Here is a 237,148-nt window from a genome sequence, read left to right as displayed (position 1 = left end):
TTAGATCACACAACTAAAGAAACATCTTTTGGGGACTTACCTCATGGTCCAGTGGTAAAGAATCCACCTTACAATGCAGGGGATGCAGGTTTGATCCCTGGTCAGGGAACTAAGATCCCACATGCTGTGGGGCAACTAGGCCCGCGCGCCACAACTACTAAGCTCGCGCACCTCAACTAGAGAGCCCGCGTGCCACAACTACAGAGCCCACGCGCCCTGGAGCCTGTGCACCACAACTAGAGGAGAGAAAACACGCTCGCCACAACGAGAGAGAAACCCGTACACCACAATGAAAGATCCCGCATACCTCAACGAAGATCCCACATGCCTCAACTAAGACCCGACTCAGCCAAAAATAAATAAATAAAAAGTAAATAAATCTTTAAAAAAAAAAGGAAACATCTTTTTTTTTCTTTCTTTTTTTGGCTGTGTCAAGCGGCTTACAAGATCTTAGTTCCCTGACCAGGGATTGAACCCGGGCCCTGGCAGTGAAATCGCCAAGTCCTAACCATTGGACTACCAGGGAATTCCCTGAAGAAACGTTTATTTAAAACTTCTCCAAAGTCTCAAAGAAATTGTCGTTAATCTTAATCATAGGGCATGCCTATTTAGCAAGAGGTCAAGCAGAACATCAAAGACAGGAGCATCAAACAACAGAAAGAGAAGGAAAGTGGCTCTTGGAGACTCAGTGGAGGGGAAAGCTTTTTAAAATCAAAACCACCTCAGAAGCACCTTAGAATCAAATCTGTCCTGCTGTCATGGAGATGAGATCCGAGGGAAAACCCACCAAGTGCAAGGGGCAAAGGCAGAGGCGAAACATGATTAGATGCTGGGTATGAAAGCTGACGGTAAAGATGCAGCACACAGAGGGTTTTCCCGAAGAGAACAGAACAAACGTAACAAAACCAAATTTGTAGACAAAACAGAAAGATCACTGTAATTTGTACACTAAAAGGATTCTCTTACTATAACAAGACAAATCAGTATAAAGTCATCAGGACCAATACAAATCCTATAGGCATCAGGGTAGGATAAAGTCATCTTATCATGGGAAATTTTAGGTTGGCTTCAGACTTTCCTCCAAGACTCAAGTTGCCAAAAGATAATGGAACAATTGTTGGCAGAGTGCGGTGAGGGAAAGCCTTTGAACTAAGAACTCACAACTGCTTCTTAAATTATATGCTTTAGTTGATGGAAGACATATTAAAAGAAGAATCAAAATAAAGAATTTATGAATATGAAGAATGAAGTCTGTGGTGAGCCTTGAATCTAAATAAACAAAATTATTAGGTTAAAATGACTATGGCAATTGTGGCCATAAACCAGAGTTTACTTATTAAAATGTTATTATTTTTGCATTATGCTGCTTATTCAAGAAATGTAGGAGATCATAGAAATCTCAGCTAGGGCTAGCAGAAGTAATGGAAGCAGAGAGAATTGGAAAGCATCTCTGTCTTTTTCATTTTTTCTACAAGGGGAATGTCTTAGTCTATTTGGGCTGCTATAACAAAATACCACAGACTGAGAAGCTTTTAAACAACAGATATTTATTTCTCACAGTTCTGGAGACTGAAATTCCGAGATTAAAGTGCCAGTGTTGTCAGGTGAAGGCTCTCTTCTGGGTTGCAGACTTCTTCTTGTGTCCTCACATGAAGGAAGAAACTTGGGAGTAGGGTGGGAGAGTCTTAATCCCATTCATAAGGGTTCCACCCTCATGACCTAATCACCTCCCAAAGGTCTCATCTACTAATACCATCATCTTTGGGGTTTAGGATTTTAACATATGAACTTAGTGGGGGAAGGGGGTGGAACACCTTCATTAGCTTTTTATTTTTAAAGCTAATAAACATATTTTGACTTTTTCATACCACCCCCTAATTTTAGACAATCACAAACTTCAAGAAATTCCTTCTAAATATACACGTGACATGTCTAAATCACTTCTCTATTGGCATACTCATTTATGTACTTGACCTGACTGGTTTTGAGAATTTTATGTTGTCTCCTCCTCCTACTGTGCTTATCTCTCTCAACATGTATCTACTATAGTTTTTCTTCATATATTCCAATGCTGTGTTATTTGGTGCATAAAAGCATCAGCTCATCTCCATTGTGGACTGTAACCGTCATCATTGTAAAGTCATCCTCTGACTTATTTAAGGCTTTTTGCCCTTGATTTATATATTTGATGATAGTATTGCTACCCATACTTTCTTTTGTTTACATTTACCCTGTGTGTGTGTGTGTGTGTGTGTGTGTGTGTATATATATATATATATATATATATATGTATATATATATATATATATTACATCTTTATTGGAGTATAATTGCTTTACAATGGTGTCTTAGTTTCTGCTTTATAACAAAGTGAGTCAGTTATACATATACATATGTTCCCATATCTTTTCCCTCTTGCATCTCCCTCCCTCCCACCCTCCCTATCCCACCCCTCCAGGCGGTCACAAAGCACCGGGTCGATGTCCCTGTGCCATGCAGCTGCTTCCCACTAGCTTATGTTTGTTAGTGTGTATATGTCCATGACTCTCTCTCGCCCTGTCACAGCTCACCCTTCCCCCTCCCCATATCCTCAAGTCCGTTCTCCAGTAGGTCTGTGTCTTTATTCCTGTCTTACCCCTAGGGTCTTCATGACATTTTTTTCTCTTCTTAAATTCCATATATATGTGTTAGCATACGGTATTTGTCTTTTTCTTTCTGACTTACTTCACTCTGTATGACAGACTCTAGGTCTATCCACCTCATTACAAATAGCTCAATTTTGTTTCTTTTTATGGCTGAGTAATATTCCATTGTATATATGTGCCACATCTTCTTTAGCCATTCATCCGATGATGGGCACTTAGGTTGTTTCTATCTCCGGGCTACTGTAAATAGAGCTGCAATGAATATTTTGGTACATGACTCTTTTTGAATTTTGGTTTTCTCAGGGTATATGCCCAGTAGTGGGATTGCTGGGTCATATGGTAGTTCTATTTGTAGTTTTTTAAGGAACCTCCATACTGTTCTCCATAGTGGCTGAACCAATTCACATTCCCACCAGCAGTGCAAGAGGGTTCCCTTTTCTCCACACCCTCTCCAGCATTTATTGTTTCTAGATTTTTTGATGATGGCCATTCTGACTGGTGTGAGATGATATCTCATTGTAGTTTTGATTTGCATTTCTCTAATGATTAATGATGTTGAGCATTCTTTCATGTGTTTGTTGGCAGTCTGTATATCTTCTTTGGAGAAATGTCTATTTAGGTCTTCTGCCCATTATTGGATTGGGTTGTTTGTTTTTTTGATATTGAGCTGCATGAGCTGCTTGTAAATTTTGGAGATTAATCCTTTGTCAGTTGCTTCATTTGCAAATATTTTCTCCCATTCTGAGGGTTGTCGTTTGGTCTTGTTTATGGTTTCCTTTGCTGTGCAAAAGCTTTGAAGTTTCATTAGGTCCCATTTGTTTATCTTTGTTTTTATTTCCATTTCTCTAGGAGGTGGGTCAAAAAGGACCTTGCTGTGATTTAGGTCATAGAGTGTTCTGCCTGTGTTTTCCTCTAAGAGTTTGATAGTTTCTGGCCTTACATTTAGCTCTTCAATTCATTTTGAGCTTATTTTTGTGTATGGTGTTAGGAAGTGATCTAATCTCATACTTTTACATGTACCTGTCCAGTTTTCCCAGCACCACTTATTGAAGAGGCTGTCCTTTCTCCACTGTACATTCCTGCCTCCTTTATTAAAGATAAGGTGACCATATGTGCATGGGTTTATCTCTGGGCTTTCTATCCTGTTCCATTGATCTATCTTTCTGTTTATGTGCCAGTACCATACCATCTTGATTACTGTAGCTTTGTGGTATAGTCTGAAGTCAGGGAGCCTGATTCCTCCAGCTCCATTTTTCGTTCTCAAGATTGCTTTGGCTATTCGGGGTCTTTTGTGTTTCCATACAAATTGTGAAATTTTTTGTTCTAGTTCTGTGAAAAATGCCAGTGGTCGTTTGATAGGGATTGCATTGAATCTGTAGATTGCTTTGGGTAGGAGAGTCATTTTCACAATGTTGATTCTTCCAATCCAAGAACATGGTATATCTCTCCATCAATTTGTACCATCATTAATTTCTTTCATCAGTGTCTTATAATTTTCTGCATACAGGTCTTTTGTGTCCTTAGGTAGGTTTACTCCTAGATATTTTATTCTTTTTGTTGCAATGGTAAATGGGAGTGTGTTCTTGATTTCACTTTCAGATTTTTCATCATTAGTGTACAGGAATGCCAGAGATTTCTGTGCATTAATTTTGTATCCTGCTACTTTACCAAATTCATTGATTAGCTCTAGTAGTTTTCTGGTAGCATCTTTAGGATTCTCTATGTATAGTATCATGTCATCTGCAAACAGTGACAGCTTTACTTCTTCTTTTCCGATTTGGATTCCTTTTATTTCCTTTTCTTCTCTGACTGCTGTGGCTAAAACTTCCAAAACTATGTTGAATAAGAGTGGTGAGAGTGGGCAACCTTGTCTTCTTCCTGATCTTAGTGGAAATGCTTTCAGTTTTTCACCATTGAGGATGATGTTGGCTGTGGGTTTGTCATATATGGCCTTTATTATGTTGAGGAAAGTTCCCTCTATGCCTACTTTCTGCAGGTTTTTTATCATAAATGGGTGTTGAATTTTGTCAAAAGCTTTCTCTGCATCTATTGAGATGATCATATGGTTTTTCTCCTTCAGTTTGTTAATATGGTTTATCACATTGATTGATTTGCGTATATTGAAGAATCCTTGGATTCCTGGAATAAACCCCACTTGATCATGGTGTATGATCCTTTTAATGTGCTGTTGGATTCTGTTTGCTAGTATTTTGTTGAGGATTTTTGCATCTATGTTCATCAGTGATATTGGCCTGTAGTTTTCTTTCTTTGTGACATCCTTGTCTGGTTTTGGTATCAGGGTGATGGTGGCCTCGTAGAATGAGTTTGGGAGTGTTCCTCCCTCTGCTGTATTTCGGAAGAGTTTGAGAAGAATAGGTGTTAGCTTTTCTCTAAATGTTTGATAGAATTCGCCTGTGAAGCCATCTGGTCCTGGGCTTTTGTTTGTTGGAAGATTTTTAATCACAGTTTCAATTTCAGTGCTTGTGATTGGTCTGTTCATATTTTCTATTTCTTCCTGATTCAGTCTTGGCAGGTTGTGCCTTTCTAAGAATTTGTCCATTTCTTCCAGGTTGTCCATTTTATTGGCATAGAGTTGCTTGTAGTAATCTCTCATGATCTTTTGTATTTCTGCAGTGTCAGTTGTTACTTCTCCTTTTTCATTTCTAATTCTATTGATTTGAGTCTGCTCCCTTTTTTTCTTGATGAGTCTGGCTAACGGTTTATCAATTTTGTTTATCTTCTCAAAGAACCAGCTTTTAGTTTTATTGATCTTTGCTATTGTTTCCTTCATTTCTTTTTCATTTATTTCTGATCTGATTTTTATGATTTCTTTCCTTCTGCTAACTTTGGGGTTTTTTTGTTCTTCTTTCTCTAATTGCTTTAGGTGCAAGGTTAGGTTGTTTATTCAAGATGTTTCCTGTTTCTTAAGGTAGGATTGTATTGCTATAAACTTCCCTCTTAGAACTGCTTTTGCTGCATCCCATAGGTTTTGTGTCATCATGTCTCCATTGTCATTTGTTTCTAGGTATTTTTTTATTTCCTCTTTGATTTCTTCAGTGTTCACTTTGTTATTAAGTAGTGTATTGTTTAGCCTCCATGTGTTTGTATTTTTTACAGATCTTTTCCTGTTATTGATATCTAGTCTCATGGCATTGTGGTCGGAAAAGATACTTGATACAATTTCAATTTTCTTAAATTTACCAAGGCTTGATTTTTGACCCAAGATATGATTTATCCTGGAGAATGTTCCATGAGCACTTGAGAAAAATGTGTATTCTGTTGTTTTTGGATGGAATGTCCTATAAATATCAATTAAGTCCATCTTGTTTAATGTATCATTTAAAGCTTGTGTTTCCTTATTTATTTTCATTTTGGATGATCTGTCCATTGGTGAAAGTGGGCTGTTAAAGTCCCCTACTATGAATGTGTTACTGTTGATTTCCCCTTTTATGGCTGTTAGTATTTGCCTTATGTATTGAGGTTCTCCTATGTTGGGTGCATAAATATTTACAATTGTTATATCTTCTTCTTGGATCGATCCCTTGATCATTATGTAGTGTCCTTCTTTGTCTCTTCTAATTGTCTTTATTTTAAAGTCTATTTTGTCTGATATGAGGATTGCTACTCCAGCTTTCTTTTGGTTTCCATTTGCATGGAATATCTTTTTCCATCCCCTTACTTTCAGTCTGTATGTGTCTCTAGGTTTGAAGTGGGTCTCTTGTAGACAGCATATATATGGGTCTTGCTTTTGTATCCATTCAGCCAATCTGTGTCTTTTGGTGGGAGCATTTAGTCCACTTACATTTAAGGTAATTATCGATATGTATGTTCCTATTCCCATTTTCTTAATTGTTTTGGGTTCGTTATTGTAGGTCTTTTCCTTCTCTTGTGTTTCTTGCCTAGAGAAGTTCCTGTAGCATTTGTTGTAAAGCTGGTTTTGTGGTGCTGAACTCTCTCAGCTTTTGCTTGTCTGTTAAGGTTTTAATTTCTCCATCAAATCTGAATGAGATCCTTGCTGGGTAGAGTAATCTTGGTTGCAGGTTTTTCTCCTTTATCACTTTAAATATGTCCTGCCAGTCCCTTCTGGCTTGCAGAGTTTCTGCTGAAAGATCAGCTGTTAACCTTATGGGGATTCCCTTGTGTGTTATTTGTTGTTTTTCCTTTGCTGCTTTTAATATGTTTTCTTTGTATTTAATTTTTGACAGTTTGATTAATATGTGTCTTGGCGTATTTCTCCTTGATTAACTATTTCCTTTCCCATATTAGGGAAGTCTTCAACTATAATCTCTTCAAATATTTTCTCAGTCCCTTTCTTTTTCTCTTCTTCTTCTGGAACCCCTATAATTCGAATGTTGGTGTGTTTAATGTTGTCCCAGAGGTCTCTGAGACTGTCCTTAATTCTTTTCATTCTTTTTTCTTTATTCTGCTCTGCAGTAGTTATTTTCACTATTTTATCTTCCAGGTCACTTATCCGTTCTTCTGCCTCAGTTATTCTGCTATTGATCCCATCTAGAGTATTTTTAATTTCATTTATTGTGTTGTTCATCATTGCTTGTTTCATCTTTAGTTCTTCTAGGTCCTTGTTAAATGTTTCTTGTATTTTGTCTATTCTATTTCCACGATTTTGGATCATCTTTACTATCATTATTATGAATTCTTTTTCAGGTAGACTGCCTATTTCCTCTTCATTTGTTAGGTCTGGTGGGCTTTATCTTGCTCCTTCATCAGCTGTATGTTTTTCTGTCTTATCATTTTGCTTCTTACTATGTTTGGGGTCTCCTTTTTGCAGGCTGCAGGTTCGTAGTTCCCATTGTTTTTGGTGTCTGTCCCCAGTGGCTAAAGCTGGTTCAGTGGGTTGTGTAGGCTTCCTGGTGGAGGGGACTAGTGCCTGTGTTCTGGTGGATGAGGCTGGATCTTGTCTTTCTGGTGGGCAGGTCCATGTTTGTTGGTGTGTTTTGGGGTGTCTGTGGACTTATTATGATTTTAGGCAGCCTCTCTGCTAATGGGTGGGGTTGTGTTCCTGTCTTGCTAGTTGTTTGGCATAGAGTGACCAGCACCGTAGCTTGCTGGTCGTTGAGTGAAGCTGGGTGCTGGTGTTGAGATGAGGATCTCTGGGAGATTTTCGCCGTTTGATATTATGTGGAGCTGGGAGGTCTCTTGTGGACCAGTGTCCTGAAGTTGGCTCTCCCACCTCAGAGGCACAGCACTGACTCCTGGCTGCAGCACCAAGAGCCTTTCATCCACACGGCTCAGAATAAATGGGAGAAAAAGTAGAAAGAAAGAATTAGTAGAAGTAGAAAGAAAGAAAGAAAGAAAGAAAGAAAGAAAGAAAGAAAGACAGAAAGGAGGGAGGGAGGGAGGGAGGAAGGAAGGAAGGACGGAAGGAAGGAAAGAAAGAAAGAAAAAAGATAAAGTAAAGTAAAATAAAGTAAGATAAAATGTAATAAAGTTATTAAAATAAAAAATAATTATTAAAAAAAAAATTAAAAAACAACAAAAAAAAACCCGGATGGATAGACCCCTAGGACAAATGGTGGAAGCAAAGCTATAGAGACAAAATCTCACACAGAAGCATACACATACACACTCACAAAAAGAGGAAAAGGGGAAAAAATCATAAATCTTGCTCTATGAGTCCACCTCCTCAATTTGGGATGATTCGTTGTGTATTCATGTATTCCACAGGTGCAGGGTACATCAGGTTGATTGCGGAGCTTTAATCCGCTGCTCCTGAGGCTGCTGGGAGATTTCCCTTTCTCTTCTTTGTTCTCACAGCTCCCGGGGCTCAGCTTTGGATTTGGCCCCGCCTCTGCGTGTAGGTCTCCGGAGGGCGTCTGTTCATCGCTCAGACAGGACGGGGTTAAAGGAGCAGCTGCTTCGGGGGCTCTGGCTCACTCAGGCCGGGGGGGGAGGGAGGGGCATGGAGTGAGGGGCGGGCCTGCGGCGGCAGAGGCCGGAGTGACGTTGCACCAGCCTGAGGCGCGCCGTGCGTTCTCCCGGGGAAGTTTTTCCCTGGGTCCCGGGACCCTGGCAGTGGCGGGCTGCGCAGGCTCCCCGGAAGGGAGGTGTGGATAGTGACCTGTGCTGGCACACAGGCTTCTTGATGGCATCAGCAGCAGCCTTAGCGTCTCATGCCCGTTTCTGGGGTCCGCGCTGTTAGCCGCGGTTGCACCCATCTCTGGAGCTCCTTTAAGCAGCGCTCTTAATCCCCTCCAGGTACGTGGGGGAGTTTCTTGCCTTTTGGGAGGTCTGAGGTCTTCTACCCACGTTCGGTAGGTGTTCTGTAGGGGTTGTTCCATGTGTAGATGTATTTCTGTGTATCTGTGGGGAGGAAGGTGATCTCCGCGTCTTACTCTTCCGCCATCTTCCCCTCCTCCCCCCTGTATATTTTTATACATCCTTTTGTTTTCAATTTTGTGGTGGTGTTTGTTTCAGGTGTGTCTCATGTAAACAACATAGAGTTGAATTTAGTTCTTAGACCCTATTTTAGAATCTATCTCATTTAATAGGTTATTTCATTAACACTTTAATTTATCATAAGAATCAATAAGACCGAGGGACAAATGAATGGTACAGACCAGAGAGTTCACGATTATGCCCAAGTATATAGGGAATTAATTTTATGATAAAGGTAACTGTTCAGAGAAGTGTAGTGTTGAAAAGCCACTATATGTTTAAAAAATAGTTGGAATCCTCATCTTTTTCCTTACACCAAAATAAATCCCTGGTAGATTAAAAAAAAAAAAAGTAAAAGCAGTGATGAATGATCAGTGAAATACAAAAGGATGTTTAATCACACAAATTAAGTAAATTCAAATTAAATCAATGGGGGCTTCCCTGATGGCACAGTGGTTAAGAATCTGCCCGCCAATGCAGGGGACATGGGTTTGAGCCCTGGCCTGGGAAGATCCCACATGCCGCGGAGCAACTAAGCCCATATGCCACAACTACTGAGCCTGCGCTCTAGAGCTTGCGTGCCACAACTACTGAGCCCACGTGCCACAACTACTGAAGCCTGCACTCTTAGAGCCCATGCTCCACAAGAGAAGCCACCACAATGAGAAGCCCACACACTGCAACAAAGAGCAGCCCCCGCTCGCCGCAACCAGAGAAAGCCTGCACGCAACAGCAAAGACCCAACACAGCCAAAAATAAAATAAAAAAAAAATGAAATCACTTATTTGCACCCAATTATTAAAAAATAAAAAGGCTGATTATAGCAAGTACTGGTGAGGACGTGAGGAATTAGGTCCCTCATGTACTACTGGAGAGTCTGTGCATTGACACTGCTTTAGGACTAGCAATATCAACAAAATGTTTAAAGTATTGGTAAATTTAAAAGCATCAGTAATTTTTTAAAAGTAGAAAGCGATTCTACTTTTAGGATCAGCCTTTTGACCCACTTAAAGAACAAGAAAAATTTTCAAGCATTTTTTGCATTAGCAAAAATATTAGAAAAATTCAAAGGCATCAGTAGGACATTGGTTAAATAAATTGTGGTATATCTCCCATTTTGATCGCAAGAGATGTCATTCCAACTTGAACAAATTTTAGAAGGAAAGGGTCTACCACCTCGTGGGGTTCCTAGGAGGGACTGGAACCTGGGACCCGAATGCTGCTAGGATTCTCTTGGTCCACCACCACCTCTCTCTGCATGCTGGCTCACTCTTCCTGCCCTTGGAGGAGACCATGGGCTCAGGCAGCACTTGGGCTCATCCCTTCATAGCCAGCAATCAGGAGCTGCATATAAGGCAGTCTTCAAAAATACTTCCTGGTTTGGGTCCAGAAGCTCCATTTCCATCGCCACTCACGCCAGCGTGGAAGTGTTCACTGGCGTTTTCCTCTGCTGGCAATACAACAAGGCAGCAGTGCTTTCTACGTGGAGGCTTTCTGACAGCAAAGAGCAGGAGGTGTTCCATCTGTGTTCCGTCTTATAGGGAGACCCATCTGTGAGAGGTGTGAGTGTCCCACCAACTCATCCTGGGCGAAGACAACAGCATGAGGGTAGAGTAGGCACTGGTGATTCCAGTAACAAATCTGTTCCCTCCAAGACTAAACTATACTTCTCTTAATAAGCATTTTCCCACTTTTAGGTTGCGAGCTTAATTGAGGATTTTACTTGCAAATGAACCTCTAGAGATGGAGATACCCCGAAAAGATAGCATAGTGTAATGGTTAGGAGCGGCTCTGGAGCCAGGCTGCTGGGTCGGCTCCAGCACGTACTAGCTGGGGGACCTGGAACAGATGCATTGGTTGAATTTTCTCATCTGAAAATGGGGTTTGTGATCATACCTTTTTCATGGGGTTGTAGTGAGGATTAAGTCAATTGATGTGTGTATGGCGCCTGGAGGGATTCCTGGCAGAGAAATGATGCTATGGAAATGTGAAATGCAATAAATACAATAGAGAAAAGGAAAGAGAGTGAGTGTCTGAGTGCCTTTTATTCTTCCCCTTGTTGAAGGGTGTGTTGACTGCTGTTAGCCCACGAGTATTCTATCTTTGTTAAGTTGGGACTGGGGCAACAGTTTTGGAGGTGGAGTAGAGAACTTGGCAATTGGTTCTTAAGTCTCTGGAGAGAGCGCCTCCTTCAACCCAATTTAGAAATTCCTGTGCAACACCCATAGGTCGTGGACTTTAAGCCTGATGCCCTGATTGGATGGAACTTTTGGTTATCGCCCTTGGGGGTGTAAGTATATATTGCTTGTAGGGAAGAAGGGTGGTCTAAATATTTAGTGACAAGAAGCACAGACTGTGATAATCTTCAGTTTGCCAGTAGTTCCACTTCTCCCCATTTCCGAGCTCATTGCAGGGTGCACTTTGGGGCCCGCTGGTGGTTGACTGAATCATGAGCAGAAAAGACATGAACCATTTCCAGGCCAGACTTTTTTTTTTTAACATCTTTATTGGGTTATAATTGCTTTACAATGTTGTTAGTTTCTGCTGTATAACAAAGTGAATCAGCTATATGTATACATATATCCCCATATCCCCTCCCTCTTGCGTCTCCCTCCCACCCTCCCTATCCCACCTCTCTAGGTGGTCACAAAGCACCGAGCTGATCTCCCTGTGCTATGAGGCTGCTTCCCACTAGCTATCTATTTTACATTAGGTAGTGTATATATGTCAGTGCCACTCTCTCACTTCATCCCAGCTTACCCTTCACCCTCCCCATGTCCTCAAGTCCATTCTCTATGTCTGTGTCTTTATTCCTGTCCTGCCCCTAGGTTCTTCAGAACCTTTTTTTTTTTTTTTTTAGATTTGATATATATGTGTTAGCATACAGTATTTGTTTTTCTCTTTCTGACTTACTTCACGCTGCATGACAGACTCTAGGTCCATCCACCTCACTACAAATAACTCAATTTCATTTCTTTTTATGGCTGAGTAATATTCCATTGTATATATGTGCCACATCTTCTTTAGCCATTCATCTGTCGATGGACACTTAGGTTGCTTCCATGTCCTGGCTATTGTAAATAGAGCTGTAATGAACATTGTGGTACATGACTCTTTTTGAATTATGGTTTTCTCAGGGTATATGCCCAGTAGTGGGATTGCAGGGTCATATGGTAGTTCTATTTGTAGTTTTTTAAGGAACCTCCATACTGTTCTCTATAGTGGCTGTACCAATTCACATTCCCACCAACAGTGCAAGAGGGTTCCCTTTTCTCCACACCCTTTCCAGCATTTATTGTTTGTAGATTTTTTCATGATGGCCATTCTGACCGGTGTGAGGTGATAACTCAGTGTAGTTTTGATTTGCATTTCTCTAATGATTAATGATGTTGAGCATCCTTTCATGTGTTTGTTGGCAGTATGTATATCTTCTTTGGAGAAATGTCTATTTAGGTCTTCTGCCCATTTTTGGATTGGGTTGTTTGTTTTTTTGTTATTGAGCTGCACGAGCTGCTTGTATATTTTGGAGATTAATCCTTTGTCAGTTGCTTCATTTGCAAATATTTTCTCCCATTCTGAGGGTTGCCTTTTTGTCTTGTTTATGGTTTCCTTTGCTGTGCAAAAGCTTTGAAGTTTCATTAGGTCCCATTTGTTTATTTTTGTTTTTAATTCCATTTCTCTAGGAGGTGGGTCAAAAAGGATCTTGCTGTGATTTATGTCATAGAGTGTTCTGCCTATGTTTTACTCTGAGAGTTTTATAGTGTCCAGGCCAGACCTTTTAACTCCTGGTGCAAGACCCCGCAAAGCCATCTCTCCCTCTGTCATAGTGACCAGGCACATCCCGGACAGGGGCTACTTCATCAATCAGTCTAGGAGGGAGGACAGCTGATGGAAAGCCCCAGTCAGCCTGCTGGATATGTAGCAACAGTGGGAAATAACCCTTCCTCTCTTTAAGTCACTGAGATTTTAGGGCTCTTTGCAGCAGAATTAAGCCTATGCTGAAGACACAGAAATGTGAAGGGAGCATTTCACTTGTATAAAATCACCTTGCTCTCCATCTCACTGGTTTGGGGCCAAAACCCTTGTTAAGGCCAGAGAAGAACCAGCGTACTGCGATACATCGTGGCTGCCCAGAAGGTAGTTTATGATGGATTGGTGAACGTCATATTTTTCTTGCTAGAAATTTGCTTCCATTGGACCTGTAAGGTCTCCACTGAGCTATTATTAGAACATAACTTGGAGCAGACTGCTCTGTAGTGACAGGAGTATGAAAGTTGGTAACTTCGAGGCACTCCATTTCGAAACCATTTGGGCAGCTCCTATTCAGGTATTACAGCTGGAGAGTTATGAGGAAAGATGAGCGTGGGAAAAGCAGACGAGTTTAAAGTGCTGCTGCCAGAAATCCTCTGGGGGGGTTCCAGCCATCTCAGTATTTACTACATGATGAGTGTTGAAGGGAGGCAGATGGTCTTTAGCACATCAGTGTCCAGAGACTTTGTTTTCTTATAGACCAGAGAAGGGGCCTGGTTAGGCTGCAGTGTGTTAAAGTGCCGGGTGTCAAGCCGGCTGCGTTCCAAATCATTCATCTTTTTAAGAAGATTTGCAGTTTAATTTACTTTTTTATTGAAGTATAGTTGATTTGACAATGTTGTGTTAATTTCTGCTGTACAGCAAGGTGACTCAGCTATACACACACATAAGTTCTTTTTTATATTCTTTTCCATCATGGTTTATCCGAGGAGATTGTGCTATACAGTAGGACCTTGTTGTTTATCCGTTCTACATGGAATAGTTTGTATCTACTAACCCCAAGCTCCGAGTCCATCCCTCCCCCACTCCCCTCCCCCTTGGCAACCACAAGTCTGTTCTCTATATCTGTGAGTCTGTTTCTGTTTCATAGATAGGTTCATTTGTGTCCTATTTTAGATTCCACGTATAAGTGATTTCATGTGGTATTTGTCTTTCTCTTTCTGACTTACTTCACTTAGTATTATAATCTCTAGTTGCATCCATGTTGCTGCAAATGGCATTATTTCATTCTTTTTATGGCTGAGTAGTATTCCATTGTATATAGGTACCACATCTTCTTTATGCATTCATCTGTCGATTGTTAGGTTGTTTAAGTTGTTTCCATGTCTTGGCTATTGTGAATAGTGCTGCTATGAACATAGGGGTGTGTGCTAAACCATTCGTTTTTGTAGTGACCCCTCTTAACTGCTTTACAAAACATTTCTTTGCCTGCTACGTATCACCTTTTTAAAGACTTCACAGTTTAAAGTTTATCCTCTTAATTCATTTTCATTTTCAATATGGACTATGTTACTGCTATTAGTTCGTTTCATAAGAGCAGAGAAAAGATGGGGGACGAAGTGGGCGGGGCAGCACGCTCAGACTTGCGTTTTGAAACACCTCCTCCGCAGTATATGGAGAACAGATCTTTGGGCACAGGGCTAGGTGTACACAGACAGACGGCTGCTGCAGGACTCTAGAAGAGAGGTGTTGCTAGTTTGGATTAGGTTGTGTAAGGAGAGGGAAGTGACAGATACATGTAGAAGAAGTAGAATGACTTCTGGATGCGTTAGGTACGGAGCGAGCGAAAAGATAGCGCAAGGATAGTCAGGTTTCTGGCTTGAACAGCAGGATGGATGAAGGTACTGTTCACTGAGGTAGATGGAGTGGGTTGAATGGTGGTCTCAGATGTCGACGTCCCAGAACCTGTGAACGTGACCTTATTTGAATAAAAGGTCTTTGCAGAGGTATTTATAAGTTAGGATCTTGAGATGAAATCATCTTGGATTTTTCCAGGTCCTTCTAAGAGAAAGGCAGAGGGAGATTTGAGACATACAAGGAGAAGAGAGGGTCACGTGAAGGTGAAGGCAGAGACTAAAGTGATGCAGCCATAAGCCAAGGACACCTGGAGCCACCAACAGCTGGAAGAAGCAAGGGAGGATTCTCCCTTAGGTCTAGGCTTCCGAGGGAGGTTTGATTTCAGACTCTTGGACTCCAGAACTGTGAGAGCATAAGTTTGTTGTTTTAAGCCACCAAGTTTGTGGTAATTTGTTATAACAGCCCCAGAAACAAATACACTAGAGAATACTGAAAAATAACAGGTTTGGAGGAAGAAATAATGAGCTTGTTTGGACATGCTGAACTTGAACTGCCTTTGATACCGCAAGGAAGAGATGTTGAATAGGCCAGTACGTACTTGTCTGGGCTGGAGAACTCAGTTTGTGAGTCATATGCATTTAGGTGGTCCTGGAAGCGGGGACATGGTAAGTCACTAGGAGAGGAAATACAGGGGAGAAGGGAAGTCCTGGGACCAAGCCCTGAGGGACTCTAACATCCAAAGGGATAAGAAGTAGAAGATATGCCTGCACAAGAGATAGAGAAGGGGAGGCCGGGGAAATAAGAATGAATCAGGAGAGCACTGTCTTAGAAAATAAGGGAAGTGGGTATTTCAGAAAGGATGGAGTGGTCACCAGCGTTTATTTTTATTTTTTATTGAAATATAATTGATTTACAATGCTGTGTTAGTTTCAGGTGTGCAGCAAAGTGATTCAGTTATATATATATGTATATATATACATATATATATATATCTCAGTTTGGATAAATTTGGATATATATATGTATATTCTTTTTCAGATTCTTTTCCATTATAGGTTATTATAAGATATTAAATATAGTTTCCTGTGCTATACAGTAGGTCCTTGCTGGTTATCTGTTTTGTATATAGTAGTGTGTATATGTTAATCCCAAACTCCTAATTTATCCCTCCCCCACCCCCTTTCCCCTTTGGTAACCATAAGTTTGTTTTCTGTGTCTGTGAGTCTGTTTCTATTTTGTAAATAAGTTCATTTGTATAATTTTTTAAGATTCCACATATAAGCGATATATGATATTTGTCTTTCTCTGTCTGGCTTACTTCACTTAGTATGAGGCCGCATGCCATGTTGCCGCAAATGGCATTATTTCATTCTTTCCTATGGCTGAGTAATATTCCATGGTGTATATATATATATATATATATATATATATATATATATATATATATATATACACCACATCTTCTTTATCCATTCATCTGTCGATGGACATTCAGGTTGCTTCCATGTCTTGGCTATTGTAAATTGCCAGTGTTTAAAACTAAGAGAGCACAAGGACTAAAAAGGTTCACCAGATCTCGTGGCATCACTGGGGAGACCAGCAAGGGCTCTGCTAGTCAAGTCATCCTGCCAAATCTACCTTGGAACGGGTTGAAAAGCGACTATATGCAGCTTTTGTGGGGGGAAAGGAGAAGGGCATTTGGACCGTTCAACAACGGAGAGAAATAGAGAGATATGTTGGAAGGCGAGGATGTGAGGGTTTAGATTGATCTGGTTTGTGCTTCTATTGGTTTGTTTCTGTCAGAAGAGTCGTGAGTACACTGACAAGCTGATGAGAAAGACCCAGTTGCATTGAGAGGTTGACCGTGTAACAAAGGAGGGATAATCCGTTCTGCAAGCATCTTGAGAAGGATCAAAATGGGAACAAAACCACAGGTGGTAGGGCAGCTTCTCTGTTGCGATAATAGGACCGTGCCGATGAGGAAGTAGGAGATGAGAAGGTTCTTGTGCCGTGGCTTCTATTTTCTCTGTAAAATTGGAGATGGCCCCCAGTGGCGCCTGCTGGTGCTGATGCCCTTGTGTAATCCCTCCCTTGAGTGTGGGCTGGACTTACTGACTTGCTCCCACTGAATACAATACGGCAGAGTCATGGGAAGCCACTTCAAATATGAGATAACCTGAAAGGCGGTGGCTTCTGTCTCGAACGCTCTTGCAGGCAATGCACTTGAGGAAAGCCAGCTGCCATGTTGTGAGCTGCCCCATGGAAAGGTTCAGCAGGTGAGGAACTGAGGGGGCCTTCTAACCAACAACCTGCAAGGAACCAAACACTGCCAACAACCATGGGAATGAGCTTGGAAGAAGATCCTGTCCCATTTGAGTCTTCAGGGGAGACGCGGACCCCGTTGACAACTTGGCTGAAGCCCAGTTATAACCTCTGAGTCAGAGGTATCCAGCTAATCCCCCCCTGGACTCCTGAACAGCAGAAACCATGGATAACAAATGCTTTTTATGTTTTAAGCCACGAAGTTTTAGGGTAATTTTTTACACAGCAATAGATAGCTAAGACATGGTTTTATGTATGAGAATGTAGGATGGGAAGGGGACTAGACGTTTAAAGAGGGGAGAAGATTTGAAATGGTTGTTGTGGAAAGCGAGAAAGAATGTACGTCGACCAGCAACACAATAGGATTTCTGGGCCAAGCTGAGGGCCCAAATGAGCTTAGCAATCATGGCTTTATGGTAGAACCAGTGTGCCTTCTGTCCGATATAATGAGGTTATTATTCTTTTTTTTTTTTGATTGGAAATTTTTATGATGCTTTGATGGACCATGGGAATCTAGCCCCTCCTTTAGTCTTTCCATGACATCTTCAGGGACATGGACTCATTCAGCACGTTTGCTAAGGATTTATTATGTGCCAGACACTCTTTATCCATTAACAAATATTTACTGGGTGTCTTATTGGTGGCAGGTGTTCTAGACACTGTTCTAGTAGGGGGCATGGAAAATAAGTAAACAGAATGGTGATGCAAACTCTAAAGGAAAGGAAGGTGGAAGGGATGGGGTGAAGGGGGCTCTTTTATGTAGGGGGCCAAGGCAGCTAGATTGCATGCAGGGGCTTCTGGAAGCAGAGGCTAGAGCAGTGAACAAGATAAAGTCTTTGCCCTCCTGAAACTTACATTCTCGTGGGGGAAATAGAAAATAGAACAAGCAGAAGTGTAATTGTAGGCACTGATGGCTGGTAGGAAGCAGCATTAGAGTGAGTAGGGCACGCCTCTCGTAGAAGGTAATATCCGAGCAGAGAGTTGAATGGAGGGAGGGAGGGAGTCTTGTGGAAATGGGAACAAGAGGGCCTAGAGGATGGCACCTAGAAACGCTCTCTGACGGGACCATGCTTGGAATGGTCCCATCGCGGCCAGTGCTCTGGGAAGTTAGAGTTACTTTTTGCTGATGGTACGAAGTGTTTCAAAATGGTCATGGAGTTAAAAAAAAAAAAAAAAGGGTGGAAGTGTCTATTAATAGATGATCTCGTCACACCAGGGGTAAACATTTTATTTCATTGGGTAAGAAGAATAATTACACAAGCCAAACTCCCTTTTAAGAAGTGTCAAGATTGTGTTAATAACAGCAGTAAATATTTATTAGGTGCTTACTCCATGCTTGACACTGTTGGAGAGCTTTAAATTATTAACTAATTTAATCCTTTCAGGCCTTATGGGATGAGACTATTGATTTAATCTTTTTACAGTTCAGGAAACTGAGACACAGTTTCTGTGTTTATGTGTTTCTTGTCCAAGGTCATGCTGCTATCGAGTGATGCCGCTGGGGCAGAACATTTAGCCCTTGTGCCACCTTCCTCCAAATCTCTTGGAAGGATATTAGAAAAAATTAGCAAATAATATGCATTATAATTTAAGTTTAATGGAGTGGATTATATATGTGAAGGAAAATTAATTTCGAATATCTTAATGTAACAAGTACCATTAGATTTTGGTGGTCAGATAGAAAGCAGCTTCGATTTTACAGACGGCTCACTAGTTGTTTGGGTTAGAATTCTTAAAATATCACTCATGGAGTTTGTATATTATCATAAAATATCACAGAAATGTTAATGGGCTAATGATTTATGTTGAAATCTCAGCTGCTAATATGCCGAATCTTTTAATACTGTCCTTCTGGAAAAGCCCAAACGGATCGTGGATAGTAGTCATTCTTCATGTTTTATAATCTTGCCGTTACACGGCAGGCTCAAATCGTCTGCTTTTTTTTTTTTCTTTGTTAGTTTTGAGCTCGTGTTATGACTGATTTTCACTTAATTAACTTAGAAATAGATTTTATTTTTTAGAGCAGTTTCAGGTTCACAGCAAAATTGAGCAGAGAGTACAGAGATTTCCCATCTACTCCCTGCTCCCCCTACCCCCAGACACCTTCCCCCACCATCAGCATCCCCCCCCCAGAGGAGTGCATTTGTTACAAATGATGAACCTACACTGACACATCCTAATCACCCCAAATCCGCAGTTTCCATTAGTATTCACCCCTGGTGGTGTACATTGTAGGGACTTCGGCAAATGTATAATGACAAGCTTCCAACGTGTATTTAGGGAGGATGCACTTCCCTAAAAATCCTCTGTATTCTGCCTGTTCAGCCTTTCCTCTCCACCAACGCTTGGAAATCACTGACCTTTTACTGTCTCCATAGTTCTGCTTTTTCCAGAATGCCATATAGTTGGAATCATACAGCATGTAGCCTTTTCAGACTGGCTTCCTCCACTTAGTAATGCACGTTTAAGGATCCTCTATGTTTTCTCATGGCTCGATAGCTCATTTCTTTTCAGTGCTGAGTCATATTGCATCGTCTGCTGGATGTACTGCACTTTATCCATTCACCAGCGGAAGGACCTCTTGGTTGTTCCCAAGTGTTGGCGATTATGAATAAAGTTGCTATAAAAATGGATATAAATTTTCAACGCATTTAGGTAGTGTGATTGCTGGGTCATATGGACTTGGTGGCGGAGGGAGTAGCCCTGTTCTGAGTGACACCCTTGCTTTTGGAGGAGGACAGTGGTGGAGCGTGGTAGCTCTTGGTCTTCCCAACCTGCTCTTCCTGGCATTGACCCTCAGCCCTATGAATAGGGCCTGCTGTTTTCAGTGTGTCATCCCTGAGCTAGAGCCTCCAGCCGTGGGGACCTAGGTGGAAGAATGGAGCCCCATGCCCTTGACCACACTTGCCTGTAATCTATTCGTTGCAACATGCAGCTGGGGTTGAGGGGTAAGAAACGCTGGTGACCTGTGCCTCCTGTGAAGATACCGCAGCCACCAGCAGGGAGCTTGGGGAGGGAGCCCTGTGTCCTCATCTGCACCTGCCTTTCTGTCATGCTCTGTCGAGGGGGAGCACGAGGGGACAGGCTGTGTTCGAACGCCACAGACTTGTACTGTTTTTACCAAGTTTTCTTGAATAAATGTTTTTTGTTTGTTTGCCGTATGCCCTTAAGAAAATTTCCAGAGACTTTAAATGGTTGGATTTAAAAAATTATTTTCCAGTTTATGCTTATTTCACTGGGGAGCAGGACCACAGAATTCCTCATGCTACCAGTATGGAAGTAGAACTCCTTGGAAAGGTTTTTGATAAAGTCAATTTTATTAAGACATTAATTCTCCAAGTGTGGTCTAAATAGCTACAGATAAATTATGGTAAAGAGAGAGAAAGCAAGGGAGAGAGAGGTGGGGAGATTGCTTTAAGGTTTACAATATGCACCTTCATTACAGAATACCTTCAAATAATACTATATCACTTCGGGTAAAATATAAGAACCTTACAACAGGTGGAGACAAGCGTGGAGAAGTAACAGTAAACAGAATATATTCTGACTAAGTGTAAAGAATTCAACTAAAAATTATGACTAAAAGGAGAGAAGGGAAAAAGGGAAATTATGACTAAAAGGAGAAGGGAAAAAGGGAAAAGTAGAATATGGTCATTGATTGTTGAATAGATAACAGGTGAGAATAAACAGACACCTGAGACACCAGATAGTAAAAGTTAAATGAGTTTTTCTCATTTATGCCTAATGAAGAGCATTAAAGGTATAAATACAAAGGTAATCAGTGAAACAAAATACAAGCTTTCCTAAATATAAAAAATAATTTTAGAAAGTTGACATAGCATATAAAGAAACACAGTAAATATAATATACACAATAATTAAAACAATATGAGGGCATTAAGACCAAACAGATCAATCATATCAATAAATGTTAAAGGCCTTGGGACTTCCCTGGTGGCGCAGTGGATAAGACTCCACGCTCCCAATGCAGGGGGCCCAGGTTTGATCCCTGGTCAGGGAACTAGAACCACATGCATGTTGCAACTAAGAGTTCGCATGCCACAACTAAAGAGCCCACACACCGCAACTAAGGAGCCCACTTGCCGTTACTAAGACCCGGTGCAACCAAAATAAATAAATAAATACATACATATTTAAAAAAATGTTAATGGGCTTAACAGCTATTAAACAAATGAGTAAAATCTCTATGAAAAGATATGGAATGATTTCTAGGATATATTGTTAAGCAAAAATAGCAAAGTGCAAAAGAATATATTCATTTTGTGTAAGGAAAAACGGAAAATAAGAAGACATACACACATCTGCTTATTTTTGCAAGAAGAAACAAAGAAAGAATAAACACCAGAAACTAGTAAAATGGATTGTGTACGGGAGCAAAGTCGGGTGGGAAGATTAATGGAGAAAGTGACAGTTCTCTGAGAATATATTTTTGATTTTTTTTTTTTTTTTTGGCGGTATGCGGGCCTCTCACTGTCGTGGCCTCTCCCGTTGCGGATCACAGGCTCCGGACGCGCAGGCTCAGCGGCCATGGCTCACGGGCACAGCCGCTCCACGGCATGTGGGATCTTCCCGGACCGGGGCACGAACCCACATCCCCTGCATCGGCAGGCGGACTCTCAACCACTGCGCCACCAGGGAAGCCCTATTTTTGATTTTTTTGACTTTTGTATTCATATTAATGTTCTAAATACTAAAACAAACAGAACAGCATGGATGAGGAGGGGGAAACCTAAAACTAAATGCAAACATAAATCCCTGAATCCAACTGTGTTTCATAAGAATAACAACCACAATAAATGGGGAAGTGCTTAATTCGAGTAACATTTGAACGCAATACTTTGACTATATACCCTCAGTCTAAAAAACAACCAACCAACCAAAACCAACCAAACAAACAAAAAAACCTGCAAATAGATACTGAACTTTTCTGAGTTGGCTTGATTTTCATAGTGACTTACAGGCATAGCAATTCTGCAACTATTCTATGTGGTTTTGGATTGATAATATTGGGAACTGGGGTTCTCACTGCAAAAGAAGAGACATAAATATTGATTTGTTTTGTTTGTTTTTGTTTAACTTTAGGGAAAGCAAGGAAGAACACTGTGGAGTTGAGTTGGAAATGGCTGTACTGGCGCAAAGTCATGTGTGTGTATATATTTATGCACACACATATATGTATTTAAATTTTCTTGTGCTTGCATGTATGTGCATGTGTGTGTGTGTGTGTGTGATTCTATATTTCTTCACATAGTCCACTGAAAAAACCTAGAAGCCATGGTGCTCAATAGCAATGAGCACACCTAGCATCTAGTGTTTGGTTTCTAAATATTTACCATTTCCTATCAAAGGGACCAGAGCCCCTTAGAGAAATGTTTGGTTATAGGGCCCAGGAAGGAATCACATACAATGAGCACTGAATGTCTTATTGTACGGGAAAGAGAGGAAAGGTTAAGATAAATAATAAGGTGTGTAAAAAAGACAAGATCTAGCTTGAAGGACTTCAGCTGTTCAAATCTAGAAGAATGTGAACATTGAAATAATAAGATCAGGGATGGGTTGTAAATCTAGTGGGAGGAGTTGGAATTGATGAAGAACAGGGTTTTTGGTCTCAAAATATCTCCTCACACATCACTTAACTCTTTATCATTTCATAATTAATAACTGTACAATGGGTAATTGGACAACACCTTTAACTAAGTGATCAAAATTAATATCATTGAAAAAAGAAAAATGGTATCATGTGTCTTCAGATGTGATGCCCTGAGAAGGACGCAAAATCACTTGTTTAGTATCAGTCTCTCAATGTATTAATCAGTGACTACACTAAAATCTAAACAGACTAAACACTCCTATTGAAAGGAAAACATTTTCAGAATGGAGGAGAAAACCCAACTATAGGTTTATAAGAGACACATCATAAATATAGGAATACAGAAAGTTTCCAAGAAGAAGGGTGGAAATATATATATATATACCATGCGAAGAGCATTGCTGTGACTCTGCTAATATCAGACAAAGTAAGCTAAGGCGGTAAGCACCATTTAGAAATTAAGTGGGGCATTTCATGATGTTAAAGAGACTCGTCCACCAGGAAGGCATCGTGACTCTAAATCTTAATGCTAGACATATAAAGCAAATTAACAGGAGTAAACTGAGAAATAGGCAAACGCAACAGCCGCAGTGGGAGATTCTAACACCTTTCTCAACAACTGACAAGAAGCAGCAAAGAAATAAGGAATTATATATATTGAATATCTGAATAACAAAATTAAATTTGGCCTAATAAATATTAGAGCACTGTATCCAATAATAACATAATAGATAACCTTTAATGTATATATATTTTTTGTCACCGGTTTTGTTTTTTTTTTAAATTTTATTTCTTTTCAGCTGCGTCGGGTCTTCGTTGCTATGCGCGGGCTCTCTAGTTGTGGAGAGCGGGGGCTACCGTTCGTGGCCGAGCATGGGCTCTAGGTGCCTGGGCTTCAGTAGTTGCAGAATTTGGGCTCAGTAGCTGTGGCTTGAGGGCTCTAGGGTGTGCGGGCTTCAGTAGTTGTGGTGAGCGGGCTCAGTAGTTGTGGCTCGCGGGCTCTAGAGCGCAGGCTCAGTAGTTGTGGCACACAGGCTTAGTTGCTCTACGGCATGTGGGATCTTCCCAGACCAGGGCTCGAACCCATGTCCCCTGCATTGGCAGGAGGATTTTTAACCACTGTGCCACCAGGAAAGTCCCTTTTTTTTTTTTTTGGACTATTGAATGCCTGGTTATTTTTGAGTGGAGATTTCATCTTCATACATTCCTTTTAGAATGTAGGTGAATCAGTTTCTTCGATAGGTAGTAAGAAGGGAAACTTAGCTCACTAGGCGCCATGATTTCATTCCCTTCCTCTCCCTGGAAGGAACTGACTGACTATAGCTCACTGAGTTTTATTTGGCTATATGAACCTGATCTTAACTGCAGAATCCAATGCAATAAACCCTTACAATATGCTCACTCTGAGTGTCCATTGGGAATTTGAAGATGAGAAAGAAATAGTCCCTGCCCTCAGGAAATTCACAGCACAGTGAGAAGCCTAGAAGCTTACATAATTCAGGATGACAAGTACTGTGTTAACTGTATGGACATGGTCTTATGAAAGTAAAGAACATCAAAAAGAGATGTCTGCCTTAAGAAAGCCAGACTCAGGAGAACTCTTTGCCTTCATAGAGTATCTTCATCAGGGGTCATTTGGTTATTAGAAACAGACACAAACTAGCTCAAGTCAAAGAACTAATTTATTGGAAAGGTAACAGGGGTACTTCATGGAACCCAAGAACAATGCATGAGGCCAGCCTCAGGGGGACTACAAGTAGGCACTTGTCGTCCACAACCTAGTATTTCTCCCCCTGCTTCACTGGGTGGTCACACAGCCCCTTATGGCCACTTTCTGTGCCTGCTTCACTGTGTGGAGGCTGGCCTTGTCTGCTTCGGCATGCACATAGCTGCTCCAGCCCTATGATTTCACAATTCAAATTGCCAGTGGAGGCTGAGTCGCGTCCTGAAGTCATATTTCCAGTCACACTTAGGGAAGATAACCGACTTAGGGTAAGACAGCTGTGGTGAGGGATCATGAATGTGGTCTCCTGCCTGTTAAAGAGGCTGAGGGGCCAAACTCTCTGAGAAGCAGATGTGGCAATGCAGGTGACACAGCTGCTACAGATGGGCAGACCATAGGTTTTGCAGACATCTCTCTACATGGCCAGTTATCATAGTTGTGGCACTGGAAACAAATGTTACTTACTGTTTTCATAGCTTCCGTGGAAAAAAAATGTCAGAAGAAATCTGTGGGTGGAAAAAAGTTACATACATGATATCTGCGACAATTTTAGCTGAGATTAATAGTGCTTATAATGGGTTCCATGAAGGATGGCATTACCGATAAGACGATACAAGCAAAGTACCCAGCAAGCACCGTGCCAGACCTACAATAGGAACTTGAAAATGTGTTCTTCTCTTGTACTGGGCATGCATTCTCAGCATCTTCCTTCCCAATAATACTCTGGTTTTCCTAGCTATGTGATTTACATGCAGTTTGTCTCACATTCAACTCCAGAGGGAGAAACTGACTATCCTCAATTGTCAACATAACCCATCCCCATGGTCTCCGCGATTGGTTCTAAGACGGACACATGAACCAGAAAAATTCCATTCTTTGACCTTTGAGCTATCTCGGAAGTATACTGTCTCCCCTCTGAACCTGAACTGTGCCAGCATATAGATCTTGAGAGCAACTGACAGCTAGTCTAGAAGCAGGAAGAGGTCTATGAGGATGGAGATAATATGTTAATACTAATTGACGGAGAGCAGCAAAGTGGACAGAGAGGCGCACTTCCTGGACACAGCATTGATTAAGCATCTCAAACTTAACACGGCCACTTCATAACTCTTTATTCTTGCTCCTTCCCCAGTATGTCAGGTCAGGATAGGTGAGACTGAGGTGCAATAACAAACAACCCTAAATCAAGGTGACTTAAAACAACAAACGTTTATTTCTTACCCTACATGTTGAACGCAAGTTGGTAGGAAGCTTTGTTCCACACCATCCTTTCTCAGGACCCAGGCTGCTGCAGCCAGCAACTGCGAGAGAGTTCTTGAGGATTTTGCACTGGCAGGTAAATGCTCTGACACAGAAGTGACACATCTCATTGGCCAGAACTAGTCATGGGACTGCATACAACCGAAGGGGAGGCAGGGGGATGGGAGAACCAGAGATATTTGTTGAACACCAATAATGACTATCATGCCAATCTTTTCCATCTCAAGAAAAGGCACTACCATCATATACCCAGTTACCCAAGTCAAAAAAAAAATCTAGGTGTTACCCTTGACTTTACCCTTATTCCCAGTGTATAATCCATCAGCACCTCCTATTAACCCCACTTCTCTTCCTTCTCCATCACTACCATTCTGTTCCCCAAACAATAACCATTTTTTTTTTTGGGGGGGTACGCGGGCCTCTCACTGTTGTGGCCTCTCCCGTTGCGGAGCACAGGCTCCGGAGGCGCAGGCTCAGTGGCCATGGCTAACGGGCCCAGCTGCTCCGCGGCACGTGGGATCTTCCTGGACCGGGGCACGAACCCGTGTTCCCTGCGTCGGCAGGCGGACTCTTAACCACTGCGCCACCAGGGAAGCCCAAACCATAACCTTTTAATTGGACTACTGAAGTACCCTTATACTGGTCATCCTGCTTCCAATCTTACCCTCTGCCCACCCAAGTCTAATTTCCACACGGCATCTGTGGTAGGCTGAGTAATGCCCCCTGCCCTCAATTTCCACTTCCTAATCTCCAGAACCTGTGAATATGTCATGTTACTTGGCAAAACGGCCTTTGCAGATGTGTTGAAGGTTATAAACCTTGAGACAGGGAGATTATCCTCTATTTTCTGGTGGGTCCAATCTAATGCCACTAGCCCTTAAAAGTGGAGAACTTTCCCAGCTGAAATCAGAAAGATGCAGCAGACAGGAGGTAGAAGTGATGCAGCAGCGTGGGCCTCCGACACCTCCTTGCTGGTCCTGAGATGTAGGGGGCTATAGCAAGGACCACAGAGAGAGCACTAGGAACTAAGGGTGGTCCCCAGCTGAGAGCCAGCAAAGGAACGAGAACCTTAGTTCTACATGTGCAGGGAAGTGAATTCTGCCAACAATCAGAATGAGGCTGGAAGTGCACTCATCCCTAGAACCCTCAGAAGGGAACCTCGATTTCAACCTTGTGAGACTTTGAGCAGAGGAAATAGCTGAGCCATGCAGACTTCTGACTACAAAACTGACAGAAAACATAACTGTAACATTTTAAGCATATCTTTTTTTAAAAAATAATTTGTTTATTTACTTATGGCCGCGTTGGGTCTTCGTTGCTGCACGTGGGCTTTCTCTAGTTGCGGCGAGCGGGGGCTACTCTTCACTGGCATGCGGGCTTCTCACTGCGGTGGCTTCCCTTGCTGTGGAGCATGGACTCTAGGCACGTGGGCTTCAGTAGCTGTGGCTCGCGGGCTCTAGAGTGCAGACTCAGTAGTTGTGGCGCACAGGCTCAGTTGCTCCATGGCATGTGGGATCTTTCCTGACCAGGGCCCGAACCCGTGTCCCCTGCATGGGCAGGCAGACTCTTAACCACCGCGCCACCAGGGAATTCCCTTAAGCGTATCTTGGTAATTTGATAATGGCAGCAACAGAAAATGAATATAGCATCCATGGATACTTTTTTTTGAAACAAAAATTAGATAACGTCACTACTCCGCTCAATCCTCCAATGTTTTTCCATCACATCTGGAGTAAAATTCATCCTCTTTACTGTGGCATATGTGGTCTGATGTCTGCATACTTCTGCCACTCTCTCCTTTCCCCATGTTCTCATTTCTGACCCTTAGTCGCACCAGGCTCCTCCCACCTACTTGCCTCCTTCTAGTCAGTCAAATCCTAAATGCCATCTCCTCAAAGAAGCCTTTCTGAGCACTTAAAACCAAGTAACCCCCTAATTACATTCTATCACAACATCTTATTTTAATTCTCTTCAAACATTTGGCATTTTCTTATATTTTTTATCAATTGTGTGTATCCTCCACTAAAATATAAGTTCAGTGAAACCATGGACCTTGCCTGTCTTGTACACTAATGTGTTCCCAGTGCCTATGGGTATCAATAAATATTAATTGAGTCCATTTAATCACTGGGACATTAGATTAAGTCTTACCTAAAGGCCTGATGTGCTAATAAATTACCCTTTTTTTTTTTATGGTTTGAGCCAGAGTTAGGTTTTCTGTTAACTCCCAACATGAAACTTCCTAACTTTGTTTTCCCTTAGAGGAGTTTTTATAGCACTGTCTAAAGCATATCATCATAACCATTTTCACTCAGTACAACAGGATATTTTTATTCATGTTTCTATCATAGGACCTTCCCTATCCTCAGGCCTCACCCTGTCATAGAGTAGGTGCTAAGTTCTCATGGAAGGAATCACTGAGCTGAATGGTGGCACAGGGAAGGTTGTGTTCGTATTGTTCATAACCACCAAGCTCTTACAGAGATTCAGATTTTCTATTAAACAAACGAAAACGCTGCCCACAAAGACAGAGCAGAATAGCTGTACAGTAGGTCCCCTAACAATGGTTTTGTCCATTTGTACGATACCGTTAATTAGCAACAATCCCCAGTTTCCTGGTCAGAGAGAGAATCTAGCATGAGATCAGGCATTGTTAAAAAACAAAACAAAAAAAAAAAAAACAGCATTAACAGCAGTGAATTCTGAATGAGCACAAGTTATGTAAATAATCTTAACAGCAATGATAAGAGATAATTGTTCACAGGTGTCATTTCCTGGGGGAAGGGGGATCCACCTTTTCTTGCAAGAGAAAATGCTAATAGTTTCATTAAATTTATGAGCCTTAATTAGCACACTGCTGTTCTAATTACTGTGCTAATCCTGAAATCACATTCCTTCCCTCCCCTCCCTCTCTTAAGTAGATTCATACACAATCAGGCACTTCTGCTTTCTTCATGAATATGTGCTTTTTGGCAGGGCTTTGACATTTATCTTCAATAATGACGACGTTGCTTCCAAAAACATGCAGGCCATCAGCTTCTCAGTCTTTTTCTATGGCTCTTTTTTCCTCTCTTCTATACACATACACACCCAGACACAGACACAAACACACCTCTCTTTGTGATGTAAATATGTAACTCAGAAATTACTAAGAAGTTGATTTCCTTACAAGCTGTTCTGTTAACCTCCTTCCGAGTCCCTAAAGGTTTTTGTTTTGTTTTGTTTTTTAAAGATATTTTCTATAGCAACATAAGAATATCTCACATAAAATTACCAAGGGCTCTTTAACATCTGTCTTTATTATCTAATTTTTTTTTTTTTTTTTTTTTGGTACGCGGGCCTCTCACTGATGTGGCCTCTCCCGTTGCGGAGCACAGCCTCCGGACGCGCAGGCTCAGTGGCCATGGCTCACGGGCCCAGCCGCTCCGCGGCATGTGGGATCTTCCCGGACCAGGGCACAAACCCGTGTCCCCTGCATCGGCAGGCGGACTCTCAACCACTGTGCCACCGGGGAAGCCCTGTTATCTAATTTTGATGATGATGATGGTGATACCCTGTAGCTTCCACCTATTGTACTCACCATGTACAAAGTATTAGGCCTAGTGGTTTAAATGTCATGTCATTTAATCCAGTCAATGACCATATAGGTAATTATCAAACCTCTATTTTACAAAAAAGGAAACTGAAGCTAATAGTACAGATAGCTTGTCCAAAGTCATACAGCCCCATACTCTTTCTTCTCTTTGTGGGACTTCAGTTACACTTACAGTATAAAGTGAAATGTTCTAATATATGTCTCATGCTCTTTCATTGTTCATCCTTTTCTCCTTTATGTTTTAGCCTGAATATTTTCTCCTAGCCTATCATCTAGTTGATCAATTCTCTCTTCAGCTGTGTCTAATTTGCTATTTAACCCTTCACTGAGTACTTAATTTATTACATTTTTCGATTCTAGTATTTCCATTGTGTTCTTTTTTATAGTTTTCAGTTCACCTAAATTTTCCATCTTGTCATTTAATTTCTTGAATATAATAAGCAGTTATTTTAAAAGTCTATACTTTAAACTTCAATATCTAATTAGACTGTGGCTCTGTTTCTATTTCAGTTTCTGTTTCAGTCTTGCTTTTTTATTATTCCTAGTTATTTTTGATTGAGTGCTAGACATTGTATATAAGGAATTGTAGAGATCATTTGAGGCCATGGATAAGGTTATCATCCTTCATAGCAGACTTATATTTGCTTTTGACAGGTAGATAGGATAATAGCCTCTACTCCTAGGAAAAGATAGGATAATAGCCTCTACTCCTAGGAAAAGGTATAGCTTTTCTTGGGTCTCAAATTATTGGGGGGTTCACCATGGCCTCTTCATGCTGGCTGGACCCCAATTCCAGCATCTCCTCAGCACTATATAACCTCTGAAATCTCTGTTCAGCTCTGTTACTTATTAGATGTTCTCTGCTAAGCCATACATGTGCAGGTTATGAATTGGCCAAGGACCCAAAGGGACTTCTCAGATTTTCTCTTTCGCAATTCCCTCCTCTCTGGTACCCTGCCCTTCCAACTCCTACCAAATCTCAGCCATCGGTGCATCCATGAACTCCAATCTCTTTCTTTCAGTAAGACTGTCATTCTCCGCTTGAGCTCCATCTTCCCTGTGCCATGGTTTGGGAAAGACTTTAAGGGGAGAAAGCCAGGGTAAGACTGGGACTCACCTTGTGTGCTTCCCTTCTTTCAAAGATGGTAGTCCTGGATTTCCCTGGTGGCACAGTGGTTAAGAATCCACCTGCCCTGCATAGCACAGGGAGATCAGCTCGGTGCTTTGTGTCCACTTAGAGAGGTGAGATAGGGAAGGTGGGAGGGAGATGCAAGAGGGAGGAGATATGGGGATATATGTATATGTATAGCTGATTCACTTTGTTATAAAGCAGAAACTAACACACCAATGTAAAGCAATTATACTCCAATAAAGATATTAAAAAAAAAAAAAAGAATCTGCCTGCCAATGCAGGGGACACAGGTTTGAGCCCTGGTCCGGGAAGATCCTACACGCACAGAGCAACTAAGCCTGTGCACCACAACTACTGAGCCTGTGCTCTAGAGCCCACAAGCCACAACTACTGAAGCCCGCGTGCCTAGAGCCCATGCTCCGCAACAATAGTAGCCACCGCAATGAGAAGCCTGCGCACCACAACAAAGAGTAGTCCCCACTTGCCATCACTAGAGAAAGCCCACGCGCAGCAACGAAGACCCAACACAGCCAAAAAAAAAAAAAAAAAAAAGATGGTAGTCCTGTCAGTTGCTGCAAAAGACTCTGTATTGGCCAGGCTGTAGTTTTCTTTTTAACCTATCTGTGGATTATGTCTTGTTTTGCTCTTTTTCTTAATCAGGTTTACCAGATGTTTTTTTCATTAATCTTTTTCAAAGATGCAGCATTTTTGGGTGGGGAGGGGTTGTTTATTCTATTTCCCTAGATAATTGATTTCCGTTCTTACCTTTTAAATTTTAATCTCCCTAGTTTCCTGATTTGTTAATTTCTTTTTTTTCTATATGAAAAATCCCAAACTAGCTTATATCAACTCATGGCCAACCTTGTTTCATCTACATGCCTCACAAAATGACTTTGATATGAACCCTATACATATATAATTCCACCTGTAAATATTTCAGTATATATTCTAAAAGATAAAGACCTAAGAAAATAACAATGTCTACATCACACCTAAAATTTATAATTCTTTAATATCATCATTGTTCAAAGGGTTCTTCTACAGTGGAGTTGGGGGACAAGACAGAGCCAAGTTCAAACTGCCATCTTCCCAGAATCCTCCCTGCTATAAAGGCATGGCTTTCAAACTGACTATAAACTCACAGTAAGAAATACATTTGACATTGCACCCCAGAGCACAAATAACGACATGTATAACTGAAACAAATATTTCACAAAACAACTTATATTTACCGTATTGGCTGTCCACTCTCTCCCTTCCCTTAACCTCTCTCTCCCCCTCCTCCCTCTTTCCTCTCTCTCTCTCTCTCAACCACTAAATGTTGGTTGCAACCCACTAAGTTGATTTCACATTACAGTATAGTTCTGTTATCTGCACTTCGAAGAACAATCCTACAAAGCAAATGTCTAAATATCAAATTAACTGAAAAGGGGAATTTCCCTGGAGGTCCAGTGGTTAAGACTCTGTGCTTCCACGGCAGGGGGCATGGGTTTGATCCCTGGTTGGGGAACTAAGATCCTATGTGCTGCGTGGTGTGACGTGGCAAAAAAAAAAAAAAAAAAAAAACTGAAAAGGTTTGAGATGAGGGGCAGAGAACTAGCATTTCATCTGCCACGTGCCTGTGTCACATGTCAAACCATTACACGTTCAGTTCATTCATAACCCGAATCTCTCGCTTATCTATCTTGTTTGTAATTCTTAATTTGCCAGACCATTCTAGCAACATGTACTTAATAGCTTTGTACTTAATAGCTTTAGTAAGTACACTGAATTGTATACTTTAAAGAGTCAGTACCGAATATTTGAGATCCCACTGCCGTTTTCTTCTATTTGGAAGTATATCCGTCTCCCTGACCATTTCTGCTTGGAATTTCAATATCTGCTTTGAACGACCTAACATCAAGCATATTTGTGATCTATACACTCTTAACAAAAATGTGAACCACCACCCATTTTCCTGAGTTACTAAAGACTGAGAGGTTAGTCAAGAAGTAGAAACAATGCCAAAGGTCAAAACAACAGCATTTATCTCTTGGAGGAAAAATTCAGCTGACAGCAGCCTTCTCTTTACAAGTCTTAACTATAAGCTTGAGGTTCAAGTAAAGCAAATAAGCAGCGATCAAACCAAATTTTGTGAAAAACAGAAACCCCTTCAACATTAGCAAGTACAAGTAAGACCCTGTCACATCCATCTTTTAGTGATTATCCTCTATTTAGCACATATCTAATACACTTCAATAAGCCAGTTCCTTGGTTTTTGACCTTCAAAGAAATGAAAGACACTCATCTTGTGTAACTTAGCTTTATTTAGTACACAGTCTTCATACAATTCAGTACAACAAATTATAAAAGCTCTTTGTAAGATTTTACCCATAGGATATTAAGTACAGAAAATCAATTGCCACAAGAGAGTAAGCCACTCGCTCAGTTTAAAAGTTTTTTTCCATGAACAGACAAGCACTCTCTTCTATGCCAAAAGGTTGCCATATATAAGCATTTCGGAGCATATTGGCCAAGATATATGATCTGAGAACATTTTGTCCTTCTATTAATTCCAACGTTTAAATGAAAATTTAAAAATGGACTATTTCTAGTTAATTCAGGTACGTTTTGGCCAAAGATGAGCTACAATTGTTACAAGGTTCATGTGCAATCAGAATAAACCTTTTTACTTAATTGTAAAGATGCAGACCAGATGAAATATCTACATATGTCCTTGCCAACACCAGCACCAACCCAACACACACACACACACACACACACACACACACACCTATTTATTTAGTTGATCTCACAAAGGTCAAGAAAATCACCTTTAAGTGGACAACAAATGGCCTAGATAACACCTAATTATGCTCCTGGCTAATATATCTGAAATGAATTCCTACTTTTTAAGTCTGTAATAAAGTGACTGGAACCTTTCAACTCTAGTAGAAGTAGATTAGCCACTGTGATCGGTATCAGTAGTTGGTCATTTAATGAAGTTAAAGTTGGTTAAAGTAGGGAATCATAACCTCAAATGTATAACTGTACATTCATTTGCTCATCTTCTCATGTAAAGCCGAGGCCTTTCCTTTGCATAAGGGTCCAATGATTACAGTTTTATTTTTGCATAAATCATACCAATAATATGATTTGGGTACTTTTTATTTATTTATTTATTTTTTGCAGTACACGGGCCTCTCACTGCTGTGGCCTCTCCCATCGTGGAGCACAGGCTCTGGACGCGCAGGCTCAGCGGCCATGGCTCATGGGCCCAGCCGCTGCACGGCATGTACGATGTTCCCGGACCAGGGCACGAACCCGTGTCCCCTGCATCGGCAGGCGGACTCTCAACCACTGCGCCACCAGGGAAGCCCTGATTTGGGTACTTTTTAATACCTTCTGATCAGTCTAGATTTTTTTTAAGGTGAAATGAGGACTAAAATAAATCTGTGAAGCAATCTAAGCTCAGACATTTTCTTGAATTTTAAGTTATCCCAATATTTTATAATTTTCCCAACCACAATTAATTTAAAAGTAATTTTCATTAGTGGCAACCGTTATCAAATCTTACCAAAGCATTCAAGCTAATTTTTGCAGAAATAACCCTTCCATTTTAGAGCGAAATTTCCTGGGTTTATGTTGAATCGTGTATTTACAGCGGGAAGTAGAGCATGCAGACAAGGTTGGCGCAGGCAGAGAACTCAAAGGAGAGAGCAGAGGCCTGAGAGTGCCAGGGAGCAGCCCCCACTGGTGCTGGGCCGAAGTCAGCTTACAAGAGGGATGGAGACTGTGAAGGGACCCGGTGAGTCACGTAAGTAAAGGTTAATTAAGAGCACTTACTGTACTTAGAGGTTCTTTTGAATGCTAACTCTGAAGCAAAATCAAGTGGTCTTTCTACCCATAAAATACAGCCGTAATTTGAGGATATTACCAAACATTAGCACAGCCACTGAGATCGTGTGGCAGGGAGCTTAGAGAGCCAGGGTCAGCCGCTTTTCCTCTCTTTCCTCCCATGTACTCCAATGAGAAGGTCATAAAAGAGAAGACTGAGGAGCACTAAAAATATTTCACATGATTCATTAAGAGATTTGGTCATCAGGAAATAAAAATGTCAACTATACATGGTCACAGTGTTCTGGAAAGAGTGTATGTATGGATTCTGTCTTGCAAGAATTTTTGGCACTTTATATTTTTCACTAAAGACTGAACACTAAGTGTTTTGGCAACAAATGGCACCTAAACTGTGAAAAAAGGATTACTGTATGTGATCAATGTGGTGATGATAAGCATAAAAATTTAAGTACATGTTTCTTGTATACTGAAACTCCAAATACCCAAATGCATAGATTAATAATACAGGAATATTTAAAATAAATTGAAATATTTCTGAGAAGGTAATAGAGGGTTTTAAAAACGTAACTAGATAGTCGAACACGTTGTACCTTACATGTGCTTGGTTTCAATTAGAGTAAGGCACTCACTGAAGGATGGACTGACCCATGCTGTCAGCTGCAACAGGCATGCATCATTACTGGCTTAATTAAAGTTTCAGTACTGATTAAAATGTTTTATTATTGTATTATCCTAAACTGCAGTGGTCTCCAACCTTATTAAAGGATACAAGAAAGATATAATTCAGGAGTTTCAGTTGCATAATTTAATAACCCAGCTACTGTCAATTTTTTATTTAAATAAGTTTTGATAAAAGCCAAGTATCCTTCCTTGAACCCAACATGGTAGTGTAAAATTTCTTTTTGAATACCGCTTAAGTAGTAGCTGAAGAGAAAATCATTTGAACATGTGACATATCCGTCTTCATGTCTACAGTGATTTACTTCAACACAATTGCAAGGAGAAATATTTAAATCATTTCCAACTGGCATGAGAGGTGAAAGTTAATTTCATTAGCCATCTTGATTTAATTAAATACACAATATGCTTTTATCAGTAACTTTTACATGTCCCTATCATTAGAAATTAATTACAAAAGCAATTATCAAAAAATTTTTGAGCAGGTACAAGGTACACATAATCCTCTTCGTTGTTTACAAATAAGCATGACTTAGAGGCACTTGGTTACCTTTGAGTAAGAAAAAGAACCACCTATCAAGGGCCCTCACAGTAAGATTGGAGACCACAAATCAAACTTGGTATGAAAATGCTCTCTGCCAAAAATATCATAGTAGTGAGTTAGTTAAGATACAACATTTTAAAAATAGTAAGACTTTGCAAGGTTCTAGGCTGTAAAAAATACAAAGGCTAAAAACAGAGAGTTTACAAAATTTTGCAAACCCAGTAAATTTGAATGAGTAAGAAATGAAGAAGAATTTTCTTACTTGCAGGATAGATTAAATAGTATCAACAGGTTTTAAAATAGTAACACTATACAGTAACAAATTCTACTCAGCTACATAACATTTCTGCTGCTTTAAGGACTTACAATATGGAACTTGTAACACTTTTCTGTGCCCAGCATTAAAACATTCATGCACATGCCCGTGTACACACATACACACACTGACACATACTACTGAAGTGCTACACATTACATTTCAGATGGAGCACAACAAAAAATTTTAGATACATATGAAGACTTAACATGATTTTTAAAAAAATATTCAAAGCATGACAAATTAAAAACATTATAAAATTTTTAGGTGAAACAGGACAATAGAGAGCTTTTTAAAAAGCCACCAGTTGGTCTTCACTAGTGAAAAAATATTAAATAATTTAATTATGTATCCCCTCAATTCAATTCAACTATAGCTGTTGTAAGTCAATTAAAAATTAGAAGTATTTCAAATCTTGAAAGAGGCTCTAGATTTCCAACATGATATGCAGCTGTTCAGGCTACCTATGGAACACTTAACTGTTCTCCCCAACAACAAAATTCTAGATCACTTTTAGAAAGTTGAAAACATTTAGGCTAAAGAACATTAATGAAACAAGACGAAGACTGAAGCATGTATAAGATACTTTCAAAGATGGTAACGCTTGTGTAAACATTTGTAGACTTAATCATATCACAGCTTTAAGGTACCGGTTACCTAATTACATTTGAAACATTATCTATTGAGTTTCATTATGATGGAGTTTCACATATCAAAAATAGAGATTAAATAGAAAGCTCTGTTACTTGTTTCTGGATAGCTTGTAAACGTGGAATGTTTTGTTCTGAAACACTCTAGTGAAGTATGCCGTGTAGGGGGGCAGGTTTCTTTTTATCTCTTCGCAAAAGCGAGGGTGGCCTGCAAGTTTCAAATCTGGATCATTCTTTCCTGGGCCATCCATCATCTAAAGCCAAAACAAAACCAATACAATTTGGAAAAAAATCATATTTACAAAAGACAAACAGAAGTAGGAATAGGGATTGGGTTTCTTTAAGAATGACATGCTAGTGAACTTAAACTGAACGAATGTCAATGGCTGCCTGGAGACCATCTGGTCCATCCCTTTCCCCTTTGGAAGTGTGACCCGAGGCTGAAGAGCAGAGTTCGGTGTCAAACAATGTTCACCTTTAATGGCAAAGCTAGAAGCAGAACCTGGATCTCCTTGTCCTGAAGAACATACTACACCATCCCCTCTCAAAAAATGAAACACAGAGAAGAATTACTATGACCAGAGAAAGTTCTGCAACTCATCAGATGGCCTAGTTAGAAAAAGTTACACACAAAGCAAAATTTAAATGTATTTGGTCTGCACCTCCTCTGAATTCAAGATAGTTATGGACAGTTATTTTTCCTTGAGCAAAAATCAAATCTCATTTTCTTTGCCTCAGCTTTATTAAAGCATAATTGACATATAAAATTGTATATATTTAAGGTATACAATCTGATGATTTGATATACATATACATGGTGAAATGATTACTACAATCAAGTTAACCAATACATTCATGTTGGTCAAAGGGTATAAACTTGCCGTTATGAAATGAGTAAGTCTCTGGTGACCTAATGTATAGCATGGTGACTAGGGTTAACGATACTGTACTCTGCACTTGAAATGTGCTAAGAGAGTAGATCTTAAGTGTTCTGAATCTCAAATTCTGTACAGTCAAGGTTTTATTTATTTTTTTCAGATGTAGGCTAGGTTTATCACTTTCCCCCCACTCATTTTAGAAATATCTATCCGCTTTCATACCAATAATTACAGCACACACCACCTCTAAAGGGTGAAAATCTTATGTTTTCTCTACCTGAGACCTGGCATATCTCCGAAAACATTTTCCTCAGAAAGAAGAAAAGAGAAGTAGCTTGTTTTCCTGCTCAGGAGTGTAAGCTTGGCCACAGAAAGCCATCTTTGTGGAAGTGTGCCAGCGGACGAAAAGGGACACCCAGCGAGAGAGCGGGGAGGGAGTGGGATTCTACCACACAGGCTGTGGGGTGCTGGGTTGGCGCACCGCCCTCATGGACATTCGTATCGGCCAAAATGATGCTTTGGAGCAGCGGTTTTAAAGGTTGAGGTTTTTTCACTTTAGTAGCAAAACCTTAAAAAATAAATTCTATGCAAAGCCTCGTGACACAGACCAGCTGAAGACAGAGTTGCTCTGTTTGGTGTGACAGTGGGGACAAGAGCTCCCCTCCCATCTCTCCCGCCCCTCCAGCCCCCGTGGCAAGTTACTAACGTGCCAAGGTAGGGGTTCTGCAGAACGCCAACGGAGGTGAATGCTTGATCCATTGTGCAATTCTACAAGGTATAAAGGTAGTTACACTCCTTAGGGCTCACACTGGATCCTCTCCTCCCCAGGGGACGCCCCACACAGGGCGGAAGGCATGCTTACATGTCCGTTGGCGATGTCCAGCAGGTCCCGCAGCCGGCAGCCCCGGCGGTGCCTGCGCTCATAGCAGATGCTGTCTTCCAGGATCACGTAGTCGGTGCCAAAGGACCTTAGCAGGGCGTGCACTTCCTCTGGGGCTCTCTTTGCATATATCTGATAGACCTTCAAAACAAGATAAAAATGGAATAGGGCAAAATACCACTTAACTGCTGGGAAGTTCGTCAAGGACTGTCTATTGCTGCAACCTCCCACAGGGGTTGAGTCTAATCGCAGACACCCTGCTCCCCTCACCTCTTCCTGTGCAGGTTGCTCATTCACCTGTAGTCCTGGAGTGTATGTGAGAAATTTCCAAAAAAAAAAAGTTGTTGGGACGGGGGAGAGTGAGTCATGCTGAATACATTTGGATTTGGACACCAAAGATTTAGGATGTATTGAGTTATGAATATATTCATCAGTAGATGCCAATTCTAAGAATGCTTCACCAAGGTAAATAATGCGATTAAGTAAATAAAACACAGTCTCTACCTTTAAAAAGGGGACCTTTAGACTAAAAGGGTCCATTGGGGGTGGTGGTACAGTCTGGAGGCACAGATACTTGTAAGGAGACCCAGCTTCTGCTAGTGGCAGTTGGGGAACAGGACCCCCATAGGGTCCCTGGCCCCAGGCAGGGGCAGCACCCTTGCTCTACTGCTGTCCTGCTGCACTCAGCTTGACCAGGAGACCCTACACTTTATCTTTCTCTCATCCTTCCTGGAGGAAGAGCAACTTGCAGCGCCCAGTGGCAGTTCATCAGGAGGCACGCCTTCCCAGTCACCACCAGCTTCACACACGTTAAGTAAATACACGCAGATGGTGAGTGGCCTATATCCTGGGACTTGGCGCTGGGAAAGGTAGAATGGTGTGTGTGTGTTGGGGGAGGGGTAATGAAGAGAGGAGCTGCTTCCTTTGTTGTCCACTGATGTCTAATGATAGGTCTCTGACTTAAGAGACTGGGTTCTGAGAGCCTAGGTCAGCATGTCTTAACGGATATGCTGAAATGGTGGGGGGTTATCTGCTTCTATTGCTAACACTGTGAGGTCATCCTCTCTACAGTCCAGCACCAGCCTCAGGCTAAGGCATTCCAAGGATCTGAAGGTCATGACTGAAGAAGGGCACTAGGACCTTCAAGGTTATCAGTTTTTAGGACATAAAACTCAGCACCTAGGCAGGGACTGGATCTTGGAGAGGATGGAACACAGGACTCCCTGTGCCTCTGACATGCCTCTATCTGCATCTCTCTCAAGTCAAAGTGGTGGCCACCTCCCAGCTGAACTTTGGGTTCTGGTGATCCAGGTACCCTCCGATCTTCCTCTAGCTAACTCAGGGCCATCTGGAACACTTGGGCTAGTTGAAAAATTCCCATTTTAGCAGGAATCTATGTTAAGACGATTCTCTTAAAAATGGAGTATTTAGTAAAAATCATTTACTTTTAGGCTAGTTAAATCTCACCCCTCAAACAAGACTTTTCAACAAATTTTCAGCCACCAAGATTAAGAAGTGACTGATATAAAACATTAAAAAGTTTGAAACCACTGCTGGCGAGGACTAGGACAGGTACACTTCTGTAGCACTGACTGGAGTGTAAATTGGCAGAATTCGTACAGACCTGGTAATTCTATCTCGATTACAAATGCCCACATCCTGTGACCCAGCAACTTCACTTCTAAGAACCTCATGTGTGGACAGACACTTTGTGCCTGTGCAGAGCGATGCTTATACAGGCCTATCATTTGGGAAATTGCTGTATAATTGCAGAAGACAGGGAAACAACCTAAACGGTCAAATAAAATTTGCCACATCCACGTAACAAAACATTATGCAGCCTTAAAAATGGCAAGGAAGCTGTCGATATGCTGATGTGGAGTGATCTCCAAAATACATGAAATGCCAAAAGAAGCAAGATGTAATTAGTTCTTTTGTAAAAAGGGGGGAAAGAATATGAATTCATGTATATATCCACACACACACATTTGTATATACATAAAATTACCGGTAATGTTATTTGCCTCCTGGGAGGGGAACCAGTAGCTGGAAGACACGGGTGGGATGGAGACTTTTCACTATGTTCTCTTTTGCGTGCTCTGAGCTTTTTTAACTGTGTGGCTGTGTTGCCTATTCTCTCTCTCCCTCTCTCTCTCTCTGTCTCTCTCCCTCTCTCTCTCTGTCTCTCACACACACACACACACACACACACACACACACACACACACACGAGAAACAGCCCATTAAAAAATGTGACCAGTATGTCTCTCCCCCTTTTCCTTCTCCAGTTCAAAGCTCTGAGGACTCTGTCCTCAAACACTCTGCTCTGTACATCTCAAGGTGTTCTCCTCAGTTTACTCTTCTACCCGAGAGGAACAGAATGCCGAAACAGCATGCCTTTAACACACGGGGCAGGCCAAGGTCTAGACTCTGGAGACGCAAGTCCTGACAGGCACTTCAGCTCTGCCTTCCCCTCATAACCTGCAGGTAGCAGAAGCCCCAGCTTTACCGGACACGAGCCAGCCAGGAGAGGCACTCACCGCTTTGGTTCGCTCTCTCAGGCTGTTGTCCTCGTAGTGTGGGTGGTTGGTTAAGGTCCTTCCTGTGCACAGCTTGACGCCGGCCAGTAACTGCATGCTTCCAGCAAACACAGCCTTCCTCGGAGTTTTAGAGCTAAAAGAAAAAGGTCATGAAGAACCTAGGGGCAAGACAGGAATACAGACGCAGACCTACTAGAGAATGGGCTTGAGGATATGGGGAGGGGGAAGGATAAGCTGGGACAAGGTGAGAGAGTGGCATGGACATATATACACTATCAAATGTAAAATCGATAGCTAGTGGGAAGCAGCCGCATAGCACAGGGAGATCAGCTCGGTGGTTTGTGACCACCTAGAGGGGTGGGATAGGGAGGGTGGGAGGGAGACGCAAGAGGGAGGGGATATGGGGATATATGTATATGTATAGCTGATTCACTTTGTTATAAAGCAGAAACCAACACACCATTGTAAAGCAATTATACTCCAATAAAGATGTTTAAAAAAAAAAGATTTTAGAGTCTAAATTAACCTCACTGCTAAGGCTTCCATGAAGATAGCATCACACACTCAGGATCACCCAGCTATGTTAGGAAGGGCTATGAGTCGGGAAAAACACAGGAGGCTGCTCGAGATTCTGATTTGCACTCAAACTGTTTTATGAAATTTTTCCTGTCCGTTTTTGACAATGATTGGGAAGCTTCTCATTTACTGTTTTGATGGGTTTACTCTTATAATGAATTGTCTTAGGATGTGGGTATCTCCTGAGTCTTCTAGGCTAAAACCCACAACCCTCTCCTGCTCTTGTTCCAAAGAGGCAGATTCTAACACTAGGCCTTAGAAGCCTGCCAGTGCTTTTTGTATTAAACTTAACTAAAAGGGCTGCCTAGAGTAAAACAAACTATAAAGCCAGAAACTGCAGTTGCCGTGAGTCAATTCCAAGGGTTTTTGGTTAAAACAAGAAAAAAAGATGACAGATATTACTATAAATTACTTTTTAGAAAAAAAGAATTAGTAAAAACAAAAGACCACGGAAAGAAGATTCTGAACTAGCAGATATCTTCTTATCTTATACTCAGTATGAAGATGTACAATATTTCTGATGCGGAAGCAGAAATATTTTATGTATTCCTTTCCTTTAGTCCTGATTATGAAAGACTACATGCATCTTAAGGAACACAGGGTATTCTGGTATTAAATTAAGATCTCACTTTCCAATTATCACCAAGCTGTGATTCTCTGCCTCTCCATGGGATGCGAGGGACAGTGATGGAGGGCCAAGGAAAGACTTCCTGATTTCTGTGAAAGCATCTTTCCTTTTCCCCCGGAAAAAAAGAATCTTAGTAGTTCATTTAATTCCCTTCCATTTTTTTTTTTAAAACCTGGGAGCCACCTGCAAATCAACGAGGTGTCGTTTTATTGTGAAGAACATACGGCTGTTCCATGGACTCTGCTCGATGCACCATCTCCGATACAGGCCCAGTAGTAATACTGCAAGGTATACTCACCCTTCCTGTGTTAACAGCAAGGAGTGTGTGGCTGCTAGGGTGAGTTAAAATGATGGACATAGTTCTTTTGAGAAGGAGTCTAACTGAAATCATTAAAACTCAACCTACTTTACAGAAAAAGCCACAGCAGGCCGTTCTCCTCAATGTTTCTGGACATTACGGCATGAAACTTGCTCTAGTGTTCGAGTTTCTAAGAGAAGCCTCATCATATTCACATATTCCGGGAGGATGTTCTACTTACTCCATTTTAATGCTAAGACTACAGCACGAATGCCACCCAACAAAGGCCTCTGGATGTCTACAAGCAAGGCATCCTACAGCTCAAGCTGAAACAGTTACAAGTAATTTACTTTTGGAAAATGCAAGATTTTCTAACAATGACACTCTCGTTCACTCAAATTCCAATAAGCTTTCTTAAGTGATGAAAAAGTGGATAGAATTACAAGGAGCACCCAGGGAATGACACAATCTTCACCCTCCCTCATTCCTGTCAGACCCCAGAATGGATTACAAGAGAAAAACTTTTATGTGAACTTCGCTGTGCTTCATAGGATGTCATCATTCTGACAACCAGACCCAGGAACACAGGCATAAATAGATGTCTGCTCTGTCCCCCTGAACCAGCAATTTATAAGGAGTTCTTGACATGTGTCCCATGTGGTCAGGGAAACAGGAGGGATTAAATGAAAAGAGGTGCACTGAGTTCCTTAGTGAAAGGTTTATATAAAAATTCCATTTTATTCAATGAATACTTACTAAACGCTTAGTCTGTGCCATATATACAATGCTGCCCTCATTTATAGTGGACCGTGATTGCTAAATACAATAAATATGAACAAATAAAATTAAAGAAAATGTGTCACTATTTTTCCAAACCAGTCTTCTTTCCTTCCGTATACTCTTAACTGGCACAAACCATTCTACTGCAATAAGTTATAAAATTAATGCCACAAAGTGGCTGCCTTTGGGTCCTCTGAACCAAAGAGATTTAGAATGCAGGGAGAAGATGAGTCTGGTCTCCATGTCTGGCAAAGCATGAGGTAGAGGGGAGAGCTAACAGAGAGAGAACCATCCTGGTCTGTACAGTCTTACTGCCTAAGAGTGCCAAACTTGTCTCTCTTCACAAACAACAAACCCAGCAGCTGAGCTGACAGTATCCATTCAAATCTTTAGGCTGTCTCAGCATCATCATTTTGAATATATAACAGGATTCAGCATCAGGGAGATGCACAGAGCTGTTTCTAGTTGTGGCAGAGATAGATGACTGGCCTGGTATCTATTCATGGCTAATGACAAAGGTTTCACACACGCCCGCCCCCCCGCCCCCTTCCTGGGCCATCATCACAATACTTTGATGAGTTATACAGTTCACAAAGGTTTAAAATGTCAAAAATCCTAAACTGCTTGCTGGGGAGTTATAAGGTTATTCTTTATTCAGCTAAAGGTTATTACTGAGGGCCTGCTATGTGCAGGGCTGGTGATACCCGGTCTTCAAGAAGCTTACTGGCTAATAGACTCAGCTCTCATTACAGGCAAACACTTCAAAACAAGCCCATAGTTAGTCCACCACATACTGACGACTGCTTTCTGTGGGCCTGCAGCTATGCTGGAAATGGAACACATCAGACACAGTAAATACGGCGTCTCTCCTCTGTAGGCTCTAAGAGCACTTGCCGCTCCCTGCCGCCCCAGTGGGTACGGTCCCCAAGGCAACAGCAGCCATCACCAGGTGAGCAAGTCATGTCACATGACTGCTTAGAGTTGAGGAAAAAATGGAACAAAGTTCATTCGATTGTGACAAGTTTTAACGTTTGGCCTCATTAGTAAAGAGTCAGGATGTTTAAAAGAAACGCAGTCCGTCTCAACTGCCGGTGCCACAATCCTCTGGATTTCTAACAGTCTTTCACTAAAGGTCCTTGGTTTTATTTTAAATAGCAAAATACAAGTACCCTAACGGATTAGATACATTTCTTTGAAAACGACTGACTTCCAAGCATACCGGAGATGATGTTTATTCACTTGATTGTCTAATTTGGTTGTATATGCTAGCCCTATGGTAAATCTGGGATATTTAACTGCTCTCTTAAATATTTAAGTTTATCCATAAAGCAAATGCAAAAAGTAAAACAAGCAAAGTGAAACAAAATGAAAAAAAATCACATTTCCTAGACTTTAAAAACCTAGATTCGCAGTATTTTACATTCTCTGTGGTAAACTCAGTAGGCAAAGGGAGAAGGGATTCTTTGTCTTTAACTTAAAATATGCAGTATGACAGATGTAATGATGGGTATTCTTCCTTCAGATACTTTTGCTGACACAGTCTGTGGTCTGTGTCTAAAATAGCTAATGTGCTTTTATCCACTGAATGACACTTCTCTATTATAGAAAAACAAAGCAATTTTTACCAATGTTTGAACAAATGATGTATAAAATGAAAGAATAATTTGTTTTTATAGTTCTCTGCCAAGCTCCATAGCAGGCTGCCCAACCTGCAAACCATTTATTCTGTAAGAAATGTCACTAAATAATGACAAGGACTCACAGGTCAAATGGATTTACATTATATAATTTAAATGTCATTCCAGGAAGACCTGATGGCATTTTGAACAAATAATCTCATTTATTTTTGAAGCTCTAAGCTTCAACAAGTTAATTACTGTTGAACTAATGGGGAAACTAAGCATTATAATATAATGTGTGAACATTTGTTTTATCTACACTTCAAAATTTATAGAATTATGCAAATGCCACAAAATGATTCATTAAGTATAAAAGAGGCTTACAGGCATTTAAGGTCTGAACTTAACCTACATCATGTTTAAAATATACAGTAATTCTCTCTGCTTTGATTAAACGTGAAGGAAGTTTGGTCCATTTTCTCAGGCCCATTGAGAAAATATTGCACATGCAGGCTTCATCACTGGAAAGAAACTATTTCTAGCGAAAATCTCCTAAAGCCAAGTAGGTAAAATGTCGCACTTCAGAAGTCAAATCTACAGTCTATCTGAATTGCACAATGTCAAAGAAATGTTTCAGGAGCCAAAAATGACACACTCTAAGGAACGAGGTATGAGCTACCAACTGCTGTGACAGTTGGCCTTGATGAGGTAAACGTGCTTTCTAATCACACATAAAACCTACAAAAGTACCACCTGGGTTTTGCTGAAAGAGATGCCAGAAAGTAAGAAAACAAAAACAAAAAACCAGGTTTTTAATCTTTGTATTCAGGAAACATCATCAGTAAAAAGGGGTTAATGTGAACACACGCATTTAAATCTGCTGGGAAACAGGGCGTGCAGCACCTCAGTATAACGTGGACGGCAGGCAACCAGCCCGGTGAACACACAGGCCGGGGTTGTGGAAGGCATGCGGATGTCGCCCTACTTCTCATAGGGAAGACTCTGGGGGCCTGACTGCAAAAGATCCTTGCTGATTAAAGAGAATTGAATCCCGAAGCATCAACCATGAAGCCCCAAGTACACGAGGCAGACTGGGAGATGGCGGTAGCTTCTTCTTAACACTTTACGCAAGAGTTGCCCTGTGCCAAAGTGGAGGGTCATTTGTGTCCCCTCGAGTTTCTGCAGGTCACTATTCCTTGTTCTCACTCATCCCGGAGGGCAGGCAGCCATCCTGTAAGGGAAGCTGCGCTCCCACCCCAATAGATGCTGTCACGACCGCCCTGACAAAGGACAGATGTGAGTGTATCACTTTGGTCATTTGAGAACAGAAGCAGACAGGATGGGGAGGAGGTGTTCCTCACTAACAGTGCTGGGTGGGGACCAGAGGTCTGGCTGCTGCCTTTAGACAATTTCAAACAGATTTTTAGATACACTCTGTATCCTTAGCCCACAGCCTTTTCTCTAGCTCAGACCTACTAATATCACAGACACTGTGTGACTAATCAAGGTAGTGGAGTGAAAGTAGGTTATACTTCATGTTTTAAAAACAGAAGAAATCAGGGCAGGTTAAAAGAATAATAAATGCATGCACTTGTGTTTGGAATTGAAGTCTACAGACCAGAGCTGATTTAAATGTTGATTTAAACAAATACACTTTGTGTCTAAACAGACCCTATTTTGGCATACATTCATCATCACTTAAGCTTATTTCACAAACATGCCTAGCAGCTATTTTGCAAAAACAATAATTTAGATTTGAAGACTTTGAAGGGAAAACAGGCAAGATTAGATCACAATAGAACCAATTTTTTGGAACAATACAAATCCTTCAGTTACTGAGAATTTTTAAAAAGTGAAAAGAGTAAGTCTACATACAGGGAGAAGAACTGTTAGTAAAAGGAGAATGTAAGAACAAAGACCACTTCCCCAAATGCAGAGTAAAAGATTATCTTCTTTACACATGGAATAAGCTCTCATCCATAATTTTTCAGAACCAGATATGTTATTTTAAATAATTTTCTGTGAGCAAAAGCATGAAAATAAAGGCGTTACAAAAAGTATATCCTGTCTGACACAGCCAAAGACAACTCTGCTAGGATAAAATTTTAATGACACTACAATTAATTCCTAAAAGGCTGGGGAGTAGAGGTGAGATGTTTTAAAATGCCAATCCAAGTAGATCCAGAAGATCTGCCACCTTCAGGATTCTACCAGACTGGGTACCCTACACCATTCCTATCAATGGTGCAATTTGAAAAATAGAAAATATCAGCCTCACCTTCAGATGCACATGTCATAAATTTCCAGTTGACTATAGCTAATGCAAAAGTAATTAGCTTTTCTTTATATGAATAACCCTCTTTTCCCTTACACAATAAATACTGAAGGAATTACTTACTCTATAATTGTCTGCCATGATTTAAAGTTAAATAAATATATAAAGACAAAGCACCACTTCGTACCCTCAGCACTGAAAATATATGAAAAATTATACTCATTGCATCTAGTCAACCCAGTCCAACATTGGGACCAAAGCCACATGTATATTTTAGATACAAATCTCTATAAAATCCATGTATTGTACTCAAGAGACCTAAGCTATCAAACATTTACCATCTCTTAATACACAAGCAGTGCTCAACTGTACTGGTTAGTAAACATTAGTCACCAGCAAGTGCCAATATGGCTACTAAAATTCTAAGCGATGGAGACAATACAGCCGATGCTTTCAGAATATGTCACATAAGATTTGCGACACCTGTTTAAGTGTGAATAATTACACTGCTGCTTTTTGGTTATAAAATAGGGAAATACAATATTACAGGGCACAGGAATGCTGCTCTGGGTAAAAAAGTTTATTTTTGCTGGTGGGAGGCAGGTTTCATTAACAAAACTTTGAAAAACACAAGTCTCATTCTGATGCTGAATGCTGAGGCAAAGCAATCGTGCAGGCAAAAATACAAACCAATATAACAGGAAAGCATTATGATGTTCAAGAAAGGAAAAGCTCTAGCTTTTGAATTTTAAATTTTCTCTAGGCCTAATCTTGGGCAATATGTAGTTAAAATGAAATCTGCACTGAGCTAGTATGACTCTAATTAACTGTAGTTTACAGTATAATTTTTAAGTGATTAACAAGGAAAGAATATTTTATGTGTCAGTATTAATAGAAAATTTGAATGGTATTAAAATGAAAGAAATGATAAAGATAAAATTGGCAGAGAATATAAAACTTTATTTCCATTGCTGTCACTGGTTTGAAATGCATCCTCTGATTCTGTTTCCCTCTCCGTATTGGTACTTTCCCTTCTTCACGGGATTGTGGTTAGAGAGAATATTTTTTGAATGGAAAGAAATTATTTGCAAATATAGAGTTTTAAAGAAAAACTTGAGAATGAATGTATCTTCATAATTAGATTCAGAAAAAAACCAAAAAAACAAAAACCAAATGAGGTCTACAGTGACTCTTAAAAGGCACTTTAAATTTAAAAGTTAAAAAAAAAAAATCCTCTTACTTAATCCAGTTCATCAGCTCCACTGTATCTGGATCATAGAATTCTCTCAACTCGGAGAGCTCATCCATCATTCCTGGCCAGAACTGAAATTAAAAACAAAACTAAACAAAACCAAAATCCACCCCCAGACCCACAACTATCACTAGATTAAAGTGAAAAAGGAGAAACTGCATATAACTTGTGAACTAAATAAACGTGGTAACTGGAATATTAGAACTACTTCACTTCTGCAGTCAACCCTTCTAGTGTAAGTGAGATGAAGTCTGAGAAAAGTTTCCAAAATTATTGTGAGCTGGAGCTAATTAGAAGTAGAGGTGTTGCCAACTTTAAAAAATGAGCTTTTATTTTACACTAATAAAAATGCTATTGTATGTGGTGTTAATATCTAGTAAAACATTAATTTGGATATGACAGGAATAGCAACCATGAGAAAGTTCACAGGATATGAGATAAATGTGACTGACTAACTTCATGTAATTTATCTTTAAATGCAGAATGTACCCTGTAGAAGACAGCACCATTTTAGAGCTGCAAAAATGCTTTGGAATACAGAATCTCATTTTATCCTCACAACTCCTCGGGAGACAGATGACGCAGAAGGCATCATCACCATGGCTATTTATTTTTCATTTTACTAGTCTGGAGACCTCGGCTCAGAGAGATAGATAACCTGAGTTGCTCAGATCACAGTGGCAGAGTCACAACTGGAAACTTTTCATTGTGTGATATGGTGATTATATTGTTTAAACTAGAAATCTGGGCAAATGGTTTGATGAATATTAACATAATTACAGGTACAAAGGGAGAGAAGAATATTTGAAAGTAGGACGGTCCAGGAAAATCTGGTACATCTGAGTATTATATTTATGCCACTGGTGCCTCCTACTCAACTTGAGTAACTTAAGCTATGCAGATATAATGTAAAAATACACTCTGAATCCACTGCTTTTCTAATATAACTTGTCTGTGTAATTCAACAACTAATTAAATGTTCACTGTTTTATCGAATGGCAGTTGGCTAAAAAGACTTGATCATCTAAATACATGCTAAGGTGAACTGCAGAACTCATTTCCTATATTGGAATAGAAGCCCAGTGATAATGTATCTACATTTCATTAAAGTTGCAAGTATAATCTTTTTTATTTAAGAACCACTAACTGGAAGCAAAGTGGCACCTGACTGGTCTATGGATGTTTTTTTTATCCCTATCACTTTCTTATCTTGTCATTTCATCTTTGGCCATTTTTACTACTCATTCATATCTTGTCTCCTGGGTGGGTAAGTCAGGAAAATTGCTGGTGCTTGTGACAGAAAATCAGGTGTCAGCACTACTAGTCCTAGGTTTCAGAAGAGATGTAATAAAAATTACTGATTAAATGATACCTCTATAAGATTCCAATTATCCATTATCCCTATTAATTTTGATAACAATAGAATACCAACTTTTAAATGATGTTTTAATTATTTTTGTATAAAACATATTTTGAAATCTGTGAATTCAGTGGTTATTAGATATTTTTTCTAGTTTGAAATTTGCTGTTAATTCTGAAAATGTTAATATCTGGTAACACAGTCTTATGATAAACTTCTTAAACAACGTGAAAACAAATGTTGAATTAACTAAATGCTGTTCCTAAATGATTAGCAGTGTTTATATGAGATTTTAGGTATCCAAATAAGTTAATTAACATGAGAGCAATAATGTTATTAAACTCTTGATTTTAGAGTGGAGACTAGCACATACTTTTCCCTTTTAAACAGGATTATCCTAAGCAGACATATAGCAAAATAAGTATTATGAACAAGAAAATTTGAAATCCTCATTATAGTGCTATGTAAAACTTAAATCAGGCTTTGAAATATTAGTTCGGATTTCTTACAGATAAATCTGTTCAATAGTTGGAAAACATATTCAGTTTCATACATAAGATCTTTATTTTCTTTGTGATTTTGTATTAAAACACAAATACAGTTTTGAGAAGCTGAAATACGTAAACTGTTTTATACAGTGAAAGCTGGATGCGTTAAGATTTCTCCTGAAGTCCAATACCGAGAGAGGCGAGGCCATCTGTCTTCGGAAGGATTCTTCAGAATGACTACTAACTCTCTTACTCAGGGTACATCTACAAAGATTCCCTGAGGAAATGATGGCCTTTTCAGTGCTATCATTGGTTCTTCCATAGCACTGGTTCTCAAGAGGGGCTGGGGGAGGGATTCTGCCACACCCGCAAGGGGACATTTTTGATTGTCACAACTGGAAGTTGGTGCTATTGGCATGTAGTGGGTAGAAGGTACGGATGCTGCTAAGTGTCCTATAATGCACAGGACAGCTACTAAGACAAAGAATTATCTAGACAAAATGTCAACTGCCGCTGCTGAGAATCCCTGTTCTCTGCAGGGGGTTCTCAAGTTTGATGGTGCATTAGCACCACCTGCAGGGCTGGTTAAAACCTGGATCACTGGACCCCACTCCCAGAGCTCCTGATTCAGTAGGTCTGGAGTAGGACCCAAACATCTGTATTTCTAACAAGTTCCCAGGTGATGCTGATGCTGCTTGTTTATTTCTTCTATAATGTCCTTCCTCAATGTTATCAAGAACAAGAGACTTAAGTCCTCAAGTAGCTATTAAAAAATCAACAAATTTTCAAATAAATATTTGAGACATAAAGGAACTCAGCCTACACACAGAGACAGTGGGAAAGGACTGTTACGGTGTGTGTATGTCTTTAGTGGTGAGACAGGAATGATGATGAGCTGCATCTTCTCTGTGAGGAGGGTGCTTTATCCCTCAGAATCAATGTGTAATAAAGCTACCTCATTCATCATTAAACATATACTCTGCCTAATCCTTAATTGTTGCTTTCCAGATGTTTGTAAGAAGTTTCATTTATTTACCGTAGAGCAATAAAATTCCCAGAGGCATGGTGGCAGAAATGACCTATTTCTATGTTTTCTAGTATCTGGGAGTTGGCACAGTGGTCCACCCATAACAGCAAATGTTTTGATAGATAGGAACACGATAGAACATAATTTTTTGAAATATTTACAAGAGAATTGTCTAACAGTGATTATCACACATTTCTTTTAGCCTAAAACCTTTGCTTCAAATAAAATCTTACATGAAAATATAAGCAAATAAACCCAGAAGCTGAGCTGCCATAGCTGATCCTTTCTGTAGGAGAGTCCCACCCGCCTCCCCACTCCCTTTAGCTGCCCTCCCAAATCAGGAACTGTACACAGTAGAGTCTGAAATCCATTGTTCTACCTTAAAATAAAGTTTGAAGAAAAAAATCTAAACTTAAAAAATATGTAAGATTTTTTTTTAAAAGAGAGCATAAGAGCTCAGTTGGATAAAACAATCCTAGCTACCTGCCCAGGTAACAATTCAGGTCTCTAAATCTCAAAGGTGTGATGAAAGGCTCACTGTCTCATATGGAGGAGTCTCAGAATTGAAACACAGTTAATGCTGTTTCAGAAATCAGTCAACTGAGAATATGAAGAATTTCTTTATTTCCTACTGAAACTGAAGGACATAATAAGGCTAAACTGAGACTGTATTTATATGTGCCCAGCCCTCTTACAAAGATGATTTTAAGCATCTAATAAAATATGTAGGTTAACATAAGATGCATTTTAGGATCTTACTCTTATAAAAAGCATGTAACAGGGAAAACTAATTTTTCTCCTTTATTCACCTCAAAATAGGTCTGAAAACATCTTTATTTTCAGAATTTGCATCAGCTGACTAGTAAGTCAAAACCAAAATTAATTAGAATAATTAAATTGTAGTATTTTTTGTTATAATGTTTTTACCTGTTAAATCCCATTTTGGGAAGAACATCAGTCTTCCTATCGATGTCAGCTGCCATAAGAAGCAGCTAAGTAGGTATTTGTAAGTTCTGCAAAGCACTCTACTTGCCAATGACACACAAAGTACACTGAGTCAAAGCAATTATTCTGCTAAATAGATTAAAGACAGGAATGAGGACAATCAACCTTACCTTATAGCACAGATACAGCAGTATTAATATCGGTATTGAATATCGCATTATACATATCTATATAAGAAAGACATTATTTAGATTACAAGTGTTTGGAATATTTTTGCTTTTACATTTTTGCTTTGTAAATACATTTTTTTTAAACAACAAAAATATAATTTAACAGAGCATGAGTCTCTGATACGCAAGACAACTGAGTCAATCATTCGTAAGCTATTTGTAGCTCCTACCATATTGCCACCTAGTGAATTTATAGGGCAGAACCACCCAGAACTGCACTTATGGGCCATTAATCATTACTGTACACTTAGTAGTAATTATGTTTATATTATAATACTTAACAATAATAGCGATAACTCTGGATAATGGGATTATTGGTGATTTTTAATTTTCCTTTTTGTGCTTTTCAGTATTTCCAAATTCTGTATAATGAACATATCTAACTTATGGTCTGGAAAAAAATGATTTAGAAAATAAAGCTAAAATTAAACAAAATTATTTTAAAATAATTCCTTATAAAATCATAATGTATCAATTATTTGTAGCTTTAAATTTTAGTATCCATTTTATCAAATTGATGTATGGACAACTGAAAAAAAAAAACCCAACAGAATTGTTAATTAAAGAAATACTAGAAGTCACAAAAATGAAATGGAAAAAGAGATAGCACTGACCCTCTTTGGGTTATAAAGATGGATCAACTTCAGAAGTAACTCCCATATTTCAGGGCTGCATAAGCCAAATGATGCAAACACACACATATGTGATGTCCAGAGGTACTTCATTCTGTAAGAAGAGAAGCAGGCAAAGGTCAACAGTGCTAGCTGTGTAGAAACCTGGAGTCTGAGACAGCTGTATTATTTGTGATAGTAAAATCTTACTAAAACTATGCAGAGACCGTTGCCAAGGGGTTACTTATTAATTCCATTGCCTTTTGAGAACCATCATATAAGTAAAAGTAGAGGAATATTGGCAATTAGGAAAAAACTGGTTATAAATACTATTTTGTACTGGGAGAAGATAGTAAACAAGGACTTTTTTTTTTTTTTTTTTTGCGGTACGTGGGCCTCCCACTGCTGTGGCCTCTCCCATTACGGAGCACAGGCTCCGGACACGCAGGCTCAGCGGCCATGGCTCACGGGCCCAGCCGCTTCGCGGCATGTGGGATCCTCCCGGACCGGGGCACGAACCCGCGTCCCCTGCATTGGCAGGCGGACTCTCTACCACTGCGCAACCAGGGAAGCCCCAACAAGGACATTTTTATGGGAACCATAATCATTAATGAAGATGATCATCAGTTCCCAAATTATATTGCTAAACTATGTCAGGTAAAGAGTGGTCAAATAAAAAAATAAACAGATAAAACAAAAATACCTCATTGTACTCAATGCCAAGAATCCAAACAGAATCGTATGTATTAAATTGTAGGCAGTTTCTGGTTTCAGGCCGATTCTGTACTCTCCCATTTTATACATGGATTGCTGATTTGTAGAATCACTGCATAAAATAGTACATATACAAAAATTAAAGCTGGGTAACTAATTTTAATTTAGTTAAATCTTTCTTAAAGAAGAAGATAGAAGGACTTCCCTGGTGGCGCAGTGGTTAAGAATTCGCCTGCCAATGCAGGGGACACACGTTCCAGCCCTGGTCTGGGAAGATCCCACACGCTGCAGAGCAGCTAAGCCCATGCGCCACAACTACTGAGCCTGCGCTCTAGAGCCCGCGCGCCACAGCTACTGAGCCCATGCCCTGCAACTACTGAAGCCTGTGCGCTCTAGGGCCCACATGCTACAACTACTGAGTCCATGTGCAGCAACTACTGAAGCCCACGTGCCGAGAGCCCATTCTCCACAGAGAAGCCACAGCAATGAGAAGCCCACACACCGCAATGAAGAGTAGCCCCCGCTTGCCACAACTACAGAAAGCCTGCGCACAGCAACGAAGACCCAACGCAGCCAAAAATAATAACTAAAAAAAAAAAGAAGAAACCTATGCCTTCATATATTTAGAAATGTTTTATTTCCCTAAGATAAAGTGAATCAGCTCTGATCAATTTTGAATTTGTTTATGAGGCTAAAAGTGTCATAATATAAATGCATTAATAATTAGAGTAACTAAAACTGAACAAATTTCATTTTAATTTAAGCAAAACCTTAAAGTCCTTCAATCCTTTAAATTATAAGAGATAGCAAAAAAATATTATTTTGGAATCACTGAAACTACAAGAGATCTTTAGAGATGTCATAGTAGTTACTCATATCTTTCTAGTTTTTACAAGTAAGTAAAAATGTATCCATGAACTTGGAATTCAGTTCCTTTACGAACCAACGATCACATTTTTAACCTACCACAATACCTCATTACATATAACTAACATGATTTTTAAAAAAATTAATTTAATTTTGGCTGCGCTGGGTTTTTGTTGCTGCGCGTGGGCTTTCTCTAGTTGCGGTGAGTGGGGGGCTACTCTTTGTTGCGGTGTGCGGGCTTCTCATTGCGGTGGCTTCTCTTGTTGCGGAGCACAGGCTCTAGGCACACAGGCTTCAGTAGTTGTGGCATGCGGGCTCAGTAACTGTGGCTTGTGGGCTCTAGAGCGCAGGTGCAGTAGTTGTGGCGCACGGGCTTAGTTGCTCCGCGGCATGTGGGTTCTTCCCAGGTCAGGGCTCGAACCGTGTCCCCTGCATCGGCAGGCAGATTCTTAACCACTGCGTCACTAGGCAAGTACCTTAACGTGATTTAAAAAATCAAATATGGCTACATTAAGATGACTGCACCCATAAAATTAACAGTAACCCTTCAACATCATCTAACACCCAGTTCACGTTCTATTTTCTATTTATTGCAATAGCTTTTTTCAGGTGGTTTCTTTGAATGAGGATCCAAAGCTTTCATACTGCATTTCATCAATGTCTCTTTAAATTATCTTTCAATCAATATAAGTACTCCCCCCTCCCCACTTTTAAGGGCATTTACTTGTTGAAGAAAATGCACAATTTGTCCTATAACTGTTCCTACCTTCTGGATTTGGCCGATTGTCTCCTCGTGGTGTCATTTTATATTATTTCTCTATTCCCATGTTTCTTATAAACTTGTAATTAGATCTAGAGGTTAATTATTAGAGTCAAGTTCATTTATTTTGGCAAGTACACTTCATGGGGATATGATGTATTCCATATTGCATCACACTGGGAAGCACGTACTGTCTGGTTGTCCCCACTTGAATGATGTTGAGATGGATGAGTGGGTTCAGATTTGCACAATTTGTTGTCAAGGGGAAAAGGAAACAACAGTAAGGGCTGCCAGCTTAGGATAAAAATAATACTTCTAAAAAGGCCCCACTTATCCTTCACACAAATCCAATAGACTTGGATATGTACAATGCTTCTATGTAACTACAGACCTGTTATTTCCTGGAAATCCTCTTTTTCACCACCCTAGATACATAAGAAAATTAAAATGATACTCTATGGTAATTTTCACCACTGGTGATAATCTTCACTTAAACGTTATATATCACAACCCAAACTCTGGCTTCCACTGATACTAAAAGATTACTCCAGACAAGAACATACCCTCTCATCCTCCCTTGATACCTGGGAGAACTCTGCAACACCTCTCCCGGTGCCCACAACTGAGCTGGAAAGCTCTATTAATCCCATGAGTATAGAACAGGGTATCCTTTTCAGTTATATACTACACACCAATGTAGATGTGGTGTATAAACGTAATGGTACCATCCTTCCTAGTACTAGAAAGTAGAAATACTTTAAATACTTGGCATTGATAATATATCCTTCAAATTACTTAGACGTTAATTCACATTGAGACACTATAATTCTTAAATGACTTTAATTAATGTAGTGCTTTCCTCTAATAAAGTCCTAATATCCCTACCTGGTAAAATCTTTATCTATAATCATATACCAAATAAGCTTCCAAGGACGGCCCATAGGTTCACGCTGAGCATGGCAGACATTTTCACACAACACTGCAGGCCAACTGAACTTCCTGCTTTGCATGCCGTCTAGAGTCCTGTCGACACCTGGTGTGTCTGGAATAACATTAAGTTACACTGTCTAGAATAATTTCCATCTATTTTCATGGGGCTAAATTTTTATCTTGGACTCGGTATAAAAAGAACACTTCTGAAAGATACTAAAATAGTTTATAGTCAGTGAAATAGCTTCATGGTTCAATGTTGCTTCATTCTTAATAATCATAAAACACCTCAACTGATCTGGACTCATTGTAATGACTTTCTCCCAGCACAGCTCTCCGGTGGCTGCGAATCACAGCTCACCAGCACCTTAATTGGCAAGGTAGCTACACAGGAAAAGGGCTTCCTTCTGGGCTTCATTACTTTTCCACAAATGACAGTAGCTTCAACTTCTTACACTTAATCTTGTTTCAATTTAACATGGATAGTAAATGCAAAAACCTCCATCAGCTTGATATGTAGGTGTTCTTCATACTCCCTTTCTCTTTTAAGTAGATTAGCAGACATCCTAAGTTTTAAAACACTGTCAACTAATACTTAAGACTTTTAGTAGATGCTAATAATTATGGTCCATTCCAACTTTATAAGCCCTTAAACAAGATGCAACAAAACATTAATAAACAATGGTTAACTCTTGACAGTTCATGAGAAATAAAAAAGGTAGCTGGAGAAAGAAAGGTAGAAAAACACAGGAAATTAATAATGGGAGCAAAACAGAGAGACTACAAGTCAATAATAATAACACTTGCTAATGATAGCTGAAATCTACACAATATACTCTACGCATGAGGCACTGCTTTAAGTACTTTATGTAATTTTCATTTATTTCTCACAAAACCCTGTAGAGTAAGTACTCTTAGTGCTCTCATTCTACAGAAATGGAAATGGAAATAATGAAGGGTTATATAACTGGCTCAAAGATCCCATTGTTCCCAAGTATGCGAGCCAGGACCTCAACCCAGACCTGTGTGCATGGCATCTACTACTTTTTACTGTCTCTTAACTACTCCACCCTTACCAACTAAGAGTACAGTCCACGCTAACTTGGGTACGTTCCCCCTTTAAGATGACTGTACTCTGTTCTGTATCTGATGTTTTGATTTTCAATTTAGCAATTTTTCTGCAACACAGAACAAGTTCATTAAAGCATAGAATTAGATTTCTGAAATATGCCATACCTGAGATTACGGAAGGCAACAGCTAATGCTGCAATCACTGTGATGGACAGAACAAATATATAAGCATAAAAAAGCAGAGTATCTGAAAGCCTTTCAAATGTATTAAAAGGCAGAAGGCCAAATGCTTCTTCACACAGATACAGGTTTGCATCAAAATCTCTAGGAAACAAAGGGAAAGCAAAGTATTAAATTCAAGTACAAGATAAGTAGACCTCCAACTTTTCCTCAAAATAAGCCTGAAATTAAGAACTGATAACTTACATTTTAAAGACCCTGCTGATTTAATATAAAAAGCAAACACAGACTTTAAATTCAGTCATACCTTGTTGCTCCAAATCCAAATTTTGCCTTCAGAAATTTAAATATGTGTTCGTCTGACTTGAGGTTAAGAATTTTCTATCGGGGAGGGAGAAAATAAAAATTGCTATCAGTTCTTTATGCATGGTTTTCTGATAATTTCCCATTGAATACACATCTTCAGCGCTCCATTTCATAGGACTGTATGTGTGTGTATGTGTAAAATTAGTAAATGTTTACAATAGGTCTTAGAACTGAGAAATTCTAAGGCAGGGATTTTTTCATTAAAAAAATTCTTTTATTTAAGTATAGCTGATTTACAATGTTGTGTTAGTTTCTGGTGTACCGTAAAGTGATTCAGTTATACATATATATTTTTTCTATTATGGTTTATATTGAATACAGTACACTGTACTTTACAGTAGGAACTTGTTGTTTATCTATTTCATATACAGTAGTATGTATCTGCTAATCCCAAACTCCTAGTTTATCCTTCCTCCAACCCCGTTCCCCTTTGGTAATCCTAAATTTGTTTTCTATGTCTGTGTCTGTTCTATTTTGTAAATAAGTTCATTTGCATTATATTTTAGATTCCACATATAAGTGATATCATATGGTGTTTGTCTTCCTTGTTCTGACTTACTTCACTTGGTATGATAATCTCTAGATCCATCTATGTTGCTGCAAATGGCATTATTTCATTCAAAAGCAGGGATTTTCAAACACCCTCCATTCCTATTTTTTTTTTTTTAGCAGAATCGTTTTTGCAAACAAAATCTAGGCATAAGTTCAACGTGCAAAATAGATAAAAGATGAGGTTCTTTGGTTTCAGGGAGAGGGAGACAGCTGAAGCCCAGTGAGTACAACTTTTAAAATCAGAAAACCGATAATATCATGATCTGAAACCTCCAATAGGAACATAGCCCACAAAGCCTATTTTGCTTTGGGTTTTTCTGTCTGCAGATACAACTGATATAAGACTCATTCTTTCAAAGACAATTCAAGACACAGCAATAACCCTCAAGGGGTGAAGAGACAAATGCCAGTGTTTATCATTAGTGAGTATAATTTTAATTCACATTATTTTATTTTTAATTTATGGCTTACAAAAATTCATATAACATAAATGGGTGAAGAAATTGTATCAGAAGAAAAATGATGATAGAAAAGAAAGTAAGATTAATCCAGAACTGAGGTTAGTACACAAAATATATTCAGTAGATATGAGCCACAAATCCGGGCTCATGCATTCTAGTAGCAAATACAAAGAGGGAAATAAAAGCATTTATGCTACGCACAGGGTCATAAGATTAAAACAAACCAGTTGCTCAAGAGACATCCTTATAATCCTAAAACTGAGACTCAAGAGAAATTTTCCCCATGGGTACAGTAAAAACAGCGAATAGTCTCAAAGACTATTTTTTAAAATTCTTCCAATTGTAGGTAGCTGGCAGAACATCAAGTGCAATTCAGTAGGCATTATTCTTTGGGGAGTCAAAAAACAGTGGTCCAGACAAGTAGCTCTCTCCTGGCTTAATCCAGGCACAGGTAACTGAACATGTAGAGTGGTGAAATGGATGGACTGCATATCTTTCAGCCAGTCTTTCAGAAATGCTGATTGTTCTGCTCAAATGTTTTGTTTTTTATTTTAATAAATTTTATTTATTTATGGCTGCATTGGGTCTTTGTTGCTGCACATGGGCTTTCTCTAGTTGCAGCGAGTGGGGGCTACTCTTTGTTGCGGTGTGCAGGCTTCTCATTGCGGTGGCTTCTCTTGTTGCGGAGCATGGGCTCTAAGCATGTGGATTTCAGTAGTTGCAGCATGCGGGCTCAGTAGTTGTGGCTCTCTGGCTCAGTAGTTGTGGCTCGTAGGCTCTAGAGCGCAAGCTCAGTAGTTGTGGCGCACGAGCTTAGTTCCTCCGCGGCGTGTGGGATCTTCCCGGATCAGGGCTCGAACCCATGTCCCCTGCATTGGCAGGTGGATTCTTAACCACTGAGCCACCAGGGAAGTCCCTCAAATAAGTTTTTGATAAGTAGTGAACTATATGGAGTTTAAGAAAATAGTGATAAGGACCTGGAGTGGAGGTGTTTAATGTGGCTGACTGAGTGAAGGGTCTGTTTTTTTTTTTGACAGTCAACAGACAGGGAGAGAGACTGCCATTCTCTTACAGAAGGAGAGTCTGTCATGTACATGCAGCTGTTTTCTGTCCTGAGACCAGCCTTCCCAGAGGGGCGAAATCATCTCAATTAATCAATGTGGTTCCGACAGTAAACCCAGTTTATTTATGAACTTACCCCAATAAAAATCATGTCTTTTTTTTTTTTTAGTACCATAGTACAGAAAACGCTCTAAAAAGTAGAAGCTTTAAATTTAGAGGAATACTTGTTTAATGCTTTTAAAGCTGAGTTTTTAAAAAGTTTAATAACTCAAAAGGTGGGTTCAAAGTAGAACATGTTAAGAGCAAATAGAAATCAAGGACTAAAATCAAGAAAGTATCCCGTTACTGAAACAAAGGTAAAACTGAGTCTGTTTAAAGTAAAACTGGTAACTCTTTAGTAATGCTAAATTAAATATGTCATTTTATTAACCTACCTTAATAATGTTGTTGAGAAAAAGTGTCAAACATAAAACCACAAATAAATGTAACAACAGTTTCCCAAGCCTATTAAGGAAGCTTCCAGTTTTCAGGTTTTTCTAGAAATTAAAAGAGTTGAGTTTCAATTTTTTAATTTTAATATAACTTCATAAACATTTAAGATGAGATTACTTAAGAATTTAAAACATTGGGTCACACAACATATAGGGAAAATATAACCTAATTTTCATGAGGTTACATTGTCTTAAAATTTGTCTTTTTCTAATAGTAAATGAATCACTTAATAATAAGCTCCATATGATGAGGAAATGTGTCCTAGTCCTTTTTTTTTTTAAAGACCTCTTCAACCAGAGTATGGAGTCGGCCACTTAGAAGGTACTCAGCATATACTGACTGAACTTGATCCACTGATTCATCTTTTTATCCACTGATTCATATATCACAGACTATAACCCATTAAACAAAAGACCTATATAAAAAAAGTAAATTGTGCTCTTTGATACATAATAGTTTTCTTATAACCCTCAAATAACTTTATGGATTATCAAATATAATAATATCTAAACAGTTCAAATATAAGTGATGTTTATTTATAATTAAGGTTAAAAGGATAAATGAGAAGTACAGTTTTTAAGTCAACTAAAAGCCTGTTTTTTAAAATTTTGTGAAGATTTGTCCATAGTAGCCCTCACTCAAAAGACTAATAACAAAATGTATTTATTCTTCCCAAAATGGAAAACAAAACAGCTTCTTGATATAAAAGTGCTTATGAGAAATGTTTCTCATATGCTTATAAGACAGAAAACAGGCTTTGCAACATTATTAAGGAAAAACAACTAACTCTTAAATTTTATGTAAATTTAAGAGATTTTAATTATATAATAAAGTCAAAAGATGAGGCCAATGTCAAACATGTTATTCTAGGAAATGTCCCATTTTTTTCTAAAGGTATTTATTTGGAATCTCAAAATTCTCAAAACAGAGTTAATTTTAACTGACTTAAAAATCAATAATATGATATGGAAGGATGGGGGAAAGAGTGGTGTTACTACTTCAAATAACAAGGTGTCCACCAACTTTAAAGACTGTGACAAACACATTTCCACAAAGCAATATGTTCTTCTCACTCTTGAGTTCACACATGAAAAAAGTCAACATTTTTTTCTCTTTTATTCCAACTTTAAACCAATGGCAGTCAAACAAGTATCTCTGGCTAATCCTGAATTTAATTAAGATTCCAATTTTCTAAGAAATAATAAACGTCAGAACAAAGGAATGGCAGATCAGAAAGCCTGAAAACAAATGCTATACCATGCACTTCAAAAAAAGCAAATAATGGCCCTACTGCTTTTTAGTGGGAATTTGGTTATAAATTTTCCTTTGTATACTATATGAAAACAAGGTCTAAACAACCACACAATTAAAAAAAAAAGTTTACTTTGATTAAGGACAAAAAAAAAAGTCCTACCTGAAGTTTTCTTGCAATTAACACCGAAAGGTTAAAACTGATAAGCAATGATCCGAGAATCATGGAATTAAAAAACTGAAGAATGCAGACAAGGAGTAAACCTGTTAGCTGTATACCATACAGCCATGTCACCTGCAACAACCAAGGATTAGATGGTTAAACAGATTTTTATCAAGAGACTCCCACATGCGGACAGGTTGGTCACTAGTTGGATACATCTCGTTATAAATAATGCAGAAAACACACCTAGCATCAAGTAATACAATCTAAGAAAGGAAGATAGTAACTCTTTATTTACCTTTTAATTACAGAACATTTTAAACTTTATAACATTAAGAAGAACAGGGATATATGAAGTAGAGGAAGCAAACAATGGTATAAATATATTCTAGGAATAGGCAAATGCTGTTTGTAGTCTTTAATTTTCTTCTAAATCCCTTTACAGTTATGGCCTATAGTATTTTATTGTATTCTAACAATCAGTATTTTTACCGTACTCCATTATTTCCCAATCTTCCCTAATGACTAATGATGAGCATCTTTTCAGGTCCTTATTGAACATTTATATATCTTCTTTGGAGAAATATCTATCTAATCTTTTGTCCATATTTTAACGTTGAAAGAGTTGTAAGAATTCTTTATATATTCTGGAAATCCTTATTCAGATATATGATTTGCAAATATTGTCTCATATTTTGCGAGTTGTCTCTTCACTTTATTATTATTATTTTTTTGCTGTACGTGGGCCTCTCACTGTTGTGGGCTCTCCCGTTGCGGAGCACAGGCTCCGGACGCGCAGGCTCAGCGGCCATGGCTCACGGGCCCAGCCGCTCCGCGGCATGTGGGATCTTCCCAGACTGGGGCACGAACCCGTGTCCCCTGCATCGGCAGGCGGACTCTCAACCACTGCGCCATCAGGGAAGCCCATCTTTTCACTTTCTTGATGGTATCCTTCCAGGTACAAAAGTTTTTAACTTTGATGAAGTCCAATTCATCTAATTTTTCTTTAGTCACCTGTGCTTTGGGTGTTATATCAAAGAAGGCTTGGGCTACTCCAAGGTCATAAATATTTATTCCTATCTTTTCCTCTAAACATTTCATAGTTTTAGTTCTTAAAATCAGGTCTATGATCTAGTTTGAGCTAATGATTGTGTATGGTAAGAAGAAGGGGTCCAACTTCATTCTTTTGCATATAGATATCCAGTTATCACAGCACCATTTTTTTAAATGGGGTTTTCCAATTTTTAAAAAAAATTTTTAATTTAATTTAATTTTTATTTATTTATTTTTGGTCGCATTGGGTCTTCACTGCTGAGCGCGGGCTTTCTCTAGTTGCGGCGAGTGGGGGCTACTCTTTGTTGTGGTGCGTGGGTTTCTCATTGCGGTGGCTTCTCGTTGCAGAGCACAGGCTCTAGGCATGGGGGCTTCAGTAGTTGTGGCACGTGGGCTTAGTTGTGGCTCGTGGGCTCTAGAGCGCAGGCTCAGTAGTTGTGGTGCACGGGCTCAGCTGCTCCACAGTATGTGGGATCTTCCTGAAGCAGGGCTTGAACCCCTGTCCCCTGCATTGGCAGGCAGATTCTTAATCACTATGCCACCAGGGAAGTCCCATCACAGCACCATTTATTGAAAAGATTACTCTTTCTCCATGATTATCTTGGCATCCTTGCTGAGAATCAGTTGACTGTTTATTTCTGGTCTCTCAATTCTATTCCACTGATTTATGTCTATTCTTCTGCTTGTATCACACTATCTTGATTACTGTACCTTGGAAGTTAAGTTGTGAAATTGAAAAGTGTGAGTCTTCCAACTTTGTTCTTTTTCATGATCTTTTTCACTATTCTGGGTCCCTTGAGTTGCCATATGAATTTTAGGATCAGCTTGTCGATTTCTGCAGCTGGGATTCTGAGAGGAAACATGTTCAATTTGTAGATCCATTTGGGGAGTACTGCCACCTTAACAATAGAAAGTCTTCCAATCCATGAACATGGGAAATCTTTCCAATTTATGTAGGTCTTTAAAACTTTCAACAGTGTTCTGTAGTTTTCTGGGTATAAGTCTGCACTTCTTTTGTTCAATTTATACCTACATATTTTATTCCTTTTGATGCTTTTCCTTCTACGAAGTATTTGTATCTTTTGCTCCCTTTTTCCATAGGGGTGTAAATATTTTCCTCATTAAATCTGTAGGAACTCTTTAAGCATAATGACTCATTCAGGAATACATTTTTTAAAAATAAAACTTCTTTTGTGTTTATTTGGATTACGATGTTTTTTGATGCTGGCAGTCTTTTTTTACACCAAGTAGGAATATTTAGAGAACAAAGAGCAGTCTGTGTTACAAGACTGCACAGTTTTATAAATGTACAGTCATCCATTGGTATCTGTGGGGGACTGGTTTCAGGACCCACAGTGGATTAACAAAATCCTTGGATGTTCAAGTTCCATGGTCAGCCTTCTGCATCCATGAATTCAACCAACTGCAGAGGACTGTATATATTTATTGAAAAAATCTGCACATAAGTGGACCCACGCAGTGATACTCATGTTGTTTAAGGGTCAACTGTAATGATATCCTAGGTTCAAGAGAAACACTGGGTGATCAGCCAGAAATGTAATACTGAGCAGTACTGTATACTAGAAAGTTGTGGATTATCAGTGGTACTTTTTTTTTTTCCAGTGGTACTTTTGATGTTCCTCCTCAGGTTCTATTAGTTCAGAGTTTAGAAACAAGGCAGCAATAATACATTCTTCCTATACAGAATAATCAAAATTTTCTTCAATGGCATGCTCATGCTCTTCATTATCATTCATAAATAAACATGGTTAACATTTTTTAACATTCATAAAATATCAGGGAGTATGATAAATGACTCACTTATATCAACTCATTCAAATCGAGGCAGTTGGTTCTAGAGTCTATGTTCTTAACTGGCTAGAACATAAGTACTGCCACAGAGAATCAGAACTTTGGTATCAAAGTGTGCTAACATTGAATGTTTAATGCTCCAAGGGAATTATGAAGGTCTGTAGTTTTACTGATCTTTTGAAAGAACTAGCTTTTTATTTCGCTAATTTTCTCTATTGTTTTTATGTTTTCAATTTCATTGATTTTTGTTCTTTTCTTTATTGTTTTCTTCCTTCTGCTTGAGTTGGGGTTATTGTGCTCTTCCTTTCCTAGTTTCATAAGGTGGGAGCTTGGTTATGGTTTAGATTTTTCCTCTTTTATAATGTGTGTAGTGGTACACATTTCCCTCTTAGTGCTGCTTTAGCTGCACCACACAAGGTTTGATATGTTGCATTTTTGTTGTCACTGAGTTCAGTGTTTCCTCAAGGCTTCCTCTTTGACCCATAGATTATTTAGAAGTGTGCTGCTTAGTTTCCAAATATTGGAAATTTCCTTATCTTTTTGTTGATTTCTAGTTTGAATCCATTGGTTCAATCCATTGGGTATTCTGCTGTTGTTGGGTGGAATGTTCTATAAATGTTGGTTAGATCCTGTTAGTTGATGGTGTTGTTGAGTTCTATATCCTTAACGATTTCTGTCTGGTTCTCAATTGTTGAGAGAGAGGGGTGCTGAAGTCCTCAACTCTTTTTGGGTTTGTCTGTTTCTCCTTTCTGTTCTGTCAGTTTTTGCTTCACATATACTGTGGCACTGTTGGTTAGTACATGTACATTTAGGATTGCTATGTCTTCTTGGTGGATTAATACTTTTATTAGTATATACTATTCTGGTAATTTTCTTTGCTCTCATGCCTACATTACCTGATATTAATATAGCCACTCCTACTTTCTTTTGATTAATATTTGCATGGTGTATCTTTTCCTACCCTTTTATTTTCAATCTACCTATACTGTTTGTTTGAAGTGAGTTCCTTGTAGAAAACAATTGGGTTGTGCTTTTTTAATCTATTCTAACCCATCTCTGTCTTTAAATAGTTGTATTTAGATCATTTACCTTTAATGTAATTTTTTTTAACATCTTTATTGGAGTATAATTGCTTTACAGCGTTGTGTTAGTTTCTGCTGTATAACAAAGTGAATCAGCTATGTGCATACATATATCCACATATCCCCTCCCTCTTTCTTGCATCTCCCTCCCACCCTACTTATCCCACCCCTCTAGGTGGTCACAAAGCACTGAGCTGATCTCCCTGTGCCATGCAGCTGCTTCCCACTAGCTATCTATTTTACATTTGGTAGTGTATATATGTCAATGCCACTCTCTTACTTCGTCCCAGCTTACCCTTCCCCCACCCCATGTCCTCAAGTCCATTCTCTATGTCTGCGTCTTTATTCCTGTCCTGCCCCTAGGTTCTTGAGAACATTTTTCTTTTTTAGATTCCATATATATGTGTTAGCATATGGTATTTGTTTTTCTCTTTCTGACTTACTTCACTCTGTATGACACACTTTAGGTCCATCCACCTCATTACAAATAACTCAATTTCATTTCTTTTTATGGCTGAGTAATATTCTATTGTATATATGTGTTATTATTGATATGATAGGTCTTAAATCTGCCATTTTATCATTTGCTGTTTGTTCACTCCGTTTTCCATTTCTGTTTTCTTTTCTGCCTTCCTGTGGGTAACTTGAATATTCTTAGAATTCCATTTTTACTTATTTATAGTATTTTTGAATGTATCTCTGTGTACAGATTTTTAGTGGTTGTTCTGGGTTATTACATTATACATTCATAACTTATTACAGTCTACTAGTGTGGACATTTTACCAGTTTGAATCAAGTGTAGAAATTTTACCTCAATTTAAGTCCCTTTACTTTTCTCATTTACAACTGTCATAAATATTTCCTCTACATACATTGAGAACCATAAGACCATATTATTATTTTTGCTTCGGCTATCAAACATAATTTAGAACACTCAAGATGAGAGAGGAAGTTTATTATATTTATTCATATTTTTACTTTTAATTGCCTTTTCTCTCTTCCTGATGTCCCAACATTTCTTCTTTTATCATTTCCTTCTATTTCAAGAACTTCATTTAGCCATTTTTTTTTTAACAATAGGTCCATAGGTAACAAATTCTGTTAGTTTTCCTTCATCTGAGAATGTTTTGCTTTCCCTTTCTTTCCTGAAAGATATTTTTGCTGGCTATAGAATTCTGGGTTGACCATTCTATTCTTTCAGCACCATGGTTTCTGATGAGAAACCGACTGTCGTTCAAACTGGTTTTCCCCTATAGGTATCACTTTTCTCTGACTGCTTTCAAGATTTTTTTCTTTATCTTTATTCTCCAGAAGTTTGATTATGATGTATCTTGGCATTGGTTTATTTGGGTTTACCCTATTTGACATTAGCTCAGCTTCTTGATTCTGTAGGTTTTGACAAATTTGGGAAGTTTTTGACATTCCTTCAAAAAGTATTTTTTTCAAATACTTTTTCCAGCCTCACTCTCTTTCTCTCCTTTTGGGGTTCTGATTATACGAATTAGACTTCTTGTTACGGTCCCATAGGTCTCTGAAGCTCTGTTCATTTTTTTCCAGTCTATTTTCTTGTTCAAATTAGTTCATTTCTAAATTGTCCTGTCTTCAAGTTCACTGATTCTTTCCTCTGACCATTCCAGTCTACTGTTGAGTCCATCTACTGAGTTTTTGGGTTTTAAAAAATTTATTTATTTTAATTAATTTGTTTATTTTTTTGGCTGAATTGGGTCTTCGTTGCTGTGTGCGGGCTTTCTCTAATTGAGGCAAGCGGGGGCTACTCTTCACTGCAGTCTGTGGGCTTCTCACTGCAATGGCTTTTCTCGTTGTGGAGCACGGGCTCTAGGCATGTGGGCTTCAGTAGTTGTGGCTCGCGGGCTCTAGAGTGCAGGCTCAGTAGTTGTGGCGCACAGGCTTTGCTGCTCCGCAGCATGTGGGATCTTCCTGGACCAGGGATTGAACCCATGTCCCCTGCATTGGTAGGCGGATTCTTAACCACTGTGCCACCAGGGAAGCCCATCTATTGAGGTTTTTATTTTCATTATTGGAATTTTTCAGTTCTAAAATTTCCATTTCTTCTTTTTATCTTCTAAATCTCTGTTAAGAGTTCCTATTTTTCATTTGTTTTAAGTGTGTTTGTAATTGCTCAATGAGAATTTTTATGATAGCTGCTTTAAATTCCTTGTCAGGTAATTCAACTTTTGTGTGCCTTGGTTTTGGCACCTGCTGATGGTCTCTGTTCATTCAAGAGATTTTCCTGGTTCTTAGTTTAACAAATGATCTTCAATTGTATTGTATTATGTTATGGAACTCTGAATCTTATGTAAATCTTCTTATGTAAAATCTTATGTAAATCTTCTTCTTCTCCTCTGACACCATGCCAGTGTCATGCCACTGAGGAAAGAGGGACACTGCCTCATTATTTCCAGATGGGTTTGGATGTCCAGGGTGACCTGGACATTTGACCTCCACTGACTTTTGAGGGGCAGAAGAAAGGGGTGTCTCATTACTGCTGGGTGAAGATGAAAGTTTAGGCTCTCTGCTGACACCATCCCGGCAGGGATGGGGAGGGCTGTCTCATTACCAATAGGTTGAAGTTGAAGGTTCTCCATGTGGCATTCATGCTTCACCCTTTCTTGTCCTTTTGGCTCTTCTTGGGGCTTTTTTGGTTTGAGTCCATTGGTTTCTCCTGATTGCTGACTTTTCCAGTACCTAGTCTGAGATATATGCAGCAAAAAGAAAACCCAGTGAACTCACTGCCATATTCTTCCTCTGGTTTCGAGGTCTCTAGGTGTAGTCTACTTTCTTTTCTCCACCTCTCAAAATTTTCTTATATTTGTTTTTTACATACTGTCTAGGGCTTTTAATTGTACTTAGTAGGAAGAATAAGAAGTGCGTTTCCTTCATTTTGTCTGGAACCATACGGAGTACTTTAAAATTGCCTCTTAGGCATTGATCACTAATGTGTTTTGTTTTCACAACAGGTAGTCTCCACATTCTTAGTCTTTAATCGAACAGAATTATATGCTTAGTAATAACATTTACTGTTCTGTTTTACATTTTAAAACCCTGTACACATTTCTCACTGAAAACTTGATCTTTTGATGGTAAGAGATTTTCCATCATCCATGAAAAGAAGATGATGTGTACTGAAAAAGATATTGCTTCTTGTCACCACATCAGGCTCTGAATTTGTATTACTTTTTTCTATATCAATTATTCTGACTCTTTCCCATTCAATATGATTAGAGATCAGTGATTCCACTCCAAGAAGTTATATCACTTGACAAAGTTTAAAGAGCTAGTTATCTTCAGAGTTGATAGTAGCAACTTGGTATTATAACCCAGGATCCTTTCATTATAATACTGTTCCTCCTTTAATTCTGATAGTTTTAACTACTTCTAACGCCAACAGAGTTTCAAATATAAAAGTTCAACGAAGCTTAGAACTGAATATGAAATAAATTAGCTGTATTATTCTTTAGTTTTTTGTCTGTGCCAAAATAGTACCTTTTATCCTGTTTTCCAATTTTTTAAAAAAGAAAAAGAAACAGATGTTCATTACAGAAATATTCAAGAGATGTAAAGAACAAAAAGAAAATAAGAGCATCAATCACATAGCTGACTACTAATACTTTAATGCATATATTTCTGGAAACTTTCCTCTCTCTATACATATGTTTTATTTTTAAAAAAGGGAGAAGGAAAACTAATGGTTATTTATAACTAACACTGTGTTACATAGTTAAGACATGTTTGTTTAACAATACCCTATTGCTATTGACTTAGGTCATTTCCAGACTTTTCTTATTACAGTCCAGCTAAAATGAACATGTTTGATTATTTCCTTAGGATAAATTTCAAGAGGTCAAAATTTGGTGAAAAGACATACATGTTTTCTTAGGCTTTTGATGCCTACTGTGAAAATACACTACAGAAAAATTATACACTAGGAAAAAAGTTTTATATATGTATTTTCAAAATGGCTCAATATTATTTATTTTTATTTATTTCTTCTTTCATTTATTAATTAATTTATTTTTTATGTTAAAATGTACAATGTTCTTTTGAACATACTTGTTAGAAAGGGGGGAAAAGTGATATCACATATGAAGAGACTAACTGGCCTAAGAGTGTATGACAAGAAGAAATACAAAGGTATCTAGGCACCTCTTCCCCTTAGCTTGCAAGTCTCCATGAACAAAGCATAAAGAGTTTACAAAACAGGAAAGCAAATATAAACAGACAGCAACAGACTCAGCTTCATTTGTACATGCAGCTTTTAGAGGCATGTGGGCTCTATTATCATTATCTAATACCATATATATATATACACACACATATATTATACACCCACACACATATATACACATTTTAACTTTGGCTTATCCACCTGCTTTCTGTTTTTAATTAAAAATAGTTTTAATTTTTATTTTATATTGGAGTATAGCTGATTAATGATGTGTTAGTTACAGGTATACAGAAAAGTGATTCAGTTATACCCATAGAAGTATCCATTCTTTTTCACATACTTTTCCCATTTATCCACCTGCTTTCTTTACTGTATTTTACCTTCATATCTTCCCGTCTCAAACTCCATCCAAATTCTAGTCTCCTCATTTTTGGTCCACCTCTAGAATCTCATTTCTGTGAAACCTTTCTAGCCGAAAAAGAAGTCTCCTCTTCTAGACTTCTGGCACTTACTGTTACTACAAATTGACATCTATAGATATACAGACATCCCTCTAATTGTATAGACATCTTTATTTCCCAAGCTAGATGGCAAACTCCCTGTGGATGGGACAATGTCTTATACAGGTTGGAATTTTCTATAGTGCCTATCCTATTATTATGACTCAGTAGATAGATAATATATGTGTGTTGGTTGACTTTAATGTTTCCTAATTCAGATTCAGTCAGTTTCCAAAGATTGTTGCATCTCTTTTGACATGGAATATGTGAGTACAACTCTTCTCTATTAGATTATATTGCTGCCTTAGACCTGGTGATAATATTTTATACTTGGAAAATATTTAAGTTACTGTTACTTTGGAATAGTAACTATGAGCAACTTAAAAACATATACAACACATTAAAACATATTTCTGCACATGACAAAAACCATACAGTTAAATGACAGCAGCACACACTGGGAGACAAACAATGGTTTCCTTTATAATTTCCTTATTTCATATGTGACCTCTGACCAATCAATAGGGATTCACATCCCGTACTGGTAAATGTTACTATGAAAATTTTACAAAGTACCACAGAAAAGCTGTTATACACCCATTGATTTCCTTGGGGGAAAAAAGGTGGGACAATACACAGTAATACATTTTAAAATAGCTATCTTATATTTTAAAATCTAAGTCAACTCTATAAAGGACAACTGATTTAGACATTTGTGCTCCAAATAAATCCATCTTTTTTTTAAGGTCACGCCACATGTGGGATCTTTGTTCCCCGACCAGGGATCGAACCTGTGCCCTGTGCAGTGGAAGTGTGGAGTCTTAACCACTGGCCTGCCAGGGAAGTCCCGAAATAAATCCATCTTTTAATGTAAAATAAGCAGAATAAAAATTAAGATGATCAAACTAGGCTGCATAAATTACTCAGCTTCAACTGACTACAGCATATTTACATTATAGCTAAGAAGCAGCTTCAACTTTATCATTAAGCATGTGCATATTTTGAGCTCATTCTATCATATAAAACATTAAACAACAACCATCTCAACTGAGAAAAGAGAGCAAACCTTACCTTCACTGCTGGCAGCATGTCCAAGGAGTCCAGTATGAACAGCACTAATGCTTGCATCAGCATCATAAATTGATTAAATTGCCATGTTAGACTAAAGAGAAAAGTTGATATGAAAATGGCAAGAAGTGTCAGCCTCTGTAAAAAGAAAATCTTTATATAATTTACATGTCTCTAGTAATAAAAAGCCTCTCAGACAAGTGTTCTCAAGAGCAGCCAATATCTCTATAAACCAAACAGAAAAACTATGCACTGTTGCTCTGAAAACTCTTGCATTTGTTATTTAAGTTCTAAATAGCCTGACGTGACACTCTGCATATAAATATTCACATATGGTATGTGTACTCCATATTATCATGGAGGCAATAATGCACCAAATCACATCTCAAGAGCAATGGCTTAAAAATTCTGACAGTTCTGCAGAAATTTTGTGTGGGTTTGCCATAACTGTTTAAGGGCAGATAATGCAGAGTACATTTTTAACATCAAAAATGAAAACATTTTCTTTGCAAAGTAGCAACAGGTTTAGAAAAAGAAAATTTAACTCAAGTTAAAAAATTGGTCATGGAATAAGAACTATTAACATGCACTTCGACACGATGAACATCACATTTTCTGAAGCTTCTAAGATAAAATTGGAGAACTAAAAATATATACAAAGTATTATAAAAACTTACTTGAGAAAGGGGCTGTAAGTTTGGTCTCAGGAAATATGTAATTGCTGCTATCTGAATTGCAAAGAATGGCAGCGCCCAATTCTCTCTCAGTGGGATGGTAAACTCAACCCTTGTGGTATCTATTCTGCACAAGGAAAACACAAAGGACCAAAGTAGTAATTTTTACTATCATTACCTCAAAGATTTCCTAAAGTGAAAGACTATTATGTTAAGTATGTTTAGATTTTGGTTCTTGGTTCTCAATAATTTGCCTTTATCATCATCATCATCACGCCTGCAACATAAAACTGGCATTGAGAAAATTTAACTAACCTGTCCACAGGTATGCAGTGGTAGAACTGGGGTAGAACTGGTAGTGCTTTATACTTGAGTCTTAATTTTGTCATTGATTAATAAACTTTTAAAAGCTCCTTGACTCCCCTAAAATGTGAACCCCCAGAGGGCAAGCGTAGTTAAGTTTTCAACTTTGTACACCTAGTACCAAGAACGATCCCTATACATACTAGGAATCCAATAAATGTCTTTATTTACTTTTAATAGAAACAATAAATTTGACTTTAATTTATTCTTTTTTAAAATTTATTTTTTGTTGAAGTATAGCTGAATTATAGACTTTCATTTACTCTTAGCAGGAATAATATGTTAGATTAAAATGTTAAGAGTGGACTTCCCTGGTGGCACAGTGGTTGAGAGTCCGCCTGCCGATGCAGCGGACGTGGGTTCGTGCCCCGGTCCGGGAAGATCCCACATGCCGCGGAGCGGCTGGGCCCGTGAGCCATGGCCGCTGAGCCTGCGCGTCCAGAGCCTGTGCTCTGCAACGGGAGAGGCCACAACAGGGAGAGGCCCGCGTACCGCAAAAAATAAATAAATAAATAAAAAATAAATAAAATGTTAAGAGGCAGCATAACATAGTGGTCTCACACTCTGCATTTGAATTCTGACCAAGACTTAGTTCCATGTGTGCACGTGTGTGTGTGTGTGTGTGTGTGTGTGTGTGTGTGTGTGTGTGTGCCTTTATCTATATATAAATATATATGCCTATATAAATATTCTCATATATATATACATATGCACACATAACCTTTTTATATATTTATACATATAATGTATATGTATAAAACAACCTTTTAAGCTTCAATTACCTCACTTCTAAAATAGTAATAATGGGCTTCCCTGGTGGCGGCAAGTGGTTGAGAGTCTGCCTGCCGATGCAGGGGACACGGGTTCGTGCCCAGGTCTGGGAGAATCCCACATGCCGCGGAGCGGCTGGGCCCGTGAGCCACGGCCGCTGAGTCTGCGCGTCCGGAGCCTGTGCTCCGCAACGGGAGAGGCCACAACAGTGAGAGGCCCGCATACCACACACACACACACACACACAAAATAAAATAAAACAAAATAGTAATAATAATAGTACCCACTCTACAGGTTTGTTAAAATCATACATATAAAGTATGATGTAAAGTGCTTGGCATATAGTAAGCACTCAGTAAGGTTATAATAAAAAGTAATTTGTTGAGGATTACAACATAAAATCAACATCAGAATTCATGTTCAAGTTTTAAGACTGCTACTGACTATTGGTGTTGCTTTTAATAGGTAAGGCAATAATTCGATTTATCTCGAATATGTTTTTTAAAAATGCTACTTCATAATGCTCCAGGGTTTGGAAATTAATAGATATTAATTAAATAATGTAAGAACTTCCTTACACTTGTACAGTGCTTTATACTTTGCTAATTATGAGCTGCATACAATCTTACTGAGGTTGATAATAAAGATATTAATAAACCTTTTAAGAGATGAGATTTGTGGCTGGAGAAATACTGATCACACAGCAAGTTGGTAATAGAATTGGGATTATTATAGATGATTCTCTTGACTTACAATTCAGTGTTTTGTTCCTCAGCTGTAGATGTACATATAAAAGTAGGACTTTCTACCTTACTAAATAAGAAAACCTCCACTAGGTAACCCAAAGAGAAAATACTCCAACAAAATGTGGCAGAACAACCTTCTTTAAACTGGAAATGAAGTGACTTCATTTTAACTTATACCTTAGAAAAGGAGAAGGGAATACTGATTCCAACTCACCTATTTGTGACATACCAGAAAGCTGCTAAGAGTCCTGACAGCCACGTACCACTCAGGAGCCAGCTGGTTATGTAAAGAGCTGTGACATAAATTGCTTGGAGTCCAAATAAGGTGTAAATATAAAAATAAACTGGCTCTATATATTTCTGTAAGGGAATGATAAAAAACGTCTGTTAAAGAAGCCCTACTCCTTCTCATGCCATTTACAAAATATGACAGTGGAAATTTAATATTCAGAAGCTTGGTATTAATTCCAAGAAATAAGCGTACATCACTCCTTCCTGTGTAAAAGTGTGCTAGCAGCCTTTCTTCTCAATACAAAAGCAGAAAAGGAAGTCCTTGAGGATTCTGGCTTCATTTTTTTTTTTTTAAGTATTTATTTATTTATTTGGCTGCCCTGGGTCTTAGTTTCGGCACGTGGGATCTAGTACCCTGACCCCAGGCCCCCTGCATTGGGAGCGCGGAGTCCTCACCACTGGACCACCAGGGAAGTCCCTAGTTTCATTCTTTAGACGAGTTTTACAGCTAACTTCATCCAGTATTACCTTATTCACATGAGAAGTGGTCACTGTGATTTGCTAACTCTCCAGGTTGTTGTTTTTTTATTTCAAAGATAAATGAGGAGTGATCACATGTTTCCAAATGAAAATATTTATCAGCTTCTAGACTGCATACTTTAAGCCTGGAAGCATCTATATGTAAAAATATCTTATAAAATATAAATAAAAAGCAAAATTCACAATATGTGTGGAGAAAATTAGGATACTACTGTTTTTATACCAAGCCAGTTGAAGATCAGAAAAACATATGTGAAACATTCAACTTAAAATGTCAGACTTTGACTTTCATCTAATATTAAATTCAATGTCACAGAACACAACATACCTGTATGGGTAGAACTCTATATAAAATACTGAGAAAAACCTCTTGGTAAATATTCATTCGTTGAAGGAGGTTAATTGTCCTCATAGATTCGGTTTTGTTATCATATATTAAGCCATGAAAACCTAAGATTGATATTTGAAAATTCAGTAAAAGATAATTATAATTAAATTATTCATTCAAAACTATTCATAGATTCTTTAGTATATGCCAGAGAATGTGCTAGGTGTTGCGGATATAATAGTCCTATCCATGAAAAGCACACCATATAATAGATGGACATTATTTAAATGTTTACACAAACATAGGTAAATTATAACTTCTGTGATGTAATAGAAGAACCGTATGATTCTTCTACAGAAATTTGGGCAAGAGGATTTTCTATTTCCCTGCTCTGCCTTCCTGCCATAAGACCTGTAGTACCTCCTTTGGGAGAGTATATGAAGCCTCCCTCCCACCCCCAGGGATGGGTTTGGCCATTTGACTTGCTCTGACCAATGGCAGGTGAGTGGATGTGACACAGGTCACATCTGAGCAGAATCTTTAAGAGACAATGCATGCTTCCACCAGCAATCTTGCCCTTTCCCTCTGCAGTGGTAACAGTATGTTCCACATAGGGGCTGGATAATGAGAGTGAGAAATAAATCTGTTGTTACAGAATTCCATTGTTATATTGAGGTCATTTGCTACTGTAACCAAGCCAACTAATTAACAGAAGGTATGAACAGTTCACAGAAGAAAACATGCACACAGTCCTTACACATCTGAAAAGATGCTCAACCTCACTCCTACTAGAATAGCAAATTAAAACTACACTAAGATATCGTTTCTCACCTAGCAGCTTGGAAAAAATCAAGAAGTTTGACAATATACTCTGTTAGTGAGGCTGTAAGGCTCTTTCATACACTGTAGTTGGGAATGCAAAATGGTATAATCCCTATGGAAGACAATTTGGCAACACCTAGCAAAATTACATGTGCATTTACTCTTTGATCCAGGAAGCCCATGTCTAGGAACAGATTCCAAAGACAGACTGGCAAAAAGACAAAATGACATAGGTACAAGGTCATTCCTGCAGTGCCATCTGTAAAAGCAAAAGATCAGAAACAATGCCAAAGTCCATCAACAGGAGGTGTTTTGGAATGAAATGTGTCCCCCCAAATTCCTATGTTGAAGCCCTAACCCCAATGTGTCTGTATTTGGATAGGGTCTACAAGGAGGTAAAAAGGTTAAGTGAGGTCATAGGGTGGGGCCTTAATCAGATAGGACATGGTGTCCATATAAGAAGAGGAACCAACAAGAGAGGGCTCTCTCCCTCCCTCTATGCACACACACAGCGGAAAGGCCTTGTAAGGACATGGCAAGAAGGTGGCCATCTACAAGCCAGAAAGAGGCTTCACCAGAAACCAACCCCGACAGTACCTTGATCGTAGACTTCTGGCCTCCAGAACTGAAAGAAAATAAATTTGTACTGTTTAAGCTACCCACTCGGTGTTATTTTGTTACGGCAGTCCTACTAGACTAATACAGGAGTGTTATGGACTGAGACTTTATATGGCCCCCTATGTTGAAGCCCTAAGGCTGTCCCCCTCCAATGTGATGGTATTGAAGATGAGCCTTTGGGAGGTAATTAGGTAGAGACAAAGGTTATAAGAGGGGGACCCTCATAATGGGATTAGTGCTCTTATCAGAAGAGACACTGGAGAGCTTGCTTTCTGTCTCTGTCTTCCATGTGAGGATGCAAAGAGAGGTGGCCAGCAACAAGCCAAGAGAGTCCTCACCAGAACCCAGCTGTGCTGGTACCCTGATCTTAGACTTCCAGCCTTTGGAACTGTGAGAAAATAAATTTCTGTTTTTTTAAGCCACCCAGTCAATGTTAGTTTGTTATGGCAGCCCGAGTAGACAAAGACAAGAAGGCTACCTGAATAAAGTTATGGTTACCCACACCAAGGAGTACTATGCAACTGCAAGAAAATAAGTAAGTAAATAAATAAGGAATATCATGATACTCTACTATAGAGTGATCAAGATTTCAGTCAAGTGAAAAAAGCAAAATAGAGGACAGTGTATACAGTAAGCAGGGTTTTTTCTGTAATAAAAGGGAAAATATGAATATATAAAGTATTTGCTTATATTGAAAATACTAACGGTAGAAGAATAAACCAAAAACTAATACAAATAGTTACCTAAAGAGTGAGGAAAGAAACAGGGTGGAGGTTACAGGGATGGAGGTGGACTTCCCTGAATGCTCCCTGTTTTATAGTTTTGACTTTGGAACCATGTAAACATTTTTTTAATAAGTATAAAAAATATATAAAATTTTTTAACAAAGCAATCACTGAAAACCAAAAGCAAGATAAAACAAAGAAACCTACTGAGTTGGTAGCTTGGTCACATAAAAAGAACTCTTTCCAGTGTTCTTGGGAATAGAGGAATATGACTGTAAATTCCTAGTAGGCTACATCCTAAGGACAAAAAGAATTACAAAGACAGCTTGAACTGTTTTCAGGCAATCATACTGTTAGTAGCAATATTATCATTGCTACACTGAAAGTATTCTACATAGCAGCATAAAACAAATAAGTGATAATGTCATAGAAGCCAAAATTTTCAGCTTAAAGAAAACAAGATACAAATATAAAGTCAAAAAAGTAAAAACCTTGTTATCCTAATTTTGAACTAAAAATAGCTCTATTCATATTTTCTTTTAGGAAAAAAAAAATTACATTTCCTACTCTGCTCACTAAAGGTCTGGAAATAAGGACCAAACTAGTAGCAATAAGTGCCTCTAGTACCCAGACTGTGGTCTCTAAATAGCCACTAAAGAGAACTGGGGCTCCTTGGAGAAACAGCTGATTCTAGGTCATGGGTAGGAAATACACAAAATGGGCTTGAAACATCTTGTCATGCCAAAGGAGTTTTCAAAGGCTACTGGAGTCATGTCAAAAAGACAGCAGTTGGTGGTTAAGAATCCACCTGCCAATGCAGAGGAGAAGGGTTCAAGCCCTGGTCCGGGAAGATCCCACATGCCGCAGAGCAACTAAGCCCAGGTGCCACAACTACTGAGTCTGTGCTCTAGAGCCCACAAGCCACAACTACTGAGCCTGTGTGCCACAACTACTGAAGCCTGCATGCCTAGAACCTGTGCTCCGCAACGAGACAAGCCACCGCAATGAGAAGCCTGTGCACCACAATGAAGAGTAGCCCCAGCTTGCCACAACTAGAGAAAGCCCGCACAGCAACGAAAAACCCAATGCAGCCAAAAAAAAAAAAAAAAAAAAAAAGACAGCAGCTGATTTGAAGGGCATCCCACTGGCCAAAAACTGGACAACTTGTTATAAGAAGAATAATGCAAAAGATTGAAATGCATGAAATATGTTAGAAATCCATGTGTTTATGATAATATTTAAAAAGCAAACCTTTAGGGGATGCTAGAGAGGTAACCCATTCTAAAACAAAGGGAAAGGAGCAATACTTATCCCACCTTTCCTTTAGGAACTGACATTCTGGGTTGCCAAATAGTTGATGAGAAAACGTTTTTATTTAGAGAGGAAGTCCATCTGATAATGATGGAAGGAATTACAGAATCAGAATATCACCATGCTATAGTCCTTATGTAATGAACAGATTTAAGTAATGATCATCAATGGTGATAAACCTAGGTGAAAGGCTAACTAAGAACTTAATAATGGATGGCCCAGTCTAAACTCCAAAAGAATGAGCTGCACATTATGCACCCCCTGATGTGGAAGTGGACAACACCATCTAGGAAGTATTCTTGCTAAAAAGCAGAACCTAAATCTGAGCAAGCCTCTAGATCTAACTGCCAATTACGAGGAAATTCAGACAACAGAGAAACACTGAATGGCACCACTGGGGCTCCACCAAAATCCAGAAAGTGGAAAACTCAGACAAAGCAATCAGTGTTTCCAGTGAAGAATTACAAGAAAAAAAAGATGGTGAGAAATCCATAGCTTAAAAGAAACAAAGACATAGCGAAAGACTGCAATGTATGAGCTTTATTTGGATTTCAAAACTACATTAAAAATCTGTAAGACAAGAGGAAAATGAGAATATTGAGTAGATATTTGATATTAAGTAATTTCTTAATTGTGATAATGACAACTTGGTTATGTTTATAAAAGGGATGGGCTTCCCTGGTGGCGCAGTGGTTGAGAGTCCGCCTGCCGATGCAGGGGACACGGGTTCGTGCCCCAGTCCGGGAGGATCCCGCATGCTGAGGAGCGGCTGGGTCCGTAAGCCATGGCCGCTGAGCCTGCGCGTCCGGAGCCTGTGCTCCGCAACGAGAGAGGCCACAGCAGTGAGAGGCCCGCGTACCGCAAAAAAAAAAAAAAAAAAAAAAGGGAATTGCCATTCTTTAGAAAATTATACTGATATATTTACAGATGAAGCAATATGATGTCTTGGAGTTACTCCAAAATTATCCAGGTTGAGGATGGGGGTAGAGAGGAAACAAGATTGGTCATAAACTGGTAACCACTGTAATTGAGTGATACTTGAGTGCAAATCCATTAGAGGATTTTCTCTACCTTTTTATATGTTTGAAAGTTTCTAAAAGAATAATCTTAACAAATAACTAAATGAATTGAAACAGATCAACCACTGAGTTCATAGTGATTAGAAAGAAAATACTCATTATTCACCTTTAGAGCAGAGGTTTTCAACTTCAACACTACCAGTATTTTGACATTTTGGTCCCGATACTTCTTCTGTCCTGAGCACCACAGGATGTTTAGCAGCATCTCTGCCCTCTACTCACTAAATTCCAGTAGCACACTCACCCTCTCCCCTGTAAAGTGTAACAATCAAAACCATCTCTGGACATTCCAGATGTCCCCCAGGGACACAACTGCCCTTCAATAAGAACCCCTGCTTTGGGGAATGCTAGAGAGGCAACTCATAATTTTGAGAACTTGTAAGTACAGCTGATTCTCATTACTCACCACAGTTATGTTCTATAAAATTGCAATGAAAACTGTATTAGCAATACTGAATGAGGAGGAAATACAGGGTTACTTTCCTACAAGCTTCTGGTCATGCATTTTCATCAACTGATCAACACATGACCTTGATTTATATGAGTTTTTGTCTAAAGACACCTTTAGTATATATTGTTGTTTCATTAACATTTAACTCATGGCCGACAGCACTCTAACTCACACCTGAACAAAGCTCATCTAACACACGTTATTTTCTCTGTATGCCTTCACCATAGTCTTCTCGCACTTAGGAAAACTAGACAGCACTGCAGCACTATGCTTGTGGGCCACTTTAAACAGGAAAATCACCAACGAAAACCACAAAAATGCAAAAAACACATGGCACTAAACAGATTGTGAAAAGGACTCTGTAGTCTGAGCTGAAACACGAAAGCACTGCATCACCTTATTTGACCTCAGCTGGGAACACACAAATGAAGCAACTAAAAATTTTCACTGCTGTGCACATGCCCGTGAATGACGGTGAAGGCACCAGGACTATTGATTCTGGGGTTACAAATATGTTTCAGAGAGTAGGTGAATTTGCAAATATAGAATCCATGAATAATGAGGATCAACTGTATGGGGGAAAAATCAACACTTATCCTGCCTTTTTTGATAAACTGTAGCTCGGGGTAATCAAATAGCTGATGAGAAAAAGGTTTTCTATCTAACAGAGTTCCAGCTAATAAATGCAGGAGGAATGAGAGTCACTTCTGTAACTCTATTGAAATAATGGACAGAGGCAATAGTCATCAATGGCTGCTAAAACCACTAAGTGCAAGGCTGGTGAGTAATTAACCTTATTATGTGTGAATGCAACTATCCACACAGGAATCAACTGATTAACTTTTATGGCACTAAAAGAAAGGCAACCAAAATTTCATGTCTCCTATCGTGATAAAATTAGAGTACAAAACATCGCCCATGAAGAATTCTTACCAAAAATATATCTGATTCCAAACAAAGCCTAGAAAAAGGCAATTCTCTGTTATATGCACCCATATGAAGCACATAACGCATATATTGAGTAGGAGAGACCCTTTTGGAGGGTTCCATTAAATGGAGTAAAGGTAAAGAGTATGTGCTCTAAAACACTTAGAAACACAGAAAACGTGGGAAAATGGTAACTGCAAAATAAAGGAATGAATGGGGGCACTGGGGACAAAAAAGACAACTGTAATTCTCATTTGTACTACCAAAACGCCTCCTGTTTTCAGACAATACTCCTTTCACATACAAAGACCTTTTCCAAAATGACCATGAAAACAATTAACAGCAAAACCAAGAAACTGTGAACAGATAATTAGGGATGGAGTAGAGCTGAGAAGCAAGGAGAGGAGAACTACATAAAATATTACGTAACTTCTTCCAAAGCAAAACATTTTCATGGATTGATTATGTTAAAAAGGAAAAAAACTATACAAGTTCAAGGAAAAACTACACAAGATCTATAAAGCATTTAGAATGCATTAGTGCAAAAGTATATTTTAGCAGAAATATTGAAAAGAATGCAGTAGACCCCAAATAAAACTATTAGTTGTGATTACCTTGCATGAGGGTTGGAGCCTGCAGCATCTGCTTGTAGTAGGAGTAATACAGTCCACATTCTGTTCTGAATGAGATTTCTCGCTCCACTTCCTGAAATAAAGTTAGGTCTACTGGGTTTACATGACCTAGTTTTGTTTAAATATCTGTTGTCACTGTAGAAACAGGATATAGAACTACAACTTAAAAGAAAAACACAAAAACAAAAAACTCTGACAACAGTCTTAAGAAATCTTGGCAAATAAAAACAATAAAAGGCTGATAATTATTGAAGCTGGGTGTATATTATACGGGTTTATTTCACTATTCTCGCTGTTTTTGTGGATGTTTAAAATTTCCTATAACAAACCATTTTTAACAATGGAGAAAACTAGTTCCATTTAAGTTAATGTTTCAGAGTTAACGTTTTTAATTTCACACAAATTAAAACCTTAAAAAAGTACCACCATTCTTATGTAATATTAGTGAAAAACAAAATAGGGACAATAGAAAAATCTCTCAAATAAAAAGAACTATAACTGCATTAGACACCTGCCTAAAAGCTAACAATATTATATAAGATTAATAATTTTCTTTTTATTCTAAGAATACAAGGTATTCTTAGTAAAATGGGGCAGACCTTTTACATGTGAATTTTACTTTGACAAGTGTAACCTTGGTGGAAAGATGTTCATGTAGGAAAATGGATACAAGAAATATTAAACTGCTTTTATATAAATATTCAATTTTAGAAGAACTGAAAATTTAAAGTAGTAGTTATTAGTCGATTTGGTTGTAAGGTGCTTTTATGAAATTTAAGATTTAAATCAGTAATATAAAATATGGAGGCAACTGGTAACAAGAATGGGGAAGACTTTCTGGAATAATCCTATTAATACTCTTAGATCCTATATTTCATATATATATAACAGTATAAATGAACAAAAAATTATAACCGGGGCTTCCCTGGTGGCGCAGTGGTTGGGGGTCCGCCTGCCGATGCAGGGGACGGGGGTTCGTGCCCTGGTCCGGGAGGATCCCACGTGCTGCGGAGCGGCTGGGCCCGTGAGCCGGCCACTGGGCCTGTGCGTCCGGAGGCTGTGCTCCACGGCGCGAGAGGCCACAAAAGTGAGAGGCCCGCGTACCGCAAAAAATAAATAAATTATAACCTATGTCATTATAGATTCTTTTACACCAGTGTTGAAAAAACCAGGTTCTGCAACACACTGTCTAAAATGTAATACCATCTATGTTTTTTCCTATACAGCGGATCCATATTCCACAAACCCAACTTTACTGGTGGAGGATGATAAACACTGAATATCTTACTTTCTAGTGGATAAACTTCTTTTAGCACATCTTTGTTTTCCCCTACCTCCAATTATTTTTCAAATAGTAATAAACATTTCATTAAAAGAACCAGTCATGCTATTTATCTTCAGATCTGCCCTTAAGATATTTAAAGAGGGACTTCCCTGGTGGTCCAGTGGTTAAGAATCTGCCTTGCAATGCAGGGGATGAAGGTTCGATCCCTGGTGTGGGAACGAAGATCCCACATGCCGTGGGCCAACGAAGAACCCGTGCGCCGGCAACTAAGACCCGACACAGCCAAAAATAAAAAAAATAAAAAAAGATATTTAAAGAAATATTTCTCCTACCCTTTAAAAAAGTATTATAAATTAATTCACGAATAAAGCATTGAATACTCTACTATCAAAGAGTATAAACATCCACTTACTGATATTAAAACAATTATGTTTCATCATTAACTCTTTTTTAAAAAAGCAGAAGGCACAGGGTAGCAAACCTTCTTATATAATGAGCTTCCTTTCACAGAAAACAATTTTTTTTTTTTTTTTTTGCGGTACGCGGGCCTCTCACTGATGTGGCCTCTCCCGTTGCGGAGCACAGGCTCTGGACGCGCCGGCTCAGCGGCCATGGCTCACGGGCCCAGCCGCTCCGTGGCATGTGGGATCTTCCCGGACCAGGGTGCAAACCCCTGTCCCCTGCATCGGCAGGCGGACTCTCAACCACTGCGCCACCAGGGGAGCCCAGAAAACAAATTTATCCTTGGGAAATCAAACATAAGAAAAAAAAGGCTCATCGGGTTTTGAAATTTAATTTCATTAGCACACTTGCTTTACAAAAAGGACAACGGAAAATGATGTAGCTCTTTTAGCTTTTACATTTGCTACTGATTTGTGTTGTGTCTTTCATACCTGTAAAGTTTTATATTTTGGCAGTCACATTAATCCATTCACCTTTAATCTTTGGGAAAAACTGCTCCACTGCTTTTGATAACATAAAACTAAATTGGTATTAATTGTTTCCAGAATGTTCAACCTCCTCCGTGGTCAGGTAACCATAGAAACTATGAAGTGACATTAACTAAGCAAATACTAGCTTTTGCCCATGCAAATAAGAAAAAAAACCACATTAAGTATATTACATTCCTTTCCTTCTCTCCAGCTGCCTTAAAGTGCTCAAAGTGTGGCTGCCTTCAATGGAATATTCTGACATCAAACACTCATGCCCAAACCAAACTGGAGAACGAAAACAGTCATTCACATGTAGGGGGCTCCCTATCGGACATGGTTCTAAAAGGAGACTGACTTCATGAAGATGCAGAAAGAGAAGAAAAACCGCTCAAAGTACTAAAAGTAGAAAGCCACTTTTGTGCCCCATCTCTCTCTCTTTTAACATACCCAGAATGTGTAAAGAACAGAGGGGATCCTGATTAGTAAAAATGCCTTTCAACATGATTAATTGGTAATCTTGGCACCAGCTGTATAGAACCAAATGCTATACTTTATTAGACAGACACTTGCAAGTTTTACATCTGCTTCATGCTAAGAGAACATCTGCTCTACTCAAAACACTTTTCCAGTTTTTATACAGCAATTTATACTTTGCCTGGTGGATAGTGCCAATGAAAAGGTACATCAATAGAAGTTACCCTGTGAAGAACACAAAACGAACAAATACTTCATATTTTAAATTGCACAAGTTCCACAGGGGAAGCACTGTTGAGAGAATAAAAAACATTGTCTCTGAAGATGACAGAGAAAAGCAGAAAGACAAAATAATTGTATTTTTAAGAAATTGTACAGCTAAAGCCATTTAAGTAGAAGTTAATACAGTAATTTAACAGAAGTACTAAAAGGAAATAAGCATGAAGAAAAGAAAATGACTAATTAATGTTGCCAGGGCATGCAACTAATGTTTTGCATGCCCTGGCAACACACAAAAGGTAATAAGCCCTTTTAGACAAATGACACCAAATTTGCAAAGGAACCATATCATTAGTTTTAAAAAATCTCATGTAAATAACTTTGTTTATAAAATTGCCCCCCCCAAAACAACTAGGCAACTGGTAGTGGGGAAGCCATTGAAAGATTAACATTAAAGGTAAAATTAACATTAAAGATTACATTAAAGACAAATGTAATCTTTCAGAATTAAGTTAACAAATCATCTCACTAAGCAACAGTAGCTCATGATAAGACAGCTGTTCTTAAAGTTCCGTACAGGGAATCATGCTGTCAGCAAACATATTTATGGCACATACATGGTTTATTGTCTGGTTAAATTCATGTCCATCTGTTAGAATGGAATGATTCTTGCCCTAGAGTTGATTAAAAGCCATGACATATGACAGCTGCCAAGCAGTGTTTGTGACTAGGTTAGACTATTGTTGAAGTGACAGTATTTCCACTGGGCTCGGCTGAAGCAATTATCAGTTGTGGTTCTACCATAGTTACCACTGTGCGGATTAACCCTATTTGGTCTAAAGACTCCTTGCTTTGCAGGAGTATTCAATGGGAAGATGTGCAAATTCTATAAAATCAAATAAATAAGAAAAAATGTTAGCATAAAGAAAAAAGACTTTAAAAACTTGAGTGACTTGAGTACTTTTGGCCAAATGAGAATTACCTTTCCTTATAACTGAACGTTTATTTTCTGAGGAAACAAAAAGGGATAAGAACTCAGTCCTTGATTCCAAGGAGTTTAAGTTTCAATGAGAAAGAACAATACATTTTTTAAAAAGGAAAACGACTGTTCAAGGAAACACAGGTATCAATTAGAAGGAATGACAATGCTTTGCCTATTAAACTAGCCTCCCCACTGGATTCTGTGCTTCTAATTGGTATCTTCTTCCTCCAATCGATCTTCGCCATTCACTCATTCACTCATCCATCCATCCACTCATTTATTCATTCAACAAATACCTACTGACCACCAACAATTGACAAGCATTCTTTTGCTGGGAGATTTAGCAGGGAAGAAAAGAGACACAGATCTCTGCCTTCATGGAATTTATAATCTAGAGCAGAAGGAGAAGGGAACAAATAAACAAGTAAAATATACAAAGGAAAGCAGAGAAGTGGCATAGGGAGGGAAGGGGGTGGTGCCATGATCCTGGAGGTGGACAGGGAAGGCCTCGCTGATGAAGTGACACTGACCAGAGAGCGGAAGAGGTGAGGTAGTGAGCCATGTGGCTGTCTGAGGGGAGAGCCCATCAGTCAGGCAAAACAGCCCACATGCACCCTGGAGATCAGCGAGGAAGACAGTGTGGCTGGAGTGGAGGGAACAAGGAAGGGGCAGTAATAAGGTCGGGGGGCTGTAGGGGCAGAAGTAGAATCTGAGATGTAATGTGGGGTTAGGGGCTGGACCACTCAGTCTGGGAGACACAAGGACTCTGGGCTCATACTCTGAGCTACAAGGTGTGTGTGCAGGAGGTGTGGAGGTCAGGAGTTTGGTTTTAGACATGCTGAGTTTGAATGTGAAGGGTTTTGAGCAGAGACATACACTGCTATATATTTAAAAGAATCGCACTGGCTGCTGTGTTCAGAATAGATTCTACGGGACAAGGGCAAAGCCGGGAAACCAGGAAGGGGGCTGCTGAAGTAATCCTGGTAGAGACAAAGGCGGAGGTTGTGAGAGGTGATCGGATTCTAGACACTGTCAAAAGAAAACTGATTGGGATTTCCTGAAGGATTTAATGTGGGCCACATGTGCCTACTTAATTTAATTACAATTAAAAGTTCAGGGGCTTCCCTGGTAGCACAGTGGTTAAGAATCCGCCTGCCAATGCAGGGGACATGGGTTCAAGCCCTGGTCTGGGAAGATCCCACATGCTGTGGAACAACTAAGCCTGTGCGCCACAACTACTGAGCCTGCACTCCAGAGCCCGCAAGCCACAACTATTGAGCCCCTGTGCCACGACTACTGAAACCCACGTACCTAGAGCCTGTGCTCCGCAACAAGAGAAGCCACCACCATGAGAAGCCTGCGCACTGCAACAAAGAGTAACCCCCACTCGCCACAACTAGAGAAAGCCCGCACTCAGTCAAGGGAGACCCAACGCAGCCAAAAAATAAATAAATAAATGTATATTTAAAAAAATTAAAAATTCAGTTCCTCAGTTCCTGAGCGTATTTGGATAATGGCTATAGTATTACCACAGCAAAGATAGAGAACTTTACAGCAAACAGAAAGTTTTTTTTTTAATAGATCTTTATTGGAGTATAACTGCTTCACCATACTGTGTTAGTTTCTGTTGTACAACAAACTGAATCAGCCATATGTATACACATATCCCCATATCCCCTCCCTCTTGAGCCTCCCTCACACCCTCCCTATCCCACCCCTCTCAGTTGTCACAAAGCACTGAGCTGTATCTCCCTGTGCTATGCAGCAGCTTCCCACTAGCTAACCATTTACATTTGCTAGTATATGTATGTTGCTGATACTCACACCTCGCCCCAGCTTCCCCCTCCCTCCCCGTGTCCTCAAGTCCATTCTCTATGTCTACATCTTTATTCCTGCCCTGCCAGTACCATTTTTTTTTTTTTTAGATTCCATGTATGTGCATTAGTATACGGTATTTGTTTTTCTCTTTCTGACTTACTTGACTCTGTATGACAGACTCTAGGCACATCCACCTCACTACAAATAACTCAATTTCGTTTCTCTTTATGGCTGAGTAATATTACATTGTATATATGTGCCACATCTTCTTTATCCATTCATCTGTTGACGGACATTTAGGTTGCTTCCATGTCCTGGCTATTGTAAATAGAGCTGCAATGAACACTGTGGTACATGACTTTTTTTTTTTAACATCTTTATTGGAGTTTAACTGCTTTACAATGGTGTGTTAGTTTCTGCTTTATAACAAAGTGAATCAGCTATACATATACATATATCCCCATATCTCCTTCCTCTGCGTCTCCCTCCCACCCTCCCTATCCTACCCCTCTAGGTGGTCACAAAGCACGGAGCTGATGTCCCTGTGCTATGCGGCTGCTTCCCACTAGCTATCTATTTTACATTTGGTAGTATATGTAAGTCCATGCCACTCTCTCACTTCATCCCAGCTTACCCTTCCCCCTCCCCGTGTCCTCAAGTCCATTCTCTACATCTGCATCTTTATTCCCGTCCTGCCCCTAGGTTCTTGAGAACCATTTTTTTTTTTTTTTTAGATTCCATATATATGTGTTAGCATATGGTATTGGTTTTTCTTTCTGACTTACTTCACTTTGTATGACAGAATCTAGGTCCATCCACCTCATTACAAATAATGCAATTTCGTTTCTTTTTATGGTTGAGTAATATTACATTGTATATATGTGCCACATCTTTATCCATTCATCTGTCGATGGACACTTAGGTTGCTTCCATGTCCTGACTATTGTAAATAGAGCTGCAATGAACATTGTGGTACATGACTCTTTTTGAATTACGGTTTCCTCAGGGTATATGCCAGTAGTGGGATTGCTGGGTCATATGGTAGCTCTATTTTTAGTTTTTTAAGGAACCTCCATACTGTTCTCCATAGTGGCTATATCAATTTACATTCCCACCAACAGTGCAGGAGGGTTCCCTTTTCACCACACCCTTTCCAGCATTTACTGTTTGTAGATTTTTGATGATGGCCATTCTGATTGGTGTGAGGTGATACCTCACTGTAGTTTTGATTTGCATTTTTCTAATAATTAGTGATGTTGAGCAGCTTTTCATGTGCGTCTTGGCCATCTGTATGTCTTCTTTGGTGAAATGTCTATTTAGGTCTTCTGCCCATTTTTTAATTGGATTGTTTTTTGTTTTTTTTGTTGATATTGAGCACCATGAGCTGTTTGTATATTTTGGAGATTAACCCTTTGTCCATCATTTCATTTGCAAACATTTTCTCCCATTCTGAGAGTGGTCTTTTCGTCTTGTTTATGGTTTCCTTTGCTGTGCAATAGATTTTAAGTTTATTTAGGTCCCATTTGTTTATTTTTGTTTTTATTTCCATTCCTCTAGAGGTGGGTCAAAAAAGATCTTGCTGTGGTTTATGTCAAAGAGTGTTTTTCCTATGTTTTCCTCTAAGAGTTTTATAGTTCTGGTCTTACATTTAGGTCTTTAATCCATTTGGAGTTAATTTTTGTGTATGGTGTTAGGTAGTGTTCTAATTTCATTCTTTTACATGTAGCTGTCCAGTTTTCCCAGCACCACTTATTAAAGAGGCTGTCTTTTCTCCATTGTATGCTCTTGCCTCCTTTGCCGTAAATTAGGTGACTATACGTGCATGGGTCTATCTCTGGGCTTTCTATCCTGTACCATTGATCTATACTTCTGTTTTTGTGCCAGTACCATACTGTCTTGATTACTGCAGCTTTGTAGTATAGTATCAAGTTGGGGAGACTGATTCTTCCAGCTCCATTTCTCTTTTTCAAGACTGCTTTTGTATTTGTGATCTTTTGTGTTTCCATATGAATTGTAAAATTTTTTGTTCTAATTCTGTGAAGAATGCCATTGGTAGTTTGATAGGGATTGCACTGAATCTGTAGATTGCTTTGGGTAGTATAGTCATTTTCACAATATTGATTCTTCCAATCCAAGAACATGGTATATTTCTCCATCTGTTTATGTCATCTTTGATTTCATTCATCAGTGTTTTATAGTTTTTTGAGTACAAGTCTTTTGCCTCCTTAGGTAGGTTTATTCCTAGGTATTTTATTCTTTTTGTTGCGATGGTAAATGGGATTGTTTCCTTCATTTCTCTTTCTGATTTTTCGTTGTTAGTGTATAGGAATGCCAGAGATTTCTGTGCATTAATTTTGTATCCTGCAACCTTACCAAATTCACTGATTAGTTCTAGTAGTTTTCTGGTGGCATCTTTAGGATTTTCTATGTATAGTATCATGTCATCCGTAAACAGTGACAGTTTTACTTCTTCTTTTCCAATTTGTATTCCTTTTATTTCTTTTTCTTCTCTGATTGCCGTGGCTAGGACTTCGCCATTGAATAATAGTGGCAAGAGTGGACATCCTTGTCTCATTCCTGATCTTGATGGAAATGCTTTCAGTTCTTCACCATTGAGTATGATGTTTGTTGTGGGTCTGTCATATATGGCCTTTATTATGTTGAGGTAGGTTCCCTCTATGCCCACTTCCTAGAGAGTTTATTATAAATTGGTGTTGAATTTTGTCAAAAGCTTTTTCTGCAGCTATTGAGATGATCCTATGGTTTTTATTCCTTTATTTGTTAATATGGTGTATCACATTGATTAATTTGCATATATTGAAGAATCCTTGCATCCCTGGGATAAATCCCACTTGGTCATGGTGTATGATCCTTTTTATATGTTGTTGGATTCTGTTTGCAAGTATTTTGTTCAGGATTTTTGCATCTATGTTAATCAGTGATATTGGTCTATAATTTTCTTTTTTTGTGATATCTTTTTCTGGGTTTGGTATCAGGGTGATGGTGGCTTCATAGAATGAATTTGGGAGTGTTCCTCCCTCTGCAATTTTTTGGAATAGTTTGAGAGGGCTCAGTGTTAGCTCTTCTCTAAACGTTTGGTAAAATTTGCCTGTGAAGCCATCTGGTCCTGGGCTTTTGTGGAGCCCAAATGCCGCAACTACTGAAGCCCGCGCACCTAGAGCCCATGCTCCGCAACGAGAGAAGCCACCGCAATGAGAAGCTCTCACACCACAACGAAGAGTAGCCCCCACTTGACGCAACTAGAGAAAGCCCGCACACAGCAACGAAGACCCAACGCGGCAAATAAATACATACATACATCAATTTTTTTAAAAAAACAATTAAAAGTTCATTTTCTCAGTTCCTGAGCATATTTGGATAATGGCTATAGTATTACCACAGCACAGATAAAGAACTCTTCAGCCAACAGAAATTTCTTTTGAACACCATTTTTCTAGTGTTTCCCTAATCAGTAAGGTCTTAACATTTGGTCTTAGACGTATGCATGCTATATTTAAACAAAAAGTATGCATCTAGTCTTTTAAGTTTCACTGAGATAGAATTCACATACAATTTACCCTTTTAAAGTGCACAAGTCAGTGGCTTTTACTATATTCACAGAGTTATGAATCCATCAGTACAATCAATTTTGGAACATTTTCATTACCCACACTCCTGGGCTGTCACCCTGCAGATTCCACATGGCCTCTAACCCTAAGCAATCACCAATCTACTTTCTGTCTCTTTAGATTGGCCTCTCCTGGAATCACAGAATATGTCCTTTGCGCCTGGCTTCTTTCAATTAGCATGTTTTCAAGGTTCGTCTATGCTGTAGCATGTATCAGTAATTCATTTCAAAACTGCTGAATAATATTCCATCGTATGGATATACCACCTTTTCTTTACCCGTTCATCTATTGATGACATTAGAGTTGTTTCCTCTTTTTGGCTATCATGAAAAATGCTGTTATGTACATTTGTTTATAATTTTTTTGTGGATATGTTTTCATTTTTCTTGGGTGTACCCTTAGGAGTAGAACTGCTAAGATCATGTGATAACTCTATGTCTGACTGAGGACCTGCTGGACTTTTTCCAAAGTGGTAGATGGGTTCCAACTGCTCCACGTCCTTGTCAATAGTTGTTATTATGTCTTTTTATAATAACCCTGCTAGCAGGTGTGAAGTGTTATCTCATTGTGGTTTTGATTTTAATTTCCCTAGTAGTTAATGGGGCTGAGCATCTTTTCATGTGCTTGTTGGCCATATGTAAATCATCTTTGGAGAAATGTCTATTAAGTCCTTTGCTCATTTTAAAAATTAGGTTGTCTTTTTATCATTAAGTTGTAATAGTTGTTTATATTTTCTAGATACAAATCCCTTACCAGACATGATTTGTAAATATTTTCTCCCACTCTGAGTGTTGTCTTTTCACTTTCTTAATGGTGTACTTTGGAGCACAAAAGTTTCTAACTTTGATGAAGTCCAATTTAACTATTTTTCCTTTAGTCACTTGTGCTTTTGGTGTTGTATCTAAGAAAGCTTAGCCAACCCAAGGCCATGAAAATTTATTCATGTTTTCTTCTAAAAGTTTCATAGTTTTAACCCTTACATTTGGGTCTATGATCCATTTTGTGTTAATTTTTGCATGTAGTATGAGAAAAGGGCCCAAATTCATTCTTTTGCATGTAAATACCCAGTCGTCTCCAGACCATTTGTTAAAAAGACTATTCTTTCTCCGTTTAATTGTCTTGGTACCTCTGTTGAAAATCAATTGACCATAAACGTAAGGTACTCTCAATTCCATTCCATTGATCTCTATGTCCATTCTTAAGCCAGCACTACACTCTCTTGATTATTGTAGTCTTGATATTGCAGGTTTTGAAATCAGGAAGTGTGAGTCTCCCAACTTTGTTCTGTTTTGGCTATTCTGGGCCTCTTATTCCACATAAATTTTAGGATCAGTTTGTCAATATCTGCAAAAAATCCACCTGGGATTCTGAGAGGGATCATGTTGAACTTGGGGAGTATTGCCATCTTAACAATATTGTCTTCAATGCATGGACATGGTTTAAGTTTTATACTTTTTGGTTAAATTTATTCCCAAGTATTTTACTTTTTGTTGATGTGTAAGTGGAATTGCTTTCTTTCCTTTTTTTTTTTTTTTTTAATAAATTTATTTTTGGCTGTGCTGGGTCTTCGTTGCCACGCATGGGCTTTCTCTAGCTGTGGTGAGCAGGGGCTACTCTTCGTTGTGGTGTGTAGGCTTCTCATTGCAGTGGCTCCTCTTGTTGCGGAGCACAGGCTCTAGGGGTGCGGGCTTCAATAGTTGTGGCACAAGGGCTTAGTTGCTCCACAGCATATAGGATCTTCCCGGGCCAGGGCTCAAACCCATTTCCTATGCATTGGCAGGTGGATTCTTAACCACTGCGCCACCAGGGAAGTGCTAGAACTGTTTTCTTAATTTCACTTTTGGATTGCTCATTGCTACTGTATAGGAATACAATTAATTTCTGCATATTGATCTTGTTATCCTGCAACCCTGATAAACTCATTAGTTCTAAAAGTTATTTTTAGTGGATTCTATATACGTGTCATCTACAAAGAGAGACAGTTTTACTTCATGCCTTTCATTTCATTTCCTTGCCATTATTTCCCTGACAAACTGTCTAGTACAATGTTGAATACAAGTGGCTACAGCAGAAATCCTTGTCTTGTTCCTGATCTCAGGGAGAAAGCTCTCAGTCTTTTATCATTAAGTATGCTCTTAACTGTGGGTTTTTGACAAATGCCCTTTATGAGGCTAAAGTTCTCTTCTATTTCTAGATAGTTGAGCATTTTTATCATAAAGGTTGTCAAACTTTGTTAAATGCTTTTCCTGTGTTTTTTGAGATAATCACATGGTTTTTATTTGTGTATTCTACTGATGTGATGGGCTCACCTAGTCCATTCCTATTTTGAGTTATGTACATTACAAAGAACTGATGTTGAATTTTTTTCAAATACCTTTTTTTACATCTCTTGAGGTACTAATATGGCAAAAAAAAAAAAAAAGTATATATTTCCCAACAATCTCCTTTGCATTCCTGGCAGAAAAATGACTTTTTCATGGTGTGGCATGCTTTAATGTGCTACTGGACTCTCTTTACTAGCATTAATTAGGATTTTGGGTCCAATATATATAGTGGGATTAGTCTCTGAGTTTCGTTTTTTTAATATTATCTGGATTATATGCAGTTGATCCTCATTATTCATGGATTTCCTATTTGCAAATTTGCCTACTAGCTAAAATTTATTTGTAACAACAAAAATGACAAAAATCAATACTTGCTGTATTTTGCAGTCATTTGTAGACATGTGAGTTGCCTGATGTGCATAGTTCCCAGCTGTGGTCTGCCTCTTGCTCCAGCTCTCACACAGAGATGATCAGAGGATAAAGACAGTAAGGGGCAGCAGTGCAGCACAGCGCGAGAAGCCCTAGCTCTGGGGCCAGTCACAGAAGGTTTGAATCCCAGCTCTGGCACCAGTTAGTGGATGGCCTCAGACAACTCACTTAACATTTCTGAAACTCACTTTCTCTTTTGTGAAAAAAAAGAAAATAGAATCTACCAGGAGGAGTTCTTAGGATTTAAGATTGTAACCTATGTGTGATATGAGTGTGTCTATACATATGTACATATTTCCCCAGGAGTCACAGTTCAGTATTCGCTAATTCACTATTCTCAGTGACTTTATATAACATAACTGGTGGGAATAAGAACTGACTGTAGTTACAGTCTGATCCTCAGTTTTGGTGTGTAATACCTGATTTATAGCAATAATTTGGAAGTTTTCTTCCTCTTTAGTGTTCTAGGATGGCTCAAATAGCATTGGAATATTTTGGTTCTTTAAAAGTTTGGTAGAATTCCTCCATAAAGTCAACAGGGTCTGGTATTTTGGGGTTGGGGGATAGGTAGGTACAATATTTCTCAAGTGTTCTCTATCACATCTACAGAAATAATTGTGTTTACTGGGGCCGTTTTGGTAATTAATGTTCTTCTAGGGACTTCCCTGGTGTTCCAGTGGGTAAGACTCTGCACTCCCAATGCAGGGGGCCCGGGTTTGATCTCTGGTCAGGGAACTAGATCCCGCATGCATGCCACAATTAAGAGTTCACATGCTGCAACTAAGAAGTCTGCATGCCACAACTAAAGATCTTGCATGCTGCAATGAAGATCCCGTGCGTGCCACCACTAAGACCCAGCACAACCAAAACATAAGAATAAATAAATAAAATAAATATTTTAAAAATATATTCTTATAGGAAATCACCCATTTCATCTATTCATCTAATTTGCATAAAATCAAACAAAATAGTCTCATGTGGCTCTTTCTTATTTCATGGTCTCTATGGTTATTTCTCTGTTACCATATTTCATGACCTCTGTAATTATTTCTTCTTTTTTTGGCCGTGCTGCACGGCATGTGGGATCTTAGTTCCCCTACCAGGGATCGAACCTGTGCCCCCTGCAGTGGAAGCACGGAGTCTTAACCAATGGACCTCCAGGGAAGTTCCATCTCCATAATTATTTTTGTGTTATTTCTTATTTTGGATATTTTCATTTCCTACCCCATCTTTATCTTCCTTTCATTTCTTTAGTTTTCACCCCCCCAAATAACCACTGATTTATGAACCGTTTTCCTACTTTCTAGGTGATCAATTTCTTTTACCTTTATCGCTCCTTCTGTTGTGAGATTTCATAAGTGGAATAATTCATTTATTGCACAATATATTAATTATTTCATAATATAGTATTTACAGCTACAAATTTTCTTCTGAGTACTCTCTTAGGTATATTCCATAATCCTGAAATACGGTTTTCATCATTTTCTAGATTTCATTTATAATTTCTATAAATTCAGTTTTAATTACCTGTGGCCCAAAAGTTACTTTTTAAATATTTTAAAATTTCTAGATAGTAAGCAATTTTTCTTTTTAATTAGTTATCTGCAATTTTTATTTAAGTGAATGAATAAATTAACAAAAGAGGATACTGTGACCTTTATGCCCAAAGTCAGAAACAGGCCAAGACTATGTGCTATCACACTGTGATTAGAGAATATTGTCCATATAATTTCTGTATTTTTGGATCTGAGATTTTTCCTTACGGCTTAATTTATCAATGGTTTAGTGAATGTTCTGTGGATACTGGAAATGAATGTATCTTTAGATATTTACAGATTAGATCTATCATATTCAATATTTTCACTAGGTCTTCTATATCCTTACTTATTTTTGTCCACTTGCTTTTATATGAACTGGGAAAGAATTAAAACTCCTCAATACTAATGTATTTCTATACTCTTCTTACATTTCCTGTGGTTTCTGCTTTGTAAATATTGTGATTATCTGATGCATGGATAGTCATATTTATGGTCTGTATCTTTATCACTGAAATATTGCCCTTCTTTGCCTCATTTAATACTGTCTGATACTTTCTTTCCCCTTTCTGCATTTATTAAGTCCTTATCCACACCTGTGGCCTAATCTGTCTAAGGAGGATTCTTACTGTTCTGGGAGGATCTTATGCATATATGATGTGATTTGGATTTTGCTTTGTGATCCAGAGTTTTTATTAGGTGAGTAAAACCCACTGATACTTATTTAATCAAAAATAATTAGACATACTTGTGTTAATAGATATTGTATCATGCTTTTTACTGCTCTTTACAACAAATCCTTCACTACATGATCCGTGTCAGCTTGTTTCAATATGTGTGTATGTGTGTACATGTCTTTAATTTGGAAGGTTGATGTTTTTGTTCTAGGGGTTACCTTTCTTTATAACTTCAGAGAATAACTTAATTCTTTGTTTCTATGGCTAGTATCTACTGACTTTCTATAACAAGTTATGACAATCTTATGAAATTTATACTTCTCCCCTGCCCAATTTTACTTGATATTATTTTTCTTGGAATTTTCTTTATATATACTGTATGTCTGTTTCTTGACATCACTTTTAGTTGTAACTTTTTGATTTTTAGCTATAAAAGATACATCAGGATACTTCCACCATCTTTTTTTTTTTTTTTTTTTTTTTTGTGGTATGCAGGCCTCTCACTGTTGTGGCCTCTCCCGTTGTGGAGCACGGGCTCCGGACGTGCAGGCTCAGCGGCCATGGCTCACGGGCCTAGCCGCTCTGCGGCATGTGGGATCCTCCCAGACCGGGGCACGAACCCGTGTCCCCTGCATCGGGGGGATGCGCCACCAGGGAAGCCCTTTCCACCATTTTTTACCTTTTCTTTCCCTTCCTCTTCTAACTTGTGTTATGTAATTATTACACTGCTATTGTGTTACTATTACATAATAACATTATTATGTTATTATACTATTCATATCATATATATTTTGTTCTGTAACTATTTAGTCTTAGTTCTACAGTTAAATAAATTTGACAATCTTTCTAACATTGTTTTGCCTTTTATCTCTTGACTAGATAAAGTTTTTCCTCTACCAATTTCTCCAGGTGTTCTTAAAAATACATATTTCTCAGAGTCAAAAACATTTGAATGGTGCTTTATATATGATGGAATAACTGGGTTAAAATACATAAATCACTTTCTTTTACGTGAGTCCTTTGTAGACATAATTCAAGGTCTTTGAGTAACTATATGTTACTTGGAAAACTTGGAAGCCAGATTGACCTTTGTTTCCTCATATAGGTAACTTGATCTTTTGTCTGGATGTCCAAAGGTTTCTTACCATTTAGGTACAGGAATTTCGTAGCTATATCCTGCTAATGATTTTTCTAGGCCAAATGTTCCTGGGACCCATCGTGTCCGTTCAGTTTGTAGATTCAAGTTTTCCTTTATTTTTGGAAAGTTTTCTTGAATTACAGATTTAAACATTTTTTTCCCCATTTCATGGTTTTGCTTCCTATGGGACACAAATAATGCAATCTTTCTGTTGTCTTCCTTAGCTGTCACTTCTAATATTTTAACTTTACTAATTCTATTTCATTTTGTTTACTTTCATCAGTCCTGTCCAACTTTTCTCTTCTTGCTTTTTGCAGATTCTGGTCTCCTGTGTGTTGCTCCTTACATAGTCATGATTTCTATTATGGTTATATCTTTAAATATTCTATTTCTTGACTAAGTTCTGCCAGCTCATGTTTCATTTCCTCTTATCTTCCTACAAATCTCTTTGAAGATGGTATATACATTCCTACATTCCTGCTTTGAATTCACCTTCTACAGTGGCAAATGCTTTATTATGTTTGTTTTTTAATGTGACACGTTTGGCCACAATCTTCACGTCTCTGCTGTAAAAGTTTTCTGGTTCTTCATGTATCGTTTGTTCTTGTTTTTCTCTTCCCTTTTTCTTGCAGTATTATTGTACAGATCCTGTGCTAGTTCCCTTCTGATTACTAGTCATTTCTAAATGTGGCAAGTTCTTACCAAATCAGCTACATGTAGGGGAGAGGGTTGGGACATAACTCAGGCCAGCAAGAATTTTTCTGCTGATACAGAGTGGATTACAAGAGTGAGCTCTTTAGTCTTTTCCTCATTTTAGTCTTCAGAGATCGGCAGCTTCAGGGCTGTTGAAAATGCAAGTTTTCTCTCTTTATCCTGGTCTGCTTAAACTCTACTTTTACAAAAATGGTTTGTCTCTGTGATTACTCCTTTCAGCCTGTCTACCTTGTTTCTCTTTCATACCAAAGTGTATACAGGGAAGCTTCTGTCATTACTCCTCACATCTAGTCCCATGGTCTCACACAGGGGACCACTGGTTTATCCCTCAGAATGTGCCAGTGACTTTGGAGGACTAAACTTCAGCAGCTTTACCTAAAACCTGCAGCTTTAGGAGTTCTCTCGCAGCATCTTTCTACACTCCTTGGAGTTTCACTGGATTTGGCAGCCCTTCCTCATATATTGTGGTTCCAGATTACAGACCTCTCTTAGTTTCATCAAAGAAGGAATCTGACTGTTTTTCATTTTCTTTCATTGCTCTGAGGTAATTCTAAACAAAAGAAGGAACTGACATCTTTATCCTACCGCTTTAAAATGAGAAGTTAAGTAAGCAATTTTAGGGGTCTAACCACACAATTAGAAACAATCTACCCCAAGTTGGGAGCATGGAAATAGTGAAATGACCAAGGGTATAAAAATGTCAAAAATATTAAAGTATATAGCTATTAATTTATATAATAATTGTAAGTGTTTGTGAAAATATATAATTGTATATGGAAAATGCATACGATGATTGTAAAAACTATCTATGTTGGGGTCATAAATAAGTAAAATATATACATGTACAGGATGAAGAACGGAAGGGAAAAATGAAAATTGTTTTTTGTTAAGGGTAATGAACACTAAGTAATGTTTTTCATTTAAAAAAGTTTTTGTTGTTGTCACAGTATAGTCTGTGCAATAAAAAACACAATGTTCCAAAAAGAAAAACAATAAAGACCATACAGAGATTTACTCCAGCACCTACGAAACACAAATCATTAAAAATGCAATGACTGGCTCCCCACTTGCCAGTACTAACTATGTCCTATCTCTGGAGGCAAGCTCCGAAGTTGCATCCTTTTGCTCCAATTCCAACCCAGGTTCTTTACAGCAGCCAGGTGTCTCCCTGCCTCCCCTGCCTACACCACTCCCTCCCCACTAGAGATTAACTCTACTCCAACAGACCACTGTCTACTCAGCACTGACGATGTGCCAGGCACTGTAAGGGGAGCACAGCAAATAAGAGTATGGGCTTTAAACCCTTTAGTTTGTTTTGTTTATAATAAAGAGCAGCAAAAAAAAAAAAAGCAGGTTGCATTTAAAGGACAAGTTAGAGTTAAAATGTTTGGGCTTTGGAAACAACCAGATTAAATAAAATAAAAGTAGAATGCACCTATAACAGTGCCAAGGACATAGCAGACATTCAATCAAGGATATTTAAAAAAATCTCTTATACTTTAAATTTCGCAGCAAGGGCAATATAACACAATGGTTAAGACAACAAGAAACTGACTTTTTAATTTAAAAAATATGCCAGGAAAGGATACTACATACACATTTTCTGTGACCATTTAAACCAACATCTTCTTTTCGGCTCCAAGTTTCTGTCCCATGGTTCCCACATATGAAATACTAACACTACTATGAACATTTAAAAAAATTACTTTGAATGCATAAACTGAATATATGATTAGTCTATTTTATTAGCAATATTTTTACTCTCTGAATAATTACAACTAATTCAGAGTATTCAAAAGATCAAAGTATTTACATAAAAAACTAGCCTGGCAATTTTGATAAGTTATAACTCAAATAAAAAAGGGAAATAGATTTACACTTCTCAAATATTCCCATCATCCCCCAAGATGAAAATGTAAAGGAGTAAATTTAGGAAGGCGTATAAACTCTGAAAATGAGCTTTCCCTTTGGCTAAGTAATACCGTTGATCGGTAATGGCTGATTTCACTGGTTTATTCACAGAAAATGTATAAGCACTTTAAAATTAAAGTTCAATTTAAATAAAATTTAAAAATTAGTTCCTCTGATGCACTAGCCACATTTCCAGTGTTCAATCACTACATCTGGCTGGCAGCTACTGTACTGGACAGTGTAGATTTAGATCATTTCCTTCAGTACAGAGAGTTCTGTTAGAGACCACCGGGTCTAGATAATTCTAAGATGAAAAATAAGCCAGTCTATCATCTGGTTTGAGAAATGATTACAACATCTGAGGATTCCTCTTGTGACACAGGGGTGAAAAAAACCCAGAGAGCTTGAATAGAGAGGGAAAAACGCACCAAGACTCTGAGCTCAGCTTTAAGTGTAAGGGGTGCGGGTGGTGTGGGGAGGCCTGTGAGAGGGTGCGCCTGTCTCCCAGCTTCTCCCAGCCTGTGTCTGAGGCAGAGACAGAATCTGGCCTCCGGTCTCTTTCTTCTCATGCTACATACTCCTCAAACAATCCTGCCCACACAGCTACAAGCTGGTAACATGAAAAGGTCCGTTTCCAACACACATGGAACTCCTGCCTTCAGATCCGTAAATCCAGCTCCCCTTACTCCATATCTTTACTTGGATTGTTTTGAAAGTGACTCACAATGTATCCAAACCTGAACTCATCATTTCTGGCCTCGCTGCCTCCTGCATAAAAAAGAATGTGGTTGGCCTTTGTCTCCAGTTCCTGAGAGGCAGCCAATAAACCCTTGAATTTCCCTGTGACAAGAGTATCTTTGTTATTCATGGTAGGCTCCGGCCCACATCTGACAGCAGTGCTAACAGGTGACTCAGGGTGGGCCCCTAGATGGTTTTTGCTAAGGAGATGACTCAGGATGGGAGCTGGCCAAGCCAGAAAGACCAACCGTATGCTTAGAGGGTTGGCGCTCTGAGCCAACAGATACCAGCTTGACCTCTGGCAAGTGGAGAGCAGCTGGAGATTAAGAGTTCAACCTTGTGGCCCATGATTTAACTAATCATGCATACATAAAGAAACACCAGTAAAAACTCTCAACACCAGAGCTCAGGTAAGCTTCCCGGGCTGGCAATACTCTACACACTGTTGCACACTGATGTGCCAGGAGGATGATGCATCCTGACTCTATAGGAAGAGGACAATGGAAACTTGGAGTCTGGGACTCTCCCAGAGTTTTCCCACTGTGCCTCTCCCTTTGGCTGGTTCTGATTTGTATTCTATTTCTATAATAAAATTGTAATTATAAGTACAGAGCTTTCCTGAGTTCTGTGTCATTTTGGTGAATAGATAGCCAGTTGGTCAGAAGTGAGAGTAGCCTGGGGTCCCCCAAAGTTGTGACTGGCTTCTGAAGTAAGGGTCAGTTTTGGGGATGACTGTGCCCTCAACCTACAAAGTGTGGCTTAACTCCGGGTAGTTGGTCGGAAGTCACTGTACCCTTCAGATCTGCTCCTCCCACAGGGTTCACGATCATAGCGAATGAAGATCTACCCATCTATCCTTCTGCTAACGGGAGAAAGAAGGTCATCACTGATAATTCTTCCTCCTCAACTGCACTCCACACAAACGATGAATCAGTACATCCTTCCAACTCCTGCCCAGTCTACAAAGCCATACATGACCTGGCCTTTTCTTCAGGTTTCTTGATGATGGGCTATATCTATTTAAGGGTGCTAGTAGGGCCATGTATAAGCTTTAAATTAAAGAGCTAAACTTACAGTTTAAAATTATGTGATCTCTTTCACCATGTCTCCTTGCTATAGAGTTACTAGCATTTAATTTTGACTTTATGCCCACAAAGGGGAAATTCCAGGCTTTATTCAGAATACTTGTATTAATAAATAAGTTTTAAATTTCTCAATTCCAGGGAATCTGTTTATAGGTACTCAATTTTAAAGAGACAGGTGAGTAAAATGTTTCTTGACAAGAAAATCTACCAACTGTCACTGAAGGGTAAGAATTATTATTTTTTGGTACCATGATTATTTGTATAAAGATATATCCATGCTGTACCTATAAAGTAATATGACAGGTTTTAAAAATAAACATACTAGAAATTACTGATAAAAATAAAATTTGTCATTCAAAGCAGTCTCCTTTGGAGACTCATTCCAATAATGGAACCAAAGCTCAAAATATTTTGGAAAATTCTCTTTGGGAACTGTCTTCACATTCTGCATAGATACTTTTGAATATTCTCATAGATGATAAATCTTTGCCCTGTGAAACTCAATTTTACCTTTGTAAGCAACTAATCATTAAAAGCCATGGTGGGAAATAAGGTCAAAGATCATGACATTTCTGATGAAAAGAAAGGTATATCTGGATGAAAACCACTGGCAATGTGTAAGTTTTAAGTGATATACTTGCTCTGAACCAAAGCCAAATTAAAGGATGTCGGAGGGGAGAGAGAGAAAGAGAGAGAGGGAGGGAGGGAGGGAAGGGAAAGACAACAAGGAAACTGGTATTTAAAGAGTCATACACTCTCTTGAAAATCTGATGACAGTTATGGCTTCCTCTCAATCTTCTGCATATATTATTAGAAAGGTACACCACATCAAGGTCATCTATGGAGCCAGATTAAAATTCCCTGGTTTAGAACAGTAGCTCTCGCTTTCTTTTTCTTTCTTTCATTTTTTTTTTTTACTGTATCCAACAGAAAAAAAAAATTTATACTGTGACCTAGTTTGTACATACATATAATTAAAATAAAAGTTTCACAAATAATTATCAACCTTACCATGTGATAGTATTCTCTTATATTTGATTTCATTATGAAAAATGCTACTTATGACCTACTACACCAATTTCACAATCTACAGCTTGAAAAATACTGGTTTAGAGTAACTGATGCATAATATGAATAAACTAACGATAATGGGAAAACTCACTTGATTATAAAAATTCTGATGTTATTTTAAACTAACAAAGAAAAAGTCATTTTACTCTATAGCCAAACTTTTCAAGAGACTGGATTCTTTATGGCAAAACGGAACTGTCTTGGTCATTCATCTAAATGGCTAACTAACTACTGGAGACACTGATGGGTAAATCATACAATGTTCATACCTTAATATTAGAAAACCACAAATCATTCTCATGTAAAGTGGCCAGGTAGACAGATGTAAGAAGTCCAGTGCAAAGGGCAACAGTTCCACCAATTGTAAATGAAAGAATCGTCCATAATCTTCTATTGGTACAACCTTTTAGAAAAATGAACAGATGAAAAACCAAGTCAGTAAAGGATTTAGCAGTTAATAGTTCTATTTCAGACTGTCCAACGTGCCAAGTTCCAGCTGCCCGTTAGTGGTGAAGCTTTCTGTGTCTCCAGCAGACAGTTAGGGGTTCCGTTTTGTGATTCCACAGACCTTTTTATACTTTTCATACTTTTATTATAGTTTTTTCCCCCACTGTATCTAACTGTTCATTTGTCCATTTTGCCAACTAGAATGTAAGCATCTTGAGGACCAGCATATTATCTTATTCATCTTAACACCTAGGACCTGTGCTTGACCTAGTTTAACTACTAAGTTTCTCAGATAGAGGAATAAATGGGTTACAGATCTAAAATATAAAGTCTTTTAGATGATCTACTTACAATGTGTGGTTTATTCATTAAAAGCTACTCCCAAACTTGATTACTTAAAATTTTAAACCCCATCACACAAGTTAAAGGAATATAAACTAAGAAACATATTTATAGTACATATAAGAAAGATAAAATATCCTTAATATAGGATAAATACTTTCAGGATAATAAAAAAAAATGAATATTTCAGTAGGAAACTGATTAAGGACATGAATAGGCAATGCACAGAAGAAAAAATGGCCAATAAACTTAATAGAAAAAAAAAGTTAGTATTAATGAAATGCAAACCAAAACAAAGAGCTATAACTTTTACAATAGTGGCCAATTTGATAGCTTAAAAATGCTTAGTACTCTGTTTTGGTAAGGATACAAAAATATCGCCTTTTTTTTTTTTTAAATAGACATTTTTTAAACACTGCTGGTGTTAGAATAAATGGATACCTCTCTGGAATGTGACATGGCAACAGGAAGTAAAAGCCACCAAAATGAGCACACTATCTGACCAATAATTGCAAATCTAGGCATACACCCCAAAGAAATAAAGTTTTAAACAAACATTTGGCCACTGTGGTTCAGGTTGTATAGGTAAAAGGTTAAAAATCATCTAAATATTCAATAAGAAATTAAATAAATTATGCTACAGTCACACAGTGACTACACACTGACAAAATTTTAAAAATACACTGACTGACATATGTTCATAACACAACAAGAGAAAGATAGCAAGTTACACAACAGCGAGTAGGATCTCAATTTTGAGAAAAAACACATCTGAATGCTTGTAGGTGTACATGTACAGAGAACAACATTTAGACAGCAAGATAAAGTGTCATTGGTGGTAATCTCAGGATGAGTGGGTTTGTGGGAGTATTTTTTCCTTCATTTTTGCTTTTCTTTAGTTTTCTTTTTTTTTCTGACCTGAATAAATACTGCTTTGGTAAAATGAACAGTCCTCAAAGTTATGTTTTAATTTAAAAGGACAAACTTGAACCTGTATTTGTTTTTATATAAGATTTTCAGAAAATACTCTGTATTGTCCCAAATTGCTAATAGCTGAGTTGGATGGCATGACTGCTCAATATAGATTACTTTTATTTTATAAAACTGTCACCCCCCCCACCAAAAAAATAAATAAATAAAAAATAAAACTGTTACCCCAAATTACTTTACTAGCTCTAGCTGCAGCTGATGTAAACTCTGTCAGATACCCAAAATGGCTGATAGACATGAAATTTTTCATGCTTACTTTAAAAAATCCTGACCATGCTTAGCCTAAGAAAGCAACTCGGGTAGCAGGAATTTGGTAATTAATGCCATTTGATGTATGGCTTAGCAAGAGTCTTCAACATTATTTAAACAATTTACCAAATTCTGACCACTTTTCCCACCAAAAAAAAAAAGCAAATTAGAAAATTTCAGGAATTTAACTGAAAATAAAGAATAAAAGAAAGTTTGATTCATCTTTCAATACTTTAATGAAATGAGAAACTCACCCAAGGTAAGGCTGTCTAGTTGTGAACAGCATACACAAACCAGAAAAATTAGAAGTAGACTAAAATCTGAACAGTGGGAAAAAGTATTACTCTCAAAGTCAAAGGATCAGATTGGCATAACTATACTGAACAGGCAGCTGAGAAGCAAAGGGCTCTAATCAGAGGTCTTTTATCTAATCATAACTGTAAAACAAATATTATCACATTGCGATCAAATCATCTGTAAAACTAAAATATCAAGGTAATAGAATAAGTTTCTTCACCTATTAGGTCTCACCAAATTTTTATCCTATTGGAGAGTGATTATTTCAATATGCAGACAAAAAAGCAATCCCAAATGCTGCTTTAATTTAAATCACCTACTAGATGACAATTTATTTTCCAACTTCACATTTTCTTCTTGTGCCACGTAATCCTCTGAAACTTCTGTGGTTTGTATTCCTTTTCTTTGCCTGATGGATATCATGGTGTCAAAGACTCACATGCATTGTTCTTCCAACCACTCCTACAAACAACACAGAATTAAGCCACCATCCATATGTCCGTACCCTCTCTGCCAAATACAGCCTGTGCTCATCTGTGTTTTGGAGACTTTACCTGAGCCATTTTCCCTTGCTTAGGACGCCCTCCCATTTTCCCATCCAAACCTTAACCGGCTTTCAAAGCTACTCTCAAGACACAACACAAATATTTCTTTAACACAACCACATTTATGAAGCGCCTGTCCTGTGGCAGGCACTGCCAAGAGTTAGGAGCCCAGGTGAGCATCACAGACAATCCCCTGCCCTTCTTCCAGGAAACCTTCTTTCTTGGGATGCACCAACCCCTACTGATCTCTCCCCTTCCCGAGTCATAGCAGTTACCACGCATTTTGTCACATAATTAGGTAGTTTTATATTATTTTCTATAGTACCAACCATGGAAAAGGTATTAAGTAGTAAATTTGTTGATTGTTGATGGTCTGATTTTGAAGAACTGAAACACTGTTTTGTCTCCGGTATCTGGATTTTGATACTGGTGCTCCTTCAAACAATTCACACTGGAAGCTTTAGGAATATGCCTCAGTGGTGATGGCAGCGGGGGTGTGCCAATCAGGGCAGCTGCTACACCAGGCAGCAACAGTGGGAGTGACGGCAGGGAGCAGGGGCCTGGTTTGGAAGCAGTAAGTGGGAGGCAGGGGAGTGGTGGCAGTGAGTAAGCTGGCTACAGTCCCCCGGAACAGCTGGCGTCACTCCTCCGACGAATGAACAGCGTTTAACCATTTATTAACTATGACCGGTTGCCGGACACGACTGTCGGGGCAGTTTATTAATTCCTAAAGGTAAACAAGTTGCTCTACTGAAAAGAACACACCAATCAACGTTATACCATTCATTCATTCATACAAAAAAAAAAATCTGAGAGGAAAAAGGTGCAAGCACCGAAAATGGAGACTCTGGAGCAACGAGGGAGAAAAGGAGTGTGGGCAAAGTCGTACCTCTACAGATGAGCTTACCCCCAAATTACCTCATCCTAGAATCATGACCTTTCTAAGGGCCCCAAGCGGAGTTGTAAAAAGCCCACAACTGATACAACGTAACACATTAGGACAGAAGGGCAACAAATGTTTAAGTGCCAACTACGTGTGATAACTGCATGAACCCAAGAAACAAAAGTTTGCCCATCAAATTACAAGGAATGCCATCTTAAATGTTTGAAAAGGGAAATGAGAGCGGGTGGTTTTTTTCTCCATTGCTTAGAAGAACCAGCACGTACTGGGCATCCCGGGGCGCTGCAGGGCACATTATTCAGCTCACCTCCGCAACCCAAGCTACACCACCGGAGTCCCCGCCAGACGCTGAGGGGCCGAATAAGTTCAGTAACTCGCTCCGGCTCACCTAGGAAGTGGCGTGGCCGCCGAGGCCGGAGACCACCCAGCCCCTCCCTCCGCCCGCGTGGCCAAAGCAAGAAGTCGCCCGAGAAGGCGCCCCGCCCTCGGCAAACTTGCTCTCTCCCAAGCTGCCGCCCCCAGTCCCGCACGTCGGGAGGACAAGGGGGAGCCCAGTCCCACACCGGGTCTCCGCAGACGCCGCGAGGGCCGGATTCGCGCCCCCACCCTGAGCGACGCAGCGGGGCGGCCCGCGGGCTTTCGGTCTTCGCGGCAGATTCAGCCGAACGCCGCCACGCAAGGGCGGAGCGCCACCCGCCCGCCGGACAGTCCGGGGCCGCCGACGGAGCCTCGCGCCCGTGCGTCCCCTCGCGCTGCCCGCGGCCCGAAACGCAGCCACAGACCTGCGGCCTCAGCCGTCCTCGCGCGCGGCTCCGGACCGGGAACGGGGGCAGCCGGCCGGCCGGCCGGGGTCGCAGAGGGCCGTGGGGGCGGGGCCGCACTACGGCCAGCAACGCGCCGCGGGGAAAGCTAAAACCCAGCAGCCGCGGAGCTTTGTGCTGCACCTTGGAAATGGGGGGCTGGGGGGAGTCACCGCCCCGGGGAGGGGGCGCGCCGGGGAGGCTGGGCCACTGAGGCCGCGCCTATAGGTCCCGGGAGCCGTCCGTCAGCACGGGCCACCTCCCCCTCTCGGGGCGCCCCGCCCCGTCTCGTGCGGCGCCGGCCGGAAGGAAGCGGCGCACTTCCGGCCGCCGGGCTGTAGTGTTGGCTGAGTTCCGCTCCGTTCCGCTATGTCCCGCGGCTCCCGGCACCCCTCGAAGAACATTGGACCCCCGTCACCGACCGAGGAGCCCGAGGCCACCTTCGCCTACGCAGACTCCCGCCACCCCCAGGCCAGAGCGAGCGGCGCTGCTCGGGGGAAGAGGGCCGGGATGCGAATAAGGGTGGCCTCAAGTCGAACCCCGGGTGGGGAGGGTGAGACGGGCTGGGGGCCGCGAAAAACTCTTTCTTGCGCCGGTGCCCTCCTGTCTCCTGTGCTGGTGGATGTGGAGGGGTCAGTAAGGGCCCGGTGGACGGAAGCAGTCCGACCACTCGGACATCTCCCAGCTAACCGCGTTGCCAAGGCCTGGCGCGCCCCCTTCTCGGGTCTTGGCAACACCCCCAGGCCCCAACTGCCGGTGATCTGTGTTTGGAAGTCTTTTACCGACTGCCAGTGAGGTACTTTCGCATCTCCAAAGACGCGCCTCTTTTTGGCGAGGGGGGCAGGGCGCGCTGTCTTCTTCCAAATTTTGTGTAGAATACGTTCCTCTGTCTTCTTAGGCTCCTGTGTTACTCTGTCTCCAAACTAGAGTGTAAGCCTTTTCGGAGGGCAGTTGCTGTGTTGTATACGTGGATATCTTTCTTAATCACACTTTGATGAACAGTAGGTAAAGCCTTTTGTTAGCAGATTCTCCGAGCACATGTTAATTGATTTTTATTAAGGAATGGTCCTCTGGGTCTTCCACCTGTGAAGAGGACTGCTCGTCTGTCTAATTCCAGGAATTACTTCAGCCAGGTGCCTTTCCTTGTTTCCACTGTTTGATATTTTCCTCCTCCTTTGTGTGTCTGTTGCTGTTAATAACAGACACACATTCTGTGTCAATGGGTTGAGGTATCTGCTGGTGGTTTTAATAAAAATAAATGTCAGCTGTTTTTTCAGGTGGCATTTGTCATGTTTTAACATGATTGTTGGTGTCTTTTTTTCATGTTATGGACTTGAGAACAGGGACTGTATATTTATAATCTTTCTCTTTCGCCTTAAGATGCTTTACATAAGATACATTTGTGTGTTTAATAAATACATATGTGAATTGATTCCTCCTTAAGTAGAATTCCCCCTCTCCTCCCCACCTTATTATGTAGGGTTTTTTCTTAAACTGTCTTGCGCACTGGGGAAAAAAATGTCTGTTGTGAAACATGCGTCCCTTGAGTAAAGGAAATAGTACTTGTTAGCAGCTGCTTGTTTTCATATGAAATGGCTTTACTAAGCAAAATAACGCTTTGAGAGCAATAGACATCCACTGCTGAGGGTAAGTCTTGGTAATAAATAAGTTAATTAAGAATGAATTCATTCTGATACAGCAACCATGGGGGTGATGGGTAATGAGCAGTAGACTTTTGCCCCTATTGACCTCTGGTCATGGGCTGTGACTGCAGAGGTCTACAGGAATACTTGTTTGCATTGTGTTTTGAAACCCAGTGGGATCTGGCTTTTCCTCTGTTGGGGCCAGCAGTAGTTAAGTTGTGCTGGAACAGTTCAGCTCAAAAGTATGGCCTGGAAACCTGTGGCATCACTATCAACATCATAAGGGAGCTTGTTGGAAATTATCGGGTTCTAGACATGCCTACCGAATCATAATCTGTAGGGGTCAGGGACAAATAATTGGTTTTAAGAAGTTCTCCATGTGGGTCTGTGTTCAGCAAAGTTTGAGAGCCATAGCAGGACCTTGCTACTCAAAATATTGTCTGTGGACCAGCTGTGTTGGCATCACCTAGGACCTTAGAAATGTCGGCTCTCCGGCTCTCCCCAAGGCCTACTGAATCAGAATCTGCATTTTAATGTAATCTCCAGGTTATTTGTATGTACGTCACACTTTGAGAAGCACTGCACGCGAAGTCATTAATGTCTTCTTATGGGAAGTCACATCCTTCCCATAAAAGCATCTTGCGTTGGACCAAGGGAGAGAGCTCTCCTTCTCCATTGGCTTTTTCCTGTCTGATGTACGATGTTTGTTCAGTTTTCAGTAGTTTGGCTTAGTAGTATGAACACTCTGGATCACTCTTCCCTTCTGTGGCAATAGACTCTCCCAGTATTCCTCCTCTCTACCTTTCTGGCATTCCTTTTCAGTCTCATGTAAACTCTTCCTCTCTGGCTCATGGCTCCAATTTCCAGTGATATTCTGATCACTTGTAAGTGTTTATGTCCAGGCATAGCTCCTGACAGCCAGGTCCCATACATGTAGTGCCTATTGGAAATTTCCATGTGTGCAGAGCACTCAAACTCAACTCGTTAAAAATTAAACTTTTTCTAATCCCCAAACCTACTTTTCATCCCATGTGCCCCCTTTTCCTAATTGCTGTCAATAACTTAGGAGCCAAACTTGATTCCTCCCTGTTGTGTAGCCCATATATCCAGTCAAACACTTGAGTCCCATTGGGTTTATTCCTAAATATCTCAGGACTTGCCCAACTTTTCCCCATCTCCATTGCCACTACTGTAATCCAAGGCACAGTTTTTTGTCTGGATCATTTCAATAGTCTGCTAACCGATTGCCTTACCACCATTCCTGCCCTTTGGCCTTGTCCACTCAGTCCACCCTCCATATAAAAAACATACTGATCTTACTAAGATATAAGTCTTTCGGTGGCTTACTGGCTTTATATAAAAAGCTCCTTAACAAGCTTGAAAGTACTGCTGTGAGTCAGGCTCCATTTACCTCTCCAGCCTCATCCCTACTTCCTATTCATAAATTTCCAAGTTTTTATAAGTGCCTGACTTAACTACTATTCAGCCTTTAAATTTCAGCTTAAATGATCCTTGCTGCTTGATATTTATATACTCCCCTCTCACTGAATCATAGCTTTTCTGTGTGATGCATAGAATACGGTGGAAGTGACAGTGTGGGACTTCTGAGGCCAGGTCATAAAGACATCCTAGTTTTAGCCTTATCCTCTCTTGGATTGCGCACTTATGGGGGATGCCAGCCACCATGTTGTGAGGACACTCAGACATCGTGTAGAGAAGGCCACATGGGCGGCACCTGGCCTCTGGCCAACAACCAGCCTGCCATGTGAGTGAGCCACCTAGGAGGAAGATCTGCCAGCTCCATGTCATCCATGCCACTCCCAAATATCTCATGCACAGATACATGCGGTAAGAATAATAAATGTTTATATTTGTTTTAAAGCCACTAAGTTTAGGGGTAATTTTGTTATACAATGATGGGTATTCAATATAGTAGTCATCCTCTGTATGGATGTATCATCATTTATTTAATACTGCCCTCTAATTGGACATTTAGATTGTTTCCAGCTTTACCCTGTTACATGCAGTGCATAGAGAATATCCTTATGTTTATGTAATTCTTTAGGATATATTTCTAGAAATAGAATTGCTAGAATTTAAATTAGGATAAACATTGGCAAACTACATTACAAAAGGTTAAAAATTGTATTAATTTACACTTCCACCAATGTGCATTGCGGGTCTTATTTCAGTGTCCTTGTCAACAATGGATATTTTTAATCTTTGCCAATCTTAGGCGACAAATGATATATCATTTTAAATGTATTAGGTGGAGATAATATCAGGACATTATTGGCTGTTTGTATTTCTTTTTCTGTGATTTATGGTTTCATGTTCTTTGGCCAATCATCGATTTAATCTTTATATAAAGGGATTAGTTATAGATTATGGATTTTAACATTTTTTTTTGGCCGCACCGCGTGGCATGTGGGATCTTAGTTCCCTGACCAGTGATCGAACCTGTGCTCCGTGCAATGGAAGTGCATAGTCTTAACCATTGGACCACCAGGGAAGTCCCTGGATATTAACTTTCTGTTGTATACCTTGCAGGTATTTCTCAGTGTTGTGTACTTCATATAGTGTGTTTCGCTTTGCATTGGTTTTCCATTTTCTGTTATCAAGTCTATCATCTTCCCTTTATAAAAGCTTCTGGGTTTTTCCAACATACTTAGGAAAACCTTTACCATCCCAAGATTGTAAAATTTTAAAAATACTTTTTCCTAGTTTTAAAAAATATTGCACCTTTTTAATATGAAGAGAGAGATCTGACAATTTTTTTTCTAATTGGAGAATCAGTTGTTTCACCATCGTTCTTACCTTACTGATTTGAATTATCTGCATCACATACTAATTCTAGTACGTATATGGCCTATTTGTAAACTCATTTATTGTGTTTAAATGATTTTTAAAAAGAACTAGTTTGCAACAGTTCTACATACTGTATTTCTTTTAAACACATGTTCTGGCAAGTTTTGCATATTTTCTTGCTCATATAAACTTTATAATCTTTTACCAGTTTCCAAAAAAGAATCCATGGAGATTATTTTACTGGAATTGTATAAAAGGTAAAGAAGTCTTTGAGAGAAATGAGATCTTTACAATACTGAGTATTCTTTTACAGAAACACATATTCAGTTGAAGACAGTTTGGCCCACTTACACATATTTTTGCAACAGTAGTTTCATGCAATCTTATTTTGCCACCTCGTCCACAGGGTTGGTTTTTCAAGTGTCTTAATAAAAGTCAGAGCAGTAGTCTCCAAACTTTTTGATCTCAAAACTTCATCAATCAAAAATGTTTGTCCTCTCTGTGTGTGAACGTGTGCACGTATATGTGTGTGTATACATACATATATATACACATTATGTATTGCAATATATGGAAATCCTAATATGTTCTTCCTACATCCCATGGGTTGTTTTATACACTCCTTGCGTATGACCCATGTCAGAGACCTCAGAGATCAGCCGTGTCTACGGCATTCTTCCGAGCCTAGTTTGGCACTCTTGGTCTTAGGCAACCCATGCTGAGTCCTGGAGATCAGCTTTCTCAGTGCTCACAGATCATTCCAGAGTTGCACAGGAATCAGCATTACACCTGAGTCCTTCCCCATACCCTCCCCCCGCACCCCGCCTTTAAAATACTTGCCTCCTTCCCTGGGAAGATTCTTAAGAAAAGGTATTATGTAATATTGTTAGTTACTTTTTCTCTCTTCCTTTGATCAACTTCGTATTAACTAGATTTGTAATGGTTTAGAAGAATGAAATTTATAGGCAGATTAGCATAGGTGTATAATTATCCAAGGACTCTATTAAATAAAGTTAACAAAATATTTAAACATTGTCAAGGTTGGTTCATTTTCTTCAACACCTGGTACTCTTCTTCCCTCTACTTGTCTGCTGTTTCCACCTACGCCTTTCTTTTCCATTTCCATGGTTAGAATAACTATTGTATGTTTTTGAATAAGGACACGAATAGTCAGGTTATCCAGTTAAAGCAGATGATGGTGCTTTATCACATAATAAGCTTTTGGCGAAGTGTGATGATTCCTAGATGTTGGCTCTTCTAGTCCACAAACCAGCCTTGGCTGGTCTTTCCAATTTGTTCCCTTGGACTGCTCTAATGTCATTCCCTGCAAAACAGGTATATACAACAGGTGTCTAAAAACCCTAGAAATAGACATTTCCTACTAACAGATGCCAAGGTGTACAGTCTGGCTTGGGATTTTTTTTTTTTTTGGTAGGACGAAGTAGGACTTTCAGCCAGAAATGTATGTGTTTCTAATACCCTCAAATTCAGATATTTTATCATGCCTTAAATTATAGCTAATCTAGCACTGGGTTGGATTTTCACTAACACTTAACCACGTGCTGTCCCCAGATCTTCCTGAGTCCACCCATGGATGTTAATAAACTAGCCTGAAGGACTTACGCTTAGGAATTCACAGGCTTCATTGCATCTCACCAGGCCTGAAAGCTGCTAGGACTCAAACGACCCCAATAGTTGTGTGGAGATTGGAGTAGGTAGGCTCTGTCCTTTTGTGCTCCCCACATGATGGAGGAACGAATACAGCTACCTCTGAGAGGTTTTTAATCACAGTCTCTTGATGGCTTTACATTTTTTTCAGTCAAGATACCAGGAAACAAAGTTTGTTTCCTCTCACAACTGTCACCAACCAGTTCATTTATATGAGCATACGTTCTCTGTGGTGATATTACCCCCTCCGCCCCCAACAGGGAGAAAATTGGCTCTTGGGGGTTGAAAAAAACCTTATTCTTTTAATGTATAAAGTGCAGATATACAGTATATCTTAGATATTCAAATTTCATGGAGGGGGTGATCAGGAAAAGTCTAAAAAAAAGTTCCTTAGGGACGTGATAATGAAAAAAAGGTTGAAACGCTGATACAGATTAAGTTTTGGTGGTTGGAACACCGGCCAAATTCTAGAGTTTAACTTTTCTCTTGTATTTTCACTATGCATAAGTGTATGTGTGTGTGTGTTGGGGGCGTGGGGGGAGACTGGAAATAATGTTGAGTTACATCAGTGGATAGTGGTTAAACGCAAATGCTGGTTTGGATTTTATCTTTGCCCGTTCTGCCGTTTTCCGACCTGGTCATAGGTCTCCTCGGTGAAACTAGCAGAGCTACATCCCAGGCCCACAGGACAGCACCCCATATGAAGAGGCTGGCTTTAGGGCTGGACTGCAGGTATGCTTCAGAATTAGGATTGCTCTGCACCCGAGTCCTGCAGGTGAAACAGTCCTTGTGCGATGGTTAGAAGACTGAGTTCCGTGTGAGAGCTTTGCATGGTCAGAGCCAGGCCATTTCTCACCGTTTCCAAGAACTGTTACCTTTCCCTAATGGTCCAGTGCATGGCACTCAATCCTGTATAGTTAGCGGCTGATTATACTGAGCGTATACAATTTGAAATACCGTTCTCTCTCCTTGGGCCTAAGTTTTGCCAATGCTGCCCGCTCATCAGCTGATTTAGGGAAAGGGCCATTTTCACATAGTCCTTAATGGCGGTTTATAGGTGTGAGAGAATGATTATATGAACTTAATGTGATGGTAACAGGGTAATGTTCTGACACTTTCTCCCAGGCTGTTGTCTTTTTAGATGTGACATGAATTGTATACAATATTCTAGGTACCAGGTTTGTCTTTTTTGGGTATATTTTAAAGAGATACGATATTTTGTTGTGAGTATCCTTCCTCAAAACACAAAGCAGTATGGCTCTTAGAGTCCTTTCCAAGGCTGTGACACCTAGCTTTGATACCATGATTTATAAGGGCGTTTAATGCGTCCCTGCCCCCAGCACACACAGTGAGTGCTCAAACCATGATAGGAACCACTGTTTGAGCTCACAGATGGCCAGGCCTTTTACACACATGGTTGCTGATCTTCACAACAACCCTACAAGGTTTAAGTATTACCATCTGTTTTACTGATGAAGAAACTGAGGCTCAAAAAAAGGTTGAATGCCTTACTCAAGGTCACATGGCTTCGAACCAACACCATCCAGAACTGTCAGAACTCAACTAGGTATCTTATAGACGATCTTCTCATTTAGTCCACATAACTCTCTGAGGTTGGTATTATAAAATCAATTTCACATTTCAGAAAATAGAAGACATAACTGAACTTACAAGAGGTTCAAAAAGGTAAAGCCAAACTATATTTCAAACCAGCTGAGGTAGCAAAATACCCACTCAGTGTGCAGCTGGCAGGCCGTCCACCACCCATGTCCTCCCCTTGCTTCAGATGGGACACAGTGACCGCTTTCCCGTTAGGAAGATCCACACTTTTTTCCTGTGATTACAAAGTGAGTTTTAAAAAGTGTCACGTAGTACACTGGAGCCTCTTTATCAGGATTTGCACACGGAGCACAGGGGTGCTCCAGCTGGGCACAGATTCTGAAGAGCCTCATTTTAGAGTTTTTTAACCTACAGGGTGATACCCTGCATGGATTCCAATCTTAGCATTATGGAAAGGCACGACCTCACCAGTTGTATTCTCATGCTTCATATGGAGAAGGGCTTGGAAAATGAAGATAACTTGGAAACCGCTGGTTTCCTACAATTATTTAATTATTCCAGCATAACTATTTTTTGTAGAATGTGAGCTGTAGAGATCAGAAATAAATACAGCTTATGATCTGAACTGTATCCTGCTGTACTTTTTCTCACTAGCCTGAAACAGAATTTTCTAACACCTTTTGTGGTTGGAAATACTAAGTTTAAATGGGATTGCAGATATAAACAAAAAAGAGCAAGATGTAGATTGATGTGTCTGTTTCAGTAAAATGCAGCCACATTATTGCTGAAGTATGGATACTAAAATTAATAAAATGACAAGCAGAAAAAACCCAGAAATCTGGAGATGTGCACTAAGCCTTTAAATAACATCAGGTACTAATAAAAGACCTGAAAAATGAATAACTTGTTTTATTTTGTTGAGGGTCTCTTCAGGTCATAATTTTCTATTGTGTACATATTTAAGATGACATACTTTATTAATAACTCAACATTTTACAATTACTGATACCAGTGGCAATGACATGGACAATTATTCTTAATTTTTCCTTTTAACAGAGGATAAAGCTGAGAAATCACAAAGATAAAATAGTTGGGTCTATTTTATCAGCTCATGGTCAAGGATTCATTATTTTCTGATTTGTGTAAATATAACTCCGTCCACCTAACACATCATGTCCTTTTCAAGCCAAGGCCCCATCTACGTCAGCATTATCATGGAAGTATCTGTCTTACATTCAGTTTTGCAAACTGTTCCTGAATGGTGCCTTTACTCTCTGGATTAAGTGACACTCTCTGGATTAAGTGAGTTAGGAAACAAAACACCACCAACATCTTATGATTTTGTTCTATAATGGTAAGAATTTATATTAGATGCCTAAAATTAAACTTTTAATTCAAAGGAAGATCTACTAGAATCAACTTTCACAAGGCAAACAATTTAAACAGGAATTACTCATACTGGGAAAAAAAAATCGATAAAAACCAAGTATGTCATAATCTTACAAACACTTTATGGTCTAAATGAGAAAACTGGATGCAGTATATTAATGTACCACCAGAAAAATGAGGTCTACAGTCCCCCAACACAACACACAAACCAGATTTTGCTGTACATCTAGGACTCTGGAAATGGTTTAAGCATCTTACAGTCATTTGAATTCTAAGATATAAACCAAAACATACTATCTATTGTATGGCATCAATTAAAAACAGAAACTCACTCTGAGAATTTATAGGGCCAAAAATGTTCATTTTACATCTTTGCTGCTTGATTCGGAAGAATCTATGTAGGCGAATACTGTGACTTTTTCTTAATCTGCCAATTTAGTCAACAGTTCTACATCAAAGCCAACTACAACCGCCACCCAACCCCAGAATCTGATTTTAGACTCAGACAAGTTATTCATTATAAAGAGGTGTGTCTAAGGCTTTTCTTTATATCCTGGATTATGCAAGTCAATGGTCACCGCAGTTGAGTGGATTAGCTGCCACGGTTACCTCCCAACCGCAGTTAGATATGCCGGTGGCATGACCACATCACAGAAAGGGTGAAGCAGAGAGGGTACCATCAGCACCATAAGGTTGTCAGGAGGAAAACAATACTTTTTAAAAGCGGCATTATTTATTATTTAATTATGTTGTTATTTTAAACAAATTGTGTTTGGCTTTAAGTAGTGGAGATGTTGAAATAGGTTAAGTCATAAATTATGGGTAGGGCTGTAGAAGAACAGGAGACGAAATAATATATTTATAAAATAATGCTATATAAGGCTTTCTTTATAAGAAGCTTTTTTTTCCTGGGAGCTTTAAAGCACAGATCATACCATTGTTCTAGGTCACAGGTCAGCAAACTCTATCAAACGATTTACTATTAAGCAGATAGTAAATAGTTTGGGCTTTGTGGTGCATACAGTCTTTGTAACAACTTCTCAGTGCTGCTGTTGTACCTCAAAAATAGCCATATACAGTATGTAAATGACTGGGTGTGGCTGTGTTCCAATAAAACTATTTACAAAAATGGATGGCAGGCCAGATTTGAAACAAGGGCTGTCAGTTTACTAATCCTTCTTCTATACCACCACTGTCCAACAGAAATACGATGTGAGCCACATATGCAATTTAAAATTTTATAGTAGCTACACAGAAAACCAGGTGAAATTAATTTTAATATTATTTAACCCAAAATATCCCAAATATCATTTCAACAACCAATATAAAATACATTAATGCGATACTTTTTTAAAAAATGATGTCTTCAGAACTGTTGTATATTATACACTTAGCATCCTAGTCATATTGCAAGTGCTCAACAGTCGCATGTGGCTGGTGGCTACCAAACTGCACATGTTCTGGATCTTTCATGCTGAGATTTCTACAACTGTCCAGAGGTTAGTGACGGTTTTGGGATTTGGCTCTTAAAAGATAGGACATAATTATGTTGCCCCTGGGGAGACAGGACAAGGGATTAAAGCTTTTGGGGAGAAATATTTGGCCTCAGACACTCGCAGCCGAGGTAGCCCAGGATTCTAGGGCACAAATGTGTAACTAGACCAATGATACAGTCAGATGATGTTAGCTTCACTTGCCAATGCAACGGATCAATGCAAGTGCAAAATGCTAACTGCCGTTAAGAGAGCTACTTTAGCAGTTTGAATACATCAGAATTTAAAGCGTATAAGGATGTGATTTGGAAGATAAAGTGAAGAACTGTGTAGCAAGGAGAAAAACTACAAAATTAGATTGATTTTTTAAAAAAATTTTTTTATTTATTTATTTTTGACTGTGTTGGGTCTTCATTGCTGTGCGTGGGCTTTCTCCAGTTGCAGTGAGCGGGGGCTACTCTTCGTTGTGGTTTGTGGGCTTCTCATAGCAGTGGCTTCTCTTGCTGTGGAGCACGGGCTCTAGGCGCGGGCTCAGTAGTTGTGGCTCGTTGGCTCTAGAGTGCAGGTTCAGTAGTTGTGGCACGTGGGCTTAGTTGCTCTGAGGCACGTGGGATCTTCCCGGACCAGGGGTTGAACCCATGTCCCCTGCATTGGCAGGTGGATTCGTAACCACTGCGCCACCAGGAGAGTTCCTAGATTGAATTTTTTAAAAGATTAAAACAATCTAAATGCTTTTTCAATTACCTTTGTGTAACAGAGTTTAATGCTAGTCATCAATAGTTTAACATGTTACCAAAGGGTAATCATAAGCCTTAGTTTAAGCCTGGGGAAGTTCTTCATTATTTAAATCCAAATTTCTAAGTGATTAAATCAACACTTCCAAAATAAGAATGGATATAACTTTTTGTTAATAAAACTTAGAGGCAAGTGTTTTTAACAAAAAATTTATTACCAAAATACAATATTAAAGTCAATACATGACAAACTTCTGTAAAGCAAAATAAATTATTCTAACATTGTACAGTATTTCCAAAGGTAGTTAAAGTAGCGCTAAGACCTTGCTTCACTGTTTGTTGAACAGATAAACTGTTCTACCATGAAAATAATCCTAGAGTTTTAGGCATTAAGGCATGCAGCTTGATGTGCAGGATAATTTTACAAAATGCAAATCATCCTATTTTAATAAGATACAGTGTCAGAATTAACTGTAGTCTTTACATGTCAGTGTTCCAGAAATTTTTAGACTTTGGCTATAGAAGCAATGCCATAGTGTTACACAATACTTATTTCTTAAAAAAATACATGTATTCATGTCCATGAATATCAAACTCAAATCTCTATTAAATATATTTTATAGAATATTACTTAGAGCACCTTGCTGTACAATAAAAAAAGATTAAATAAGTGTCTATGAAAACTAAAAATATAATAAGTCTCAAAAGAGAAGCCTGCTTGTCTTTGTCAAGCCAAGTACACTGCAGGAAGATACAATGTAAACATAGGTGCCCACCATTTGCTTTGTGAGAAAAGACAAAGAAAATAATAACAAAGCCACTGATAGCTACCTCAAATAGATGAAAGATCTAGAATAAAGGCTTCAGTCAGTGTCACTACACTGTACTGGCTGGACACAGAACTTGAAGTCTACAGGTCAAGTGGAATATAGGCATAGTACTGTTAGAACACTGGGGATACCAACCATATTCTGGATTATTAGAGAAAGAGAGAAAATGATAGAGCCCTGAAAAAGTATTATTTATAATGATCAGAATGCATCATCTTCCCCCTCCCCACCTTTGCCTTATCCAGTAAGTGTTTTAAAAACTATTTTCACTGTCAAATCTTAGAATTGTAAGTGTTCAGAGGGGAAAACAAATACTGAGCATTACATGGCAAAAGATCTAGTACCAGTAAATGTTATTCCTATAAAGGAATTCTTGCTGATTATTTTAATATCTATTCTATAATTAAAATTGCATATTTAGTCTTCATCGTATTCAATTGTTCTTAGTGGGGAGGGTTAACTTAAGGCTTGCCTCAAAACCATAATGGGAAGGTACACAACATCCTTGGTATATGGTTCCTCCTATAGGCCAAGAGAAAGCTTTTGAAGATATTTTAGGCTGGGAGCAGATGAATATTTAAAGACTTTTGAACTTCTGGGTTAATTTTTTCCCATGAGCTAGGGAAATTTTAAATTCATGATTCCAAATGGCAAATTTAACAGTCAATGGAAGTAGTTTAAGGAAATGAAGAAAGTTAATTTAAAAATACACTGTTGAAATTTTGGGAGTGTTTTTTGGTTACTAGTATTTTCCAAATGATTATATAAAATTAAAGCCAAGGAAAATTTATAAAACAAAAACTCTTCTGAGGTTGTTAATTTTCAGAATAATAGATTTTTATAAAGAAACATTGAGTCAGAGCTACCAGTAATGAAAAAACTAAGTGGGAACAATATAGTTAATAATGGAACCATTTAAAAGTTTATTTTTGAATTTGAAATGAAATATAACTTTTAATTCTGAAAACAGGAGAAAATGAGAAAACCCACTGCATGTGGATTTGCAGAATATAGTTTAGTATATATGAATTCATTTTCTCTTTTAAAAACCAGATACCAGAAATGGATTAACTTTCACAAATAAACTAAAGCTACGTAAATTAAAGAGTTGCAAAGTTACAATCAACTCTGTTTGTTCAAATATCATCATCAAATTAGATTTTAAAAAGCAAATCAACAAAACAAAACAAAACAAAAACACGCAAATCAGACAGTATTTCAGGTTACCTGGCCCCCCTTAAATAGTTCCTAATGCTATCTGAAAAACGTTAATTCATTCGATTCATACCTGGACTTTGGGAAGAGAATTCTTTTCCTAAAATGTGTCTACAGAGTATCCTATTCAAGAAATTCTGTTTTCGATGTTTTCTAAGCTTTATGAGAGGCACAGCCTCAGCTCTAGAAGATGTTAGAGTCAAGTTCATAAAGAGCACCGTGAAGACGGTGCACCACGTGGTGCACCGGCCGCCTTTTGACTTGTAGGCAGAACTGACATTAACAGAACAATGCATACGTAAATGATCAGAACTACAAAAGCAAACCCCAAAAACCCTGCTCTCTTCACTCTTTGAAATACACTGTAATACAAATGTGTAATTAATGAGAAGATTACATCTATTTGATGGCAAGTTTTAGTTGGCTTCCCATGTGTCCTATTGCACACCAATAAAATACAATTTCCTGGATAGGAGAAACCCAAATAGTTTTTGTTTGTTATTAAACGTTTTATAAACAACCTGAATTTTTACTACATTTTAGCCACATTTGGTTGTATCTCTTATGCTAAGTATAACTAAATAGAAAGCTCCAGGAAGTAAAATCTCAATAGTAGTACTCATTTTAAGGGGCTTTTTAATTTCATTCCTCTTCCCACAAATGATTTTTATTTAACAGTTCAACCTACTTCCAAGGTCTGATAAGCAAAATGCAATTTTTCCTACTTTGTTGTTTTTAGACAACAAGCTTGGTCTAGTTTAGAAGAGTGGATAAGAAGGCCTATGTAACTATTGAGAAGCTGCAGTGTTCCATCAACACTCTGAAAAGAACCTCTGAGAAGTGCACTGTGCTCAACCAGTCACCATTTTTATGAACCTTGAGATTTGGTTTGAGGCTGGTGGGAATTCACCTCTTTCCTCCTTTGCCCACAAGACATTCACTGTAAATTTAAGACAATAATTTCCTTTGTAAACGCCTGTTTACAATCTAGATTTGGATTTAGAGGTCTCTCTTCTTTTTTCTTTCTAAAGAGTAAAGTAATATATCTCAGATTGAGTATATGATTTGTTCCTATCAATCTGGCTAAAGATTTAGGTTGATCATCTCAAAGCCCTGTAATGATCTTTTCCTTCCTTTGTTGATACCAAAAAACCCTCAGACACGTGCCTCCCATTTCTCACAAGAGGGTTGTCATTCATGTCAAAATTGAGAATGAAGAAAATTAAGCTCTGCTTAAGATTGTGACACTTTCATAACAGTAAGTTTTAGAATAGTTCCTGAAAAGCCCTTTCTTAACTCTTTTGCTTGCATTTCTACACTATAACAAGCTTTTAATAATAAATACACTTAAACTAACAGGTAACAGAGGGTTATTATAAGAGTACATCTTTGCTGCCTCAACCCACTTCTCCTCACTCAAAATGCTTAAATATTATCACCCCTTATCCATTTGGAATTCCTTTTATTACATTACAAATTTCGTTCCAAAGTCACACCTGTCATTTCTTCAAAAATCACACCAACTATTTCTTCTGTGCCTAGTAAGTTACTGGACAGCACAAAGGGCAAACTGTGGTTTAAAGGATTCCTCTTCTGCTGTTTTCCTCTTCTGCTGTTTTCCTCTTCAGATAACTATTCCACCTAATTTGTGTTTAGAGTTGTGTTGTGGTCCTTATTTAGGATGATGTTTACAATTTCACCCTCATGCTCCTTCATATGATCCAAAAGATTTTCTTTGCTGGTAGACTCAAAACCACAAATACAACAACAGAAGAGTAAAACGCAATACTCCACGCCAGGAGGGGCCAGACTGGAGTTTTTTTCTAAACTATATGAGGTATTACTTGTAGGGTTTAGTTTCTCATTCTCGTTGGTACCTACGACTTCACTGGGAGCCTGGGAAATCAGCTCTGAGGATGACACCAAATTTTCTGAACTTCCAGTGAGAGAATCGGCTCCTTCTTCACTGCTGTTTAACACAGTCTTTCCGGAGGATTTCCCCTGAACTCTTAAAAACAAAAGAAAACACATCAAACCTTGAGTTGGTTATAATGCAGACTAGTAGACTTAATCCTAACTTTATATATAATGCATATATAATTATAAACAATAACCTATTTATATATAACAGTAAGATCAAATACCTGCCACTTTGTGAAATTGCATCATTAATAGCCTTGTTTACTTGTTCATAGTTATAATTTTGGTCACTGGCATGCTTCCACATATGAGACTTCAAAGAAGGAGGATGGCTGCATACATACCCACACAAAGAGCATCTGAAAGATAGATATGAAGTAAATCAGATGATCCCATATCATTTTTAGTAATTACAATGATTCTGTAACAATTATTAAATTTATTCTCCTGAAGACTTATTAGATATCACATTTCACTGAATCTAAGATGCCACTGATTATAAGAGACATACTGATTTCAGAGGCTAAAATGTCCTAGGGTGGATATCTCAGCATCAATGAAATAAAGTATTTTACATTATAAAGAATTTATAAGAATCAGGACAACATCCCAAATTACTTTAGCTATTACAGTATTTGGAAAGATTTCTAATATAGTAATATGAAAAATCTTTGCTCTATATTATTTAACAACACCCACATACACAAATACACAAAATCAGTACTCTATACCGCTCTATTTCTTAAGAAAGCAGGAAAGAATTAAGTAATTTTCAACATGAACTCTGTGCTTACTTACAGATTCACAGAAAATGTAAGTAGTCCTGAAATGCTTCAACAATTTAGATTTCATAAGTAAAACAAATAATTAATAATCTTAAAGTTTCTATTCAAAATAATAGTTGTTTCACATAATTGGGTATCCTTTGTAAAATCTGAACTGAATGAAGTAGTTAAAAAAAAGTAACGGACTAGTTTTCAGAGCATGTTTAAGGTTTACTCACTCTCTCCCCTGCATACAGTTCCTCCTATTATTAACATCTTGCATCAGTGTGGAATATTTGTTACACTTGATGAAACAATATTGATATATTATTAACTAGAGTCTACAGTTTACATTAAGGGCTCACTGTGTTGTACACTTCTATGTATGTTAATAAATGCATTATGCCATGAATCTATCATTATAATATCATGCTGAATAATTTCCCAACCCTAAATATCCTCTGTGCTCCACCTATTCATCCCTCTCTTCCCCCAATCCCTGGGAATCACTGATTCTTTTACTGTCTCCATAGTTTTGCCTTTTCTAGAATGTCACATAATAGTTGGAATCATACAGTATATAGCCTTTTCAGACTGGTTTCTTTCCCTTTTCCATTCACATTTAAAGTTCCTCCATGTCTTTTCATGGCTTGAGAGCTCTTTTTTCTCCCTCCTATCGCTAATTAATATTACATTGTATGTATGTACTGGTTTGTTTATCCATTTCTCTACTGAAGGACATCTTCTAGCTGCTTCTAAGTTTTGGCAATTATGAATAAAGCTTCTATTAACCATTTATGTGTGGTTTTCGTGTGAGTGTAAGTTTTCATCATTTAGGTAAATACATAAGAGCAGAATTATGTTTATCTTTTTAGGAAAATGAAAACGTACTTTTAAAAAGACATTTTTATTAAATATTTAATTACAAACTTAACAAAAATCAGGTAACTTACCTGAACTCTTCTTCACAACAAGACAGTCAGCAGAGGGGTAAAAGAACCATTTTGGGATATGCCAGAGAATTCTGTTCTTTTGTTTGTTTGTTTGTTTTGGTGGGGGTGGGGGGCACACCACGAAGCATATGGGATCTTAGTTCCCCCGCCAGGGATTGAACCTGTGCCCCCTGCAGTGGAAGCATGGAGTCTTCACTGCTGGACGTCACAAAAGTCCCAGAACATTCTGTTCTTAGCAAGGTCTATTCTCAGGAGAAATCATTTAACCAGAGCCTAACCTACTGGAGTTTTATCAGAGCATATCTGACTGGAGGGAAGGAAATACCCAACTCCAGCCCACTCCAGCTATCTTGTCTACCAAGGGTTGGGGAGGGAGGGGATTGCAAAGTACAGTTCACAGCCCAGAGACACAGGCTTACTAAAAAACTGAGACCTAGTTATGGACTACAGAACATTTCCTCTCCCCCCACTTTTAACAACCACATTTCTAAAGGCCTATCTACAGCAGTACCTTTTACCCAGTACACCATGCCTGACTATCAAGAAAAAATTACAAGACATACTGAAAGGCAAAAACCAAAGCTGAAGAGACACAGCAAGCAAAGAAACAAGAGTCAGATATAGCAGGATGATGGAATTATCAGACTGGTGATTTAAAACAATTGCAATTAATATCCTAAGAACTCCAATGAATAAAATACACAGCCTGGGAAAACAGATGAGCAATGAAAGCAGAGAGATGGAAATTCTAAGAAAGAACCAAAAAGAAATCAAAAGAGACCAGAACCAAAAAGAGATAAAAAATACATAACAGAAATGAAGAGTGCCTATCATGGGGCCTATTAGTGAACTGGATACATCTGAGGAAAGAATCTCTAAGCTTGAGGATATCTCAATAGATAGAAACCTCCAAGACTAGAAAGCAAACAAAAAAAACGACTGGAAAAAACAGAAAAGAACATACAACCAAAAAAGGGACAATTACAAAAGGTGTAATCTATGTGTAATGGGAATACTAGAAGAAGAGAGAAAGGAACAGAAGAAATACTTTAAACAATAATGACTAGATTCCACATGCAGGACACAATTAAGAGTCTGCATGCTGCAACAAGGAGCCCGCATGCTGCAACTAACACCTGGCACAACCAAATAAATAAATACATAAATAAAACAGCAGAAATAAAGACCACCTCAAACAAAAATTGAAATTTGTTGCTAATAGATCTGTCTTGTAAGTAATGTTAAAGAAGTTCTTTAGAGAGAAGGTAAATGATATAGATCAAGAAACTAGGGGACTTCCTTGGTGGCGCAGTGGTTAAGAATCCGCCTGCCAATGCAGGGGACATGGGTTTGATCTCTGGTCCAGGAAGATCCCACATGCCACAGAGCAACTAAGCCCGTGAGCCACAACTACTGAAGCCCGCACACCTCCAGCCCATGCTCGGCAACGGAGAAGCCACTGCAACGAGAAGCCCACATACTGCAACGCAGAGCGGCCCCCACTCGCACAACTAGTGAAGGTCCGCACGCAGCAATGAAGACCCAACGCAGCCAAAAATAAATAAACAAATTAATTAAAAAAAAAGAAACTTGGATCCACACAAAGGAAAAACATCAGATAAGGTATAAGAAGAATAAAATAAAAGCTTTTATTTATATTTATTAATACAGTTTATTTTAACATCTTTATTGGAGTATAATTGTTTTACAATGGTATGTTAGTTTCTGCTTTATACCAAAGTGAATCAGCTATACATATACATATATGCCTGTATCTCTTCCCTCTTGCATCTCCCTCCCTTCCACCCTCCCTATCCCACCCCTCTAGGTGGTCACAAAGCACGGAGCTGATCTCCCTGTGCTATGTGGCTGCTTCGCACTAGCTATCTATTTTACATTTGGTAGTGTATATATGTCCATGCCACTCTCTCACTTTGTCCCAGCTTACCCTTCCCCCTCCCCGTGTCCTCAAGTCCATTCTCTAGTAGGTCTGCATCTTTACTGCCATCCTGGCCCTAGGTTCTTCATGACCATTATTTATTTATTTCTTAAAGATTCCATATATATGTGTTAGCATATGGTCTTTGTTTTTCTCTTTCGGACTTACTTCACTTTGTAAGACAGACTCTAGGTCCATCCACCTCACTACAAATAACGCAATTTTGTTTCTTTTTATGACTAATATTCCACTGCATATATGTGCCACATCTTCTTTATCCATTCATCTGTCGATGGACACTTAGGCTGGTTCCATGTCCTGACTATTGTAAACAGAGCTGCAATGAACACTGTGGTACATGACTCTTTTTGAATTATGGTTTGCTCAGGGTATATGTCCAGTAGTGGGATTGCTGGGTCATACGGTAATTCTATTTTTAGTTTTTTAAGGAACCTCCATACTGTTCTCCATAGTGGCTGTATCAATTTACATTCCCACCAACGCTGCAAGAGGGTGCCTTTTTCTCTACACCCTCTCCAGCATTTACTGTTTGTAGACTTTTTGATGATGGCCATTCTGACTGGTGTGAGGTGATACCTCAATGTAGTTTTGATTTGCATTTCTCTGATGATTAGTGATATTGAGCATTCTTTCATGTGTTTGTTGGCAATGTGTATATCTTCTCTGGAGAAACGTCTGTTTCAGTCTTCTGCCCATTTGTTTGATTGGGTTGTTTGTTTTTGTGATGTTGAGTTGCACGAGCTGCTTGTAAATCTTGGAGATTAATCCCTTGTCAGTTGCTTCATTTGCAAATATTTTCTCCCATTCTGAGGGTTGTCTTTTTGTCTTGCTTATAGTTTTCTTTGCTGTGCAAAAACTTTGAAGTTTCATTAGGTCCCATTTGTTTACTTTTGTTTTTATTTCCATTTCTCTAAGAGGTGGGTCAAGAAGGATCTTGCTGTGATTTATGTCATAGGGTGTTCTGCCTATATTTTCCTCTAAGAGTTTGATAGTGTCTGGCCTTACCTTTAGGTCTTTAATCCAGTTTGAGTTTATTTTTGTGTATGGTGTTAGGGAGTGTTCTAATTTCATTCTTTCACATGTAGCTGTCCAGTTTTCCCAGCACCACTTATTAAAGAGGCTGTCTTTTCTCCATTGTATATTCTTGCCTCCTTTATCAAAGATAAGGTGACCATATGTGCATGGGTTTATCTCTGGGCTTTCTATCCTCTTCCATTGATCTATATTTCTGTTTTGGTGCCAGTACCATACTGTCTCGATTACTGTAGCTTTGTAGTATAGTCTGAAGTCAGGGAGCCTGATTCCTCCAGCTCCATTTTTCTTTCTCAAGATTGCTTTGGCAATTCAGGATCTTTTGTGTTTCCATACAAATTGTGAATTTTTTTGTCCTAGTTCTGTGAATAATGCCAGTGGTAGTCTGAGAGGGACTGCATTGAATCTGTAGATTAATTTGGGTAGTATAGTCATTTTCACAATGTTGATTCTTCCAATCCAAGATCATGGTATACCTCTCCACCTACTGGTATCATCTTTAATTTCTTTCATCAGTGTCTTATAGTTTTCTGCATACAGGTCTTTTGTCTCCTTTGGTAGGTTTATTCCTAGGTATTTCATTCTTTTTGTTGCAGTGGTAAATGGGAGTGTTTCCTTAATTTCACTTTCAGATTTTTCATCATTAGTGTATAGGAATGCAAGAGATTTCTGTGCATTAATTTTGTATCCTGCTACTTTACCAAATGCACTGATTAGCTCTAGTAGTTTTCTGGTAGCATCTTTAGGATTGTCTATGTATAGTATCATGTCATCTGCAAACGGTGACTGCTTTACTTCTTTTCTGATTTGCATTGCTTTTATTTCTTTTTCTCCTCTGCCTGCTGTGGCTAAAACTTCCAAAACAATGTTGAATAACAGTGGTGAGAGTGGGCAACCTTGTCTTGTTCCTTATCTTAGTGGAAATGGTTTCAGTTTTTCACCACTGAGGACGATGTTGGCTATGGGTTTATTGTATATGGCATTTATTATGCTGAGGTAAGTTCCCTCTATGCCTACTCTCTGGAGGGTTTTTATCATAAATCGGTGTTGAATTTTGTCGGAAGCTTTTTCTGCATCTATTGAGATGATCATATGGTTTTTATTCTTCAATTTGTTAATATGGTGTATCACATTGATTGATTTGAGTATACTGAAGAATTCTTGCATTCTTGGGATAAACCCCACTTGATCATGGTGTAGGGTCCTTTTAATGTGCTGTTGGATTCTCTTTGCTAGTATTGTTGAGGATTTTTGCATCTATGTTCATCAGTGATATTGGCCTGTAGTTTTCTTTCTTTGTGACATCTTTGTCTGGTTTTGCTATCAGGGTGATGGTGGCCTCGTAGAATGAGTTTGGGAGTGTTCCTCCCTCTGCTGTATTTTGGAAGAGTTTGAGAAGGATAGGTGTGAGCTCTTCTCTAAATGTTTGATAGAATTCGCCTGTGAAGCCATCTGGTCCCGGGCTTTGGTTTGTTGGAAGATTTTTAATCACAGTTTCAATTTCAGTGCTTGTGATTGGTCTGTTTATATTTTCTATTTCTTCCTGATTCAGTCTTGGAAGGTTGTGCTTTTCTAAGAATTTGTCCATTTCTTCTAGGTTGTCCATTTTATTGGCATATAGTTGCTTGTAGTAATCTCTCATGATCCTTTGTATTTCTGCAGTGTCAGTTTTTACTTCTCCATTTTCATTTCTAATTCTATTGATTTGAGTCTTCTCCCTTTTTTTCTTGCTGAGTCTGGCTAACGGTTTATCAATTTTGTTTATCTTCTCAAAGAACCAGCGTTTAGTTTTATTGATCTTTGCTATTGTTTCCTTCATTTCTTTTTCATTTATTTCTGATCTGATATTTATGATTTCTTTCCTTCTGCTAACTTTGGGTTTTTTTTTGTTCTTCTTTCTCTAATTGCTTTAGGTGTAAGGATAGGTTGTTTATTTGAGATGTTTCTTGTTTTTTAAGGTAGGATTGTATTGCTGTAAACTTCCCTCTTAGGACTGCTTTTGCTGCATCCCATAGGTTTTGGGTTGTTGTGTCTCCATTGTCATTTGTTTATAGGTATTTTTTGATTTCCTCTTTGATCTCTTCAGTGATCTCTTGGTTATTACGTAGTGTATTATTTAGCCTCCGTGTATCTGTATTGTTTGTATTGTTTACAGATTTTTCTCCTGTAATTGATATCCAGTCTCATAGCATTGTGACCGGAAAAGATACTTGATACGATTTCAATTTTCTTAAATTTACCAAGGCTTGATTTGTGACCCAAGATATGATCTATCTTGGAGAATGTTCCACGAGCACTTGAGAAGAAAGTATATTCTGTTGTTTTTGGATTGAATGTCCTATAAATATTAATTAAGTCCATCTTGTTTAATGTATCATTTAAAGCTTGTGTTTCCTTATTTACTTTCATTTTGGATGATCTGTCCATTGGTGAAAGTGGGCTGTTAGAGTCCCCTACTACTGACTGTGTTACTGTCGATTTCCCCTTTTATGGCTCTTAGCATTTGCCTTATGTATTGAGGTGCTCCTATGTTGGGTGCATAAATGTTTACAATTGTTGTATCTTCTTCATGGATTGATCCCTTGATCATTATGTAGTGTCCTTCTTTGTCTCCTGTAATAGTCTTTGTTTTAAAGTCTATTTTGTCTGATATGAGAAGTGCTCCTCCAGCTTTCTTTTTTTTTTGCGGTTCACGGGCCTCTCACTGTTGTGGCCTCTCCCATTGCAGAGCACAGGCTACAGACACGCAGGCTTAGAGGCCATGGCTCACGGGCCTAGCCGCTCCGCGGCCTGTGGGATCTTCCCGGACCGGGCCACGAACCTCTGTCCCCTGCGTTGGCAGGCGGACTCTCAACCACTGCGTCACCAGGGAAGCCCCTCCAGCTTTGATTTCCATTTGCATGGAATATCTTTTTCTATCTCCTCACTTTCAGTCTGCATGTTTCCCTAGGTCTGAAGTGGGTCTCTTGTAGACAGCATATATACGGGTCTTGTTTTTGTATCCATTCAGCCAGTCTGTGTCTTTTGGCTGGAGCATTTAATCCATTTACATTTAAGCTAATTATCAATATGTATGTTCCTATTACCATTTTCTTAATTGTTTTGGGTTTGTTATTGTAGGTCTTTTCCTTCTCTTGTGTTTCCTACCTAGAGAAGTTCCTTTAGTATTTGCTGTAAAGTTGGTTTGGTGGTGCTGAATTCTTAGCTTTGGTTGTCTGTAAAGGTTTTCATTTCTCCGTCAAATCTAAATGAGATCCTTGCTGGGTAGAATAATCTTGGTTGTAAGTTTTTTTCCCTTTCATCACTTTAAATATGTTCTGCCACTCCCTTCTAGCTTGCAGAGTTTCTGCTGAAAGATCAGCTGTTAACCTTATGGGGATTCCCTTGTATGTTATTTGTTGTTTTTCCCTTGCTGCTTTTAATATTTTTTTGTGTTTAATTTTTGATAGTTTGACTAATATGTGTCTTGGCGTGTTTCTCCTTGGATTTATCCTGTATGGGACTCTGTGCTTCCTGGACTTGATTAACTATTTCCTTTCCCATATTAAGGAAGTTTTCAACTATAATCTCTTCAAATATTTTCTCAGTCCCTTTCTTCTCTTCTTTTTCTGGGACCCCTATAATTCAAATGTTGGTGCATTTAATGTTGTCCCAGAGGTGTCTGAGACTGTCCTCAGTTCTTTTCATTCTTTTTTCCTTATTCTGCTCTGCAGTAGTTATTTCCACTATTTTATCTTCCAGGTCACTTATCCATTCTTCTGCCTCAGTTATTCTGCTACTAATGCCTTCTAGAGAATTTTTAATTTAATTTATTGCGCTGTTCATCATTGTTTGTTTGCTCTTTAGTTCTTCTAGGTCCTAGTTAAACGTTTCTTGTATTTTCTCCATTGTATTTCCAAGATTTTGGATCATCTTTACTATCATTATTCTGAATTCTTTTTGAGGTAGACTATTTCCTCTTCATTTGTTAGGTCTGGTGGGTTTTTACCTTGCTCCTTCATCTGCTGTGTGTTTCTCCATCTTCTCATTTTGCTTAACTTACTGTGTTTGGGGTCTCCTTTTCGCAGGCTTCAGGTTCGTAGTTCCCGTTGTTTTTGGAGTCTGCCCCCAGTGGCTAAGGTTGGTTCAGTGGGTTGTGTAGGCTTCCTGGTGGAAGGGACTAGTGCCTGTGTTCTGGTGGATGAGGCTGGATCTTGTCTTTCTGGTGGGCAGGTCTGTGTCTGGTGGTGTGTTTTGGGGTGTCTGTAACCTTATTATGATTTTAGGGAACCTCTCTGCTAATGGGTGGGGCTGTGTTCCTGTCTTGCTGGTTGTTTGGCATAAGGTATCCAGCACTGTAGCTTGCTGGTCGCTGAGTGGAGCTGGGTCTTGGCGTTGAGATGGAGATCTCTGGGAGATTTTCGCCGGCTGACATCATGTGGAGCTGGGAGGTCTCTGGTGGACCAATGTCCTGAACTTGGCTCTCCTGCCTCAGAGGCACAGCCCTGACACCTGGCCGGAGCACCAAGACCCTGTCATTCACACGGCTCAGAATAAAAGGGAGAAAAAAAAGACAGAATAAAATAAAATAAAATAGTTATTAAAATAAAAAACAATTAAAAATTTAAAAATAAGAAAAATGAAAGAAAGAGGAGAGCAACCAAACCAAAAAACAAATTCACCAATGATAACAAGCAGTAAAAAGTATAAAACAAACAAACAAAAAAACTGGACAGACAGAACCGTACGACAAATGGTAAAAGCAAAGCTATACAGACAAAATCACATACAGAAGCATACACATACACACTCACAAAAAGAGAAAAAGGGAAAAAAAAAATATATCATTGCTCCCAAAGTCCACTGCCTCAATTTGGGATGATTCGTTGTCTATTCAGGTATTCCACAGATGCCGGGTATATCAAATTGATTGTGGAGATTTAATCCGCTGCTCCTGAGGCTGCTGGGAGAGATTTCCCTTTCTCTTCTTTGTTCGCACAGCTCCTGGGGTTCCGCTTTCGATTTGGCCCCGTCTCTGTGTGTAGGTCACCTGAGGGCATCTGTTCCCGCTCAGAGAGGATGGGGTTAAAGGAGCAGCTGATTTGGGGGCTCTGGCTCACTCAGGCTGGGGGGAGAGAGGGGTATGGAGTACGGGGCGAGCCTGTGGCAGCAGAGGCCAGCCTGACATTGCAACAGCCTGAGGCACCAGGTGTTCTCCTGGGGAAGTTGTCCCTGGATCATGGGACCCTGGCAGCAGCAGGCTGCAACAGCCTCCCGGGAGGGGAGGTGTGGATAGTGACCTGTGCTTGCACGCAGGCTTCTTGGTGGCTGCAGCGGCAGCTTTACTGTCTCATGCCCGTCTCTGGGGTCCGCGCTGATAGCCACAGCTCGCCCCCGTCTCGAGCTCGTTTAAGTGGCGCTCCTAATCCCCTCTCGTCGCGCACCAGGAAACAAAGAGGCAAGAAAGTCTCTTGCCTCTTCGACAGCTCCAGACCTTTTCCCAGACTCCCTTCTGGCTAGCTGTGGCGCACCAGCCCCCTTCAGGCTGTGTTCACGCAGCCAATCCCAGTCCTCTCCCTGGGATCCAACCTCTGAAGCCGGAGCCTCAGCTCACAGCCCCCACCCGTCCTGGCGGGTGAGCAGACAAGCCTCTCGGGCTGGTGAGAGCTGGCCGGCACTGATCCTCTGTGTGGGAATGTTTCTGCTTTGCCCTCCGCACCCGTTGCTGTGCTCTCCTCCGTGGCTCTGAAGCTTCCTGCGTCCACCACCCACAGTCTCTGCCTGCGAAGGGGATTCCTAGTGTGTGGAAACCTTTCCTCCTTCACAGCTCCCTCACACTGGTGCAGGTCCCATCCCTATTCTTTTGTCTCTGTTTTTTCCTTTTCCTTTTACTCTACCCAGGTACGTGGGGAATTTCTTGCCTTTTGGGAGGTCTGAGGTCGTCTGCCAGTGTTCAGTAGGTGTTCTCTAGGGGTTGTTCCACATGTAGATGTATTTCTGATGTATTTGTGGGGAGGAAGGTGATCTCCCATCTTACTCTTCTGTCATCTTGAAGCTCCTCTCTCGCATTTCTTTCAGATTTTTTTTTTTAAATGTGGGCCATTTTTAAAGTCTTTATTGAATTTGTTACAATATTGCTTCTGTTTCATGTTTTGGTTTTTTAGCCAGGAGGCATGTGGGATCTTAGCTCCCCAACCAGGGATTGAACCCGCACCCCTTGCATTGGAAGGTGAAGTCTTAACCACCGGACCACCAGGGAAGTCCTTATTTTTAATTGATCTGAGAGATAACAGTTTGTTCAAAATAATAATGGCAACAATGTATCCGATTATGTATGCTTATGTATGATTATGTATGTGCGCACGCACACACACACACGCTTATGTATAAGTGAAATGAATGAAAGAAGTGATGCAAGGGATGGAAGAGAAGAATTAGGTTATTTTATTATAATGTACCTGGACTACCCATGAAGCCAGTATATTGTTACTTGAAGGTGGATTTTGATTAGCTTTAAATGTATGTGCCAAATGCTAGGGAAACCATTAATAAAAAGTAAAAAATGAAGTATACCTGATATGCTAAGAAAGGAGAGAATGGAATCATATAACATGCTCAGTGAAAACCACAAAAGGCAGAAAAAGAGTAAAAAAAAAAAATAGAACAAAGAACAACAGAAAACAAATAGAAAACAGTAATAAATATGGTAGCTATAAATTCAACTATCAATCATCATTTTAAACGTCAATGGTCTTAATACACCAATTAAAAGATGGAGATTGTCAGAGTGAATAAAGAACAAGACACAACTATATGTTGTCTATAAGAAACCCACTTTATAAAGACACGTTATCAATGAAAAGTAAATGGACTGACATAGATATACCAAATTAACACTCTTCAAAAGAAAGCAGGAATAGCTATATTCATTTCAGACAGAGCAGACTTGAGAGTAAGGGAAGTTATCAGGGGAAAAAAGGTGCATTACATAATGACAAAGGGGTCATTTCTCCAAGAAGGCATAATGATCCTTAGCATGAATGTGTCTAACAACAGAGTGTAAAAATATGTAAGGCAAAAAACTGACAAAACTGCAAGGAGAAATAAATGAACTACTATTGTATTTGGAGTAGTAAACACCCCTCTATCAGGAATGGACAGATCCAGCAGGCAGAAAAATCAGTAAGGACATAGCTGAACTCACCCCCATCAATCAGTTGGATATAATAGACATCTACAGACTACTTCATTCAACAACAGCAAAATACACATTCTTCTCAAACACACATGAAATATTCACCAAGATAGACCTCATTCTGGGCCAAAAAACACACGTTAACAGATTTAAAAGAATAGAAATCATGTAGTGTTTGCTCTCAGACCAAAATGAAACTAGAAATCCACAACGGAAGGATAATTGGAGAATCTCAAAATATTTGGAGATTAAACAACACACTTATACATAACACATGGGTCAAGGAAGAAATCACACAAAAAAATTTACAATATTTTAAACTAATGAAAATACAACTTATCCAAATGTGTGGGATGCAGTAAAAGCAGTACTTTTCTCTCTTCTTGGAGAGAAATTTATAGCATTAAATGCATGTATTAGAAAAGAAGATCTAAAATCAATCATCTAAGTCTCCACTTTGGTAAACTAGAAAAAAAGAGCAAATTAAATCCTAAGTCAGTAGAAGAAAAGAAATAATAAAAATTAGAGCAGAAATCAATGAAATTGAAATCAGGAAATCAATAGAGAATATCAACAAAATCAAAATCTGGTTCTTTGAAAAGAACAATAAAATCAATAAGCCAGAAAGTAAACAGGATACTTAAGAAAAAAGAGGGACAAAAATTACTAGTACCAGAAATGAAAGTGGGGACATCACTATAAACCCCACAGACACTAAAAGGATAATCAAGGAATAATATGAACAAGTCTGCGCCCACAAATTTGATAACCTACATGAAATGGACCAATTCCTTGAAAGACACAATCTGCCAAAACTCACACAAGAAAAAACAGACAATCTGAAGAGGGCTTTATCTATTAAAGAAATTGAATCAGGTCCAAAACAGGAAGTTCCAGATCCAGATGGGTTCCCTGGTGAAATCTACCAGACATTTAGGAATAAATTATACCAATTCTCTACAATTTCTTTCAGAATATAGGAGCAGAGGGAATACTTCCTAACTCATTCTATGAGGCCAGGATTACTCTAATACCAAAACTACACAAAGACATTACAAGAAAAAAAAAGAAAAACCTATAGCCCAATAGCTTTCATGAGCATAGATGCAAAATCCTTAACAAAATATCAGTAAATTGAATCCAACAATTCATAAAAAGAATTATATACCATAACCAAGTGTAATTTATCCCAGGTATGCTGGTTCAACATTTGAAAATCAATCAACATAAATCATCACATTAACAGGTAAAGAAAAAACATACTAAACACATCAACAGAAGCAGAAAAAGCATCTGACAAAATCCAACACTCGTTCATGATAGAAACTCTCAGCAAACTAGGAACAGAGGGGAATTTCCTCAAAGGGACAAAGAATATCTGCAGTAAATCTATAGGTAACATCATACTTGATAAGAAACTAGAAGCTTTCCTGGTAAGTTCAGGAACGAAGCACAGATGTCCTCCCTCACCATTCCTTTTCAACATCATAACTGAAGTCTTAGCTAAATATATATACACTTTTTTGTTCACAGATGATATGACTGTCTATGCAGAAAATCTGAAAGAATACACCAAAACACTCCTGGAACTAATAAGCGATTATAGCAAGGTTGCAGGACACAAGCTTAATATACAGAAGTCAATTGCTTTCCTATATTCCAGCCATGAACAAGTGGTATTTGAAATTAAAACATAATACCATTTACATTAGCAGTCCTGAAAACGAAGTACTTGGTATAAAACTAATAAAATATGTACAACGTCTATATGAGGAAAACTACAAAACCCTGATAAATCAAAGAACTATAAATGTGGAGAGATTCTATATTCATGGATAGGAAGACTTAATAATATTGTCAAGATGTCAGTTCTTCCCAACTTGATCTATAGATTCAATACGATTCCAATAAAAATCCCAGCAAGTTATTTTGTGGATACTGACAAACCGATTCTAAAGTTTATATGGATAGGCAAAAGATTCAGAATAGCCAACACAATATTGAAGGAGAAGGACAAAGTTGAAGGTGTGACTCTACACATCCATGGGATCAGTAAAAGATCAGTGGTCACCAGGGTTTGGGCCACTGAGGGGGAATGAATAGGTGGGATTCAGGGGATTTTTAGGGCAGTGAAACTACTCTGTATGATACTATAATACTGTAATGGTGGATACAGGTCATTATAAATTTGTTCAAATGCATATAGTGTACAGCACCAAGAGTGAACCCTAATATAAACTACAGACTTAGGATGATAATGATGTGTCAATATTGGCTCATCAATTCTAACAAATGGCCTACTCTGGTGGGGAATGCTGATAATGGGGGAGGTTATGGATGTGGGGCAGAGAGTATATAGGAAATCTTTGTACTTCTGCTCAATACTGCAATGAACCTAAATTGCCTCTAAAAAATAGCCTATTAAAAAGAGTTGACAGTTGGGACTTCCCTGGCGGTCCAGTGGTTAAGACTCCACGCTTCCACTGCAGGGTTTGATCCCTGGTCAGGGAACTAAGATCCTGCATGCCACGTGGTGTGGCCAAAAAAAAAAAAAAGTCATTGAGAACACAGCCCATAAGCTGTGATGTTTGCACCAGTATATGTTCATTCTTTTAGGAAACAGAGAAAGAAGAAAAAGAAATGAGATAACCAATTTTTTTTTTCTAAAGGCCTACCATTCCAGTGGCTGAAGTCAATAGAGTAGCCAGCTTCTTTGTATTTAAATTAGCTTGAACCTTTAAAAGTTCCAGAGTTAAAAAAGGCTTTCAAAGTCTTTTTAGGAAGTTAGAATAACACTGATACTAAAATTTGGCAAGGGCAACAGAAAAAAGAAAACTACACATCAATCTCACTTATGACTACCAATGCAGATACAAAATGCTGGCAAACAGAATCTTCCAGTACATTAAAACAATAATAATACCATGAAGAAGGGACACTTATTTTAGGAATACAGAGAATTTAATATTAGGAAAAGTATTATTATAATTCACTATTTGAAAGGATCAGAAGAGAAAAGTCATATTTTCACTGTTGTCACTGAAAGTTAATCTAAAGAAATTCAGTATCCATCTTAACAAAACATTTTATTATGGAAATCTTTAAGCAAAAAACTAAAGTAGGAAAGAATAATGAATCTCCACCACCCTGCTCCAATAATTATCGACATTCTGCCAGTCTTGTTTCATGTATTCCCCCAACTTAAATTTCCCTGATTTTTGCAGAAATGTGTTACTTGAATGAGGATCCAAACAGCTGTCCCTGGGTATCTGCAGGGAACTGGTTCCAAGACCTCCCACAGATACCGAAATCTGAGATGCTCAAGTCCCTCATATAAAATGGTGTAGTACTATATTGCATTTGGTTGGCATATATCTTAAGTCTCTTTTAATCTGTAATAATTCTTCTTCCTTTCCCCCATCCCCCTCATGCCATTCATATGTTGAAGAAACCAGGTCATCTGCCTTCTAGAATTTCTCATATTATGAACTGCACTAATTACTTTCTGTTAGTGTTATGTTCCTGTATTCCCCCCAGTTTTTGTAAACTGGTAGTGAGATCTAGAAAAGGGTTCTAAACCTTAGCACTTGACATTGGGCTAGATAATTCTTTATTGTGGGGGCTGCTCTGGGCATTGTAGGATGTTTTTAGCAGCATCACTGGCTACTAGCACCTTCTCTCCCTGTTGCGACAACCAATAATGTCTCCAGACACTGCCAAATGTCTCACCTGGTGAGAACTACTGATGTAGAGGTTTCATTAGATTCAGGGTTAGTTTTTTTCACTTCTATTTTTTTTTTGCAAATATACTTCATGGGTACAGCTGTGTTCCCTACCACATTTTAGGAGGTACTTGGATCAGGCTGACAACAGTTAAACCCAGTTAACACTCAATAAAATTTCTCACCAAAATACAGTAGGTGAATAATTCTACAAATTATCTATCCATCTAGCTTCAAAAATATATCTCTTTCAACCCCAAAACTAGTATAAAGTTTAATGAGGAAACACCAGAATCATTCCCATTAAGCCCAAGAACAAAATAAGGATGGTCACTATCCCCACTATTACTTAAGTGTTGTGGAGCTACTAGTCAGTACAATTAGGTAATAAAAGAAGAGGTACAAATATCATAAAGGAAAGGTTGAGAAAATTATTTGCAGATAATACAATTATATACCTGGCAATCCAACAGGAATTAAAAACTTTTACAAGTAATAAGATAATTCAATAAGCATGTAAAGCTAACATCCTGTATAGATCAACAGCTTTCCCAAGTAACAATACTGAAAGCTAGGAAAGGAAGAAAAAGATCCAAGTTATAAGAGCAATGGAAAAAAAAAAAATACATAGGAATAAGCCTAGCAATAAGTATGTGTGTATGTGTGTGCTTGTGTGTATGTAGGCAGTCCTTGCTGTGTATGGTTCTGATATGCATGGATTTTGGTTACTATGGCTTAGTTAAATGAGTCTCCTAACAACACTGTTCAAATTTCATAGTACATTAACTGTGAGTAACTGTAGAGTACAAACTTCACCGGAACTCTTTGGTCCACTATGAAAACAAAGGTGCTTTATGATCAGTGACTAATTATGTCGTTTCTTTCAAAGTCTGTCAGTGATTAGTCACTCACTTCTATTAATTCACTCACAGACAGCAAAGTATGTAGTTACGTTGCCTCCTTGTATCCCAGTGATAAACCCATGTAACATTTTACAAAAATGGATAATCCAAAAGAGAGAACTGGCCAACAAAATGGAAGTACATAGAGCAAGAAACAGAAAAGTGGTAACACTGGAAGTAAAATTAGACTCAAATGTAAATGGAGTTAGAGAACAAATAGCTGACCACAGGAATGCTGACACTGCCACCACTGAAGAAACTCGGGATATGCAGCCAGAGGATCTCCATGAAGATGAACTTAACGACATAAATAAGGAAAGTTATTCCCCAGGGAGGTTATGCCAGTGAAAAATTTCATATTACAGAAACTCTCGGAGATGTTTCATGATATTTAAAGAGCAAAGGATAAAATGTCTTTGAAAGTTGATCCATACTTAGAAAGGAGTATGACAACTGGCCAATGCACAGAAAAGCTGCTCACCCCATGCTGTAAGGCCTACAATGAGAAGGCAAGCACCGCGCAAACTACTCTTGAGAAGTTTCTTACAAGAAATAAAACACTTTAATTCTCAATGTTTCTAAGTTTTAAGTTACAGTGTACTAGGTTAATATTACTTTTAGTATTTTTAATTTCCCTATATAACTGACAGAAAAGAGTTTTTAATGTTTTAAGAAAAATGTTTAAAGGTAATCGAACAATTGTAATTTTCACCATTAATTAAGATGGCTTTGCATGGTTCCAGCTTGCACGGTCATTTTTAAAGTCCCATGCTATTGCACAAACCGAGGACTATCTGTGTACTTAATACACACATATATGTGTGTGTGGATATACACACAGGCAAAACAGGAAATGTACACAATAATATACATGGAAAAAACTTTAAAGGGACAGAATAGATGACCTGAAAAAATGGAAAAGCCCATACCTTGTTTGTATAAAGTTGTTAATTCTTTCTAAATTAATCTAGAAGCTTAACATGATCCCAATACAAACAGCAACAGAATTATTTTAAGAGGAAACTATGACAAGCTGATTCTAAAGTTCATCTGTGCACATATGTATTACCCAATCAAAACCTCAAACAAGAAACTGAACTACCCACAAAATCCACGTACTTAACTTCATTTCCTTATCAGCATTTGTCCCACAGAATTTGTAATACTTTACATTTATGACTGAAAAAATGATTTTTGGTGAAACATGTAAGAGTGGTATAAGGTGTATATGCAATTTAAAAAAATGATAAACACTGGGTTCATAATACTTGCTTAAGGGAGAACATTACCTCTGAAGAGCTCTTTGTGGGTTCCTTCAACATCTCATACCTGTTCCTCCTCAAAAGAGGCATCACTTCTCTGAATTTTGTATTGTATGATTTGTTTACTTTTTCTTAGTTTTACCTATATGTATCCCTAACATATTGTTTATTCACATATTTTTGAGCATATAAATAGAATCACACTTTATGTATTCTTGTGTGACTTCTTTGTCTTGGCTCAATGTTTCTGAGATTCATTCATGTTAATAGGTATAGCTCATTTACCTCACAGGCTACCTGCTTTACTTTGATTTTTACCTCTGCAGTTTCTCAGTTTCCCTGATAGATGAACTATACATATAAACACTGTTTTAAATATTTACCTAGCATTTTAGTTATTGTCATTGGGAGAGCTGTTCACTTTATCTACTTTGGTATATTGTCTAAAACGGGAGCCCCTGCTTTTGGATGTTTAGATAAAATTGCTAAGCCAATTTCTGTCCTAACTCACCTGGTCAGCAAATGCGGTCTTTATTTAAACATTTCCCTGATTATATAATCTATATCCCTTATACAAAAAATATACAGGCAAGTTAAGTACAGATTCTAAAGAATCACTTGCATAATTTCCCAATCTTTTTAAGGTACATACATAGATCTGAAGCAAAAGTGGAAAATACTACAGATTTTTAATCCTATTTTTGACAATGTTCCATAGTACTTTCTCAAGTTAAAAGTTATAAATTTTCAATGGGGTTTAATGTTCCACTCTATGAAAGTGTCATCACTTAATCGTTCTACTATTAGTACAGAGAATGTTTTTGATCTTTTAAACATTATAAACAATCTTGTAACAAATATGTTCTATATCTATTGCTGATTATTCTGTAGGATAAAGTCCATCCCCCCAACCCCCATAATCTTTAAGAATAATAAAGAAAAAATGAACACTCATAGTTAAGATATAGAGTATTACCAGTATACCTTTGAAACTCCCTGTGTGCCCCATATTGATTGCCCCTCTTACTTTCCGAGAGGTAAGAAGGTTCCTGAACTGTGGGACATTGCCATTTTTAAGGCTTTTGACCTGTCAGCATTTACTACATTAGGGAGACACCAGGTATGATGAAATAAGCACATTTAAATTAACAATGGAGGGAATTCCCTGGTGGTCCAGTGGTTAGGACTCTGCGCTTTCCACTGCAGGGGGCACGGGTTCAATCCTGGTTGGGGAACTAAGATCCCACAAGCTGTGTGGCATGGCCAAAAATAAAAATTAAAATAAATAAATAATGGATATTTATAGAAGTAGTGAATCACATATTCCAGAAGTAAACACTCAAATTATTTTTAGAATAGTGTGTGGAGGACAAGTACACCTTAAAGTTTGAGAAAAGCTAAAATTTACAGTGAAATATTATGCATGGTCAGAAATGCTCTTTTCTAACAATTCAATGTAATCTATGAGCTAACCTAGAATCTACCACTTTCATTAGCTTTCCTAAGTAAACAATGCATATAGATGAAGCTTTTTACTTTCCAAGTTTCTCTCTCTCATTTTGTTGGACAAAGACTTATTTCTGTAAAATTTGCTGTTAATCAATATCCCTTAATATGAAGTCCTTAAAATTTTTTTTTTAAGGAGAGGAAAGGAGAGAGAAAGCAAGAGCAGTGTGCTGAACAACTAAGTCCTAATTCTATGAGTACCTACCTTAGCCTGGTACAAAGGTTATTCTGAAGGGACACTTATAATGGTGAATATTCATTAAAAGATCTAAGTATGAAAAAAAAAAGTAGGAACAATCTGATAAGGGTAAGCATTTACTAAAATGATTTTTAACTGATTAGAGAAGGGATACTATAAGAGAACCTCAACTTCGAAGTTATGTAAAGGTGGCTTAAAATATATTTTTTCTCCCTTAGAATATATTTCCGTTGGCTAAAATATTATTTTCACATTTTCACTCCTTCTCCACTTTTCCTATACAATTCCATGGAGCAAACCAAATTCTCTTCGTTAAAAAAAAATTAGAACCACTATTATACTACTATCTTGTTCTATTCACTTCGCTGCACTCATTTTCTGAAATTATAGTTTACTTTTTTATTATCTATATTCTTTTATGAAGGTGTAATTTCCATGACCACGTGTTTTGTTGAGTCAGAAAAAGAACAGAAAGTCAATGTAGAAACCTGTGATATTGTGATTTATAATAATATGTATTTAGTCTTAGTCCCAGTTCTTGGCACAGGGCTCCTATAACCCTTGGAATCACCTAAGTAATGAGAGCAGTGAAGTCTTTCGTTATGTTAATGAGGTGACTTTTGGAAAGCTCCTAGGTAAACTAAGGATTGGGGCTGACTGCCAGAGGAACCAACCATGTGATTAGAGGGTAGGAACTTTCAGTCCAGAGGAGAGACTGGAGATTAAGTTCAGCCATCAAGGCCAATGATTTAATCAATGGTGCTTATGTAATGAAGTCTCCATAAAAACCTAAAGGATGGTTCAGAGAGCTTCCGGGTTGGTGAACACATGGAAGGGCTGGCAGAGTGGCATGTCCAGAGAGGGCATGGAAGTTCCACCTCTCCACAGAGTTTGCCCTCTGTACGTCTTCATCCAGCTGTACATCTGTATCCTTTATAATATCCTCTCCAGCAAATTAATCAAACCTGAGGAGGGAGTCACGAGAACCTCATTTACAGTTGATTTAAAACCTGATTTACAGTCAGCCAGTCAGAAGCACAGGTAACAACATAGACTTGTGATTGGCATCTGAAGTAACGGCAGTCTTGTGGGACTGGGCCCTTAACTGGTGGGATCTGATACTATCTCCAGGTAGAAAAGTGTCAGAATTGAATTAAATTTGCAGAACACTCAGCTAATATCTGCTGAGAATTGAGTTGCTTGGTGGTGTGGAAAACATCTGACATTGGAAAACCCAAGGTTTCTCAATCTGGCTAAAAAACGGACTGAATTTTTCTACAGGCTTTCTCCCATCGATAAAGGGTCAGTTACTTTAGTCCCAGAACCCCACAGAGATAAGGATGTGGTTAAACTACCCTATTTCCTTCGCCTGGGGCCTTACTTGGACATTACTCCAGGTCTGATTCAATTAGGAACTGTCTTGAGAGGTTAGGCAGAGGAAAGCAGAATGCGGATGTCCTGCAATATTCGAGGTGTGACTTGAACATACATGAAAAGACTGCAGGAGAAATTTTGCAATAGGGTTTGTCTTAACCACATTCAATTAGTTTTCTATGCTTTTAAAGGAATAAATAACTAAGGCCCAGAGAAGTAGCCATTTCAAATTTTGTGATGAACCCAAGAACTCTTTATGCCACTGAGAAAAACAAACTCCTTTAGTTCATTCCTTCCAAACAAAACATATATTTTCCCTCCAAATTAAACTATCAGCTAAACTGTTTTCCTTAAAACAAACTGAAGTTTTTCAAAGACTTGAGATTTTCCCCAAGCCAACACAATTGACTAACGATTCAACATGCCTTCAGATTAAAAGAGATTTAAGAAGTCTGCAAGTATGGTGGAAGTGATGGTATGTGACTTCCAAGGGTAGGTCATAAAAGGTAATACAGCTTTTGTCTACTTCTTACCTAAGCATTCACTTTTGGAACTAGCACATCTGGAAAGTCCACGTGGAGAAATCATGTACGTGTTCCAGCTGAGGCCCCAGCTGACAGCCAGCATCAACCCCCAGACTGGTGAGGGAGCCTTCAGATGCCTGCAACCTCAGCCGTCTCAGTCACCTCCAGCCTTCAAGCCTTCCCTCCCGAGCCCCAGACCTCACAGAGCAGACACAAGCCACCCCTATAGTGCCCTTTCTGAATTCCTGACCCACAGAATCCCTGAGCAAAATAAAAGAGCTGTTGTTCCACACCACTAAGTTGTAGGTGGTTTGGTATGCAGCAGCAGTACGGCTCACGAAGAGTTCTCTCTGGCCAAGCAGGTACAGGCAGAACGGCATAGCTGACAGGAGCAAGGGTTCAAGCCCTGGCTCTGCCACTTCTGAGACCATGGAAAATTGTTCAGTCCTTCCAGCCTCTGTTTCCATATCTACAACACTGGGGTAGTAATATTCCTAAGTACTGGGCTGTCATGAGGATTAAGTGAGCTGACACATATTGAGTACTTAGCACATTGCCTGGTCCATGAAAAATGTTCTAAAAAAAAGTTAGCTATTATTATTACTGTTTGTAATATGTTTATATTTACATAAAGACCAGACTTTTTACAATGACTGACCACACACAGGAGGCAACCCTGTCATTCCAAATGTCATTTCCATTGCTTAAAACCTTTCTGGATTTTTTTTTTCTTTTGATGTGGACCATTTTTTAAAGTCTTTATTGAATCTGTTACAATATTGCTTCTGTTTTATGTTTTGGTTTTTTGGCTGCGAGGCACGTGGGATCTTAGTTCCCCGACCAGGGCTCGAACCCACACCCCCTGCACTGGAAGGCAGAGTCTCAACCACTGGACCACCAGGGAAGTCCCTGGATTTTTTTTTAAGATTTTTCTTTTACTTTTTGTGTCATATTAGAAAATCAGGGTCATTAACACATAAGCACACAGGTTTTTGACCCAGTTGATGTGAATCCCTGAAAATCAGGGTCATTATTTTATAAGCACACATTTTTACCCCTCCCTTCATCGTCTACCTTACTCACAAGGCTATTCAGAAAAATCAGCATCAACTTCAGAGTATAAAGACATGGAAGCCCTAACTACAAAGAAAAAGATTAATAAATTCGATTACATTAAAACTAGAAATCTGTGTTCTTCAAAAGACACCACTGAGAGTAGAAAGGCAAGCCACAGTTTAGAAGATATGTGCCATATACATAATAGACAAAAAAACTTGTATTCAGAACACATAAAGAACTGCTGCAAGTCAGTCAGTAAAAGGCAGACCACCCAATAAAGAAATGTGCAATTAACAAATGAAAAGATGCTCAACGTCATAAATCATCAGGAAATGCAAATGAGAACCACAACAACATACACACCTACCAGAATGATCAAAATTCAAGACTGATAATACAAAGTGTCGATGAGGGTATGAACTGGTACAACCACTGTAAACTGGTATAGCCATTTTGGATAACTGTTGACAATATCCACTAAACCTGAACATAGCACACCCTCACTACCCACATATTACACTCCTAGGTATAAACCAATGGAAAAGGAACCATTTCATATATGCACCAAAACATATGTAAAAGAGTATTCAAAATGGTGTTACTCACAATGGGGGAACATCTGGCAATAATCCAAATATCCATCAGTAGTACAATAAAAAAATAAATTGTGGTATAATCTTACAATGGAATACTATACAGTAATAAAAAGGAATGCATTAGTTCTACACTGATTACACACAATGATGTTGAGTGAAAGAAGCTAGAAATAGGGACTTGCCTGGTAGAGCAGTGGTTAAGAATCCGCCTGCCAATGCGGGGGACACGGGTTCAATCCCTGGTCCGGGAAGATCCCACATGTCACAGAGCAACTCAGCCCATGCGCTACAACCACTGAGCCCACATGCAGCAACTACTGAAGCCCGCGAGCCACAACTACTGAGCACACGTGCCACAACTACTGAAGCCCACTCGCCTAGAACCCGTGCTCCGCCAAAAGAGAAGCCACCGCAATGAGTAGCCCCTGCTCACCGCAACTAGAGAGAGCCTGCACGCATCAATGAAGACCCAATGTAGCCAAAAATAAAGTAAATTCATAAAAAAAAAGAAGGTAGACATAAAAGAATATGTACTGTATGGTTTCATTTATATTAAGTTCACAAACAGGCAAAACTAATTTATGATGTTAGAAGTCAAGACGGTGATCACCTGGTGGGGAATAGGGGGAAGTTAGTGAGTGGAAGGGCCAAGAAGAGGGTGCTGCTGAGGAGTTGGCAATGGTTTATTTCCTGGTCTGAGGAGTTACAAGGATGGGTTTACTTTGTGACCATTCATCAAGCTGTATGCTTTTAATTTATGCATCAAACTGTATGTTTTTAACTTACGCAATTTTCATGATATATACTGCCGTAAGTTATAAAGTGTATTTCAAAATTTTAAAGAGACAGAGACTTATCAATCAAATGCAATGTTTAGACCTCCTAATATAAACAAAATAACTCTAAAAGGATACTTTTGAAACATTTAAGGAAATATTGGGTATTTTGGGGCTGGGTATTAAAATAGGATTTGTATTAAAAAATCAACATACATATCTGGGTAGCTCTTCTACTTAAGGAAGAATATTACTACATATTTATTTTCAAAATATGATAAACTTATACAACCAGAGCCATTTTATAGATTAAAAAAACTGAGGTATACACATAATTACCAGTCATTTACTGAGTACCTACTATGTGCCAGGGAGTGTACTGAGTACTTCAGTCCAAAGACCATGTACTTCCCTCTGCCATGTTGTCCCTCCTACCCTCCGCCTTGCCATGTAGTTTTGGAACCTAAGTACCAATACAATTATGTTTCTAAGGGAAAATGGGTTCAATGCCACATAGTCAGGAGGAAACTTGGGAACCTGAGGAAGACGTTTTGTTGTCCCATCTCCATCTCTAGCCAGTCATTCACAAAGGTGGTATTGGGGGAAGGAAAGCAGGGGGAACTCTAGTACTGCAATATTAAACTAAACTGAAGACAATCCAATACCTGAAAATTCTGAATGGACCTTTTAGTAACTTTTGGGGTCAGTGTTATAAATATCAAGTATAACAATAACTGGTATGTGGTTTACTCAGAATGTTCCTTAATAAAGCACTGAAAAACAAAGTCTGCTGCATTTGGTAGGACTGGGATGGGATGATGCTTTTTTCATCTTTCCCTGTCCTAACATGGGAATGAAAAACAGCTCTCTTCCTTCTGCAATGAGGACAGGGTTTCTGAGATGACCTCATGACTTGATGAGCAGAAGAAAGGAACCAGGCCCTTCAATGCTCCAAGTAACATGATCGGTGCTTAATACATATAATCTCATTCAATCCTCCCCAAAATTTATGAGCTGAGCAATATTCTCACCAGGTTCATATGGGAAAGGAGGGTTAGCTTAGAATAACATCCCCAGGGTCACCCGGTTGGGCAGAGGTGGTGTATGGTCCAGGCTGAGACTAGAGCACAAGTGCTCCCCAAGACAGAGTCGCCTCCAAGGCAGTTAACACAGCATGGGGACCTCAGCTGTGACAGTATTTCTGCCTGGGTACAGCATCTCTCTTGTTAAAACAAACAAACAAACAAAAAAACTAATAAGCTTCCTGTCCACGAACAGAATTACTCTGTTTCCCAAATGATGAGAGGCCAACGTTTTTTTGTGTGTATGGTTAGACAATGAATCAGTGAGAAGGGGTAAGGATAAAAACTGGGCCCAATAACTATTAGACAGCTACCATTTATGGGGTGCTTATGATGTGCCAGGATCTTACATATGGTATTTAATTTAGTCCTTACAACAGTCCTGTAAAGCAGGTGTCTTAATTATCCTCATTTTAGAAATGACAAGGCCAAGCATAGAGAAGTGAGATAGTTTGCCCAAGGGGACAAATGCCATAAGTCAGAGAGCTCAGATTCAGTCCCAGGACTATGTGCTCCCAGAGCCAGGGCTCTGATACATGAAGCTATACTGCCCAGATCACACGAATGGGCTCAGTGAAGGACCAGTATGGCAACATAAAAGCAAAGGCAAGAGAAAAGAATAGTTATCAATACTGCAGAAACAGGCACATAACAGGCACATTAAACACACACAATCAACCTGTTCTGCCCTCATGCAAAGACTACATGTGGTGTAGCGATGCACTCTCACTCTATAAGAAATTTATCACTGCTACTTGTGAGCACGTTTCTTTACAAAAAGTAGGGAATGAGAAATGCACAGGGTAGGCACCCTGAGAAAACAAGTCTCAACTCTGACCATAAGTGTACTAGGCAGCAGAACTGAGTGAAGCACAAATGAAATAAGCCAGAAAAACTACTGTGATTAAATTAGATATCAAGAAGGCTGTGCTTCCTAGCTAAGCTTAAGGCAAACAGTATGTGACAATGAAGAGAAAGTCCCAGAAACATACTGGAATAGAACATGTTAATCCATAATGCTCTGTAGACGGCAAATCCCACGAAGACAAAGAAGGATAAGTATTTAAAGTATTTAAAGAAGGTTAAAAGAAGAGTCACAAGATTCGAAAGTTGGAAAATAAGTCTTACGTGAAAGGTAATAATTACATGGAGGGGTTGGTATGACAACATTTTTTCTAAGGCACTCAGGCCAAACCCAGTGAGACAGTGTGAACAAATCTGGAAAATAACATACTGAGACTTCTCTGATGTAACAGGAAGAAGATTCTCACAGGATGTTGCCCATTGGAAGGAAGTCCCTAGGACAACTTGCAACCAATCCTATGAGTGTGAGTATTTTAAGAACATGAGAAAACATAATCCCTAAAATAGCAAAAGCTATCAAAATGAGTCTTTTAGCTTAAGACTAATCTATTCAGGTGGATGTGAAACTCTCTTCTACAGAACCAGAATCAATCATTAACCTCCTTCATAAATCTATCATAATTGTATATTTGAGAGTTTACTTGTTCATTGTCTAAAGCTTCAAGATGGCAGGGATGATACCTTTTTTTTCCTTTTTGTCCTCTGTGAAATCTGGGCCACCATCAGGATGGGATGATACCTTTTTATTGTGACAACAGTCTAAGAGTCTAAGACAGCCCCTGGAACATAATATTTGCTCAATAAATATTTCTCAGTGAATTTCAACGAACAGTCTAGTTCTAGACCCAGAGAATGTTATCTTATTCTTGCCTGGATTACATGGTATGTCATTAAATTTAAGAACAGACACCTGAAATATAAAGACAAGGCTTTCTCCTCATATCAGATGAACTAGTGTCCTCCATTTCCATCACGCTCTCCTAAATATTTCCTAGTGTAAATGATACATGTTAAATACTACAATGAGCTATTGTAGTATTTATTGAGCTATTGTTAATAATGGTTAATGGCCTTAATAATTGAGCTATTGAGCTATTGTTAATAATGGTTAATGGCCTTAATAATAGGGGAAAAATCTTTCTTAGCAATCCCAGTTTTAAAAATATTTGAAATAAAAATAGAGACAATGACACAACATCAAACAGCTTCCATGGAGCTACAAAACTTTTTGCAAAGAGATACACTGCCTGCAAAGTGATTATAAATAAGTCTGCTGGTTAGCGAATTAAGTGTGTATTAAATATTTAAAACCGTATACATATATATATAGAGAGAGCCACACTATGGGATCAAACAATGGCATTTTAAGGCATAGTCTGTCAGGTTTTCATTTACATATTAATACAGTAACTTTCCCACAGTGACCTGTGTCATACCTATAAAACCTGGGGAGAGTGTTAAAACACGAATCAAGTTTTGTTAAGGGGTTAAAAGAGCTCATGCCACTGCCTAGCACTCACTATTGGTTATGGTGACTGGCTTAACTCTGAGTGGAAGCTTGATGTTCCCTCACAGCTGCAAGTAGAACAAATTGCTCTGTGACAGCTGGACAAACTATGCAAAAATATCTGCATCTTTACTATACTTAAACAACAAGCAGTTTATTCTCAAGGGGCAAAGTTTATTTAAGAAGTAATTATTTCTATTTATCAGCCTATCTTGATCAACTGAGAATGCCTATATTTTCTGAATACGTATTAGAATTGGCTTTTGTAAAAAATCAAGTGACAAAATTAAATTAAATGACCTTACTCTACACGATAGATTTATTTTCAAAAACAGCATCTTTCATAGGGAATTTTATTACTTTTAAGTTTTAAGAATCTTTTGCTGGAATATTGAGTACTTAACTGCCAAATTATTGAAATGTACTCTAAGCACTGAAAACTGCTATGAGTTTATACCCACATGAAACTGACGGATATAGACATCTTCTTATATTGCAACTAGACAAAATCTAGTCAAAAATAAGCCTAGGGCTTCCCTGGTGGCGCAGTGGTTGACAGTCCGCCTGCCGATGCAGGGGACACGGGTTCGTGCCCCGGTCCGGGAAGATCCCACAGGCCGTGGAGCGGCGGGGCCCGTGAGTCATGGCTGCTGAGCCTGCGCATCTGGAGCCTGTGCTCCGCAACGAGAGGCCGCAACAGTGAGAGGCCCGCGTACCGCAAAAAAAAAAAAAACAAAAAAAGCCTATCATCCTAAGACTCAAGCTTAAAATTCATATTCTTTAACAAAGTAAGCAATACTCATGAAACCAGGAAGTGAAAGTTTCTTCGTGCTTAACCTATGTTTAAACAACTGCTATGAATTTTTAATTACTTCTACTTTTTTCTTTACTATAGAGTATTGTAACACAAGTATTAAAACTCTAGGATCATCACACTTACCTATAAGGCTTATCAGAATTATGGATTCGTCTGTGGTTTCTGACACCAACGTACGTTGTACTTGTATAATCGCATACATCACATCTATACTGTTTCTGGACCGACGACTTATTCCCTGGACAAAGTATTTCACAGTTTTAGTGACGTGCTTTGATTAGATTAAAATGACAGCATTTACATTCCATTGTAAATGAGTATGTATACCACACAGTACTAACATTTCAATGAAGGCTTTCTCACTGTTTAATAAAGTTAACAAGTTTGAATGTAGCTTTACAGGTTCTCCTACATCTGCACTATCAGTGGATATAAAGTGAATATCATCTGATCTATAAACATAGATACATTGGGTTAGCTTCTACATAACCTTGTACAAAATTCTAAAATATAATGAACCTGATGCCAGCTGCCCTGCTGATTGTGTAACAGGTGAATTAACCAGAGATACACTGTTAATTTGAAAGGTGTTAGTCTAATCAATATTGGATATATTGTCTTAAGGAAACATTGATTTGCCAACAAGCTGTAATACTATAATACAACATTATAAAGTATGGCTACAAAGCATATCTAACAAACTCAATATAAAAAGCCCAAAGCTTTTTCACTCTGTAGGTTTCCTTTGTTTATAACTGTCAGCTATCAAAGCAACAACAGAAGGGAAAGCAATGGCAAAGTATTAAGTGCTATTTAATGTAGTATAATTATACCTAGTAAACTGACAGCTTACAAGGACTAACATGAATATGCAGCTCTCCGAAATCCAGGAAACATGGATCCATGGGAACAGGCCTTGTCACTAAACTCACTCTGCAACAACAGGGCTGGGGAATTCAAATCAGGGTAAGCTTGAGGCAATACAAGCAGAATGAATTAGTTGGTCATAGGAAACTGTTCCTGAAGATACTCAGTGATTTATTTACGCTTCTGTCACCACAGAGTCCACAGCCTATTCATAGCCTGACTGCTTTATATTCAGAAACAAAGCAAGCATAGAAGCTGAAGAACAAGACACGACAGGAAGAAAGCTTAGGTAGAACACAGCACACACTGCATAAAAGTAAAAGTGGTGATACAAAAGAAAACCCACATGGAAATTTTAGCAAAACAAAGAAAATCCTTAGGTTAAATTTAAGCTTTCTAAAATTAAAATTTCTTTTGCTAGTAACTATTTTTGCCAGGCAGAACAAAATGTCCTGATTTCCTGGTATAAATCTGTAACATTAATACACACACTAATCATAATTATAATCTAAGTATTGCTCTTAATTGGTAGGTTAAAAACTTGGACTTGATAAGTGGCACTGCTCCAGATACAGTTAAAAAAAAAACAAACTCTGAAAAAATGAAGTGTGAAATATTGGATAATGGTTTTGTGTGAGAAATATTACAGATCAATGACAACTAATAAAAATGACAGATGGAAAAACTTAATATAGCACAGAATGAGAGCCTGTGCTACTTCAAGCAACTGTTTCCAATGGAAAGAATATTGGATTTAAATTTCAAAAACTTGGGCTTAGTCTCTGCTCTGCCACTTAGTACCAATGTGATCATGGGCAAATTATTTCACCTCTTAAGGACTCAGTTTATTCATCTACAAAATGGAAATACTGGAACCTCCCAGCATGGTTTGGTAAGCCCAGGAGCATGTTGTACTCCTCCTTCACCGCAGTCTGTACGTTACCTGCATGTCTGGGTCAAGTCTGACCCATCACTAGCTGGAGACTCCCTGAGGGTAGGGATCTGCCTGTTTTGCTTACACAGAATCCCCAGGACTTGGCAAATTACAGATTTACAATAAAGAACAATTTAATTAAATTTCATGAAGAAACATCATATGAAAGTGCTTTGCCCAGAGCTCTCAGAGCACCTGTGGTGTTTGCTGACATACCTGTCAGTACAGTTTTGGGTTCCTCACTGGGCTGGGTACCTCGAAGGCAGTGACACCTCCACCGCACTCCAAGCACCTAGCACAGTATCCAGCTCAAGATGGGCACTCCACGCCTTCTGGCAGAACAAATGTCTGAGGTACTATTACATTGGATCTCTAAGTCAAAAACGTGCCACAAGTTATCAGTGCTATTGTGATGGATGAAGACTGGAAGCCACAGAAGCATGCATCTCCCCTCTTGTTTAATTAGTTTATTAAAGGGTTAAAAAAGTTTTGATAAACATGAATTATTTTTATCTTCTTTGTGAGCTAGAAACTTGTTCTTTGGCCTGAAAACTAGATTTTGAGAAATCTAATACCGAATCAATAAAGTATCAGTATAGATGTAAGTACGCTGGAGGTTATCAGCCGTCTGAATTGTTACACCACCACGATAGAGAACAGCAAATAGAGCCAAGTGGAGGTGTGGGGGTGGGGAGGAGAGGCATGGCAAGCAACTTAAAATCCATACGTGTAGCCCTAAGAAACAGAGCATGTGCCACAAAGAAGAGAGGCTGCAAAATGGAATGTGGTGGATAGACGCTAATGCCATGAAGCTCAAATTGGTTATTTTAATTTTGAGCTGACATTTCAATATTTTTAATTCAAATTGTGCATTTTAATTTGTTAACCCATTTGGCCAGTTTAAAATTATTGTTTTTAGAGATGGTGCTAGAAAAGACATATTCTACCACTGGTAGTAACCACAGTTGGGGCCACTGAGTGAGTAGTACTTACTTTATTCCTTCATTAGGGATTTATGGCCCAAAGATATCAAATGTTTTAATGTCTCCTTTAAAGGGGATATGGAAACATAATGAATTAAAATAAAAGGAGGCATTTAGGGCTATTTTGTAAAAAGGAAACAAAACAGTTTTAGCTCAGCCATCTATGGCAGGAACAGATGCTATGTCATAAACTCCTTTTGTTGTGGATAGTTTTACAGGGATGACATCTGTTTGACAAGGGAATTTTGGTGCTGCAGCGGTATCAAAATCAGTTCTTTCAGAAACATTCTAGAACCAGTTTTGCTTTCTGGGGTCAGTTTAATGAAACATTATGGTAAAACACTTTACTCTGCAGTTGTTCCTAACTTTAATTCTTAGGAAATCTAAAAAGGAAAGTCACTCCAGTATATTTTACTTCCCATAAACACTATGTACTACACTTGAGACATTTAAAGTATATCAATTTAAGTGAGATGATGCAAGGAAGCACAGCTTATTACACTTTAATTCTCCGGATGTGGCATCTGCCTTTTCATGGAACTCTAATTAAATCTTTTGATTCTAATATTCCTATTAGCAGAAACTCGGCTGACTGATACCTAACCCGTACATAAAAACAGCCTGTGTTGTTTTTTTAAATAATGCAGATGAAATCTGGCAGTTACACTTGGATAAGAATAAGATCACAGCAGGAAGCCTCAGTTAAAGATTGAGGTGGGGGCCTACCATCTGCAAAAGCTACGTTCTCAGTGGGTCAGCTGGTACTGAGAAAGGAAAGGAGTCTTTCTTTCTGTGCTGCAGCTTCCCTGGCTTGCTGGCATGTCATCTCAGGGTTTCTGCTGTACTTGGCTCTTATAGGACAGCATACATTGCAGAGTATATCTACCTATACAGTTGAGGCTGAGTACTTACTAATACAGTACTTCATTTAGTACTCAGAGATAAAATTCACTCACACAGTTTAAAAATAGAGGCATATAGATGGAGCTTTAGTTCTGAAAATAACCCACATGACAACGAAGGGCATTTTTTACTTCATGTGCTAATCAATATCGTCTATACAAAAAAATGCAGATACCTTCCTGAACACATTTTCCATCAGTTTTATCACTGGAAATTCTTGACTCATTAGAAGTTGCTATTGACAAGGTATCTGGAAGACTGTGTTGCTCTCTCTCATGGTTCCTCAGTTGACTCTAAAAAATTGAGAGAAATTAATATTTAATTTTTAATAAACATATTTACACAGTTACTAGGAGGCTGTAGAAGGAGTTAACTGCTTTCGTCGCCTAGTACCTAGAACACGCTACCAATATTTAAAAATCAAACGTGTTAAAAGATTACTTGAAACATTTGACAGCTTATGGAAAGAAATACACTAAGGAAAACACAATCTTATCAAAAAGGCAGTTCCTCTTTTCACATTCTCTGAAAGGAAGCCACCACTGTCTTAGGGAGTGCTTATGCATGGCATGTGTATGCTTCCTGAAACACTGGTGAGCCTAGAGGAAAGAGCAGAGTGTTCAGAATAACTCAGTACTTTCACAAAAATAAATCCAATCAGTTAACTTCTGCACTTCAGATGATTTCTGCCTTTAAATATCAACGAAATTTGTAAAAGAGACTTAGTTGGAACTGCAACTCCAAGGACATCTTCCCCCTTACGCCCACCCCCATGAATCAAGAGTGCAGCAGCGGGCTTCCCTGGTGGTGCAGTGGTTGAGAGTCCGCCTGCCCCAGTCCAGGAAGATCCCACATGCCGCAGGGCGGCTGGGCCCGTGAGCCATAGCCGCTGAGCCTGCGTGTCTGGAGCCTGTGCTCCGCAACGGGAGAGGCCACAACAGTGAGAGGCCCGCGTACTGCAAAAAAAAAAAAAAAAAGAGTGCAGCAGCAAAAGCAGCTCCTGGAACTTGCCTTTGCAGCCCATTTGAATGGCTACTTGTCCAGTGGCCAGAGTCCATTTCAGAATTTCATGAGAGCAATCCAAGAGGCAGTGAATCTCAGACTCAAAGGCTTTTTAATTCCTGCTTACCTGTTTACTACCAGCTGGACCCCAACTCTGGCTAATCTGAGAAAAAAGTCGACATCCCAGTTAGCCCTTTACAATACACTTTTTTCCCCCGCAAACAGTCAACTGGCATATTGAAGAAAAGTTCTAAACCAATGATTCAATGAACACAAGTTGCCTTTACAAAAACAGTATTTTCATACTGGTTGCTGGTTTTAGGTAGCACTTAAAATGAAAATCATGGTACTTGAAGGTACTGTAAACTTCCCATAAAATATAACATACATGGCTCTATTTCCACTGTGCTGTCTTTCATTAAGTCCCATACAGTCCATTTTTGCTTGTGCAAGGATATAAATCACTGTTGGTTGGTTGTGTAGCAGCTGAAGTGAATGACTTGCATTTTGGGGCCACGTAAGATGAAAAATAGGTATTTTTTTGCATCGATCACATAGGGTTAAATTTGTGTAAGTCAAATGAGTGTACAATGTTCCTCCACTGTACATCCCTTGTAATTCCCTTGCACTTTAAAATCAACACACTTTAAGAAAGATATACACTTGGAAACACTAAACCAATAAACACAGGGCCTGTTAAGGAGGCGGCAGGCAGGGGGAAAAAGTCCTACACCAGACGACCCAGACTTCAGTCCCAACTTTAATACTAATTAGTTGGGATCCCATGGGCAGATTACCAAACTTTTCTGGGGCTCAGTTTCCTTACCTATAAAATGAGGTGGGTGGACTGTATCTACAAAGCTCCCTCCATGCTCTAAAATTCTAAGGTTCTCCGAATGATTTCATGAACCAATGCTTACCTTATAATGGAAGGATTCTTCACACTGCTTGCACTGGTATATTCTTGTTTTACAGTGGTTGATCATGTGGCTCTCCAGGTCTTTGCTGTTGTCAGCTATGTGCTCACAGATAGGACACTGATAGGGCTGTCTCTGTCGATGGACTCGCAAGTGCTGCTTGATGTAGCCCTTGTTACCGCTGGCGTAGTGACACAGGCGGCAGCGGTAGGGCCGGTCAGCGTTTGGGATGTACTCCACGACGTTGCTTCCTGACAAACTTGTATCACTGCTGGGTTGGCACTGGGCATTATCCTGCAATTCTTTCAAAATGTCATCATCGGAAGCGTTTTGGTCTGTCCTTTCCCTTAATTTTTCAATCACGGTGAGTAAGGACATGCTGATGCCTGTCTTAACTTGCCCATCTGACAATTCCTGCCTACCCTCTGGGAGTGCTACTAAGGTAGAGTTGCTTTGGTTGAAACTAGTCAATCCCTCCGAAGAGCTTTTAAGTGGTGACATCATTTTAGAATACGTTGCCAATGTACCATCTACTTGCCTTTGTCCGGTGTCTGGATCTAAAAGCTTTATATTCCCGTAGTGCCCAAGGTTGGCTCGTGTTAGCTCTGCAGCTCTTATAGGCATGGTGACCAGGGCTTCTGCAGCTAATGAGTGTAGTCTGAGAGACTCAGAATTTGTCCTTCTTCGGCCTGGTGGGGCATTCTCATCAGTAGTCAGTCCTTTATTTATTAACTCACTGTCTTTCTTCTCTGTATTGCTCCAGCCTATGATCAGCCCCCCAATATCGACAGTGCATTTATCAGCATGATAGACTTCATCTCTTCCTTCACATCCAATCTTGGCTTCTGTCTGGCTCAAGGTTTTCCCCTCTTCAATTTCAGCATTCATGAGGAAATGTTTCTGCGAAAGAGTCTCTTCAGCACTTGGCAGACGCTCCACTATCACATTAACATGACCTTTTTTATTTGGGCTACTGCTAATGATTTTCTGTGCTGATGAAAGTAGGCTATCAGCAACCAGGTTCTCCTCTGCGTCCGAAATCACCTCCAGCATTTCTTCCTCATTAGGGTCAAGGGTAACTGACTGACTTAGAAGAACACCCCCTTCCACACTCTGTTCTAAAGGAGACGAAGATGATAATGACTCTGAGCTGCAAATCTGCACTTGTACTGTCGGCCCGTTGTGGATACTCAGTTCATTGTCTCCAATTGCAATGACTACTGCGTGGACCCCACCAGGTGCAGCGGCCACTGAAGAATCCAGCAAGCCTAGGGGCTCATTTTCATTTTCAAATATTGGATAGGAGCAATCAACCTCCCCAGCATGTTTCCAAGCATGTGTTTTCAACATTCTCTGCTGGCCACAAGTGTAACTACAAAACAAGCATCGATACATGCCATACTGTTCATAGGCATACCACTTCCTCCTACCCATTTCTGCCACAGATGCCGTTTGGATGGTATGAGTCTGTGGGCTGTCCACACTGACTGGGATGTCAGGAATGGTTTCATTATTTCTTCCTGAGGTTCTCTGACACAAAGAGTTGGTGGGGCTTACGCATTGCTGGGCTTTGGATTGAGTGTGACTGTTGGCATCGTTTTCGTGGTCATTTACCACATGAGCTTCAAGTTCCTCTTGGCTTTTAGATGTAATATGGCACTCTGCGCACATTAGTATCACTTCATTCTGCTGACCGTGCTGCTTGATATGATCTTTTAACACAGAAAAAGATGATGACAGAAACTTACAAAGGCTACACTGGTAAGACATAGCCTTCCCATCGTTCTGGGCAAGAGAGTCAGGGGTAAAATGTATTTGTGACATCTCAGCCCTTCTATTATCAGCAGCAGGTGACTGCGTTACTTTAGCTGGAATCTCACAAGATTCTTGACTTTCAAGAGAGTGTGTTGCAGCACTTGAACGTGACCGTTTTTTGCCAATTAAAAGACATTTTTGTGACTTTTCATGTTCCACTATCTTGCTTAACTTCTGAATAACATGGATTAATGGATCTGTTTTAGCTTTTCTTTTTTCATCAACTTCCAGTGATGAACTGATGACAGTTTTGGCAGTCAACATAGCTTCCTGTTTCCCGATACCTGGCACCAACATGGCGACACTGCTGCTTTCTTCCATATCTAAAAAGGAGAATATATGACAGAAAGAATCACCAGGTTACAGTATCATTACAGGCATGTAATTCAGGAAATCTAAACTACTCTTAAATTTAAGCTAATCTAAGTATTTTCTAACCTGGGAGTTCCATATCAATACACCTGGCTATCCTCAACAGAGACTTAAATTGCTTACAATTTTTCTTTGGAATGCTGTCCCCTATCAAGACTGATGATTGAGGTGTTTCCATCCTTCATTTCTTTCTTTGGAAATGACTTTTAACAATCTACATCTCCTTTTTTCTCCACTTTCTTTCCCCTAGATATCTAGCTGGACCTAATCAGTACTCCTTCTCTTTTGCACAATGCCAGAAAAAAAAAAAAAAAAAAAAGACTGCTATTCCATTATCAAAGGAATACAGCCATTCCCAGGGCATGTGGAATCACCTCAAGTTATTATGAAATACTATTCTGTAAAGCCAACACATGACTGATACAATTCTTGGGAGCCAACTTCTTGCACCAAATATAATTGTGGTTTTATTACTAAAAGCATGTTTGTTTGTTTTTTCTCCCTAGATCTTTGGAATTGTGAAAATATGGGCATGTAACCTATTGTAAAGGGAACAGTGTATTTTGAGAAGTATTATGCAAATGAAACTAAATAAAAGCAATGATCCAGTTCCTTCTTTTACTTCCTTTGATTTATTTTCCTGAAGATAAACCACAAACTATGCTGTGGTTTTTTCTAGAGGTCATATTAGTGGTCAACTATTACTCATACACACATACATTTTTTTTTTCTGAAAGGGAAAGGGGTATCGGAGAAGGAAAAAATTGATATCCTAGTCGTGTTATAGGTCTAAAAAAGCACAGAGGCCTTAAAAAAGTCATTTCCTACAGGTTATCTGTAGGTTGTAGTAATGTGTTATGGCCGAGGAAGTCATTAACATAAAATGCTTATCTTTCAGCCTAAATCTTGAACACTCTATTTCCTGGCACTACTTTCATTTCAAACATTTCCTTTGGCTTAAAGTGAGATTAATTTGTTGATCTGGATCACATTTTTAAGTTTAGACTTTTTTCCAGCAACAAGTTTTGTTTTTCCACATTTTAGGTGCATTCTGGAATCTTACTCACAACATTCAATAAATGCCAGCTAAATTTCTAGTGGCACTAGCTACAGACCAAAGATCATACTGTTCTTAAACCTCAGTCACAGGCTCTGAATTCTCTTCAGGAGGCGAATCCTGGCTCCTCTTCCCTCAAACGGCTGAATCAACATATAGGGGCCCTTTAGCCACTGCCAAGATCATACCTAAACTCCTGCAAGACCTCACCAGTGCTCTGACCAGCTGCAGGCCCAGTTCTCCCACATCAACTGACAGCAGTTATGGATTTTCCTCTCTTATTTTCTTCTCTTTGTGGCACACTAACTTTTCTATACCCAGATCCATGTCATGCAAAAAGGTAAACATTTTACTCTCAGCTTCTTTAGTACTACTTCTTCCCTCTGTCCTGATACCCTGCTCTGTGCGATCAGCTTTTTTCTCTTCCACTAGTAGCTGCACTCCCAGCAGGGAATGCATTCCACAGCCATTACAACAATGACGGCTATGCCAGCTCCCCAAGGCCAGTGGCCCTTTAGCCACTGTCTCCCCTAAACAACCTGAGGGCATTACCTCAAAAGACTAGCTCCTTTATACCTTTCTCAAGTAGGAAGAACAGAAATGTTTTTAAATCTCTACACTCAACCTTAAGTTACTAAAGAAGGGACCAGTGGGGGAAACAATTTGTTTCTTTAGAAAAACCCTTTGTGACTTCATAAGTCACCTTACTGCCCGAGAATTCCACATTTTTAGGCCAAGGGAAGCTTTGGCTCTTCTTGTGATTACTGATTTCCCTCTAGGGTCATTCACTTAAGGCTTTATTTCTCTCAATTCAATTGTTAAATGCAAATTTCTTAAATATTTAATAGCTAATAGGAATCCCTGAACATTTAATTTCTTACATAAGATTTGGTGCACTACTATAGATGGAAGGTCTCCTTCCCATGAAATGTGACATCCACGTAGGCTGACTGATAATCTGGAGGTTAACCAGTGAATATTTGCTCAACAGACTTTGCACACCCACAGGGTTACAAAGGTGACTCATTATCCTTCTTCTATTTAATGACATAATAGGAGGGAGTCAGAGCAGTGCAAATTTGCTCCCCGTGGATATTTCAGTGTGTACCTTAAAAAGAAAGCAAAATGAAGAAGAGGAGTTCATCTTATCTCAAGAAAAAGACTAATACAAAAGAATCTGACAAAACATTCAGATTTTAAAGCTGTGTCTGCTCAGGCATTAAGAGCTAATGGAAATCTGCAGCAGATGCTCCAATTTTCCCTGAACATTTATGTAAGTATCTCATTTTAGAGGCTGCATACATTTGAGGATAAGTACGGAAATGGCACCTATAAAACAGATATGACAACATAAAATACATCAAGAAACACCTGAAAAAGCATTTGGGGTCCACATGGCAAAGTCGATGCACAAGTCTCATTAAAACAAAAGGCTTTGTTAAAAAAGGTTAGATAAACAGCTCATAATAAAGTATACACAGAGAGGAAGTTAAGTTGAATATTGGCCAACTCAAATTTTTCACCAAAATTTCACTTAGGCCACCAATGTGCGTGTACGTGTATGTGTGTGTGTGTTGAATACATATGGGATTACATGTTGTGAAGTAAAATTTGAATAATAAAAGAGATAAAAATAAGGAGTACAGATTCGATCCTAGTGGCTCAAGATTGCCGACAACCTGGATTATGATAATCTGCATACTATCCATGACCTCCAAGAAGAGATCAAGGTGAATGAAACCTAAAAAAAAAAAAAAAAAATTACCAAGGGGGAGTGGGGGCGAGTGAACAGGTTGAGGATATAAAATAAGAACAGCAAATTTTCTAGCTGGAATCATGAGCATCTAGGAGTTCATTATATTATTCTTTCTACTTGTGTAAATGTTTAAAATTTTTAAAAATAAAAAGTTAAAGGACTTCCCTTGTGGCACAGTGGTTAAGAATCTGCCTGCCAATGCAGGAGACATGGGTTTGATCCCTGGTCCGGGAAGATCCCACATGCTGCAGAGCAACTAAGCCCGTGTGCCACAGCTACTGAGCCTGTGCTCTAGAGCCCACGAGCCACAACTGCTGAGTCTGCATGCCACAACTACTGAAGCTCGTGTGCCTAGAGCCCATGCTCCACAAGAGAAGCCACCGCGATGAGAAGTCTGTGCACCGCAATGAAGAGTAGCCCCCGCTCGCTGCAACTAGAGAATGCCCCCGTGCATCAACGAAGAACCAACGCAGCCAAAAATAAACAAATAAATTTATTTATTTATTTATTAATTATTATTATTTTTTTTTGCGGTATGCGATCCTTTCACTGTTGTGGCCTCTCCCATTGCGGAGCACAGGCTCTGGATGCGCAGGCTCAGCGGCCATGGCTCACAGGCCCAGCCGCTCTGCGGCATGTGGGACCTTCCCGGACTAGGGCACGAACCCGTGTCCCCTGCATCGGCAGGCGGACTCTCAACCACTGCACCACCAGGGAAGCCCAAATAAATTTATTAAAAAAAACATTTTGTACAAGGCACCAAGCCAAGTACCAAGAAGAATTGAAAAATTTTTAAATTTATAATACTCACAGAGTTTAAAACTAAGTTAAATGGATAAGACTAACATATTTAGAAGTTAAAAAGAATTAACACCTTTAAAATAACCCAGCTGTACACAAGGTGAAATAGTCAGAAGGCAACATCCAATGACCAAATCCTAACAGAGACTGAAGAGCTCATTTTGGTCTAGGGAGGGAAGAAAAGGCTTTTTGAAGAGGTAAGATGCACACTGTATTCCAAAAGAAGAGCATGCTGGACGTCACCCGTTTGCCCCTCTGGGCTGTCTCCTCTTTTCCACTCTGCTGTCTATCCCAGGAGGGATTATATCATTAGGCTCCCAGGCCCTCTGGTTGAGTTATGCCAATGGGGAGCCATGACAGGAGATAAGAAGGCAGCAAAGGGAGATCAAGACATTCATTTCCCTGGTTTCCTCCCTCTAGGTCACCTTGAAGTGGCTGTGTTCCTCAACAAAAGGCCATTCTCTCCAGGCAGGCTATTCTACAGGACTCTCCCTTCTCCTGGTGCTGCTAGCTCCAGATGACAGAATTATCCCTGTGGTTTGCCTACACAAATCCTACACCTTTATAAGTATCTTTGTAAATACATCCTCTCTGAATTATCCTCATCTGAGAGTGCCACTTTGCTTTCTTGGAATTTGCTGACAAGAAAGCAGCTGTAACATCAGATTTTCAGAAGCGAGAATAAGCATGCTATCTAGGGATTAGTGAAAAGATCAGTACGGCTGAACAATAAGGTTTACTAGGATGAGGAAAGACTGCAGGCATCAGCAAAACACGGGTTTTCTTTAGACATAACATTCAACCAAATATATCACATTGTTATAAATAAATAAACAAAAACAACAACAACAAAAGTTGTATCCCAAGCCAGAAAAGTTATACAGCCTTCTCCACGGAGTCTCAAGTCCTCCCTAAACAACGGACTCCCATAGGCAAAAGCTTATAATTAATGTCTTTCCCAAAAATAGAGCCAAATTATTTCAGTTGTCTTTATTTCCTTACAATTTGCTATTTGGTTTATTTGTACATCTAATTAGTTCCTTTCAGTTATAGCAGTATGGTTATCATATGTAAAATCAAGTTGAACAATTCATGGGGGCTTGGGTAGAACTAGAGAAAGGCCGTAATTTTCTGTGAACGTACAAAGACAGTTCAGTATGTTATATAAAGAACCTTTTCTTTCAGACTAAGAATTTGTTCTTTCCAATTAGAAAAAAATTGTGTTATAGAAGTAACGGCCAATTCCTCGTTCTTCCGTATTATCGTAATTGTAAAATATAAAATGTTCATTTTGCTCCAGCCAAAAGGCGGCAGGGGACATAGCTCATGGGTCCCTCTCCTAGAGGAACCTCAGCTGTGTGACCTTAGGCAAGTCACTGTTTCTGAGCATTTTACATTCTACAGATGTAAAACAAGAGTTGTGCTGGATGAACTTTCATGTTCCTGTCCTATAAACTGTCTATAAAAAGTTACCTTGAAACTGCTTACACGTTATTTATAGATTTACCTTACTAACGTCAGCTGTAATTTACTTGAATTAAAATCTCCTTAGCTTAATTATTAATTGCCCACCAAGAAAAAACCAAGTGCAAATATCAAAGTATATGAATTTCATAGTATAAAATTTCTTAGCTGGCATCTAGCCTGAGAGAATATTTGAATTTCGCAGCTGCAATTAAGACACAAGGTCTAACTAATGTTAACCAATATTCAGATTTAACATTTACTGAGCACCTATAACGTGCCCAGCAATGTGCAGGAGACTACCAAAATAAGTAAGAGGGAACCCTTGCCCTTGAGGTGCTCACAGACCAGAGAGTCGTGCCAGTGTAGATTCTGTGTATTACTCATGAAATTCCTGGTAATACTGGCGTCTTTATTTGCAGATAAGGAATCTGAGGTTCACAGATGCAAAGTAATAGCTAGTTTAAGAACTGGAATCCAAGCCTATCTGATTCTAAATCCATCCTTTCTTAATACACCAATTTTCCTCTTAATTCTCAGTGTGAACAAAAAAATGTATAAAGTATAAATAATGAAAAGAGCAACAGCCTCTTACAGCTAGGCAGTATCAAACATGTATGTTTGAGCTTCATTAAGTCTTTGGGACAGGCTAGGTGGGTGTTACACAACTCTACAAATAAGTAAACACTCAGTGCAGTTTAAGTGACTTACCCAAGGTTACATGGCTGTTAAGTGGCAGAGCCTGTGTCTTTCAAATCAATTCCCGAAATTAATACAGTCCCCTGGATCGATCTTCAAAATCCAGCTGTGGCCAAGAACGAAAGTACATAGTATCAAACATTTCTCTTTCTTGGTGAAACAAAGTAATGATTTTTTTTCTGGCAGTGAAAAATTGCCCAATATTGCATGTCAAAAAGAAATTCAGAGGAATGTCCACGCAACCCATTACGTGACGCAAATTTACATAATTTACCTAACAAGCAGATTTCAGGATTTTGCACCAGTTAGAAAAAATAGCTCTGGAAACTTCTCCAATAATTGTGCGTTTTATGTTTTAGCTCAGAATTTATCTAATTAACTCAAAATACTATTGGTTTTTCTGATAACACTTTCTAATAAATAAGAAACAATAAATTGTATATTGCCATTTTAATCTTAACCAGAACTACAATCTAAAGGGTGACTGCAAACTTCCAGCAATTCTACAACTGAACGGCATCATGAAAGATAAAACACAGTGGACTGACCTATGTATCTTCTAAGGCACTTTCCTGCCCTGGTCCTACATTTCTTTCCTACTGTTTCTTATACTACCTAGAATGAATCTAAAAGATCAAAGAATGGTATTCATTTCACCTAGAATGCAACTTTATCGATTATGGTTAAGTAAATAGTTTACTGCCAGGGCAGAAAGCACGTATTTGGCTTTCCCCTGAAATTAATTTTAAACGAGTTAGTGAAGTAAAGAAATGAAGGGCCAGGCTTTCTCTTTTAATCAGTAATGCAACCCATACACTGAATCAGAGCAGAGTACTGAAGAAAGTACAAACTCAAAGAACAAATTCAATTACTGATAAATCCAGTAATTGCCGGATAGGAGAGATGCAGACTGGCAGCAAATTACAGCCCACTGCAGTACTAAAAAGATCGCCTACGGGGTGGGATGGTGGCCTCTGCCTAATTAATCATCCAGGCCTTCCACACACAAACCATTCACTACGGATGCCCCCAGGTCTTACACGGTGGGAGCTTTTCCCAGTGATCTCCGTGATCTCTGGGGAGACCACTTCAGGGAGGAGGTTCGAAATAGGTGCAGAACACCAGAACGGCGTCTGTGTACTAGCTTTTCCTACACCAAGCAGTGGCTTGGGAGATGCGGGTTGAGAAAAGTAATCAACAGACGCGGTGAGGACACCGTCGTTCGCTCCATCCCAAAAGGCCTAAGCTGTTGCACACGTGCAAAGGGGAGGGAAGCGACACCCGGCGGGCCTGCCTGCGGGCCAGGCTGGTGAGAGTACGCGGGCAGCGGCAGGTTCCCCCCCAACCCCCAAGGTGCAGGGCAAGCCCGGGGTCTCCACAGGCCTTGCTGTGCGCGGCACAGAGGACTGAAAAGGGACAAGGAACCTGGGGCATGTGGCCAGCATCGGGCGGGTGTCTGCCGGCTGAGGAGGAAGCCGGCGCCGGTAGAGGCCTGAGGGGAGGACGCACATGGCCGGCGGCGGCGCTAACAGCGGGCGGAGGGGCGGCCCCGGGGCGCGGTACCTGCGGTCGGGCGGCGGCTGCTGCTTCCGCGAGCCTCCTTTGGCCGGCCAGGAGCCCGGCCGTGCCCTCACCCTCGTCCTCGCCCACCTCTCTCCCTGCTCTTTTCCCTCTTTCCCCCCGCTTTTCCCTCCTCATCCGGAGCTCCAAAATGGCGGCGCTTGGGACGGATCACGTGAGCCGCGGGCAGGTCAGGTGACCCGAGTGGCGGGCGGAGGGGGCGGGGCGATGCTCAGGCCCCGCCCATGGGCATCCCGGGACGCCGGCTGGGCGGGCGCAAAGAGGATACCCTTCCAGCTCACTGCAATCCCTGGCTCCTGGGTGAGCTTAAGGCGCGGGTTGTCGGGCTCCCACGGCCCAAGCGTGGCCTCCTGAGTGGTCGTTGGGTCTAGAAGTCAGTGAGTGCTCACTTTGGAGTCTCCCCACGTCGCCCAAACCTGCTGTGGGCTAGGTTTCCTTTCCCTCATTGGCTCTCAGCAGTGGGCGTTGACATTCTTTACAGCCCTATGCTTCTGAATTTGTTACAGCTTTTGGTTGGGCTATACTTTTTTGTGGGGTTCTTGGCTAAAATGTAGAGGTGCTACCTAGGTTCATGGCTGGACTTCAAGTGTGCCTGGTGAGGGGCAGAGCTGGCCCTGGGAAATCTGTTTGCTGGAGAGATTGAGGATTTTGAGGGAAAGAACTCATCCTGAGAGTTGTAGGACCAGATTTGATAGCTTGCTTCACCTGGTAGCACAAGCTCAGTCTCTGAGGGCACCATGGTGTTGGTCATTTGGATCTGTTTTATGACATACATGCCAGCTTTATAAGCAGTCCTGTTTCCATCCCACTGCTGACAGAGTAAAATGCAATGTTAGTTAAGCATTCCACCCAACTTCAGGAATGCTGGACAGGTTTGGTGTATTGAGAACTACACAGCAGGGTGCTTGGATCCGGACTGAGCATGTGGGCCGTGAACAGTAGGAAGGGAGTAAAACTGAAGATTCCAGTCATAGTAATGGACTTGTTCATTGAGATACGGGCATACCTGGGAGAGATTGTGGATTAGGTTCTCGACCACTGCCATAAAGCGAGTCACATGAATTTGACATCAATTGGTTACCCAGTGCATATAAAAGTTTTGTTTACACCCTACTGTAATTAAGTGTGTAATACCATTATGTCTAAAAAACAGCATACATGCCTTAATCAAAAAATACTTCATTGCTAAAATATGCTAACCATCATCTGAGCCTTCACATTCATAATCTTTTTGCAATAATAGCATCAAAGGTCATAGGTCACTATAACAAACATAATAATAATGAAAAGGTTTGAAATATTTTGAGAACTACCAAAATGGGATGCAGAGACATGAAATGAGCAAATGCTGTTGAAAAAAATGGCACTGATAGACTGGCTTGATGCAGGGTTGTCACAAACCTTCAATTTGCAAAAAATGCAATATCTGCAAAGTTCATTAAAAAGAAAAAATGAAGCACAATAAAACGAGTTATGTCTGTATCTCTTGGGGACTTCCAGGTGTACTTAGAGACCTTTGCAGCAGGCTGGACTCTCAATTATCAAGTGGGAGAAAGATCCAACAAAACCTTGTCATTGTTCAGAGAGGTCAGTAATTCCTGAGATACAGTAAATATCTCAGGATACAAATTCACCTGAAGTTGGGGGGTTGAGAAACCAGCAAATTTAGAATTCTGCTATTCCACAGAATTATTTGCCAATTGGACCAAATAGCTAAGAAGAAGGAAAAATAAAGTGTTGAATAATTTTTTTCAATAAAAAAGACTGAGCAGGAGACTAGCATGGAAGGGTGGAAGGAAAAAAGTTGAGGAAAACCAGAAGTACATAAAAGGAAGAATGTGAGAACAAACAATTAATGTGCAAATTTCTTTTTTCTTCTTGAGCTACTGACACAAACAATCCTTGTTTAAAGCAACCTGAAGAGAGGCTTTTCTTTAGTACTGTCTTAACTGTAATGTCCATGTATATGAAAGTTGACAGAACAGGAATCAGAGAATTATTTTACCAGAGCACAGTGCAAAAACAAAGTGGAGAAACTATAATCTAGGGAAAATAAGGGAATTCTAAAACAAGTGAGAGGTTAAGTATATCTCTGTTTGAACTTCCTGTGGTTGTCTTTTCTAATATTCACCAGCTATTTTGCAATGTACCTCTTCCAGCACAAGGTTAGACAGAACTTCTTGGCCCTCTTCCTGGCTCAGAGGTGTGGCCTCTGACTGGTGTTGGCTAATGAATTGTGTGAAGAAGTGAGGGGTGCCACTTCCATCCTGGAACGGTTATTTGCCAGGGCAGTGCCCTCCAGAGTGCCCTTTCCCTGCTGGCTTGATAACCAGCAGTGTTTGAAATGGTGGCCACCCTGTCAGCCCACATTATAGAGTGGTGGTGATGAGCTGAGCCCCTAGTTGACCCACAATGAATATATATAAACCTCACTGAGGTTTTGGAGCTGTTTGTTACTCACCACGACATAACCACTGCTGACTGACACTCCTCTTCCCTACACTGAAGTAACTGGAAGAGACAGAATCAATAAGAAGAAACCATTACAGGCAGATAGGAATGTTAATAAAAGAATTAAGACCTTCATTCCTGAAGACAGAGAAGGTATAAGACACAGAATCCAATACAAAAACCTGAAGACAGACAAGGTATAAGACACAGAATCCAATAGAAAAACCTAGGCAACTTCAAAAAGCCAGTGGAGCAAAACTTCAGTATTTCTCTTTCCTACACAGAAGGTCTCCAGAAAATTGCAGTAAACATTTTTAGGTCAGGGGAATACAAAGACGTTCAGGTATAGTTCCACTGAACTTGTGGATATCTCACCGAATCTCTTTCAAGCACCTTCCACTTGCCACAGAATGTCATTTGTCATGATTTAATTAACCAATCATATTAAGATTTAGCATTATAGATAGGAAACTTGCTTACTCAGTTATCTAGTACCTACTCAGTGGGATCAGATTTTGTCTCCAGATGAGAGATGACCCAGATAACTGAATGCTTATCTCCACACATCTCATTATTCTATTTTGGGATCAGTAATTAGCTGATGAGCTTAAAGGTTTCACTTCTACAAGTGTCAAGGGTCTGTATCTTCTAAAGTGACCAGGTTGCCTGATAATACATGGTGTGTGCTTGACAACTTAAACCATAACACTGTTTAAATTTGGGGAACATTCAGTACAGTGCAGTGAATAAGTTGCCAAGGCAATGACTGGTTATAAACTGAATGAGACATTAACCAGTTGAAACTTGTGGAGAAGACCAACTTGTTCCCGGACATGATACTCATGAAGGACACCTCGTCTTTGGTGTAATAGGATTAGGTTAGATTTCTTTTGAAGGGATTAATCATGTAGGTTTTTGGCACAGCACAGAGAATTGGAGGAGACATGTTAGCCTGCATTTCTTTTAGTTGTAATTTTTATCGTGACCTTTAAAAAATATTCTTTGGATATACTGCCTCAAAAAAGGAAAGATTAATACACCCACAGACATAGAAAACAAATTTATAGTTCCCAAAGAAGAAGGGGGGAGGGGAGAGATAAATCAGGAGGATGGGATTAACATATACTCACTACTATATATAAAGTAGATAACCATCAAGGACCTACTGTATAGCACAGCAAACTATACTCAATATTTTGTAATAACTTATAAGGGAAAAGAATCTGAAAAAGAATATATGTATGTATATATGTATAACTGAATCACTGTGCTGTACACCTGAGACTAACATGACGTTGTAAATCAACTATACTTCAATTAAAAAAAAACACAAGAAAGGAAAGATTGTGGAAGGGTCAGAGAAGGCAGGGGACTAAAAGGGGAAAAGAAAAGGATGTGGTGGTGTGAGTGGAGAAGATAAACACAAAAATTTTTCCTGACTTTCTATTTAGCTCCTGTGGGACTGTGGGCAGGTAGGCTGCATCTTTCTGACGTTTTCATCCTGCCTGTAAGACAAGAAGTTCAATTTATCCTCTTTTTTTAGCTTCAAATGTCTGGTACATGGAAGTACAGAGTTTAATTATAGGAGTCCTCTGGGTTCAAAAGGGGACTTCATCATTAAGAATAATGGCAAGGCTTGATTTTATTAATGAATGAAAAGATTGCTTGATGTAAGTTAGAAGGAATGTAAGATTAAAAGACATGATATATTATTATATATACTGCTGTCAGTAATAAATTAATATTAGCGCTAGGTTCCTTACACTTTGCATCTGAATGTACACCTAGAAATACTTCATAATTATAGTTCAGGTCTCAAGAATCATCATAAATTATCCATTTGTCATTCATTCTCTGCTAAAAGCCACAGACCTACATCATTTCAGCAGCACATTGACATCTAAAATCTCTGGTACTACGAGGCACACATATTAATTTGTTTCTTATTGAGGGCCAGAATAAACTGGAAGGATACACAACTGATAGTGACCAGGAAGAATTGGAGAAAGAGCAGGGGGCGTCTATTCTCAGAGTTGAGGTTTGCTTAACTTTCAGCTCAGCTGTTTTGGGTCTGAGCTGCTAATTGGTTTAGGAGAGGCCCTCGAGGAGCTCAGACTGTCAGAGGACCTAAAGCAGCCCTGCAGTCCTGGCGGTGATGGAATTCTGTAGAGTTCCCTTGGTCCCTGGAGTCTGTCTTATACCAGCACCTGGGAGTAAGGACAAGAATCAATGGTGGTGACATCTAGTGGCCTACCTGGGATGTGCAGTCAAGCCACAGAACACTCCAGTGGGAAGCAGGACATTTGCCTTCTCCAGCTAACTCAGGCCTGACCCCCGGGTCCCTGAATCAGTCTAAGAGTTTGCTTTCTGGCAGAGCTGTCCTGAATTCATGTTGATTTATGGTTGGGGTCCAGGAAAGGCACCAGCAGGCTGGGTGTGGAGGTGGAGTGGGGCTGCCCGTGAGGGTGTCAGCAGGCTCCCTTCAGTCTGGTCTGCATGTGCCACAGACTCAGGGCTGGGCAGAGCTGCACGGGGGAGCGGGGAGCTGGTCTCCGCCAGACTGTCTCTCTGCTTCAACGCAGACTGGTTATTGGAGCGCTCAAGCAATTTTCAGTCGTCTTTGTCAATAAAGTCAGTCTCTTTTCTACTAGGGCAATGAAAATGAGATTTTGAGGCCGCCAGAGGGCTGTCTCCTTGGGCCACTTTATCTGCCCAGGAGCCTCAGCTGAGTTGGGTGTCAGCTATTTGCTATGTCCAAAATCCTGTTGACAGGTAATACCACCTGCTTCTGAACAAGACAGTGTGATTCTAATAGGGTACCGTTAAATTCTTCTCACAGAAACGGTTTCCTTAACGCAGTGACCTTTATTGATGAGAGGGGCAGAGGAAGAAAATGAAAAGAAGGAGGAGAAGATGAAGAAAAACACTAAGAGGAAAAGTAACTGCTAATCAAACCAAGAGGGCCTGGCTAAAGGGTAATCCTGTGACCTCCAAATGTGTCGTTTGTTATTTTGACAGCTCCTCTTGAGGTGATAGACTAGGAGAAGCTGCTAGCATCATCATCAGCCGGCTGGGAGTTCCACCTCTTGCTTCCTTAAGACATCAGTAAATGGATAACCACAGACAGTAAGTAGACTACCTTCTAAGGTCCTCCAGTCTGAGCTCTTCATATACTATGGAAGACCAGGCATGAGGAACATTGTTTGATCTTCTGGGGTGTTTCTTTCATTGAGAAAGAGACATGAGTGAGAAAGGGAAGGGAAAATGCATATGACACCCAGAGACGGTCTGTACTGTAATTGTCATGCCTTTTCTGGTCATGAGGCCGAAACTAGTCTTCACTGGCTCCAGCAAGACATAAGATTGGGAGGATCCAGCTGAGGTCTGTTGTGAGATGGAAGTGGTATATCCAGAATCAGGCATGCGTGGGGCTGCTGCAGGGCACATGTGAGCTTCATGAGCAGGTGGCCAGGATCCCATGTCTTCTACCCCTCTTACACTAGCGCCTCTCCCTCAGCGCACACCTCTGGGCCCCATGGAGGGAGAACCCTGTGCCCAGCTGATGGGAGGGGAGAAGCCTGAGCTAAGGTCTTGAATAAATCAGCTTGGTATGTGGAAGAATATGGACCAACATGAACGGAAGTGTGCGGTGAGAGTGAACACAAGGCATTTGTCTGGATTGTGAAGATACTTCTGCCTGGCATGGAGGGCTTGGAGTGGGGAGTAGGGAGAGCTTTGCCCTGAAAGGCACACTAGGTCTGAGGCTGGCCGAGCAGAGACAGGCAGCAGGCATCTACTGGGGGCCCTAGTGGTGTAGGGCCCTGTGTTAGGGGCTCTGCTTATCTTGTTTCACACATCTTTGTGGACTCGGCTCTGCAGTCATTAATTATGTGTGTAATCCCTGCCTCAGCAACTGTCTACCCTGGCAGAGAATGAGCTCCAAGAGCCCAGGGAGCTTGGCAGTTTTGTGCATCAATATTCCCCCTGGCCTAGAATAGGGCCCCGAATGCAGTTACACTCAGTAAACACTCGTTGACTGAATGAAGAAGTGATTTCATTCAGCAGACATGCTCCCAGATCTGGGCTTTATTTGAGGAGCTACTTGAAAGCCATTTTGGGGAATCGCAGCAATTTGATTGAGAGCTGGGGCTTGGGAGAGAGAATAAAGACGGTGTCCGGTTAGGGACCTGGGAGTTGACTTCAGAGAGGCTCTAAGAATCCAGGCTGTGGACTGGGTCTCACCCTGAGCTTCAAAACCTATTAGCACTCACTGGCTGTGTGATCTGGGGCAAGGTACTTAACCTCTCTGTACCTCTGCTACTTCATCTGTAAAATGGGGATAGTGATACCTATCTTGCAGGGCTACTGAAAAATTTAAAGGACATAATGTATAGGAAGCACTGATATGCCCGTTCGATAAACAACAAGTATTATTATTGCAAAGTTTCAGACTGGAATGGTATGAAATGGAAGGAAGAGATGGAGGTGAGACTGTGATCGGAGAACAAGTAGCATTTGAGGCTAATTGGAACTAGGGTGTGCAGTGGAGAGCCAGTGAGCACCTCTGTTATTTCAGTGTGCCCTGGGTGGGAAGGACAGACAGCTCTGGGCTCCAACACCGATGGCAGAGGCAAGCACAGAAGTCAGAGGACACACGGAAAAGAAGAGGCCAGGATCACCCAGCTACGCTACAATCAGCTCATCAGTCGTGGAATTTGATGTGAGCCCAGTTAGTCACGTTACATATGACTATGTGCGTTTCCAGCCTATTTTTCCTAAACGTGGATTTTTTTGGCATCAGAATGCGTGCTAACACCCTAAGATTTAGTTACATTTTGGTTAAGAAGTCCAGAAGACTTTGGACTTGGCTTTGAAAAATTGAAAGTGAATTGAATTTGCATTATTTAAGTGGTTTATTCAGATTAACACTGCTATCTCTTCAGATTTAGAATTTCAAAGACTCAAGATTTGATATTTTAGCAGCAACAATGACATCTAGGGGTTGGTTTGTACAGGTTTAATCTTAGATATATGTCCTCTACGTTTTGAAAAATAGGGGTGCTAACACATTGATTCCACTTAAAATGTCTGGACCATGTGAACTTGGTCGGTGGCCAGGGCAACACTGATGGATCAAAGTAAGGAAAAAGCTGGAAGTAACTTCTGCTGTCATCTAAGAAAGCGACTTTCCTTCTAAAATTGCAGCACTTCTCAGTTTGCTGAATATACTCGTTTCCCCCCTGACTTTTTAACCAGCGATATGGCATCCTTCTCAGCTCTCCTGTTTGAGCCTCAACCACTCTTCCTATGGGTGACAGAACTGTCTTCCCTGCATGGAGAAGGGCTGGGACCAAGGTTCTAGCTCCTTCCAGGTTTTTCCATTCTTTGATGAGCCAGTGGAGGGAGTCTGACTGTTCACCTCTTCTCTACCCCATGATTTTACCAGGTTCTTTTAAATGGACCATTCTCTTGACTTTGCGGCTTTGACTGTCAGACTCGGAGGGAGCTTTTGGTCTGTTGTCAGATAGTCAACTAACAGTGGTGACTGAGCATCTTCTGGGTACAGTCTTATCTCTGTGCATGTGCGCATTGCGTGTGTGTGTGTGCGTGTGTGTGTGTGTGTGTGTGTGTGTGTGTGTGTGTGTGTGTGTCCCATGGGGTTCAGGTGGGATTGATAGGGGCCCCAAAGGCAATACACCTGGGTTAAGTCCATGAAAAACAGTTTATTTAGAGGACACCAAACATACATGTTAATAGGAAATAAATTATACATGAAAACATCTATGAACATACTGAAAAAATTCACAAATATTCAGATTATGTTTAAGGTTCCTCACAGCATGAAAATTCTCTGATTTTTGTGCAGATTAAAATTAGTACTCTGTTATACTGATGCATAATGATGTCGGTAGCAGCACAAGAATTATAGAATTTTTTTTTTTTATGTTCTAGTGAGAGCAATGCAAAATAGGACTCATCTCCATTGGTGAGTATGAGTTGACCCTCAGCGTTATCAAGCTGTGAGGCTCGTTTCTGGTTTGCAGAACTGTACAGAATGAGCTGAGTGTTGGGAGACCTGGCCCAAGCGTACCACTCTGGGAATGCACACCCTGATCGTTTAACTTTTCGATTATCTTAAGATGGGCCTGGAAATCCTTTTGTTCCAACCCTTGCTGTTGACCTTTCCTTTTCTCCCTTTGTCCAGTTTTCTGCCATAGCAAGCTGAGTGTACAGAACTGATGCATCACCAGGCTGTCAGTTTCACCTTCCAAATAATCCTCAAATCTTTCCCTTTCTGGTGGTGCTTAAAAATCTCCAACGCTTCTAATAAAGATCCAGACCTTCACCCAGCCTTCGATGTCTGGCCTGATGTCCCTGGCCACTGCCCCAGCATCGACCCCATCACAACCGCCCACCTTTAGGTGTGTTTTTTTTTGTTTCCCAGCTGCACCGAGCCTGGGGTTCTCCTACCTCTTCCCACTCCTCTCCACGTGATTATCTCTTACTCTTCCTTAGGTCTCAGCAAAGTACTGTCTTCTCAGGGAGTCCTTCCCTGACTTTCACGACCAGGTTAAATCCCTTTACGCTTTCTTAGAGCCTTGTGCCCTTTGGTCACAGCTCTTGCCATCGCTGTAGTTTATCTGTATGGTTATTGCATCCATGTCAACCGCCCTTCATAAACGGCGGATATTGTGATGTCAGCCAACATGTTGTGTTAGTGTAGTGCCTGGCACTAGTAGATGCTGATGAAGAAACAAACATTGAATGAATGAATGAATGAATGATAAATATGGTGGAGTTTGTCTTGAGTGACTGAGGTTCTTGTAGTGCTTCAGATTCATCAGTCCAATATCAAATCACTCTGATTTAGTCCATCCGGGCTATTATCACAACAAACCATAGACTGGGGACTTATAAACAATAGAGATTGATTTCTCACAGTTCTAGACGCTGGGAGGTCAAAGATCAAGGTGCCAGCAGATTCGGTATCTAGTGAGCACCCACTTCCTGGTTCATAGACAGCCATCTTCTTGGTGTGTCCTCACACTGCAGAAGGGTCGAGGGAGCTCTCTGGGGTCTCTTTTATAAGAGCACTAATTCCATTCACGAGGGTTCCACCCACATAATCTAAGTACCTCCCAAGAATCCCACCTCCAAATACCATCAAACTGGGGATAGGTTTCAGCATATGAATGTTGGGGGAACATTATATTCAGTCTATAGCACTCCATTTGGTTGTGCAAAATAGAGAACTAGATGATAGACAATATGGGTTAAATTTCTGTGAGTTCTAAGACCCACTGAGGAAAATTTGATTTAAATGAATACTTCACCTCATGGGGTCTCAGTGTTGAGTCTAGAAAATTCCAATTACTTGAGTAGCCTCAGTGATCAAAGGTCCTGCTGCTCATTAACACTGAGATGCTGTAGAATAAAGAGGCACCTGGTGTGGCCAGTTTTGCATTGATGAAGTTCATCTATGTTAGCTGAGAATTCTTGTGATCCAAACCCAGGCAGAGTCCAAGAATGGGAGTTGCATTCTCACAGCTCTAGGGAAGAACTATAATACATTCCACTCTCTCTTAGAAAGAATTTTCTAAAAATGCTTTGCCTCACTAAGCTCAGGTAGATATAGTCTTGATGTTTTATTTATAAGGGAAAGATGATCAGGCAACATCTTAATTTGGAGCAGAGATTTGTTGCTTATAATCTACTTTGAAAAAAAATAGGAGTAAACTCAAGGGGACGTAGTGTTAGTGCCCAAAGGCTTTCCTTGGGGCATTTTCTAATTGTTTTTGTATTTATCCTAGATTTCTAAGTCAAGAAAAATGGCAATCATAGAGGTTAAGGGCACAGATTCTGGGCCATGCCTGGGTTTATTTCCTGGCTCTATCACTCACTAGCTGTATAATCTTGGGCACATCATTTTGCTTCATTGTATCCTAATTCCTTGCCTTTAACATGCAGAGAATAACATTCCAGATCTCACAGTCGGTCGTATCATGTGGGTTTTATGACTGAATACTCTAGAGAGTGCTTCGAGCATGCCCCTGTAGAAAGCATATTTCAGCCTTAGCTATTATTCTTCCATGAGAAGTGGAGGGAGGTGTGCTTTTGCCTGTTTCAATGCACGGATAGAATTTGTGGTTTGCAACCTCTCTCATCCACTTGCTTTGTTTTAAAGCACCTAAGGTATGTGCAGTGCTAAATAAGATGCTATAGGGAGCATCCCTGCTTTCAGGAAAGTTATGACCTAGTTGGAGAGAGAAGAGCCCTTTAAGCACAATTGCAGAATGTACCGAATCCATTTATTCAGTCAACAAATATTTCTTGAGCACCTACTGTATGCCAGGTGTTATTCTAGGCACGAGGAATACTGCGGTGGAAAGAACAGACCAAATCTCTGCCCTCGTGGACCTTAGAATCTAGTGAGGGAAGATAGAAATAAACATGTAAACAGGCAGACCAATAAATAGCATGACTACAATCTATGAAGAAACAAGAGCCAATGAGAGGTTAGAAAGTACAGGAGGAGGTGAGAGTCAGTCGCTGTTGTAGAGAAATGGAGTGTTCAGGAGAGGCTGCCTGGAGGTAGACCAGAAGGATGAAATCTGGGAATTGATTGTTTCAGGCTCGGGGGACCACAAGGTGGACAGAGCCTGGGCTGAGCTACACCAGGCACAGGAAGGCCAAGAGGCGACCCAGAGAGTCTTGAAGAAAATGATGGGCAGGGACCAGGGGAGTGAAGGAGGAAGGCATTTCTCTATTCTGTTGGTGGGACCCAGAGAAGGGGCACCAGCAGGAGAAGTGCTGCTTATTCCTCCCTCACTGCTATGAAGGGTGTTGGGACTCTGTGAGGTTCCTGTAGCTTGTGCCCCATAGCCCAGCACTTGCCATTTTCTGCGGCTGGTGCCAGGTCAAGCTGAACCCCTTCTCCTCTCCCTCCCAGTACTGGGAAGCTGAGGCAGGTGCAGTGAGGCCAGCCGGGAGCTCAAGAGCAAATGGGATTTTAAAGTTGTTAGGGCATTTTGGCATCTAGTTCCCCGAGATGAACAAAGTGTCTTGTCTGGTAATTGCAATTAATGGCTCTGCTATTCAAGCATATCCGTCAATAAATCTCCTCTAATAACCGATTGGGCACAGTTGTTGCCATAGTTATGTCTCTAAATTGAGCCCGGGGTAGTTGGCCACGACACTGACCTTACAGGGGTCAGGGCTGCTTCCTGACTGTATGACTCCTATCCCAGGAATTAAAGTTACCCTCCGAATGATTGGCTTCAAGCCAGCTGAGAGACAAGCTCAGCCCCTTGCCTTAACTGCTTGGAGATTTCCTGTAAATCTTTTAAATGCAAAATAAAAATCTTTGAAACTCTATAACGTCAACAGTTGTAGTAATTAATCCTGCCCAACCCACTTTTCTACAATGCTGGGATGTAGCTAGCGGGAGGCCACCCATCAGATCTGTGATCACAGGTATTATTCACGGCGAGCCTCACCTCCACATCCCTGCTGACGAGGTCAGAACCTCACCATGGAGTCCTTGTCTTCAGTGCCTCTCTTCTAGAGAATTCCTTCCCCCAGCCCCAAGTTCTGTCCTTAGGGGCCTTTCCCTTCTCCCGTGGGCCATTATTCTGCAGCCACCATGTTGGCTTGTTTGGTTAAGGGCTTGGATTTCTGAGGCTCCAGCCACTACCTCAGAGACCCGATCTGGCCCTTTTCCTCCTCAACTCGTGGCAGGCCTAGTGTTTCAGGAGATCTTGGATTTCTAGGGTGCCATTTCAAAACCAAGTTGGGAACACCTAACGAGGTGGGGGTATTTTTAAATGTGTCTATTTATATGTTTGGGATGATTGCAGGTAATTACACAGAAGGTAGAAGAAGGGACCTGGGGGCAGAAGTACTCGGTAATATAATCTATCTTAACTTATGTCTGTGTAAAACCCTGGGTGGGGGGAGGAAAGACAATGGAAGCCTATTGCCTGACTCTGGCTAGGTGCAAGACTTGATTTAAGTTTTCCAAGCTCCATTTTCGTTGCTCCCCATTTTTACCTTCTTTCTCTTCCTTCACTGTTTATCTCAGAATGAATGTCATAGGATTTTAAGGCTGGAAGGATCTTAGGGAATGGGAAGATCAGTGAGGTTGTGCGACCGAGGGGCCCGGAGAGCAGAGGCAGGGACTCAGCAGTCCTGCCGTGTGCCCAGTTTCTGCACCACCTTCCTTTCTGGGGGGTCCCCCTCACATGGTGAGGCAGGGCTTAGCACGTTACCTTCCCTTGGTGCCTTTCTATGAGAAAAAGGGAGAGGAGTTTACATACGTCAGAAATCTACAAAGGTATCCCTCTAAGACTAAATAGTCCCAGTTTATTGTTTTGCCTCTGACTTTTTCCATGACCTCCAAATATAATAAAAATGATGGTGTCTGTTTTCCAAATGGACAAAGTTTGTAAAATTCCCTGGGTCAGTGCAGGAGCACTCAATCTTTTCAGCCGTAACATTTCAAATTAATAACCAAGAGGAAACTAACCAGCCCAAGTGTGGGTTCAGGGGGAAATGCATGTGCTTTTATTTCCCATTTTAAATTTTTTTTATTAGAAGTTTTTTATTGAATGAAAGATTCTTTAAATTCTGTAGTGCTTTACAGTTTTCAGAAGTTTCAAAATGCATGTGCTTTTAAAATGCTGCCTATCCATGGCTTAGTATTTTGGTGGATGTTTGATGGAATTTGAACTATTAAGCAATGTCAAACAAAATTTTGGCTTTGCTGTTAATGATGTGTCATTGAAAGGAGCTATAAAAATTGCAAGAGATTTGTTTTAATAAAAGGGAAAACGGAAAGTCAAATGAAATCCGGTAAACCAATGAAGATGGGCAGCTGGAAGCATCCATTTCCTTTCTTCACCTCCCTTTTCTCTCTGCTGGGTGCCCCTCACCACCCCTACTGAGGTATTCCACACAGGCAGCCAATGAGTGCCCGGTGACCCTGGTCCATTTCTGAGAAATGGTGGGAGGACTGCTCACCCATCACCTTCTCCCAAACTGCGAATAGCTCCAGGTTTCTAGATTCTGTTCCAAATGCGTTTTTCTGCAGCCTGGCTAGTGCTGTTCAGTGGGCAGATCTAGTGGTCACCCTTGTGGTATCTAGGCTTAGAGAAGAAGCGAAATGCACACCACCTCTGCTGAACTTTGAGTTCCAGTCGAGGGCAGATGGCCGATGGCCGATGGGGCTGTCCACCGCCATGCTGTGTATGTCCAGAGTGCACTCGGCGTGTCCCTGGCTAGCCTGGCCACGTGCTGGCACCAGGAGCAGGAGGGCTGGCTCTCGTCCTCCTCACACTGGGGACCATGGGGATTGAGGATCCCTAGAGAGAGAGACAGAACACAAGGAGTTGCAGAGGAATTGAAATGAGAATTGACAGCGAGGGAAAGAGTCAGAGGAGAATGAAAGGAATGTGGAGACCAGAAAAGAAATACAAGCTCAGGCTGGATCAGAGCAGAGGAAGCATCCAGGGGGAGGTGTGCCTCTAGCACCTTCCCTTGACTACCCTTCCTCCTCTGTCCCTCCTCCCTTCCCCCCTCAGGAACTTCTTTATCTCTTCTTCATAATTTTGGCTTTCCCCTTGTATTACAGTCTAATGCTTTATTTTTATTTACACATTTCAAGTAGTTAACACATACATACAGTATAAAATTCAAGACAAAAGTGGGTATACAGAGAAAACTGTCTCCCCCACCTAGATTGCTAGTCCCCCAGTTCTTCTACAAAGGAACCATTGTTAATGGTTTTATTGTAATTTTTGCAAAGAGATTCTATGCAAATACATACATACAAAGCATACTATATACACTGTTTTGCACATTGCTTTTTTTTCCCTACTTCCCCACATGATCTTGGAGATTGTGCCATATTGGTTCGTAGAAAGCTGCCTTGTTGATTTCAAAGGCTGCACAGCATTCCATTTTATGCACTTACTGTAATTTACAAGTCTTCTGTTGATGGACATTTAGTTTGTTTCCAATCTTTGGCTGTAATAAATTTCCCTGTACAGACATTTGGTGCACTTGTATGTATATATCTGAAAAACAAATCTTTAGATATGAGATTGCTGGTCAGAGGGTATATGCATTTTAAAATTTGAAAAATATCACCACATTTCCCTCTTTTCTAATTTACAGTACCACCTTGCCAAACCAGTGGGATCAAAAGTTGATCTTTGACAATCTGTTAGGCAAAACATGTAACTCTTTGAGTGAGTCGGCTCCTTGCCATTTCCTTCTCTGTAAACTGTTCATTCGTGTTAAGGGTAGTTTCGATAAATCCATTTGGAAGAGAGTCAGGTTCAGAGAGGTCACCAACTGGGAAAGATTTAAGAAGGAGAGGAAAAGAGCCAAGTGAGCTTTATGAAAGAAAAATAAACTCAGGGACTGTTTCTTTTTCTAAAGAAACCACTGTATCTGGATTATGCCCTGTCAATATGCCAGTTATGCACAGATGGCTCTTTAGTTTGATGGATTGACATTTCTTCCCCTGGACTGTGATATAAGAGCCTTTCTTCTCACAGACCTGGTAACTCACTGTGCCGTCCTAGCATTACTGGAGTATGTTTTCATTGCAAATTGAATATAAAACCCATTGTTTCATTGCAAATAAAAGTTTAGATTTACTGTGACGTGACCACAATGTGATATTTTCATTCATAAAGCCCTCAGTTACTTACGTGCTTTAGTGCATTAGACCGAAGTGAACCGTCTCATTTTCAGTGAGTGACCTTGAGGTGGCAGCAACATTACATTCAATTCTGTGAGGCACCAGGTCCATTACAAAGTGAAAGTAAAAATTGCAATAAATCAGAATAACACTGATTGTTATAATTTTATTATCAGAGCATTAAGTCAATAAAACTTATATGAAATGTCATTTGCATTGTATACAATTTTTACTAGTTATCCAGTATGTCTTAAAAGCATGTTTAAAACAACAAAATGAAGAAATTGGTGATAAATTGTACAAAAGCTGGGATTTGTCTTGTGCTGTAGTAAAACTAAATTCTCTTTTGATGCTTTACATTGTAAAATATTCTTTTTGCAGACTTTTAACTATACCATAATGCCTTATATATGCCAACTGCATTTAGTGTCCTATTGTCTGATAACTTATTTTCCTGAAGGTTGTCTGGTCCTTTTCCATTTATGATTTTATATAGGAGGGTCATCTAATATATGGTATCCTTTCAGGGAAGGAGAATGTGTTTTTTTTTAAAATAATGAGGAATAATGAAACTTATTTATGAAGGAAGTCTGAAAAATTTATCGAAGAATCTCTAAGAGAAACACGCAAATTAAAAAAACCCTGCTTAATAGCATATTCATTACCAGGGAGCTTCCAAGTAATGAAATAGTTGTGGTAAAAGGCAGGGTATTAGGTGATGTAATATTGCTTATATCAGGTACAATACATGATTACTATGCATTTTTGTCTTGTCGATTGCTATTAGATTATCATAGTATTGCTGTGTAATTACTTAAGATGCAAGACACTAAAAATGTTTAGGCCTATATTTTTGCAACTTTTTTTTTGCATTTTATGTGATGGATTGCTAACATGTAAGTTATAGGAAGTTGGAAAAATGGATTCTGAACGTGTCCCTAGGTTGATAATATTAATGATGTTCTGGTTATCATTTTGGCCTTGGTCTTGATTAAACGTTTTTCAGAAAATGCAAAGTTAAGGCACTCTGCTGTAATGTGAAGACATTGAACTGGAAGTCGAGAAGCTTGGATCCCCCTTCCAGCTCTGCCACCATCAAGTTCTGTGGTCTCAGTTAGTGGCTTGGCATCTCTGAGCTTCAGTTCTTTTGTCTGTTCAGTGAGCTGGCCTTGGAGTAAGTGCATATATGCAATGGTTCACTCACTTAGCAGACATCCACGAGTGCCAGCTATGGGCTGGGAACTGTGTTGACAGTTGGAGATCCTAAGATGAATGAACACAACTCAGGCCCCGAGGGACTCACAGTGCAGTGGAGAAGGAAGGTGTATAAACAAATCCTCAGAGCGTGCGCCATGTAGGGTGTAGTGGTGGGGGTCATGGCAGGTGATCATGGCTCACGTAACAGAACTGAACACATACTCTGTACCAGGCGTGTGGTGAGTGCTTTCCATGAGCTGTTTCTTATAACCCTCTGCCTAACCTCATGTTGCAGAGGCATTATGACCATCCCTGTATTACAGATGAAGAAACAGAGGTGCAGAGAATTGACCCCTATCAGGACACTTATCAGTTAATAGATGATGAGCTGGGATTTTTACACAGGCACTCTTCATCCACATGCCATACATATCCACGTGTTCCTTTCCTTCCCTTTTATCTCACTCAGAAAATGCCTTTTGTCTGAAGAATGTAACGGACTGCTACTCCATCTCTTGGATGATAATCCTAGGGGAGGGGCAAGCATCTTAGACAGAAGGAAACTGAAGCACAGAGAACAGTAAACAGAAGTGACTTGGACCTTATTCAGAGCCTGGGTCATCTATTAGTTGCATGACATCTGCATGGCCCTCTGATTCTTTGCTAACTCAGAGTGTAAAGGAGTCTTGGGCATCTCCTTTTGGGATGATTCATACCACTAAGAAGTGGAGTCACGCAGTGGTTAGGAGCAGACCTCTCAAGCCAGACTGCCTGGGTCAATCCTGGGAATAAGACATTTAATGTCTCAGCCTCGGTTCATCAGCCCTAAAATGGAAATATCAATCACGGCTCCCTTGTAGATTTGCCCGAAGATTAAAGTAGACAATCTCGGTGATGGCTCGAGCCCAGAGTCTGCATGGTAGAAGTGCTCAATAAGTATTTTCCATAACTGTTATTATTACTGATGGTCTTTTCCTCCTGGGCAATTGGCATAAATAGATATGTCAAAGGAAATCCAAAACAAAATTAAATTAGAAGCTCACATTTTATCTCAATGCAACTGATACAAAGGTCAAAGTAATGTATAGTTAAATGTAAATAATAGAGAAATGCCTTTTTGTAATGGCAACCAGCATTGTGAATCTCAGATAAGTTGATTATTAGATAAGATACTATTCCTCTCTCACAAGAAGTATTGATTGAATTTTGGTGACAGTGTCAATTTGAGGGGGCTGATTGAATATGTTGGAAAATGTTTGTGTAAGATGGTCTAACAAGACAAGTTCTGTGAATTGCACTAATAACTGCATGTCTTTATATAGTTCAGAATGGACCTGCCTTCTGCCTGCTCCTTTGTGTGCTGATATGTGTTTCACCCTCTTGGAGCTGAGAGTTTGGCTATAACCCAATCCTCTGTCTGTATTGGATTCTAGAGCAACTTTTGTCTGTCAGTTGCCACAAAGCCACATATTGCCTTGATAAAGCTTATTTACTTGTTACGGAAGCACGTCACAAACACATCACCAAACAAAAGTCCCACATGGCTTTCTCACACTGGGTTCTTTGAGAGAGGCACAGGAGAAATACCCTCTTTTGGAAAGTGACTGTATTTGCTTGAAATATTAGACCACAAAGTTTAGATCACAAAACACGTAAAAGCAATCCATGGCTCTCCAGGGCACAACCTTTCAATGTGCCCATGTTGGTGTAAAACCAATGAGCCTTGCAACTTCTGGCCTTGGCCTACAGGGCCACAGGGCCAGGAGCAGAAGTTCCACTGTGATCGGTTGCCAATGTGCGTTGAATCAGATGCTTAGGGTGGCCTGGTGTACACTTCCCAAGCCTCCTGACAGTATTTGTCTGCTTACGGTCATCTTTCTGTTTTGGGTAGTTGAGAGGGACCATATAGCTTGTCAGAAAACCAATGGAGGGCTTCCCTGGTGGCGCAGTGGTTAAGAATCCTCCTGTCAATGCAGGGGTCATGGGTTCCAGCCCTGGTCCGGGAAGATCCCACATGCCGCAGAGCAACTAAGCCCATGTGCTACAACAGCTGGGCCTGTGCTCTAGAGCCTGCGAGCCATAACTACCGAGCCCTCATGCCACAACTACTGAAGCCCGTGCGCCTAGAGCCTGAGCTCCACAACAAGAGAAGCCACCGCTATGGGAAGCCCATGCACCACAACTAGAGCAAGCCCATGTGCAGCAACAAAGGCCCAACACAGTCAAAAATAAATACATAAAGTAAATTAATTTATTAAAAAAAAAAAAGAAAATCAGCAGACAGTTTGGCTTCTGGTACTTTGAGGGAGTGTCTCTTGCACCCACACACATACTCAGACACACACACTCATGTATACTTATGCACATAACACTCACAAACACATGTTCATATGTGAGCGCTCACATTCTTTCCTGACTTCTCCTCTAAGCTAAGAAAGCCTTTCATTCTCATCATGAGTCAAAACCATGTTATTGCCACCCAAACCTTTTTTTTTTTAACATCTTTATTGGAGTATAATTGTTTTACAATGGTGTGTTAGTTTCTGCTGTATAACAAAGTGAATCAGCTATGTGCTTACATATATCCACATATCCCCTGCCTCTTTCTTACATCTCCCTACCACCTGCCCTATCCCACCCCTCTAGGTGGTCACAAAGCACAGAGCTGATCTCCCTGTGCTAAGCAGCTGCTTCCCACTAGTTGTCTGTCTTACATTTGGTAGTGTATATATGTCAATGCTACTCTCTCACTTCGTCCCAGCTTATCCTTCCCCCTCCCCATGTCCTCAAGTCTATTCTCTACGTCTGTGTCTTTATTCCTGTCCTGCCCCTAGGTTCATCAGAACCATTTTTTTTTTTAGATTCCATATGTATGTGTCAGCATACGGTATTTGTTTTTCTCTTTCTGACTTACTTCACTCTGTATGACAGACTCTAGGTCCATCCACCTCACTACAAATAACTCAATTTCATTTCTTTTTATGGAGTAACATTCCATTGTATATATATACCACATCATCTTTATCCATTCATTTGTTGATGGACACTTAGGTTGTTTCCATGTCCTGGCTATTGTAAATAGAGCTGCAATGAACACTGGGGTACATGACTCTTTTTGAATTATGGTTTTCTCAGGGTATATGCCCAGTAGTGGGATTGCTGGGTCATATGGTAGTTCTATTTTTAGTTTGTTAAGGAACCTCCATACTGTTCTCTATAGTGGCTGTATATCAATTTACATTCCCACCAACAGTGCAAGAGGGTTCCCTTTTCTCTACACCCTCTCCAGCATTTATTGTTTGTAGATTTTTTGATGATGGCCATTCTGACCAGTGTGAGGTGATACCTCATTGTAGTTTTGATTTGCATTTTTCTAATGATTAGTGATGTTGAGCATCCTTTCATGTGTTTGTTGGCAATCTGTATATCTTCTTTGGAGAAATGTCTATTTAGGTCTTCTGCCCATTTTTCGATTGGGTTGTTTGTTTTTTTCAATATTGAGCTACATGAGCTGCTTGTATATTTTGGAGATTAATCCTTTGGCAATTGCTTTGTTTGCAAATATTTTCTCCCATTCTGAGGGTTGTCTTCTCGCCTGGTTTATGGTTTCCTTTGCTGTGCAAAAGTTTTAAGTTTCATTAGGTCCAATTTGTTTATTTTTGTTTTTATTTCCATTCCTCTAGAGGTGGGTCAAAAAGGATCTTGCTGTGATTTGTCATAGAGTGTTCTGCCTATGTTTTCCTCTAAGAGTTTGATAGTGTCTGGCCTTAGATTTAGGTCTTCTATCCATTTTGAGTTTATTTCTGTGTATGGTGTTAGGAAGTGTTGTAATTTCATTCTTTTATATGTAGCTGTCCAGTTTTCCCAGCATCACTTATTGAAGAGGCTGTCTTTTCCCCATTGTATGTTCTTGCCTCCTTTACCAAAAATAAGCTGACCATATGTGTGTGGGTTTATCTCTGGGCTTTCTATCCTGTTCCATTGATCTATATCTCTGTTTTTGTGCCAGTATCATACTGTCTTGATTACTGTAGCTTTGTAGTATAGTCTGAAGTCCAGGAGCCTGATTCCTCCAGCTCCATTTTTCTTTCTCAAGATTGCTTTGGCAATTCAGGATCTTTTGTGTTTCCATGCAAATTGTGAAATTTTTGGTTCTAGTTCTGTGAAAAATGCCATTGGTAGTTTAATTGGGATTACATTGAATCTGTAGATTGCTGTGGGTAGTATAGTCATTTTCACAATGTTGACTCTTCCAATCCAAGAACATGGTATATCTCTCCATCTGTTTGTGTTATCTTTAATTAAACTTTTAAAAAATTGTCATTTAAGTTTCATACGTTGATGGAGGGTAGCTTTCATCATCTCCTGTCAGCAGCCGGATATTCTGACTAGCTCTGTGCAGTTTTCACTGAAGTAGCAGTTGCAGCTGAACCTCAGCAAACCAAGGTTCACCCTCCATTGAGACTGTGACCACCAGAGTTGTCTTGCCCTGACCTTGTGGGAAGGAAGTTTGGAAGTGAGCTATTCTACCCATCAAATGTCCCCTTGTAAAGGGAGCAGGGACAAGCATTTCTGAAAACTTCCTGGTATCAAAGCTGGCACACCCTTTTCCCTTCTGTTCTGGAAAGAAGAGGAGGAACATGGAGAGGGTAACCATAGACTTTTCAAGTAAGTGGCAAACTCTAATGCAGCTCAGTGAGCATGCTCAGAGATCAGACTTGGCTCAGCCCAAGGTTTTAAGTTCACTTGAGTCAATAAGAGAGAGCGCATGCACAGACTCCTGCTGGGGATGGTTCCTTTTCCGTCTCCTAAAGAAGAAAATACCTACTTTCCTGGTGTTGTCACACACAGGAGGACTTTTCCATTTACAGTTGAGATGAATGAAGTCTGATGCCTTTGCTCCTAAATTCTTACTCCTCAGGTTCAGTCTGCCCTAGGCCAAACTCCCAAAGTGTACTGCTTCTTTCAGGACTCTAAATTACCTTAAGCCTGAAAGGAAAGAAATAGACAGGCCTGGTTTTCCCAACAAGAGCAGAGGGCAGAGAAAGATTGAAAAATGGATTGAGCTCTTCCCTGGAATGATCCAGAAAAGATTTGAAAAAGGCCCATTATCTGGGTCATTTTAGCTAGATGAATTCAAGATTTCAAGATGGTAACCTGATTGAACTCATTTTCTTTATCATCATCATCATCATCATCATCATCATCATCATCACCATGACCATCTTCTTTTTATTTTAAGAAAAAAGTGTTTAAGTGCTGTGAGGGATTCTGGCTGCCCACCTAAAACTGTAACTCACCAGGTTAACAGGCTGCAGTGTTTCATGCAAAACAAATCACTGAGCTGGCACTGAGCAATGTGAAATCTAACTGGCTAGAAACCGTGTCTCATTAGAGGCCATCCACACAGCAAGCTAATGTACTTGAAAATAGTCACGTGATTCCTTCACAGGAATCACAGAAGTGATATTTACTACTGGGCAGCCAATCGATTCCCTCGAATCTGTTGGCAGTATCTCTTCTTAGATATTTTGCCTCTTCTAAAATCTCATTCCTCCTCTGAACCCTCAGTTTATTTCTGCTCACTCACTTCCATCAAATACACTAGAATCCTCAACAAAGACACTCTGCGAAGTTGGCTTTAAGATGCACTGGCATAAGTATAAAGTCTGGATCCCCCACCAAACAGTTGAGTTAAGGTCTCTCCTGCCCTTTGCACATTAGAAACAAACACATATCTGACAGAGAAAGGACCTGCCTTTGGTTGAGTCTCCACAGAGTGGATGTTTACATTTATGCCAAGATTTGTTCCTAACCTCTGCTCAGCATTTGTTTTTCTGAAAAAGTAGGGAAAAATCATCATATGCAAACAAAAGCTAAAACATTTGCAGAGTTGAGTGCTGCTGGCCCTTACATTTCTTATGAGTTGGCTCCTAAACTCCAAAAACAACAAAAACAAACAAACAAATAAAACCCCCTTGCCTCTCTCCAAAGAAGGATGGGACAGGGTTTATCATTACTCCTGATGCACTGATAACTCATTTCCATCAAAGAGTTGTTTAAGCCAAAAAACTCCAGGAGTCACCCTGAATTTCTTTGTTTCTATGCCTCCCACTTAACCCATTAACAAGTCTTGTTGGCTCAATCTTAAAAAAAATCCCAAGTCCAGCTACTTCTTTCCACCTCTACTGCCATCATTCCAGGTCACCATCATCACTCACCTAGCATCTGTGAGAACCTTCTCTTTAGTCTCCCAGCTGCCACACCTGCCCCCTGGAATCCACTTTGTGGACAGTGGCCAGAGTCATCTTTAAAAAGCAAAAGTCAGTTCCTATCACTGCTCTGCTTAAAGTCCCTCAGGGTTTCCTGATGCCCTTAGAATAAAATCCAAATTTCTTGTCAAGGCTCCTTCCTCTTACCAATTTTGTCTGGTACCCTTCTCCCCCTGTGCTTTAGCCATGCAGACCTCCTTTCTGCCCCGAAGTCACTGATGGACCTTTTCACAGGCTGTTACGGATGCTCAGAATGTTCTTTTTCTGATCTTTGCATGGCTAGCTTGATCTCAACCTGCAGGTCTCTGTTAAATGTCACCTCTGCAGAGAGACCTTCGCTAACCACTCAGGCTATACTAGAGGCCTTTTCGACTTGTCAGGTCTCTCAGTCACTCCATCCTGTTTTGTTTTCTTCACAGCATTTACAGTTTTTGGAGTCATCTTGTCTATGATATATTTACAAGTTAATTGTTGGTCTTCCTTTACTAGAATGTAAGTGCCAGAAGAGCAGGGACCTTGTTGATATTCTTGACTGTGTGGAAATTCAGCACCTAGGACAGTGCCTGAGCCTTTGTACACCCAATGAATGAATTAGTCATCTCAAGTCCCCAAGGCCAACACATTAAGCCCTTGAGTCCTCTTTCTTTGTGGTCTTTTTCTCCACAATGGCCTCTTGATTTATATCCCACTCTCCTGTAAATTTTTAGCTGAGCCAGTCCTTCCAGTTTTACTTTGTCCCCCCTGGCTGTGTTGGGTCTTCGTTGCTGCGTGCAGACTTTCTCTAGTTGTGGCAAGTGGGGGCTACTCTTCGTTGCGGTGCGCCGGCTTCTCATTGTGGTGGCTTCTCTTGTTGCGGAGCAAGGGCTCTAGGTGCATGAGCTTCAGTAGTTACAGCACGCGGGCTCTAGGGCGCACGGGCTTCAGTAGTTGTGGCGCGTGGGCTCAGTAGTTGTGGCACGTGGGCTCTAGAGCACGGGCTCAGTAGTTGTGGTGCCTGGGCTTAGTTGCTCCGTGACATGTGGGATCTTCCCAGACCAGGGATCGAACCCGTGTCCCCTGCATTGGCAGGTAGATTCTTAACCACTGTGCCACCAGGGAAGTCCCCAGTTTTACTTTTTATTCTTTACAAAAAATAGCCTTAGACTTGTGCATCTTGTTGCTCTGTTATTGAAGTCATTTCACGCAAAGCCATCATGACTGTTCCTCAATATCAGAAACAGAGCAGTGTCCAATGTTAACATCCCAGTGTTTGTATGCAGAACTAATCTGTCCTAGGATGACAGTGAATCAGAGGGGAAATGCTGAAAAACACACTCGAGGGATCTTAGTCCCTTGGACGGCCCTTGCAAAGTCAGGAGAGGCCCCCTTTGCTGGAAAACCAGCTTGCTTGCCCTTCTGGGGAACTGGTGCTGCCTAGAAGCTGCACAGCCCAGTCACTGCAAGGAAACAAGGTGAAAAGGGTGCGAAAGTGGGCACTGGAAGAGCTTCCATGGAGAAGGGCTGCTCAGCATTCCCAGTTGGACAGCCACGGTAGGGACAAAAAAGCACTCGTGCTTTAGCACGATAATTTTTCATAATATAAGTTGCTTTTTTTTATTATATAAGAAGAGTGGATATGCATACACGACTGGTCCTTCACATTGCCACTGAAGGATACCTACTGCTCTAGCCAGAGAAATTCCTACTGGCCCTAGGAGGTCAGAAACCATCTTCCCTCTGGAAGGATAAACATTCTATCCAAAGCAGCCTATTTCCTCAGACTCCCAAGTTCTGAGGTTTTATGAACTGATTATTAGAAAGAGGAGGCAGAGATTTTTCTGCTGGGTAAAATCAAATTGGGGGATGGTTGCAGGGAACTCAGGGATGGAGAAAACGAAAATAATGAAAATCAATAGTGCATCTGAAGTGATATTACAGTTCAATCTGAGCAGTTCTTTGCACATGTAATTTGTGAGAAAATTCATAATGTCATGGTGGCAGCAAACACATTCCATATAAATGCACAAATGCTCTGCTAATAGCCACCACCATCCGCCAGTGTGTTGTGGAGAGGGTTGAACTAAAATTTGAGTCATAGAATGTTAGGGCTGGAAGGCCATGAGCCCATTTTAGGGTTGAGTAAATAAAGCCCAGAGGGGGAAGGAGCTTTTCTAGGGTCTCAAAACTCATTGGCTACAGAGCTGTACCTGCACACAAGCCTCTGTCTCCTACCCTGTGTTCTCTCTGCAGCCCTGATGCCAGCTCTGCCTCATCCCTGGGACCCTGTGTCCAGGCATGCTGCTTGTGTTTTGCTCACATGTCGACTTAGACATTGCCCTTGCACTCCACAAGTCCTTACCCCCAAAGGCACTCATGAGCACTGGGATGGCAGAGAGAGTCGTAGCACGATGACCTTCTAGCATCCTCAATAGAAAGTTCTGGTTACCAGTGACCACTGTTGGTCATTCCCAGTTGTCCTATGTGCAGTGCCCAGCACCTGGCTCTTCATCATATCAGGATCCAAAATTTCTCTCCTCTTTAGGCCAGACTGCTCAGATCTTTCCTCAGTCCTACCCTCAAACTCACAAACCCAAATCCAACGCAACAAAGCATCCTCCAGTTGACAGGATACGCTTTAGAGAGCAGTGTGCTTGCCATCTTTATTACCTGAGCACGCTCCTGGAGTTTTACCCCCAAACCACAAGGCAGCTTATCAAAGTATTTCCTCTAAACAGACAAAGTTTTTCTCCAGGAGAAAATCTGAAATGAAACATTTCCCTCTTGTCCTATATTCCTATCACATTGTGGAGACTCCTAAGCTGGCTTCCCAGGGGCCTCTTTCAATCTCTCTTTTCTGCTCAGGGAAGCTTATTGGCAACTTCCCTGTTGTGTATCTGACCTCCTGCACCAGAACGATGATAATGATGGGCCACATTCTCAACTGCCTTTGTGACGAGGTGTGACTGCCCCCCGTTGGTGTGCCAAAGTCCTCGCTCTTCATACCCACGTGTGGGTGGGGCTCCTCCCCATGACCCTGATAGGTGCCCAAGGGTCTCCTTTGGTTTTACAGTAGTCTGAGAAGATACTGCAGGGAGTTGTTCTTTAGGGGGAGCTGGCTGGTGACTGCTGGCCCCACCCTCTTGGTGACTGTGTGTGTGTGTGGGGTGGAGATGTCTACTATTGAAGACACATCATTTGGGCATGAAGATCATGGGGTGGGGACCTGCTGGTGAGGACTCTGCCTGGTGAGGCTCCTAGGTGTCTCAATAACATCCCTCCGGTGTCACCCATCAATTCCTCTCTCTTCTATCAGGGGTGTGGGAGGGCCTGCTTAGCACAAGGTTTTCCTCCCTTTTCCCTTAAGCCAAGCCTCTGCTTCCTGCCCACATACCACGTTGTCACCCGTTCCCACTCCAAAGATCCTCGACTCTTCTCTTCTGTGGTCAATCCCAAAGCTATGCTCCTTTATATAGAAGCACACTGGTCTGATCTGTGTTTCCTGGAGGGTCTGGGGAAGTTTACCCTGCAGCAGAGGAAAGACCACACGTAGACTGAGTTTTCCTACGCAGGGGGTGACCATGGCCCCCGCCTGCCCCTCTACATGCCACACTCCTATTGGGTGCAAAGTGTTTTATATATCTTATCTTTAATCCTCCACAATGAACCCCAGGGAGTGGATGCTATCATCCCCATTTTAAAGATTAAGAAAGCAAAGGTCTGAGGGGTTCTGATACTGGCTGGGGGTCACCCAGCCATTGATGGCAGAGCCAGAGACTGAACCCAAGCCTGCCTGCAGCTAAGGACCCACATGGCTCATAGTGAGAGTCCCCAGGAAAGACAGCTCTTCCTCTTCTTTTAAAAACAGACAGACACAGGCAATTTGGAACCGAGTTGTTCGGAGCTGCCATCTGTTAAGAGGTCGTACCATAGCACTTGCTGGAAGATGAGTTGTGGAAGAAAATGTGGGTCCCCCAGGAGGAGCAGGGCCTGCTCTGGGGTCCACACCTCAAGGTCCTGCCCCTCTGGACACCACTTCTGTGCTTTCTGATACATAGTCTATCATTCGGACCCTGGAGGCATGTCCCCTCACAGGTGATTCAGGCTTGAAGAAGGCACAAATGTCCCTGCATAGTTGCCAGGTCCCCAGACCACAGTCCCTGAAGCCTTGGTAGACCTTGATTGGACCTTGGACCCCTTGAGAGCCAGTGGACATCAGTCTTTAGCCAGGCCCGGGTTGCCACTCCTGAATGGTGAGTTGCATCATTTAAAGGTGTTGAGTTGACCGTGAAGATCAACACGTGACAGAAGTGTGCATTGACATGTGTCTTTATGGACTTAACATGTATACCATGTGTGGCTGCACGTGTGTTAACAGCGTTGAAAAGAGGGAAGTTCTGAAGCCACAGCTATCGACTCACTGTGGTGGAGGAGGAAGTGGCCACTGCAGGGCCGCCAGCCAGCTCTGCTGTCCCAGGTTCACACTCCCCGACAGCCTGTGAAGGCAGCGCTTATGGTCGGGATCACGCGTCTCTGCGCTCAGGCTCAGACTGCGAGGAATCCGAGGCCTCAACCAGCCACTGGAGTCCTCCTGGCAGTCTCTGAGGCATGGGCTGCTGCCAGATCACCGCTCCCAGACGAATGTGTGAGTGAGTGCTCTAACTCAACCCAAAAGAGCTTTTTAAAAAACCAAAGACAAATCTTTAGAAAGTAAGGGAAAGATGCTTTTGTGAATTACTTTTCTCAGCTCCTGGGAGTGACCCGAAATTTCCAGTTGAATTGAACCTGCTAGGATTTCCTGCTCTGAGTTCTGCCCCTTCCTGAGGTCCTGGGCCTGTTTGGGCCAAGCTGCTGCCAGTGACAGAGAAGTGGCAGGTTCTGGATGCGACTGCCCTGGGTGCCTGGTTGTGGCATGGCCAGATAAGGGCCTCGGGACACCATTACTTTATTTTGCCCCAAATCCACCCAGAACACAATTCCAGTGAGACTAATAGCCAGAAAGGCCTAGTCTAATATTTACAGCTAAAAATAAACAGCGCAAAATCTCAGCATCTTGTGATCTATAAGTGAAACTAAGGCAGATAATTTAGAACTCTTAATTGAATATATGAAGACACTTATGGAACCTAACGTGGGGCTCCATGAGACTACTGGGTGGGGTTTCCTAGAAATCTCCACAATCCATGGGAAGCTCATTAAGCACAGGAGCCACATAGCATTTCTCCTCGTGGTGGCTGTTTGATTACCAGGTTTTCACTTTCCTACACTTTACCCATGCTATTTTCTTACAGCGCTACGCCATGCCGCGATTCTGACGGAATCCCACAGGGAGAGGCACAATTAAGAATGCTATGTAAGACAGGAATAAAGACACAGACCTAGCAGAGAATGGACTTGAGGATATGGGCAGGAGGAAGGGTAAGCTGTGACAAAGCGAGAGAGAGGCATGGACATATAAACACTACCAAACGTAAGGTAGATAGCTAGTGGGAAGCAGCCGCATAGCACAGGGAGATCAGCTCGGTGCTTTGTGACCGCCTAGAGGGGTGGGATAGGAAGGGTGGGAGGGAGGGAGACACAAGAGGGAAGAGGTATGGGGACATATGTATATGTATAACTGATTCACTTTGTTATAAAGTAGAAGTTAACACACCATTGTAAAGCAATTATACTCCAATAAAGATGTAAAAAAAAAAAAGAATGTTATGCAATAACACATTCCTTTGTCTTTATGATCAGCATATGTATGGACATCCACAATGGAGAAAATAGTGCTGAAGTCGGTTTTCTGAGTTTGGCTTTTTATTTTCGCAGAACCATATTTGCGGATTCTGGCTATCCTCTCATAAGCCAGGGTATTCTATACCTCAGCACTAGGGTAACATCAAGGCATTGACTTCTAGGGTAATGACTATTGCTTCTGCAGCAATCGGCTCAGGTTTTTGACCTCTGAGGCTATCTCTACGTAATTCCAGAACATATTGTCATTTCAGGATAAAGCTTGAAAAAAAAAGAAGAAAAAGCAATTAACCCGTTGCCTAGGGTTGTATGGATAAAAAGATCTAGATAATCAACCTAATCTTTGATTTGGCTCATTGATTAATTAATTAATTAAACATTTCTTGAGCCAGGCCTGAGCTAGGTGCTGTCACGCTGTGTCTGATAGTCAGGGGCCTGCAAGGTAACTTGCAAATGTTGATCCTGTCTGGGGAGTAGCAGGGAGAAGAGACGATGCGCCGAACACCCTCGTCAGCTGATGTGAGGACGTCCTCTTCCTCACCTACTTCTGCACCAACACGTGTGCCTTTGGGAAGCCAGAACGTTCCATGCTTGGCCACGGCTATGGCTGTGCTGTAGCAGCGGGGCTCTGTGTGTGGGGGATATTGAGTTTACAGATGTGCACGTGCACGTGTACTTGTGCACACACATGCTCACCCAGATGCGGCCATGAGGATCACGCGGGGCAGAGAGGTTCCACTGTCGGTGTTGGTGGGAGTGTTAATTAGTACATACTCCATGGAGTACAAGACAGTCACATCCATTCAATTATAAGATGCACATACCCTTTGACGCAGTTACTCGTCTTCTAGGAATTTATCCTAAAGATATGCTCACACATGTGCCAATGATGAATATTCAAAAATATTTATTTATTATTATTCATTTATTCATTCTCCACATACTTAATGAGCTCTTGCTGCATTCCAGGTCCTGTTCTAGGCAGTGGAGAAACAACAGTGAACAACACAGACTAGCTTTTACCCACCAGGAGCTTATATTCTAGGCAGATGATAAACAAAACACGCAAGTAACACATACGTAGTAAGTCAGGTAGGAAGACCATGCGTCCCAGTTGCCTGGGATGGTCGCATTTACGTCCTCATTATAACTGTCAATAGCACCCGCTTCTGCTCTCGGAAGTGTCCCGGTCTGCATGATAAATGATATGGTCACCCTGAGGGGATGTTGACATGTGCTATGAAAAAAAATAATAAGGTTAGAAAATGAGGGAAGGAGTGACTGCAGTGGGTGCTATTTTATGTATTGTTCACTGCAGATGGTTTGTATTAGCAAAAAATTAGAAACAACCTGGATGTCCATCAATTGGAGACATTAATAAATGGTTACATTCATGCAATAGAATACTACGTCGCTGTCAAAAACAATGAGACAGAATTATGTTTACTGCTATGGAACAATCTCTAAGATATACTAAGTGAAAAGAGCAAGATGCAGGGCAGTATGTGTAGTTTGACACCACTGTGTATATAGAGAAGAAGGGTGTATATACACGGGCGTGTTTGGCCAGGCACAGAAAAGCTCTGAAAGGACATAAAAATCTGGTAGCAGTGGTTGCATTTGGAGGGGGAAATTGGGATACTGAAGATTAGGGATGGAGGAAGGCTTGGTCTTCACTGTATAACTAGTTTGTATTTGTTGATTTTTAAAGAGCTGTGTAAATATATTACGTGTTAAAAAATAACAATAGGGAAGAGAAAGAAACTATCTCAAGTCCAGCCGGATATGAAGTGCAGGAATCTTCTAGGGCAGCGGTTCTCACTCAGGTCACATTAGAATCCCTTGAATAGATTAAAAAAATGCAAGTAACTGGGCCCCACCCTCAGAGATTCTGATTCGCTTGCTTGTAGATGGACCTGGGCGTCGATATTTAAAAACGAAACTTGCGCAGGTGATTCTAATATGCAGCTGGTGATGGGCATAGCCACTTCTCAAACTTTAATGTGGGATCTTGCTAAAGTACAGTGTCCGGTTCAGTAGATCTGGGGTAGGTGTTTCTAACAAGGTTCTGCATTCCTAACCGCTCCCAGGTGATGCTCGTGCAGCTGGTCCATGGACCACACTGGTAGTAGCACAAGGCTAGAATATCTCTGGCTCAGAACAGATAGTCCCTGCGCCTCTGCTTACACATTTTTGGAGATGAGCTGCTCACTCCTTTTTGAATGTTGCTGTTTCACGCAAGAGTGGGTGCAGATAATTAGCTTTCCTTAGTTGGAAGATCTGAATGCTACTAAAGTGGTACAGGATCTTGTATGTCTATTATTCTTCTAGGTCTTCTGTTCTGAGAGGGCAGGTTGAGGGATAGTGTAATGGTTCATTCATTCATTCACTCATTCATTTATTTGGGGAGCTGAGTTTCATGGGTGATCTTGGGGGAAGCCCCTCTGCCTTTGGAAGTTCAGAAAAGGGCCCTGATGGAAGGAGTAGGTGGCTTTGAGAGGCACCCCTGGGAGGCACAAAAGACTTTTGAGCCAGGAGAGGAAGTGGCTAGGAGGTAGAAGGATTTCCATCTGTTGGTGGATGTAGGGTTCCACGCCTGCGCCAGGCTGTGACTTGGTGCGCTGGAAGATCCTTGACAGAGGATGTCACCTTCCTGAAAGCAGAGGTGGCCTTGGCTGGGCACCAGCAAAACTGTGGCTTTCACCAGGCAGGTAAAATATGGGCAAGTGTCCATTGGCAGGTGGTGGCATCTGTCCCTGGACAGCCCCAGTATGAGCCTCTCATGGGCTCCCGGTGGTGTCCCAGGCCCCCATCCGGCCTGAGAGTTCATTGTTAGGGTTGAGTGAAAAAATCTTAAGAAAATGGGAATTGGTACTTTTCTTTGCCAGTTTCACAGACTTCAACCTGTAGCCACTCAGACTGACTTTGCCCAGTCGTAGGACTTTCCCTTTTCTACGTGGGCAGGCAAAGCATCTCTGTTTGGACATTTTGGACCCTTCAGTGAGGAGCAGAAGCAAAATATCTGGGGGTGGTTTGTTGCTGCAAGGAAACGAGAAGAAAAATCACCTCTTTCTGTGCAGAGGGACTGCCTCAGAATAGAGCTGGACCATGGGGTTGCAAGAGGGGGTGGGAAAGCACAGGAGACACAAGGAGATCATTTCCCTACAGGCTGGCTCTGAGGGGAAACTGTCTCTGCTTTCACTACTGTCAGAAGATGCCTGATGGGCTGGGAGGCATCCTGCGCATGCCCCGTGCATTCCTGTCCTTGCCCACAGGCTTCCCTTGTCCCATGATGCTTTTCTCCCCTGTTGCTGCTAAATCGTCCCTCTTGGGAGGGGCCCTCTTCCAAAATGCCTCCTGACCTCCTACCTGCTTTCTCCACTCCCCACATGAAGAAGCAGGCAGAGTCCATCTCTCCCACTCTGTACCTTCAGGGCTTCTTGTGTACTTGACACTGCTGTGTACCCATGCATCTCCCCGAGGTCTGAGCTTCCAGTCAGAGTCCCAGGCAGCCTGTCTCCTTTGTCAGGGTCATGTCTCAGGCTCTTGCATCCCTGATCCCCCAGCACCCAGCCCAGAGCCTGTGTGTAACAGCATTGCTGGATTTAATTGTCAAGGTGGGCAAAACCAAAAGCAAATCAGAGGAGATCAAAGTAATGCTTCTACTCACAGATATAAATACCAGCCGGTGGCTCCTGGCCCAGGGAAAGACCCTGGACGGGATGAGTTCTTTATTTTGCAGTAAATGGAAGAGAACTGAGCTGGAGAAATGATGTTCTTGGGTCGGCCATAGGGATTCAGGGTGCCCTATTTACCCGCGACCCAGATGGAGGCCAGACTCAGGGCAGAGGCCTGCAGTGTGAGGCCAAGGGTTGGTGTACAGGATCGAGTGGGCCAAACACGGAATCAGAAGCAAATTTCGACCCAGACACTCAGAGGTAAGGTCCAGACTAAATAGAGGTAGTTGTGGTTCAGCAGTAAGAATAGTGCCCAAGGCCCATGGTTGAATCAACAGAACTTTCCTTCTTCAGTCTTTTTCCTAGACAAACCAATGACCAGGTGAGTTGGGCAGTTTAGAATATCCTGTGTTGTACCCCTCCACTCCCCTCGATTCTGGGCATCGTGGATTCCTGGGTTTTCTGTGGTTTTCATGTCTCAGTGGCTGTCAGCCCCTCGAGTGGAGACCGAGTCTTATTCCTCGTGTCTCGCATGCAACACATAGTAGATGTTCAATGACTATTTCTCTGAATGACTCGGTGAATTTATACTATTTTACATCAGCTCCAAGTGCCCTGATTTCCTCTGCTTGATTTTGGGGGTTGATGTTTCTGACCCTGGACTGTATTCTGGCTTTGCTGAAACCACCGAAACAATTTCGTAGGAAAGGCCTAAGCCTGTCCCCCGACAATTACCATACAGCCCAGGATGAGGCATATAGTAGGCCCTCAATAAATGCCAAGAAAACATCATCTGTGTTTTATTTGGCATAAGTCAGTATCACCTTAACCGGGGTTGCTGGCTTGCTGTTAAGGAAATTGCTTTTCTACCCAGTTGGAGCCTAAATCAGCCAGTCCCCACTGACCCTCAGGCCAAAATCGACTAAGTTGCCTTGTATGGGTCCAACTTTTGAAAGATTCAATTTTCCTAATTTCCCTCCAGGTCCTGAGCTGAGTCACTGACTGATTAGCTCTAGAAGAGTCATGTGCTGGTTGTATTTATAGCACTAATTAATTCATACAGGTAAAGAGCGAGGAAGATAAAGTACTAGCAGAGTGCAGTGTCTTCAAATGACTATTAGCGCCCAGGCTGGGGACCTTTGAATGTGAACGTATGGGCAAAAAAGTGCCATTACAGGTGGAGCCTTTTAAAAAGCATCAGCTTGATTACGGAAGACATACATTAACTGGAGGAAGTAGTGCTGTCAGTGACAGACTGTCGTCAGAATCCTCTGCCGTTAGGTTTCCATTTAAATCGACACATATGGCGAGGGATTGTTGGAGGGTTTCAAGCATATACGTGCGCTCACTCTCCCGCGGGAATAGGATGCTTCGGTTCCAGTGAACTTGGTGGGTGGTACGGTCTCCCGGCCCCCATGCTTTTTCTGAACAACAGGAAAAGAAGTGGTTAACTCTACAAGGATTAGGGGGCTGAGAGGGGGGCTTGCTTCATTTTACTGCATTCATCAGAGAACCTGAAACCCTTCAGAAACGTCGTGTTGGCACAGATGCCTGGGAAGAGCTGGTAGCATCAGGGCCTGGCCTGGGGAGCATGTGATTTGGGGAGAGCTTGGAGCAGCCTTCTGGGTTCTTCACGTCGTGGGAGAAGGCATGGAGAGAGAGTTGTGCCTTGCTGGGGTCCCAACGTCCAGGAGCCCCACAAGAGCAGCTGTCACTTCTTGTTTTCTCTCTGCACCCAGCTCAGAGTCATACAAAATGGAAAGGAGGCCTAGGGATGGGTTGAATGATGTAAGGCCAGGTTCCAGGCAGCTTCAGAAGCTCTGCTGAGTCCTGGGTCTGTTCTGTTCTGGCCTGGCCTCCACTTGAGTGGAAATGCCCATCAATCCTAACTGAAATTCTTCTCCTCTGAAATGCTCCAGGCAGCCCAGAAAACAGCCCCGGGGACTACTTGAGAGGAGGTTAGGGCCTTTGGGGTTTTGGGGAAAGAGCCTGCCCCACCAGACCCGCTTGGGCCCAGAAGCATCTCAGCGCGATCATCAGCGTATAAGTTAAAAAAAGGCCTCCTGCAGGTGAGCACAGCATCACTGGACACAGGGCTCGGCACGCAGAGCTCAGCTGCATAAGTGCCCTTAGCAGGGCACTTTTGTGCACTGAACAACCAGCACAACTGTATGAAGTGGTCGGTGTCTCAGGTGGGGCTTCCTTGTAACCACCTTTGCTGGGCAAAGATGGGGAGGAGGCTCCACATCTAGAGGGGCCCTGGGAGAAGGGCCCCTAGGCTCTTGCTTCCAGAATCAGTTGACTGCATTGGTTGTAGTCCAATCAGTAAAACCCTCCTGCGCACGGCTGCGGTTGCAAACGAGCGGCTTGGTCAGGAAGCCAGGCCTGTACTTTCTGGGTCTCTGCCGCCGCCACTTTTACTGCCTTGGCTGGTGTCCACTTCCCTGCTGGCCCTCCTCCACTACTGGGGCTGCTACTTCTGCTGGAGGAGCCTCCAAAGCTGGGGCAATGGCTCCTCCCTCCCTCATGCCTGCTACTTTTCTTCTAGAGCTTCCTGGTCGCAGAGCCTAGTCCGAAGTGGGCCAGCCAGCACAGGAGTGTGGCAAGTGCAATTTGCAGGCCTCCAGCTCCAGCGCCAGGGAGGTGTGCCAGGAGGGTGACTTTTACTGAGAGACAGTATTCACTGTGCTACCCATTCACTTATGACTGTCTTGTTTTTCTTTGTGGCTTAAAAGTTGAAGATTAGAGAATTAAAAAAAAAATTTACTATACACCTACTAAGCATCAGGCCCTATGCTAGGCCGTGGAGATGCAGTTATAAGGATTCCTGCTCAGGTGAAGCTCAGGGGCTGGGGAGAAATAGTCAACACTGTGAGGGCGTTCCTATGGTCAGGGACTGAACCCAGGATCTACGTGGATTATCCCATTTAGTTCTGACAACAACTCGATGAGTTTTCTTTTTTTTAAAATAAATTTTAATTAATTTATTATTTTTGGCTGCGTTGGGTCTTCGTTGCCGTGCGCGGGCTTTCTCTAGCCGCGGCGAGCTGGGGCTACGCTTCGTTGCGGCGCGCGGGCTTCTCATTGCGGTGGCTTCTCTTGATGCGGAGCACGGGCTCAAGGCGCGCGGGCTTCAGTAGTTGTGGCGCGCGGGCTCTAGAGCGCAGGCTCAGTAGTTGTGGTGCACAGGCTTAGTTGCTCCGCGGCATGTGGGATCTTCCCGGACCAGGGCTCGAACCCGTGTCCCCTGCATTGGCAGGCGGATTCTTAACCACTGTGCCACCAGAGAAGCCCTTGATGAGTTTTCAACTGAAGTAACAGGGGCTCAGGAAGCTTATCCTGAGATAGGTAACTTACCCAATATCACACGCACTGAGAGGTTCACTGCCATCCCTTGAGAATTCATGTGAAGTCCTTGCTGTGTGAGTGTGAGACAGGGCTTTTGTTTGCCATCGCACGGGAGGAGCCTTTGAAAAACCTGTCTTGGACTTTTCTGTTTTTTTTTTTTTTTTTTTGGCCATGCTGCGTGGCTTGTGGGATATTAGATGCCCAACCAGGGATTGAACCTGGGGCCCTGGCAGTGAGAGCGCTGAGTCCTAAAGACTGGACCGCCAGGGAATTTCCTTGGGCCTTTTTTAACAAGGTACCAACAGGCTCTGACCACAGGATGGGTAGGCCCAGCCATGGCGGTCCCTGATGCTGCTCTGTGTGCTAGTACCCTTGATGGCCCATTCCCAGTGCCCCACCAACCCTCACTTGCCTTTCCCTCCTGGGCCTCCTGGAAGAGTTATTGGCACTCCTGTCTGCACCTCGTGGGAGTGGCCTAGCTGTTATTCCTGGTATTTCTGTCCTGGAGCCTCTTGTCTTCCTGGTGGGTGCTGGAGAAGGCCCTCAGCTTATCCATCTTTGTGTCTTTTGAATCTGGTACAGCATCCTGCACCTAGCAAGCGCTCAGAAAGACATTATTCATGTAAATCACCTGTATAAAAAGACAAGGCCATGCAACCCACATTTGGCAGTCTTCAAAAGTAAATTCAGCCAAAAGATTTGAAAGCAGGGACTTGAACAGATATTTGTACACCTGTGTTCATGGCAGCATTATTCACAGTAGCCAAAAGGTGGAAGCAACCCAAGTGTCCATCAGTGGATGAATGGGTAAACTAAATGTGGTATAGATTTACAATGGAATATTATTCAGCCTTAAGAGGCAAGGAAATTCTGACACAAGCTACAACATGGTTGAACCTGTGCTAAGTGAAATAAGCCAGGCACGAAAAGACAAGTACTGTGTGATTCCATTTATGTGAGATACTAGAGTCATCAAATTTATAGAGACGGAAAGTGGAATGGTGGTTTCCAGAAGCTGGGGGAGAGGGGGATGGGGAGTTACTCTTTAATGGGTACAGAGTTTTAGGGTGGGAAGATGAAAATATTCTGGAGGTGGGTGGTGGTGATGGTTGAACAACAATGAATGTATTTAATGCCCCTGACCTGGACCCTTAAAAATGGTTAAAATGGTACACGTTGCACTATGTACATTTTACCCTCATAAAAAAAGTAAACTCGGGATTCTGCATTGTGGCATCCTGGTGTGTGATGGCTCCTGACCCTTACGGCTTCAGAATCCTGCTTAGGAAAGGGTGCTGGAGCGCGTGAGTCTAGCCCTGTCTCCATGAAGACTATGAATTCCAAGGCTTACTTCTGGTTGTTGAACTAATGAACTCATAGCCACTGGGGCCTTCATTTGAACCCCTAGAGAGGCACACTGGTCCTGCTAAGGTAGGGTCTCTGGAGGCAAAGTGAGTGTTTGCACAGAGATGTAAGGTGCACTTTTTTGGTTAGGCTCAGTAGCATGCCCTGGGACAATACCCATCTGTACCCATCAGGATTCCTTGCTAACAGGCACCTAAAACTAACTCCAGGGATTATCAGCACATCAGGAATTTACTGGAAGCCTCCAGACAGCTCTAGAGAGGATGGGAAAGCTGGAAAACAAGGCTCAGGAAAGGAGCAGAGTCAGGTGGCCCAAGATGTCGGCATCATGTAGCAGCTTCTGCAAATCCGGCACCAGAGCTGGAGCTAAGGGCTCCCTGCCCGCATCACTGCCCTCAAGACTCAGGGCCTGGGTTAAGCAGCCTGATTGGCGAACCTGGACGATGGGTCACCTCTTGGCTGGGAGATGGCAGGACGCTCGAGGGAAAGAGAAGTCTCGAAGAAAACTGGGGACCTGAGAGGAAGGGCACTGGAGGCTCAGAAGCCACAGTGGCAAACGTGCCCTTGAACAACCGCCCCTTCCTGCTGAGCAACCCAGGGCCACCGGGGCACTCCTCCATCACACCCCTGCTGTGAGCTCCAGAGGGCCTGGAGAGCAGGAACAGAAGAAGGGGCCTCTCTTTTGTCCTCCCCTGGCCTCAGGTCAGGGGTGAAGGGCTCAGGTCAGGGGTGAAGGCCCAGTCTGGTCCTGGACATGTCTGCCCCAGCTCCGGGGTCCCCATCCTCAGGCCGTGGGAGGACGTAGGTGGGCGCTGTTGTCTTGGCTGGTGGGGCCACGATGCCATCTTCCAGCTGTTGCCTCCTGGTCTGTCTTGGGTAGAGCAGCAGTGCTTGGGGCCTTCTTGAATCTTTACAGACCTGGTGGGAGGGAAAACCAGCTGCAAACCAGTGCATGACCTCGTTTGCCCTAGAAAAATATGAATCTTGGCTAACTTTTCCCTTCTTCCCAAACATGCAGTAAAATGTTTACTTCCACATAGACTTTTAAATGCACCACTGATGCACTCACTCCCCAAGTATATCAGCAGATTTAAAAGGTTCATAAAAATTCCCTTCATATGGCTACAGTAAACTTTTGTGCCATTGTTCTTCTGTGAGATTAGTGGCTCACAGACCATCTTTTTAAGTCTGATCACTGATTTGTCTGAGAGCTAATTATCAGCAGACCGGGGAATGATGAAGTTTATTTATCGCCAAAGCTGGTGAATCAACGTACCCATTAAGCCTCCGGGGTCTGATATCTTGAGGACCTTAGTCCCCTGTGGAGCATGAAATGCCATTCTCTCTCCCCTCCTCGTGCTCTTGTCTCCAGCATGTAGCTCATCAACAAGCAGCTCAATCTGGGGCCTGCTCAGCGTTCCCAGGGTGCCTCGTGGGGCTTGTGGTCTACGATGTCATCTGCAGACACATGTGTTACCCAGAAGAAAGCCCTTCACAAGGTGCTTATGCCCAAAAACCTGACTGGCAGGGGCTTAAATACGCAGGCAGTAAATTGAGTCCTGCTCGCAAGGAACGAAGTTTGAAGACATTATTGGCCACGTGCAACGTCACCCATGGGCATGAGGTCTAGGGGAGGCTATGATTCAACCACGCCAGGTACCCTCTCCCATGAGGGCTGTTGCCTCTGTGTTGCCCTCTGCCAGGTCTGCTCTTCCCCCAGGTGTCCACTTGGCTAAATTCCCCACCAATTTCCAGTGCATGCTCAAACCTTGCCTAGTTTTTTGTAATTATTTTTAATTGTGGTAAAATACACATAACATAAAATGTATCATCTTAACCGGTTTTAAGTCTGCTGTTCAGTGGCATTAAGTACATTCACATTGTCGTGCAACCATCACCACCATCAGCTGCAGAACTCTTTTCATCTTGCAAAACTGAAACTCTGTGCCCATCAAACAGCAATTCCACATTCCCTCCCCTGGCCCTTGATGACTTCCATTCTACCTTCCGTCTCTATGAATTTGACTGCTATGGGTACCTCAGCTCTGTGTTTTCCAAAGCACTCAGCACCTTTCAGCAGACTATATAATATTTATTATATCTATTGCTCTTGTCTGGCTCCCTCCACTATGGCAGGGATCTTTCTTGGTTTGCTCCTCTGATGTGTGCAGTGCCTAAGGCAGGGCTCAACACATGGTAGGTACTCAATGTTTGTTGAATGAATGAATGAATGATTAACACTGCTGTGCTCTGGCCCTTGTAGCCTTGTCAGGTAGGCAGGATAGACAGCCCATCCGCAGGAGGTTTCTCCTGCTAGTGACAGGGCTTAAAGAGTAAAGAGCTGAAGAACACAGGGCCTCCTGCCTCCGTCATTGAGCTGGGAGCAACTGGGGGAAGTGGAGGGAGAGTGTGAGCTGGCGGCGGCAGCTGGCTTTATGACTTTATCCTGCATTATGATTCTGTGATGGACAGTCTGGTCCTCTCTGCCTCATGAGATGACACCAGCGAAGGTCCCTCTCCTGCCCTGCCCTGTGCAGACCGCAGAGCAGCTGCCCACAAGTCAGCCTTGGCCGTGTCTTTGCTTGGACCACTCAGGCAGCTCCGGGGCCAACGTCCTCCGGCTGCATTTCTTACTGTGAGGGAAGTTGAGCCAAGAAATTGCCCTCAATTTAAGACTGGTTGACCCCAATTTTATCATCCACCTTTCTTTCAATATTATCTTTGAAGTTATTTTATGTTGCCATGTGGAAGATTCTGCCCTTGTTGACTAAGCTAAAACCAACCTTTGTATATATGTATATAGTTTCCCCCTCAGCTGAATTAAAAATGTTGCACGAGTGGTGTACTTAAAGAAACGTGGCACGAGTTTTGGCTTCCTCGACTAATTTTCTCCCCCTAGGTAATGTCCTCCTTTTGAAGTCCATGAGGACAATTTTATATTGGTTTAACATTTCAGTAGTACTTACTTTAGTCCAGGCACTGTTCTAAGCCTTTCCCATGTAGGTCCTGTTATTAACCCTATTTTCCAAAGAGAAAAATTAGGCACAGAGAGGTCACCTGCCCAAGTCATGTCAAGGTAACTTGCAGTAACTTGCCCAAGGTCACCTAGCTATTAAGTGGAAACCCAACTATTGATGATAATTCCAGAACCCAAAGCAAGTTTCTAACTCTGAGTCTAGTTCAGATCATTTGCTTTGGGGGACTTCCCTGGTGGTCCAGGGGTTAGGACTCCATGTTCCCACTGCAGGGGCCACGGGTTCGATCTCTGGTCGGGGAACTAAGATCCCGCACGTCTGTGGCACAGCCAAAAGAAAAAATAATTAATACATCATTTGCTTTGGTTCTGGCGCTGCAATTGTCTTCAATGGATTGAGAATGAAAACAGCAAGAACAGCCCAGATACCAACCAACCGGTTATTGTAATTGGACGCTGGTTGTCTGAGGTTGAGCTGAAGAAGTCTGGGCTGCTTGGAGTGAGGGGCTTCCCTGGAGAAGAATCACTGAGAGGGGAGGGCGTGAAGCTCTGCCTGCCTGTCTGACTTGGGGAACTAAGTGCAGGTGGTAGGTTGGGAGTGGGGTCTGAGAGGACCCTGGTTCCCTACCCTGCTGATGAGGTGAGGACTTAGAGAAGTGGGGAGGAGACTCAGTGTGGGTGTGTCTATTTAGGCCTCCTAGCAGCTTGCATCTGTGACGCCAAGGCGGAGATTTGTCCAGGAGCTGGTTCTAAGCACTGAGTTTAACTGAGATGCACAGACTTCAGACTGAGCCCCCCCTTACTGAGATTACCGTGAGAGTAAATGATTTATTTACATGTATATATTTTATATATTTACTTTTCTACTTATTTATAAAATTATTACTTTCTGATCCCTCTAACCGGACCTAGGGACAGGGGAGAGAGAGGATTACAGAGAGTCTTAGCAGTGTGCCATCAGTCTGGGAGCCGGGGGCTCTTAGGGAAGGGATTTGACTGAGGGAATTAAGAGATTCCAGGGTTAAATTTTTTTTTTTCTTCCTTCCATTTCTTCCTGTTATCTCCAGTCTTTAGAAAGTTTGTTAAACACTAAGTTCAGGTGAGTAGAGCTTTGAGAATGAGACGAGGGCTGGAGTCCACACCTGGGGCAAAGTGGACTGGAAATTAAGGGACTCCAGCCCTCCCTTCATTTCCCGAGGCCCTACCAACCTGGACTTCGTGTTTAATAAACTAGTAAAAACTGGGGATAGTAGGAGGGAATATAAGAGTTCCTTAGGCAAGAACAGAGAAGCTCATGGCAATGGCCAGTGGAAAAGGCAACAAGCACCAGATAAGAACATGTCAGCTCTCCCTGGATGTCCACAGCCTAACGTGGGAGGAGGGGAGGATCCAGGATTGCCTGACTTCTCATGAGATGGGGGCAGGGCATGGATATCATAGCAAAGGAAGACCTTGGAAGGCTGAGAACAAGGTCACATGAGCTCTGTAGTCCCTGGAAGGAGATGTGCTCCCAAGGACAGTAGGTTATCTCCTGCTCAGATTTGGTCCTGGTCTAGCTCCCATACATTGTAGGGAGGAAGGTGGATCTAAGCAAGACCTGAAAGAACAGTTTTTCAGGAAAACAACACTAACAATAGCAAAGCCTGTAAAAGAGCAAAATCGTTGGGCAAGATTCAGTGAAAATGGTGTCTATTTACATCAAAAAAATTGGGGTAAGACTTGCATTCAGTGAAATGCACATGTCTTCAGTGTACAATTCTGTAAGTTTTGACAAAAATATACACCTGGAACCAACACCACAGTCAAGATATGGAACATTTCCATTACCCCAGAAAGTTCCCTTGTGTCCCATTGCAGTAAATCTTCACCATTCGTAGCCAAACATTGCTCGGATTTCTATCCCTGTAGATTAATTTGATCTTACACTTCAAAAAAAAAATCACAGAGAATGTACACTTTTGTGTCTGGCATCTCTCATTCAACATGTTTTTGAGATTCACTTTATTGTATGTGTTGGTGAATTAGTATTCCATTGTATAACATTGTGTAAACAGTTCGTTTATCCATTCTTCTGTTGATGAATATTTGGGGTTGCATTTAGCTTTTAGCTATTATGAATAAAGATGCTATAAATATCTGTGGACAAAAATTTCATTTCTCTTGGATAAAAATCTGAAAGTGGAGTTGCTGGGTCAAATAGAAAGTGTATGTTTACATTCCTACGAAACTGCTAGTTTTCAGAAGTGATTGTACCTTTTTAACCCCCACAAGCAATGTATGTTGTTTACATCCTCACCAGCATTTGGTGGTGTTAGTTTTCTAAATTGTAGCCGCTCTACTGGTTGTGAAGTGGTATCTCATTGTGATTTTAATTTGTGTTTCCTGATGGTTCACGGTTTTGCGTACCTCACATGTGTTTTTTTGGGCCAGTCTTTTGTGAAAAGTCTATTCAAGTCTTTTGTTCATTCTAAAAATGGAATTATTTAACTTTTCATTGTTGATTTATATGACTTCTTTATGTATTTTGTATACAAGTACTTTGTCAGACATATGAATTGTGAATATTTTCTTCCAGTGTGTAGCTTGTCTTTTCATTTTCTTAACAGTGACTTTTGATGAGTGGGAATTTTTAACTTTGATGAAGCCCGATTTATCAGTCATTTTTCTTTCAGAGGGAGTGCTTTTTGTATCTTCTCTCAGAGACCTTTACCTGCCAGAGGTCATGAAGATATTCTTCTGTTTTCTTCTGGAAGTTTTATAGCGTTAGCTTTTATAGTTAGGTCTGTGATCTATGTCAAGTTAATTTTTTGTGTAGCTTGAGATAGGAATTGAGGTTCGTTTCCCCCCATGTGTTTATTCAGTTCTTCCAGCACTATTTGTTGGAAAGGCTTTTATTTCCCCAATTGAATTACATTGGTGCCTTTATTGAAAATCAATATGTGTGGGTCTATTTTTGGACTCTGTTCCGTCTCATTGGTCTAATTGTCAATTATGATCCTAATTAATATCAGATTAGGTCTTGATTACTCTAGCTTAACCATTAGTTATTTAACAGAGTCTTCCAACATTGTTCTTCTTTTTTAATATTGTTTTGGCTTTTTATAGGTTCTTTTCATTCCCATAAAATTTTTAGAATTTATAAAGTCCTACAAAAAGTGTGGATTTTGAATGAGACTGTATTGTATCCATGGATCAATACCGAGTCTTCAATATTGAGTCTTCTAGTATTAGAAATCAATCAGTATTGAATCTTTCAACCCACGAACATGGTATACCTTTCCATTTACTTAGGTCTTTAATTTCTGTTGTAGAGGTTTTCAGAGAAAGGATCTTGCATGTGCTTTGTTAATGTATTTCTAAGTGTTTTATATTTTTGATGCTGTTTATATTTTAAATAGCATTTAAAATTTTTTATTTCCAATTTTTTGCTGCTGCCAGTATACAGAAATACCATTTATTTTTGTATACTGACTTATACTGCAACCTTGCTAAATTTACTTATGTTCTAGCAATTTCTCTGTAGATTCCTTAGGATTTATAATATAAACCACCCTACTATCTCTAAATGCATCCAATTTTATTCCTTCTTGTTTGATCTCTGCTTTTTTCGTCTTATTATATTGGCTAGGATATCCAGGATGCTGAATAGGTATGCTGAGAGAGGACTTCCTTGCCTTGTTTCCAATATTAGGGGGAAGCATTAAATATTTTACCAGTAAGTATGATGTTAGCTGTAGATTTTTCATAGAGGCCTTTTACCAGATTGATGAAGTTCCTTTTTATTCCTGGTTTAAAATTTTTTCTTGTAAAAATGGGTGTAGAATCTTCATAAATTTTTTTTGCATATGTACTTAGATGATAGTTTTACTTCCCTTTTTCTGTTAATATAGTGCATTATACTGATTTATTTATGACTATTGAACCAAACAGCCTTCTGTGAAAAGCTCTACTTGGTCATGATGTATTATTTTTTAATATATTGCTGGATTTTATTTGCTAATATTTTGTGAACAGCTTTTGTGTTAATTCATGAAGGATATTGGTTGGTAATTTTCCTTCTTTTCTCTTTCAGATTTAGAATCAGTGTTTTCCTGTCTTTATAAAACTAGTGGTGAGATATTCTCTTATCCTCTATTTTCTGAGAGAGTTTATGTAAGGTTGATTATTGTCTTTGTCTTAAATATTGGATAGAATTCACAGTGAAACCATTTGGGCCTCAAGTTTGTTTTTCATTATGAATTCAACTTCTTTAATGGAAGTAAGACTTTCCAGATTTTCTATTTCTTCTAATATCAGTTTTGGTAAGTAGAAGCTTTCAAGGAATTTGTCCATTTCATATAAGCTGTCAAATTTTCTTGTAGTAATTGTTCATCATACTGTCTTGTTATCATTTTAGGGTCTGTAGAAACTGTAGTGATGTCCCCCTTTTCACTTCTGATATTGATAACTTGTGTTTACTCTGTTTTTTCTTTCTTAGTCTTTCTAACATCAACTTTGTTAATCTTCTTGAAATATAAATTTTGGTTTTGTTAGTTTCCCAGTTATTTGTATGTTTTCCATTTCATCAATGTCTCATCTTTATTACTGCTTTCTTTATAATTACATTAGGTTAAATTTGATTTAATTTTTCTAGCCTCTTAAGATGGAAACTTTAATCATTGATTTTAAATATTTTTTCCTTCTAACATACCCATTAAAAGCTAAAAATCCTCTCAATGTACTGCTCTAGCTGCATCCCACAAATTCTGATACATTGTGTTTTTATTATCATTTAGTTTAAAATAGTTTGCAATTTCTGTTTTAAGTTTTTCTTTGACCTAAGGATTATTTAGATGTGTGTTGTGAATTTCCAAATATTTGCAGCTTTTCCATTGTGGTCAGAAAATATACTGTTAAAAATTTCAATATTTTGAAATGTATTGACACTTGAATTTGACCTAACATATGATTTATCTCGGTGAACATTCCAGGTACACTTGAAAGCGATGTGCATTCTACAGTTGTTGGGCACCATGTTCTAAAAATGTCAATTAGGTTAAGTTTGTTGATAATTGTTTTTCACATATTCTATATATTTGTTGATTTTTTTTGTCTAGTTGTTTTTATCAATTACCAAAAAAATGGATGTTAAAATCTCCAGTAATGATTATGGATTTCTCTACTCTTCTTTTAGTTTAGTTGAGTTTTGCTTCATGTATTTTGAAGCCCTGGTATTTATTACACTCAGTTTTTTTTTGGCCACGCCATGCAGCTTGTGGGATCTTAGTTCCCCAACCAGGGATTGAACTCAGGCCATGGCAGTGAAAGTGCCGAGTCCTAACCACTGGACCGTGAGGGAATTCCCTCATACTTTGGATTGTTATGTTTTTCTGATAAATTGTCTCTTTATCACTGTGAAAGATCCTTATCTGTGGTTATATTCTTTATTTTGAGGTCTATTTGACTGATATTAATATAGTCAAGTTACCTTTCCAGTAGATTTATTGTCATTTTCCCATCCTTTCACATTTAACCTAGCTATTTCTTTTCATTGACAATGTCTCTTATAGATAGTATATAGCTGGATCTTGATTTTTGAATCCCATCTGTACTTTTTGATTAGAGAATTTAGTCCATTATATTTAATTTAATGATCAATAGTCTGCAAGTCTGCCATCTTGCAATTTGTTTTCTAGTTGTTCCATCTAATTTGTATTTATTTGTTCTTTCTTTCCTGGATACCTTTGCATTATTGTACTACTTTTTAGCATTCCATTTTAATTCTTCTTTTTATACACTTTAATACAAAGAAACCTATCTCTTTGTTTGTTTTGTTTTGTTTTAATTGACCAAGCTAGCGATTACACTGTGCATTCTTAACTCACCACAGTCTATTTTGAGTTAATCTTGTACCTCTTCATGCAAAGTGTAAGACTTTAATAACAGTAAAGTCCACTTACTCCACCATCCTATGTGCTATTAATATCATTTATATATATATATATTTTTTGGTTGTGCCACAGCATGTGGGATCTTACTCCCTGACCAGGGATCGAACCTATGCCCCCTGCTGTGGAAGCGTGGAGTCTTAACCACTGGACCAACAGGGAAAATCCTAATGTCATATTTTTAATAATACTTAATAAGCCCTCAGCCTTGTGTTACTATTTTTTTTTTTTTTTGCTTAGAGAGTTGTCTTACAAATAAATTAAAAGAGGAACAAAAAGTCTTTTATATTTACCCACATATTTACCATTCTGATGTTGTTCATTCCTTCTTGTAGATCTGAATTCCAATCTGATGAGAAGTCAGCTGTCATTTATATATATCATTGCTCCTCTGTATGCCGTGAGCCTTTATTAATTGGCTGCTTTAAGACTGACTCTTCATCTTTAGTTTTTAGCAATTTGACTTTGATCTGATCTAGGTGTAGTTCTCCTTATATTTATGCCATTTGGGATTCACTGAGCTTTTTTTTTTTTCACTTTTTTTTTTTTTTCACTGAGCTTCTTGACTCTATAAGCTCACACTTGCCACAGAATTTGTGAAAAATTTGGTTGTCATTCTTTTTTTTTCTTTTTTTTTTGCGGTACGCGGGCCTCTCACTGTTGCGGCCCCTCCCGCTGCGGAGCACAGGCTCCGGACGCGCAGGCTCAGCGGCCATGGCTCACGCGCCCAGCCACTCAGCGGCATGTGGGATCCTCCCGGACCGGGACACGAACCCGTGTCCCCTGCATCGGCAGGCGGACTCTCAACCACTGCGCCACCAGGGAAGCCCATTGGTTGTTATTCTTTCATACAGTTTTCTATCCCCTGCCTTTCCACCTTGGACTCTGATTACATATATGTTGGACTACTTGACATTTTGCCACAAGTACTCGAAGCTTCATTCATTTTTCCCCCAATATTTTTCTCTCTGTTCTCAGATTGAATACTTTCTATTGATCTGTCTTCAAGTTTACTAACTTGTCTGCAACCTCCAATTTTCTGTTAAGCCTATACTGACAGAGCTTTCATTTCAGTCATTGTATTTTTCATTTCCAGAATTTTCATTTGGGTTGTTTTGGTACACACACACACACACACACACACACACACACAAACACACATATAATTTTGGGGGGATATATCTGCTGTTCACTCGTTATGATTATCTTTTCTTTTAAGTTCCTGAACACATATTTATAAAGTTTCTTTAAAGACTTTTTCCTGTTAATTTTAACCTGTGTGTCATCCTTGGGTCAGTTTCTATTGAATTATTAGTAGTAGTATTATTTTTAAATTATGGATCACGTTTTATTTTATTTATTTTTATTTTTTTGTGCTACGCGGGCCTCTCACTGTTGTGGCCTCTCCCATTGAGGAGCACAGGCTCCGGATGCGCAGGCTCAGCGGTCATGGCTCACAGGCCCAGCCGCTCCGTGGCATGTGGGATCCTCCCGGACCGGGGCACGAACCCGTGTCCCCTGCATCGGCAGGTGGACTCTCAACCACTGCGCCACCAGGGAAGCCCTATGGATCACATTTTGCTGCTTCTTTCCATGTCTAATAATTTTTGAGTGAATAGTGGACATTGTGAATGTTGCACTGTTGGGATTCCAGATTATGTCATCTTTCGTTAAAGAGTTTTAGCTTTTTCTGTCAGGTAGTAACATTGCAAGTGGATCCTTTCTGCCCATTAGAGTTGTTTTAACTTGTTGTTAGGATCTATTTTAATTTTGAACTTGCCTTCACTTTGGATTGTGTTCCTTAATTGAAAGACATGAGCTTTGGAAGATCTCAGCTGGAGGCTTGGAGTATTCAGTGAAGTTCCTCTACCTTGGCTTGCCTGAAACTTTAATATCCTACAGCAGTGCACAACTTCTAGTATCACCATACCACTCTCAGCTCCATAGCAGGAGACATCTGCTAGGCTTCCTGGAATGTCACCCAGTGCATGCACATTACAGCCCTCAGCCAAGGTCCCATGGTGAACCCTCCACTAGATTCACAGGACCTCTTTGTGAAGCAACCTCTTTTCTGTTGTTCTGCTCTACACTATTCGGCCACTTCAACAGACTAGAACTCTGATCTCTACCTCCTTAGGTTAGTGCAACTACTGTTCCATTTGTACCACTCATCCTTGTGCCATGGCAGAAAGGTACTCCCAGGCAAAAAGCCAGAGAAATAATGGGATTCACCTCCTATGTATGCCTTTTCTCAAAATTACGGTCCTGCACTGTCTGTTGTACAATGTCTGAAAACAGTTGCCTCATATATTTGTCTAGTTTTATAGTTGTTTTTTGGCAGGAGGGCATGTCTCATATCAGTTATTCTGTCATGGTTAGAAGCAGAAGTTCTCCAATTTTTTTTTAAAGAGAAGATGTTATTTAAAATATAAATGCTGCTGGTTTTTGTCTATGTCAGTGCTTTAAATTTTAGCAGGGCCTGTTTAATTTATGAATAGATTAGATGTGATTTAACCCTTTCTCTGATACTTGAAAGGCCTTTACTAAAGAACCAACTCTTTTATTTACCACTGGAGATACATTAACATTTATACTGAGCTATTAAAGAGTGAGCCCTGGGTGGGTTGTCGGGAAAGCTGAGCCTTTTCCCTGGCTTTGCCACTGTCCAGAGGTGTTACCTTGGATTTCTGCCTCAGCGCCACTATCTGTAAAATGAATTGAATGAGTTGTATGCCGTCAGGTCCCTTCTAGCTCTGATATCTTGGGACTGTCATATAGAATTCTGAAATTTCACTCTTTCCTGATAGCAAGCTTTTCTTAGCGGGATGGATGGCAGAGATCCTGGGTAGACTGGGCCCCCGAATGGTTGGAACAGGCAGAAAACAGAAAAAGCGGCTCTTGAGGTAGAAAAGCCAAATTTCATCAATTGATAATTTTGCATAAACCAACCTTCATTATGAAAGATAAGAGCATCAATATAAAGGATTCATGGAACCAGATGTCTACCATATTTTCTGAACCTTTAACGAATGATGGTTGTCATTTTTTGAGTACCTGTTGTGTTCCAGGAGCTGGAATCAATACTTAGATTCTCTCTTTCTTTCAATCTTGCCCTCACTCTCACTTTTTTGGGGATACTTTATGTCCTTTTTTCCCTCATAACAGCTATCAGGGAAGTCTTACTGTTCTTATTTCATGGATGAAAAACCTGAGGATCAGGGGGATTTAGCAACTCCTTGAAGGTCATGTGGTAAGTGCTGTGGACAGGATTTTAACCCAGGTTTTTCTAACTTACTATCCACTGCTCTCCTAATACTACTGGAGGATTTCTGTTTTGACACCAGTTGACTATAATATTGGCTGAAAGAACCCACAGCTTCTTTCTAATCCCTAACATAGGTATATAGTTTTACAGTTGGCAAAGCACTTTTGTGTATAAAATGCAATTTGATTTTTACAAGAACATTACGATTATGGTCCCTTCACAGATCAGGAATCTGAGGCTAAGTGAAATTCTCCAAAGAAACACTCATCGTTCAGTAGGTGGTGAAGCCAGGATTTAAATTGATCTCTGGCTGCCTCCCAAGCTCTACACATGATCTCCTTTAGTTGGGTCATGCTTAGGAACAGAGCTGAACTGATCAAGGCAGTAATAACGACTGGTCGAAGGTGTTCAGGAGGTATTACTGCTGCTGGGAGAGTAAATTGTTACATCCACTTTGGAAGACTGTTTGCTTTTATCTACTAAAGATGAACGTGTAACCTAACAGTTCCTCTTCTAGATATAAACCCAACAAAAATGTCTGTATATGCATAAGAACGTGCACCACAGTAACCAAAATGACCACCATGAATAGATTGAATACATAGCATATTAGTTTGAACTGCTGTAACAAATTACCGTAGACTGAATGGCTCATAGACAACAACAATGTATCTCTCACAGTTCTGGAGGCTGAAAGTCTGAGATCAGGGTGTGAGCACGGTCAGGTTCTGGTGAGAGCTCTCTTCCAGGTTGCAGACTGCCAACTTCCAGTTATGTTTTCACATGGTGAGAGAGGGCAAGAAAACTCTCTGGAGTCCCTTTTATAAAGGCACTGATCCCATTCATGAGGGTTCCGCCTCATGACTTAATTACCTCCGAAAGTCTCCACTTCTTAATACCATCACTTTGGGTGTTAGGATTTCAACATAGGAGTTTTGGGGGGACATGAAAATATAGTCCATTGCACATAGACTGCAGAATATTCATATAATGGGTTATTAAACAGGAAGAAAAGTGAATGAACTCCTATTACTTGTAACACCTTGGGTGACTTTTTTTAATTGAAAAGTTTAAATTTTATTTTATGTTTAAAAAAATCCTATAGTGCTTTACGATTTTCAGAAGTAAAGCATGATTTCATATAATCCCATAGTAACCCTTTTTAAAATCCCCACCCCGATATTGCCCTATCCCGCTTCCCTCTCCCCACTGGTAACCACTAGTTTGCTCTCTCTGTCTGTGAGTCTGCTTCTTTTGTGTTTTATTCACTAGTTTGTTGTAGTTTTTAGGTTCCACATGTAAGTGATATCATACAGTATTTATCTTTCTCTGGGTGACTGTCTTTTGAAAGAAAGAATCCAGGCACAAAAGAGTACACACTGTATGACTCCATTTATATAAAGTTCAAGAAATGGGCAAATATTATCTATGTTGTTAGAGATCAGACAGTAGTTACCTTTTGGTGGAAGGGGGAGGTACTGACTGGTAAGGGGCCCAAACGGGGCTTTTGGGGCTTTCTTGACCTCAGTAGTGGTTGCTTGAATGTAGGTTTACTTTGGGATAGTGAATTGAGGTGTACACTGATGACTTGTGCATTTGTCCATATGTATCTTTCTAAAAATATTTTATTTATTTATTTTGGCTGTATTGGGTCTTTGTTGCTGCATGCAGGCTTTCTCTAGTTGTGGCGAGCGGGGGCTACTGTTCGTGGCGGTGTGTGGGCTGCTCATTGCAGTGGCTTCTCTTGTTGTGAGCGCAGGCTCTAGGTGCGTGGGCTTCAGTAGTTGTGGCACGTGGGCTCAGTAGTTGTGGCTCATGGGCTTAGTTGCTCCGCGGCACGTGGGATCTTCCCGGACCAGGACTTGAACCCGTGTCCCCTGCATTGGCAGGTGGATTCTTAACCACTGTGCCACCAGGGAAGTCCCATATGTATGTTGTATTTCAACAGAGGAATTTTAATGAACACAAAAAAAGAAGATATCAAAGTTGAAACTAAATGGTTTCTTTAAAAAAATCTTGATGTTGATGTCTTTCTGGGTTTATCTATCTTATAGAAAGCAATTACTTAATCTGACTTGAAATCTTAATTAAAATTTTAGAAAATATATAAAGCACAAGTGACTTGGTCCTGCAGTTCACCTCCTTGCTCTAGTTCTTAACTAGGGGGTTTTTACTCATCTGGTATAAGCTTTATAACTGGAGAGTGGCAGTTATTAAAATTCTGGACACTAGTGTATGAAAAACTCTCCTCTAGGAATCATTTTTGTGAACCTATCAGGTTCTGGAGTTGCAGTGGCCATATGTAGTCTGGATGCTGAAAGAAACAAGGCATTTGACATGGGTAAGTGGCTACACTCTCTACTCAAGCTGTAAGTGAACTCTGGGAATAGTGTCGTGGTCATTGGAATTGGAGATTTTTGGTCCAACCAAAGATTGAATTTCATGATGCTTTGAAGTGGACATTTGCTGCATTTTACCTCCCAACATCCACTTCCCCTGGTTTTACTGGGTGGGGCTCCCACTTCACTTCTCTGAGTCCACATGCTTTGGTGAAGCTTTTGCCAAGGGACAGGCATGTGATCTTGTCTAAGCCAATCAGTGCACTCCATCCCTCTGGCTGCAGTGATTGGTTCAGGCATGTGCACAGGACCGAAGTCAATCTGGGCCAATCAGTTTCAGTTCTGAGCTTCGGTTTGGACTCATCTGTAGGCCATTGTGTTATGTAGACCTGAGCCTTAGGCTGCCAGGGTACTCCACTGAGCTGGGGAAGAAGGTTACCCCAGGAAGCAGAGGTGGAAGTTGGGAGTGGTAGGTCTCTGATTCATTCCTGCCCAAAGCCAACTCACCCTTTGGACTTTTCACTTATGTGAGCCAATGCATTCTCTTTTGTTTCAAGTCAATTTGGGTTGGATTTTTCTGTCACTGGCCACCAAAGGTGTCCTAATTGCTACGCCCACCTTATTCTCTCTGGACGGGTTTTGTCACAAGAATGATCGCAGTAGTTCTCCTGATCACCCTCTCCTGGCTGTTGAGAACAATTCTAAGCTCAAGTGCTTGGAAAATTTCTTTGGCCTGAAGACAACAACGACAATGGTGATAACAATACTGGCAAAACCCCAGGCTTTTCCAAACTTCTCAGCAGTCACGTGGCAAGTTCACACCATCTTCTGTTGGCAAGATGTGGCAAATGTTGCAGCTCAGCGGTGAGAGTGAGAAACCCATGTCCCAAGCAGTTGGGGGGCTCTTCTTAGCAGGCTGAGCTCTATTTAAGCCTCCCATCTTTGCTGTGTGTGTGTGTGTGTGTGTGTGTGTGTGTGTGTGTGCGTGCGTGCGTGTACATGCACGTGTAGGAGAGTTTGGACTCTCTTCCTCTTTTGTTATGAGGAAGAACAGGGAGCAGATTGGAACAGGTTGTAACACTTCCGCACGCCCGTGTCCCGGTGCTTATATCACAGTGCCGTCTGCAAATTGGCGTCTGGATCCCATGCCTTTTTGATTTATGTATTTATTGTAAAGCAGCCAAATTTCAGAGAGAGGAGAGGAGATTCTAATTTAATAGTAAGAGCAAGGTGTAATTTCTTATAAAGGGAGGGAAATGCACCCGCATACTTATTTGATGTCAGAATATAAGACTGTTCAAGATTTTTGCCACCCTTTTAAAAATTAAGACACACGACGTCATGTCACCAAATGATTATCTCAGTGTTTTATAAGAGATGATCATTTTATTTCTGACTGGGAGTTTAAATTAGGTAGGTATTACATTAGGAAAGAGAGATAACCAGAATAAAAAACCCAACCTTTCAAACAAACAACCAGGCAAACAAATCCCTTAAATCTTATCACCAATCATTTTTTCCCCTTTTAAGTAGGTTAAAAATATTACCTAAAGGCCAAGAGTTTGCATGCCAGAGTTAGAGGCCGTTGCACAATATTAGGGCTGAGATGATAAGCACCTGTGATGGAGCCGCTGGGAGGCTTGGATGGGTCTGTGGAATAATTGGAAGGTGAAGGATGAAAGTGGCTACAGCAGTCAACAACCCCCAGAACTGCCCTATAATAATAAGGCTAGGTGGGCCTTATTTGCCTGACTTGCCTATAATAAGGCTATAATAAGGCTAGGTGGGCCTCATTTGCCTGACTTGCATCCAAAGCTCCCGGGGGAAACGGCCCCCATTGTCTTTGCAGGCATGTTTTCCACCTTGGGTACCACCCTCCCCGGCTTCTCTAGACATAAGGTAAATTTATTCTATCAGGTTAAGTGATGGCTGCTCAGCAAAAAGTCAGTGTGTGGTGGCTGTAGGGGCAGCGGGGACCACAAGCAAGGCCTGGGTCAGCAGTGGCCTTTTTCCTACGACCCCCCGGGGCCTGGCACAGAGTAGGGGCTCAATCACTGTGTGCTGCAGCCCTAGGATTCCACTTGTCTGGTTTTAAAATTGGAAATTCTGTTCATCTTTACCCTGCCCCACCTCCACGGCTCCCACTTCTATCGACATCTGCTCTCTTTGGGTACTTGAGTTCTCGAACCCTCCCCATCACTTCTGGGCAGACTGGTCTTGCCCTGGGTGTGCTGTAACTTCACAAGGGTGGGCTGGGAGTTCAGACCCTGATTCTAGCCCTGAGTGAGTGATGTGGAGGCTATCTCAAACTCACCCCATGCCTCAGTTCCCCCTTCTTTCAAAAGGGATATAATTACATTTATCTTTTTACCTCTCATAGATATTATAAAATTGAAATGATAGATGGGAAAGGAATCAGGAAAAAGGCTCTTTGCAAATTCATCACTGTGACCAGCATTCACACTCTTCCTTTTAATATTAGGTCCCTAAATGATCACACCCTTCTGTTCAAGGCATGATCTGGGAACAGAAAGAGAAGATAAAAACTGCATCTACCTGCAACTTTGGAGTAGAAAAATCTCCTTATTCTCTTTCCTCTTTCAGAAGAGAACTTGATGTGAGCGGGTCATTGCATGTAAAATGCTTTAAGAATGTGATCCGTACTTCATCATTTTAAAATTCAAACATTCCTGAGCCTTTTCCCCTCACCCCATTCATATTTATCTTCTCGGTCTTGCCTTCATTGGGTACCACATTTGTATTGATAAATTGTAGGTGGTAGGAGATGTATTGATGGGATGGAGACAGTTCGAAATGTAGAGTGCTGTGGCTTTGCATATCATTACACCTGGCTAGCTTTTTGCCTCCTGAAAGCTGTCGATTTGTGCATTATTGCTATTCAGGCTGATAAATGACAGTAATTGTTCTTAAGTTGAAGAGCTGGTTTAATATGCTGTCTGGCCTGGGAATTTCCTGAGCACCAGGGTTAAACTTGTGCTCCACTCGAGCTAGCAAAATGGCCCTTTTTTCATCTCAGACTATAGAGTTAATTGAATTACTCGCTATTCATGCAGTGTGCAGCCTTGATTCTAAAGATACCATGAATGGTAGGGGGAGGGGGAGACTTTCTAGGAGGCTCCGGGTAACCGTGGGCCCTGCTTCAAGGATATGACCCCTTCCCCGAGTGGAGGGCAGTTTCACGTTTTGTTGTGCAGTTTGCTTTCCTGCCCCTCTATTTGTTGTTGGTCATTTTGGAGTAGTCTTCTGAGGCTACCCAAGCCTAGAGGGCAGCAGGATTCCCGAAGATGCAAAGATGATTTCTCAGAGGCTATTTTTGCATATTTTTTAAAATCTGGAAATCAGAGCATGGAGTTGCTTGCATTTTATTTTGTTCACTTTTTAAACTTCTGGGTTTAAACTTGTGCTATGATTTGGGTGAAGTCTAAAGTTGCCACTTAGCTGTGGGGCAGCCCCAGGCATATCTCATTTTTTCCTTCCAGGTGACTCAGCCTCTAATTTAACCATTGACTCCAAAGGGCTCACCGAAGCCATTCAGAGTCAGAGGACCCTTCCTTGGACCAAAGGTGGGGGAGGAATTAACTGCAGGAAACTGGGGAAGAGAATCTGCCCCTCAGGGAATGTCTCATCTGAATCTGGCGTGTGGACAGAGGTTTCTAGAAAAGTTCACGCAGCAACCTCATCTTCATCCCATCTTCACGGTATCTCTGGGCTGGTTGTCCAGGTCTCCCCTGGATGGAATGAACGCAAAGGCAAATGCAAAGCAAGCGAGAGACCCAGCTTGCCTCATTTACACTCTAGCACTGAGATGGCTCAAAGCACCAACGAGATTCAAAATTCCCCATTTGCTTCTGTTTGGGAATCAATGTCCACTTTCCCCACTCACATATCCATGTCCTGACAGGTTAAAACCATGTTATTTCTTTTATAAATGTTCAAGCTTGTGTAACAGTTTTTGACATTACTAGTGGATGCCCCCCTCTCCTTTTCCCTCTCTTTCCTTCTCTCTGAATGGAAGAGAATGTTTGGTACCAAATGGTATTCAATGCCCTACCTGGAAACATTTACCTTGTTTAGGTCCAGCTTAAGGAAAGTTTGGGATGCAGCTTCTGCATGCCCTTTCTTCGATCTCAGTTCTCAAATGGGCCCACTGAAGCAGGACTGAGGGATGGGATCCCACACCAGAACAGCTGGAGTAGGGAAAGACTCCCATTTAGGGGCATTCGTCATTTCTCATCATAGAAGCTCAAAAAAATCCATCTTTCGCTATCCGACAAGGTATTAGATAATGAAGGAAGATTGCTTAAAATGTAAATCATTTAGATCTGTTGGTAACACTGTTTAGAATTAAATTCACGTGTAATAGAACTTCTGATCAGAAAGGAACCGTTTCCCTGACAAAGCGATCATGAGTTCCATAATTTCATATGGTTGCTTCCAACACTAATAAAGCTGGTGCAGTTCACTTGATAATGCTCTGGGCAGAAAAAAGATCATTTTTCCTAGCTCTGTAACCGGCAAACATGACTGCAGATCATTCACTCCAGTTCTTCCTGTCTGGCGTCCCAGAAGAGTACATCTCATAGATTTACTGGGCTGGAGAGAGGCGCTCCTGCTTCCCCTACCCACGACTCCTCCCTGGGTGGGAGAAGACCCTCCCTGAGGTCTAAGAGTGACCTGCTGAGCCCCCCAGGACCTGACGAAGGTCAGGGTCCCTCCTTAGTCTCTGGGTCTACGCTGCTCTGCTTCCTCTGACCCACATCTGGGGAGGGCTGGCTTGGAGCCCAAAGGGCTAACAGAGCTGGGTTGCTCGAGGGCTTCGTGTGGGCTCATCCATGAAGCCCAGTGCCCTCTGGAGTGGGATGGGGACCGCTAGTGGTATGTGACATATTTTGGTTGCTACAGAGACATGGCAATAACTGATATCGAATCAAATATCATTCCCCTTTCAACCCATTTTCAAGGTTTCTGATTATGTCAAAGAGAAAGGCTTATTTGGTGTGAAAATGTCTTTAATACCTGACTCTCTTATATTTGCTAACCTCCTTTTGTGAAAAAAAGGAGCAGAGGCCTTGGACTCAGAAAATTCTTCATGGGACAGTATCCAGCTGCAGCTAAAAAACGCCACTTTGAAAAATAATGTTATTTATTTTATAGTTATGTTCTATGCGTGACAAAAGATACTGATTTCCCTTTATGGTAATGATAAAGATTCCTTCTAAATATGTTTCTTTAAATAACAAGAGTTTATTTAAGAATTATATTAAGTATATACGAATCCAAGTGATGCTGGTTTATGGGGAGTATCCTGAAGGTGTCATGTGAATGGTAGTAGTCTGGGAAACTGCCACATTACTGTGAGGTGCTGGTGGCAAAAGGGCGGGGCACCGCCCCCTGGAACTCTATCACTGCACCAGAACTCACTGTAACTTAGTGCAGATTCAAAACTACTTTAAAAATACCACTGTCTTGTTTGAAAAAGGAATCAATATTCTTTGTAGAAAATTTGGAATATATAGAAAACACACACACAAAATACAAAGGAAATAAAAGAAGGGAAAGTAAGGGAAGGAAAAATCCCCTAAGAGCCCATTTGCCAGAGATAGCCATTGCCAATGTCTTGCTTTATTTTCCTTTTGTCTTTAGGCATGCAAACACACATAAATTTCTTTTCCTTTAAACAAAACTATGGTTACAATGTATGTATAGTCTGTCAATCTGTTTCTCTTTTTTCACTTACATTTTCCCATGTCACACTTTTCTGTGGTGCCAGGTGTTTCACTGTTGAGTTCAAGTCAATCTGATACTATTTATTGAAGCTCATTCCATGCATTTGAGATATGCTGGTGCTCAAACAAGCACCCCAGCCTGGAGGAGTTTACATTCTGATACGTTTGGAAGGAGCACAGTCATTCAACTAACCCTTTGTGGTTGGAGATTTACAGGGTTCAAATTTTTTGTTATTGTAAGTAAATAATGCTGCAACCAGCATTCTGGATCCTGACATCCTTTGCACATTTCTATTTCCTTTGGAGAAATCCCTAGAAGTAGACTCTCTGGACCTAAGGAAAGGGGCCCTTCAAAGCCTGTTGACACATCCACTTTACTTTTCATGTGATTATTTGCCATTCGTGTGTTCTTGTCAGTGAAGTGTCTGCTAATGTTTTTTGTTTTGTTTGTTTTTTGCCCATTTTCAGATTGGATTGTATTCTTTTAACTGTTGGGTTTTGAGGATTCTTTATATATTCTAGATCCTAGTCCTTTGTTGGGTATGTGGTTAGCAACTATTTTTCTCCTAATGTGTAGCTTCTCTTTTTAATCCTCTTTCACATGGCTTTTGCAGACTCCAAAGTTTTTAATTTTGATGAGGTCCGATTTGTCAATTTCAAGTACTTTTCTTTTAAGCCTAACTGTATGCCGTGACTTAATAATGAGAATCAATGTTTCATTAAAGTATATGTATTTCCTGAGGACCTACTAAGCCCCAGGCACTTGTTTAGGGTGGGAGATACTGTGGTGAGAAAAAGTACTGTTCTTGCTTGTATGCAGTTAGATATATGGTAAAAATATAATTTCACAAGTACTTATATAATTGTACTGGTGAAAAATGCTCTCAAAAAAAAAAAGAGTAGGGATTCAGAGAGGATGAAACAGAGTCTGAAAAGACCTGCTTCTCTGATAAAAGTATCATTTACATAGAATGAGAAGAATGAGGAGGAGTTGGCCAGACAGAGAAAGAGGCATGGGCACGGGGACCAGCCTTGGAGTGGAAGGAGGCATGGGACAGCAGACATGGCTGTGTTTGAGGCATGGGACAGCAGACATGGCTGGTGAGAGGCATGGGACAGCAGACATGGCTGTGTTTGAGGCATGGGACAGCAGACATGGCTGGTGACAGGCATGGACCAAACAGGCAGGCTTTGTGGGTCTTGGTGGCAGTTGGGACTTTATCCTGAGAGCAGCAGGAGCCAGTGAAAGGTTTCATAGGATGAAGGACCTTGTGAACCACTTACTGAACTTTGCAAGGAACAGCATCACATTCTTTGTTTTACAGAAATCTCAACTCTGCATTCATGTGAAGAGGAAGTTGGATACTTAGATTAGCTGTTGACTTATTTACAGATCCTGAGGTCTAGAATACTCCGTACTTGAAAAAGTCACTCTAGAAATTTCACTTTCTAGAGGTTAATAATTTCATGTTATGCAAAATGGTCTAAGTTATGAGGGAGATACAGATGCCTAGAGGAAAATGAAAAAGCAGCTCTGGCAGCCTCCTATAAGTTAGATGACGTCAAGGATGGCCGAGGCCTGAGGTTTCGTGGGCAGAGGAATCAGGGGTTGGACTGCTTCTGTTGGTTACTGTCTAATGCTAGGACCTGCTGTGCACATGGGGGAGGGTTAAGGATGAGGTGGGAGGTGGAGTGTGGGAGGGGGGTCTGGCTGTGGACAGCAGGTTGGCACAGATGAGGTTTGGAAGTGCACATGGTTACTGGGTCTTTGTGGGGTCGCCTTCCCAAATTTGCTTCTGTGTTTGGGGACCATTTCTTAGCACCTTGAACTGAGCAAAATTTTGCAAATGCCCACCTCCTGGGAACTCGCTCCCCGCACCTGTCTCGGGTAGCCTGGCTAATGGCAGACTTAGGGCTGTGTCGAGACAAAAGGACAAGAGTAACAAATATAAGGGGCTCTCAAGGCATACCGTGTGCCCAAAATTCTCACCTGTAACAGCCGAGGGACATACACCTTCCTATGCTTTAGTGGTACAGACACTTAGCCTGGGCCTGTGGCCTGTGGGGTGCTGGAAGGCCTCTGTTGTTGTAGAGCGTGTTTTGGACCCTGACAGTGTCCCAGGGCTGTGTTGGAAAGTGGGGGTTATGTTTTAGGGGTGCATCCCGTGCCGCCCCATGATGCACCCAGGGCTGTGCATTCTTGGTCCTCCAGCACCCTCCCCCCTCCCCGAGAGAGAAGGTGGGTATTGGGACGTGCGTGAGCTCCTCCGAGGCTGCACACCCACTGAGTTGGCTCTTATGGGGGTGGAAAGGAATAGGCCAGTTGTAACACCAGCTGTCAGCACCCAAACTGCTTAATTTCAGAATCATGCCACAGACAGAATTAAAAACACGACACTCGAGTTAAAGTGAGCTAAAGGAACAAAGAGAAGCATTTTCGACACAGAACAGAGTGACAATATGCAGGATGCTCTGTGGGACCTGGGATCCCTGGAACAGGGTCTCTCTCAGTGATGCCCGGGAGGCCTACTGGGTCTATTAAACAAACAGATAGCCCTTAACCACTTGCCCATCCCCATCTCAGAGTAACCAATATCTTCGGGTATATTTTACTCATCTTTTCCCTTGCTGGTCTGTCATGTGAAATTTGGCCAATTGTTGACTCAGGGATGCTGCGAATCCACATTTGTTTTAACTGTGTGGAAGATGTGAGAGGGCAGGGGTGCCTGTTCTGCCTGCCTTCCTTGAGGATGGAGGTGCACCGGTTTCCCCTTCGTCCTTAGGACTCAGCCCCTCCCGCTGGTGAAGATGCTCAGCCTGAAGTTCCAAGTGGAGTGGACCGGGAAGCATTTAGATATTCCACTTGACTCTTACATATATATTTAAAAGTAGACACAGCTTCAGATGAGATGCAAAACAGCAGCTCGGGGTAGCGGCAGCCTCTTTTCCCTGTCCCAGTATTTGGAACGTGTCTGAAATACCTAATGGAAAGAGAAGCCTTAGTCACCAGTGGACTTGCAGGGTTTTATCAGCCTGTGGGATGCTACCTCCTTGTCTGGAATGAATCTCCCTCACTCTGGGCTCCTTTGGACACTTGATGCTTCTCCTAGGGCGGGTCCCTGCCACTCTGCCATCTCCATGTTCATCCCACGGGCATCTGCAAGTGCCTATGCACAGTTCCTGGGGAGACCAGAAGCGAGACACGGTCCTTTGCTGTTTAGTTCCATGCCTCTCTGTCACCCTCCCCTAGATGGGCTGTGAGCATCTTGAGGGCAGAGGTAATGTCTTATTTACCTGGGTATCCCCTGGGCATAATTTAGTGCCTGGCGCTATCTGTGGGCACCTGCAGAACATGGAGTTGGAAGTGGTGTTGGGAATGCTGACCTTTCTTCTTTCCTCTTTCCCTCTTGGCTTTGCTGCCATGTTGGACTCAGCATCTACTCCTCAGCCAGCGCATTTCTGGGCTGCCTCTCTGTGCCCAGCATGTTGCCGGATGCTGAGGCTGGGTGATGTGTTCAACCTGGGTGTGTGTGTTGGGGTGTCCTGGGGCTGCCCTCACCACGGGTAGGATTTCTGACTGTGTCTCTGTGGCTGTGGGCTGCTAAAACCCCCAGATAGGGTAGGAAAGGTAGTGGGGAGGGATAGTTAGGACCCCCGCCTCTCCCCAAAGGAGACAGTAGGCTTACACATTTTGGAGCACTTACGGCATTCAGTACACATCCAGATTTACTAGTCAGGAAAACCTGTAATGGGTGAGCCAAAGGCTCAGATTTTTAACAGATAGAGTTTAGTTTAGGAAGGGGATTTGCAGGTGGACACAAGGTCCAAACAAGAGATCGGAGTTCTCATACCACAGTTGACACAAACTTCCAGCATAGGTCAGCCAGAGTTGGGTCTCTGCAGTGTCCATCCAAGGACCAGTGCAGACCACTAAGCTCACCCATGATCTCCCCTTTCACTTGACCTTATCCCCTGGAAGGATGGAAAGTTGTAGGAATAGGACACAGGGGCATGGGGCTGGGGGAGGCGAGCACATCATGTTCTAGGGTTTATAGGGCTTTCTACCTTCCTCAAGGGAGTTTCTGGAATCACCCCAAGGCAATGCTCCAGCTTTGGCACCGGGCTTGCTCCTGGCCAGAGCAGGTGTTTACCTCCTCCCCCCACCGCCCCCCGCCCCCGAGGTGTCTCTCTCTCCAGCCCTCCCAGCCACGTGGGCACTGGGCTCAGACTGAGCCTCCCCCTTCCCTCCTCAGTGAGCTGCTTCCAGGAATTCTCACCTTCCCCAAACCACTAGGGGAAGCCCCTCCTCGCCTCATTTGACTCGATTACATTGCTTCTTCCTCTTTGAAACTCAAAACAGAGAAGTACACTGTGGAGGAAAACTTATTTTTTCTCTCTTCACTCTGGAAGCCAGCCTTGATCCGAATGTTCCTATAGCAACATTAATTCTCCAAGTTGCACCTACTGTATAATAAGTTATATATATAGAAGACCTACTGGGATCCAAATACCCCATATGTGCAAGTGAATGAGTTAATGCTGCCGTGAGAATTAGCAATGTTCTGTTTCCTGATTTTCATACTTTTAAAGTTACAACCTGCGTTTGCTGGGTGCTTTGGACGTAGGGTTTGGGGAGCAGTGGATGTGGGTGCAGTTCTGGCAGAGACCTGCCTTCATGGCAGATCCAAGGGTGTCTGGAGAATTTTTGAGTCGAGATGGAAATAGACTTGGGGACGCCAGGGTCCTTCCTAGTCACCCTTGAACTTTTCCTTGAGCTCAGCTCTGGCTGTCTTGACGTCCATTGTTATCTGGCGGTGAAGCTGGGCAGCAGGTGTTTGGAGTGAGAGAAGGAACAGGTAAGACTCACAGAGAGACACGGGCCAGTGTCTGATGCTGCTTGAGTCCTGGGGCTGGGGGATATGTAGGGGATCCTAGGCCAAAGTTTCTGCCCCCTGTTTCTCCACGAGTTGGTGGAAAATATAGAGTGTTGCCTCTGGGGAAGGTCTGGGTCCCTTGTGGGTCCCCGGGCCGTTGTTTATATTGGCTAGGATACGTAGTGTTAGTAAGAAGGTAATGGCCATGATCTTGGTAAAGGGGAGTATGGTTTACATTGAGAGACATGTTCTGGGCTAGGCCGGTGCTCAGCGTTTCAGTGCAGTGTGTCCTTTACTCTTGGAACAAGTTCTGTGAATCTCCCATTGTACAGATGGGGAAGCTGAGGCTTAGATTCAGTTAGCCAGCAGTGCTGGAGCTGGCGTAAGACCTCTCAAGCCCGTGTTACCAACAGCATGCTCTATTCCTTGCTCTAGCAGGTGTGATGGGGGGCCTGCAGACCTGGTGACTCCTTGGCCTGTCCTTGTCTCTTTAAGCCTTTCCTTGCTTCCTTCACCTGGGGCCTTGGAGACCACAGTTTGTCTCTAACGCACAGGCTAACCCTGTAGTGCTGAGATTCCCGACGGCAGGATGGGATGTTCTGAGGTGGGTCATGAGATGCAGGGAGACCTGAGGACTCCTTGGGCACATCGCGTAGCTGGCTGCCCCTCTGCTCCAGGGGCCAGTGGACGTGGGTACCTGGACACTGTCTGGCGGGTCAACTGTCCCTCATGATCCCTGGCCCTGGTCGCCCTCAGGAGGCTTTCATGCTGAGCTAGCCCTTGACGATGGCCCCCTGGACCTCAGGCTAGGACTCAGAATGCAACCAACCACCAGAGGGCGCTACCTTTTAGTCCGCGGGCTGCTCTCAGATGCGAGCTCAGGCGTGAATATGGGGTTTTAAAAGAATTGCCTTAAAACCAGAGAGCGAAGAGTCCAACTCATTTCTGACTGTTCCTTCCTTCCTGCACTTAATAAAAGGCCTTTTCCTACTCTGCCCACAGCCATTGGATACCCTGAAGGGGTGTAAAACTCAATAGACACTCATGGAGATTTAAAAAAAAACCTGTGAAAGTTCTTGGTTCGAAATCTTCTTTTATGGCCCTGGATGGAAGTGTTCCTGGAAAGCTATTCTGGGAAATGAAACAGTCCATTTGTCCCCTTGTAAAGCTGAGTTGAGCCCTGGGAGCCCTCTGTGGTCCTGCCTGTGCCTCTGGCCCTCCTGCCCTGCAGGGTGCTCCTAGGACGGATGGGGAACAGTGGGGAGCGTGCCAGGCTGCTCCCAGGCCTCCAGAGCCTGGGGTGGCCACCCTCTATGAACTTGCATCCACCCAGGGGCCATCCCCCAGCACTGATCCCTGCCACTCTCCACTCCCCACCCTGCCGCCAGGAGGCACAGGGGCAGTGAGATGTGTGCCAACAAGTGTCCAATTTGGTGCAGATAGTGGGGGACCACAGGGTCCTTCCTGCTGACACTGGCCCTGAGGGGAGACCCCGGTGGACAAGGCATAGCTCGGCTCAGGGTCTCATGGGCTGGCAGGCAAGCCTAGTGGGGGGGGGGATGGCGGCTGGGGTGTGAACTCAAGCTTTCATATTCATCGTATTCCCCGCCTTCTTCACGCTGACTGGACAGGATTCTTCTTGTGGAAGTGATGGCCCAGCAGAGCACAGGGAAATGTAAGTCTGTTCCTGACTTTCAACGTTCAAATGTCTATTAGTTCACTTGGGCTGCCATAACAAAATATCACTGACTAGGGGGCTTAAACAACAGAAATTTATTTCCTCACAATTCTGGAGGCTGGAAGTCCAACATCAAGGTGTCAGCAGGGTTGGTTTCTTCTGAGGCCTCTCTCCTTGGCTTGTAGGTGGTCATCCTCTCCCTGTGTCCTCACATGGTCTCCCTCAGTGTGTATCTGAGTCCTAATCTCTTCCTATAAGGATTCCAGTCATATTGGATTAGGGTCCACCCTAGTGAGCTCATTTTAACTTAATTATCTCTTTAAAGGCCCTTTCTCTAAATAGTCACATTCTGAGGTACTGGGGGTTAGGACTTCAACATATGAATTTTGAGAGGTACAAAAAGCTTGATTGGGGCTTCCCTGGTGGCGCAGTGGTTGAGAGTCCGCCTGCCGATGCAGGGGACGCGGGTTCGTGCCCCGGTCCGGGAAGATCCCACATGCCGCAGAGCGGCTGGGCCCATGAGCCATGGCTGCTGAGCCTGCGCGTCCGGAGCCTGTGCTCTGCAATGGGAGAGGCCACAACAGTGGCCCATGTACCGCAAAAAAAAAAAGCTTGACTGATGTAGCTTATTAAGAAAAAAATATTGGAAACCCTTAATAGTAACTTGATTTATTTTTGCTGTAATATTTATTACTATAAAATAGCAAAATTTATTAACACTTATATGGAGAAAAGGGAACCCTTGTACACTGTTGGTGGGAATGTAAATTCATGCAGCCACTGTGGGAAACAGTATGGAGGTTTCTTAAAAAAGTAAAAATACAACTACCATATGATCCAGCAACTGCACTGCTGGGTATGTATCTGAAAAAAACAAAAACACTAATTTGAAAAAATACATGCACTCCCATGTTCATAGCAGCATTATTTACAATTGCTAAGATATGGAAGCAACCTAAGTGTCCATCAACAGATGAATGATACAGAAGATGTGGTCTATATATACACAATGGAATAGTACTCAGCCATAAAAAAGAATGACATTTTGCTATCTGCAGCAACATGGATGGATCTGGAGGGCATTATGCTTACTGAAATAAGTCAGACAAAGGAAGAAAAATATTGTATGATATCACTTACATGTGGAATCTAAAAAATACAAAATCTAGTGAAGATAACAAAAAAGAAGCGGACTCAGATATAGAGAACAGACTAGTGGTTACCAGTGGGGAGTGGGGAGGGGCAATATAGGGGTAGGGGAGTAAGAGGTACAAACTATTAGGGATAAAATAAGCTACAAGGATATATTGTACAACACTGGGAACAAAGCAAATGTTTTATAATAACTATAAATGTAGTATAACCTTTAAAAATTGTGAATCACTATACTGTACACCTGTAATTTACATAATACAGTATTATACGTCAATGATACTTCAATTAAAAAATTTAATAACACTGAATTCTTCCCATATGCCAGGCACTGTGCTAACCATGTTCCCTGCATGACTTCTTTTATCCTTATAACCACTCAAGGAGAAAGATAGTAATATTCTTGACTAAAGATCTTACAAAAGTAGATTTAAACTCCTCGTCCTTATAGCTTTTAGACAACTCTAAAACCAGGTCTCATTTACAAATTAAATACAAACAAAATTATAAAACCAATAAATTTTAAAATAGGAATATTCTTTAATGGAAAGGATAATGTTGTTTTGCTGAAATGAAATCACAGCTTGTAACATGATTGTGGAACTGAAAATGTGACCCAGATTTTTTCCAGATTGTTAAGATTACATATATTGAGGGTGGGGTGGGGTGGGGACATTGCTGATTCAGTTTTTCTACCACCTGTGTTCTGCTTGAAGCATGACTGGTGACTGGTCAGGGGATTATTCTTTCCTTGCTCCCTTCTTCCTCGACCTCCCTCATTCCTTGCTAAAGAACCAGTGAAGACAAGATAATTTCACAACAACACATGAAAGTTAAGCTTGAAGAGCTGTCGAGCTTACCAAGAAAATGTCATTGATACAGTCTGAAGAACCTGAGATATCTAAAATTTCACAGCAATACGGAATCTGAAGATGTGACCCCACTCCTCCAGCATGGGATGTGGATACAGAGGGAAGAGATAGGGATGGAAAGAGACCAAGAAAGTAGGAGAGAAGAGAGAAGAACAGAAGGTGAAGACTCCAGGTGTCCACCTGGGTGGGCGCCATATGGACTGAGGAATGACTCAGTGGAGAAAAGAGTGGACGTGGAATATGCTACCTTCTCTACTCTTCTGATGGGTCCCAGGTCAGTCTTTCAGGGAAACCTCTCCCCCCAACTCTGAATTTGGAGTAACACAAGGCTGAGACTTCCATGAACAGAATCCTATAATTCTTTTTGGCCTTCCCTCAGCCCCAGGACCCACTCACTCTGCCCCCACTCTTTAGTCTTTGCTGATTTGAAGAGTGAGCTTTTCTACACCCACAATGGAGAACAAAAGCTTGGGATGGAAGTCATACGATAGTTGGTTCCCCAGATGATCCAGAATATGTATTCATTGTGTCTTTTTTTTTAAATTGAAATATGGTTGATTTACAGTGTTGTGTTAATTACTGCTGTACAGCAAAGTGATTCAGTTATACATATATATATACATTCTTGGGAATTCCCTGGCAGTCCAGTGGTCAAGCTTCCGCGCTTCCACTGCAGGGGGCACGGGTTCCATCCCTGGTCAGGGAACTAAGTCCCACATGCCACGTGGTGTGGCCAAAAAAAAAAAAAGTTTCCAGTTTCCAGACAATAACAATGTTAACAAAACTAATCATTATTTCTGTGACAAATAGTATAAAATAAAAGTGTTAAAAAATAAAATATTCTTTCCCATTATGGTTTATCATAGGATATTCTCATTGTGTCTTTTAGATGGATTTTCACTGATGTGAAAATACTAATAAATAAATAAATAAAAATTACCAAAAAGAGTTATGGACCCTTGAGACTATATCCACGGACTTCAGTTTGAGAGTCTCAGAGTTTGCCTAAAGGAGGGTTGGTACCATGAGGGAGCACTGACCTCAAAGATAGAGGGAGTGGATTTTCATTTCGTGGGGCCGTTCACTGGCTGGGTGACTTCAGGATTGAAACTTCAATCCTCTGGTTCTCAGTTTTCTGAAAAATAGTGGTACGCACAAAATGGCGGGGAGGGGGTAAATGTGACCCCAAGGACACATTAGGGTGACCTTTGTCAGCCAGGGTGGGCTACACCAGTGGACGGTGTGCTACGGGGCACTGTGGAGGGGACCCCAGGTGTGCAGTGTCCCAGGGGCTGGGAAGGGGGACAGCTGGAGGGGGCAGGGGATCTGACTCCTATTGGTACGCCTTCTTCTGTGATGAGAGGGAGGTGAATGGAATGTACCCCAACTATGATGTTTGACTTTAAGGGCGAGGATACTGAGTGATGGTTCCTGCAGAGGGCCATGCCAGGTGGGCACAGGAAGGCTGCGTGGTGCTCAGGGACCCCAGAGCCCAGCCTTCCTGGAGGGGGCTTTCCTTGCTAGGATAACCTGGGACAGAATTCTCCAAGTAAACAAGGGTTGAGGCCTGTCTTTAGGGCAGAAGGGAGGCTCTGGGGGCTCAGCTACGCACCTCTCCCTGGAGGCCACCTTTGGAGGCCCCATGACATGCAAGGGTAAGCAGTCTCCTCCAGGACCTGGACACGGGTGAGAGCTGTGAGTTCACAGCTGCGTGGGTTGGGAGGGGCCCTTGGAGTTAAGCAAGGTGCCTGGAGCGGGGAGAGAACAAGGCAAGATGAGGCTGCAGGGGTGAGTGAAGGCCAGAGCCAGGTAGGCTAAGGTGAGGGTCTTGCCCTCACAGTGGAAGGTGGCCCCCTTGCGTTCCACTCTTCCCAGCGTGGACAGGAGGGATGCAGGTCCTGGGCTGAGAGCCTGCCTGGCTTCCTGTGACCGGCACTTCTTCCCCCTCCTCCATCTTCTGGAACTCTGGTGGGCTCTGCCTGTAGCTCCAACAGGGACCTGAAGGGGGTGTCCCGCCTCTCATTGTCACCCTCCAGTTCTCCAGCCTCTGAGGCTTTGCTGTGCGCAGCTGACGGCATGGCCAAGTGCTGTGAGCGTGTCATGTGAATGTGCAGTGGGTGGGAGGGGGATGATGGAGGGTTGGAAAGACAGGAAATTGGAGCTGGGACAAAGCCCAGAGGAAAGACTTGGACACATATGCTCACATCAGGTGTGATGGGAGGTACCTGGGGACCAGTCTGCTGCAGGCACCATGGAGTTGGTTCCCATTTCCCCAAAAGAGCTTGGCCACCCTTCTCCCCTTCCTGCAGGAAGTCTGCTTCTCCCATGGCTGGAGCAGTTTCTTCCAGAGCACAGTTGCTGTCTGTCTGTCCGTCCATTAAGTTAGAGGCTGCAGAATGGACTCTTCTAGCCACCTGCTGCCCTCTTCATGCGGGGTGCATGTGAGACCCTGCTCAGAACAGTTTCCACCCCAAGCTGGCAGGGACCCGCATTAACTAGGTGACTCTGGGCCAGTACAACAAATTTACTGTTATTCCTGCTTGGTAATTAACACTCTTGCTGCCTGCTCCAGCAGCCGACGTGCGAAGGATTTAAGGGAATATTTTAATCTGAAATCTAGCGGCAGAGAGAGAAGAGTGGTGTGGTGAGGCTGGGCTGCAATCGACGTATTTATCGTCCGAGGCTGACCGTCCAACGAGCGAGTTCTGCTCGTCACTTCAGACGGACAGCTAATCACTCTCTGTGTTTATGATTTCAATTCCTGTCCTTCGCGGGGTTGTGGTGAATTAGCTTGGTGCCATTTTCTAAAATATCAAGCATTTTTATACATTAGGTATAGTGAATGGCAAATACTTGATGTAAAGTCTGCAGTTTTACTCCATAACCAGATTGTAAAATATGAACTGAATTAATCATAACTGCGAAGACTAATGGTACGTTTTCTCTTATTTTATCTGTAGTGCCTTTCAGATCATGTTTTAAAACCTTCCCCGTCTGGCGTTGGGAACGCAGCCGCGGCTTGGTGGTGGATAGCAAGAGGCAAAGGTCAGACCGGAGGCTGCACAAATATTGTGTGCTGGATTTATTGTTTTAATTAAGAGCATGGCAGTTCATCATAAACTGTTTATGGTGTTTCTGCACAGTGCAGCATTTTGAAATCAGCTGTTTTAATGAAAACATAATGTCATATCTGTCCAAGTTCTAAATATTTTGAAAGTGAAATATGGAAACAAGAACTTTGATTCTAGGCTTACCGAGATTAGCTCATTGAATTGCTTTTAAATCCCCTAAGAGGGTCACATCATGGGTACCGTATGGTTTCATGTAGGTGACTGGGGAAAAAAAATTCTAGGAGGTTCTCAAGCTGGTTATTTAATAGTGAAAATATGAGTTGAAGGTTAATGTATCGAAAAACAAAACCATTACAGTTGGCGTTGGGGTTTTAGATTAAAGATGCAATAATGGGTGTGCAGGGGCCTTGATGCTGAGTTGTCTGGGGAGACCTAATTGTGCCGAGAGGGAGCCGGGAGCCTCGCAGGGTAGGAGAGAAATGGAGGCGCCCCAGTCCTTTTCCAGAGGTGAAGCTTCGACGTTGCCGGGTTTGCAACTAATTATTTACAATGACCTCAAAGATGATGAGGTTTCATGGACTTTTCAGGCTGAGCAGTTTGCAATCCTAGTAATTCCCTCTCATGGTCGCCAGGCATCTGTGTAGACACGTCAGCCATCCTTGGTTACATTTGTTAGGGAGTCGGATAAAATATTTGTCTAATCTGGAAATTGTATTTTTAGCTGTACTCTCACTGGAAACAGAAATTAAGCTTGTCATTAGATGCCGGGCCACAGGAGTTGACTGAACAGGGTAATGTATGTTATATTCTGTGCTATACTTGGTCAAGTTTCATATATATCGTATTCCACATTATTTTATTAACTTTAATATCTGCACTTCCTATTACCAGACATGCCCCTCATTCAAAGCACAGAGGCACAGTTCTCTAATCAGAAGTGACAGGCTATATACTTTCTCTCAGCCATTACTTGGTAGCCTAGAGCAAAGAACTCTGTTTCCTTGAAAATGTTTTGAATTGGGTTATTTTTATTGAAGTATTAAAGTAATTCTTCAGATTTTAGGCTATTATTTAAGTACTTTTGGGAGAATACAATAACCTCCGGATTCTATAGGCTTTGTTACTTTAACAGTCCGAGCTGCTAAATGCATCTTTTTAATGCTGGTTATATAAATGTCTCAGAACTCATCTGACCAGCGGAAGCTAAGAGCATTCAGGTAATTATAGAAAATTAGTAGGCTAAATTAGTTTAGGAAAGCACAAAAGTATAATATTAAAACTGCTCCAGCCATCTCGGCCCTGCTGGCCAGATTTTCAGCAACGAATTAGCATTTCTGATTATTTTACCTTTGTGTTTTGGTAATTTGGTTGAAATAGCCAACAGATTGGTTAAGAAAACCGAACTGGGCACGGGTTGGTGTCGTCTGAGAACAGACAGATAATTTCAACGCGAATTCCAATCCGTGATGTTGGAGGCGGCGGCACTGGCAAAGGTTAGACTCTGCCCTGTGGGTTTGAGTAGGAAAGCCCATGGGTGGATGGCCCCATTATTGGGGGCTTCTAGGGGATCCCAGTTCAAGCCACAAGGAGGATCTCACGGGCTGCTTTCTGGAAGTGGCTCCATTTTACCAACAGAGTTATAAAGAGGAGACTATTCCCATGCACTCCCTGAACCCGTGTGCTCACGACACCTACGTGGCCAGAGTCTTACTGCACTTTGGATGCCCAGCGATGAGGGTGTCACCAGAGGTTTGCGGAGAAGCACCAGACTTCTCTGAGCACTCAGCACTCAGCAAGCCACAGTCTTGGGCATGTTGTCTTATTGAACCCACCTTGTATTGTCCTCCTCTCCTGCCAGCAGAGGCCAAAGAGAGGCTCCCATCTGCTCAAGGCCAAGTTAGCAAATGGCAGAGTTGAGATTGGAACCCAAGTTCAGTGTCAAGATTCTTCCACTTTGCCATGCCCTGCCATCTCCACTGAGCCCAGTGAGAAAGGTTCCACCTCATCTCTTCCCTCCTGTCAAGTCTCAAGGTGGTTTTGTTGGCAGTTGGTCATTTCATATGTGACTCAGAGATGAGAAGGTGTCAAGAAGCTTTTAGGAAGAATAGTTTGTAATATAGATCTAACCCCAAACCAAGACAATCAGTATGAGACCATTGGAAAAATACCTGGATCCATGACCCCCTCATATACCCATTAGAATTAAATTTCCAGTGTGGGAAAACTGACAAGATTAAGCATGTACTAAGTGCAAATCCAGGAACCTGCTAGATATCCTGGGACATATTTGGAATTCATTTAAAAAAAACAAAATTCTAGCCAGTAATCTAGGCATTCTGCTGTGGGATCAAGTACATGGAACCGTGAACTTCTGACACTTGTTAGGAATGTGTATACAAAAAATATGCAAGTGTTTATTCTTGGCAGAGGTGTTAAAGCAAATACGACAATGAAAGGCATGGAAAGCAGAAGGCTAAACATCACATGGAACCAGATGGGTATCACCATTTGGTGACCACTCTGGATGCCACGGTTCTAGCCATTGAACCAGAGCGTGCTCCAGCATGCTGAAATGCTGGCCAAATGGCTGTGGTTGTTACTTCTGCTAACCCACATGTGTACGCTAACAGAGTGAGCTTTACAAATGCATGGAGTCTTATATCTTTATAATAACCTGTTCGACTGGCATTGGTACCCACATTTTACAGATGAGGAAATTACATTTCTTTGATCTCTTAGCCCAAGAGATCCAGTTAAACAAAGCACAGTTTAGTTAGAGACAAAGGGAGAAAACAGTTTTTCAGGAAGAGTGCTTGGAACGTCCTTTATTACGTGTCCTGCTTGGGAACTGACTTCCTTCCGCCATGATTGACTCTCTGTGGAATGGTTTGTCACCAGTGGCAGAGATAGGGGTATTCACCAAATATGCCCCTCTGTTCGGCCATATTTCCCAGCTCCCGTGCAAATACAGAGGGTGTGCCTTACTCTGGTCAAAGGACGTCTTCCAGGTG

At 40.6% G+C, this 237,148-nt stretch overlaps 2 protein-coding genes and 1 long non-coding RNA gene across 7 annotated transcripts; 1 reads left to right on the top strand and 2 right to left on the bottom strand.

Moving 5' to 3' along the window:
• The first annotated feature begins 8,670 nt into the window (after positions 1-8,670).
• LOC307179263 lies at positions 8,671-36,457 on the top strand. The gene is made up of 2 exons (XR_013825351.1): positions 8,671-8,861; positions 33,462-36,457. It is a non-coding gene; the product is annotated as an uncharacterized lncRNA (long non-coding RNA).
• On the bottom strand, positions 36,406-107,255 carry DPY19L3 (dpy-19 like C-mannosyltransferase 3). Of its 2 annotated transcripts, XM_079908166.1 has the most exons (19): positions 107,006-107,255; positions 105,098-105,239; positions 102,722-102,855; positions 81,474-81,564; positions 74,927-75,048; positions 74,042-74,187; positions 71,951-72,074; positions 71,277-71,411; positions 61,572-61,703; positions 60,100-60,201; positions 57,532-57,605; positions 57,210-57,368; positions 53,406-53,528; positions 52,706-52,817; positions 52,032-52,088; positions 48,030-48,112; positions 40,614-40,746; positions 38,056-38,214; positions 36,406-36,569 (listed from the first exon to the last, which is right to left on the bottom strand). In XM_079908166.1, the coding sequence occupies exons 2-19, from the start codon at positions 105,198-105,200 to the stop codon at positions 36,408-36,410; spliced, it is 2,151 nt and encodes a 716-aa protein (XP_079764292.1). In that variant the 5' UTR covers positions 105,201-105,239; positions 107,006-107,255; the 3' UTR covers positions 36,406-36,407. The 2 variants fall into 2 exon arrangements, with proteins under 2 accessions (XP_079764292.1, XP_079764293.1); XM_079908167.1 differs by lacking the exon at positions 107,006-107,255 and having other exon boundaries at positions 105,094-105,228.
• A 10,625-nt stretch (positions 107,256-117,880) lies between these two features.
• ZNF507 (zinc finger protein 507) lies at positions 117,881-165,627 on the bottom strand. 4 transcript variants are annotated; one of them, XM_079906494.1, is made up of 8 exons: positions 165,490-165,627; positions 163,939-164,032; positions 155,966-158,100; positions 154,219-154,336; positions 150,480-150,594; positions 122,508-122,642; positions 122,245-122,371; positions 117,881-118,276 (listed from the first exon to the last, which is right to left on the bottom strand). In XM_079906494.1, the coding sequence occupies exons 3-8, from the start codon at positions 158,096-158,098 to the stop codon at positions 118,139-118,141; spliced, it is 2,766 nt and encodes a 921-aa protein (XP_079762620.1). In that variant the 5' UTR covers positions 158,099-158,100; positions 163,939-164,032; positions 165,490-165,627; the 3' UTR covers positions 117,881-118,138. The 4 variants fall into 4 exon arrangements, with proteins under 4 accessions (XP_079762620.1, XP_079762619.1, XP_079762622.1 ...); XM_079906493.1 differs by lacking the exon at positions 117,881-118,276 and having other exon boundaries at positions 120,078-122,371; XM_079906496.1 differs by lacking the exons at positions 117,881-118,276; positions 122,245-122,371; positions 122,508-122,642 and adding an exon at positions 132,582-142,722.
• Positions 165,628-237,148: the final 71,521 nt, after the last annotated feature.

This window comes from Stenella coeruleoalba, assembly GCF_951394435.1.
Source record: "Stenella coeruleoalba genome assembly, chromosome: 20".
Lineage (NCBI taxonomy): Eukaryota > Metazoa > Chordata > Mammalia > Artiodactyla > Delphinidae > Stenella > Stenella coeruleoalba.
This window is presented reverse-complemented; position numbering and strand designations above follow the sequence as displayed.

Bases quoted from the DNA above. Each gene is read 5' to 3' on its own strand.
- DPY19L3 (XM_079908166.1), bottom strand. From the start codon at position 105,200: ATGATATCCATCAGGCAAAGAAAAGGAATACAAACCACAGAAGTTTCA. The intron at 57,369-57,531 runs GTATGACTGAAT...TTTGTTTCCTAG, and splicing joins TTTGGATTTGGAGCAACAAG to AGATTTTGATGCAAACCTGT. The intron at 40,747-48,029 runs GTAAGAGGATTT...TTTTTCTTTTAG, and splicing joins GAGCTGATGAACTGGATTAA to CTCTAAAACTCCGAGGAAGG.
- ZNF507 (XM_079906493.1), bottom strand. From the start codon at position 158,098: ATGGAAGAAAGCAGCAGTGTCGCCATGTTGGTGCCAGGTATCGGGAAA. The intron at 122,643-150,479 runs GTAAGTGTGATG...TCTATCTTTCAG, and splicing joins AATTCTGATAAGCCTTATAG to ATGCTCTTTGTGTGGGTATG. The intron at 122,372-122,507 runs GTATTTGATCTT...TTTGTTTTTAAG, and splicing joins GCAATTTCACAAAGTGGCAG to AGTTCAGGGGAAATCCTCCG.